This window comes from Balaenoptera musculus, chromosome 21, assembly GCF_009873245.2.
Source record: "Balaenoptera musculus isolate JJ_BM4_2016_0621 chromosome 21, mBalMus1.pri.v3, whole genome shotgun sequence".
NCBI lineage: Eukaryota > Metazoa > Chordata > Mammalia > Artiodactyla > Balaenopteridae > Balaenoptera > Balaenoptera musculus.
In genome coordinates this window covers 29,346,370-29,634,727 of record NC_045805.1, presented here as the reverse complement: position 1 = coordinate 29,634,727, position 288,358 = coordinate 29,346,370, and positions in this window count along the sequence as shown.

Genomic DNA, 288,358 nt, shown 5'->3' with positions numbered 1-288,358 from the left:
CCACAAACTTACTGCCCTGCCCCCACCCTGCCATAGGCCACCTCCAAGATGCGAAGACAAGAAAACAATCAGGGACTTTTGGGTCCAGAAGGGCCTATGCAAGCCCAGAAGGCCTGTGTCCCAACTGCTGTTTCCTGACTGAAGTCTTCCCCATTCCTTGATGATCTCTTGGGGGTGTGACCTTGAAGGCCCCATTCAGAAAAACTATCTCAATATGACATGAGAAGTCCCACAACTCATGTGAAATCTACATGCACTCTGCAAAGGATACATCATTTTATTTTTTTTGGTACTTTGCCGCACTCTTCGTCCTGGTATTGTATAAGGGGAACTCTGTCATTTCTTAGGATCAAGAGCATTGAAATGGCATAGTTTGACCAGATTCTTCTAGAGCATAAACTATTTCCTAAGACAGCTTGGGAGCTGTATTGACTTTTCAGGCCCATTAGCAATCCATTTCTGGCTTTGAAGCTTTAATATAATAGATTCAAAGTCAGGATACTCTTTGACTTTATAGAACATCAGTGGAACTCAGTGATGACCCTCCTTCAATGCCCCCGGCAGCCCCAAGGAACAGGCAAGGGAATGGGAAAAAGAAAAATACGGAAAATGGACTGTGAGAAAGATGAAGGGAAAAAAGAGAGAAATAATAGGAATAAATAAATGACTAGCACTTAGTATAGCACAGGGATGTGTTCTTATTCTGGTTCTTACTCTGACAAGCTCACTAAAGACAGAATTACAAGGGATGTGAAAAGCACTGCAATAGGAAAAACAGAAAGTGAGGGGTGGGGCAGTTGCTGGTGGGTAAGGAAGATTTTTCTCGAAGTGTCATATCAGTTGGGTCTCAAAGAAAGGGAGAGTCATGTAAAAAAGGGCAGAAGAGCCTCCAGGCAGGTGCAAAGGTGCAAAAGTGCAAAGGCATGAGATCCTCATTTAATCTGGGATCCACATGTGGGTGACCTCCCACGTCCATGTCCCCAGTATGGTAACATCCTGCACTTTGGCAGAGACCATTGGTGGCCCACCCAAGCACCTATTTTCCACTTCCACCTTAATAAGGGGTTCTCATGTTGAACCAGGCACATTTTTGTCTCTCCTGCAGTGATGTGTGGGCTTGTGACTAAGTGTTAGTCAGTGGGATGTAAGCAGAGGTATTTGTGGGACTTCTGAGAAGGCATCTTGAAAAGACCTGACTCACTTGGAGGGTCCCCTTTTTGTCCTTCTGCCTTTCCTCCTTCTGGCCTGTAACACAGATGTGATGGCTAGAACCCCAAAGCCAACTGAGACCCTGGGATGGCCTTGAGGATGGAAGTCATTAGCTAGGAGAGTGAAGCAGAAAGATTGAAACTTCTGTTTTGCTGAAAATGGTATGCATTGAGCCAGAGCTGAATTTCTTGGGATAACAGGGTTTTAAAAGGCTGTATGAGACAGAGAAACAGAAAGCCCTTAGAAAACAGTTTGGGACCATCGACTGTTACTCCAGAATTCCCCTAGGAGGTCTCCGGAAGTGGCTAACAGAATAAAATACTCAAGAAAACCAGATCTTTCCCTGGGAATATGGAGTAGGTAGAGAAGATTGTACAGTGAAGAAAAAAAAGTTAAGAAAACTAAGCCAAAAAGCAAGTTCCTATAAAACACAGAGCTGAGATTTGAACACAGATCTGACTCCAAAACCCATGCTTTCCATAGAAGATACTGGAGGAAGCCCACATTGCTTTGGAGGATGGGTGAGAAGTGGGATATCACAGTCACATCAGTGTCTCAAGTCTTCCTAAATGGCATCAGAGGGACCTGGCTAAGTTTCAGAAACTGATTAATCTCTGGGAATTGCGAGCTCATTGCATAGGTCTATCCTGCATGGCTTTTGTTTGTGTGTTTTAGTGGTAGGATTTCACACTGGTTGTGTTCAAATAGCCCTTCCTTCAGCCTCCCAATGAAGTTCTTTGGCCTTGATAGATTGACCCCTAAGTAATCTGGTGGAATCACAGAAGTCCTAAGAGTTTTCCTCATAGCTTCCAAAAGCAGTAAAAGAGTGTCTTGTTAGAATTGTTAGGAACTGATGTGTGGGCATGTGCTCGTATGTGTGAGTGTGTATCAGTGTGTGATATCTACATGAGAGAGAAAGAATCAAAGGGATTTAAAGGTCTGCTATGAAAATGGGATTTCCTGGTCTGTAGTTTACTTCTTTAGAGGCAGGATTTGCTGGCTGCCACCCCAGCTTGCTAATGTCAGGTCCCACCAGCCCTGTGACTTCTTTGCCTTGGAGGAGAGCCTTGCCAGCACTCTGTCCTCATTATCTTCCTGGTTCAAGGAAAAGACCAAAGAATCAGATCTGGAAGGCTATCCAAGAGCTACTGGCAACTCATTTGCATTCATTCTTTCATTATTCCTGCTTCCATTCTCAGGGTGCTGGTGTTTAAATGTCCCCTTCTCAGGGAAACTTTCTTTGTCCGCCCTGAGATTTCCACCCTGACCTCGTGACACTGCTAACACCCTTCCATCTATATTCTTCTCTGTAGCATGTGTCAACATTTGACATAAACATATGGGACGTACTTACTTTATTGTCAAGATTCCCTTAACTCAAATGTTCCTACAGCTGAGGACAATGCCTGTCAAATAGTAGGCGCTCAATAAACATTTGTGGAATGAATAAATGGATGAATGAATGAACATCCCAATAGATAGTTCTCAGCTATCTATTGGCAGAGGTATTGGTTAATTGCTATTTTATCAGGAACCTCTTTATGAGGCTTAGAAGAGAAAAGAACTTGTGAATTCTACAAGAACATCAATGAGCATGCTGGAGAGTGAGAAGAGCCTGGAATCAGTGTCAAGAGACTTAGGTTTGTGTTCTGATCATGTAGAGAACTAGTTGAGGACCTTGAGTGCCTAATTTAATTCAGTGTTCCCTTGGCATTCACAGATTTATTGTTCATGGGCAATCTTGAAGGTCGATGGTGTGTGGTAATTTGAAATTTTTGTTGAGTGATGAACCTGAGCTTCCTGAGTCTTGGACACACATTTCTGAATGAGGGCTGTTAGGCTAAAAACTAACAGGAACCAAATGGAACAGGTTTAAATATAAAAGTGGTTTAAGGAGAAAAGGGGTGTGTGACAGGTTACACCTGGATCTCAGGAAGACTAGTGAAGCAAGGACAGAAAAGTTTTCCAGGTTCTCAAACAAAATCTGTTCCATGAGAATTAAGAATTGATATCATGCTATCCTTTCTTCAGTGCAGGTTGACTGAGTGCATTTTATGAGTTCAGTGCTCCCCAGGAGGTAGTGAGTTATAAAAGGAAACATCAGACTCTGTCTTTGCTCTCAAGGAGTTCTCTGGCTAGTTAAGAGACAAGACTTCCCCTCACACTGAACACCAAGAACATGTGGCAGACGGAGTTCACTGGTCCTGGAACTATTTCACATGATTGAGAGATCCTTGTGTCCTGGGATAAACTCAAGAAGGCTTCATATAGGGGAAAATGCTTTATTTCTTTTTTTTCTCCCAGGAAGTGTAGAGTTTGCATCATAGATAGAAGGAAAGATGAGGAGGACAGAATGAACAAAGTCTTGGAGACGTAAATTATCTGGTAGTGGCAGTAAAGAATAGAAGGAGGGCAATGAGGAATTCTCACTAGAGGAAAAAACCCACGTTGGGCAGGAGTGAGAGAGAGGTTGTAGCCAGCTGAGGAAGGGCTTTAAAATGCCAGGCTGATCAGTTTACTCTTAATGGAGCAATACAGAGCCACTGTAGATCCTTTAAAATTTTTAAAAACTTTTAATGAAGTATTTCATTTATATAAATACACACACATGGTATAAAGGTTATATTTATATTATATAAGGTATAAAGGTATAAAGAATGAAACAAAATCTGTGTACCCTTTATTCCACTTAAGAATTAGAACACAACGAATACCCTTGAATCCCTTCTGTGTTCTCTTTCCCTGTAGTTACCTTCGGTATTCCCCAAGAGTGATCATTATTTGGAATTTTATATTAATTATTCTCCTTGCCTTTGGGTTTAATTTTGTCACATATATATTAAGCTTCATTTGATTTTTAACTTATCTATCTATCTAAACTTCTACTTTGTCATTTTGTGCTATTAATCTCACTTTTTCTATGTTCCTCCCCCACCGCCTCTTTATTCCTTGCCTTCTTTTGGATTGTTTGTTCTTAACTTTGTTTTCCCTCTACTAGTTTTGGAAATTACTCACTCTATATTCATTTAAAGATTAGCCTTTAAATTTTATTTTGTGCACTTAACAATCAAAAATATATTAACATCTTAACCCCACTTCCCTCAAGAACGAGAATCTTGGAATGCTTTATCTCCCATCAACCCCACCCTCTCCAGGATTGCCCACATATTTTAGTTCTTGTTTTTAAGCACACAAAATTATTACTTTTATTTTATTTGTATAGCTTTATATACATGCTATCATTTTCATTACTCACAATTCCTTTTTGCATTGCAGGCTTTTTCCCTAGGATTATTTTACTTCTTAAAGTAAGTCCTTTAGTGAGGATATCTTGGCAGTAAAAATACTTCTTTTTTTTTTTTTTTTTAGTGAAAGCAACTTGAGATACAAATTTTCTGGATACACTGTCCAAGGTTAACAGTTATTTTCTCCCAGCATAGTGAAGATATTATTCCATTATATGCTGACCTCCATTGTCACAAGTGAGGAGTCTGCTGCTGGTCTAATTCTTTCTTTCTCTCTCTCTTTCTTTCTTTCTTTTTCTTTCTTTCTTTCTTTCTTTCTTTCTTTCTTTCTTTCTTTCTTTCTTTCTTTCTTTCTTTCTCTCTTTCTTTCTTCTTTCTTTTTGTATTTCCATTTTTGGTGATTAGTCTTTTCTTTTGGATATTTAAAAAGATGTTTTCATTGTCTTTGCTGTTCTGCAGTTTCACTACAAGGTGTATAGGCATGCATTTTATTTTATTTATACTGCTTTGTAAAGTTGTACTTCCTTTATGTATAGATTTATATCTTTCACAAATTCTGGAAAATTCTTAGTCATTATCTCTTTGAATATTGTCTCTCTTCCATTTTCTGTTTCTATAACGTTAATACACATGCTCTATGCCTTCTAATTTCATCCTTCATGTTTCTTGACCTCTCTTTCATTCATATTTTCCATCTCCTATCTCTCTATGCTAGGTTCTGCATAATTCATCAGCTCTCTTTCATTTCATTAATTTATTCTTCAGAGGTGCCTAACATGATGTTAAAACTTTTCTTTGAGCTTTTAATTTCAGTGATTGCATTTTTAATTTTAATTAAAAAAATTCTTCTTGTTATTTTTGATTCTACTCTTTCACTTTGTTCATTTTCCCAATTGTCTCTCTTTTCTTCAAAAATTGCATCATTAGTTATATTACATTTACTCCCTGATAACTCTATAATCAAACTCGTTGGGGGGCATACATTTGTTATCTGTCATTGCTGCTGATGCTGCCTTACAGCAGCTCGTTTCTCCTTGTGTTTGATAACTTTTTACTTGAGCTCTTGTTTACTTGGACATAATCTGTGGGGTCCAGATTGAGGAATTTTATTCCAGAATGTGTGTATTTGCTTCTGTTTGGATTGAGGGCACTACCAAACTAGGATCACTTTAACTCAGTTTCTCAGCTTGAGGTTTCCCTTACATGTGGGTAGTATGAATTCAGCTCCTGACTTCCAGTGAGAACAGATCTAGGTTATGAATTCTAAGGGAAGAGTAATTTTTATATATGAAATATATATAAAGCCACCACAGAGGTAGATTTCCTTTGCTAAGAAAGCTGTATTTTTCTTCAGTTTTCCCTTTAAATGAGGATGTAGCTTTATATGGAGTTTAGCTACTCAACCTTGCAGGAGGCCAAGGCCTGGCCTCCCATTTCCCATTCACATCAAGGCCACATGAATCTCTAAAACTCTAGGTTTTGGCATTTGCCCTCAGGACATCACTTACCCCTCTCGTCTCAGCTTACTCTGTTGGTTTGTGTAAGTAATGTATGTGGCCCTTGGAGACTTTCCTTTCTTGAAAACACATAAATACCTTTAAAAGTGTGTTTGCCGTTATTTGTCCAGTACCTAAGTGTTAGGGTCAGAAGATATTGTTAGAATGCTTAGTCTGCCATGTTGCCAGAAGCAAAAGTGCCATTGCAGACTCTTACGAAGGGAATTAAAACAAAAAGTCCTGGACTAGGAGTCAGAAGACATCTTAGTTTAGTTTCCTGAATTCAGACCCTAGGAAGCAATGAGGGAGTGGGGAAAATGTGCCAGCAATGGGAGAAAACCCAACGAAGAGACATGAATCAATGGGTTACTGCTGTGGGCAACTGGCTTGCAATCCTGCCGAGACCCTCTGTGCATCCATGCAGAATGCACCTCGGAATTATCTTCCTAAGGGACGAGAAAGTATAATAGTTATTCACAATTCACATCCCCCATCGGTGAGGGTTGCTCTTGAGGGTGTTAAATGCCCAGCATTTCTGTCCTTCGCAAACAGCTAAGCAAGCTCCCAGGGCACTAGAGAAAGCACTCAGGCAGCGAAGCAGAGAGATGTGGGCTCAGGTGGGAAGCTATCAGTGCTCCTGGCAACTGTCCCCTGAGGTTGCAGGTCAACTCAGAAGAGGGGTAAGGAAATATGGGACAGGTCATCAACAGTGTCTGCTATAGAAGACTAGAATTCAAGGCTTATTTCCGGACCTAATTACATGTCTTCTGCAAAACACTGCAAAAATGACAGGAACTATGGTGTTTAAGGAAGATTAATACAAGAACAATGCAGAACAGGGGTTGGCAACCTGCAGCCTGTGAGCCAAATCCAGCCTGCCACCTGTCTTGTAAATAAAGTTTTATTAGAACACAGCCATGCCCATCATTTATATTTGTCTGTGGCTGATTTTGTACCACAACAGCATAGTTGAGTAATTGCATCAGAGACTCTATGGCCCACCAAGCCTAAAATATTTGCTATTTTGCCCTTTACAGAAGAGATTTGTTGACCCCTGACTTAGAAGGATTAACTAGGGAGGACTCCATTGTTGGGGAGGCAATCTGGGAACTGCCGTAGATTTCCAAACCTGAGATGTGAAGAGTCTTGACTAATGTCTATACCTAGTACCTAGTCTACACTTACATTTTGAATGGAGAACTCTTTGAATTTGGAGAACTACAGTGAAGGAATTTTACAAACGACTGCAGGGTCTTGAGTCTGAGAGACGCTGAGAGTGGTGGGATCATCATTAAACATGAGGAAGTTAAGACATTTTTGATAAGGTCAGGGAGACAGTGAGGGGAGGGGATGGCAATGAGTTTGTTTCAGTGAGAAATCTCAAGGGCAATTGAAATGTTTAGTTTCTGAGTCAAAATATAGCACTGAGGTGAAAGTTGGAACTGAGAAGTAATGACTGGGTTGGTCTTGGAACTATGGACAGTTCACTCGAGAGCTGGGGGGTAACACAGGTCAACCTGTGTCAGGGATTCTACCTTCAAACCCTATCGCTTCCCACTGTCTTGGTTTTGGGGGGATCCAGATATGGTGAGTCTCCAGAGAGGAGACTGCTCAGTTTTAGCTACTTCATGGTGTAATAGCAACAAGATCTGGGACTATCACATAAACTTCTTTTTTCCCAAGCTTCTGTGACTTGAGAACTCTCCATACCACACAAAAATAGACAGGCAAAGGGAGGTACCCCCGATGCTGCCTTTGGTGTCTGAGGCCCATCCTAACACAGCCTGCTCCTCCTGTACTTTAGGAGATGCCGTAGTGATGGATCACTCCCGGGGCCAGGTACCTGGCAGAAAGGCCCAAAGGATGTAGAAAATGTGGCCAGCTCTCAGAGTTCTGGCCCGTCTTTATCAGTCACCGTCAAGAAAGTGGGTTCATTTTCTGATCCAGGGCTTTGAAAAATCAGGCCATCTTATTAGCATGACTAGTGAGGGCCGTAAGTGGTGGGGTGTGGAAAGGACTTGAGAATGTGCCAACATTTCAAAATTTACAAATAGTTGTAAAGTGTAATTAAACAAAATAGCAGGCTTTTGGGGCTTTGCCTGATGTTTTTTAGATAGGGAGATATTTTATAAAGAAAGGACAGTAGACTATGGGAGAAGACCTGGATTTGAGTCCCAACTTTGTAATTTGCAACCTTAAGAAAGTGACTGTATCTGTTTGTTGCCAGTTTCCTTCTCTGTTAGGTTGTCAGTGAAAAGTAAGAGGACACATGTGAAAGGGCTTTGAAACTATAAAGTACCGTTCAAATTGTTGTAAGGATGAAGAAAACGATGGCGAGTTGGAATAATCATTAATTGCTCTTCGAGCTCAGAACTGTGTGAGGCATTGGTCTGTTTCTTTCCATCCACATTGTCATCCAATTATTTATTGGACATAAATAATTTTCATATAATGCAGACATGAATAAATGCTAAGCAGAGGTGAACACAGAGGGAGCGGTGGTCGGTGCTGATGATGGGAATCTGAGACTTCAGGTTTAGGGGCTGCAGGGGGAGGCCCAGTCTCCTCCTGGGGTGAGCCCGGGAAAGGGACCATCCCATCCGAGCATCCCTCTCTGCTTGCCCTTGGCTTCTCCTCACTCGCCCCTCCCCTTCCCGCGGAAGTGGCCTGGGACTAAACATCAGCCTAGGCAACACCAGAAGAGCTCTGCAGACGAGATTAAAAGCAAATCAAAGAAGAAAAATTGTGGCTCGGTTTATGTCTTCCTAATTAAAACCCCGCCAGTCTCCCTTCTTTTTCTTTCCAGCTAATGTTACACTAACGAGCTGAGTTTAGTGGCATTTATGTAGATAAAAGTCCCAATGATTGATCTCAATGGCTTGTTAAAATTAGTTTCAGTCCGCCATATTGATTTAATTCCATTGCTTGAAAGTGCTAATTAATAATGATAATAAAAGTGTCTCGGCCCATTACTATCAGTGAGCAGCCCGTGCGGGAGGTGGAGCGGGAGGGGGAGAGCTGCTGTTTTTAGTGTCACTCACTCTGTCGAAGGGTGGCCTTTGAAAGCTGGCAGAGGGGACAGGAGGCTGGGGATGGGGGCAGAAGGGGGTGTTTCTGCCTCCTTCTGGTAGATTCCGCCTGGTGGTGCTAGAGGACGCTTGGCGGGGTGAGAGGTTGGTGGATGCCTGGGTCCCGGGGGAGCCATGCATCCAGCATTTTCTCTAAGGCTCTTGGTTCCCTCTAGAGCTGGGGGGTGGGGGGGCGTGGTTAGCTGCTTGTCTGGTGGTTCCTGAAGGAGGTCAAGGGTTTAAACTTTAGGCTGTTCCAGAGGGTGATGAAGCTGGAGGGGACGGGGTCAGGGGTTTGCCGTTTAGATACCGATGAGCAGCTTCCGGGAATCTGAGCTCTGAACCTAAGCCACCCGGACCCCATGCTGCAGGGAGGTCAGGACGGGAGGGAGGGATTCGGGGCAAAGAGGTCAATGGATGGTGAGTCTGATGGATGGGGAGGGAAGGAGGAACTTAGAGCGCAAAGAGGGAAAGGGTCCAGGGAAGTTGAGTTAAGAAGGGAGAGTTAGAGGTCTCTCCTAAATTAATGAATTAATTTGGCTTTAAAGAAGTCTCCTTGTCTTTGATAAAGCCCTATGCCCCTGGGAAGGATTCTGCTGGCCCCTCTGGGGAGTAAAGTGTGAGGGGAGGGGGGTGCCAGCAAAGAAAACAGCGGCTGGAGGAAAGAACAACAGTTCCAGGACAGCAGCCAGGGCTTCCCAGGGCTGGTGGGAAGAACTGGGAGGTGGAGGAAGGGCTCCTGCATGTGGCCAGCCGTCCCCACAACCCAAACCGTCTCAGTTCACTGCAGCCCACCTACCACCTCCATCTCTCTGCCCTCTGCCCCCAACAAAGACTGCATCATGTAGAAGTCCAAGTTCCATGAACTGTGTGCGATTTGCATGTTGGAGCAGTTGGAGACCTGTAATTCTTCCTCTGCTGAACTCTTATGACCATCAGTGGTTCATGGTTCGCACTTTGAGAGCCAAGAAGGGAGTGAAAAGAGCTTTTCGGTCCCTGGGGATGTGGTGGAGAAAGTAGAACGAGAGAGATACGGGTTGAGGATTTGCAGCCTCTAGAAGTGAGGGGTCAGGGACCCACGGAAACAGCCCATAGAGCCCACGCGAGGGCCCAGCAACCAGAGGACCAAGAGGGGACCTTAACTCTAAGTCAGGTTTTGGATCAGCCAGTAGCTGCGCCTCCTCTGGGCTGGACGACTGGGTAGGAATAAGTCTGTTTAAAGCAGAAGTCTGTAAGGGATGCAGCTGCGGGCTCTGGCACTTTTGAGCGTCGTTGTCTTGAATGTAACATCCAAAGATCCATCTGATATATGTTTGTTCCTGGAGATGCTTTTTATCAAAAGACTTTATGAAGCACGCTCCCCACTCCCAAAAAGATGAATTGAAAACTCACACTATAGAATGCAAACTCTCTTTGATTTAGTCTATGGTTAACTCAATTATAGGCAATGATTACACGGTGTAGTTCTGATATTAATTACAATCCATCCTCATTAAGGTATTAACCAAACCGTGTGTGGCTGGGAATGTGGAGGAGGGGATAGTTTTTATTATGATTTACCCTCTATTTTTCTTTTTCCAGGTTACCCTATTTTTTTTTCTCCTCCTGTGCTTTGTGCTGTACTTGTCCCCCAGTGGTTTGGGTTGCGATCCCATGTTTCTTATATTAAGGTCCTTATTACTAACCAGAGAAGGTCCTCTGTCTCTGTCTATGCAATTCCTCCAGGTTCACTTAAGAATCTTTCTCAGCGATACCCCTTAGGAAGGGTGCTTCCTCCAATATGATCAGCCAAATGCCAACTACTGGCTTTACTTTATATGGGATTTCTATTTGAATGATCCTGCTTTCTGTTTCTCACTGCCTATTCCCTGCTTTCTTCTCCTGTATTCAGCAGAGTGCCCTGCACTGTGGTAGGGTGAAGGGCTTTGAGCTCGACTCATTTTGGGGGAAGAGTAACTTCCAGATTGCATCCAAGCTTAGAATAGATTGCCTTTGAAGAAAATATGGGGATCCATATGCTTCTTTGTAACACTGTCAGGCACCCTCCCTGTTTCCTCTCAGGGTGATTACTGTTAACTATTTCATACGCATGTTTGGATGGGGTAACAATGCAGTTGGCTGAAATGGGGATCTTGGTAGGGATCTTCAAAGTAATCCATCCATTTCTCTGTTTTTAGGTAGAAGGCATTATTTATGTTTTCTAGGGTCTGGAAATCCCATGGAATGTTGGAGAACGTAATGCATTCTGCATTACGTAATGCATTCTGCATACGTAATGCATTATGCATTCTGTCATCCTTCTACGTACCTTCTACGGTTCCTTTCCATTTTGCCGTGTCATTTTTTCCCCCTTTTCCTTTTCCTCTTACGTTTTTCACTTTTGCCGTCTTCTTCTGCAATCCTAGCTTACTCCTCCTAGCTGAGGCTACATGAAGACGGTCAGGGTTTCCATATGGAGGACCACGGGAGGAAGAGTAAGCAGTAGGGCCAGAGGGGGCTTTCACCAGGAGCATGAAATGCACGCCGCGGTGGGGAAAGTGTTTTCTTGTAGAGGCTTTAGGAATGGCAGCCCCACTTGTCCCTCTTGGCATGGCTTGGGCAGCAGCTGGGGACGAAGTGATTTCCAGGTGTAATTTTGGAATAGAGAGTCATGGGCTATCCAGTCAGATGGATGGAGCACACAGCAAGGTGTTGCAGCTCAGAGTTCAGTTCGGAAGTCTGCTGGCCTCCAGCCTGGAAGTTAAGACTCTCTGACCATACTCAGTTGAGGACATGGTGGACAGCATCAGATCCTGGGGGTGGAGGGCTGGGAGGGTACCAGGGAATTCCCATGGGGTTCAGGGACCATTCTATCCTCAGTGGGTAAATGCATGTTCATGGCGCAGAGGCCAGTGGGAGGGCAGAGGGAGTTTCTGCAACAGCCAGAGAGAGAGAGGGAATGATTTAAAAATCTCATCCAATTTGGTTCATGAACGTGCAAACTGAATTTGTCATCAGATCCATGGAGTAAATCCTGGGTGGAAAACTGGAAGCAGAGAAGGAGGTCAGGAACTTGATTAGTATGGAAGTGGAGGAGAGGTAAGGAGCTGGGGATGGGTGCGGCTTGAGGAAAGATAGTCCAAAACTCTGTGTCCAGAGCCCAAAGGGTGGGGTTTGGGGGACGGCTGCACAGTGGGGTCAGTGTGAGTTGATAGCTTAGGGGTAAGTATCAATGGGCTGGGGTCCCTGACAGTTGAACCCTATGGACCTCTGCAGTGAGAGGGGCTGGCATGAGATCTGACAGCTTCAAAGGCTGTCACCAGAGGTGGTGCTAATGAAGGCTGATGAAAGTAACAGTCGTCGGCAGCCCCACTTTTAGCATCTTGGCCAGTCGCCTTGCTCTGGGTGTGGCGTGTGGGCACTGTCACACGCTGCTGGGTAGTGAAAATGGATACAGGCTTGTTGAAAAACAAATTGGCACCTTGCACTGTGAACTTGAAACATGAATATCTTTTGACCCAGTAATTCTCCTCCTGGGAATCTGTCCTAAGAAATGAATCCTAAACACATTTCCATTGTTTTGGAAAACTTACACTGCAAAAAGATGTTAGTTGCAGCTTTATTTAGATTAGTAAAAAGTTGAAATTAACCTAAATGTCTAACTGTAGCAGAATGGTTAAGGAATCTAAGGTGTATCTTCTTAATAGATTATTATGCAGTGATTTAAAAGGATGTGAAGAAAGTTTAAGAAAAATATGGAAATGCTTATGATAAGCAGAATACAAAGTTGTAGAGTAGCATTTTTGCAAAGTGTCTCTTTTGGAATATGACTCCAGCATCAAATGTATTTGGGAAATGCTTGGTATCCCGTGCCCCTCTCAGGACTGCGTGCACATCAACGCCGAGGGTTCTGGGAAGTTCTGTGGTTTAACCTTTTGCTTCTTGAACTTATTTCACCCCAGAGTCCTTTATCCAACCAACATCTGTTACCAGCCTCAAGCATTAAGGCTCAGCAGAACAGAGTTTTGGGAAGTAGTGACACACTGAACAGTTATAATTACATTAAAGTGTCCATCAGAATACAGGGAAGAAAAAAAATGACAAAATGCAAGTAGGGACCAGGGTAGCAATGATTGTGAAAGATTTTTTTTAATCTTTTCTTTTTTTTTTTGGTGTGTCTTTGCCAGAAATCCTTTAACATACATATATTTTATTAAAGAACTGTATAAAAGCCTCTCTCCAAGCAAGTTTGTATTTCTGCAGTTGATGACATGTAAGATTCGGAATTTGTGCTTTCTGCGTAGTGGATAAAATGTCCATATAATCCAGTGGGATATTTGATAAGTAAAGAATCTGATGGCTGCAATTTGTTATAGCACAATGACAGTCATAGTGTGAGTGTGGATCTGGGATCAGTCTAGGTCTTCACCACTAAAAAGAAACAGTCTTAAAAAAATGAGCAAATACCTCCCTAATAGTTAAAGGTGTGCCAGCCACGATTAGAGCCTTTTCCACATATTAACTTATTTAATCCTCACAGCAACTCCACAAGGTAGGTACTACGCTTGTCCCCATTTTACAGATAAGTAAACAGAGCCACAAAGAGGTAAGGTGACCTGCCCATGGTTCCAAGCCCTCTGTCTCCAGAAACCAGATTCTTCATCAGTACTCAGAGCTGCCTGGTGCTGAGGGACCAGTGATGACACTGCATCAACAGACAGGATTTCACGGCCGCTGATTTAACTTAGACACAAAACCACTCCTGCTATGAGAGGGACGGGGGCCCTCTCCTCTTGGGTTGGTAAGCTGGGACCACGTGGGCCCTTCACTTCCTCTGGTCATATCCACAACTATGTGAAGATACAGACAAGAGGAAGAAAGGGAGGATGAGTGTCCAGTTCTGGTCCCCAAGGGCCAGGAGCTACCCTGGCTCATGTAGCTCTTCCTATGGCCTCTGGGAAGGATCCTGCATCTTCCTTCTCATCTATCTTCCACCCCACTGACTTTAGTTTAAGATTTTTCTTTTAAAAGGTGTTAGGACATGATCGCGTGTCCCTTTGTGCTGATATTTTTGGATTTTTACCTCTTTGCTGAGTGCGGGTTTTCTCTAGCTGTGGCGAGCGGGGGCTACTCTTCGTTGCGGTGCACGGGCTTCAGTAGATGTGGCACGTGGGCTCAGTAGTTGTGGCATGTGGACTCAGTAGTTGTGGCTTGCGGGCTCTAGAGCGCAGGCTCAGTAGTTGTGGCGCACGGGCTTAGTTGCTCCGCGGCATGTGGGATCTTCCTGGACCAGGGCTCGAACCCGTGTCGCCTGCATTGGCAGGCAGATTCTTAACCACTGCACCACCAGGGAAGCCCAAAATATTCCAAAAATATTTTGGAATCCACCACAGGTGGGTTGCGATGCCCATATCGACTAAGTTTAGAGGCTTGTTTCAAATGGTCGAGATGCCCAGAGGCAGAGGGATGGCCAGAAGGACCATTCAGGGTCCCTTCCATTCTCTGTATTCCAGGGCATTTTGGATAGCAGGTCTCAGGGAGATCTGGCTGACGAGACTCACCATCTAGAATCCAGTGCTCTCCTGGATGGGAGAGACAGAGGTGAGGAAACAGGAGAAAAGAAACCTGTTCTACACGGGTTTTAAAGCCAAGCGTTCCAAGTCGACATATTTGGGGTTAGTGTGTCCTTACCGCAGTGAGTCAAACCAGTTCCTTGCCCTTGTCTCCTCCAAAGACACAGAGAGGACCAGCTGGGCACCATTCTCTGAGAGTAAGAGCCTCTCATTGGCTTGAAGCCCATTGTTAAATCAACTCAGCTCCACTCATCCCCTTCCTTCTAGACTTTTCTGCTCTGGATGAAATAATTCTGCGGCTTGAAGTCTTTTCACAGGTCTTGCTCTCTAGCTCTTTCTACCACTTTTCCTTCCACATTTCCCTTTAGCTGCTCAGCTCCAAACAAGATGTGATGCCCAGCTGGGGCTGGGTCCAGAGTCTCTTTAGATGGTTCCTTGCTGGACCAATGTTGTTTTACCCATATTTTCTCATCTTACTTTCATACTTACTGTTTCCAATAGATACATAAAATGGCGGGCATAGTCCCAGCACACAGCAAAGCATTAGACCTTTTCTGCAATTCACATCTACCTTGTTATTCACTCTGCATGGGCTGGTCTATCCCTATGAGATTTTATTCTTTCATCCTTTTTTCCATTTTTTAAATTCTTCCCCACTTATTTAAGGGTGTCATTCCCCCACCCCTTCTCATAGGTTTAAAACTTTACAGTGACTACTCATGAACTTCATTTGATCTGTTTTGCACCGAATACCCAGTTTGTCAAATCAAACTTTATGTGAATTTAAAATTTGTCCCCTATTTATAGCTCCTGGGCCATTGATGAGTTTGATAAAGACCATTCGTAGAAAAGTCTTCCTGAGAACAAGACTTCTCTGCGAGCAATACAATATCCAAATTATTGGATTGACAAGAAAAACGGGGCCCATATCATGATGATCCAGTGTCCTTAAAGAACAGTATTTCAAAGCTCCACTCCCCCCAACCCCCTGAGAAAAGAAAGCATGTTGATAATTAAGGGCCACCATTTCCTGGCGTGGCGTCTGCGTGTGACAACACTCTTGGTTTTGTCACCGCTTGGAGGGTCTGGCCTGGGCGCTGTGTTTTATTGTCACTGTGATTTTTTAAAAAAATAATATGGTTGAGGAAAGAGTCTAAAGCAACGGTTGTTGCTTTGGCCACTGGAAAAAAAGACAATGTTTTGAGAAGTCCTTCATCTCTCAGGGACTTTGCTTGCCCAGCTATGTAATATATGTAACAGAGCTACCCTGGGCAATTCCACAGGGACTCTGGGACGATCAAATAAGACTAAAATTAGTAAAAATAAGACTAAAATTAGTAAAAATACTAATACTAATCATGGTTAACAAAAGCCAGTAGTCACGAGCGCTTGCCCCGTGCCAGGCACTGTGTGTTATGTTTTGAGTGCTCTGTGGTAGACCTAGAGTGATTATTTCTGGTAAATCTTGTGAGTTTCCATGGGTTCCATCTGCTATTCTCTCTCTGTTTTTCTCATACCCAGTCCCATGGTTCTCTCTTAGGCATTTCTCCCTTCCAGTTCTTTCTGCCCTATCCGAGCAGAGCCCCTCCCTGCTGCTCACCGTAGCCATGGTTCTCTGGCCTCCTTGGCCTCAGACCCTCCCTCGTCTGACCCTCCTGCAGGTGCCCCCAGACTGACCATCTGAAGATGCCACTTCCTTTAAACCCACCCCCTCTTCCCACTGAAAACGGATTCTGTGTCTCCCCATGACCTGGTCTGGCGTTCAGGAGTCTCCACATTCTGACTCCGAATGACCTTTCCAGCCTTCCTGCTCCTCCACGGCGATCCCCTGCCGTGGCGAGTTTGGTTCCCTGACTGTCCTGGACGATGCTCTGTGCGGTCCTCCCTCCAGGACTGCGCCCACTGCCCTCTGCCTGCTTCTGCTCCATGACGTCACCTCTACAAGTCCTGCCCCACGTTCAAAGGCCAGCCCAGGCTCTTGTTCCTACACTGAGTCTTCCCTGAGCACCTTTGCTGTCTCTCACCCCTTTGCACCATTAGCGATGCTCACATTGGCAGGTGCTCCATTTGCCATCTTTGATACTGTTGTTTTGTGCTCTTATTTATTTCCTCTCCTTTTTAAAACAGTTGGGCATCTATATCCCTCCCTCAACGAGATTGTAAATTCTTTGATGGCAGGGGTCCATTTGTGTGTGTGTGCGCACGCGCGTGTGTGTGTGTACGCATTATTTCTCATAGTACCTAGTCCATAATAGATATGCAATGACTCTACGATTAATGATGGGATGACAACATATAAATGTATGGCCTTGCTCCCAAGGTATTAGCTTCCTTCTCAGATGTATAAAAATATGAATCTTCCTTATAGAGTGGGCGAGGGAGACTGAGGCACATGGGGAGGAGAGAGGGAGGAAGATGGCCTTGCACAGAGTCTTGAATGGAAACTTGCATGAAACCCAGGACTCTGGTGCTCAGTCTGCAATTTTTTGGGTTTCACTTAAAGAATTCAGCCCAGGATCCCCAGATCTTAGGGAGAAATAACCAATAGCAGAGTAGCCGGAGCATGCTGCCAAGCAATTGAGTGGTACTCATTACAGTTCGGAGCAATAATAACAATTATGATAATAATGATGATGGTGATGGCCATGATACTGATGCTTATGGTTATGACGACAATCTAATAATTAGCAGCCTCGACTGAGCCTGTCTCCCAGGTGGCAAATCCTCCACGAGGTCAGTAGGAATCTGTTTCCTTTTACTGTTGGGGGGAGTTATCCTGCTATCCCACTGGCTATATCGCCATGACCCCAGGCTCCCTAAGCCACGGGACGGGTCAGGAAGGCTGGCCAACAGCCTCCTGGCTGGCAGAGGGGAGGGAAGTCCTTTCCAGTCCCTTTAGTCTTGACTGAAAACACAGTGAGGGTTCCTGAGTTCTCCTATAAACGGTAATGATAACACAATTATCATGCAAAACAAAAATTAAGTTTAATGGTGCAAAGCCAGGGTGTACTGGAGAGGTAATTCATATTAATTATGTTTGGATTAAAAGCTTATTTCTTTTGTTAGCGTCTGCAAGTAGCAACTTAGCTGTTAGAAAAAAAAGTCTGCATATAATTACGGCCTCTTCTGGAGGAGCAGTGTTGGACTTAATGGGGCATCCCTACTCTCTTCAAGCTCCTGGAGAATGGTAATAGTTCACATTTTATGAAACACAGAAGAAATAAATTACAGGTTTAATGATAAGAACTACTTGGGCTCATAATGAAATCTGATTGGTCAGTTAATCCACCGAGACCCTCAGATGTGAACCATCCAAAAGGGGTAAAGATGATGAAAAATGAAATTAAATGGAAAAACCTTCACCCACAGCCTCTTTTGGGGAAGCTGGGGAAGCAAAGAGCAGGGGAGAAGCCCTGGGGCCTGGGGTAGGGGAGAAACATCACTTTCCCTGGGTTTCGGGAAGGCGGAAGGAGTGAAGGAATGTCCTTCCTGCCCCCTCCCCCCGCCTCCCGGTTTCCCATGGAAATAAAGCCGGGACACTTCCTGTGGGAAGAAAGGGACAGGACAGAGGAAGGAAGGTGATTTCTCCTGGTGAGAAAGCTCCTGGGACCCCCAGCCGGGCCTTGCCCTAAACAAGAAAGACAAAGACAGATGAAGGCTAATTGGAGTTGGCTGAACTAATAACAGTTTTTGACACCCAGGAAATATTTTGCTCGGGGAGTAAGATCAAGGTCTCTGTTTCTCAGTTCAGGGGGCTCAGTTGTGGGCTTGAGGCACGTTCCCATGAGGGACTTGACACAAAGTCTTCCTGAGGGGCCAGCTTGGCCTCTGCCTGCTCCTTCTAGCTCTGCAACATCTTGGGAAATAAGCCCACCTCCATGGCTTCGAGCTTCGTGAAAGCTTTTAATTGTATTTTGAGAGGCAGCAGGAGTACAGCAGAAAGAATCTGGGCTTTGGATTCAGACAGGCCTGGGTTCCAATTTTTGCTCCAATATTTATATGCCTGATGACCTTGGACAGAATACTTCCCCGTCTCAGGTTCCTCATCTGCAAATGGTTATTGTAGGAAGCTTCAACGAGAATAATATGTGTGAGAATTAAATATTGCATAGGGCTCGAGACCTGTTAGATGCTCGGAAAATGAGAACCATGACCATTGCTACTTCTACTGTTGCAAGCATGAGAAAAGCTTCTTGTCCTGGGCAAGGCCTGCAAATCAGCACATGCCCACAAGCCCATGGGGAAATCAAAGAAATCACTTCAGAAGAATTTAAATGATCTTGCAAGGTCTCTGAATCCTCAGGTCATTGACAGTGCCATCTCCCTGCCAAGGCATGGTCTCCCTAGATTCCATACACGTAGGAAGTCCATGAAAGACTCATTTTTGATGTCAGGAGGATGGAACAATGTGGACACTGGAGCTAAAGGAGGCTTCTTGCACATCAGGTCACCTGCTGTCCTCATCAGCAAGCTCCCCACTGGTGTTCACGGTAGCTGCTTCCTCTGGGGTGAAAAAGACATGGGTATGGCATGACGGTGACAGCATGGGGAGGGAAGGGCACTCATGGTGCTAATTCCCCTGGATCTTTGTCATCTGGTCCTAATGCCTTCGTGGAGGGAGATGGAAAAGTAAATTCCTGGAGCCCCATATTATCAGACAAGGCAGACCTCAGCTCAGGACATGGCACCATGGACCATGACGTAGTGCTGTACTCCAGGAATCTCTGACAGGCCCCAAAGGGTCCTGTGGATTTCTGGGGAATGCTTGCAGGGCCCTGTGTCTCAGGCCCTCTGTGGTTCTGCTCTTGTCCTGAGTCTCCTTGGAATGATCTTCATCTCCCTGCCTCGGTGGTCTCACCACAGCCCCTCTTAATGGTCCAAGCTGGAGGGATCTTGGGTATCACCTGGTCCTGCCCCCTCACTGCACAAATGGGGGAAGCAGATAAAACCCACAAACAATGCCCAGTGCAGGGCCTGCCATAGGCTGGTACTCAATAAATGATAGTTTTCTCTTTTATTTGAGTAACTTGCCCAAGATCCCATAATGGCCAGGCTTTTTATTATTTTTTAAGACTTTCTTTAGGGCAGTGTTAGGTTCACAGCAAAATTGCGAGGAGGGTACAAAGATTTCCCATTGACCCTCTGGCCCCGCACATGCACACTTCCCCATCATCAACATCCCCCACCAGAGTGGTACACGTGTTATAACTGGCAATCTACATTGACATGTTATTATCACCCATAGTCCATAGTCCAAGTCCATAGTTTACTACAGTTCACTCTTGGTGTTGTGCATTCTATGGGTTTGGACAAATGTATAATGACATGTATCCATCATTATAGTATCACACAGAGTAGTTTCACTGCCCTAAAAATCCTCTGTGCTCTGTATGTTCATCCTTCCCTGCCCCAACCCCTGGCAACCACTGATCATTTTACCGTCTCCTAGTTTTTTCTGTCCCAGAGTGTCATATAGTTGGAATCATACAGTGTGTTGCCTTTTCAGATTTTCTCTCACTTAGTAATGTGCATCTAAGCCTCCTCTGCGTATTTTCATGGCTTGATAGCTCATTTCTTTTTAGTGCTGAGTAATATTCTATTGTCGGATGCACCAGAGTTTATTGATCATTCACATACTAAAGGACATCTTGGTTGCTTCCAGGTTTTGGCATTTATGAATAAAGCTACTGTAAACATCCTGGTTTTTTTGTGGACATAACTTTTCAACTCCTTTGGGTAATACCAAAGAGCACGATTCCCGGATTGTATGGTCAGAGTATGTTTAGTTTTGTTAGAAACTACCAAACTCTCTTCCAAAATGGCTGTCCCATTCTGTATTCCCACCAGCAGTGAACAGGAGTTCCTGTTGCTCCACATTCTCACCATCATTTGGTGGTGTCAGTGTTCTGGATTAGGGCCATTCTCATAGGGGTGTAGTGCGTCTCATTGTGGTAGCTCCCAGTGTTTGAGCACCCAATGTGCCAAACAACATGCTGGTACTTTTATGTACACTGTCACATTTAATTCTCATCAAAACCCTTAAAGTAGGTATCATTTTTGATTTTACTGAAGTGGAAAGGAAGGCTCAAAGAAATTAACTCATCTGACCAGGTAACTTGGGGTCTCCTGACTCCCGGTTTGGAATTCTCTCTACTCTACTACATAGCTTCAGGATTGGGGACAACTGTTTTCTCTTATTTTTCAGTATAAATAATTTACCAAAAGTCCTCTGATGCCTTCTCTAAGTGGACATTTGATTGTGCTGCCTTTGACTTTCCCCCTTGTTCATTAAACTACAGTTACACTAACCATAGTCTCTCCTAGTTCTTCCACATCCAGGGTAACACACCTTACTCTTCCACCCCAGGGCTTTTGCACTGCATCCCCTCTGCCTGGCACACTCTTCCCTCCAGGTCCCCACATGGCCCCCTCCCTCAGTAAAGAAGCACCCAGCACCTCTCCAGTTACTTCCTGTCCAATGCTCTGCTTTACTCACTTCACATTACTTACCTCTATCTGAAATTTCCTTTGACATTTAATAACTCCAGGAAGGCAAGGAGTATGTTTTCTTAACTGCCACGTCCATAGTGTTGAGATGAGGGCCCGGCATGGAGTAGAGACTCAATACATCTTTGCAGAAGGAATAAACGAAGCCCAGTTCTGTCTCCATGTCCATTGCCAGTTGGGCTTCCCTGTCCTCCTCTTGAATTCGTTCCTCTTCTTGCAGCTGCACAGCCCCCTGTGTGTGTAGGAGCTCACACCTTTGCACAGAGGTAAGTAACAAGCAGAATAACAGCACATGTTGCCACTCTGCCCTCCCTGCTTGCATGCCCAGTGGCTGGGGATGCCGTCTTCGGCAGCAGTAAAAAGTGAAGATCTGGTTGCCTGGGACAAATGCCCTGCTTTTTCGTTAAGGTCCGGGTGTTGGGAGGCTGCACTCTGGCTGAGGAGGGAAGAGGCAGGGCTGGCGGGTGCACACCCCACACTTTCCTTCAGCCCTTGCTCTCTCCTGCTGCTGCCCAGGCAGCCCGTCTTGCTGTGATGTCACGCAGCACACCTGAGGGTGGAGGTGCAGGGCCGGGACATAAGGGTGAGTGAGGACAAGGTCTTCCTTGAAGAAGTGACCTTCATCTCCAGACTTCCTATGGGTCCTCAGACCACTGGATCAAGCTGTCACGTTTCTGCACGTGGAGACTTTCTGGTGCTGGTGGAGAAGGAGGGAGGGACGCCCAGGAGCTTTGGCAGCTCTCAGTCCCCAGAGGATAACATCAGCCACATAGTCAAGGGCAGTATCGAGTTTCGGGCTGGAGACAGACTCTGGAAGCCTGGCAGCCTGGGTTTGAATCCCAGCTCTGCGTCTTGCCAACCATGTGACCTTGGGCAAATCACTTGAGCTTTCTGTGCTGGTTTCCCCATTCGTAAAAATGGCCTAAGAATAGAACTTACCTTGGGGCTTTTGGTAGGAATTAAATAAATTAATATTTCTAATGTGCTTAGAACAGTGACTTGCATGTAGTAAGTGCTATCTAACTATTTGTTAGTTAGCAAATAAGTAAACAAGTAAAAATTATCATCATTAGACCTCCCACAGGGATGCTATTATGCAGTTTATACAACACTCTCCCATATAGGATGCCATTTGATCCTGTCCCTGTAATGGTGGGGAGTTTATTCTTTTCTTTCTTTTTTTCTCTGTCAAATGAGGAAACGGATGGGAAGTGGATTTGTTTGTATTGAATGCCTAAGTTTGATAGGTCCCTTACATATTTCTTTAGTCTTTATAACAGCTGTGTAAAGTAAACATTATTATCCTCATTTTATAGATTTGAAAATTGAGGCTCCACTTCTGAGTTCCATTCTAATAAAAGCAGGATCTGAGAAGGAAGGAAATCTGATATTCCCCGTCACCTCAGTCTGGCAGCTCCTCCCCTTGGGGTGTGTTGTGGGTGCACTGTCCATATTTATTTGTGTCTGTGGCAGAGCTGTCAATTCTGTTCACTTAAACTATCAAAAAAACTCAAGCAGTTAAATTCTTTTCCAACTACCAAGCTCTTGGAGAATGAGATGCACAAACAGAAGAAAGGAAACTCTCTTCAAGCACATTTATGATTTGCCTTTCTCAAAACAATGGGGCTCCTGCTGGCACAGTGATGCCTAGGCTAGCTTAATAAAGAGACTCATGTCTGGACCACAAAGGGCAATTCCTTGGCCATGACATTGTAGGGAAAGGCAAAAGAAGAGATGGCCTCAGTGAGTGAGGGAAGGTAAGACTGCAGAGGGGAGCTACCTCTCTGGCTACATGTGAGAAACCTCTGCAATAGATGACCAACACTCATTGAAAAATTACCAAACACTTGAGGAGAGCCATCAAAATGAGAGAGAGATGATAAAATAAGTTCTTACCTAAAAGGAAACGTAAATAATAGAGCCATCAGTGCAGGCCTTTAAAACAATTATATTTGATATCCTTAAGGAGACAAAAGAGGATGTTATATCAATGAAACAAGAACAGGAAATTATGAAACAAACACATTTTTTTAAACAAAAGGCCATGATGAGAGCTTAGAAATGAACAAATGATTGCTGTTGAGCAGAATGGATATAGATAAATATTTATTAAGGGATCACCAGGTGCTGGGTGCTGGGGTACAAAGATGAATGAAAGCAGACATGTCTATGGACTCATTAACAAGAGAGATTTAAAACTGAATATGATGTTACCAGAGCCCGTGATGGGTGGGGATGGGGTTTTACTTAATCAGGGAGATTAGAAAAAGCTTCCCCAAGGAAGCAACAACTGAGCTGAGATCTCAAGGATTAGTGGGATCTAAACAGGCAAAAAGGGAGGGTGAGAGTTCCCAGTGGAGGGGGCAGACTTGCAGATGCACCAACAGAAGAGAATGAAGGCAGGCCAGGTGGGTGGGCCTGAGAGAGAGCAGGGGCCTTGGAGGAGCCACCGTTGGGGACAGGCAGAGGGGGTAGCAGATCATGCCAACAAGGAGCCATTTTAAGTTTGGACTTGAAGCAAACTTTAGTCAGGAAGGTAGGAAAAAATATCTTATGGTTAAAGGAGCTTGAAAACTCTTCTCCCATAGCCCAGTGTTCAGAATATTTTTGCTCAGAGAGAAAATGCAGCTTTCAAGTTTGAGAAGAAGAGTTGTACTATCACTAAGTTCACAGTCAGCATTTGGCTGAGCACAGGGGGAAGTGAAACCACCCACAGAAATCAAGTGACAGTAACATCGAGAGACGGGGCAACTGGGGATGGCAGATGGGAATTAGACTACACTGAGGCTGGAGAGTCAAGTAGGTCATGTGTACGCTGGGGTCACACAGAGCTGGGCAGTGGGGAGAGGAAAGGAAAGCAACTTCAGAAAGAAGCAGATACAGTATGAGAAGGAGGGAGGGAGTGATCAAGGGAGACAGAGGGAGACAAAGAGAGACAGACAGAAAGGGAAAGATAGATAGATAGATGATAGATAGATTGATAGATTGATAGATAGAGAGAGAGAGAGAGAGAAACACTTAGTTCATGATGTCTTTCTCATACTCTGTTCCTGTGATGCTTGCCCAGCTCCTTGAGTTTGCATGAACTTCCTTTTAAGGTTCTGCATGTATTCTTACCACTAACCTCTATTTAATCTCCTGAGAAAAGAAAGAAAAATAAAGCTATTTCCTACTTAAAGTGAGTAAGTCAAATCTGAGATTTATAATAGTGGTCGTCAAAGAAGGAGCTTGACAGTCTCCCCTGACAGCAAGTGTAGGTGCAGAAGAAAATACTGCCTGGACGATACCCATCCCCTTAGGTGGTTAAGAGTAATCTTTAGGGAAAGAGAGGAACTGAAATCTGATAATCCCACAACCTTTATAGTCAGTTGCATATCAATATGTCAGCTATTTTGTGTAGTGTTCGGTTTTTACTACAAAGTATAAGTTCAGTCATTATTAACAGGCTTTTAACGTCTTCTTTATGAAGACACTAGAAGAGCTTTTTGAAGTGTTGCTATAGATAAGCATTTCTACATATCTACATAGAAATGAAATAAGAATGAGGCTTGCAAAGTAGGAAGTCCTTGCTAAGACACAAGTGACATAAGAATTGGTCACTATCTCAGGATTGGCTGGTTAGAATATGGGAGATGTGCTCTTGTTGAGCCCTTTATTGTCTCTAAGGAAAGGCTAGCTCTGGGACTAGCAGGCTCTCCCTGCTTTTTAAGATGTCAAAACATCATGAAATACAGAAAGTCAAAACCATGAGTAATATAGTTATGTAGAGATATTTCAGAAGGGTGTACCCAGATTGACTCCTAAAGTCAATATTTTGGAGACCAAGGTGGGCAAAACCAGGTGAGCAGTTCCTCATAAAGAATTCTGTCTTTATTGTATCAATCAGGGTCTTGTCAGGAAAACAGAAACCAACCTAGGTATTTCAAAAGAGGATATTTAATACAGGGCATAGATTACAAAGATCTTAGAAAATCAAAGAGCAAAAAAGGAGAGCTGAAGGTAAGTCAGAGATTAGATTTCCAGAACCTAAGATCATAGAGGGTGAATCACAGCTTCAGAAGCTGGAATATTAGAAGAAACAGTATCAGAGGAAGGAAGGAAAGAAAGGGGAGTGGGGTGGGGAGGAGAGGGGGGAGAGAGAGAGAGAGAGAGAGAGAGAGAGAGACAGGAAATGGGAAACAAAAACATTTCCTCTCTCTTCATATCTTGATTTTCCTGTCAGTTTGGCAAAACCTAACAGGAAGCCCACCGCCAAAGGAACCCGGGAAATGTAGTTTGCAGACTTCCAGCCCCATTATCCTAGAAGGCAGTTGTGGGACTGAGAGATAATAAGCGAACATAAAGCTCAATTTTGTTTGGGTTCAGTTTTGTAAAGAGCTTCACAATTACTAATTATTATTATGAGGCTCTTATTCTAGTCTCCATGGATCTTTCAAATAATCACTTCAACCCATACTTTCCTCTAAATTAATCAGTAGTTTGACTAATCAGTGTGATTATTTAAGGCCAAGGTACTCTAAAAGAGGACACGTACAAATAAGTTTTGAATGACTCCAATGAAAGAAAAATGCAGGTGTACAAAGAAGTTTTTAGCAGTAAACCTTACTGTAGGAAAAGAAAAAACATCTGAAATCAATCTAAATGTTTAATAATACGTGATGAGCTAAGAGAATTTTAGTGTATTATTTTGACTACTATGTAGCTATTACAAATAATAAATGTTGGCATTATGGAACAAAATCTATTCTTTCAACCAATATATATTGCACCTAGTAGGTGCTGGGCACCGTAATTAATGATCGGCATAAAAAGACAAATGGGGCTTGGTTCCTTGCTCTTACGGTGCCTATAATCCCATGGAAGAGATGGCCTTATAAACATGAAACAGTGTTTACAAATTACAGAAGAAATGAGAATGGCAAATTTTTATATATCCAAATTTTGTATAATGAACGCGTATTATATGTATAATAAAAGTAGTAAATTCTTGTAATACAGTTTTTTACAACTATGTAAAAAAATATATATAATTATTGGAAGAGAACACAAAACAGTGAAAATCTTTGTGTTAGGGTAATCCTACTGTGATGGTTAGTTTTATACGTTTACTTGGTCAGGTTCTCACATCCAGTGATTTCATCAAACACTAATGGTGGGACTGCTGTGGAGGTATTTTGTAGATGTGATTAACATCTAAGATTATTTGAATTTATGTAAAGGAGATGATCCTTGATAATGTGGGCGGGCCTCATCCAATCAGTTGAAGGCTTTAGGAGCAAAAACTGAGGTTTCCCAGAGAAGCTTTGCTTCAAAATTGTAGCATTGACCCCTGCCTGACTTTCCAGCCTGCTGGCCGGCCTTATAGATTTCAGACTTGCCAGCCTCCACAGTTGTGTGAAACAGTTCCTTAAAATATACTTCTTCATTTCATATATATTATTATTATTTATATTATTTAATATATATTCATATATGATATAGTATTATATATATTATATTTTTACATATTATATATTATTTCATATATATATCTATGAGAAATGCACACACACACAAGTATCTCCCATTGGCTCTGTTTCTTTGGAGAACCTGGACTGATTCACCTACTAAACTTTTTTCTTTTAAACAGTCCTTAATTTAATGTTGGTTTTATCATGCATCATTTCTTTATAGCCTCTTCTGTCCTTACTGTCACTAGACTCCTCTTTGGTTATCTTTTCTCAGCCCTCCAAGAACTTCTACCTACATTTGGTCCACAGATTCCCGAAGGCTGTACAGGCTCTAATGGAGGTGAAGGCTGGAATGTATTAGCTTGCGTGGTGTCTTTTTTCCCTTCGAACTGGCTGCCGGTCAGTGGGTCAATGCCAATGGCTGCTCTCAGTCTCAAGGCCAGAGCAGCTCCATGAACTCCTCTGTCGGCCCTTCCTTAGATCCCAGAGAGCTGTGCTCCCAGCAAGGAATGGGTGTCCGTTAAGGACAGTCCTTTAGTCTGGCTGAGATTAGCACAGATGTCCCAGGAGCACTGGTGAGTGTGCTGCCTTTGGCGTTCTTTCATCTCCATCCTGCCTAAAAGGGGATTGAAGAGTGACATCTAACTGTTCAATTCTCCAGCCCAAAGCATAGTCTGTATTTCTTGAGAGGTACAGACACTGTTGAAAGGATACAGGCTCTGGGGACAAAACACTGGATTTCAGTCTCCACTCAACTACTGGCTGTGTGACTATATCCAGGTTACTTAACCTCTCTGTGACTCAGTTTCCTCACCTGTAAAATGGGGATGCTAATTCAACCAAACCTGCAGGGTTGTGGCGAAGATATCAAATAGAATGTGAATTTTCTAGGGCATAGCAAGGGTCCCACAAATGGTAATTGCTATTTCTATATGCCTGAGCTTGAGGGTAGACTTTGGGAAAAGTTTTTGACGCATGTCAACCACCTAATAAGTAGAGACCCTGGTCCATCCCCACCTTCCAGATCTGACTGAGGATAAAGAAACCACTGTCAAAGCACACTGAACCCTCAAAAGAAACATGGATTTTATTGTCATTTAATGCTAACATGTTAGCAAAGATAATAGATTAATCAAGCCTACAAATAAGTAGGGAAAAATTTACCATCACCCAGAAATTTTGTTTTGCAAAATTTCCTCTTTGGCCAGAAGATATGCAGACAGCAAATAAATAGGCTTCCCCCACCCCCTCTACTTGGCATCTTATTTATAATTAACTTGGAGAGGTGGGCAGGTGTCTATTTGTACTACAACAGCCAGATTTTTCAAGGCCAAGGATTCAACTCCAGTTAGCTTTCACGTACCTGCATGTGGATTATCCACCTGATGAAGCATCTTCCGGGAAATTTTTAATCCAAAACGGGCTCTCTCCTAGCACCCCCTCTCCCTGCTCTCCTTCCCTCAGCCCTCACCCAGCTGATGTGTGCTTAGGAAATGCAAAGTAATTTTAAAATTCGAGGGAGCAAAACACCATTAGATTGGTTAAGTCTGCTGCCAAAAATAAAATCAGCTAATGCATTTCATATATTTAGATTTCCAAAATTAAGTTGAAATGATGCTTTAGTTCATCCAAAGTTTGGGCTTTATACACATCACCCCATATCTCTGCTAATTGACCCTACTTTTTTTCTGGCAGTGATAAATTTGATTTTCTTGTAACCTTTTCCATACCCCAGGGTGATGTTTTTACTCTCTCATCTTGCCGAAGCGAGGTCACGAGCCCTGTTGAAGATGGTGGAGAAGAAACTCCTCTGTGTTGGGGAGAAGAAGACAACAAACAGAGCAGCTCTGTCTCAGCCAAGCCTCCTGCATTCTTTAGTTCCTCTACCAAGCCTGACCAGACAGTGAGGGGCCCAGCTGGGGTAAGGGGACCCAGTAAAACCAGGGGCGGGCACCAAAAGAGATACAATCAAGACTCCAAAGATATGCTGCTGCCTTCAAAGAGCTCAGAGTCTCTTTGGAGAGACAAGATTAGCCTGGCAGTATAACACACATCATAGAATAAAATTAATTGCCAAATGGGGTGGCATAGACTCTAAGGAGAAACTCCAGGGAGCGATCATCTGTGAGGACGGGGTTTGTCTTCATGAGGGAGGAAGCATCTGAGTTAGGAGCCGGCTAGATCGTGGGAAGCGGGGGAGGCGTTTCTGGTGAAAGAGTCAACCGGCACAAATGTGTAGAAATGAGCAGGTGTAGACAAGAGAAGTCAGCCTATCTGAAAGAGCAGCACTGCGGAAGGGAGTTGTCGGAAATACAGGTGTGCTAAGACTCTTTTGGTTGCAAGCAACAGAAAACAATCTGATCTACTTTAAGAAAAAAGGGGAATTTATTTTAAGACTACAAGGGAGTCTCCTGGGACCCGAGACAAGAAGAGTCCAGCTCACCACAATTTGAACTTGGACATATTAATATAGTTTATGGTGTATTTTTATCCTTGTAATTTTACTTCTCCATCTTTCCTAACTTATTTTTTATATTTCTTTAAATCTCAAGAAAGAGACCCATTTGGATAACACATTTTGTACCATTATATTTTCTTTCTTTCTCCTTCTGCTGACTAACTGGTATTTCCTACTCTTTTAATACATCAGGAAAATACCGCAAGCATCTTATCTTGCAGTCAACACAAGACTTCCTTTACGTGGTATTGAAATTCAGCCTTTGTTTGAACAATTGAGAGCTCATTGCTTTGTAAGTCATCCCATTTCATTGTGAGCTGAGCTTGTTAGCAAGTTGACTCTAAAATTATAATGATTTAATTGTAGGATCCCCACTTGTTTATACTTTACCTCAAAAGAGAGCTTTGAGTTTGTCACTCTTCTGCTTAAGCTCCCCAGATGGTGCCCAATCACCTTATAAGTTTAGAAAAAAAAGAAAAGAAAGGAAGGGAATTTGTTTTAAGGCTATGAGGGAGTCTCATGGGACCGAAGGACTCACGGGTGCAAGGAAAATCGTACCAGGACCCAGGAGGCTCTTATTGTGCCTCTGGTGTCCAGTTCTCTGAATTTGTTTTTGCATTCTTGGGGCAGATAATCACTGCCCTCAGCATCTTTTCTAATTCCCTTGCAGCCTACTGGCTGTTATTCTGCCTCAATTCCAAATTCCTGGGAGAGAGAGAACCCAAGTGGTCTAGGTCTGGTCCAATCAATTATGATGGGGTGGGAGGGTTCACATAGCACAAGAGAAAACAGAGCTGCTGGTGCCCCTCCTGTGGGTGGGGGGAGCAGCTCTAGAAAAGGAGGAAAGAATTGATCGGGTAAGTGAGTAAAACGGGCTAAGACAGGCCTCCTGCCATTCGATTCTTCCAGTCTTTGAGGAAAATCGCGTGAAAATATTTCAGTTGGCTGAGGTTCTAGGGGGTTACCTCACTTTCCGCGAATATTGAAAAATGCAGATTTTTAAAGCAGAGGAATTGCGTTGTGATCACTCACTTCATAAAGGGGATTATTCACTTTGGGGGAGATGTACCAGGATTCCTTTCCACTTCAAATATTTTTCCCGTTATGCCTCTAATCATGCTCATCTTTTCTGTACTGTGTCTGCTTCCCTTGATTTGGGGACCTTCCTTCAGTGGGATCCAGGATCCCTCCCCTGGCACCCTCACTGCTGGCAGGACCTGGGAGGAAGTGATGCTCATGGCGTTTGGCCAATGGCTGCCCACTGGCTAGAGCGTGAGCTTCCCCAGGGCAGGGATAGGCCCTCGGCTCCTTTGTACCCATCCAGTGTCTGACTCAGTGCTGGTCACCCGGCCACGCTGATGAACACTTACTGAGCTGCATGAATAAAGCCGGTTTCCAGATATAAGCAATTCCTAGCCAAGGAGTAGCTGAAGGAAAATATAGCTTTATTGTAAGCAAGGGAAATAGGCATAAGTCCTTTCCTGCAAAAACATTATATATGGCACTGCTTCTTCGGGTTCTGCCAGCAGGTCTCTTAGGGGCTGGGTGACCCCAACTCCTGTTTAGTCTCAGGGCATACTTGGACTTGATCCACCTCACGTAGGGCCCTGAAACCTTATTTACGTCCCCTTCCCAAAGGGGAGCCTTGTGCCAGTCAGACCCAGGTGCCGCCACCTCCCTTTGGGAAAGACAGGAAGCTGCCTCTGGTCACCAGAGAGAAAAACCTCACCCCTTTCATGGAGGTCTTGAGGATGCGGGGTAGCAAGGAGGAGGACCGGCCACCGTCCACCTCCGGCCCCCATGCTCAGCCCTCTAAACAGAGCCTGAGGTGAAAGTCTGTCCAGGGGACGGCCCACCCTGGCGAACTCCCCGCCTTGGATGTGAAGAAGGCGACAAATGAGACAAAATGAAAAATATAATGATGCATATTATATTAATCAACCTCCCTTTTTCTGACACCATAAATCTTCTCTTTAAACTCCTGGTGGTGATTGCATCATCTCCCTCTCTCCTCGAAACAGCACAGATTAAGATAAAGTGATGGTGCTGTGTCAAAGAGAGCTTTACTGCCACACTTGGGATACGAAGAGAGAGGTTAATTTATCATCACTGGGGAGAACTGACAGAAGAGAGATATACTACCGAAAGGGGTTTTAGCACAGGCCCAAGAAACTTCACACTATTTTTACCATCTGTCACATGCTCTAATAAAGCAGGGCAAAATATGAAGAAAGGAAAAATGAACTATCAAACACTGATGTAATGCAGCCCATAAATCTAATTTAATTACTTTGCATGGAGACAGGTCCTCGAGTCTGTGTGAATATACTGGATTTTCTTGGCAACTTAACAACTAAGTGTTTTAATAACATCACACTATAATTTATTCTGCTTGAAACACAAAACCCCTTTTGTGAGAGTTTCATTTTTGAGAACTGTTAATTTTTTCGGCTAATGTCAAAACTGGCATAAATTCACATGTGAACTTGAAGCCTGACTGTGAAAAAGGCTTAGGTTACTGCCTGCCTTTTTATTGTTGGCACTTTTCCCCTCTTCTGCATGCATTAGAAATAATTGGGCTTTGTTGATGACTTAGGTGAGGAGAGTTGTCTTGCAATTAGATTTTAATATAATGACAAATGGTGTGTGAGAGGGAAAGTTTTGTAAAATATAAAGAGGTAAGAAAATGCAATGGGAAAAAATAAATTCCTCATTTTCCAGAACAACAGCCAAACCCAAAGGGCAGTATTCTTGGAACCAGGCTGTCCCCGGGACCATGAGAATTTCACTCCGGAGGATATAAGATCTCAGGGCTAAAAGGATGCTGGGAATGCAGGTCTGCCCTAGAGGGAGCCACTGGGAGCAGAAAATAAATCAAAAATAAAATTATTATTCATTGGGTGTCTTCCCGAATTTGGATGCAGTTACAGAAATTATTGTTAATAATGAAAGCCATATATCAAAGGTTATAAAATTCATCTGTGCTAGGACACTATTTTTTTAGGCTTTGTTCTGAACCATTAAAGATGACATATTGCATTTGTGTGCCTCTGTGTATAATAAGATACATTTAAGTATGATTCTAACCTAAACTGGCAATTTTGGCATTGAACCTGAGTTCTTAAATGGGAGCTGTGACACTACTGTCCAGAGGAGGTTAGGCTGAACTCATCTGTTCTCTCATGACCTCATTGGTAGGGCAGGATGGATGGGTAATTAATTTGTTAGATCATAAGTGCTTCATGTTGGGAAAATAAAACTCTCAGTCTCTTGACAAATTCAATTGAAATATAATTTGGGGGAAAAAAAGGTAAAAAAAAAACCAAAACAAACTATTCCCCTCTACTCCTCCCCAAACCCCAAACTCTCACATGAAAAGAAAACCGAAATGTTGAGATACATAATCTGATGAAGTTCATTTCTCTATGCCTTTAGCAACACTTAATAAATCCTTACTACATGGAAATCTCTGGAGGACACACTTTGGGGGCCTTTGTAGTCTGGCAGCACAGATACATTAGACAGAAGAAAAACCTGTATTTACTACATTCTAAGAAACTTTAACTTGGTGGGTGATATCAGTGGGTCCATGGCGAGGGCAGATATAGAGCTGGTCGTGGTATGGACTTTGGATAAAACAGAAGTGATTCATCTGGAAAATTCTAACAAGTATCAAACCCATCAGGAAATGGGCCACATACGCGTATTGTTGAATATTTATTGAGTGTCACTGGTGTTTTGCTATATGTTAAATATCTAGATGGATTCAAGGGCCTTGAAGCCAGGAAACCGAGGTGCAAAGGTTTTCACAGAAGTGCTTTCAAATAAATTTCCCCTCGTGCTCTTTTTTCCCTGAAGTTCACATTCCCCTGTTCAGACTTGGAAAACGCTCAATTCTTGTGGTTTCTTGTTCTGTGGAATTTGTGTGGGAGAAAAATGTACAACCTTGAACTCTGAATGAAGCTCAGTGTGAAGAGTGGTGGTTTTCAGCTGTGCTATTTCAAACGCTCTCATTGGTATTTTTAAGGACTTCCCACATATTCGGTTACTGACCTGGGGCCTGGAAGAGTGAACATTAAAAATTAAAAAAAAAAAATCAAACTACCAGCATTTTTACTTATGAAATGACTTGGTTATAGGCCAACTATCCAACAGCCTTAAAATTAGTGTGCAAATTGAGAGTTTGAAGGGTTTCTTTTTTGGCATTTTGATTTCCTCATCTGAAAAATGGGGCTATTAATACCTACCTCCTGGGGTGATTGTGAGGTTTAAATGTGCCTACATAGGTGAAGCATCCGGTGCACTAAAATGATGGCTGCAATTATTATTTTATTATTATTATTTTGATTTTGCTCCCCCTCCTTCTCTTCCTCTGGCATTTCTAATCACCCCCCTCTCCCCTCCCCACCCCATTAAAGTACTTTTTTTTGCAGAGCTGCTGGAATCCACTTCATTCAGCCTCCCCCTTCTGGCCCAGCTGCAGACTGCAGCTACGTCACTTAAAAAAAAAAAAAAAACCTTCAAAATAGGGAATGTTAAAAAAAAAAAGGTCAGGTGAACCCAGGGTGTTTTCTCGAAATGAACCTTACGAAGGACGCACTGGGCAGAAACAAAAAGAGCCCAAGCTCTGTGTGTGCTCTGCAGCAACAGAAGAAAATGCAAAGGAGTCCAGGTTCTCAGAAGTCCAGGAAAGCCTTTCCAATCAAGGCGGGTGGGGATGGGGAGTATCCCAGCAGATAAAAGGCCAGCAAAATTTATAGCGCTGCCTCCTTTAATCGGTAACTGTTAGCCTAAGTGCCCTGCCACAAGGTGAACTTGACCTTTCCTATAAAACGGTCCTACGTGAACTCTCCGTGCCGCTCCGAAGCTCTTCATATTCTTCTTTTAACAGGTACCTTGCTTTAACCTTGCTGGTCAAGATGACAGATCATTTACATTAACAGATTCTGCGGGAACGTTGCAGGTCGAAGCTGGCAGTGCATTAGCCCCAGGTGACCTGGGCAGCCAAGAGTGGGGACTTGAAAAGCCCAAACGGCTAACACCCCCGCGTGGTAGGAACGAAGTTTCAAGCAAGTGCCTTCAAACCACATTGGTCCCTGTTGTGGAACCGAGAGAGGCTGAGTGAATCTTAAAGACTTGTCTCCACACCTTCCCGGGTTCCTTGTTAATGTATGTTTGGTTCATTCATGTATTCATTTAGGCATCAAACATTTGGTGCATCCTTATTGCGTGCCAAGCATTATGGCAGGTGCTGAGAATGCTAGGAAAGGGCAGACTGGCTCTGCCCTCAAGAAGCACTGAGTGGACGAAAGGACATGGACACAGACTCCCTAAACCACAGCATGATGTAAAGACCACGAGATGATCGGAATCTGAGCAAAGTTCTGCAGGAGCAGAGGACACCCTTACAGAGGAACCGGGGAAGGTTTCTAAGGCTACCTTTGGAGCTGGGGATAGAAAGATGAGCAGTATTTGTCCCAGGTACAGCAGTGGGAGGAACGGCATTTCTGGCAGAGGGCACAGCATAAGCGGAGACTTGGGAAGTGACTAGTCGATAACTGATCGTGATGGCTTAGAGGCCCCCGTGGTCTGTGCTTTGCTGTTATGTAAGCTCACAGGCAGGGAGGAGGTGAGTAAAAGGGCCAGTAACTCTCTAGCTGTCCAGTTGCCTAGACCTTGTTCTTCAAGTCCAAGTGTCCAAGGAACAGAGAGATTGAGAAGCTCTGTTAGGTTCTGCCCATCTGCACAAGCACTGGTTCCAGAAGGTCTTGAGAATGTCATCTGACCTCCAGAAAGGGACCCTGAGGATTGCTGGCCAAGCTTGGCAGTGTCCCTTTGGACAAGGAGCAGTTGGTTTTGATGTACCTGGAGGGCCTGAAAATCCCCACTCCTGGCCAGCACATTCTTGCGAACCAGAGCAAAGCATTTTGTTGAAGCATCATCACCTAGGTAACCCTGGGGAGAGGTCATGGTCACCACGACCATTTACTGCACACTCATCCTGGACCCACCACTGTTCTAAGTGCCCCACTGAGTCCTCATAACACACCAAGAGAGCAGGTCTATTATCACTTAACCATTTTACTAAGGAAGAAACTGGCGCAGACAGGTGGGGTGCCTTGCCCAAACTCACACAGCCAATAAGGACCAGAGCACCATTCTGACCAGCCCAGAGCCTGTACTCTCAACCAACTTCCCATATCCACCCAAGAGAGTGAAACAACCGGGACACACTTACTATGCTAGATGCTTCCTTTATGTACATCATCTCATGGTGTAATCAGCATGACAATTCTGCGAGACAGGCATCATTTTGCAGATGTGGAAACTGAGGCTCCGAAAGATTAAGTAACTGATTGTCAAGTAGCCAGTAACTGATGAAAGTGGCATTTCAGCTTAGATGTGCCGGAACCTGAAAGCTGATGTCCTTTCCACTCTTGCATGCTGAATTTCCAAGAAAGAATCTCGGTAGCTGCTGCATCCTTTCCTGCCATTCAAGGAGGTAGGCATTTCACTGAACAACTGCTTCCCTCGTGAATGACCATCCAGGAAACTCCTCTCTACTCCCTCTCTGGACTGCAAGGCTGATCTTTACTTCTAAGATGGCATATTCTGGACACTGGTGATTTTTTGCCCCCCCCGCCCAAATTTTTCCAAATAGGGTGAAGGCATACTCCGTGCAGTTACTGTGAGTGGGAAGTGAGTCATATATACAGGGGAACCTTATTTTAGTAGAACTCAAGAGCCAAAGTAAAGTAGAGTTGTTCACCTTTAGAGAAGGAATATTCGTAAGCTACTACTAAGTAGGCAGCTCCTATAGTGTGTTTAGAGGGATGATCAGCAAACATTTTCTGCAAGTGGCCAGACAGCAAATATTTCAATCTTTGCCGAACTTATACATGTCTTGCACGTAATGTCATGTGTCTCTGTCACAACCATTCCATCGTGCACGGTAGTGCAAAAGCAGCCATGGATAATACGTAGATGAATTAGCATGGCGATGTTCCAATAAACCCTTATTTATGGACGCTTGTATGTGAATTTCACGTAATTTTCATGCGTCACAAAATATTCTTCTTTGATATTTTCCAACCGATCAAAAATATGAGAACTATTTTTAGCTCACGGGCCAGAACAAAAACTCACAGTGGACTGGTTTGACCCTTGGGTTGTCGTTGCATGGTTTAGTTTACAAAATTGTATTCTGTACTTGTTAGAAAATCGAGTGTGTAAATCAAAACACAAGAGACATCTCTTATAAACCACTTAAACACTCATCTACATTTTTGGAAAATCAATGCCTCATTAATTGAGTCCTTTGAATACATTTGCACCCTGGAGCCCACAGAAGGAAAAAATCATACTCTGTTGAAGAGAAGTTGACACTTTCCCCACAAGACAGACTGAAGAGGGATTTATGGTGATGTCTGGGATGACGCTGACCGCTTGCCTCCAGGTTTTTTTTCTAGGGAAACATTCTGTCTGGAGTGTTCATGACTCTAGATAAAGTGTTGTCTGGCCAATCTTTAGACTGATTTGCAATATCCCCCTTCGTTTCAAAGGCTTTGTCTTCTCATTAAGGACTTCACACTCATTTTCAAGGTTTTCCTCCATCTTTTTCAATCAAGATTGGAAAGATGCCGGGACTTCTCTGGCAGTCCGGTGGTTAAAACTCTGTGCTCCCAAAGCCGGGGGCATGGGTTCGATCCCTGGTCGGGGAACTAAGATCCTGCATGCCACACCAGGAGGCCAAAAAAAAAAGATTGGAAAGATACTATTTCTGAAAGTTATTCAGTAGCTCTTGGGAGAGCTGCAGCAGCTCTTGGGACCCTGTCAAAGAAGAAACTCCAACAGCTGAAGGACCCCGGTCTTGAGATAGCTCAAAGAAAGAGCAAAAATTGGAACGTGAGAGAACTGTCCCTCTGAAGTCCTCTCCAGCAACGCTTTCTCCCCTCCATTCTTTGGCTTGTCCTGATGGCTGGCATTTTCTCTAGAATTCAGTGAACTGGAGCCCACGTTCCATAGCAGTAGTTTTGCTGTCTCAGCATCGACCCCTCCAGCTCCTTTCACCCCTCTTTCGCCACTAATTTCTTGTTAACTTAAAAGAAGGGAGAGGACAAGCCTTCTTGGTCTCTGCTGTCCCTGGTAAAGACTTGCCCTTGTCCCGCTGACACATGTAAGTGTTGAGGGAGAGACTTGGGCCCAGACGTGCCCCTCGAAGCACTGATCCTGGAGGACAAGGCTGGCACGGGGGCATGGGGGACTGGCCATGGTGCTCTGGGATTCCGCCCACCCACCTCTTACCTGCGTGCCTCCTGCCCAAAGACAAGACCCGCATCTCACTGGCCACAGGTGGAAGGGGTGACACGGGGGCCTGCTCTCTCGGGCATCTGTCCTGCTATAGGAAACCCAATCTATGCCTTTCACGAGGATGGCAGCGCGGATTCATTTCTGCAAATCCCTCTCCTCTTCCCTCTGAGGGAGGGCTGGCCAGGGGATTGATCTCAGGTCAGAATTTGATTTTGGAACTGGAGCCTCTCTTTCTTCTGGGACCCCCTGCTCTCTCTGCCCTGAGGTGCACAGGGCTGAGGGACAGGCAGGAGGGGTCTGATGCACCAGGACCGAATGATGAAAGATTCCAGCCCCTGGGACAGACTCAGGGGTGTGGCTGACCCCCTCTGGTTTTGGGAGCCAAGCACATTGATGGGGGTGCGGTGTGGATACATGAAGCTCTAGATCCTGGTTACACGTGGGTTGGGTGAGATGGATGGAGCAGAAAATAAGGGAGGAAAGATCGCCTTTTGTCACATCCCCTGCCCCAGTTGCCCCTGCCTCTCACTGCCCAGGCCCTGCATGTTGCCTCTGTCTTCTCGCTGCTAGACTCCGCCAAGGAGGGGGGCTCTTTCGGGCTGATCCCGTTTGTAGGAAAGTGAACTCCACCTTTGGGGTATGTTTTGAGAGGTGTCAGGAGGCTCCTGTATCAGTCAGTCAATAACTCCGAAACACTGCATAACAACTACCCGAAACTCAGTGACATAAAGTAAACGCTCACTGGTTCTCATGACTCTGCAGGTCAGCTGGAGTTGACTGGGACCGGGTAGATCTAAGCTGGGCTTTCATGGGCCTGCTTGGTTCTGATCCATGCATCTCTCATCTTCCTCATGGGACCAGTGGAGTAGCCTGGACACCTTCCTCGTATGGCAATGCCCAAAGTGCAAGGGCACAGGTGGAAATACTCAAGGTTCATTGGCCAAAACAAATTATGTGGCCAAACCCAAAGTCAAGAGGCTGGGAAACAGGACCTGCCCCAATGGGGGGCGGGGCAGGGCACTGCATCCTTATATCACAAAGACCACCCACACAGTGGTGGATGCAGGATCAGGGCCCCCAAGATAATTGACCATATTCCCCCATCAAAATATCTTCCCCCAAGTACCTGTGGTATGGCTTAGAATCCCTGCTATTCAAATTACTCCTTTGCATTAAAATATTGTCTGCATAAGGCCCTAGTGAGGGGTAGAACATTTATGCCTAATGCCTTAACTTTTCAGCAGCCTTAGGCAATTAGTCAGCAGACACAGGGGTTCTGAGGGAGTGGGGGTCAGGACAGAGACATTCTGCAGGGCAGTTGGACCACACGAGGCCGGGTGGCTGGAGTCACCCTGCCCTGAACATTCCAGTCTTTTGCACCTGCCCACTCTTATTCTCATTCCCCTTGTTAGGAGAGAGCTACAGAAATTCTTCATCTTCCAGAGAAACACAGATCGTTTCAGGTGACTAGAAGATTCCTAGGTTGGAAACATTCAGAAAACAGGAGATAACTTTGTATGAAACACATCCTCGGCTTTTCCGTGATGTCAGAATGCTTGTCTCTTTTTGTTTTCTGTTTGGGCACGTGGAACACGTGAGGACGGGTGGGCGGCTGCGTGAGAGCGTGGAGGTCTGTGTTTGTGTGCGTGCGCTTGTGTTCATGTTTTTGCCAATATGCCCATCTCAGTGACGCTCGGAAATCTGTCTTAGGCTGAGAACAGAAAGAGGTTTTCATTATTAGACAATATTACCACCAAATAGTTTTTTTTTTTTTAAATGTGAGTTAAGAGGATCGGACTCCTTCTGAATACAGTTAAAAAGAGGACTGTGTGTGTGTGTGTGTGTGTGTGTGTGTGTGCTGTGTATTGTGTGCTGTGTGCCGTGTATTGGGGGTAGGGTGTAAATAGAGAGATGTCTTCACCCCACAACCTCTCGGGTTCTATTTCTGCTACTACCAAAATGAATTTGATAAATTAACTTAGAAATTATACAGTTGTAGAAAAACTGCACGTCTTAATTACATATGATTTCTAGTAGGTTCTCTCTATCTACATATCCATCCATATGTAATTTTCAGTCTATTTAGTACCTTATACTGCCGATCTTTTTTTTTTTTTTAATTTATTTTTATTTATTTATTTTTGGCTGTGTTGAGTCTTCGTTTCTGTGCGAGGGCTTTCTCCAGCTGCGGCGAGCGGGGGCCACTCTTCATCGCGGTGTGCGGGCCTCTCACTGTCGCGGCCTCTCTTGTTGTGGAGCACAGGCTCCAGACGCGCAGGCTCAGTAGTTGTGGCACACAGGCTTAGTTGCTCCGCGGCATGTGGGATCCTCCCAGACCAGGGCTCGAACCCGTGTCCCCTGCATTGGCAGGCAGATTCTCAACCACTGCGCCACCAGGGAAGCCCCCTTTTTTTTTTAACAGATGGGGGATGGGGAGGGAGGCAGGGCTAATGTTCTTTTGCTGGCTCTAAGGCAACGCATCCTCCTGTATTTAAATTCAGTTGTAGTTCATAGCTGGGTAGATTGGTTCCTGGTGAACACACCACGCTCAGTGCTATCCCCTAAAAAACGTCAGAGCGTGTATGCGTAAAGGAGATTGTAGATTAGGTTACCGGGAAAGGAAATGTACAAATGTACCTTTGCAAGAAGATGAACTGATGGCAGTAGCAAGTCGCTGATGAAGGCCGTTTGTGTAAGAGCAGAGCCCTGGCGCCCGGGGCCCATCTGTCTCTGCTGTCACTCTCTCCCTGGCTGCCTGTGCAGAAGGCAAGCAGCCCTGGGCTCCCTGTGTCTGTCTTCTGCCTCTATCTCCTCCTCCCTCCACGGGAATCCTGTCCCACTGGGCCCCAGAGGCATGAGCTCCAGTGGAGGGAAATTAGGAAGGAGTGGATAAGGCTGATAAGGGTCCCCTTTCCAAATCCCTTTTGCTGTAACCCATCTTGGCCGCTGCTAACCTTTGGCCAACATAGCGACCAAAAGCCACTCCCAGGAAATCAGTGTCTTCCCCCCGCCTCCAGGAGCCTGGGATGTTAAGACCCACTCACAGTGTGGGCCTTTGCAGGTTCCAGTTCCCTGATCTCGACACAGTGTTAAAGATGTACAAGGTACCCGTAAATATATAGCAACAGGGGTTGGCAGCTAAGAAGCAATTCTTTGCTCCTTCTGAATCCTCCCCTCTGGATGCTACTCAGTTCTTTGGTTTTGCTCCTTCTTAAATCTCTCTCTCTCTCTCTCTACCCACACACACCAAAGTCTCATTCCACACCCCCCATCGCATCTCCCTCCCATTGAAAGCAACAATAACCAACCACTCCAAACCCTCTCCGAGGTAAAGCACACGAGTCCACCACTTATGCCATGTTCCATGCAATTATAAATTCTGTTAGATGGACAAATTACGATACAGTTCTGCCTGTGCTGAGTAGAGTGTGGAATTCGCCTTTACCTTCTCAGCTAGGAAGTGGAAACACTGGAAAGTATGTGGGTACTTTACAGACGTGAGGGGAAGTCCTATGGCTTTCACGGTTCTCTCTGAGGTGGATGGAACCTTTCCAATGATCAGGGTTGCCGGCTAAATGGTGAATTTATTTTTACAGGAGAGTCACTGTCCTTATTCACTCCTCTAAGTGCAGTTGCTTATGAAGAGGCCCCCCTGTTATGCTGTGTGTGTTCAGGGAAGGATCTTCTCAAGGCTGATCTTCGTCTGTTGTTTCTGGTTTTACTGGGTTCCCATCTCTGCAGTAAGATGTCATCGTATGAAAGGGCTCCAGGGCCGTTTGGGAAACTGTGTTGCTGAGTGAACACTTCAATTAGCTCAGTGGTCAGGAAGTCTGGGGCGGGACCAAGCTGACTGGGGGAGCAGGGCATGAATGGGTCCATGTTGGTTGCACTTCAGAAAGTCCCTGCCTTCTGAGAACACTGCCTTCCGGCAACAGCCCTATACTGGAGGCAACGACCTTTCTTTCTTTCTTCTTTCTTCCTTCCTTCCTTTCTTTCTATCTTTCTTTCTTCCTTCCTTCTTTCCTTCCTTCCTTCCTTCCTTTCTCTCTCTCTTTCTCTCTCTCTCTCTCTCCTTCTTTCTTTCTCTCTTTCTCTTCTTTCTTTCTTTCTTTCTTTCTTTCTCTCTCTTTCTTTCTTTCTCTCTCTCTCTTTCTTTCTTTCTTTCTTTTTTTTAAATGTTTATTTTATGTTGGAGTATAGTTGATTTACCATGTTGTGTTAGTTTCAGGTGTACAGCGAAGTGATTTAGTTATACATATACATATATCTATTCTTTTTCAGATTCTTTTCCCATATAGGTTATTACAGACTACTGAGTAGAGTTCCCCGTGCTATACAGCAGGTCCTTGTTGATTATCTGTTTTATATATAGTAGTGTGCACCTGTTAATCCCCACCTCCTAATTTATCCCTCCCCCCACCTTTCCCCTTTGGTAACCATAAGTTCGTTTTCTAGGTCTGTGAGTCTGTTTCTGTTTTGTAAATAAGTTTATTTGTATCATTTTTTAGATTCCACATATAAGTGATATCATATGGTATTTGTCTTTCTCTGTCTGACTTACTTCACTTAGTATGACAATCTCTAGGTCCATCCATGTTGCTGCAAATGGCATTACTTCATTCTTTTTTATGGCTGAGTAATATTCCATTGCATATATGTACCACATCTTCTTTATCCATTCATCTGTCGATGCACACTTAGGTTGCTTCCATGTCCTGGCTATGGTAAATAGTGCTGCAATGAACATCGGGGTGTTCAATGACCTTTCTTCAGCTTTGCAGATGGACAGACTGAGGCCTGGTTGTTGGGATGGTGGGGGGTCAGAAGGCCCTGTGATCAGCCCTGTAGACAATGGAACCAGAAGTTCTGCTTCCAGCCTGTGCTCCGGCCCCTGGACTCAGCAGCCTGGGATCTGCACTCCTGCGGGTGAAAGCATCACAGGGGCTGTGTCTGCTGTCATCTTAGTCCACTTATATATGTCTTTTATTTGAACGTGGGGCCTGCAAATCAACAACGGCTGCTCTTCCACAACCCGCAAGACTTCTTAGTTGTGGAACAGTACCCCAGAAAGCACATGCGAGCATCGGAGCTTGCGCGCATGTGCAACACACACACACACACACACGCGCGCGCACGCGCGCACGCGCACACACACAAGCACAAGTTTTCATATTAGTTTCCTGAGTTCATGGATAAAGTCCAGAGCTGCCAAAGCTCCCACTACTTTGCCATGTCACACTAATAGCTTCCAGATCCCATCACATATTAAATTCATGCGGCTTCAGCGAAGCCATCTATTTAATGCAATTCGCTAAATGCCTGCGCAGCCCCGCTGACAGTGACATATTAGTTTTGCTGCCTTTTGCAATCTGATATCTCTGAATTTGCCACCGTACTAAAGATTTGATTAATGTGGTTCCATTTGGATGCAGTAATTGGCTGCGACTGTTGTAGAAAATAATCAGGCTTTCATTCCTTACAAGTGCACGGACATGCTAATGAGAGAGTGGGTTAATTAAGCCTGCGGCAGAAAGCGACAGTTACTGATGACTGTTATGACAAACCACCGACTCGGCATTTGGGAGCAGGACAGCAAATTTGCACTTTATGAAATTACAGGAAAACTAGGACATAAGGAATAAATAGTTACATCTGTTTGGTGAAAGGGTGGGGAGAAGAAAGAGGGGCTCAAGGGGAAGAGAAAAGAACAAGCGAAAGATGTTCTCCCTGAGAACAGGGCCCTGGTCACAGGATTCAGGAACCGGTGGCAGAGACCTCCTGTGCTTCAGTGGGTGCTGTGGATTGTCCTTGAGTGACAAGGGGCTGGCGGTATGTGACACACCCCATCCAGCACTTGTGTTAGGGACTTTCTGCAAAAGGACCAGCCGGTAGCTCAGTTGACTAGAAACAGAAAGAGATTCAGGGAAAGAGAGGGAGAGGTGAAGGGAAGGAACAGAGCACACATGCTCAGAGCCCTCTTACCTGGGGAGCGGGGGGGTGTCCTGGGAAGGTCACATGACTCTTCCCCCTTTCCTGAGAAGCTGGTCTGTGCACATCTAGGGTGAATCAAATGACCGGTCTACTTAGTTAGTCTTTCAACTCACTTTCTCTCCCCAAATGGATTCCTGCTTCTGGGTTTGACTCTCAGAGCCAAACCCCAGCTCCCTTCTTTGCACTGGGCGGGGTGTACTTCAGCTATGCTAGCTCCCCTTGGTTCTCCGCTGTCCCTTTCTTTGTCTCTCTAAGCCATTTAGGTCCTGATCACCTTCTGGGGTTCTGCATGGTCCTTGGACTTACAAATACTTCATCTCTCTCTAGCCAGCTTGGGGGCCCCAGAATTTCTCTGCTCAAGCCTACCATCAACTTCTTCATTTCAGTCTGCATTCATCAATTTTTCCCCCAACCAATGATATTTATTGAGTACCTAATGGATATAAAGCACTGTGCTGGGTATGAGGAGGACACAAACATGAATCTAACTTGGGTCCTGTCTTTTGGGAGCCTCTAGACTGTAGGGGGGAAAAGCCACATATCCAAATCACAAACAGTGATGAGTGTGATTAGAACAGAATACATGATGCACCTATGGGAATTCAGAAGGAAGGAGATCACTTCTGTCCAGGCACACAGGAAGCTTCATAGAAAAGGAGGCTGTGAACCCAGGCGGTGTCGGAAAGGGCATGGCAGGCAGGGAAACCAGCAAGATCAAAGTGACCGTGATCCAATGATGTGGTGTGTTTGGGGAGATGGAGCTGGACAGTCATCTGGGGGCAAATGGCAAAGGGTCTCAATGTTCCGAAACAGTTCAGGTTTATTCTGCAAGTGATGGGGCATTATCGGATATTTTTTGGGTCCAGAACGTCATAATCAGAGCTGTGCTTAAGAGAGATGCTTTTGAAAGCAGAGGTGTGGTGTAAGGCATCTGGTGGAGAGGCGTGGGGATAAACAGGAAAGCAGAGGTCAGGGAGAAGGCCATCCTGGCATTCAGAGAGTCTGAATGGGAGTGCCCTGGAGCAGGGGCTGTGACCATGAACCCAAGTGGATCTTCTCAGTGTGGCAGGGCCACATTCTTAGGGCAGCTGCCCTTTTGGGCTTCTTTTGAGCTCAGAGCTGGGGTAAGAGGATTCCCGGGGGAGACTTCTGAGCAGAGCCAACTAATTATTACAGTTGAACTTTCCTCTGATGGCGAGCGTCCTCCGATCCATGAGAAGGAGAATTTAAGTCGAAGACACAGCAACTCGTAGCTGCTTCTGTGTTTAAGAAATGGGGCAGCAGAAGACTCACTAAGTTGTTGAAACCCATTCAATCCACAAAAAGCCAGTTTATGGATGACAGTTCCAGGAACTCCACGGTGGCACCCTGGGAGGGCATCTATCCATTGGGCCGCTATTCTTTTGGTGGTCAGGTCATCAACTCTCCCACCTCCCCATCACCACCCTCCCCAATCCCACCAAAACAAACAAACAAACAGACAATTTATATACATGAACTACATTGTCCAACACAGGTAGCTGCAAGGAAAGAAGGAAATTCTGTCTATTGAGGGCCTACTATGGCCAGCACCTTACATACTTTATTTCTTATAATTCCTATTTTACAGATGAGGATACTAGGACTCAGAGATGTCAAATAGAAGCCTAGGTTTGCATAACTAGTAAAGGGGCGGGAAGGGCCAAGTGTAAAAACTGGTTCTGTCTGATGCAAAACTGTGATCTTTCTCTTGACTCTTGAGAATTCTTTTTATTACATGGAAACTTAGTAAACAGTAAATTTCTTGAGTAAGACCAGCTTAGACTCAGGTGGAGCGTATGTTTATCCTCAGGCCCTGGCATGAGCCTGCCCTTGCCCTGTCCACCTCTCATACCCGTCAGCACAACAAGTATATGCTGTCCAAAGAGGTGCTTGGAAGCTTAAACCCATGATTTTGCAATGCGCCACGTTCTAGGTGCTTAACGTTGGCGTGTTGAAGGGGTTCCACTGCTCCAGCCACGTGCTCTTTAGGAAGAGTTTTCACAGAGGTCTTTGCTCTTGGCTGGAAGGAGATCGGAAAGTACAGACCCAAAGAGGTAGACTTTGGCCCACACGGTCGACGTGTCTCTGACGAAGCTTGTTGTAGGCATGTTTCCTGTGACTGAGCCACCCTTCTGGGAAAGAGCCCCAGAGAAAGGGGGAAAAGTACCAACGAATCAGTCTCCAAGGAGAGCAGGTGCCTAAGGATTGGAGAAGGGTCCCTCTCCAGTCACTGGGAAGCATCATCCCTCATTTACCAGATTAGCTGAAGCCTCTGAGACCTGCCAGTCTCCATCTGGGGGAGATTCTGCAGCCTGGGCACCGGGGCCTACCTGGGTACCAGTGATTTAGACTAGAGGATTTCATGGTCTGAAAATGGCTTTAAAATGTGTTTGGAGTTACCCAGAGCACATTTTCAACACTTAAATTGCCATCTTCATATTTTTTAGTATTTGCAATTTACCTTCATACCATTCTTCTCTTGTTTCCCTCAGTACTTCCCCCACGCCTCAGTTTTTCCTCTTGCTTATTTATTCTGAGTTGAATCGTGTTCCCCTGAAAATTTGTGTCTGCCTGGAACCTCAGAATATGACTTTTTGGAAAATAGAGTCTTTGCAGGTGTGATTAGTTAGGATGAGGTCATACTGGGTTAGGGTGGCCCCCAAGTCCAATGACTGGTGTCCTTAGAAGAAGAAGAGAGGACACAGAGACACACAGGGGAGGTGGCCATGTGAGGACAGAGGCAGAGACGGGGTGATGCGGCCACAAGCCAAGGTGTGCCGGGAGCAACCAGGAGTCGGGAAAGACAAGGAAGGGTGTTTCCCTACAGCCTTCAGAGGGAGCGCTGATGCACGGACACCTTGATTTCAGGCTTCTGGCTTCTAGAGCTGGGAGAGAATACATTTCTGCTGTTTTAAGCCACCCAGTTTGTGGTCTTTGCTACTGCAGCCCTAGGAATCTGACACACCCTCTCAGGTGACTTAGGGCTCTGACACCTCTTCCGAGTGGAAGCTCGGGCTTCACAGAGGAAACCCAGGCAGGTCTCTGTTATCTCCCTAGGCAGGAGCTTAGGGATTTTTTTGGCTTTAAGATCCATCCATTTCCAGCCAGTGGCTCATTTCTTGCTTCATTCTGTTCAGTTCCTCAGTCCAAGTTTACTCCCTTCCACAAGGCTGCAGATATGATATCCTGGAGACAGACCACTGGGAGCGGAACTGCGTATGTGAATTGAACACATTCTAAGTTCCCAGCCTCTTCATGACCTAGATGATCATTTATTCTCAGACAAAAACCATCCCTCCACAAATGTTTGATCCTGACTCGGACTTCAGACCCCACTTCCTGTGTGTTGGGAACGGGTGGAGATGGGGAGACAGGTTGTGTTTTCGACCAATCCCAGCTCTTCCTCCTGCCCTTCTGAACACCAGTGGGAGATGCTCCAGAAAGTTCTGCATCATCCTCCAAAGGCAAGGGGACCCCGACTCCTCTTTGCGCCATCACACCCGCCTCTTTCACCAGGCATTCCCTCCTCCCGCCCTGTCCCCCTTGTTTAATTGTGATGGTCTCGCTCCTGGGGGCTGTCAGAGGGGCTCTGCTCATTTCATACCTGACAGGACCTCTCCCAGAAGCCCCGGAGGGAGACACCGTTAAAGTGTTTTATGCTGGGGGAGAGGTGGGTTTCTGTGCAATAAAACCCAAAGCCATTGAACAAGCCAGCTCCCGGGTAATTACTGGGACGGAGGAGATAGCTTCCATATGCCGGGTGGGCGCTCGCAGGCCAAACCTGCATCTGTTCCCTTTGTTCTGTCGGAGAACAGAGCCAGGAGGGGGTCTGACCTCCCGATAAACCCTCCACCAGAACCCTCTGCCGAGCTTCAGGGAGAAGAGGGGGCTGGGGGAGGTCAGAGGGCAGCAACATCTGGCAGAAGGAGGGGTCGGGGTGGGGGAGTGGGGTGAAGGGACAGGGGAAAGGGATGGGGGCCGGGGCTACCCTACCATAATCAATAAAGCCAGCTACCAGGACATCAGAGAACCATTCATTAACGAGCTCGTTAAGTGATTGATAGGCTTAATTTTCCTGTCAAATGTGGACTTCCCTTGTAAACATGTCAATTGGGGAAAGTTCAAGCTTGTCACTTGGATTTATGGCTGGAATAACATGTAGGTGGAAAAGAGAGGGCAGGTCCCTAGTGACCCGCGCTGGCTGCTATGAAATGGTCAGGCCAGTGTATCCAGGTGCCTCCAAGGCCCTCGGCTTTTCTTCCTACAGCTGAGATAACAATCACAGCCTCGGTTCTCACTCTGTCATCCTCCCAGGAATGAAGAAATGGTGATCTCGCTGCTGCCGTTCCCGCCTCCGCAAGCGGTGTCCCCGGGGTTATTCACTGATTCACCTGGTTATCCCGAGGGACATCCCAGCGTTGGAAAGACTCCCCCAAGCTGTGCTCTTAGAAAACAAATCCTCTTCTCCCCTCTGGTTCTCCTGGAAGATCAAGACTAAAAGGAAAATAGTCCTGAAAGCCCCAGTCACGTGACACAAATAAGCCATCAGCTCCTCAGTGATCTGGAAAATTGCTGGTGACACTTGGGGGACAGGTTGGAGGGGAGGCGGGCACAGGGGAGTGGCCCGCTCAGAGCAAGTGGAGGGCCGGTGGAGGGCCAGCTGCAGCCCGCAGCCTAATGGGTGGTCCCGTGTTAACCTCCAGTTCACGCGCCACGTTACGTCAGCCAAGCACGGCCACGCTCCCCAGATGTAGGAGAAATACAGACACGAGACAAGTGAGCATTTTGGATCATTGGAAATACAGTTCAAAACCCACTAGCATCCATTAGGGCTATGACCGCGAAGTACTGGATATGGCAGAGAGGCTTTTCCGGACCTGGGCTGCTTCCACCAGCACGGTGATGGAATTTGGACCTGGAGATGTTCTGCCCTCTTTAGGGTTAAAATATACTTGGTCTTGTATGGTGGGCTTTCCTCTCTGGCCTGGCTGTGGACCACCCGAGGGCAGGGGCCTCTGCCTCTCATGCCTGGGTATCTCCTACAACATCTGGAAGAGGGCCTGAGCGCAGAGTCACTGCCGCGCCAGCCACGGATGGGCCCAGGAGCGCACACCTTCGAGGCTGCACCTCATCAGCCCTCACGGCCTCTGCTCTGGGGCGCCAGGTACTTCATCCCTGGGGCCCTCAGTGCGGGGAGAGTTAGGGTGGAGGACGGACGGAGGGGGCAATTATCTCTACGTGGAAACTCTGTGACAGGCTCACTCCAGCAGCCCTTATCAAACTGGTGTACGTGTGTGTGTGTGTGTGTGTGTGTGTGTGTGTGTGTGTGTGTGTGCACTCAGCCTTGTTCTTACAAACGACAGGCCCTCTCTAGGCCTTCCTGGCCTTTCATTTCATAATATATCATTATTGGTCTGGAAATGTGCTATGCCTGGAAATATATACCAGACTGCAGCTTTCTGTGGTGACAATAAACTTGTGAGGCTCTCAATCCTCAGGCAAGGAGTCAGGAGGAATGCCTGCCTAACTCTCTGACGTTCTCCTAATTCTTCTTTTCCCAGAGCTGAAAATTTGGTTTATGTGTATAGGCTTGCTTGCATTTGAATATTCTCGAAGTGGTACGTCAACAGTCATGATAATAATAACGGCAAAGCTATACCTTTTTTGAGCACTTACCTGATAATACCGAGCTCTCTGATCAGGCCTCTGATTCTGTGACAAAACCACAGTTCCGCCGAAGGCCACGCCGGTGGCTGCAGATGGAGACCGGCCGGTCTGCGGCCTCCAAAGACCAGGCTTGTTGATACCTCTGCTGCATTAGTGCCTCAGAGAGTCCACGGCCATCTTAATTTTATGAAATTGCAATGTGTTTGCTGTATTGGTCAGAAATCTGTATGTTTGTTTTTGTGGCAGGATCTCTGAGCACCTAGAGGCAGAGATTTTCTGAAATAGTTTTAGGTTCAGACCGGCAGGTCTATTTTTCTTCCTTACCTAAGTGCTGGTGTATAATAGGAGCTGTATTATGGCTCTAATGTTCTCTTGAATTGAGCCTCTCGAAAGGCCCCAGGACCAAGTGTGGACACCAGCAAAAGCCCTGTTGGAAAGAGGTGTGAGGGGGGCTGGGAGGTCCAACAGTCATGGAACCACCTCTTGGCAGGGACCTGACCCTCACTTTCCTTTAATGCAGTCAAGGCCATTGAACCCAGACCCAGACAACTTCCCTCCAAATCCTATTGCATTCCAGCCTGTGATTATTAATTATTATTATTAAAGCAATCTCTCTTACTTATTGAGCACCTACTAAGTGCCAGGGACAGCCCAAGCTACTTTACAAATGCTCTGATCATCACAATAACTCTACCCCGGGGGGACTCTTGTTACCTCTGTTTATAGATAAAGAGACTGAGGCTTAGAGAGTGGAAGGACCTTCCCCAGGGCGAGGAGGGAGAGGTCTGCTCACCTCTAGAGCCTTGTTCTCAGGCAGGCAGCTTCCCAAATTCTCTCCCCTCTCCCAATCCTCTCGCCCAGACCTCCTCTGCACAATCCACTTTCAAAAGTGGCAGGGAGCCTGGAACACAGCCTGCACGGCTATTTTCCACCTGGTGTCCTCTTGTTTTCTGACCTGGTGTCTGGTGAGCATAGACAACGGATTCTTTGCACTGTGCTGGGATGGGAAGGACTGAAGTCTGTGCTTTGGCTGCGTGTAGCATCTGCGGCAAGCTCTTCCCAGGAAACTGAGGGATTCCTTCTATTCCAAGTGGTCAAGCCCAGAGGAAGCAGATATGCCTCATGAACGCATTCCTTCAGCCTGTAAGAAGCAGCGAAAACTTCAGAGGCTTCCAGGCCCCTCAGCCTCCACCCATGACTCAGGTCTGCACCTCCCTGGAGCGCTGGTCCTGCCCTGGGGGCCTGCTGATACCTGGATGTGGCACTTTGTTTTGGGTACCCGCTTCCTCTCTCCCGGGACTGTTGGAGAAAGAAGCAAGAAGATGTGCCCTGTATTTTGGAAAACATATCTTTCAGCCCTGCTCAGCCCAAATGTCCTTGAACCCAGGCATTTTCATGGTAAAGAAGACTGATCAATGGCCGCATTTCCAAGAGACAGGGAGGTTCTTTAACTTGCAGGAAGCAAAAACCCTGTCTGGGCTAGAAAGTCCTGAGCTCCGGGTGCTGGCACTAGCCCCTGGGAACCAGCAAGTGAGATGAATTGGGACCCTAGAGCAACATATTTGGCTTCATGCAATTTAGTTTCTTTCTACTACTTGCTTAAAATTCTGCGGAACAATTAAATCTTAAAAGTGTCTCATGAATGCCTTGGGCTCCCTTTTCCTTCGGTTTTATTGATTGTATCTGATATCACTCACAAGAACAAGAATTTTTTTTTTTTTAAACATTTAATAAGACCGTTTGGTTGGAATCCAGAAAGAGAAAGTCCACAAAGTGGGAAAGCATCTAAACCACGGCAGCTGGCTCAGCTCAGCAAGTGGAAAAGCTCACATCATCCTCGGGTTGTCTTTGATCAGGGTCTTGATGGGGACCAGTGAGGAAATAGCTCTGAATGAAGGCTGGGTGTTCCTGCCCGTGAGTATGTAGTGGATCCTTGGGGATAAGGCAGAAAATAAACACTCCAGGCAAAAAAAAGGCTTAAGGACCCTTTAAGGAGACAGATGAACAAAAACAAATGAATACAAGGATCTTCTCCTCTCTCCACCCAAGCAGGTTACTGAGGGCTGATTTACAGGTAACATCGTACTTGTAACTTTCTGTACCAGGTAATCAAACTGAGTGACTTAATGCCACATAACAGGTGTGAAGCAGTCACTGAAGGTAGAAAACCATCATAAGCAAGTATTTATTTCATTTTTTCTAATCCCCTCTTGGCAAGTGGTTTACTCATTCCCTTTCCAAAGGCTTCTAGACATCTGAGCTGAGCAGGACCTGAGTGAATTAACAGCCTCAGGATGGCTGATGAAGCCAGGACGTGCTGCCTGAGCTTCTTTTTAAAAATCCAGGTGAAAAGGTGTTTGAGAATAATGAAATCTAAGAGCTGCCTCCTGTCTATCCTGGAAGATGGGCTACCTGCCCACAGCATGGAGGTGTCACAAGCTTCTAACATAAGGCCCCTGACAAGATGGGGATGACGATTTCTCAGCAAAAGGGGAAATGGAGGGGCGAGGAGGAGGTGGAGGAGGCATATGATTGCACTGGGCTTTGATGGCCTTGTGCTTTCAAGTCCCAAGAAAGAGGGATTTGAGCTGCAGCTCAATACAGAGCAGCGATCTCTGGTGGTAGCGGGGCAGGGGGGTGGGGGGACAGGGGGCGTGGCACAGCTGCCTTTTATAGGTTTGGAATGAAAAATGTTTTTAATTAAGGAGTGGAATTGGGGCTTTTAGTATCGCTACACGCTATGTACCTGTCAAATCGGTTGAATGGGAATTGTGTTCTGAACTTTCACCCCCCCCCCAATTTAACCAAAGGACTTGGGGAGAATACAGAGGAGCCCCGAGCATCTGAGAAGATCTGAGGCTGCTTGTGGGGTGACACGTGCAGAATACACCCCGGTGCAGGGATCACCCCCCATCACATCGTGAGTGACTTACAGCATGAATCCAGCTGCCTGGCTCGGGAAGGAAAAGTGGGTCCGCGTCACCATTGGCTGTGGACAAGAAGGAGAGCCATGAAGGCTAGGGGACCCAAGAAAACTAGAGGAACAAACAAGAAAAATAAGGACAATAAAAATTTAGAAATTAAAAAAATTAAAAAGTGAAACAAAACTAGAAAGGTAATGCTCTGTGGCAGTATTCTCTTGAGTATACAAGCCCCCTCCATCTCCAAAGTACTCCCCGCCCCAAGAAAAAAAAACCCTGTAAACGGAAGGGAAATCATTCTGTGGAGGTGACAGTGCTCGTGGGAGATGCCCACAGACAGCAAGCTTTGGTAACATCTCTGTGAAATTTCAGGAACCAGCAAAGGAAAGGAGTTACAGGCAGAAGCCACCGTTCTCTCCTGGTGATAAACTCGATGGTCTCCTGAGCTCAGCTTGTGGAATTTTTCCCAATTTTTCTTTTTTTTGAAAGCCTCTCAGTTATAAGGTGCTTCCATATGAGATGTGAGTCCTTCCCTAAATATTGGAAAGAGCCTCCTGGGAGTTAAGTCATGAGCTAGTAATCCTTTGGGCCAAAGCAGGAGAATAGCCCAAGCGCCATCTCTATGCCTTTTCAGGCCCTAATATTCCACACATTTCTGTGGAATCTCTTTGGTTGACTCATCTTCCTTTGTGCAGAATTGGAAAATCCTGTTTCCATCCTTGAAGATCCAACAAGGGTCGTGTTAATTCCTTTCTAGGCCCTAAGTAGTAACTACACCCCCTGCCCTTATACGTTAATAATAGTTGAAGAAAATTTTGATATGACATCAAATACATGCATGCTGAAATTACCCCCCTCCTGATTTCTAATTAAATTTTTGAGTAAGTTCACCAAAGCCAAACTATTCCCTTTCCTGTCCTTTCCTCACGTGCTCCCTCCCTCTCTCCTGTGTTTCTGCTTTGCTGGTTCCTTGCACAAACGTTTAGCCCACGTATAGGTACTAGTTGTAGGTTCAGTTCAAATGTTACCTCCTCAGTAAGGGTTACGGCCTTGCTGGGCAGAAATAATCGCTCCTCTGCTGTGCTTGGGCGGTCCAGCCCTCCCTCCTCCATCCCCCTCCCTTCCATCCTTCATTCACAATCTGAGGGGTGTAGCACTCATCACTTGGTATTGCATTTAGCTCTCTATGTGTCTGCTCTGACCTGCCAGCTGCTTCAGGGCACAAATGCTACATTTCTTTCTTTGTTTGCATCTCTGCTGTTAGCACAGTTCCTGGCCCCTGGAAAATGCTCATAAATGTTGAAAGGAACTGAATGCAGAACAGAGGAATGAAAAGAATCAGAGGCAAAGCATGGTAGGTTTTTGGAGTCTTGGTGGAGAAAAGTGATGTTTGCTTGTGGACTAAAGATCTATTCTCTTTTTTAAAACAATAATTAATTAATTAATTAAATTGAAGTACAGTTGATTTACAATATTGTGTTAGTTTCAGGTATATAGCAAAGTGATTCAGTTGTACAGTGATTCAGTTATACAAAAGAATATATATATATATTCTTTTTCATATTATTTTCCATTATACAGGATATTATACATAGTTTCCTGTGCTATACAGTAAATCCTTGTCATCTATGTATTTTATATATAGTAGTTTGTATCTGCTAATCCAAAACTCCCTCTCCTCCTTCCCCTTTGGTAACCACAAGTTTGTTTTCTATGTCTATGAGTCTGTTTTGTTTTATAAATAATTTCATATGTATTATTTTTTTAGATTTCACATATAAGTGATGTCGTATAATATTTGTCTTTCTCTGTCTGGCTAACTTCACTTAGTATGATAATCTCCAGGTCCATCCGTGTTGCTGCAAATTTCATTCTCTTTTATGGCTGAGTAGTATTTCATTGTGTATGTATATATATATATATATATATATATATATATACAACACTGGAGACCTATTCTTGATATTCTGCCACAGTTGAAGGCAAGGACGGTGTGATTGATCAGCTACACCCCCTCATATAAATTATCTATTATATCATATCATTGATACATACACATAGATACTACATTGTTCACCATGCAGAACGTTACTGAACAAGTTAAATTATACCGGTTTCATTTTCTTTGTTAGACTTACTGTTTCTCTTACGATTATGTACTGAAAATTGTTGAATGATTTTTATCACATTTAGTATCAGGCATTGCATTACAGCTGACAGAAATAACTGCTAACATTTATTGAGCCCTCACTATGTGCCAGGCATTCTTTTAAGCACTTTACATATATGAACTTATTTACTTGATACAGCAAACCTATATGCAGCTCAAACATGATCTGTAATTGATGCTATTATCTTGCTTGGCTGCAAATAAAAATTTCATAATATCCTATAAGCATATGGTTAGCAATACAGTTGGGAATATGGGTAGAGAGTTTGAACTATTGTGATTAAGTGAGAGTATTTATCTAATTCACACCAGCACAAATTCAGTTTGATGGCTTAAGAAAAAAGTGTTGACATTTGGATTCATAAACATTATAACTTGGGAGTAGAGGGGACCAAGGTCATTGCTGTGGTGTCGGTCTTGGGAAGAGTCTCAGCAAGAGAGCAGGAAAGGGAAGAAAGCCCCACGCTTTGTTGTCAGCGTGTTCTACACGTCTGATAGGAGGGAGCTTTAAGGACCCCATTGGTTCATCAGGCTGCGATGATGATCGTGGGTCTCTGAGTCTAGAGCATGAGAGGAGCTGTGAGTTGCTGGGATTCCCTTCACTGCACTCCCGGAGAGATGTTTACTTTGCCCCTTGCCTGTTATTTATTGGTGATAATTCTTGCTATTAAGTCAAAACATGGAGGTTGAAGGATTTATAGACTCAAGAAGGCTATGAAGCCTCACTCTTCTTGCAATTTGACACACAACGGGACCTTAATTTGCCTTTGTTGAGTGAATCAGCAGATTTCTCTCCAGCCTACACAGGCATCGTGATAGCAATTTGTGATCTTATTATGTTAGGTTCACACCCTATTAGTATTTATTTTAGTTAATATAATGCAATTAGAGTGTAATCATATCAGCAGCTTTCAGATCATGTCAAAAAAATAAAAGTTATTGAAATACCAGTGCTAATGTAAAGTGATGGAAAATAGCTAATGCCTGGAAATGTTTGGATTGAGTTAGGCATGAGGAGAAAGTTGGGGGGTGGGAGGAGTGGGGGAATCAGATCTTTGGCTTCTGAGATCCCTGTTGACATGCTCAGGGCTCAGGGATGCCTCTTGCCTCTGCGTTCTTTCCCGGATGGGGATGTGATCCTTTTACTCTTTATTCAGACAAAGTTCTCTTTGGGTGTGTCCAAGAAGGTGGTCTTGAGGTTGATCATGGGAAGACAGAGATGGAGATCGAATTCCAACTTTTCTCTAAGTGGCTGTGTGACTTAGGCAAGCCTTCTACCTTCTCTGGGCCCTTAGTCCTCACCTGTAAGGCAAGGAGGGTGTCCTAGATAATAATAAGGCCCTCTGACTCCGTTATTATATTTAATGATACTATCACTTCTCTGAGCCTAAGCTGAGCCATAAGGCATATTAAGCTGATGCTATTTTTTTTTTTTTTTTTGGCTGGAGCAAAGCCCCAAGTGGCCAAGTGGCCACAGAAGACCAGCACTTCAGCACTGTGCAAACTGTTAAGTACCATTCAGTGCTTGCAGCCCTATCCTACCAGATCTTCTAGGACCTGGGTGGTGAAGTGTGGACAACTATTTCCTTCAGAGGGTGTTAAAGCTTTATAATGCCTGGGTTGGTCATAGTTTCTCATTCTGCAGCCCTTTCCTCAGCGCCTTGGCTGATCCTGATTTCCCCACCTGTTAAGGGGGTAGGTGGGGAATTTGGGCAGGTAGAAGATTCTGGAAAAGAAGCCAAGTGAAGAAGAAAAAGTAGTCTAAGAGCCAGACACCAATTTCCAATGGTCCTTTTGTTTTGGCAGCTCTGATTCTGGCTTCCCCACAGAAGGGTGCAGTGCCATCTGTGGGCTCTTTTCCAACTTTTGGATTCTTTGTTGGCTCTGACCATGACCACAAGAAGCTCATTGTTTGGTGCTTGTTAGCTATGGCACCGGTGATGCAACTCTGAGGAAATAATTATCACTTATTTCTGGGAAGAAGCCTCCAGCCGGATCCGCGCTTGTAGTGGCGCATACATCTCGCAAAGAATTGTTATTTAAGCAATAATCCTTGAGAAATTGGTCGTTACCCGCATTAAACGACTCAGCCCATTGCCAAGGATGGTTAACGCTCTAATAAACTGGTCATTAAATGCAGTAACAATGAATTTCGAGGGGATTATTGCTATTATAAACCTTAATCAATAGTTTATAACAGCAATAATGTGGTCCTTTCTCTTAATGGTAAGTAGGGCGGCTTGCGCCATCACCTTGAAAATGTTTCTGTGGTGGCTGGTGAGTCAGAGGGGAGGCCTTCTCAGTGCCGCTCACTCTTCAGGGTCACACCAGGGATGGCAAAGGACACCTTGGGGGCTCTTGACTGCCCTGCTCTGTTCTTCGGGGACCAGGTGTGGAGCAAGAAGAAAGAGATTCTCTTCCAGCCCCCATGGTCCTCCCCCATTACAGACACAGTGAGGCGCTGGGCGTGGGAATGTTTGGATGTGCCCAGGCATGAGACTCAGGATGAGGATAGATTCAAGATGGGTCTCCTCATGGATGGGTGGTGATTAGGAAGGAGAGATGACCACCTACTTAGGGGCGTGGAGTCCGCTAACTTGTGATGTGCCTCCAGATAAAAATCACATCACTTTCATGAGCCTCTGAAAGATGGAGCTTGGAATCAATCATGTCCCAAGTCCCTCTCTGGTATAACACTCTGTGGTTCTTTTCATAATATTGGCATCTTATATTAGTTTACCATTATAGAGTAATAAGAATAATAACTTATGTAATCCTTGGTACTGTTCTTAGTTGTTTGCATTTATGAACTCATTGAATCCTTACAACAACCCTGCTTCTATTATCAAGGACTCTGAGGCCGAAGAGATTAAGAAACTTGTCTGAGTGCAGAGCTAACCCCAGGTGGAGCTGGGATTTCAACACAGAGAGTCAGAGTCTGTGTTCCTCCTTCTTACACTCTACCTTTTCTCTAGAAGTCCCCTTTCATTATTTAATTCAATCCTCACATCCTTTGTGGTAGGCTGGTTGGGGCTGCCATATTGATTTTACAGATGAGGTAGCCAAGGCTCTGCTCAAGTTAATGCTGTGGGTCTGAGCCCCACCCAGGTGGACCTTCTGCTTCTGGCTGTGTATGTGCCAGGGAGCTGTGCTGGGAGCTTCCAGACCAGGAACTTCTCTCTCCAATGACGTGGGCTGGGCACATCCTGATGCCAGACTCCTCATCACGGGGATCTCTTCCAACAAAAGGAAGGGAAAGTTCATCCCCTCCCACATTGCTGGAAGCGTGCCCCGGGAGACAGGAGGTCTGATTATTTTATCCAGCCTGACATTGCTTAGAATGCATGGGAAAATGGACCTGCAGTAGACTTTGGGAGCAAGGGTATTTGGGTATTAAAAATTTTTTCTTTATTATAGAAAATTGAAGGCATGTTTTGAAGGAGAGTTTAATGAACCCCTATGTAACCATCGCCAGCTTGAGCCATTATCAACACATGGTCTATCCTGTTTCATCCAACCAGCCTCTCACCCCTTCTCACTCTGGAGTATTTTGGACTAAACCACAGTTATCATAGCATTTCATCCGTTATCACTTGGGCATGAATCTCTAAAAGTTAAGGATTCTTTACAACAATAATCACAATACTGCGGTTGGACCTTGAAAATGAACAATAATTCCTTACTATCATCAACTATGCAGTCAGATTTCAAATTTCCCAGATTGTCTCATAAATGTACTGGGGTTTTCTTCTTGCTCCAGCTACTCACATGCTCTGTGACCTGAGACAAATCCCTTCCCTGGTTTGTTTCCGTTTACTCATCTGTAGAATGAGATGTACAATCCACGCCCCTTCTCTTCCATCACTGGTCACTGGGTGGTTGAGATGAGGCTTTCGCTGGAAGACCTTTCAATGGCAGCATCTCTTAATAAGCTGCATTGTCATGCCTGGGGCTCCCCTGCAGACCCAGGGAGGAACATTCGAGAGGCTGCCCCCATAGTGCGCCCTTTTGAGTTTGACCTTCTTTTCTTCTGGCACACTCCAGAGAGCAGATTTATTATAGGGATGGAGGGGAGGGAGAGCAATCCTTCACGCCAGCACTGCCTCCCTGCCAGGTGGCCTGTCTACAGAGGAAGCAGGAGCATCTTAGTGACCTTTCTCCAGGAGAGGAAGAGGGAAGGTGCTGGCTGCATTTAGACCATCAGTGAAGTGATGTTGCCCGTCCAAAGCCAGCCTTGGGGTAATCAGGCCACACTGAATGAAAAAGCCCCATTCTCCTCTTATCCTTGGTCCTCTGGGTTATAACCCCAGTTCGGCCACTGCCCCACTGGGACTCTACTTCCTCCTGTGCAAAGTGGGAGGGCTGGGCGGGAGATGCCCTGGAAGAGTGTAGAGAAACACCTGCAGGCTTTTTCAATCTTTATATTTTCTTCTGGAATTTATTCACGGCTGAGAGTGAAACCTCTTCCCTGGACTTTCTCTCCCCACCTCCCTCCCTCTCCACCCACCTTGAGAATTTTAGGACTAAAGGGTGGCTAGTGTCACTTGATGTGCTAACATCCTATGAAGCCAAGGTTTTGCCCAGTTTACCAAGGTGTTTCCTGGCCTGCAGAGCTAAGAGGGCCGTGTCTGCTGGGCAGTGACTCCTGGGGCGGGAGGTTGCCCTAAATGACTTTTGGTGGAGCTCCTTCTTCTAGGTTTTTCCTGGGACTTCAGGTTCTTTTCTGTAAGATGTGTTTACCCACAATGACTGGTGCCTTGGGGATGGTGAACAGGGATAATTCATAAACACAAGAGATAGATCAGGACATTGAAATGGGGATGATTTAACAATAGGAAGACCCACCAAATATCTGCTTGCCTTTTTCTCTTTTGGACTCTGAGTTGGGCTGTGGGTCCCGACAATTGGCCCAGTTTTCTCACCGTTCTCCCACCCACGGTGCAGCTCGGTCTCCACCCAGAGTCTCCTCATCCACCTGGGCCTTACAACGGATGCTCTGCTTGGTGATTCAGCCTCGGCACCCAGCTGCCAGTGGGTGGGGGATCTCTAGAGGGTCTGCAGGTTCAAGAAAGTCTCTTTTCTTCCCAGGTGGAAAACTTTATAGGATTTATTCAAGGTGCACTTCTAGAACCGCTACCCTGGGCTTACTGTCCCTCTTCAGCCCCTGGGCCACATCTGGTGGGGTCCGTTTTGCCAGGCTGCCCTTCCAGGCCTTCCCCAGGGTCCCCAGCCTCCTGTTGCTCCTTTGTCCCCAGCCTTTGTAGAGAGGATCTGGTGATGCCAGCGGCAGAGGGTGGAGGGCATAAAAAAGACTGATCTGGAATAAACGGAAAAGTTTACTCTGTGCAGCACCGAAATAAAAAAGCTCATTCAGAAAGTTAATGATTTATTTTATAGTTTCATTATCAGGGTCACATTACTCAATAGCATTTCAAACATGTCATTTGTACAAACTATGGTAATTAAAATTTATAACATACTTCATCAGCAGCATATGAATCTTTTAGCCGGCACTCTGCTGTCATATAAACAGTGTAATTTCAGCTGCAATTCACCCTTTATTGGCTCTCATTTGTGATTTAACAGCCATCAATGACTGTGCTATAAAGAATAAATTAACCATCCGTAAACCTGACGATGACAGGGACAGTCAAATAGACTTAAACGCCTTCCGCCCAGCTCTTGGAGCCGACAGAGAGCAGGTGAAGGCCAGGTACACAGCAGACCCTCTGCACGAAGGACCTTCCTGCCTCCTGCTGCCTGCTCTCACCAGGGTGCTTCCTGGTTGGCCCCGAGGTCCCTCTGGCTGCCACTTATAGGAGTATCAGCTTTTCTGCTCCCAGGATGGGGAGGTGGAAGGAGAAATGGCCCCTTCACAGACGCATCTTGGGATGTCTGTGCCCATGCTGGGAGCTAAGCTATCATCTTGCAGGTTAATTGTCAAGAGAGAACATTTGGAAATGTGTAGGGGCATTTTCCGTTGATCTAATGGCTGCGCGGGGGAACCACTGGCATATGGGAGTTGGGGCCGGAGATGTAAGGCTGCAGAGGGCAGGATTTGTCCTCCCCGCAGTGCCTTGTGCCGGAAACACTGGCAGTCCAAACTTCTCCTTCTGCAATGAGGAAACAGGGCAAGGGCCTTGCTGCCAGCTGTCCGGGCCCTCAGGGCAGAGACAGAATGAGAACCTAGTCTGAAGGTGACAGTGCCTAGGGCAGGTCTGGCTGGCTCGCAGGGAGTGACAGTCAGGATGGATTAGGAACATTCCCCCTCTGAGGGCCACGCTCCTCGGCGCCCCCTTGGCGGGGGTGATGGTCGGGGCGCTCTGGCTGGGCCCCATGACTGACACTGTACACAGCTCGTAAATGAAGTGGATTGGATTTGTTACTGCGACGTCTCCAAGGAGCCTGGGTCATGCAGGCCAATAAAATTGGCCTCATAAATTCATCCTGACATGCAGGATTACTCCAGCCTGCTGAGGTCACCTTCCTGCCCTGATTTATCACCCGCCTATGGGTTAATAATACTGTTTACTGAGTGTTCCCTTCTCGTTTCTCCACTTGCCCTCCCTTTCTTGGAGCAGATACTGATCAGAGCGTCTCTTTGGAAGGGTGTGATGGGGGCGAGAGAGGAGGGGAAGGAGTACGTGGGTGGGGCGTTGTTTCATTCTGTGCTGTTTTAAAGCTATATGTATATATATATTTTTTCTCTCTGAGACGTTACCTCCAACCCTTCCCATCCAGGGCCCTATTTGGAGTTTTACCTGAAAAAAGGTGGTTTGGGAAAGAGTGGGTCCTCTCCCACTGCCATATGTGTGCTCGGGACATTAAATAAGAAGTGACTTTTCTGTCCTTCCCCTGGCCGAGTCGTAGGTGACTCACCCCCATGAAGGTATGCGTCAATGACCAGCCTCTGCTTCGAAACATTATGGGATTTAGTGTTGATATGGAGAAGCTAGTGGAGAGCAAATGCCTGTCCTTTCTCTTCTCATGACCAGAAGATGTCGGTGGTAAGAACATGGAAAATCCTCACACGGATTTTAAAGTCCCTCCCACACCTGAAGTTCTCTGACCCCACTTCTTCCCATTGACAAGCTTCCACGTGTTACATTCTGGGCTTGCTTGCTACAGTTTGAATGATCCAAACCGAACCAAAGCAGAACCACGGAAAAATTAGGTGGGTGGCTCTTTAAATGTTTCCCTTCGTGCAACAAGTAGTCTGGACAGTGCCCGAGTCCCCTCCTCCTTCTTGTAGCAATGGGCTTGAGACCAAGCACTTGACCGTGACACCATAAATAAATGAAATTGGGGACCCTCAAGCATGTGACTTCAGGGCCTCAAGGCTGACTTGAATCAGGAGGCCTGGGCGAACTCAGGGGCAGAGCTCCGGGTGGGACATCATATCTCTAAACAAATTAGCAAACAATTATGGAGCAATTTCTCTGTGAGTTTCAAACCTCAAGAATTTAGACAGTGTCTGCCCTCAAGGTACCTATAGTCTACTGAGGAATCACGATGAATGACTATTCAGCTGATTTGGGGGTGTCCATAGAGGTACATTTATTTATTCAATCATCAAACACTTCTGAAATCCTGCTTCTCACCAGGCACTGGCTCCCACTGTTTGAAAACTTTTCTTGGCTGCTGCTTTGGGGCTGATGGCCACCTAGGTCCTAACCCTTCTCCATGCAGGTGACCTTCTCTGCTCCCTCTCCAGTCTCCTCCCCTGGCCACGGCTCTGGCCCAACCCTGCTGACGTGCCCTGAGAGAGAGCGTTCAGAAGACAAAATCGCTTTCAGAGAGCCTGGGCCTGCCTCCACCGTGTGAGGGCCGAGGAGGGCTGGGCACGGTATCCACGCGGCGTGGAGGGGATCCTGCCAGAACCAGCCCTGGTGAGGCTGCAACCCTCCCGGCCACGGCTCCACAGCCGGCTTCTTTGCTTCCCAGGATCTCTGGCTGCCCGGTGGTTGCAGAGCTTCGAGCAGTCGGCTTTGGACCCTCCGGCAGCCCCAGAAGAGGGAGGAAGGGGAAGAAATGGGGAGACTGGGGCTTTGCCATATGGGGAGTGAGCCGGACGGGAGTGGTTGTGGTGACCCAGAGGACACAAATTCCATAGATTGGCTTCTAGTCGTGATCAACCCTCCCTCCCTCCCTCGGCCAAGGAGGGAAGAGGACTAACCGATTCCCAGGTGATGCCGTAGGTGCTGTCACAACTGCTACCTCATTTCCTGTCGCGGCACCCTGACAGGTGGGCACTTTTAGCTCTCTCTCTTTTTCTTTTTCTTTTTCTTTTTTTAATCTCTTTTTCTTTTTAACCAGTGAGGAGATCCACTTAGAGAAGCTAAGCTATGGGGTCAAGGTCACACACCTAGTAAGTGATTTGGACCAAAGCCCATGCTTTTCAAAATCATACCGGGGGCTTCTCAGGCTCTCTGAGGAAGCCGACAGGGGGGCATGAAGAGGCTTGGGCAGTGCAGAGCCGGTCAGTGGCAGGACTGCTCTTCAGTCTGGCTCTCCTCCTACTTCACTCTGCTGCTTCCCACGTGCCCTGTAGGAAGTCCATTAAATAGAGGTACTTGTCTTCCCCAGAGCATTCACTCACTCTGGAGAATTAAAAAGCTTTGGGAATTCGGGGATTTGTGGAGAAGAGCAAATACTATCTCTCTGGAGATATAGATACATATACATATTCGGTTGGGAAGAAAAGCTGGCTGGAGTCCCTGGGATCGGGCGGCCTGAATCCAGGGTCATTTCCAGGCCTGATGGTAGGGTAGCTGGAAGTGCTTCAGTGCCTCGTCTGTGAGGGCCATTGCTGGCTGTGAATTTCCCCGGCCCGGCCTCGGACGCCTGTGATGTCACCAGCCGAGGTCCCCCCTCCTGCGTTTGCTTGAGGCCTCACACGGTTCTCTCGTACCTACAGGCCCATCGCAACCCCGCAACGGCTGGGTACAAAGGGCCTTCTATCAAAACAAAACAAAACGAGAAAAATCAAAACCCTCACTACCAAGATGCAGGGAAATGGTGGGTTTGGGCCTAACATCAGGGCAGGCTCCCTGGGTTAGGACAATTGTCCTCCACAGGCGGGCGGGTGGTCAGCATTCACTGTCCCACTGTGCCCGGTGCTGTGCTGGACGTGGTGGGCAGACAGAGGGAGACGGCAAGGGGGCAGGCGAGCCACATGTCACGGGCAGCAGGCTTGTCCCGAAGGTACCTACACATCTGTCCTCTCTGGCATGTGCTCCTTGAGTTGGTAAAAACCTTCCTGGGGTGACGGTCCGGAGTCACCCACAGAGAAGAGCAGGAACTGCACACACAGGGTTCCAGACCTAATTCTGCCATTCGCTACCTCCTGTGTGACCTTGAGTCAGTCCCTCCGACCTTTTTCCCCCGCTTGGTTTTTCCATTTGTCAATTGAGGGATGGCGTGTGATGAAGGAGACAGGGATCTGAAAATAAAGCGTTATTCTGAGACAGAAGGAGGGCGTTATTTCAGAGATGGGGACCCCCATCACTCCTGGTCTGACTTTGAGACAACCTTCAAGCTACACGTCGCGCATTTGTGCTTTTGATGACACGATGTCATGGGCTGAACTGTATCTCTCTCAAATTCATATGTTGAATCCTAACCCCCAGTGTCTCAGAATGTGACTGTATTTGGAGACGGACTCTTTCAAGAGGAAATTAAGTTAGAACGAGGCTGTTAGGTTGGACCCTGATCCAATGTGAGTGGTGTCCTTATAAGAAAGAGATTAGGGCACAGACACACACAAAGGGAAGACCCTGTGAAGACACAGGCCATTTACAAGCCCAGGGGAGAGACAGCCTGAGGACATCTTGATCTTGGACGTCCAGCCTCCAGAACTGTTGTTTAAGCCACCCAGATGGTGGTACTTTGTTATGGCAGCTCAAGCAAAGTAATATACACAGCAAGATGATTTAATATTTTTAATATTCTTATTAGAGACACTTAGGAGAATTTCAGAGCCACCATTAAAAGAACTGAGGGTGACCAAAGGGATGAGTCAACAGGGTGTGGTCACAGTATAGGCCCAGGGGTGCATGTAGTTTGGGGACTAGATTGGAAATGATTGTGTGGGTTTTGCCTATGGTTTCTGAGTACCGTGGGAGGAGGAATTCCCATTTATCTCTTTTATCTAATCCTCCTATTAACTCTGTGAAGTTGGCATGACAATTTCCAATTTACTGTTGAGGAAACCAAAGCCTGGAGGCTTAAGTGACTTGACCTCAGCCCTACTCCAATTTCAGCAGAACCAGGACTTCTGGAAGTTGAATTGCTTAAATGCTTTGCTTGGGTCCGGCCCAGCAAACATAACTCAAGGCCTGCACCCAGCTACAAAGGTGACCTGCTAGAGGAGCAATTTGAGAGAAATAAAGAAGGTGAACAGTGTGTGTGTGTGAAAAAAAAAAAAAAACCAATAAACGAGCTCGCAGGATAAAAAAAAAAAAAAAAAAAAAAAAGAAGGTGAGGCACCAGGAAGGATTTCAAAGCCTTCGCCTAAACAGAACAAATGGCTGCAGACCTGAGGTTTGTACAGATAGCCGGCCACATCTCAGAATGCCACTCCTGCCACAAGCCAATGCCTCACTGGCTCTGAAATTTATGCTGGAATTTAGACAGAGAACACTACTCATCGTAATCTCGGGATGAAAGATCACTGTCTCTGCAAATGCCTTACCTGCTTAGAAAACGACATGTTAAAAAATACGGATAATATATGGGCACGGGGAGAGCGATTTCCATGCCTGGGCTCCTCCGGCTAAAATACGCGCACCTGCACCAGAGGCGGAAGATGACAAAGGAAGTCACTGGGGCCCCGGAGCAGCTTCTGTGTCGGCTGTGGCTCTGACACTCCAAACAGAAGACTGTTGCAAGCTCATCGAGCAGCCCCTTCCCTCCTCTTCCTGACATGGGGTGTTTTGGATGCAGGAGACCTGAGTGCGGGCACTGGACCCCATGCTTTTCACCCCAGAATCAGATACCCTTGGGGTTGACAGAATGAGGGAAGATGGGGAGGAGGCGTTAGACCAAGTGAGTACCGTGGGAGGAGGAATTCTCATTTATTTCTTTTATTTAAGTATGAATTAGAGGAACTGCCCATGATCTCCTTCCCCATCATTCTCCTGGATTTCTGACCCCTCCCTACATGATCCGTTAGCATTCCTCTGCGGGCCTCTTGTGCGTGGAGAGGAGATACAGAGACAGAAATAGACTCACAGACTTAGAGAACGAACTTAGGGCTTATGGCTACCACAGGGGGAGAGTGGGCCGGGGAGAGCGGGGTGGGAGGGATAGATTGGGAGTTTGGGACTGACAGGTACACACTGCTATATATAAAATAGGTAACCAACAAGGACCTACTGTATAGTCCAGGGAACTCTGCTCAATACTCTGTAACAACCCAAATGGAAAAAGAATTTGAAAGAGAATAGATACATGTTTATGTATAACTGAATCACTTTGCTGTACACCTGAAACTAACACACAAACATAGTTAATCAACTATACTCCAATATAAAATAAAAATTAAAAAAAAGATACAAAGACAGATCTTAGCTTGTGGGGAGCACAGACCTCTGACGTTGCTGTCAGGCTTCCTGCTCTCTCCCCACCTCTCTCTGTCTTCAGCGGCTCCGAGATAGAACAAGGCGAGGGGGAGTGTGGGCTTGGAGCCAGGAAGACCAGCTTTCTGTGACTACTTCCAGCTTCATGACCAACTGGCAGTGTGACCCTGGGCATGTTCCTGCTCTCTCTAAGCCCCAGCCTGTTGCAGGCACTGCCCACCTCCCTCTCTTTGCCCCGAGCTGCCTCGTGTCACGGCTCAAGGCTACGTCTTGGTCTTCTCGATTGCCACTAGCTCTGTGGCTCCAGTGTGATCTGAGTGCCAAGGCCACTTTCCTCCATGTTCCTCTCAGGAGAGAAGCCATTCTCAGTCTAATGGGCCTGTAGAGCAGGTGCATTCCTCTTGCTGTAACGATTATGGGATAAACAAAGGGAAAAGAGCCCAAACCCAAGTACATCGTCCTAAAGGGGGAAATAATATTTCAAAATGGCCAGAATGTTTACCAACCCAAGGAAAGGGAAATGGCATCGCAGCACTGAGACTCAGGCTCTCCCTCTGTGGCGGGGGAGTGAACCTCTGCTGGCCGGGCCACCATTCCCAGGGCTGGTTCTTTTCCTCCAGAGGGGTGCCTGGAGGAAAAGGAATTCAAGGATAACTTATGTGCCAGTTCTTTCTTCTTTCTTGATGGAAATGGAAAAGAACCTGAGCATTGCTGTCTGTGGAGGGTCCAGCTTGGAAGCGTCTGTGTTTATACAATGGAGGGATGGATGTCAGGAGATGGCCCTACGGGGTCCCTAACAGGCCTGTTTGGAGGACCTCACGGAACCGGCCTATGGTGGGTGAGGGAATGAAGGGCATGGCTTCTTCATCAGCGTCGGGTGAACGATCTGGGCTTTCCAAGCGCGGTGCTGGAGAGGAGCAATTCTCCCTCATGAAGTTGTGCAACAGGTGCAGGGACCCTGCCTCCCCCCGCCCCCCCCCCACCTGCTTGCTGGAGCCCCTTCCTTATTCACCATCATTCTCCAAAATGGTTTTTGGCTCCATAAAACCAAAGGCATTTGGAGCACAAAACCAAACGCCTTTTGTGTGAGGGCCTTCTTGGCATGAGCTAATAAGGTACAGAATTAACGAGCACGGCCTCTGCACTCCTGGTTCCACTATAAATTGGTGCCTGGGTGGGAGGGTCGTTGTTACCAACCCTCTGGGTTATTTTTTTGTCTGGTCCCTTTTCTTTCTTTTTAAATTTTTATTTATTTATTTATTTTAAAAATTGAAGTATAGTTGGTTTACAATGAATCACTTTGCTGTATCATTACAATGATACAGCAAAGTGATTCAGTTATACATACATATGTGTATATATTCTTTTCTGGATTCTTTTCCATTGTAGGTTATTACAAGATATTGAATATAGTTCCCTGTGCTATACAGTATGTCCTTGTTGTTTATCTATTTTATATATAGTATTATGTCTTTTAATCCCAAATTCCCAATTTATCCCTACCCCCCCTTCCCCCTTTGGAAATCATAAGCTTGTTTTCTATGTCTTTGAGTCTGTTTCTGTTTAGTAAACAAATTCATTTGTATCATTTTTTTAGATTCCACATGTAAGTGATATCCTATGATATTTGTCTTTCTCTATCTGACTTGCTTCACTTAGTATGATCATCTCTAGGTCTATCCATAGATCTGGTCCCTTTTCATCTTACTTTTTCCTCCCATGGAATGGAAAGTTCTTCAGACAGGCACGTGGATGCTCAGTTCCTTCCTTGGGTCTGGTACTGCTTATAGGAAACAGGGAAGAGAGAAGGAAGCAAGAAGACGTGTGAATAGTTTCCTATAAGTCTGCTTATAGGAAACAGGGTGAGAGAAGGGTGGAGGGGGAAGGGAAGTGTCAAGTGGCATGACCAGGACTGCACCTTGAGCAACTCTGAGATAACACACAAGGAAATGGAGCATTTCTTCGTTCAGATAAATAATATTTATTGAGGGCCTATTATGTACATGCCAATAGATGTACATGGCATCTATTTTTTATCTACAAATATTTATGGAGGGCCTATTATGCATCAGGTGTAATAGACAGACTATAAGCAAAAAATAGATGAATCTTTGCCCTTGCCATTTGGAGTCAGCCAATGTCCTTCCCCCATGTGAGCCCCAGGTAACCACTGATCTGTTATTAAACACGAGTTTGGCTTATACTAGAATTCATGCAAATGGAATCATGCAGCATGTACTCTTTTGTGAATGGCTTTTTTCACTTACCAAATGTTTTTTAGTTTCATCCACACTATTGCAAGTATCAGAAGTTCATTCTTTTTATTGCTAGAATTTCATCGTGTGGATATGCCACAGATTGAGTAAACCATTCACCTGTTGATAAACGTTTGCATTTTTCCAGGTTTTGCTATTATGTAAAAAACTGCTATGAATATTCATGTACAAGTCTTTGTGTGGACATATGTTTTTGTTTATCTTGGATAAATACCTAGGACTGAACTTTCTAGATATTTCAGTAAATGTAAACTTAACAAGAAACTGCCAAAAATTTGCCAAAGTGGTTGCATCATTTTCCACCCCACTAGCAATATATGAGATTTCCAGCTGCTTCATATCCTTGCTAATACTACATATTGTCAATCTTCTGAATTTTAGCCCTTCTACTTGGTGTGTGTGGTGGTATATTTTAATGGTTTTAATTTGTATTGCTCTGAAGACTAATAGTGTTAAGTCTTTTATGAAGTGTCTGATCAATCATTCAGTCAATTATTTCATTGATGCTTTTGTCTTTTTTAGTATTGTGTTGTAGCAGTTTTCTATATATTCTGCATGTCATGTGTATCTAAGGTTTTCTGCCAATCTGTGGCTAGTCATCATTTTTTATTTTTTAATAGTGTTCACCTAAGAACAGAAATTTGTAATTTTGATGAAACCTAATTGATTCAGATTTTTTTGAGAAGTTTTGTAGTTTCAGCTTTTACTTTTAGGTTTATGACATGTGTTGATGTTTGTGAATGGTGAGAGGTAAGGGTTGAGGTTCATTAAAATAAATATGGATGTTTAGTTTCCCAGCACTACTGTTGAAAAAACTATCCTCTCTCCATTCAAGTATATTTCTATTTGTGTGAAAAACTAATGGACTATATATGGGCAGGTCTATTACTATATTCTCTATTCTGTACCATTGATCTATACGTATATCATTATTATAGATCACACTATTTAGATTAGTGTAGCTTTATAATGAATCTTAAACTCAGGTAGTGTAAATCTTCCAAATATATTCTTTTTTGAAAAATCGTTTGGTTATTCCTTTGAATAACCTTTAGGCCCTTTGAATTTTCATACACTTTAAAATGTTTGCCAGGGATCTCAGTCCTATGCTGCCTGTTTTCAAACATCTGAGATTAGTTTTAAACGCAACATTTCCAGTTTTCTAATTGTTTATGGCAGGCAGGCAACTCCAGCTCCAGTTAATTCAACATGGATGGAAGCAGAAGTCAAGTGTTCAGAGTTCTGAGACTACATAGCAGAATCTGAGCCTGTGAAGGAGACTGAAAAAAAAATACCCATTGATAGTTTAATTAATAAGTGTCTTGGTGTGTTGTTCCTAGGGTTTATCCTGTATGGGACTCTGTGCTTCCTGGACTTGGGTGACTATTTCCTTTGCCATGTTAGGGAAGTTTTCAACTATAATCTCTTCAAATATTTTCTCAGACCCTTTCTTTTTCTCTTCTTCTTCTGGGACCCCTATAGTTTGAATGTTGGTGCATTTAGTGTTGTCCCAGAGCTCTCTGAGATTGTCTTCAATTCTTTTCATTCTTTTTTCTTTATTCTGCTCCTTGGCAGTTATTTCCACCATTTTGTCTTCCGGCTCACTTATTCATTCTTCTGCCTCAGTTATTCGGTTATTGATTTCTTCTAGTGTATTTTTCATTTCAGTTATTGTGTTGTTCATCTCTGTTTGTTCGTTTTTTATTTCTTCTAGATCTTTGTTAAACATTTCCTGTATTTTCTCAATCCATGCCTCCATTCTATTTCTGAGATTCTGGATCATCTTTACTATCATTACTCTGAATTTTTTTTCAGGTAGATTGCCTATTTCCTCTTCATTTATTTGGTCTTGTAGGTTTTTACCTGGCTCCTTCACAAAATACTAGCAAACTGAATCCAACAGCACATTAAAAGGATCATACACCATGATCAAGTGGGATTTATGCCAGGGATGCAAGGATTCTTCAATATACACAAATCAATCAATGTGATACACCACATTAACAAATTAAGGAATAAAAACCATATGATTGTCTCAATAGATGCAGAAAAAGCTTTTGACAAAATTCAACACCCATTTATGATAAAAATTCTCCAGGAAATGTGCATAGAGGGAACCTACCTCAACATAATAAAGGCCATATATGACAAGCCCATAGCAAGCATCATACTCAATGGTGAAAAACTGAAAGCATTTCCACTAAGATCAGGAACAAGACAAGGATGTCCACTTTCACCACTCTTATTCTACATAGTTTTGGAAGTCCTAGCCACAGCAGTCAGAGAAGAAAAAGAAATAAAAGGAATACAAATTGGAAAAGAAGAAGTAAAACTGTCACTGTTTGCTGATGACATGATACTATACATAGAAAATCCTAAAGATGCCACTAGAAAACTATTAGAACTAATCAATGAATTTGGTAAGGTTGCAGGATACAAAATTAATGCACAGAAATCTCTGGCATTCCTATTCACCAACAACGAAAAATCAGAAAGAGAAATTAAGGAAACACTCCCGTTTACCATTGCAACAAAAAGAATAAAATATCTAGGAATAAACCTGCCTAAGGAGACGAAAGACTTGTACTCAGAAAACTATAAAACACTGATGAAAGAAATCAAAGATGACATAAACAGATGGAGAAATATACCATGTTCTTGGATTGGAGGAATCAATATTGTGAAAATGACTATACTACCCAAAGCAATCTACAGATTCAATGCAATCCCCATCAAACTACCAATGGCATTCTTCACAGAGTTAGAACAAAAAATTTTACAATTCCTATGGAAAAACAAAAGACCCCAAATAGCCAAAGCAATCTTGAGAAAGAAAAACAGAGTTGGAGGAATCAGGCTCCCTGACTTCAAACTATACCACAGAGTTACAGTAATCAAGACAGTATGGTACTGGCACAAAAACAGAAATATAGATCAATGGTACAGGAGAGAATGCCCAGAGATAAACCCATGCACATATGGACACCTAATTTATGACCAAGGAGGCAAGAATATACAATGGAGAAAAGACAGCCTCTTCAATAAGTGGTACTGGGAAAGCTGGACAGCTACATGTAAAAGAATGAAATTAGAACACTCCCTAATGCCATACACAAAAATAAACTCCAAATGGATTAAAGACTTAAATGTAAGAGCAGACACTTAGAGGAAAAAACTCTTAGAGGAAAATATAGGAAAAGCACTCTTTGACATAAACCACAGCAAGATCTTTTTTGACCCACCTCCGAGAGTAACGAAATAAAAACAAAAATAAACAAGTGGGACTTAATAAACTTAAATCTTTTGCACAGCAAAGGAAACCATAAACAAGACAAAAAGACAACACTCAGAATGGGAGAAAATATTTGCAAATGAAACAACAGACAGATTAATCTCCAAAATATACAAACAGCTCATGGAGCTCAATATCAAAAAAACAAACAATCCAGTTAAAAAATGGGCAGAAGACCTAAACAGGCATTTCACCAAGGAAGACATACAGATGACCAAGAGGCACATGAAAAGATGCTCAACATCACTAATTATTAGAGAAATGTAAATCAAAACTACAATGAGGTATCACCTCATGCTGGTCAGAATGGCCATTATCAAAAGATCTAGAAACAGTAAGTGCTGGAAAGGGTGTGGTGAAAAGGGAACCCTCCTGCACTGTTGGTGGGAATGTAAATTGATACAACCACTATGGAAAACAGTATGGAGGTTCCTTAAAAAACTAAAAATAGAACCACCATATGACCCAGCAATCCCACTGCTGGGCATATACCCTGAGAAAACCATAATTCAAAAAGAGTCATGTACCCCAATGTTCACTACAGCACTATTTACAATAGCCAGAACATGGAACCAACCTAAATGTCCATCGACGGATAAATGGATAAAAAAGATGTGGCACATATATACAATGGAATATTACTCAGCCATAAAAAAAACGAAATTGAGTTATTTGTAGTGAGGTAGATGGAAGTAGAGTCTGTCATACAGAGTGAAGTAAGTCAGAAAGAGAAAAACAAATACCATATGCTAACGCATATATATGGAATCTAAAAAAAAAAAAAGGTACTGATGAACCTAGTTGCAGGGCAGGAATAAAGAGGTAGACATAGAGAACGGACTTGAGGACATGGGGTGGGAGGAGGAAGCTGGGGTGAAGTGAGAGTAGGATCAACATATACACACTACCGAATGTGAAATAGTTGGCTGGTGGGAAGCAGCAGCATAGTACAGGGAGATCGGCTCGGTGCTTTGCGATGACCTAGAGGGGTGGGATAGGGAGGATGGGAGGGAGGCTCAAGCGGGAGGGGATATGGGGACATGTGTATGCATATGGTTGATTCTCTTTGTTGTGCAACAGAAACTAACACAGTATTGTGAAGCAATTATACTCCAATAAAGATCTGTTAAAAAAATACCCATTGAATTTAGTAACCTGGAAACCATTGGTGGCTTTATAGAGATATGTTTGCAAGGAGCAGATTGGAAACTAGATTACAGTGGACTGAGGGATAGGTGGTAGGTGAGTTTATTGGTTCAAGCAGTATAGGTTTTGCAACAAATAAAAATCAAAGTTTCAGTGCCTTCACTAAACAGGAGTTAATGTATTGCTCTTGTAACAGCTGTGTTTCTGGATGTTCCTGGTCATTGGGTAGCTTTCTCTCATGATATGATGCAGGGAACCAGCCTCCTTCCTTTTTACGGTTGCATGATCCCTAGTGAAACCTCATCATTGCAGCTGTCTGCATCTCACTGGTCAAGCAGAAAGCAGCCTGGAGAAAGCTACTTCTTAAAGCCTTTGCCTAGAAGTTACCCACAACTTTAGCTCCTATTTCATTGGTAGAACTAACAGCATGGCCATACCTAGATGAAAGGGAGGCTGGAAATATAGTCTCCGTCTGGGCAGTCACTAACTCTCTACAATTGGAAGAGGGGAATGACATTTTTTGGGCAACAAGCCACCTCTGCCACGGTAGAGATAATGCTTTTGAGAAGTTTGAATGTCAGGAGATTGACTGGTTTAAAGCTGGATAGAAGTGAGGGGTTGAGGGCATTTCTCCTTTTAATCTGAAAGATCGGTGCATGTTTTCAAGCCATTGGGAACGATCCAGTTCAAGAGAGAGGTTAAATATACAAGAAAGGAAGGGATAAGGAAAATGAATATGAAAAAAATACAAGGTGGGAGAGTATGATATGCAAAGCCCGAGTACAAGGATTGGCCTCAGGGACAATAGGCAGCTAGTCTGTTGTATCGGAAGGGAAGGAGGAGACCGTCAGGGCATAAATAGGTTTTATGCTTTAGTAATAGGAACAGAGGGAGTTCCTCTCCGCTGGTGTCTATTTTTTTTTTCTAGAAAACAGGATGTACATTAAGGGGGAGGTGTTGGGTGTGAGAAGTTTGAGGAGAGTGAAGATTTAAAATTATTGTTGGGACTTCCCTGGTGGTCCAGTGGCTAAGACTCCATGCTTGCAATGCAGGGGGCCAGGGTTTGATCCCTGGTCGGGGAACTAGATCCCACATGCTGCAACTAAAGATTCTGCATGCCGCAACTAAAGATCCCGCGTGCCGCAACTAACAGAAGATCCCACACGTGGCAACAAAGATCCTGCGTGCCGCAAGTAAGAGCCGGCGCAGCCAAATAAATAAATAAATAAATATTAAAAAAATAAAATCACTGTTGCCCTGCTCGATACTTACTATACAGTAGGTACTCTATCAATGTTTTTTGACTGTTGATATGTGCATTGCCTTTCCCAATGTTTTGGGGGCAGCATCTGGGGATTGTTATGAACAGCCAAGGGCTCTTTCCTTCTGCGTCTGAGCGGGCACCAAAATCTCGCTGTGAATCCAGGTGCCATTGGCTGGAATTCATTCTGTAAGGCCAGCCCGTCTTCTGCCACACCTGGAGGAGCTTGGCCACTGGGATTCCTAAAGAATCGTGTTTCTATAAATTTCTCCTCTGACCTGGAGCCCATGGAAGTATTTCCGCCGGCTGCCCACAGCTGCAGAAGCCCAGGTGCATGATGGCTGTGGGAGGGGCTGGGTTGTGAAGGGTGTGAGGTCCATGCATTGACGCCTCGGGCTTCCCCTCTCGTCTCCTCCTTCGGCTGCCTCCAGAGCAGAGAAGACCAGACCTCGGAGTCCACAGGCACCTGCTTCCTGCAGCATGTATTTAGGATTAGGTCATGAACCTGAAATGAATGAAATAAAAGGTGGGCACTCTGCCAGAACATAATGCATTTCCAAAGCCGGAGCGCTGGAGCCGTCTCCATCCCCGTCAGTGGACCCCTCCCTGCTCCACTCCCTGTGTCCTGTCACCCACTCCTCACATCCGCTCACCTTTCTCCCCCATTCTTCTTCCCCACTCCTCCTCTCCACGCCTCGCATCGCATTTGTCTTCAGTTCCCCTCTCCCCGGGCCCCCAGGAGGGGTGTGAGCCGGAGACCCTGCAGCCCCGGGGCTCTAGCAGCCTTCCTGGTGCCTGCTGTTCCCTGTTATTTTCATTTCCCTGTAATTCGAGGGGACAGCTGGGATGTGCTTCAAAACACTGTAATCATATTTTAAATGGAAATGAAATGTGTGAATTAAATGTAAATTACAGTAGAATGGAAGGACAATCACTATTAGTTAAGGTCTGACACCTATTTTTGCAGACCTTTCCCAAACGCCACAACTCGTTTCCCCAATGTGTGATGAGAAGTTGTAATTATGTGACAGCTGCTTCTGCAATGGGGCTGATGCTAGTTACTGGGTCGTTTGTGTAAGGGGGCCAGGATCGGGGGCTGTGTAGGTATTTCAAGTAGATATGGACTGCAGCTGGTACTATAAAATGACCCAGAAGAAATGATATTTTTATAGGAGGGCCGTGAAAAGAAATCTCTTTTTTTTTTTCCCCCCTTGGAGAGGTGAGGCCGTAATATAAAGGGACACTTTTATATAGTCAATTTATTTACGGATTCTCCATTTGCTTTTATATTGGAAAAATACGTGCAGTGCCAATGGGTTGCAATTTTGCCCTCAGTCTCGGGCTGCTTCCCTCCCACCTAGTCCTAGGCGCCTTGATGGTTCCCAGGGTAGCGCATGGTACCTCCTGCATAACCGTTCGTGAACATTTTTCAAGACAGTACCGGCTCTTTGCTTTAATTCCTTGGATGAGGAAAGCAATAATTTTTTTTATCTATCCAATGCCATGACAAAACAGCAAAAAATATTTAAAAAGAAAATCACTGAATTCCCATCAGTCTGGTCTCCTGGTTTGTTTTCTGTGGACAAAATGACCGGTTGATGGAGTGCATTTTAAAACTTTCTGTGTTGCGTTGCAGAACTTTCTGGGATGAGGGCAAATCTGGATAAAATAGATAAGCTTAGAAGCATGGAAAGATCAGGACATTCGTTCAAAAGGGATCTATTTATGTGCCCGTTGTTGATTCTCCTCCTGTTTGCTTCAACGAAACGCCTCTGTCTCCACCCGAGCAGTCAGCAGATGATGTATGTTGACTAATCATGTGCGTCAGTGAATTTTACAAATCTTGCGTTTTTTACGAGCCAACAAAGATGCAAGCTCAGTCAATATTTAGTTCTTGGGGACACTTGCAATTAAGGTGTAAGGTCTATCCTGCGATGAACGCAGGTTCTATCCTGAAGATTCTTTGGAATCTGGCCCGTGTCCCCCTTGCACTTGGCCTCGGGACGGCTCTTCAGCTGCAGTTCTCTGCTAGGCCACGGCCAGCAGCTCGAGAAGAGCTGGGAATCGCACTCCACGTCACTGCCTGAGCTCACGTTCTAAATGCATCTCTGGCCATGTCACTTGCTGCCCTGGTGAGAAGCTTCAGGGACCTCAGTGAGAGAGTCAGGGGTCCCTGCTGTCGATCTATGTGACAGCTTGACCCCTCCCCATGCCTCAGACAATTTCTCTCTGCTCAGGCTAATTCTTCTTTGAATGTCTGTTTCCACCTTCTCTGCCCAGTAATCCCCCTGACCCTCAAAATCTCTCAGATTGCTCCCCAAAGGCTAAGCCTTCCCAGAGCCCCTGCAGGCCAAACCGAATACTTGGTTGCTGGGGTCCCAGGCATGCTGAACTCACTGCACTGAACCACCCCTAACTTTTTACATGCGCACCTCTGGATGGGCGCAGAAATGCCCAGCACATCTCCTGCACAGCTCGACAGGGAACCAGAAGAAGCCTTTTCGCTGGTGGCTGTTTCTCTTTGGAAAGTTGAGGTGCTAAAATAAATAAACATAAATATAGGCCAATGTTTGAATTTCCTAACAGTTTTCTTCTCTTGCTGATATCATCCATCTTCATTTTTAAATAAAACAGAAAACTGCTGTATATATCACAAAATGTAAACCACATCGAGTGTCTTCCTTTTGATTGCATTATATCTACCATTACCTTGTTTATGTTCATGTGGAAATAAAATTAGTCAGCAGCTTGTGTTCTAAATGCAAATCTGATCATGGCACTCGCTCCCCTGCCTCCTGGCTTGGTGATAGAAAGGTTGGTTAGGATGGGCAGAAAGGGCAAAAGGAAAATTTCCATGCCTTTAATGGGATAGTGTGACCTTGTGAGTTATAATAAATATGTGGGAATTCCCTGGTGGTCCAATGGTTAGGACTTGGTGCTCTTACTTCTGGGGCCTGGGTTTGATCCCTGGTTAGGGAACTAAGATCCCACAAGCCGTGTGGTGCAGCCAGAAAAAAAAAAAAAGAAGCAAAAGAAAAGAAAGAAAATAAAACTATCAACTGTTAAAAAAATAAGTAGGGCTTCCCTGGTGGTGCAGTGGTTAAGAATCTGCCTGCCAATGCAGGGGATACAGGTTCGAGCCCTGGTCTGGGAAGATCCCACACGCTGCAGAGCAACTAAGCCCGTGCGCCACAACTACTGAGCCTGCGCTCTAGAGCCCGCGAGCCACAACTACTGAGCCCACATGCCACAACTACTGAAGCCCGTGCGCCTAGAGCCCATGCTCTGCAACAAGAGAAGCCACGGCAATGAGAAGCCCGTGCGCCACAACAAAGAGTAGCCCCAGCTCGCCGCAACTAGAGAAAGCCCACGTGCAGCAACGAAGACCCAATGCAGCCAAAAATAAAAATAAATAAAATAAATAAATTTATTTTAAAAAAAAGTATTTGGTCTTTCTGGCACAGAGCTCCTAAAACCTTGAGAATTAGTCTTTTGTTATGTTAATGAGATGACTTCTGGAAAACACCTAGGGATGGGGGCTGGTTGTCAGGGGAACCAATCATGTGATTGGAGGGTTGGAACTTTCACCCCCCTCTCCCCACCTCTGGGAAGGGAAGAGGGGCTGGAGATTGAGTTCAGTCACCAATGGCCAGTGATTTAATGAATCATGCCTATGTAATGAAGCCTCTATAAAAATTCAAAAGGGTGGATTTGGAGAGCTTCTGGGTTGCTGAACATGTGGAGATTTGGAAGAGTGGTGCCACCCAGACAGAGCATGGAAGCCCTTTCCTCATACCTTGCCCGCTGCATCTCTTCCATCACGCTGTTCCTGAATTATATCCTCTTCTAACAAACTGGTGATCTAATAAGTAAACTGTTTCTCTGAGTTCTGTGAGCCACTCTAGCAAATTAATCAAATCCAAGGAGAGGGTTGTTGGAATCTCCAATTTATTGCCAGTCAGTCAGAAGCACAGGTGACAACCTGGACTTGTAATTGGAGCCTGGAGTGGATGTGTGTAGGGGAAACAGCCTTATGGGAACGAGCCCTTACCCAGTGGGATCTATGTCAGATGTCAGAATCGAGCTGAATTCTAGGACACCCAGCTGGTGTCTCAGACTTGCTTGGTGGTGCGGGGGAAACTCCCATACTCTGTAATTGGTGATGGGCATCATTACATTGTTCGAAGGAAGGAAAGGGTAAATGTTTCTGGAGACTCCTCAAACCCTTTCATTTCTATTCTACGAAACAGAGAAGGCATTAGTATCCCCAGTGAATAAATGAGGAGACAGGCAGAGGGTTGACACAAATAAGAGAAACCGAGGTAATTAGAAAGTCTGTGGTGTGTTCAGAGCAAGTTAATCAGCAGCCCTGGGGCTCATGAAGTGTCTGTAAGTTGTGGCATGACTAACAGCGATCAAAGAAGCAAAGTTGTTTGGGTCAAACAGATTTGGTGAGTATCCCCTGAGAACCATTATTCCTACCCAACTTAGTATTAGGAAGCCTGGATGTTTCTGCAGAAGATGGTAATTCTGGTTGAGATTTCCGTGGGGTGCAGGTGTGACGTGTGAAGGGGTTCTGACCACACACACCCCCATAGTGTCCCTGTCAACCTCCACATCACACAGCAGCAAGCAAGTTGCCAAATGTCCTTCTGACCTGAACTAGAAGTCAGGACCCCCAGAAAACTCAGCCACCAGATCAACTCTTTCTATTAATACGACTAGACAGCCGCTGCAAGCCTGGGATTTATTCTGGTAAATCCCAGTCTCGGGAGGGCCCCGCTCAATTTGTGCAGAAACTCTACCAACAGCAGAGGGTTGATTTAGTGTCAGAAAAGTGTGTTTGAAACAAGTGCGTTTTCCTTTACGAGTCTTTTAACATCAGGAGAGAAATACAGCTGATTGCAATTGATTTGTATACGTGGCTCTTTGTGTGAAGTGTCACAGTGAGTTTTATAGGAAGATGGAAACAAAGGAGGAGAAGGGAGAAAATAGCTTCTGGAAGATGCAAGACAGAGGGCACAAGAAAGCACATCATACAGAACACGGTTGGCTCTCCAGGTTGACACACTTGGATCTCAGCTCACTTGCGGTGTGACCCTGCCGAGTCTCCAAGCCTCGGTTGCCACATCCAGGAAAGGGGGATAAGGACAGTATCTCCCTCACAGGCTGTGGGCAAGGTTAAATCAGTTTGTGCAACTGAAGGGCTGGTCACAGCGCCTGCCAGATTGTTGGTGCTCAATAAAGGATAACGAAAAGCAAAAGCACATGAGTTGTGAATTCATGAAGGCAAGGCCCAGAAGGGTCTTTCCGGAAGTCAGCTGTCAATCTCTTCCACTCCTCTGGGACCGAATCTTTCAAAATTGTGAAAATGGGGCTCCAGGCTTTCTGTCCACCAACCCTCAGCCCCGATTGCTTTTGTTTTCCTCCCCTTCATCTCCCTCCCTAAAAGCTACTTCCAGGTAAGAGCCTTCTAAGAGCCCATCATACTAGAACACAGCAGTGCAATCAGCATTTAGCATGTGTCCCACACGGGAGCGCCTTAGAGCTCTTTATAGTTTTAAAAACACTTACACCCACATTGCTTCATTTAATCATCGCAACAACTCCACGCGTCATATAAGGCAGGCGTTATTTATTCCTACAGTGAAACAAAATATAGGCATAGGAGAGTTAAGTAATTGTTCAAAATTCATATTTTTGTTTCACAAATATAGTTTGAGGTATGTGTAAATGATCCTGTAAAAATCACACAATTAATAAAGTAAGGATCTGGGACTTGATTTTGTGTTTTCTGACTCCAAGTTTTGGTGTATTTTCAAAGAAAAGACTAATTGGGGAATTTTAGCCTAAGTCAACAAATCGAGGAGTGGGAGTACATTGGGAGTGAGGGGCTGGTCCAGTGCCTCTGCTTTAACATTTCTACAGAAGCCATGTTGTCTATGGGGAAGGTCCATCTTTGCCCAAGACATATACCACCAATAGCAAAAGTTTCAACTTTCTCTTGGTATTAAGCTTTCTGAGTGTGTCTGTATATTCCTTCATTGTCTCTTCCACTTGGATGCCTGTATTAGTGATCTACTGCTGCGTAACAAGTAACCCCAAACCATAACAACTTAAAACGTATTTATCGTCTCTCAGTTTCTGTGGGTCAGGAACCCCAGCATCACCGAGCTGGGCCCTCTGCTTTTTGGTTTCTCATAAGGCTGTGCTCAAAGGCTGGCTGGGACTGCAGGCATCTTAAAGCTCAGCTGGGGGTGCATCTACTCCCAAGCTCACCAAGTGGCTGTTGGCAGGACTCAGCTCCTTGGCATGAGCGAGACAACTCACAGCCTTCGTGTGGCTTGTCTCCGAAGTAAAATACCATCATGTTTGCTGTGTCCTATTCATTGGAAGCAGGTCACTAGGTCCAGTCCACACTCAAGGGGAAGAGAGTTTGCAAGGATGTGCATCTCAGGAGGTGGGGATCATTGGGATCATCCTGGATGTCTGCTGACCACCATACCTTGGTAGGGAAGCCTTCAGCACCAGATCCAACCCCTACAACTCCATTTGCTCCTTTCTATTTTGAAATTGGTAGTATCTTTTAAAACTTTGTGGTAGCCGTTGTGAGAGTGTTATGCTGATTCAAACCCTTAGCCAACTGACTCTATAATGGAAAGAATAGAATTAAATGGAAACCGCTCATCACCGATGCCTACAGATTGGTTGGAGTGAATGAGATTAAGCACGCTTCAGCATTGGGAAAGTCCTCGATTCTTTTTTCTTGCCTTTACTCAAGTGGTTTGCCTGATGTACCGAAAAGTACAGGAGACACTCTTCCAAAACAATGCTAGGGAATCTCTTGTCCCTGTGCTACTGCCCCCTGAAAAGGTAGGTCAGGTCAGAATCCAAGAACACGGATGCTGCTGGCCGCTCTGCAGGGTCCAGGTGGTGGTGACAGTGGACAGAGAAGTTGCCTGCTGGTCCGCCTGGCCCTGTAGATACGCCTGTGGGGGCAGCTATGGGCCACCTTGAAACAGGAGCCTACTGTTCCCCAGGAATGTCGGGTTCCACATGCGCAGAACCATGCCATCGTTCTGGTGAGTTTGGTTTATTTTCATTCATTGAGTCGCTTCTCCCAGCTGCTTGTTTTAAGAGGAGTTAGTTTCATTAGTGCCACCAAGCCCGCATGCTGGCTTCGTGCACACCAGTCTTGGCTTGACGTTGATTCTTTCCCCAAGGTACTGGGCACTGCAGTGAACATATATGGCCCTGGCATCGGAGGTTGAGTCATGGCATGGATAGCCCAGCAGGGGACCAGGCAGTTCAGTAAGCCTTCGTCTGGGTCACAGTCACTCCCTTATCTAAAAGCCATGGACGGCTCTCTGGTCACAGTCACTCCCTTATTTAAAAGCCATGGATGGCTCCCTATTTGTCACAGGAAATGCCGAGCTTGTCGGCAGGGACACGAGCCCTTCCCTGGGTAGCCCCCTCTGCCTCCCCAGGGACCTCTCCGGCGGCCTGTCTCAACCTCCCGTCCACAGACAGCGAGACACCTACACCACGTTCAGTTTCTGTTTTCTTGCCCATGCTTTCCCCTCCCTTTGGAATGAATGCCCTCCCGCCCTGAGATCCTCTGCCCCTCTCTGCCTAGCGGTCCCCTACCCACCTTCCAAGGCCCAGCTCAAATGCCAGCTGTCCTCTATAAATTTCCCAGGGCTTTTGCTTTGGGTTAGAACTCGTGGGTCTACAGCAGCCGTCCTCAGCACCCCACCCACGTGCCCTTGTCATTTACCATGTTGGACACACCAGCCTGACTCCCAGCTGCCAGCACCCCCAACTCTCTTTCGGAGGCGTTTTCTGTCTGCCACCTCTGCCCATGTTCAGAGCAGGTTGGAAATGTCTGGAGTTATGTCCCCAGAGCAACCTCTGCCAATAACTGATGGAGTCGGTAGATAAACACCTGGGTTCCCTCACCCCTTGGGCAGGACGTTTCTGCGGCTTGCATTTGATAAGCACTCCTGGGGTTCTCCACTTGCCCACAGTACTAACTGGTTGATAACATACCTCTCATTTTCCCACTCCCCATCAGTGTTTTCCCTTTTCGGTCCCCCCAGATCACGTACTTGTATTTGAATCTTTGCTCAGGGTCTGCTTTTGGGGGAACACCACTAAGACAGAGCCCCTGATCTGGGTCCGTTCTATCTGCACATTTATTACAGCCCCCGTTACAGTGTATTTGTGTGTTGCCATGGTGTCCCTCCACCTCTGTGACCTGCCCGAGGACCGAAACTGTGCCTTGTCCCTGACTGCACCCCCCCCCATGCCTAGTGCAGTGCCTGGTACACATCGGGGGCTCATATTTTTGTTGAGTTGCTTCTTTCATACTCATTTTCCTACTTTTAAAATTTTCTGTTTTTGTGGAGCTGGTGGAGCTTAGATTTTCTTGCATCCAAGAATGGAGTGCCCTGTCAGACCATCCCGACCTCACTGCCCACTGTGGGCTCTGCCCCTCTCATGACCCTTTGTGGCAAGAAGTTTGCCCAGAGTCTTACATGGCCAGGTGACAAGAGCATCCCCGTGCTGTCCACCCTGGAGGAGACTGTGAGCCTGCATTTTGCATTTTATGTGGTTGCATTGGTCCCCGTCTGGTACAGACAGCATCTGATCTCATCTCCTTTATCCTGACTCTCTTGTTACAAATGAGAAATTGAGAGGAGAGTGAATGAGCTATTGGAAATAAAATCCACCCCCTGCAGAGGGCTAAAGTCCCAGGGAAAGAAGCAGGACATATCTGCAACGCCACTGTGGGGATACATTAGATGTCTGCCGAGCTGTTCCCACACAAGCTCACTGGTCAAATGTGGGACTTGGACCAGAATTTCTCACCCCACCTGAGAGCGGAGTGTTAAGCAAGGGAGGGGCGGGGACTGACTCACTGGGAGGCTGGGTGAGCTTCTCAGCTGAGAGCCTTTACCGTGACATTACTCTGTGATGACCTTGTTCAGTATCTGTCTATCATGACTTCACTTTATTTTCAGGGTGAAACAGGAAAAGAGGCCAGGATGTGGCTCACCAGGCGGGGTGTCATACTCCTTTGTGTCAAGTGCACCTTTACCAAGGGAAACCCTGACCACAGTGCAAGGTGTGTTCCGGGGCAGTTTGCTGAGCTTCTCAATCAAGAGACAATTGTCCGAGGTTGGCAAGTAGGCTGGGTGCCTTGTCCACTAGAACTTTCTCCTCTGGTTCAGCCTGATTTGCTCGGAGCCCCACTTGTCTCTGGGTCGGGAATGTTTCTGATGTGGCAGCAATGTGACAACCAGACTCCTTTCTTTCCCTGCCCTTGGTCCCAGTGAGGTCAACTTCTGTGGGCTTTTCACTTGGGAGAAGTTCCACTGGGTCATCCACTGAAAGGAGATCCTTGATCCAGAGGAGGGTTCTTCCAACAGCAGTTGCTTAATGAATTGTTAGGGCCTCAGGTGCAGCATGGGGACATTGCGGATATGAGGTTGCCCATAGTCTTTTCTGGAGGACTGTGCTTTGTTCTCAGATATGTCTTTTTTACTCTGTTTATGAGAATTAAGATAGCTCCCTTTATGGATGGAAATAATGGAAGGTTTTTGTTGAATAGCCTTATTTGGCCAAATAAGAAGTTAGCAATCCAGTCATTTCTAATACCCCCTGTAAAAATATGCTTTTAATAGGTCTGTAATATACAAAGACAGGGAACTGGTTCCTAGGACCGGGTTAAGTACCTGAGGAGTCATCACCTAAACCTGATTTTTGACTTTGTGTGGAGAAGTACACTTTGCCACACATGCCTGACTTTCCTTATCTGCAAGATGGGGGCAGAGACGAGGCCATCTAGCTCTACATAGACCAACTGAGAAAAGTGATTAAAAAAGAAAATCCCATGGGAATTTGTGTGGGAGGCTGAAAAATGGCCTCCGAAAGACATCCACTTTCTATTCCCTGAACCTGTGATAGTGACCTTATTTGGAAAAAAAGGGGGGAGGCTTTGCAGATGTGATTAAGTTAATGATCTTGAGATGGGGAGACTGTCCTGCATTATCCAGGTGGGTTCTGAGTGAAATCACATGCATTCTTATAAATGGGGGGTGGTGCAGAATGAGGTTTTACACACAGAGCACGAGATGTGGAAACAGAGTAGAGGTAGATTGGGAGATACTGGCCTTGAAGATTAGAGTGATGTGGTCACAAGTCAAGGAATGGCAGGGCCACCAGAAGCTGGAAAAGGCAAGGCATGGATTCTCCTGAGAACCTCTGGAGGAAGCACGGCCCTACGGACATCTGGATTTCAGCCTGGTGATACCCATTTTGGACTTCTGAGCTCCAGAATTATGAGAGAATAAATGTATGTTTTAAGCTACCATATTTGTGGTGATTTATTACACCCACCACAGGAAATTAATCAAGGAATCCAGACTGTAAGTTCCTTTAGGTTACAGACTAATCCTATATTTCTCTCATCTTCCCAACAGTGTCTTGTTCTTACCTTGGATGTACTGTAGCTGCCCGTATCTGTAGATGGAGCTGTCCGGGCATCTTTCTGCTATTTAATGGCAAACCCTCTGAGTCTTCTCTTTTTTAGGGCCTGTAGATGTTCCCTGTTAAGCAGCGTCACTGGGTACTCCTACCTATGGCTCTTTCTCAACTTCATCTCTGGAAGCATTAGACTGTCTTCTTGACATAACACAGAGAGAGATGTTCTTTCCAAGACACTGTTTTGGACTTGAAGGAAGCATATTTTTAAGCAAACAGTGGGCTGAGAAATGAGACTCCAGGCCATGTCCCTCTTCTAAACAGTGCTGTGACAGCATACATTTTCTTGGCTCAGGTCCCTTCTGAGTAAGCATTTGTTTCCTGGTTTGCTTCACAACCTGATAAGTGGCTGTTATGGGTTGAATCGTTTGCCTGCAAATCCATGTGTTGAAGTCCTAATCCCCAGTACCTCAGAATGCAACCTTATTTGGAAAGAGGGTCTTTGCAGTTGTAATCAGTTAAGATGAAGTCATTGGGGTGGGCACTAACCCCAAATGACTGTGTCCTTCTGAAAAGGGGAAATTTGGATGAAGACACACACCCACACCCACACACACACACACACTTCTGCATATGGAGAAAGTCCTATGAACATGAAGGCAGAGATGGGAGAGATCTGTCTACAACTCCAGGAGGACCAGAGAGTACCAGCAAACCACTGGAAACTAGGGGAGGGATACAGGACAAATACTCCCTCCCAGCCCTCAGAAGGAATCAACCCTGCCGGCACCTTGATCTTGGACTCTGGCCTCCAGAATGGGGACACAATAAATTTTGCTGTTTAAGCCAGCTTGTGGTACTTTGTTACAGCAGCCTGAGCAAATGAATACAGTCACAGTAACCTGTGCATTATGTGTCTTGTCTAAATCTTGTAGTGAGCAGCTAAATGGGGGGAGGGGGGGTGTGGAGAGAGAGAGAGAGCAAGCAAGTGCACGAGGCGGGAGTCGCTTTAGAAGTGGGGCCTTGATGTCTGAGCAGGAATCCTTTTACACCCAGCAATTTGTCTGGTGCCCGTGATAAGAGGACGGGTGAAGTCTCCAAGCACCCCCCTTCCTGTCCTAATCCCTCCCCAGGGATCCAACCTCTCCCTCTACATGGGGTCAGCGAAAGAAAGTGAAGTTTCAATCGTGCCTTTCAAGTTGCCCTAACCCCCTCCTTAGCCTCCCACTTCCCCCTGTTTCCAAGTGCCCAGCCTTGTCAGAAGAGAGGGCACCATCTGGTTAGCCCTTGTTTACTGCACACCCTGCCAGTTTGAGCTTATTAATCATATTTACCCAAGTATCTTAATTACTCCCTGTCTAGCAACTTGCTTTGCACTCAGCTGCTGACCCCTTTTTTTTATTCCTTTCTATCATTAATCATAGGAGCAGCGTGGGTACAGGAATTCCTGCAGCTTGGATTTCGCTGGCACCGTTACCACTCCCAGAGAGGGGCGGCTGGAGGTCACGGCTGGTTCCTGACAAACTTCCTAATTAATCTGCTGAAGATCAGAGGAGGGCTAATAGGGGCTGAAGACTGTGCAGGGGGCCCATCCCCCCGCCCTTTCCCTGCGTGCGTGCGTGTGTGTGCGTGTGTGCACACGTGTGGTGCAGAGCTTGGCAGGAGAGGAATGGCCTCAGCCAGCCATTCAGCACAATAGCACTCCTGCTGCTTCCACCTACCTTCCCTGTTTTGGGAGAAGGAGTTTTCTCCTCTTGCTTGGAAGTTTAAAAGACTCACCCACCCTCTTCTTCTCCCGGATGCAACGGTGAACAAAATACCTTCCAGCCAACGTGCTTGTGGAAGCAGAGTCTTGATATTTGGGTTCGTGCAGGCAGGAGTTGTCACGTAGGTGGATTAAAGTGCTTCCCTGTGGACCCACAGATCCTTGGCATCTCAGGCACTAAGGACGTTCCAAGCTGCAGGATACTACAAGACGGCCAGGCGTGGTACAGGGGCTGCAGAAACGCCCTGCTCAACCTCATTTCTTGGCCGACAACTTTGCAGACGGACCTTGCACAGGAAGAAGGCAAAGCAGAGGACGGCTGAGCAGGAGAAGGACATCATTTCTGGTCCATCTCCCCCATGCCCCTCCCGGGCTCCCACTCCCCGATGCTCTGGGACCTCCTGGGTCTGCCTCCTGCTACGTGTGCCCCTTCCTTTTTCTTCGGCTCAAGGCAGGGAGTAAGAACAAGGGCTGTGCCTGCTTTCTTCCTGCCGACGTGTCTCAGGCCGAGAGACTCCATTAAGGAGCATAATTTGTTGGTCCAGGCGCTCCTCGCGTTTCGGCGCCGAGTGGCATCACTTTCTTTATGACCTCGTAAAGTCACAGCCGAGAGGCCGATTTGGAAAACAAACTGCCTCAGGTTGACAGATAATTAGATACGGGGGACATATTATACGTCTTTGCATATAAATGTGCTCCGAGGCGGGTTGGTTCATCTGAAGTTGAGGTTAAAGGCACGCCAGGTACTCCTGACACATCAGGATATATATTTTCATACAGTCTCGGGTGCTGTGTTGGTTTTATAGCCCTTTCATCCCAGTGCTGATGGATGGGGTGTGAGCACAAGTCAACCTGGAAGAAAGGCACAGCTCTCTTACCTGTGAGCCTCCTGCCATTTTGTCTTCCATCCCCCCAAACCCCCCACCTCTTCTCGTTTCTGGAGAAGGGGTTGCTCTTTGCGCTTGGATTCTGCAATACATGACAAATGGCCAGAGTAGGAAGGGCCAGGATCCATTTTTCTTCCCCCATTTTTTTGCATTCTAATAGGCTCGATTAATGACAGCTATAACATAGGGGCCTTTCAAGACTGGGACAGACCCTGGTGGAATTCCATCTGGGGGCAAGGAGAGAGATGGAAGTAGATATTTTCCAGAAGGTTCTGTGGACTGCAGGGGTTGTTGGTAGGCAGCTGCAGCTGCCCGGGATGGCGGCCTGGCTGTGTCATGAATGCTGGCCTTGTGGAAACTCCCCCTTTCCCCGTGATCTACTCTGGGAGAGCAGAGCCTGAGCCCTGAGAAAACCAGACTGGTCTTCATTTCCCCCTTTGGCTTCAGAAGGCTCAGGGCTGGGAGTTCCAGCTAAATCCATCCCCACGAAAATGTAAAGAGCTTAGTTTAGTGCCCTTGGGAGTAATTTCTATTTAAAAGTGGCATTAGAGCTGGTGCCTAAAAGAACGGCTTAGCGGGTAGTCATCTTCCGTTCGGGTGAGTCGCTTAATCTCTTTGAGTCTGTGTTTTCATCTTAAAATAGGAATAAAAAGCAGCACCCACCTTATCACTCTGAGAAGATTAATGTAGATAAAACAGGTAGCCGAGCGCTTCATATATAGTATTTCCTACATGTTAACTATTTTTAGTAATGGTGATTAGCAGAGCTCATCATAATAAAACTGATCAGAGAAGATTCGAGAAGGGAACACCTCTACCCAGAGGAAGGGGGTGGTCTTCTGGGGCCGCCTCACTGCAGTGTGGTGAAGGTGGCCGCCAAGCGGTGGGCTGGAAAGAGCCCGAGTCCTGGGAGGTCTGGCTCTGATTAGCGGTGTAATCTCGGGCATTTCACTCCCTCCCTCCCAGTCTCAGTTTCCTCATCCGTAAAGTGAGGGGCCCTCTCCCTCTGGGTGGCCTGGGCCCGCGGTCTGACCCATGACCCCCACGGGCCTCTCCTCTCCTCTGCCAGGCCTCTGGGCCACCCTGCTGTCAACTTTGCTTCTGGAACAAGCCTGTGTTATTTTCCAGACCAAACTGGAGGGCTGAGGGGGCCTATTAAGAAGACTTTGGGGAGATGGTTGAACAAGTCTCAGCTTGGAATTAACCCTCTGCCTTAAATCTTGCCATTGTCCTATTAGAAAAGGAGAGAGAGAGAGAGAAACAGAGAGAGAAAGAACAAGGAAGGGAAAGATGATAAACCCCATAGGCCAACCCTAAACCCTGTTGATGGAGATGATGTAAATAGAGTTGCTGTCACTTTGATGAATTAAATCCTCCATTAATTAGGATGCATTGATTTAAGGGTTGTCCAAGCAGAGCGTCCTTCTCCCCTTCCCAGCAAATTATAGCAGAGGGAGGGCGCAGGAGAGGGCATGCTTTCTCTGTTTCTTACCTGACTGCTGGTTTCACTTCCAGGCCTCATGAACTATCCCAGGACCTGGTGGCTCACCCCAGTTTTCTCCACGTGCCTTTCTTTTTTCAGCTGGATCTAGACAGTAGGCTACACAGCCGCTCTCTGGAGGAAGGACTACCTTTGAACCCTACCACCTGCTGGAGTGTTGTCCCACAAGGTGGTCCGTTGACTTGAAAGGGGAAGGAAGAAGGTTCGAGGTTGAATGGAAGGATGCGTGTGTTGATCTCTGGGCCTGAGAGGCAGTAATTCCAGAGAGACCACGTCAGCAATGGCTGAGAATCAGCTTGGCAGCTACTCCCGGCTCTGAGTTGACCTGATGTCAGATGGACTCTTTCTGTTGCTCTGCAAGGTCATTAAAATCCCAAAAGGAGAACAAGTGAGGGCCCCTGTCTTGCTGTGTGGACCGCCTTCCCTCTGGAGCTGCAGTCTTCTGCAGCCGTGGCTCGGCTGACTGCTTGAAAGACATTCTTGTCCATCCCTCCCTGGACCTCGGGCCAAGTCACTTTTGGTCCCAGGGCTCTGAGGCTCCAGCTGCCTGCTCTGGATTCCATTTCCAAGAAGATGAAGATATATTGTTCACAAGGACCTGGAAAGTCTGAGTCTGGATTGAGTATTCCCTGAGTAACAGTAGTTCGGCGTTTTATAACACTCGCTTAACAAGTGAAAATGATTCAGAGAGGCAAGACACGATAAAGCCATGATGTGTTTTTTCATCACCACTGCAACCTCAGTGTGTGTTGCTGATTGTGTGCAAGGATCCCGGTGCTTCATGTGAAGTTAAATAAGAAGTGAGCTTGTTAGCCAAGTTAGGACTGGGATGCAGGGTGTGACCCCTTATGGAAAAACCCCTAACCCTGACCTAGGGAACCTTGAACAAAGTGATTCTTCTTCACTTTACCCCTTCACTCCCAAGGGTCCCATTACTCAGACAAAAGGAGTGTCTCCACTCTCGGAGAGGGCTGCCTTATAAACAGATGGAACGGGGGCTGTAAGTGGTCTGTTAGACTGAGTCTTTCATCTCAAGGCTCCAGCTAAAAATCCCGGCATGACTAAGAGAGGGAAGCTCTCACAGACACCCCCTCCCTTTAAAAAAATTTTTTTTTAATTGAAGTATAGTTGATTTACAATGTTGTGTTAATTTCTGCTGTACAGCAAAGTGACTCATTTATACACACATATACATTCTTTTTCATATTCTTTTCCATTATGGTTTATTACAGGATATTGAATATATTTCCCTGGATATTAGGACCTTGTTGTTTATCCATTCTATATACAATAGTTTGCATCTCCTAATCCCAAACTCTGAATTCTTCCCTCCCCCTCCCCACCTCCCCCTTGGCAACCACAAGTCTGTTCTCTATGTCTGTGAGTCTGTTTCTGTTTCGTAAATAAGTTCATTTAAGTCATATTTTAGATTCCATATATAAGTGATATCATATGGTATTTGTCTTTCTCTTTCTGACTTACTTCGCTTAGTATGATCATCTCTAGGTCCATCCATGTTGCTGCAAATAGCATCATTCTTTTTAATGGCTGAGTAATATTCCATTGTATATATGTACCACATCTTCTTTATCCATTCATCCGTCGATAGACATTTAGGTTGTTTCCATGTCTTAACTATTGTAAATAGTGCTGCTATGAACATGGGGCAGACATCTCCTCCCTTGATTCACCAAAGTCCCGTATGCAAATATATACACGCATCCCAGTACCAACAGGGAAAGCATCCTTCTGGAGTTGCCCCAGGGTCGAATGTGGCAAGAGTTTCCTCAGTTTGGGGAAGAAGGATAAACTCATAAACATGGGGCTGTGCCCTGAATGTGTTCAGAATCGCAGACCCCCAACTCTGACCCTGCTGAGGGGCTCGGCTGCATCTCTGCCCTGCCCCTCAGATGTCACGTTGCCCTCGCTGCCAAGGCAGAATGCCTGCCTGGCTCATCCGGTCCCAGCCCAGAATCCCTCTGTCCCCACTCCTGTCCTCTGTAAGTGGATCTAGTGTAGTCGTCATGCTGAGGTTCCCACCCCTGAAGAAATTGTCCTCTTTCTTCTCCCTTTGTTTCCTTGCCAAGGGGATCTGCAGGGTAGAGGTGACATTTTTCTTAGCAGATTGGGCGAGCCAGAAGGGATGAAGTGGACAGAGGGAGGAGAGGGAATGGGACGGGAGGAGGGAGCAAGAAAAAAAATAGGAAAAAGATAACAGGAAATGAAGATGAGGAGTACAAGGGAGATTCGCAAGGGACAGAGGCAGGGAGAGAGAAGAGGAAGATTTGGAGAAAACACACAAAGAAGAAATCCCCTAAGAGGACGTGAGCATGTGGGCAGGAGGTAGAGAAGAAACAGGAGACAGGAGTGGAGGGAAAGGAGATGGGAAACCGGGAGGAGGAAGAGAAGAGAGAAGCATCAGGGAAGGGCCAGGAAAAGAAAGGGAGAAGGAGGAGGGAGGGGAGAGCCTGGGGATGGAGGAAGAGGAGAGAGCAGGCGCTGGGTGGGGGGAGAGAGGGGAGACAGAAAGTGCTGTGCTGGGTGGATTATTGTGTGTTTGTCATCTGGAATGGTGTAAGCTGTAGGTACAGCATCTCCTGCCCGTGATTTATGGTCCCTGTCAGGCAGGGAGCGTGCTTTGTCTGCTGTAGCGCGGAGGATGAATGCAGTCCTGTCAACCCGGCCTGGCCAGCCTTTCTCTCTCGCTGCTCCGAACGCTCGCTCCCCATTTCACGCCAGTGAACATAAACAATCTTTTGTAAACCTGACAGTCACACTTGCTTCTTTGGAAACATAAAGCAGAAATGTATGACTCGGCTTTCATTACCCAATTTCCTACGCTATATAAAAACACTCAGGAAAGACATGTAAGTGGTCACAAAACCTGGGAAATTGGAAGTGTCCTGGAGGGAAAAAAAAAAGCTGGAGGTGGCGGAGGGGAGTCTGGCTGGGAAGGAGCTGGTGAGGAGAGGGATGGTGTGTCTCACCCTTCACATCCTTCCCAGAAAACGCTGTCTGATAAACTGGGCCATCCAGACACATAATTATATTAAATTTCTGAATAATCGACATTTCCTGCCTGAAGTGTTGCTTCCCACCGCCACCTCCCCTTTGAACCCAGAGTGCAGTAATGAAACAGTCTTGAGATCAAATCTGGCTGATAATGTTGCTTTGTTTTTTTTCTCCTTTTTCTGCTTTACATTTTTCTTCCCTACTAGCCATTCGGCAAATTCCGCCAAGTCAAAAGTGTAACTTATTTTGAGAGAGCTATTAGGGTGCAGATTGTGGTGATTTCGCAGCTGGAGCGTCTCAGCTGGGAAGGGAAATCCACGCGGGGCCTTGCCAGGGCCACAGCAGGTAAAGGGCACCGGTCAGGATGGAGGGCTTGAGGGGCGGCTCCAAGATCCGCTGAGGCTGAGATCTGGTCTGGAAGCCACCAATGGCCACCTTCCCAGGCCTCTCTGCAGAGACGGAAGACTCCTCTTCCTGCCTTCAGTTATGTCCAGTTGTAGCCTTGCAGCCAGCAGAAGGGAGGGAGGCTCAGAGGTGCTCTGGTTGCTTCCATTGTGCTGGGGTTTTGACCTGGAAGTCCTGGGCCAACAGTCACCGGTGAGGTCACTTCAGCATCTCTGCAGGCCCACGAGGTTCCCGACTTTGTGAATCTGGGAGTTGAGAACTATTTGTTAATTCTTGTAATCATTTCCCCCCCAAATTCTTTAAGGTCAAAATCTTTGAGAGGCATTTAGTGAGTTGCTCTAGTTTGGGTGTTTGCTTTTGAATAGAAAAGGGCCTTTGCAGCATCCGCTGGAGAGCTGACCTTGAACTACATTGCAGCTGGGCGACTGCAATACCAAGCCAGACTTGTTCATCGCCCCAGAGACCCGGGGAAGTCATTCTGCTTCCTCAAGTCTCAGCTTTTCCAGAAAGAGAGACATCCTGTCTACACACCAAACACACACACACAGACATACACACACACCTATACAAACATACACAAATATTAGAACACAGGTTCAAGGACCGGAAAACTACAAATTCCAAAGAGTTTTTGAATACCTACTACATGTCCAGCACTATGCTAGGTTCTATAAAGTGCGTGCCCTCAAAATGCTTTTTGTTTAATTGAAAAGTTTCCAATATACCGATACCTACAGGGAAGGACCCCCCTTCGACATGCGTGTTGCATGCCTTTCTCTACTCTCTCTCCAACCCTATCCGTGCCCAAGTTTGATTCATTCCTCTTTCAAGGTCATACTCTCCTTGGACTCCTCCACACAAGAACCTCTTGCCCTCTCCAACCCATGGGGAATGGTCTGTTCCCCCTGAATGTCCAGAAATTATTGTGTGTTCCTCTTTGGAGGTAATTCATCATGTGCTGTCTTGTCCCAGTTGTCACGTTGCTTTCAAGTCTTCATGTGTAATATCTTGAGGGGTTGAGATTTTAATCATGTCTCATCGCTCTGAGTATCTCCCTAGCAGTCAATGTGGGGATTTGCTATATAACACATCCAAACTTTTGGAAAACATACGTCTCGAGACTTTTTCAGATTCTCCAATTTGCACCAATGTATAAAGGCATGTCTGTGCTAGATTTCTGACTGTTTTCCTAAGAACATGTCTATAAGGAGTTTTCTTTCATTTAAGAATACGTTACAATTTAAACATCTTTTGATCTCATTCAATGGTCATTTATTCTTCACAAGGAAACATAGTTTTGTTATTTCAAAAGAATTATAGTGTGCATGGTGAGTGTTCAGATTAAGAACACAGCATGGAGATTTGGGTGCTGGGGGCGGTTGTTTGGCTTACACACTGGCTGAATCACTCCCTCCTGCTACTAACCTCTCAACATCGTGATTCTCATTTGTACCTCAATAAATTTTTTTTTCTGTTTATGGGACTTTGGGTTAATCCACAAATAGAGAAAAACCACTAAGGAAAAATCTACCAAGCATCTGTTAAGTTGGTGCCAAAATCTGTTGATTATTTGAAAACTAAGCACATCTTAATGTCCCATGAACTCTTGCTCACTCCTTCCTCCCACCCAGGGGTCCTCAGGCTTTCTTACCTGTCATCGAAAGAGGCAGCACAGTGTCATGAAAACACTCAGACTTTGACTCCAGACCTGGTTTCAATCCTGGTTCCACCACTTCACTAGCTATGTTGTCTGAGGCAAATAACTTCTCCGAAGCTCGGTTTCCTCATCCATAACATGGCCAAGGTAATAACTCACCCAGTGGAGCTGTTGTGAGGATTAAATCTACAATGACTACCACATAGTAGGTGATTAATCAGCGTTAATTCCTTTTCTCTCTCCATCATCCACTACAAATATATCCCCTTCATTTCGTGGCATTCAAAGTACAGGGCTTCCAAAACCCTCACTGCTGTCAGTGCTTAGGGAAGAAGTACACAGGCAGCTGGCTGAGCACTCCCAACCGCGATATATAGACTCTGATGCAGACTCGGAATTCTTCAGGCCTCCAGAGGAGCCCTTCCTCTGTATTGTTAGGCATTTGCATTGGACAAACAAAGTGAGCACAATGAGATGAATTTAATACCTGCCAGGTGGCAGAACAAATGTCGTTGATCTTGGTGATAATATATAAAAAGCAGGTAAGTAGATCTAGTTTGGTCCTATGGCGATTTATAATCCTTTTGCCTCACTAGGTAATTTTCACTAGGAAAGACGTTCCTTTGCCTGCTGGGGGTGTGGGAGGAGGCTCAGGCACATACTTATACAAGCCGCCCAAGCCACGTGATCAGGGGCGAGCCTCAGAGCTGGGGCTTCTCACATGCCCAGGAATCAGAGGAGTCAAAAGCAAAGAGCCGCTATGGAGAGCAGTATGGAGGTTCCTTAAAAAACTAAAAATAGAACTACCATACGACCCAGCAATCCCACTACTGGACATATACCCTGAGAAAACCATAATTCAAAAAGAATCATGTACCAAAATGTTCATTGCAGCTCTATTTACAATAGCCAGGGCATGGAAGCAACCTAAGTGTCCATCATCGGATGAGTGGATAAAGAAGATGTGGCACATATATACAATGGAATATTACTCAGCCATAAAAAGAAACGAAATGGAGTTATTTGTAGTGAGGTGGACGGAGTTAGAATCTGTCATACAGAGCGAAGTAAATCAGAAAGAGAAAAACAAATACAGTATGTTAACACATATATATGGAATCTAAGGGAAAAAAAAAAAAAAAAAGGTCATGAAGAACCTAGTGGCAAGACAGGAATAAAGACGCAGACCTACTAGAGAATGGACTTGAGGATATGGGGAGGGGGAAGGGTAAGATGTGACAAAGTGAGAGAGTGGCATGGACATATATACACTACCAAACGTAAAATAGATAGCTAGTGGGAAGCAACCACATAGCCCAAGGAGATCAGCTCTGTGCTTTGTGACCACCTAGAGGGGTGGGATAGGGAGGGTGGGAGGGAGGGAGATGCAAGAGGGAAGAGATATGGGAACATATGTATATGTATAACTGATTCACTTTGCTATAAATCAGAAACTAACACACCATTGTAAAGCAATTATACTCCAATAAAGATGTTAAAAAAAAAAAAAGCAAAGAGGTCACCAACACACCAATAGTACAAAGCTAAACAACATTATAAGTTACTCCCCCCTCAGGAAATACTGACAGCAACAATGACAAAAAGACTGCACGAGGTTAAAATAATTACAAGTAGGAACTTTTTTTTAAAAGAATCGTTAAATTTAGGACCACATTTCACATTATTCATTCACTGAACCAATGATTTATTGGACTTATAAAATATGCTGTGTACTGGAAACTTTGATTTCAGGTTTGTCTCTAGCTGCACATATTAAAGGTTAAAAAAAAAGAATTAAAAAAAAAAAGCAGAGAGAGGAGGTGGGAACACAGTTGGACTTCACGTGAGGAGCATCCAATATACGGAAATCATAGTTCCCCCCTCACCTCTAAACCACCCCCCATACAAATAAAATAAAGGGATATTAATTATTTATAGAGCAGAAGAAGAACTGCCTCCCTTTAATGATTGTTAGAAGTAGTCCTCTTCCTGAGTGGGTATACAGAATAATTTACACTCAACTGAATAGGTGTTTTCATCTTATAGGAGAATCTGGGGAGACAGAAAGATGACATCAGAATGTGATGTTTTAAGGCTTTACGATGATGGGTCTCATTCTCGACTACCAAAAGTAGAGGGCGTTTGTTTTGAGGAAGTTTTAGGTGGTAATAACACCAGCCTGTTTTAACGGGTTGGTGGCCAGGGTCCTCTTTAACATCCTGTCTGGGGGATTGGAAAAGAGATTTGTGCAGGTATCTCACCCGCGCTTGTGATTTCCTGAAGTTGACTGGGCTTTGGAAGAGTCCCTTGTGGGTTCAATGCTTGGGATAGGAAGGCCCAGATCAACAACCCCAGGAGAGTCAAGCTTCCTTTTCTCATGAGAACAGAAGTGGAAGCTACTGCTTGGTGTCAACAAACCACCACAATGCTTGGTCTTTGGTTCTAATCTTGTTTAGAATGTTGTGGGATCTCATCTTCTATGTTAACTATCTACTGCTGGTAAAACATCACCCCAAAGCTTAGTGGTTATCGTCTCACAGTCTCTGTGGAACAGGAATTTAGAAATAGGTTATATGGGTGGCTTTGGCTCAGGATTTCTCCTGAGGCTGCAGTCAAGATATTGGCTGAAGCTACAGTCATGTGATGGCTTGACTGGGGCTGGAGGAGTCCTTCCTGAGTTGACTCAGATGCTCACCCAGCCTCGGGTCCTCTCTGGCTGTTGGCAGGAGGCCTCAGTTGTTTGCCACATGGACCCCTCCACAAGTGTGCTTGAACTTCCTTACCACATGGTGCTGGCTTCCCTAAGAACAAATGACCCAAGATAGCAACGAAGAAGCCACAGTACCTTTTATAACACAGTCCTGGGAGTCACACACCATCAATTCTGGCACATTCTAGTTGTTAAAAGTGAGTTGCTATGTCCAGCCCACTCTCAAGGGGAGGAAAATTAAGATTGACTTCTTGAAGGGACCTGTACAAAGAATTTGTAGATATATTAAAAAAAACCCAAAAAACCCTATATCTTCCTCCCTCTATTCCTATGTATTCATTCAAAAATCATAGTGTTGAACCTTTATTTTCATTCCTGGACATTTCCATTTTCACACTATAAAGTTACCAAAATGTGATATTGAAATGGAAGGAGACTATAAAATACAGGTGAATACTTCTGCAGGTATTTATTAAGTATGTAAAACCAAACAATATAAAAGCTTTGTTTTGAATATTTTCCCTTTGTGATTATTTTTCATGGATTTCACTGGGTCAGGCTCTTCCCCTATCTTATAGATTTTCTTTATAGACTTTCTTCATTGTCCCAGGGACTTTCACATTGTGTCCAAATTTATGGTCATTTATTTGGGAAACAGTTAAGAAATTTGCCTGCCAGCTCAATGAGGTTGTTCAGTGGAAGTTTTTTAAACAGGAAATAATGGGGAGGTAGGTATGGTTTCCACAACTGAAACCGTGTACAGGCCCCAGTGTCCTTGTCTTTTGAAGTAAAAGGCTGGCTCAAAAGTTAATGATTGGGCTTCCCTGGTGGCACAGTGGTTGAGAGTCTGCCTGCTGATGCAGGGGACACGGGTTCGAGCCCTGGTCTGGGAGGATCCCACATGCCGCGGAGCAACTAGGCCCGTGAGCCACAATTGCTGAGCCTGCGCGTCTGGAGCCTGTGATCCGCAACAAGAGAGGCTGTGATAGTGAAAGGCCCGCGCATCGCGATGAAGAGTGGCCCCCGCTTGCCGCAACTAGAGAAAGCCCTCGCACAGAAACGAAGACCCAACACAGCCAAAAATAAATAAATAAATAAATAAAGTAGCTATTAATTAAAAAAAAAAAAAAAAAGACATTTCTAAAAAAAAAAAAAGAAGTGGTGAGCCATGTTTTAAAAAAAAAAAAAAAAGTTAATGATTGGGAAATGTTAAGATGTAGAAATAAAGAAGAGCTGTTAGGCTGGGGAACTGGTAACAATTTAGACTATAAATCCGCCACATCGAGGAGTCGCTGAGCTCCCAGTTCCCTGAAAGATACAGATAAAGACCTGACACATATTCCTAAGTTGTTGTTTTTTTAAAATTTTATTTATTTATTTATGGCTGTGTTGGGTCTTCGTTTCTGTGCGAGGGCTTTCTCTAGTTGCGGCAAGCGGGGGCCACTCTTCATCGTGGTGCCCTGGCCTCTCACTACCACGGCCTCTCTTGTTGCGGAGCACAGGCTCCAGACGCGCAGGCTCAGTAGTTGTGGCTCACGGGCCCAGCTGCTCCGCGGCATGTGGGATCTTCCCAGACCAGGGCTCGAACCCATGTCCCCTGCATTGGCAGGCAGATTCTTAACCACTGCGCCACCAGGGAAGCCCCCAAGTTGTTTTTATAGGAAGCCAACCCACCAGATGAAAACTGCTGTCCGCAAGCACACAGACCCTAGACTGCTTGAAACCAGAAGGTTGAACGAAGCTTGAGACTTCACCTCGATGCCGACCAATCCCAGAACTGTCCACGAGCTGATCACATCCTGCTCCTTGAACACTGTAAGGCTCCTTACTACCCTCTCTGGGGGTGCGGCAGGAACGACACCATCTTGAGGGCACTAGCTTGCTGTGACCTCCTTTGCCTGGCAAAGCAATAAAAGTTTCTCTTTTTCTTTTTGGCCTGGCCACGCGGCATGTGGGATCTTTGTTCCCCAACCAGGGATCAAACGCTCGCCTCCTGCAGTGGGAGTGTGGAGTCCTATCCACTGGATTGCCAGGGAAGTCCCCAAAGCTACTTTTTTCTACGTCACCCAATTTCTGTTTGGCACAGATGAACAGAGTCTTGGTTTTGGTAGCCCAGTAAAACCCCCTCTTTCTTTGCTTCAGGGAACCCTGCTCTAAATGCAGTGCAGACTGAGTCAGCTGTGATGCTGCCTAACTTGACTTTGGCCAACAGACCAGTGTTTCCGTGAGCATCCACAGTGGGATTGGTCATTTCCTGGATGGCTATGGATGGTTTGGGCCCTTTAGCACAGGAGGTTTCACACTGAGACCGGAGACTATTAGCAGGCCACAGAGTACACGAGGCTAGTCTAGTCCAAAGCTTTCCCAAGTCCCCAGTTACGTTCACTCAACCAATCATCCGTTCATTCATCCCATGTTTTTTCATCCCCTACAGTGTGTGAGGCATTACACCAAAGCAAGACGTGGCAATGAGTTTCCAAACAGGTGGGGGGAAATATTGGGATGAGGAAGCTAGGGATGGATGGCCATTCCTCCTGGCTAAGAGCCAGCCACTGGACTGATGTTCGGGGGACACCAGAGGGCAGTGGCTAGTAAAGCAAAGGGACCCAGGACGCTTTCTAAGACCTTGGCACAGAAGCCCAGATGTAGGAACTGGGGTTCAGGGTGGGTCCAGCTGCCCAAGATAAGGGAGACATCCAATGATCAGACCTGAGGTCAAATTAACACAAAGGGAGACTCAAAGCTGAGTCCTTGAACTTCATTAATCTCAGGGATCTCAGGTGGGACAGAGTCTGAAGTGGGGTGGGGCTCCCAGGGAACATCAAGTCTCCCGAGTGTGGGGAGGAAGAGCTGCAGAGACGGGAGCCCAGTGGGCCCAACACATCCCAATGGCTCCCACATGCTGGGGATTTACCTGGATGTTCGTCACAGCAGAGAGGAGAAGGGAGGAAAGGGGTGTGACGAGCTGGGCAAAGCCCGTTGGGTCAGGCAAGGATCCTGGCACATCCCAGATGCCTGCCTACCAGGCCCTGTTGCTCGGCCACCGAAGGATGGAGGGAAATCCTCTCTCCTGATGCAGAGGCCGAGGGAGAGGCTTCAGGGGAAGCAGGTGCCTGTCTTGGCAGCTCAGGTCACAGGCACATAGCTTCTTCTTCTTTTTTTTTTTAACATCTTTATTGGAGGATAATTGCTTTACAATGGTGTGTTAGTTTCTGCTGTATTAACAAAGTAAATCAGCTATACATATACGTATATCCCCATATCCCCTCCCTCTTGTGTCTCCCTCCCACCCTCCCTATCCCACCCCTCTAGGTGGTCACAAAGCACCGAGCTGATCTCCCTGTGCTATGCAGCTGCTTCCCACTAGCTAGCTATTTTACATTTGGTAGTGTATATATGTCCATGCCACTCTCTCACTTCGTCCCAGCTTCCCATTCCCCTTCCCCTTCCCCGTGTCCTCAAGTCCATTCTCTATGTCTGTGTCTTTATTCCTGTCCTGCCCCTAGGTTCTTGAGAACCATTTTATTTTTAGATTCCATATATATGTGTTAGCATATGGTATTTGTTTTTCTCTTTCTGATTTACTTCACTCTGTATGACAGACTCTAGGTCCATCCACCTCACTACAAATAACTCAATTTCATTTCTTTTTATGGCTGAGTAATATTCCGTTGTATATATCAGGCACATAGCTTCTTTAAGGCTCAGGAAGCTTCCCCTCCTCCCCTCTCCCTGGGCAGAAGCTAGCTCCTTCTCTCCTTCCCCTCAGGGGGTTCATTTCAATGTTAATGAGACTAAGAAAGTGGGTGACATTGTTTTCTTCTAACAATTCCATTTCACCCTTCCTCATCTCTGAGCATATCTCTCTGATTTAGATGCACTGTGTTTAATTAAAGCTGTGTTTATTTTTTCTTACTCCTTTTCTCTCTCCACTTCATGGGAATCCTTCCCTCCTCTTCCTACTGGGACACACTCTTTTCCTTTGGGTCTACGCCCCACCCCAGCCCTACCTGCCTTGGGGGGACCTTGGGGGCAGGCCAGGTGGAGTTCTTTCTATGAATTGCCATCTGGGGTGGAGGAAAAGTTTGCATTGGGAACCTTACATGGTAGCACTAGATGGTGAATTAGGTACACGTGTGTCTCACTTTGGGTAAACCAGAGAACCCGGTTAGGAACAATCTGGATTGTCTGAAAACTAATTTGAGAGAAGAGGAGGGTTTTCCAATGGATGGAAGAATCTGGGACAGGAAATTGGGGGCAGTTCTTTTTTTTTTTAGGGAAGCACTCTTTCCATCAGATAGGGATTCCAAGCAGGTTTCCTTCAAACAGCGAGCTCCTCTAGTGCATTTAAAATAGATTTAATCAACAGAATGAAGAATATAAGATTTCATGGGTACAGAGCCTAATCATGGCTACCATTGATAGGCCAGGTACGGTGAAAGCACTTGAAAACTTCCAACGACATTTTTACTGAAGCTTTATGTTATTTTACCTATGAAGAAATTATGACTCAGAGAGGTTAAGTTTCTTGTCCAAGTTCACACAGCTTGTAAACAGAAATGAAATTTGAATCTTGATTTGTCCAACCCCAAATCCTACATTTTCCCACCATATCCAGAAAGGACCTCAAGGGTCTTCTAGTTCTGAGCAACTCAGCCTGTTCTGATTGTGGATGAAAAAATGCCACCTGCCATATCAGTAAACAAAAGCTGTTGTAGCCATCATGCCACTACAGCCGCCCCAAAGGTGAGCTTGAGGGAACTCAGGCTGGAGACAGACTGGCCGCCCAGCCCTCAGCCACTGCAGCTGCCCCAGCAGTGCGCCCTGAAGGGACTCAGGATGGGAAAGAAAAGGATGCTGGCCCTAGATAGTTAACATGCATATCAGAGGAATGATTTCAATGAGCCCAGAATCTTGCATCTTCCCATACATAAAAAAGTGCTGAATTCATTAACTTGACATGTCTGGTTTCCCTTAATTAACAGTAATCTTTTGATGTTCTGACTACCTGAGAGTTATGTTTTATTTGGTGGACAAATCTGAGGACTTAAGCCTGGGACACAACATCTCAGACAATTCTGAGAAACTGTTCCAAAGGGGAAGGGGTGGGGGGAGCCAGGATATATAGGAGTTTTTGCAACAAAACCAGGTGGTCGGAACATCAAAAGATGACTGTTAATAAAAGAATCAGATATCTCAAGTTAAGGAATTTAGCGATCTTCTATGTATGGGAAGATGCAAGAGTCTGGGCTCACTGAAATCATTCCTTTGCTATGCACCTCAGCTCTCTGGGGCCAGCATCCTGTGTTTTCTCATCCTGAGTCTCCTTAGGGCTCACCGTCGCAGTGGCTGCAGCAGCTGACTGCTAGACGGCAGGCATTCTTTGTTTCCATCCTGAATTCCCTCAGGGCTCACAGTCCGGGCAGCTGTAATGTGGTGGCTTGATGGTTGCAACATCCTTTGTTTACTGATATGGCAGGCAATATTTTAGTTCTCAACCCTCACATCTGCTATATAAACTGAGGCACACGTGGCACTCAGTACTTTGTATACACGGGGTGCTCAGATCGGAAAGAACCAGTGTTCCTTGTTCAGTGCCATCAGTGATTACTCACCCTCCAGCTCAGGATGGTCCAATAAAAATAGGGTGTAATTCACTTATATGATTTTAAATGTTTTAGGGGCCACGCTATAAAAAGTAAAAACAAAGGGGGAAACTTAATTTGAATAATATTTTTTATTTAATCCCATATATCTAAAATGTAAGCCATATAAAAAAAGCAATATAAAAAGTAATGAGAGGGCTTCCCTGGTGGCGCAGTGGTTGAGAATCTGCCTGCCAAGGCAGGGCACACGGGTTCGAGCCCTGGTCTGGGAAGATCCCACATGCCGCGGAGCAACTAGGCCCGTGAGCCACAACTACTGAGCCTGCGCGTCTGGAGCCTGTGCTCCGCGACAAGAGAGACCGCGATAGTGAGAGGCCCGCGCACCGCGATGAAGAGTGGCCCCCACTTGCCACAGCTAGAGAAAGCCCTCGCACAGAATGAAGACCCAACACAGCCAAAAATAAATAGATAAATAAATAAAGTATAAAATTTATTAAAAAAAAAAGTAATAAGATATCTGACATTCTTTTTTTACTTTGTACTTAGTAGTCAGAATCACTGTGTGCTTTTCACTTATCATAGGCCTCCATTTGGATGAGCCGCATTGCAAGGGTCATGGTCACGTGTGGCTAGTGGCTGCTGTATCAGAGGGCCCAGCCCTAGTTCATGAGCTCTTCTGAAAGCCCCGTAGTTGATCCAGTTACAGGCTCCTCCCCCTGGGGTGGAGCTTCCTGGTTTGGGAAGAGATGGGGAGCAGACGGGTGTGTCCGTTTCAGCTCTCCGTGCATTCCCTGTAGAAAGCTTCTCGGGACTGATGGCATCACCTCCTCCAGCAGAGATGAGCTGCCAGGGGTGGGGAGAGGATTTGGGTCCTTGTCCAGCTGTGGTCCTGAGTGCAGAGAGTGATTCGAAGGGGATTGCAAATGATGGCTCATGAAGATGCATCCTGTTTCTTTTGTGTTTCTTTGCTTAGACGAAGATGGACTAAGTTTCTGTGATCAGCAAGGGCAAGCTCAGCCCTTGCCGAGTGAAGCAGGAGAACTTTGTCCTCAACGTCCCTATTTCCCCACTGAGCTCGCTGCCATCCTGCAGCCTCAAGGGGCCCATACGCCAGTCCAGTGGAAGGCTCCCCTCCGCCATGCTGTCACCCAAGGACACCGAATTTTCTTCATTATGGGTGTTGGGGGTGGGTAGAAACACAGAACGTGGGCAGCAGCTTCCTCTGCTATCACATCTACTCTTATGTTGAGTTCTTGGACGTTTGAGGCTTTTGGGGAAACAGACCTTTGCCTGGTGGAGGAGGATGGGAGTCATGTGTGTGGAATTGACAGCAGCCAGGGAGGGAACAGACTGAAAAGATGTCATGGCTCTTGTGGAGGTGACAAGCATCTACTGACTCTCTGGTCCTTTGTTTCCCTCACCTTGGGCACTAGACCACTTCATGACCACCTGGAAGGGAAGTGCAGCCCGGCCTCTGAGACCAGCCCCATCCTTGGCAGGGATGAAATAGGAGACTCAGGGCCAGCAATCCTCTCATCCAGCTGTTGGTTTTGCTTGCGCACAATTAGAGGGGTGCTGCTTTTTTCGTTTGGCACCCTCATTTCCTCTGGTTCAGGATCCTTCCTTCATACTCTTGGTTCTTTGAAGGACTCCTCTCTTGTCCCTTGGACATATGGTGTCCTAAACTTGTAGCAAGCTCTGCTTCCGACAGGAAGCTGAATTCTGATCTTGTCTGGTCATTGACAAAGGTAAGAGGCTCAGCCAAATTAAAAGAAATGGCAGCCGTGTTTTCCGAGGACTAGTGCCTTTTAGGCGGCACTAGATAGTGTTTTACACTCGAGAGCTGGGGGAAAAGGTAACTCCCTCTGCTAGATTGTTAGGCCATCTTGCAGAAGATGGCAACAGAAAATCGACTCCTGACTTCAGCTTTCGTGTCTCCTGGTTCCTTCCATCCTCATGCTACCCCAGTAGGAAGGGGTTTAACCAGCTCCCGGATGGCATGTGCTGGTCAGGGCAGAAGTTAAGCCAGTGTTCTTATCAGAATGATAGAAATCAGGACCCGGTCGTGCCCAGCATCATGAGTTCCTCACGTGGTCATGGAATCGGCTTTGTAACAGTGTTCCTTGCAACAGTGTACTGTGGCCTGGATGCCACCAGCTTCCTCTTTACCTCGTGACTCACCTCGCTGCCCACCATGCCTGCCACACACTCTTTGCATTGGCCACGCCAGCCTCCTCAATGCACCAGGCACGAGCGCCGCTCCGAGCTTTGGAAGCCCAGCTGCTGCCTTTCTCTGGAAACTTCGTCACGTCCACATTGACAAGCTCACTTCCTCACAACCTTCAAGTCTTTCTTCAGATGTCACCTTCCCAGTGAGGCTCTCCTGACCACACCCAGCCCCCCTCTTCCAGGTCTACAATTATCCATCCTCTCCCAAGTCTTAGTTTTTTACGCGGTACTCATTATTACGTGTCATTAGCACATCCTTAATTTGCTTATTGCCAGTCCTTTCCACTAGGATGTAAGTTCGAATAAAGGGTAAAGTTCAGTGTGTTTATTACTGTGTAGAGCACAGAGCAGCCCGTGGCACGTGGAAAACGAAAAAGAAATGTTGATTGAGTGACTGAGGTGAACGAAGCCTCTGGTCCACACCCCACCATCCATGGCATCCTGGGCAGGTTCTGGCTTCTGCTCAAATATCTTCAGGAGCAGTGCAGTCAGCACCATCGGGGACTGGCTAGTCCCAACTGTTATCAAGGTCTCTGCGTGGAGGTAAAGCACGGGGGGAAGAGCGCCAGGCCCTCTCCTTCCAAGAAGAAAAGCCTGGACACCTGGGGACAAGCCTGGGAAAAAGCATCAGGCTGTGAGTCCCAGAGTCGGCCCGAGTCCCGCCATACAGTTCCCGTGGGATGCCGGAGGATTCATTTCATCTCTCTGGCCTCAGCTTTCTCTTCTGAAAAACAAGGTTGTGTAGACGTGTTAGAAAGAGCATCCCATGACCAGAACAAAAGGTGATAGAATCTGTCAGAAGTAAAACAGTAATGTTGTTTTGCCTAAATACAGAATCTTAACAGTATCTCACTTGGGGTGTGTGTGTGTGTGTGTGTGTGTGTGTGTGTGTGTGTGTAAAACACAGAAGTGTGTAAACATGCCCTCTCAAACTTGACTGAAAGCTCCAAATGGGAGTGATGCAGGCAGGAGCTGCATCACTTGTTTCTTTCCTCGGACCCCACAGAACGTGTGCAGAGAACTGGACCAGCTCAAAACGTCGATGACTGACTTAACGAAATCACAAGAATAACTGTGCATCTACGTAAAGCCTTTCTCCAAGGATCTCTCTGCACTCTGCAGATAGTGGACTTCTTTATCCTTGGAGCACCTCTGTGAGGCACTTACAGGACAGGGGTGACCAGACTCATGGAATAAATAATGTCAAGAACAGCATGAAGCTAAACTAGCCTATAAGTCTGAGCCCCAGGAGGAGATGGGATGGGCCCAAGGTCACCCGGTGAATTGAGACTTGGACACGCGTTTCTGCCCCAGTGAGGTGACTCACTCTCCCCAACACTTGTGCTCCCAGGGCCCGACTTCATTTCCCCCGGGCTGGCATGGGCCTTTGACATGCACGTCCCAAGGCATATTCCATGGGATATCAGAGGCCTTCTTACTAACCCCTGCCTTAGAAAGTTCTGGAAATATTGGGTTTCACAGAGTGAAGAAGGTTTCTTTCCTGGAGGACTTTGTAGACGTTTTAACAATCCACTTTGTATTGTTACTTTCCAAGAGGCATGCCCAGTATGCGCAGTTTCTCAGATTTAATTGTCTTTGGAAACTTCCTTCCCCGGGGGGCTCAGTGGATTGGTGAAATGTTTGATTTATTAATATCTGGCACCAGAACTTCCCTTGTGGAAGGAGATATCTAAGTTTAGGAAAAATCTTGGCAAGCCGGCTTGGGATGTGGGTGACTTTGTAAGCATGACTGTCATTGGAGGCCGAGACATCAAGAGGAAAGATGAAGGAGACAGTGGGGAGAGTGGACTGCTTTTGTTCCCGAAAGGGAGGAGGAAAGAGAAGAGGAGAAGAAAGAGAAGGGCAAAAAGAGAGAAGCCAGGAAGAGGAGAAGGCTTGGCTGGGTGGAGTCAAGATTCAGTGAAGCTCCAGAATGGTAGGAGAACCAAGGACATTTATAAGGATGCCCACTGTTTCATGTGAAGTTGCTGGAGCTGCAGTATAAACCCCTCCTCCATTCTCTCCCTCTCGCATCTATTGGGAAGTCTAGTAGGACCATATGTGCTTTGTAGAGTGGGGTGTGTGTGTGTGTGTAGGGATTGAGAAAGAGCTTCGTTCCATCCCTGAAATTTTGTGGACGGGGAATAGGTAGCGTTAACAGAAGCAGGAGCCCAGAGGCAGAGATGACCCTGAGAGGTAAGCCTTTGGGCGTTCACATAACCCTTTGGGAGGGTCGGGCACTTTGGGCTTGAGTTAAACCCTCTAAGTTCTCAATTGCACCCCAAGCTGCAACTGGACATTCTATAGATTAGCTGATTTCTAACGCTGCCCTCTGACATGTCATCTTAGGGTCCCAATTACTGTCTCCTTTTGTACCATAGAAACCCAGGCATCTGGAGCCCCAGAACAGGTCTTCAGATAGTGATCCTAGTTTTCTTTACAAGTCTGTTCTCCAGATTAAACAGACTTCATTCCTTCTTCATGTCTCACATGACTAGTTACCAGACTTGTCACCCTCCTGGTCACCCTGGTCTGGACCAGGGTGAAACACCCTCCAGGGTTTTAACTTGCCTCTTGGGGGTTCAACACAATCCAGCCCGTGTGGTCTGCCTGTCACCAAATCCAGGAGAGTCTTTACTTTCTGTGATCCAAAATTTGATCCGACACTGTTTTTGTTTGGCAGTCACATTGTGTTCTTGGCTCCGCGAAACTTATGGTCAGCTAAAATCCTTGTCAGGTAATAAAATGAGTTTGCCCGTTTTGGTTACAGCTGTTCTGATGGGAGGGTATTACTGCCACGTGGGTGAGAACAGCTGCCTCTCCTGTCATGTTACATAATGATTACAGTTTATATCATGCTGTCATGTGGGAGGATATTGTTGGATACGTGCACGTGCGCAGAGGCTGTGTACAGGTTTAAGGCGTGCCTGTGTGTAACGAACGAAGTGGTAATTAACAGCGTCAGTCACAAATAACTTTTTTCTTTTCTTCCTGGGCTCCCCAGCTTGTTTGTTAGAAGCTGCTGATGTGCTCGTGATAGGCGCTGTGTAAACACACAGGTAGACTGAGAAAGCCTGGCAGACGGTGATTGTAAAGTGGAGACAGGGACCCCATCAAACACCCTTAACAGTAATGACAGCCATTGTGTATACACACAAATCGCCTTAAACAGCTTTTATAAAAGTGCTTCTGGGGTAGGAAGTAGGGATAGGGAGGGGAGAGAATGAAGAAGAAATAGAAGGATGTGGAGGTCTTCAAGTATATTAGCTGAGTTTCTGTCTCATCTGAACTGTGTAAGTACCTCCTGATGGCAGTGGCTCTGCGGGGGTGAGGTGGAACGCCCTAAAGCCGCCATTGAACCATCCGCCCTTAGCCTGTGGCCTTGCAGGACCATGAAATTCATGTAGGGGAGGGGAGAAGAGAAAGTGCATCCTCTTCCACTGCTCACTAGCTGTGTGATCTTGAGCAAGCCAACCTTTCTGAGCCTCAGTTTTTCCATCTATAAAATGGATTTTCCGAAGTGGATGTAGGGGACTATGGGAAGGCAGAACCAGTGTCCTGACGCCCCAGGGGAGCTATAACTCAGTGACCGGGAAGAGTGATCTCCCCTCTCGGTCAGGGTCCTATTTGGAGAGAGAGACCAGTCACTCACTTGTCCGGCATGTGGGAGCCTCTCGGGTCAGGTCTGCGGGGTGGGGCCGTGGGCTTGCGGAGACAGAGATCCTGCCTGCAGCGGAGATGGGACCACATGCCGATAACAATGCAGGATAGAAATGAGAAGTCCTCTAAGAAGCAAAGAAGATGTGAGAAGGGAACCTACCCTGAGGGAGAGGATGAGAGGGTGGAGAGTTCTGGAAGGGTCGGCACTTGTGTGATCCCGAAGAGTGAGTAGGAGGGGGACACAGAGGGGGTTCAGGGGAACACCATTCCTGAAAAAGGGAGAAAGTCTCTCACTGCAGCGCAGAGTGTCTTCACATCAACGATTGCATTCAGCCCTCGCTCCAATGATGATAGCAGCTAACATGGCAAAGCATTCTAGGTGCTCGGTACTGTTGGAACTCGCTCAGCCAGGGCAGAGGAGCGGAGCTTGTCCTTCTGTACAATGCTGTCGTAGGGGTGGGAAATATAGGAGGCAAGGTTGAAAGCCATTTCCAGGAGGTGAGCCTGGGAGCAGGGCATTGACATGATCTAAGTTGTACCTTTAGGGGGTGAATCAGGCCACTGTGTCTGGTATGAATGGGGAATCTCCTTCAAGGCTCTCTCCCTGCTTTCTATGGTATCCAGAATCATATTTCAGTCTGAAATCATTCATTCAAAGGTACTGGGCATGGGAGATAAGGCTGAAGCTTGAACCCACACAAAGCTACAGTTTTCTAGAAGAGTGAATGGATTAAAGTGATTTAGATGATCACTTATTCATTCAACAAACAATTAGGAGAGCTCTAAATGTGTCAGGCACTGAACAAGGTCAGCCACTGTCCAACCCAGTCTCTAAACCTCCACTAAAGGGGAAGCCTTTCCTCTTACATCCTCTGATGATGGGCTCTCCCTTCTTTCCATCTAGCTCCTAGATTACTTCTGTTTTCTCAGATAGTTCACTATCTCAGGATGGTGGAGACCCATCGATAGACTTGATTCAATGCAGTACGTAGTGTTGGAGCTCTACAAGGGTGTTATGTGAGCAGAGAGGAGGTGCAATCAGAGAAGACTTCTTGGAGGAAGTGAAATCTGAGCACAGCCTCCAAAGGGAGTTCTGGAGACAAGTAGCAAAGGGCAAGGGGAACTACGGGCAATTGAAGTTGTTACAGCAGAACATGGGAGGTGGGGAGTAGGGAGAGGTGTGGCTGGATACTTGTAGATGGTGGTAGGTGGAGATCAGATTGCAGAGGGACTAAACGCCATGCTTAGAAGTTTGGACTCTAGCTGATAAATGATGAAGAGCCACTGATGCCTCTTAGGAAGAGGAATGACAAGGTCCAATTTGAACTTTCCGTGGATGATAATAGCAAATACTTGTATTGTTCTGGGCTCTGTTTTAAGTGTTTTGCAAATAATCCTCATGATAACCATACAAATGGAGGTGTTACTATCATCCCCATTTGACAGATGAGGAAACTGAGACTTCGAGCTTAAATGACTTGCCCAGGTCCACACAGATAATAAGAGGACAGAGCTAGGCTTTAAAGCCAGGTGGCCTGGCTCCAGAGTTTGTGCTCTTATCCAGTCTATTCTACTGCACTGTGGAGACAGCGATGAGATGCTCCAGGCTGCAATTCTAGAGGTTGGGAGACCCTCTGGAGGCTGTTGCAGAAGTTCTGGTGAGAGACACCAAAGTCTTTAACTAGCAGTGAGAGAAGGGGGTACATTCCAGAAATGGCTTGCAGAAGTCCATCAGGTGTTGGTGACTTCCAAGTGGGAGGGAGAGGTCAGTGTTGGGCTTGGGGGGTGGCAACCATTTCCTGTAAAGGCCCATATAGTAAATATTTCAGGCTTTGGGGGTCAGATGGTCTCTGTTGCAACTACTCAACCGCCTTTGCAATGTGCAAGCACCCTAGACAATCTATGAATGAATGAGCATGGCTGTGTCCCAATAAAACTTTATTAATGGACACGGAAAACTGAGTTCCATCGAATTTCTATATGTTAAAAAATATGATTCTTCTTTTGATTTTTTTTCCCAATCCTTTGAAAATCCAAAAACCATTCTTAGCTCCAGGACCATATAAAAATTGGCCGTGGGCCAGATTTGGATTGAGGCTGTAATTTGCCAACCTCTGGGCTTATTCCTGGGATGGGGGAGGTGAGTGGTGGCCCAGAAGGGTCCCAGGATGATCTGAGGACAAGGCAAACAGAGGACGATGAAGGCCACACAGCTGCTCCCTGAGCCAGGGGTACATGCTGTGAAGGGGAGTCATTCAGGACCGGCATGCAATGCTCGACCCCCTTAGATCTGAAATGCTGCCCATAAAAGATCATTTGCAAGGACAGCGTTAACAAGCAGTGGATCTCACTTCTTCCAGTTCCCCTTCCCACCCCAGGCCCAGTGGTAACGAAAACACGTTTACATAAACACAGAGGTCATGGTCACACAGCCATCCTCATGCTAAAGCATTTCCGAATACTAATAGTTTTCATTTAATGCAAGATCTGCATTGTATGGGAGAGCTTAGGGTGACCCAAAATACCCCTCTAAATTGCACAACTTTATAAATAAAAAATCATTCTGCAGGCTAGATTAGTCCAATGTTCTTCCTCCACGTTGGAGACAGGGGAAACACAAAGTTTGAAACTGTATCTGAACATGAACCTTTGGGCACCAATGGTGTGGCCACTGGTTAAATGTCACCCCCTGGGCCACCAGCCCCATCCCAACCCTGTGCTAGAAAACCCCTCACCAGGCACAGAGGTCGCACTTTCATGGGTCTTCATCATGAGGGAGCTCAGGCAAAAGTTTGTGGCTGCCATTTTTATGCACAAACTACACACCAGGCACTTACGGGGGGTGTGACCACACCTGCTGCAAGCACACAGTGGCAGACGTTTTGTCGCTGCTGATGCCACGTGGACAAAGGGGTCTTAGAGAAGGTCTAATTCAAGTGTTTTTAAACTTTAAAAACTTTTATCAGTAGACTCTCCTGCACGTCATCATCTTTTACACGGGACCTCAACATACAGCACATAAAAGAGGGGGGCAGGAAGCCCCCTCTTGCACAGCAGGCCCTGAGGCATCCTAGGGTTTTGCATCGTGAGTTTGGTCTTCGCTTTATAAAGTAGAAAGCTGAGGCCCAGAGAAGTTAGATGACTTCCCCCCAAAGCACAGAGCTCTGGCTAGAGACAGTTACTTTCCGTGTCAGTAGCCACTTTCCTCTTCAAGGCCGTCTCACATCAGCATTTTCTGGACATGGCCCCTGACGGTGAGCATAGACCCTCCCAGGCCAGCCAGCAGCCCTTGACCTCCAATAGGGGCAGCTTGGTGAAAAGGAATTAACCTTGGAGGACACGATAGCAACTTAGGTTTGAGTCCCATTTGTCATGTACTAGCTACGTGGCCTCCAACAAGTAACTTGCCACCCTTAGCCCTGGGTTCCTCATGTGCAAAGTAGGAATAACACTCAGATTTGTTATGAGGGTCTTGCGAGAGAAGTAAGTGAAAGCGTTTTGTGAGAAGCTGTATTTAAGAATGTGGTTATGGCTTTTCTAGGCAAAAAATATCGAGCTGCATTTCAATCCTTGCTCTGTGCCTATCTCTCTAGCTCCAACCTTGTCTCCCATCCGTCATCCATCCAGGCAACAGGGAAGGAGAAAAGGACTTTTCTTTACCCTCTGGTTCCTGGGCAGCATTCAAGAGTTATGGGCTTTTGCTCCCTCAAGAAGAAAACATTATTCTCAGCCTTCAAGGGTGAGGATTCCTGCATGTAACAGGACTGAATGATGCCTTTTCTCTCCCTCTCACACCAGAATTTAAGAGGACCCCAGAGCAGCCGGGTTTATTAGGACCCATAAGAACCGTACTATAACCAGGACATCCACAGCCATAAAACTCTACCTTGAAGTTTGCAACAAATCCTGAAATGGTGAACTAGGACGAGCTCTTGTCTCTGTCAGCAGAAAAAAATAAAATAAAGGGAGAAATGCAAACTCGAGCAGAAAAAGAGGCCTGAGAAGGAAAGCCAGGAAGAATGGGAGAGAACAACAGTAACAGCGATGTTGTGAATGATGGTAAAAGTAAAAATCCCAACAAGAAAGCCGGTGGTGTAGCCAAACCTCCCCGGAAATGCCTGGGGATGTCACCCGTGTGATAGGATGGGGCCTAGCTCCGGAGGGGAGCAGAGGAGGGGCAATGAGAGAGGAAGACATGCACACGTATATGCGCGTGCACACACAACACATATCTGCACACGGTGTACTCATACACACACACACAGGCACACATGCACACAGATACACAGATGCGCACACACAGACATACACATGCACATGTATGCATGCACACACAGAGACACACAGGTACACATGCACACACATGCACACAGGTACACACGTGCACAAAGACACACACGCAAACATGTGCACACAGGCATATACATACACGCATGCACATGTGCACACATGCACACAGATACACGCACACACAGGTGCACACGTGCACACACAGATACACACATGCACACAAGGTACACACACGTACACACAGATGTACACATGCACACACAGCCAAACAGAGGGGAGGAGAGAAGCTGAGTGGAGGGAAGTAAAACCCAGGTAAACAATAAAAGACGTCCTGGGGCCTCTGGGCAGCTACCCGGATGAAAGGGCCATTTGGAGCGAGGTCTGTGGCGACGGAGTGGAAGTCTCCTCCACTAGCCTTCGGCGGCTGACCCCACTCTCCCCTGAGTGCCCTGAGTTGCTTTAAGGCTGCGCAAAGCCTTGGTAGAAAAGACAGCACAGATTAGCTGTAGCAATGAATTTAGGGCGGAGCCAGGAAGTGGAGCTTGAGGGCCAGCACCTTCTCCTCGTGGGACAGGACATAGAGCCTTTCTGTGAACAGCAGGAGGCGAGCACTCCCGCCTCCCCCCAGCACTGGCCCCTCCTCTGCGGTGCCTGCCTCAGCCCCAAATCCCCCTTCACTGCATGGCAAACCCTGTTAGTTGCTGACACAAAACCCGTTCCTCTCTCCTTCCTTGTAAACAGAGCCCCACACTATGTCCATTTTACCTCCCAGGCTCTTTGGTGGCTCTTTAAGACAATTTTGGTCAATGAGAGAAATACCTAAATTTGCTGGGGGGGTTCTGGGAAAACTTTGGTTTGCCTGATAACAGAGATAACAAAGGCCGGTGTCATCCTTTCCACTCTGTTTTTTTCTTTGAGCATGATCTTGATGTCCGGAGCCGCAGTAGCCATCTTGTGACCATGAGTCACAGAGGGCAAAAGCCAACGCCCTAGAGATAATAAGACAGACATTCAGAAAACCAGTCCAACACCTCCCACCTCTGGACTTCTGTTACTTGAGAAAAATAAACACTTCTTTGTTTAAGTCACTGTGAGTTGGGTTTTTTTTTTTTTTGTACTTGGAGCGAAACTCAATCATAACTGGTACATTCAGGTAGAAAGGACTTGACACTTTTTTGTTTTTTTAACTTCCAACCTTCCTGCTGCCCCTTTGTCACTTGTGAGACCTACTTGCCAAAGTATTAAGTAACCTCAACATTCCTGATGGTGTGAAATGGAGTGTCTTGGGCTGGGCTGGGTGGAGAGAAAGAGAGAAGCACCGGGTGGGCTGACTCTGAGCCCTCCAGCTCTCTCCCCCGCCCACCTTGGTGCGAGGAGCCCTTTCCTCCTCCCCTGGCCCTGCTTCCCACCCCACCAGGATCTCAGCTTTCTCTGGTCTACACTTCCAGCCTGCCTCTTTGACCCCATCTCAGATCTAGAATGGGTTAAACTTTTTATTGATTTATTTTTCTTTTTGGGAGTGTGTAAGGAGGAAAAAGAGGGACAATAAATTATACATCTCCCAAGATACGATCTGTAGTTAATTCTTAATTAGGACTGACAGATGCTTCCCCCATAATCCTCTTCCCAACATGTTCTGTTTGCTTTGTTTGGTGCTGGAAGATATATTGTGACACGCTAATGACCTTTCTAAGCTTGTCCTGGAAGTGTTATTGGCATTCTAATGATTTATTGCGTGTTCCAGTTGATTACAGGGCCATTTGTCAACATTTTATTTCTCTCTCCATAAACCTGTCTCCTGCGTCACAGCCGTTCACCAGCATGAAATTTAAACAAATACAGTATATAGCCCTTATTCCATTTCTGCTTTCACCTGGAGCCTCTGAAGCAAACCCATTCTGGCCAAGAGAGGGCTTTTTATGACCGGTGCTGCTGTGGCTTTCACGGGACAGGTGTTAGTCTCTGTGTATGAGTCTGGGGATGACTTCCTGTCTATTGATTTGTAATTCCTTGTGTTGGGATTTTTTTTTTTTAAGCAGAGTTGGCCAGGCCAGTTTCCCAGTTACTTAGATGGATTTCGTCTCTGGGTTTTCAAGCAGTCATTTTGTGCTTGTTGGCGGGCAAGAAAATGCTTGGCTGGAAAAGGAAGTGCTGGCCAGTCCGAAGCAGTCCATCTGGTGGATTTACCTCTTAACTCCTCACATCCACATTCATACCGTACAGGTGACAGGACTGAGCAGCCCCAGGGGACATTCGGGGCAAATATGAGTCATGCCATCATGGCACAAAGGCTTGAGTAGTTCCCAACTAGCTGGGTGACCTTGGACCCATCCCATCTCCTCCTGGACCTCAGACTTATTGGCTAGCTTAATTTCATGCTCTTCTTGCCATTATTTATTCCATGAGTCTGGTCACCCCTGTCCTGTAAGTGCCTCACAGAGGTGCTCCAAGGATAAATAAGTCCATTATCTACAGAGTGCGGAGAGCTCCTTGGAGAAAGACTTTACATAAATGCACGGTTATTCTTGTGCTTCTGTTAAGTCAGTCATCAACCTTTTGAGCTGGTCCATCAGACACGGTGGGATCATGTGAAAAAAACAGAAGACGCTGCTCCCTTTCAGTTTTGATTGGAAAAGGTACGAATATTCACAGGGCTGCCTACACACATGTGCACACTCACGCACACACCCAACAGAGGGCACTTTTTAGAGTTAAACATTCAGTCTGAACAGTGTTAAGGCTTAGCTTGCCTCAGATTCCTGCATCTCTAGGAGACTTTTATCCTGGTCCATAGCACTGTCTCTCTTAAGTCACGTGGCAAAGCCAGGAAGCTATGGCTGTGTTCCTGTGTATTATAGATGGCTCCATGTGTGTCCCTTGCAGGCGTCTCTAAATCGCCAAGTTGATAACTGAACTTGGAATTCGTTTGCATGTTTTAGTTCCCTGAGAGCTGCTTTCTCTTGAATTCTATTCCTCACCGAATGGCATGAGCATCTGCCCCGTGGCCCAATTAGAAATCTGAGAAGCATCCTTGCCTGCGTCCTTTCCCATATCTTCCTCCGGTCCTGTTGGATTCTGTGTCCTGGGCTCCAACCCCTCCCCACCATCACATCTGTTCTCACACCCTCATCATCCGTCTCCTGGACCATGACAATAGGCTTCTCATCAGTCAGGGGCAGTGACTGCAGCAACAGACACCCAATCTTGCTGTGTCACACAGTCACAATGTCTATTGGAAGGAAATCTGGTGACACAGCATTGGTAGGAAGGTAGGAAATTAGGACAAGGAAATAGTCAGGAATTAAGAGATCTCTGGAGCTCAGGCAATTCGATCTCCAGTCAAGGTCACTGTTCCATCGTTCCATGTAAAGAACTACCCAAAGCTTAATGGCTGAAATGACAACGTTTATTTTGCTCACGAATCTGCAACTTGGGCATAGCTTGGAGGGACAGCTTGTCTCTATTTCTACTTGGCGTCAGCTGGGACAGCTTGAAGGCTGGGGCCTGGGATCACCTGGAGGTTCCATCATGTACTGGTCTGCTGGCTGGAGCCTTAGCTGGACTGTTGGCCGGAACACCTCTCCATGCCTCCTCTGGGTGGTCTGGGCTTCCTTGCAACATGGTGGCTGGGCTCCAAGGGCAAGCTTCTTGTGAGAGAATGAGGCAGATGGAAACCGTTTCACTTCTGATAACACTGCCTCTGAAGTCTTGGAGCCTTACTTCCACTGCTTCTGTCCTGGAGAAAGAATAGACTTCTCCTCCTGGCTCTGGAAGAGCATGTGGGATCAGAAATATGACCGTGGCCATTTTGGGAAAATAAATCTGCCACGGTCTGTGAGAAGTCTGCTGTTTTGTTACCCTCTCAACACACAGAGTTCCTAGAAGGGAGTGTCGGATTGGCTGTGCGTGTCATAAGCCTGCTCCGGACAACTCCCGAGTGGTGGTGAGATGGAAAATCTTGCCCCTTTGGTGACAGAAGAGGGAATTGTCTCCTTCCAAAACTACACAAAGGGACATCAGGGTGCCGGTAGGAAGGTGGTGAGGGGGATGTGAAGGGAAGTACTGAATTCTAGACAGCCAAAATATGACAAACATCTTTTACATACCGACTGCAGACTTATCTTTCTACCTCCACCTAGGTTTTCATGACCTTGATGGAACTGTGATCTAAAATTGATTGTGGTCATGTGACCCTCATGCCTCAAATCCTCTGATGGGTCCCTGCAATTGCAGAATTGGCCCCACACTCTTTAGCCTGGCGTACTAGACGCTATGCACCTGGCTCTTGCCTCTCTTTCCAGGTGTCCTCTCGATGCAGTCCACAGCCACAGTCTTTGGTCCACCAAGCAGCCTTCTGGCTCTTTCTCATGTTTGCCAGACTCTCAATCTCCTCTGAGTTTCTGTGCTTGCAAACCTGTACATCCTTCTGCATCAATGGCCCTTCTCCATCCTTGGGTACCAAACTAGCTTTTATTCATGTATATGGGTCTGTGTCAAGAGACACCACTGAGAAACCTTCTCTGGAGTTACTCTCTGAGAGCCAGGCTGGGCCCCTTCTCTGTTCCCAGAGGACAGCCCTCCACAGCTCTACTGCAATTTTGGTCCCTTCTGTGTTCCCCTAGGACCCCACACAGCTCTCTTGCAGCTCTAACCTTTGCTATTCTGGTTAATTTCCTCTGTTAGAAGGTGGGACCCTTGAGGGCAGGGACTGTGTTATCTCTGAATCCCTCAGAGCCTAGGATGCTGCTGGCCATGAAGGGATTGCCTGGTAAATGCCAACTGAATGGTGATGAATGATACTGTCACGTGGTCCAGATTCTTTTCCTAGGATGCCTGTCTAAGGCTGGGGGTTATGGTGAGGGTACTTGTAGCTGAGTGTTGGAGGGCAGGTGAGAACGGGTCCGGCCAGCGTGCGCTCTGGTAGTGCACGGTAGGGCTGGAAGGGAAATGAGCTTGATCGACATGACTGGACCACATGAATGCTGATGTTGGGGGGTTTATAGGTCGGTCATAATTTGGGCCTGGTGGGGCAAGGAGGTATACACATGCACACAATGTAATCCTTGACCCAAATTCTTCCTTGGTTCAACATCATCCCAAGAGAAAGGAACACTTGAAAATCCCCAAGGTGGGATTAGGCCTGGGAAGCATCAGCCTGGGGGGAGACTCAGAGGGGAGATATTAACAGGGCTTTCCCTCTCTTTCTGATGACTAATTTCTCAGCCATTGCTGGAGCCCCGATGTGAAAGCACTGTCTCATCAAGGATACCCACAACTCTCACACCACGGCCACCTGGATACCTGCTCCCAGCTCCGTGGGGGTGACAGTAGGCTCTGCGCAAGGGGCAAGCATGAACTCTAGTCCTTGGCTGAAGAGGACAGATGGGGTGAGGGAGAGGGGCGCCCCTGAGGGATTTGGAGGCTGAAGAGCTGCCAACCCCAGTGCGAGCTGCGGGTAACGTATGGCTTAATTTCCTCTCAAATTAGACACTTGATAAAAAAAGTTATTATATCTGTCACATTGCCAGGGCACTTTATGGGCATGATAAACTAAGAACCACTGCTTTACAAACCTTGATGGGATGCTTCAGTACCTGGAAAACAATTTTATGGAAGCCCAGGCTACTGACAAATTGCAAATACTGATTAAGCCATAAAGTTACAACAACATTAAAATATAATGAGAGGTTATTGCACGCAGGGAGGCCCTTAACCAACAGTCACAGCTGCACTCAGCTGGCGAGTTGGGCTTATGCTTTCCCTGGCAGAGGGAGATGATCCCTTTAGGACCAGGTCTGAGCTCCCAGGGGATGCTGGGTGGTGTTTCCTCCAGGGCAGAGCAGAGAACAGAGAGAAGCCCCCCTCATTGTGGGCTGGGAGGCATTAGACATTGCTCTGAGCATCGTATTTTGGGGGAGCCCAGGACGTAAGATTCAGCAGAGAAGGAGGGCACTGTGTCCCACACGCCAGGACATGTATGCGGCACTCTTTCCGGAAGTGTGAATTCCCTCCTTGACTCTTTGTTCTTGATGCTGACGGAGATTCTGCGCCCCATGTGTGGAATTCCCTGCTCCATGGATGGGGCAAATCAAACGGTCCATGTGCAGCATTCACCAAAGGCAGGTGTCATGAGATGTCCAAGGGAAAAAGGACCTAGCTTCTTCCTCTACAGAGCTGCCGTCTAACAGCGAGGTGGGACAGACACAGGAGAAGATAAAGATACAGAGCAGAATGGAATAAGAGCTGGCCAAGTCACACAGGAAGCGCTTCTGCAGGGGAAGAGGTGAAGTCGGTGCTCTCTCACTGCTTCTCTTTGCCTCTCTATGCCTGGGTCAAGCTGAGATTTTCTTGAGCTCCAACTGTCATCCAAGGAAGCAACAATTCTCACCTGGATCACTGGCCTCCCTAAAAGAGAATGTCAATCGAAGCTCAGACCTCCCGAGTCCCGGAGTGGCTTTGCTGGCCTCTCTCAGTCCTGGAAGCCTTGCATGACCCAGAAGCCCTGAATTTCCTTCTCCAGCCTTCCCTCTCGGATGGAGGCCATCTGTTTCGTTCCTTTCACCCTAGTGCCTAGGCTCTGGTCCTCAGCACAGAGGATGGCAAATTCTCAGAAAGGGTAGGTAGATTCTTCATTGAGGATCTCCTGTACCAAGCACAGACCCAGGCTTTACGTGCCCTGCTGTGCATCCGGGGAAGACACGGAGGTTGTGGCAGGTTATGTAGCATCTTTGTGCTTTAGTTTCTCTTTTTTCTCGATCTATCAATATAGGTATCATATTATATTTATATTATATTTATTGCAGGCAGACCTCAGAGACATTTCGGGTTCAGTTCTAGACTACGGCAATAAAGCTAATATAGCAATAAACCAAGTCATATGAATTTTTTTTAGTTTCCCAGTGCAATGAAAGTTATATTTCCCCTACACCATAGTCTCTCAAGTATGCAATAGCATTATGTCTTAAAAAAACAATGCACATACCTTAATTAAAAATTACTTAATTGCTAAAAAATGCCACCCATCCTCTGAGCCTTCAGTGAGTCGCACTGGTAACATCAAAGTTCACTGATCACAGACCGTCATGACACATATAATAATAATGTAGAAGTTTGAAATATTTTGAGAATTACCCAAATGTGACACAGAGACACAAAGTGAGCAAATGCTCTTGGAAAAATGGTACTGATAGGCTTGCTCGATGCAGGGTTGCCACAAATCCGCAATTTGTAAAAAACAGGATATCTACGACACACAAAAACTCAGGTCTGCCTGTATTTGTATATTTATTATTTTGTATTTATACTCATTTAAATTATCTACCCATAGGGTTGTCAGGAGGGTTAACTGAGCGAATAGGTGTGGAGTCCTGAGAACCGGGCCTGGCCCAGAGTAACCCTCAGCTAATGTCGTTATTGCCGTTTATTGAGCACCTGCTATTCAATAGACTCCTTACCTCACATGAATTATCTCCTTAATATTCACAATATTCCTAACAAGTGTCATATGATATCGCTTATATGTGGAATCTAAAAAAATGATACAAATGAACTTATGTATAAAACAGAAATAGACCCACAGACATAGAAAAACTGATGGTTACCAAAGGGGAAGGAGGGGAGGGATAATTTAGGAGTTTGGGATTAACATATACACACTACTATATATAAAATAGATAACCAACGAGGACCTACTGTATAGCGCAGGGAACTCTACTCAATATCTTGTAATAACTTAAAAGGAAAAGGATTCTGAAAAAGAATATATATATGTATATATGCATAACTGAATCACTTTGCTGTACCCCTGAAACTAACATGACATTGTAAATCAACTATACTTCAAAACAAATGAACAAACAAAAACCCGTGATGAAATTTTAAAAAGGCAGTGTTATTTTAAGGATCCAAAAATTTCTTTTTTTTTAGAGAAAAAGGAGGACTTGGGTTTTAAAAATTGAGCCATCAGTGTGTGACGTATTACGGCACACTTGTTTAATCTATTAATTGAACAGTTAATAATCTTAAAAAATATTCATAACATTCCTAATAAACATCAAAATATCATCAACTCTATTTTATAAACGCAGAAACTGAGTGAGACTCAGGGAGGAAAATTTACTTGGTGGATGGCAGAACTTGAATTCAGAACTGGGTGTCTCTGATTTCAAAGTCCTTGCTTGAGAGGTGAGCTAAGCCCTGGGGCAGACACCTGGGAGATGGGGAGAGACCGCACGTACATCCTGCTTAGCATGGCACCGTCCGTGTGACTAAAACTAGGGCTCTGTTGACTCTTGGTTCTAGAAGGTCAGCCTGGAAGATGGTCTGATCAAAGCCATCAGGTGTGCAGGTCATGAGAGATGGTCCACCTGCCCCAGCGTAGCAACATTTTACAATGAGCAATGGAAACATATCAGGAGATGATAGGCCGTCCATCTTTTGGATCGTATTTGTAGGAGGAGATGGGCAGGTTTGAGGGGCAATGACAAGCTTGGAGGACAATGTCATCTATGGACTGCTCTTTTAGGGTACAGTGTAGTAAGTATGCAACACATAGAACAATAGTACTCAGAGACTCCTTATTCATTTATTCCCACTTATTCATAATTTATTCCTCTAAATTTGATGGTTCATAACTACCTAGGAAATGGCTTCACTATACTAGGTGCTGGGGCTCGGTAGTTGGATGAGAAAGGGCGTGGGCACTCCAGGCTGTTCAGATAACGGACTGTCATGATGTCCACACCTGCACAGTGTGTCAAACACAATAACAAAGGGAGATAGAGTATACGGACAGTAGGGAAATCATGCCCTATAATTCATGTGAGGTAAGGAGTCTATTGAATAGCAGTGGATCTGAGAGGTGCCTATCAATCATTTTTAATCAAGTGAGCTTGGGAAGGCCCCAATCGGAGGCTGTGCTGAACTTCCTTGGCCAGAGAGAGTCAGGACAATCATATTCCAGTTTCTTTCCTCTTCTCTTAAGAATACCGCTCCTTGGGTCTAGGCTGTGAAAATATTAATGATGATAACAAACATCTGTGTAGCACATTACCAAAGGGCACAATGACCCCATCAGGCAGCTGTCATTGTTAGTCTCGTTTGATAAATTAAGAAATGTCACCGCCCGAGAGGTGATGTCATTGGCCATTGGTTTACCATTGGTTCCCAGTAGAATGTGGTTCCCACATGAGTGGGACTTTGCATCATTTGGGCTGCTATTCACTGGCAGATTGCCAGCACCTGGAAGGGTACCTGGTACATGGTGGTCACTGGATAAACGTCTTGTTGGATGAGTGAATAACACCCAGACTCTTCTCAATTCCAACACACACGTGCTGTCCACCGTGTCACCAGCTCCTAGGCCTAGAAATGAGCTTCTGTGGGAGAAAACATTACAAACAGTGATTACTTTCTTCTCTTATCCAGGTACAAGGTTTTAGTTGTTTGTACAGAACACACTCAGCTGGGACCTCTCCAAGGTACTTGGTGACCATAAGCATCCTGGGTGGGGGGGGCGGGTGAGGGTGTGCTTGCGGAGATGGGAGAGAGTTGGCATAGTGAGGTCTTTGCCTGGTGGTTGACCAAGTTGGGAGCAATCTTCTAGCCATTTCAGCTCATCAGATAGGGCCCCACTGTGGCCCAGCTGGAATGAGACGTAAACAAAGTAGCCTTCTCCATGCCAACAAGAGTGGAAGTAAGATGTGTCAGCAAGACAAACCCTCTCATTGAGAGTCCTCCGCAGTACCTATTAGAAGTTCAGTCCAGAGTCTGCAGGTGGCAGGGGAGAGCCTGTGGTTAAGAAAAGGGGAATATTAACTGGCACACTGGGCCATAATGGAAAATGTCACCTTTTCCAATTCCTTTGAAATAGTCACCTGGGGTACGTTTTCTGATATTGCTGCCCTGTTCTCAGCTGGGTCATTTCTCCACCCGGGGACCTTGGGAGAGGAGGGAGTTGGGCATAATGGAGGAGAAGCCAGGACAGAGCATCAGTCTCCGTGCCTGCCATGTTCTAGACGCGGGCCATGCCTCTCTGCATCCCACCACAGAGATGCTGTCTGTCTCAGGGAGTGATGTTCTCCCACTTGTCCTCATTCTCCTGGACACTGCAAATAGGTCTAAATATCTTCACTTCCTCCTGTAGGAGTGGAGCTGGTGAATAGCTGGTCCACCCAGAAGCACCTGTGGGTCAGCACAGATAGCTAGGTACCCACTGTGAGCTGGCAGCAGTGGATCTGAGAGGTGCCTATCAATCATTTTTAAGTCTTTTATCACTTTCTGGAGCATCAGCCACTGTAGGGGTATCTTAGTGTTGCCACATTTTCCCAAGGTGGGGCAGTGGTACCAAATCCCAACACAGTAACGAACATGGTGATATTTCTGAAGTACATCCAGACTTACAAAAGTTCAGGAGGCCTTACCCCTCCAAAAAAAAAAAACGTATACTGGTCAGGACAACAAGGAGATGCAAGGGAAATGAAACCTGGCAGAAAGAGTGCTCAGCACAGTATAGTAAGAGGAAGAAAAAAAGGGTTTTTTTCTATCTTATTAAAAAAAATAATGTGACATTTATTAATATCCCTAATGCTCAAAATCAATTGTTTTTTAATGTGTACCAAAATGCGTTTAATCTTGACATGGGTGTGTTGCAAATTCACTTCAGTGGGGCCGGTGATGTTGGAAGGTAACATTGACCTGTGTGGGTGCCTGTTGGGTTCACTGCTAATTGTGTGTGTGCCTTGGGTGGGGCAGTGTCTGGGGCTCTCAGAACAGTGCTTACCAGTGCTTCATCAAGGTGGGGTCCAATAGACTCTTTGGGATGAGGGCATGATCACTTTCTTGAATAGTTTGGTCGTTAATGCCAAAATAGAGAATGAAGAGGGTTAGGTGTCTTTGCAGAACGGACAAGGGAAATGTACAGAATTGTGAAGTTGTTCCTGGGGACTCCAAAATGATGGCATGGTGCAAGGAGCCCAAGGGGGCTTGGATTTGAACCCAACTCCTCTGTTGCCAATTGCCCATGTGACCTTGGGTACGTTATTTCCATCCTGTGGCTGGCCTTGGGTTTCTCATCTATAATATGAGTGGGTTGGGCTAAATGATTTCTAAGGACCTCTCGTGTTTTTACTTTCCGTCTCCACTGCATAGTTCAGGCATTCCTCGTGACCATCTACGTTTCGGAGGGGGGGTTGTCTCCTAAGTGCCCCCTGCTTGTCACTTAACCCACATTCTGTCTTCCCACCCTCGGGGTGGTCTTTCTAAATATGTAAACTTTATCATGTCACTCCCACCTAAAACCCTCATGCGTATGGGATAAAGACAGAACTCCTTGCCATGGATATAAATAAAAACATAGAGGATACAGATAACATAATAATGAAGTGTGATTTCTCAGTTATATATGGAATCATATTCCCCACAAAACCAAGATGCCCATTCTCTCAAAAGGCCAGTGAGACATCTATACACGCTGAAATTTTATAGTAATAACTTCCCTGAAGCAGAAGGTTTATCAACCACATTCTCTGACTGCAATGGATCGATGCATTAAAATTCAAACTTACAAATAGAATAATATTTGACAAATACTTTAAAAATTTGAGATGGAAAAAAAAAAAAAAACTCCAAAACCTAAAACAACTTAAAAAAACCTGTGAAGGGCAGAAAGGGAATCAAAATAGAAATGACAGATTATTTTAAATTATTATAAGCCTGAAACCCTGCATAGCAAAAGTTATGGAATGCGACAACATCTCTTTTTAAAGCATGCTTCATATGCTCAACGGACTTTATTAATTAGAAAAAGTGAAAAGTAATAATTGAATTCAAGAAGCAAAAGAAATAAAAATAAAGAAAACCAAGGAAGGTAAGAGGTAAGAATCAGCAACAGTAAAACCAGAAATGAATGAATTAGAAAGAAAAAAAAAAAAAAAAGAGGTGGTTCTTTCAAAATACCACCCCCCCCCCAATGTAAAAGATTATACTTTGACAAGAAAAAGATTTCATGTATCAGTCTTCTATGGCTAGTGTAACAAATAACCATAAATTTGGTGGCTTAAAAGAACACAAATTTATCCTCTTACAGTTCTGAGTCAGTTTCAGTGAGCTACGGTCACCGTCACGGTGTGGGCAGGGCTGACATCTTTTGGAGGCTCTAAGGAAGAGTATTTCCTTGCCTTTCCTAGATTCCAGAGGCATCTGCACTCCTTGTCTCATGACCTCTTCCTCACATCACTCTAACTTCTTGCTTCTGTCTTCACATCTCCCACTTCCTTCTTTGACTTTCCTGCCTCTCCCCCTTTTATAAGGACTTCCGTGATTCCGTATAGGAGTCACCTGGTTAATCCACACTACTCTCCCCATTTCAAGATCCTTACCTTAATCGCATTTATAAGTCCTTTTTGCCTTACAAGTTGAAATTTACAGTTTCTGGGGATTAGGACATGGATATCTTCTGGGGGAGATTTTATTCAGCCTACCACAGTGCATAACCACAAATGTTTTCAAATTAAATGTTAAAAATGTTAAGGAAATATTATATGCAGCATGATTCCAATAAATCTGAAAATCTAGATGGAATGGTTTTCCTCACCCTGGGAAACGGAAAATGTCCAAAATTGACTCAAGAATATGTAAAAAATAGACAACAAATCACGCCTTCTCTTTGAGGCTCACCAGAAAGGCACCAGGTCTGGATAGGTTTGTGGGCAATTCCATAATAACAACAACAGAATACTCAGATCACATACATTTCTCCAGAGCATAACAAATATGGAATATCTTCAACCTCAATTTTTCATTTTCATAATGAAACTTGACAAAGTATCTCAAAGGAAAAATAGAGATCAATTTAACTTGATTAAAGACGTAAAAATCCTGAGAAAAGTATTAAGTCAAATATAGTAATATAGAGAGACCTTCAAGATGGTGGAGGAGTAAGACGTGGAGATCACCTTCCTCCCCACAAATACATCAGAAATACATCTACATGTGGAACAGCTCCTACAGAACACCTACTGAACACTGGCAGAAGACCTCAGACTTCCCAAAAGGCAAGAAACTCCCCACGTACCTGAGTAGGGCAAAAGAAAAAAGAAAAAACAGAGACAAAAGAATCAAATACCATATGCTAACACATATATATGGAATCTAAAAAAAAATAAATAAATGGTCGTGAAGAACCTAGGGGCAGGACAGGAATAAAGACGCAGACATAGAGAATGGACTTGAGGACACGGGGAGGGGGATGGGGAAGCTGGAACGAAGTGAGAGAGTGGCATGGACATATATACACTACCAAATGTCAAATAGGTAGCTAGTGGGAAGCAGCCACATAGCACAGGGAGAGCAGCTCGGTGCTTTGTGACCACCTAGAGGGGTGGGATAGGGAGGGTGGGAGGGAGATTCAAGAGGGAGGAGATACGGGGTATATGTATATGTATAGCTGATACACTTTGTTATACAGCAGAAACAAACACACCATTGTAGAGCAATTATACTCCAATAAAGATGTTAAAAAAAAAAACAAAAAAACAACACTGTTGCAATTCACAAGAGATTTGAAATCATGATTCTCACTGTTAGTCATAGTAAATAAAGACTTCCTCACTTTAAATTTTTTTATAGAAATGAGAAAGAGCTTGGATATTAGCTTTTGTTTATTTATCAAATTCCCAATTACGTACTTACTTTTACCTTCCTTAAATCATTTCTGTAATTTTTACTTAATAAATTCCATTTTACTCTAAAAAAATAGCAATATATTAAAGGAAGAATATGCCATATCCAAGGAGGTTTTATTCTAAGAATAATTATGGAAGTTTGTTTCAACATTAGGAAATTTATCAATTTTTTAATATGATACATATTACTACCTAAATAGGTTAAAAGAGAAAAACAGATATGATCCTCTTGTCAGGGTCTAAAACTACATTTTACATAATTGAATATCCAGAACTGAAAGCAGTAATTTAGAAAACTTTAGTATATTAAAGATAGAAGAAAATTTCTTAACACAAAAAAGTATCAGAAACCTATACTAATCATCAGAGTAAACAGTAAGGGAGCTGCACTGGCTAAATCAAGCCTCTCCAATACTATTGTCATTCAGTTGTTATTGTTGAGGTTTAGCTAAAGAAATACTACAAGAAAAGTAAATAAGAGATAAATATTGCAAAGTAAGAGCCAAAAAAGTTCATTTTTGATTACAGTATTATTGTAAACCTAGAAAATCTAAGTTAATCAAAAAAGAATGTACTAGATGAGAGCTCAGTAAATTGGCTGTGTAAGACAAAAATCAATAGTTTTCTTATGCATTAAGAATAACCAACTGGAGTCAAAGAATGGGGAAAAAATCCTATTTGCAAATGTAACTAGTTGCTGGAAATTAAGAAAAGCTTGAAATATGGAAGAACTATATAAAAACATTATGAAATGCTACTGAATGAGCTAAGAAAGTAACTGAAAAAAATGGGAAACATACCATATTCCTGCTGGAAATATTCGTTCCCATAAATATGTCTTTTATCCCAGATTACCTATTAATTTATAGAATGCCATTCAAAATCTCAGCGGGATACTTTTGAAGTTTACAAATTGATTCTAAAGTTCATCTTGAAGACTGTATACAGAAATAGTTCATAAATTTTGGAAAAGAGGAGAATAATGATGGTAGGGTTTGCTTTGCTGTCTATCAAATATACTACGAAATTATACTATTAAAAGATATTTTATTGGTACAGAAATTGATAAATTAATTAATCAACCATAATTCTAGAAGAATTTTGATTTAAATACTATTATAAACTATAGGAAACAAGGAAACTCTTCTTTAAACTCAGTAAGGGCACAGATCTTTCTAAAGATTTTCTCAAAAATTACACTAAGGCTGGAAACCTTTAAAACACTGACAGATTTGATCACACAATAATTGTATACTTTTCCACATCAAAAGACATCATTAACACAGTTAATAGACAATCAACAAACTGGAAAAATATATTATGTGAGTTAGGCAAAGATTTAGCAATCACAATACATAAAGAACTCCTACACATCAATATGAAAAAGGTAAATAGCAGCAAAATGATGCTAATTGATGATTCACAGAAAAAGAAATACAAATTTCCAATAAATGTAAGAAAAGTTCTTCCACTTATGAAAAGAAATTCATATTAAATCTGTGAGATCCTACTTTTCACTTCTTAGAAACAATGGTAACATTTATGTTTTGAGAATGTACAGAAACATATGCTGTTGGCAAGGGTATAAATTGGTTGGTGTAACCATCTGGAAAGGCAGCTTATCCATGTGTATCAAATTTAAAATGAGCATTCCCTTTGACCTAGCAATTACACATCTATATATTTATTCTATGGAAATCATCTCACAAGTTTGCAAAGATCTGTATGCAATGTTAACTGATATATTATTTTTTTTTTGATATATTATTTATAATAGCAAAGAATTTAAACTGACCTAAAGGTCTACCAGTTAGGGATTTGTTTTAATACATGCGACTGATTCAAATCTTGATGAATTAATATCAAGGATGAGGTGGCCTGAACTTAATATTTTCAGGGCTGAGGGCAGGAGTACAAATAGAGGGTGACATAATTCAATATACAAAAGGTACAAATTAACCAAGTGAACTGTTAAAATAAAAATATTCTACCCTTCCACCTTGATAAACATAACTTCAAACATGGGTAAAACCGCAGTTTTATTTGGCTAAAGTTTGGCAAATAGCAAAGACGACCGAATTTAATTGTTATCATACATCTCTCCATGCTCTGTTGATGGGCCAGTGGTTTCTAAGTGAGTGATTAAAAAAAAGACATTCTTCATCATAACAGCTATGTGTTTATTCCATAAAATTTATTTTTCTTGTCCTTATTCCACTGAAATCACTAATCATATTGTTATAATTGAGATTTTTCACACAATTTATGCTGTATTGACAATGCCAAAACAGACAACATTCTTGAGTCATGGTAGTTCTTATGTAGTCTTTTATTAATTTCAATTTGGAGAAATTTTTCTTGGCTGAGGCAGTAGCAACTGGAATTGTTAATATCACAATTTAATATATGGTAAATTATTAACAATGCTACTCAAAACAGTACAAAAGTATACATATACAATGTAATTAGGATTAATGCCTAATACAAGAGCTAAAAGACAACTTTTTAGCAAAAAATTACACCATTTTTATCATACCACCTTCTTTTTTTCCAACTCTGAAGGATAATCAACAAATAAAATTGTAAGATAATGTGTAGAATGGGATGATTTGATATACATTGTGAAAGGTTCCTTCTATTGAGTTAATGAACATGTCCATCACTTCACATATTCATCTCTTTTTTTTCTGAAAGTAGAACTTTTAAAAAAAACTTCGTGTTTAAAAAAATAATACAGAGATTCAGAAATGAACATGAATTTTACCTGTCCTGTTCAAACATTGAAATGGGTCACATATGATAAATTATCCTCGGTTCAGAAAACATTACAGAGTCTATCACTTTCATCAGAAACATGGCTATCACTTACATCTTGGTTTTCCCCATTTTTAGAGCAGTACTAGATCCATTCAGAAACGTGAAGGGTTGGTATCACGCTTTACCCTTTTAAATTTAGATATAGATATATAAATGTAAAGTAATATAAATAATAATGTGAAACTTTCCTCAACTGCTACAGGCAGCTGTTGTAAATACCACGATACCTCATGAATACCTCTGGAACAATGATGGGTTAGAAAATGAAAAGAATCAAGAAAATGTACACTTGGGCCTCTACTGGGAAACAATAGTGCATTATGCAAGAATGTGGAGCATTTGCGCCATTTGAGAGAAAGGACGGGGCTGGTTAATTACTCCTTCCTCACTCCCTTACCCAGCCCTTCTGACTCTCAGATCATCTCTGTGATCTAAGATCTAAGGCTGTGTCAGTCCCTGATGTCCGTGGTGGCACAACCCACAAACCTTAGTGGCATCTGGACACAACTTCCTTGTATTTGGAAGGACAAGAGATGGAGAAAAAATTCCCTGGGGCCTGAACAGCGTTAGTCATGGGCGTGAATGTTTAGGGTGTTGGGTTATCCACCAGCTCTGAGGACTGGGTCCCGAGCTAATGCAACACAAGGAACATACCTCGGGCCACCTCTTTCTGACCTGAGGCATCTCCGTGGTTTCCTTGGCTGCACAGAGCCTTCAAGAAACAGGTCAAGGCAGGAGAGTTAATGTCGCGACAAAGACATTGCAGTGGGCCACCCCTTGCTGCTTTCCTGACGACAAGGTGCATGCTTCATGTCGCCTCCTCCAAGCATTTGTCTTGGAACATGACGGAGCGTGTGGAGGGCTTGGAGATCCCCGAGGGTGGCAGGTGCTAGATATTAACATAACAGCAACTTTTGTCAAGCAGAACGTTCCCTCACGCTGCGGATGCCTAGCTCCCCAAAGTTGAGAAATACGCAAAACTGGCTCACCGGCATCTTTACACCTGGCGGAAACTCTTAATGGCATCCCCCCCCCAACCCCCGCTGCTCTGCCCATCCCCCACCCCCACCCCCGCTGCTCTGCCCAGCAGCAGGGCCCCTCGCAGCCTGGCTTGCTCACTCTTTCTCTCCTCCCTTTGCCTTGCCTCCTGTCAGTTTCCTTCCGCCCCGCCTTCCAGGCAGTGAGTCATTTTTCTGGAGTTGTCATTTACCGCTCCGCCTAACTGCTACAGTTCAGCGTGGCCGAACTAATGATGCTGCAATTAAGAGTGATTAGGGTTATTGATAATAAAGAGACTTCATAAACTTGATTAAATGCACTCATTAATGAACATGTTGTGGGTGCCTGTGTGTGAGGGTGGGGTGGAATGAAAGGTGGGGAAAATGGGGAAAAGAATCTTATGCCGTAGCTCTCCTAGTGTGGATCTGAAGATGGCTGAGCTCTTAGGCAGGAAGATCGGGAGTCCCCGGGGGCTTAGACTTCGAGGAAATTGCAGCAAAATCCAGAGCACATCACTCATTTCTATACGGTGTGAGTGGGGGTGGGACAAAGGCAAGGAGATGCTGAAACAGAGGAGCCCTAAGAGTCACCTGAAATGGTCCAAGCTTGAGATGTGCTTTGTCCTCACCTTTCCTGTGGGTGAACGGCTGAGGTTGTTATTAATTGACACAGCAAATTCCACCCCCCCACCCCCACCCCGACCATTCCCCTGCCAGCTCATGCCTCTGCTCACGGGATTAAGGATGGCTGCAGCATCGCTGCTTTTGATCATCTCTCTGCTTGTTGGGGATAAAAGCACCACTTTAATAGCATCGTTCTCTGCCTCTCTCTTTCGGTAAAGGGTCTGGAATGCTGGCGAGACAGAGGACACGGTCCTCGTCCTTCATGCCGCATCTAGAAACCGTGGGGAAACCTTACAGCTCATTTCCTTCAAAGGCTTAGAAAAATCTTATTAACTCTGACCTCCACTTAGGGCTATGACAATTCAGAAAGGAGAGCTTCAAAGCTGATCTTCGCTTATAGATTCCAGATGGTGCAAATAAACCTGAGTTTAAATAAACAGAAAGAGATTGTTTTTTAGAAAAAATAAGACAACGAGCTTTTTGTAAGAGGAACCCCAATACACATCCCAAACTCCCACTTACCTGAGAGTCGTACACTGTGTACAATGTACCCCTGCCTCAGAGCAGGCTCCCAGGAATTTTGAGACAAGCAGGTCATTAACTAGGCTGTGGTTACTGATACTTCCAAGCAGTTATACTGAATTTCTCTTACATCAGTCAATGGTTTTTTTTAGATGAATTGATAATATCACCTCATTTCGCTTTAATTAGTCTGCGCTCATGAGATTATGCTGTGTATCCTGAGACCATATTGTGACCCCACCTGGGAGAGGCCCCCGAGCTGGGAAGGGTCTGCTCTCTGCCCTCCATGCAATGCCCTCTGGTCCTCTGTGGACTGAGGCTTCCCTGGGGGGGGGAATTTAACACGTGGGGGGCACACCACTTGCTTCTGCAGCAGAGCCACAACTGAAATGAAATATTGGAGCCGTTCTGAAAGATTTACACGGCCATCGGGTAACAGCATCCACCAAGAAAGCCCTTGGTGTGGGTGACTGCACCTCGGGGGTATGAGAATTGACAATAATGAAAGGAATCCCTGGATCTCAGGATTGGATGGTCCTTAAATTTCATCTCACGTTGAATCCCTTTAGCAGCATCCTGGACACATGTTTCCGACTAGTCACCATTCAGGGAAGCCTGTTTTATTTGGGGGCAACTCAGGTGGTTAGAAAGCTTTTCTTTAGGCTGGGATGAAATCACCGGGACCTAAAAGTTATGATGCAGGATTGCTTTGTAGGCAAGACCAAGGGATAATGAGGTCTTTTTGGTACTTGAGCAACTCAACTTCCTGGGATGGCTATCAAAGTGAGTCCTCTGGAATACTCCTCTGGTGGAGAGAAGACTCCCTGGGATTCTGGTGGTCCTAATGTTTTCACTCAGCACTCATCTGTTGACCTTTATGCAAGGTGCACTGGAGGATAATTGGTTCTTGCCTTAGAGGAGCTCGGAAACATTGTAATGATTGGCAATATCATATTAGCTCATCATTGAACTGTAGAGAGAAATGCAATGTCTATCAATACCCTTAAGTCACATATATACTTTGACCAAGAAATTCCATATCTAGGAATTTAACCTCAGAAAATAATTTTAGGCCAAGATTAATGTGCAGGATGTTCACTGCAACATTATTTATAATAGCCCAAAATCAGAAATAACCTTAATGTCCAACAATAGGGGAACAGTTAATTTATGGTTAAATTCATTCAATGAAATATTATGCAGTCACTAACAACCATTCTTTCAAATAATGCTCTAAGGTCATGGGGAAATGCTCACAATGGGATCTTAAGTGAAAACAAACAAACAAGATGTAAAACTGCATATCCAGCTTTGAATGTCTATCTAACATCTGTCTATCATCCTATCTATCTATCTCTCTATCTATATCTATCATCTGTATTTAACACTGGTGATCACTACCTTCTTTATAATTGTCTATATTTTCCAAAGTTTAGAATGAATGCAAAACAACATGATTTTTTATCATCAGAAAAACTCAGTTTATATATTTTTCTTTGTTTGTCTCTATGGTAGAAAGGAGAAGGCAGGACCCAGCTGGATGGGAAGGTTAGAGCATTTGCAATCCAAGCAGGGGGGTAAGACTGATGATGGAAGACTGCCCAGTGTTGCTGGCTTTATGGTGCACTGCCCTGAAGCCTGGAGGGGAAGCTGGATGTGGGGAGGGACCTTTCAGAAAGACTCTGTAGGGAGGTGATGAAGAAGCAGGAAAGGAGGTCAGCAGTTACAGGCTTTCGCTGGCATTGCAGGTGCCATCCTGGTGAGATGCAAGGCTTGAAGGCTTAAGCATGCTCAGACCAGGTGGGGGAAGCTTGCCACGTGGTTCTCTTTTCAATATCCGGCCCTCACATCCTAGGGTTTGACTTCCCCTGCCTTGATTTGAATTTAACTGAAATTCCAAGGAACGTACTCATTCCAGCTTGCACAGTGCATTTTATCACGCCTTGCTCAGAAGGATCCCATCTTTCCTCCAAGGTGCAGGCCTGGCCTCACCTCCTCTGACTACCAACCCTCCTTTCTCTTCTGAGCGCCTGTAACACCTCTCATCTCCACTCCTCACACACTGCCTTCAGTTATCTGCTACCTTCATGCAGGCCCATCTGACAATCTCATTAACTAGATGTTCAGGATTGGGAGAGCTGAAACTCTACCTGAATCCGTTTATGTCCCCACATGAACCCACTCAACTAACACAGTGTCAAAACTGGAAGGCTGTCTCAACATGATTCCGCCCAGCTCTGCATTTTACAGGCTGTGAAACTGTGAGAGAGATTCGGTGACTGGTCCAAAGTCACCTAGTGATGGGTGAGAAGCAATTCATTCATTTAACAAGTATTTAGTGAGCCTGTGTCTTCTGGCTTCAAGGTCAGGATGCTCAGTAAATACTTCTTTGTTGTTGATTGAAGGGATGACACACTGACTCTATCTTTGAAGTAGAACCTCAGATTTGACTATGAGGAATGTTTTCAGCACCAATTATTTGCCAGGCACCTTAGAGGCAACCAACCTCTCTTTATTCCTCGTATCAATCCTACGGCATCCTTTATTTTTATAGATGATAAGACAGAAACTGAAGAGGATAGACAACTTGAGCGTGGCACACAGATAAAAGGTAGGGAACCTAGAATTCAAATCGAGGCTTGTTCCTGGGAGTTTAGGGCTGTTGCTTGACCCCAACTCCCAGATTGGGGGTCGGATGTTGGGAATCACACAGGGTGACCTTGCTTTCAAGGTCAATACTATTTGCTCTTCAGCCACCAGAAATATCTACCCCTTAATGTCCTCTCATGAGCTGACCTTAAGATCATTTTTTTTTTCACACAAGGAGACCTGGCATTCAGTTCAAGATAGGAAATAGGTGAGGCCTGTTTTCCTCCAGTGGCTTTGCTCCTTTGGCATTGAGGTCTGCAGTCTAGAAAACAATTGAAGTCAGCCTGCACCAGGAGAGAGAAAGAGAAAATTGTATCATGTCAGAATAATGAGATCTATGATTTCAGCACTTACTGGGTCAACACACAATGTGTTATCTGCAATGCTCTCCTCCTGACATTTGGGGAAATTGCATTTATGCAGAGGACACGGGACATGGAAAAGTGGGACTCCACTGATGCCACTCAGAGCTGACAGATTGCAGCCCTCCTGCCGGAAATGGCCCCCGGCGGCCTCTAGGAGGACAGAGGTGTGGTCTGGCCCGATAACAGTGGGGCCCTCCCAGCTCCTGAGGCCCTGTTACTCCAGTGGTAAGCGGACATCCCAGAATTTCCCGGGCAGTTAGTTGGTTGGTTGATTGGTTGGTTGAGAAGATAGATGTAAAGTGACCTCTTTGGGGTCCTGTGTGTGCAGAATGAGGTTTTCTTTCAGCCCAGCATCTTCCAGAGCCCTTCTCCCCCAAGTCTTTCCCATCACAGCAGATGTCTGACAATAGCTCTGGGCTTCTTTGGGTATAAGTTGCAATTTTTGCTGGGGACTTCCCTCCCTCTCCAATTCCTGCACACAGAGGCCCATGAGCACCCGAGGAATGTGGCTTGTTGCTCTGAGGCTGACTCAGCGGCAGGGAGTTTATCGCCCTTTCTGATGTGTTCCTGCATCCTTCCTCCTGTCTCGCCGCTCTCTTTATCTGCAGTGGCAGTGATGAAGTGATTGATTACCCTGCCTGAGACGTCTGCGCAGTTTTATATTTAATCCTGCTCACAACAATAGGCAGATTGACGGGGAGGTACGTGTGCGTGCCCACACACACACACACACACACACACACACATACACACACACAGCAGACCAAAGCAGGGAGTGATTCTCCCCTGGACATGACATTTCAAAGATTCCTCTCTGCTCGCAACCTGGGAACCATTTTCTCATCGGTTCTGTGGGAGAGAACTAGCAGTTTGTTGAATGGCCCTGACAGCACATCAAACATTCCTCAGAAGCTGATCTCTCTATGGCAGTCACACGAGGCCGTTGGACTGATGAATACATTGCAAACATTTTTTTTGGAGCAGAACTCTTTTTCGAAATGAAATGAAAATCTTAACCTGGAACTCCAATGTAAGAAACAGATTAGAGTGAAGAACTAATTCCCTGGCCAAGCAAACAACACTTTGCTGTTTGGTCAGGTTCATGTTAAGATTTGCAGTGATTCTCTGTTTGCAGATAATCCTAAAGATGCCACCAGAAAGCTACTAGAGCTAATCAATGAATTTGGTAAAGTTGCAGGATACAAAATTAATGCACAGCAATCTCTTGCATTCCTATACACTAATAAGGAAAGATCAGAAAGAGAAATTAAGGAAACAATCCCATTCACCATTGCAACAAAAAGAATAAAATACCTTGGAATAAACCTACCTAGGGAGACAAAAGACCTGTACTCAGTAAACAGACCCTGATGAAAGAAATCAAAGATGACACAAACGGATGGAGAGATATACCATGTTCTTGGATTGGAAGAATCAATATTGTGAAAATGACTATACTACTCAACGCAATCTACAGATTCAATGCAATCCCCATCAAATTACCAATGACATTTTTTATAGAACTAGAACAAAAAAATCTTAAAATTTGTATGGAGACACAAAAGACCCCGAATAGCCAAAGCAAACTTGAGGAGAAAAAACGGAGCTGGAAGAATCATACTCCCTGACTTCAAACTATACTACAAAGCTACAGTAATCAAGACAATATGGTACTGGCACAAAAACAGAAATATAGATCAATGGAACAGGATAAAAAGCCCAGAGATAAACCCACGCACCTATGGTCAACTAATCTGTGATAAAGGAGGCAAGGATATACAATGGAGAAAAGACAGTCTCCACAAAAAGTGGTGCTGGGAAAACTGGACGGCTACATGTAAAAGAATGAAATTAGAACGCTCCCTAACACCATACACAAAAATAAACTCAAAATGGATTAAAGACCTAACTGTAAGACCAGACACTGTAAAACTCTTAGAGGAAAACATAGGAAGAACACTCTCTGACATAAATCACAACAAAATCTTTTTTGACCCACCTCCTAGAGTAATGGAAATAAAAACAAAAATAAACAAATGGGACCTAATGAAACTTCAAAGCTTTTGCACAGCAAAGGAAACTATAAACAAGACAAAAAGACAACCCTAAGAATGGGAGAAAATATTTGCAGATGAATCAATGGACAAAGGATTAATCTCCAAAATATATAAACAGCTCATGCAGCTCAGTATTAAAAAAACAAACAACCCAATCAAAAAATGGGTAGAAGACCTAAATAGACATTTCTCCAAAGAAGACATAGAGATGGCCAAGAGGCACATGAAAAGCTGCTCAACATCACTAATTATTAGAGAAATGCAAATCAAAACATCATCTTACACCGGTTAGAATGAACATCATCAGAAAATCTGCAAACAACAATGCTGGAGAGGGTGTGGAGGAAAGGGAACCCTCTTGCACTGTTGGTGGGAATGTAAATGGATACAGCCACTATGGAGAACAGTATGGAGGTTCCTTAAAAAACTAAAAATAGAATTACCATATGACCCAGCCATCCCACTACTGGGCATATACCCAGAGAAAACCATGATGCAAAAAGACACATGCACCCCAATGTTCATTGCAGCACTATTTACAGTAGCCAGGTCATGGAAGCAACCTAATATCCATCGACAGATGGATGGATAAAGAAGATGTGGTACACATATATAATGGAATATTACTAAGCCATAAAAAGGAACAAAATTGGGTCATTTGTAGAGACGTGGATGAACCTAGAGACTGTCATACAAAGTGAAGTAAGTCAGAAAGAGAGAAACAAATATTGTATATTAACGCATATATGTGGAATCTAGAAAAATGGTACAGATGAACCGGTTTGCAAGGCAGAAATAGAGACACTGATGTAGGGAACAAACGTATGGACACCAAGGGGGGAAAGTGGCGGGGTGGTGGTGGTGGGATGAATTGGGAGACTGGGATTGACATATATACACTAATATGTATAAAATAGATAACTAATAAGAACCTGCTGTATAAAAAATAAAATAAAATAAAATTCAAAAAAATGATCATAATGGAATGTTCTTTTCTCAAGGTTAAAAAAAAAAAAAAAGATTTGCAGTGATTCTCAAGTACCTCTTGGGAGTCCCAGGAGTCTGTAATACTCATTTGGAAACCTACTGGAACAGTTGGTGAGCCCTTACCAACCAACCCTAAGGACCAGAGAGGTTAAGTGATTGACCAAGGTTACACAGCAAGTTGGTACTTGAGTTGGGTCTAAAAGCCAGGTTTTCTAAGCCCAGTAACGTTAGCCATATTTATGCCTCTGTAAAGGGATGTGGAGTATATTTTCCCATTGCCTTAGAATCAGTGATTAAGGTCCACAGCTGAAGATAGGAGGCAATAAATGCCATATTTTAAAGAGAGCCACTCACAATTGGCTCTAGAAGTTTCTAGAAAGCTAGAACCTTCTCCCAGAGCTTCCTAGGAAGGGGCAGTATTGACCCCCACACAGTCATCAACCTCCTCCCCACCACTGAACCTCAGTCCACAGAAGGAGAGAACTGGGGGCCGGGAAGGGTAGAGTCACCGGGATGTCTGCTTTGTAGGGAGTGCAGTGCTCAGTGAAAGAGGGAGGGAATGGGAGCTTCCATCCCTGCCCCCCTTGTTTTCCCCACCAAACCGAGTGAGGAGGACCCACTTATAAACACTGAAGATTAGCATCTCATTTCCTGGTTGGATGTCTTACCAAGGGGACTCATGGACCTGCCTCAGAGCAAAGGAAAGAATTGGAGACGGCAGGGCTTGGAGAAGGGGCAGCATGCAGCAGCCTGACCCCCTGTCCCTCGGGCTTTGCAAGGTCTTCTTTGACAAAAGGGGCACAGTGGAGGAGAGCCGGCTCTGGCCATCTTGCCCGCATCTCGCTTGAAAGAGATATTCCTCAAAAAAGGGACCTAGGAGCGAGAAATTTGGAAGTGGACTATGGTGTCTGGAGTGGAGGGGACAGTGTGGAGGAGGGAGAGGCAGAGATGGGTCTCACCCATCAGAGAACCATGTGGTGGGAGAACCCGCAGAATCCTCCAAAAATCCCAACAGGTGCCCCAGGGAAGGGGGAAGAGTAACTCTTAGCAGTGTTGACTAGAGGAACAATACAAAGTGCGTACAGATAGAATTACAGTCACATCCAGGGAGGCACAGGGATGCTTCCTCCCCCAACATGATGGGTTTCGAGTTCCTAAGGCCTCAAGTTGTGCCAATGATGGGGGAGAGGAGTGAACTGGATGTAAAATTGAAGCTGTCAAGTGGACTGGATTTCTTCTTTAACATTTTTTTTATGTAAATTTTAAAACATGCATAAATGTTGAACAATTAGAACATCCATCTAATCACCCTTTAGTTTCACTAATTATTAATAAGTAGTTGGCCTTCGTATGTATCTCCCCCCATCAATTTCAAAGTAAATGGCAAATGTCATGACACTTCGCCCCTAAACATCTCTTAAAATTAAGGATATTCTTCTTTATAATCACAAAACCATGATCAATACCTAAAGAAAAGAATTCCCTAATGCCATCTTAGACGCTGAACCAGACTATTTTCTGGTTCCTGGTGGACGTGACTAGAAAGTTGTGGAATCTGCTTGGGATGTCATTAAGGAATAAGAGAAAGGGATTAAACTTATCACAGTTTTAGGCAGTGATTGGAAGAAATAAAACAGTTTCATGCTTACATCCCAAAGAGCTGGGACTCCCTAAGGAACTTGTTATATTTATCCTCTTCACTCCTTAAGGGAGATTAGAATGCATGGCAGTCAATTTGGGTGGATTTCACAAAGGAGAGGTACCTTCCTGCTCTCTCCTTTCCATCTTCCTGGTTCAGAGCTAGTCTGCAAAGTTGGCCCCCAATGAATCATGTCTCCCGGTGTACACTGCCCTCCCATGTTTAATCTGAGCTGGCATTTTGACTCACTTTAGCCAGTAGAATGTGGCAAAATGACCTCGTGTTAGTCCTGGTAGCTTTCACTTTTGTGCTTTTATGAGTCCTCAGCTGCCATGTAGGAAGCCCAGGTACCCTGCAGAAGCCACACCGAGGGACCACGTGGAAAGTCCACATGGAGAGCGAAAGGACTTGTGACGACCTGATGGGCAGAGAGAAAGGCCCAGCTGTCCACGTGCCATACGGAGCCCGGTCTTCCCACCTTCCAGGGCAAGGCACCAGACATGTGAGTGAGCCCACCGGTACCCGCAGCCCGGTCCAAGCCCCAGATCACTGCAACCCCAGCTACCATCACACGGAGAAGAACAACCACCCAGCTGAGCCCAGCCAACCCTCAGAATCGTAAAAAATAATTAAGCTGCCCAGTTTTGGGGTGGTTTTATTAATCAGCAATCGATAACCAAAATCCGAGCTCCAGAAGCAAAGACTGTTAGACTCAAAAGCAGGCTTGCCACAAAATAGATTCCTGTGGGAATAGGAAGGGAAAGTATCCTATCTAGCTCCAGGGAGTTACATCTTCCCGCTCCTCCATTCTCTTGGCCAAAGGACCAGCTTCCACGAGGATCAGGAACACTCTTCAGTTAGACCAGATAACAAGCAGCACGTACAGGGCTGGGCAGACAGTGACATGATCCAGGGGATGCAGGAGAATGAGAATCGACGGTGGCAGCGATGACAGATCATCTTGTCTACCTGGAGACAACATTCCGTCTTACCTGGAGCTGTCCCTGGAGAACGATGGAGGCACCTTTTCCTGCACAGCCAGGAGACCAGCCACTGAGGGCCCAGCCTGCTCCAGGCTGGAACCAGATCCCAGGGGCTCCTTTGATGATGATGAAATTGACTCATAGTGATGTAAATTGGGCAGCCCTGCCCAGCAGCTGATCTTTTCGGGCAATTATTTGGAAGTAATGAAAGTGAATGCGTGACATTTAAAAGAAACTCCTTTGTCAGCAGGAAAGCTGCCACATTCTCCCACACCTCTGAGAATACACTTAGCTTGAAATGAGGTTCATTTTAGCCAAGTTGTAAATTACAAGTGTGTTGGGGTTCCGAGGGGATTTATTACCATTTGGAAGGAGGTTATTGGGCCTTGCGCGTGGTTGCTGCGTATGGTGCCTGGTACAAAGTGGCTGCACTGCGAAATCTGCAGCCAGGGAAGGTACCTTTCTCACTTTCCTTTTTGCACCTTTTCTCTTTTGCCTTCACAGCTCCTCTCTAGAGGCTTCTTACTGCTAATGTTCCAGCAGAAACACCAGCAATTAAGGGCACGCTCTTGCAATCTGGTTTTCCCAATTGTTGCTTAGATTTGACAGGACACCATTAATGACAAATGACAGTGAGCCTGTTGATGAGTAGGTTGGCTGGGCCCTCAGCCCCCCTGGGCTGCAGGAGGGCAGGAAGGCCGGGCTGCACACGCAGGATCAGCCGAGGGTCGTGGAAGGGGGGGCGGGCAGAGGGGCAGCTGCAGACTCAAGCCTGCATCAGGGTCGGCCTCGCAGTGCCATGCCCATGTCCTCACATTGTGCAAGGACGGTGGCACTCAGTTTCCCCCAGCCACTCTGGTTTTCCTTTCCTAGGGATCTGTAGACACTCAAGCCCCTGGGACTCAAGTTTAAAACAATCTCCTTTTCTTGGAGAGGATAGTGCCGGGATGGCAATAGACAACACAGATTGCTGACCTTGGACTCAGAAGGCCTAAACTTGAGTCCTGCTTCTGCTACAGACTCTTTATATGACCTCAGAGAGGTTTATTGGAGCTTCAGTGTCTCCACTTGTGAAATAGAGATTTTAAAAAAATCCAGGGCTTCCCTGGTGGTGCAGTGGTTGAGAATCTGCCTGCCAACGCAGGGGACACGGGTTCGAGCCCTGGTCTGGGAGGATCCCACATGCCGCAGAGCAACTGGGCCCGTGAGCCACAATTACTGAGCCTGCGCGTCTGGAGCCTGTGCTCCACAAGAGAGGCTGCGATGGTGAGAGGCCCGCACACCGCGATGAAGAGTGGCCCCCACTTGCCACAACTAGAGAAAGCCCTCGCACAGAAACGAAGACCCAACACAGCCATAAATAAATAAATAAATAAATAAATAAATAAATAAAGTTTAAAAAAAAATAATAAAGCAAATAATTAAAAAAAAAAATCCAAACTGTCCAATCAGCTCCACGGCATTGCCTTAAGTATCAACACGAGATGATCCATTCTGTGAACAGTTTCTAGGCACCGTGTGAAGGGCCATCACTGGGTAAGCAGAGATGAGGAAGAAGTGGCTTTGGAAACACTCTGTAAGCTATAAAGGGCATAGGTGTCCTACTGTTTTACTTAATTGCATGCTATGTTAGTCTTTGATTGCTCCCTAACAAATTTAACAACCATAAGTTAGTGGCTTAAGACAACACCCATTCAATATCTCCCAGTGTCTATGCACCAGGGGTCCTGGTGTTGGGTATCTGGGTCCTGTGCACAGGGTCTTATAGGCTAAATTAAGGTCCATCAGTGGGCTGTGATGTCATCTGAGGCTCTGGTCTTCTTCGAAGCTCAGCCAGGCTGTTGGCAGAATTCATTTCCTTGCGGTTGTAGGACTCATGTCCCTCTCTTCTTGCTGGCTTTTGGCTGGGGGTCACTCACAGCAACTGGGGGCCCCCCTCAGTTTCGAGTCACAGGGACTCAGCGTAGATGCTCTCACACATGGCAGCTTGCTTCGTCCAGGCCAGCAGGAGCAAGTCCCTCTGAATTTAACTTCTTTTAAAGGCTCACCTGATCATGTCAGACCCACCCAGGATAATTTCCCTTTGGATTAAGCCAAATTCAACTGACTGGTAACCTAATCGTGGGAGGGACATCCCATACTCTTCACCATTCCTGCCCAAACCCGAGGGGAGGATGTTCCACAAGGTGTGTACGCTAGGGTGCGGGAGTCTTGGAATCCTGCCTAGTATAGATGCTCATTCTGAGATGGCCTGGATATCGCGCCTGGCGCCTCTGTCTTTCTTTTGGAGGCCACGGGGACCCATGTCCTTTTACTGGCTTCAGCCACGTGAGGGGAGAATGGCAAGGCTGAGGAGCTGCACCACATGTCAGGCCTGGTTCCTTTCCCTCTGCTTCTCCCACTTGCTCCTTTGGTTACCAGGTCCTACGAGGCAACCCTTCCCTCCACAGGCTTGAGCTGATGCTTCTCATTGTTAGACCCCTCAGGGAATGTGAGAGCTGGAAAGTTCCCTGGGTCTCATCCCGTGCAGCTGTTCCTATGAGAATGAGAACGTGTCTAAAACACAGACGCACAGGAGGTCCTGATCAGTAGGTCCGCTGTGGGCCTGAGAAGCTCTATTTTTAACAAATGCCTCAGACGAATCTGACGATCAGCTAGGTTTAGAACAAACGGAACAAAACAAACAGAAAACCTTAAAATCTGAGGTCCAGAGACATGAGCTGACCTGCTTAATCTGAACGGCCTGGGGGGTCTTGCTTTGCCCTCTCCAGAGCTGGATTTGGAGTTTATAGGGCCTTTCACATTTCCCTCTTGGGGGTCCAATACAGCGCTTGTCGCCCTCTTATAGCAGATGTGTGGGCTCTGCTGTGATCAAGAGTGAAAGAGGATCCCTGGCTTGGGGCCACAGCGGGGAGCCTCAGGCCCCAGCCGCAATCTCCCGTGACCCCAGGGCGGGGCGATGGCATCAGGGGACCCTGCGTGCTTCACCTCTGTGCGTCGTCATTGACAGTTTCCCAAATCCCACAGCTAGGTCTCCCCCAGCCACATCCTGAGTGGCACGCAGGCCCAAATTGAGTTGTGCGTGTGAATTATTTAGAGGCACCGGTGGAATACTGTTGTATTGGTAACACAGACGATCAGTTTGTGGCCTTGGGGCTCCTCCATCGTGTGCTCCATCACTATTTTCTCTCATGAATAATGGAGTAGCTGAATGACTCTGCGTGTACAGGATTCATACCCTGAGAAAACAAGGTTGCTCGGAAATTAATTTTCTGTACTAAAAGACTGACAGAAAATCAATTAATCGCATATTATTCTATACGGAGAGAGTAAAGGAAGCAGTGGAAATGGCTCAGGCCATATGTCAGCAAATGCTCAGGGTGGTTGAGAGCTTTGTCGGGCTCTCAGCTCAAGTGGGTGGCACCAGAAGCCACGTGTCCTGCCAGGCAAGCGGTAGGTGGGCGCCGGGGGGTGGCTCCCCGGGTCTGCCTCTGTGCTGTTTCCTCCTGGCAACTGGTGGTCACGTTTCTCTCTCCCTGACCCTCGCCCTTCTTCTTCCCTAGAGCCACCTCCGTGGTAAGGAGAAGAATGAGTCTTCTCTGAAGCACCGTGGACCCCTCTGTCCCCAGAGCCCCCCAGCTTACCAGGAGGCCCCATGCCGATGAGGGTGAGGTTGACCTCTGTCTGCTTCCCTCAGGGAAGCTCCTTCCTTTACAGTTTTGCTTTCTCCACTTCCACCAAGATTACCTCTCAAGTGAACAATATCCTGTGTTACTTCTCTCTGAGGTTCAAACGCCCTGGGAGGCTGGAAGGATTTTCTGTCCTGGGTAGTTGTAGCTGAGCAGAGCCTGAAGCAAAAGAACGAGTCTTTCATGGTGGGATTTCAAGTGATGAGTCATTTGGTGGAGGGAGATAAGGGGCAGTTCATGGGGTCTCAGATGGCGAGCTTTCCTGGACCTCTGAGATGACCACCCACTGTGGGTAGCTATGTATTTTGCCTATCTGTAAAATGGGTGTCTTTTTTTTTTAAAAATAAATTTATTTATTTATTTATTTAGGCTGCGTTGGGTCTTCGTTGCTGCACGCGGGCTTTCTCTAGTTGCGGCGAGCGGGGGCTACTCTTCATTGCGGTGCGTGGGTTTCTCATTGCGGTGGCTTCTCTTATTGCGGAGCACAGCGTCTAGGTGCGCGGGCTTCAGTAGTCGTGGCACACGGGCTCAGTAGTTGTGGCACGCGGGCTCAGTAGCTGTGGCTCGCGGGCTCTAGAGCGCAGGCTCAGTAGTAGTGGCGCACGGGCTTAGTTGTTCCGCGGCATGTGGGATCTTCCTGGACCAGGGATCGGGCCCGTGTCCCCTGCATTGGCAGGCGGATTCTTAACCACTGTGCCACCAGGGAAGTCCCTGGGTGACTTTCTGAGTAAATAAATCTTTTCTGCCCATTGGCTGGGAAGGAGGCTGGGACGCTCTTTGAAGATAAAATGTAAATGAGAAAGGAGGCAAAGGTATTTAGGGCTGTCCCCTCCCCTACCTCCCACCCCCGGGAGGTCAAGGTGAACTGGCTTCTGTCCCCACCACTCAGCAACTCCGTGGCGGCCCCGCCGAGCTAAATGCCAAACATCCTCGCACAGGGCAGCCGGCTGGCTGGGAAATAGAGGCAGGAAAGCTGTGAAGCTGTGACGACCATGCGACCCCCATCTCTTTCCCAGCCTCATCAGCTGGGGTTGACAGAGTCACCTGGACACAAGGGCTAATCACAGAGGGACCCAGGGAGAGCGAGGCCGGACCGAGGAAAGGGCGCCACCAGCAGCATCAACTTCCAGGAGGAAGGAGGGTCGTTAGATCTCCAGCTAAAACTGTTTTCCCTCCCTGGACTTTTTCTCTCATTGGATCTGACATCATGCTGAATTGATGGGTGGAAGGCTAAGAAGGTTTTGAGGAAAGCCTTTCTTGCTGGCTCGTGTGTTCTGTGGCTGTTATACCTCATTCTCCTTCTCCACTTAAAAGGAACAAATGGCCTGCTTATCAGCTGCCTGAGCCCTGACACACTGGTGTCGCCCCCCCGCTGCTGACATACGGGCAGATGTGTCACATCTTCAGCTTCTGATGGGCGGCCTCAGCAAGGCGGGACCAGGCGGCTGACAGGCAAGGGTAGGGCAGGTCCCCGCTTGGCTCCAGTGACTCGAGTGTCCTGCTCTGGGGTGTCTGCGTGGTGGGTGTGCCCTGCAGTCTGTGACAGGAAATAACAAAGGTCCCCATGCAGGGCGGTAACACACAGGCTCAAATCAGGCCCTGGACCCGCATGGAGGGAGGCAGGGAGGGGGTGGGTGGTGAGGCAGCTGGGACTTCTAAGCCCGCTACCCGAGCCCCTGCTTTGGATCACAGATTGCTTAGAAATCCATTTCCCCCCCCAAAAGTCATATTAATTCACCATGGGAGTTCTCCTTTTAAAGGAAGTAGATGTGGGATGGGGGCAGGGCACATTGGTTCAAGCTTTGGTGAGGGAAAAATGCCTTCAGTGATACGGATTTTTGTTTCTCCCAGCTCTTGCGTAAATAACAAGACTCTTGTTTTATACCAGTGCTTTTTAGAAAGAGCATAGCCGCAGCGTGCAGGGTCTTTGAAGAATGGTCTTTGTGAAGAGGCACACCTCCTGAAACTTGGGTATCAGCTGCTCACTCCAATCTCTGAGAAGGACCAGAAGCTTTAGCTCTGGCAGCCTTGGAGCAGGTTCTGGAGGGTGGGGTCTGGGCACCCATGTCTGCTTCCCTTCCAGGAGAGGGCACAGGAGGTTACGCTCTTCTGCCCTGTTCTGCAGCATCGCTGGGTTCCCTGCCTCAGCTGCCTCTTCGGGCCAAATGGAGGTGGGGGGCAGGCACTCACTCCATCAGGGATGGAGATTCAACTCAGAGAGTCCTTTGCACGCACATGGGGGTACCCGCCCCGCCCTGCCCCAAGGGTCCCGCCTCCCCCTCCGTGAATCACCAGAGGTGGGTCCAACCCAGGTCCCTCCAGCAGGGCAGTCCGACTCCGTGCCTTCCATCTGCCCATGTTTATGGACTGTAAGTGGACCTGTTCAGCGGCTCATTAGAAAGGTGCAGCTCTTGGGCTCTTTCTCCCCTGGCAGGCTGCAGAGCCCCTCGCCAGACAGAGCTCCAGGGCTTTCCAAACCAGCCAGAAGTCATGCAGTGGGTGGAGCCAGTGAAGGGGGGATGGGGACTCGTGAGTGACGGCGGGCTCCTTGTGGGAAATTGAAAACAAACACAGCCTTCATAGTAATGTTAGTGTCTCACCCAACTGCTGCATTTCACATCCTACTTCCAGAAACGCTGTCTCTGCTCTGGAGGAAGGGACGATTATTCCATTTTTACAGATGAGAAAACTGGGGCACAACATGTTCAAGGGGGTACATGGAGGGAACCCAGGACCCTTGGTTCCAGTCTATGGCTCTTTTTATTTTGCCAGGCTGTAAATGTGATGGAGACAAGTAGCTTGCCTGTTGGTTGATTTCTACTACCTGCCCTAAGTAAAGACCAACTGAAGTTTCCTTCCCTTTGGGCTACTTGTTGATTGTCGAGATGGCTTCAGAGGGACAGCTATAGAGACAGATGGACAGTCTTTCTACCAATTTGATTCGATAGACACAGACAGAACCCACATTGTAGGCCAGCCACTGGGCTGCAGGGACAAGAACTGGGTGTTCCAATAAACAAGGTGGGAAGTAAACATCCAAGGTTCTGTTGGCTCCCATCTCCTGGTTTCTATTGGCCATAAGAAATGAGAAAGGAAATGGTCACTTCTTGAGCACTCTCTGTGGTCTGAAACTAAAGCCTGATGCTTCACATCTATCACTTTACTTAAGCATCACAAATATACTTTTTTTTTTTTAAAGATTTATTTATTGATTGATTGATTGTTATGTTGGGTCTTCGTTTCTGTGCGAGGGCTTTCTCTAGTTGCGGCAAGCGGGGGCCACTCTTCATCGCGGTGCGCGGGCCTCTCACTATCGTGGCCTCTCTTGTTGCGGAGCACAGGCTCCAGACGCGCAGGCTCAGCAGTTGTGGCTCACGGGCCCAGCTGCTCCGCGGCATGTGGGATCCTCCCAGACCAGGGCGCAAACCCGTGTCCCCTGCATTAGCAGGCAGATTCTCAACCACTGCGCCACCAGGGAAGCCCCAAATATACTTTTGAGAGAAGTAAAATAGTGACCCATTTTATAGCTGAGCAAACTGAGGCTCAGAGGAATCAGACAGCTTGTCTAAAGTCCCACAATTAACAAGTGATAAGGATGGGATTCATCACAGGCCAGCCTGACACGGGGGACAGAGTGTGGCTCATCTGTCCTGCCCCAACTTGTTCTTCTATGGGTTTAACTGAACCTTTTGATAATGTTGGTTTTGCAGTGGTGCTGAAGCAGACAGAAGCGGACTTCTGTGTGGACAAAAAGGCCTGCTTTGGGGAGTTCCCTGGTGATCTAGCGGTTAGGACTTGGCGTTTTCACTGCCAGGGCCCGGGTTCAACCCCTGGTCGGGGGCCTAAGATCCCACAAGCTCCAAGTGCGGCCAAAAAGAAAAAAGGTCTGCTTTTGATGTCTTCCTCAGCCATCAATCCATCCCCATTTTTTATAAAACTGCTTTAAAATGGGGCTGTACCAGGTACCTGAGTGTGTTCACTGCCAGGTCTGTGAGACAATGATAACTCCAATGACAGCAGGTAGCAGATGCTCTAGAAAAACCCTCTCTCCGCCCTCAGATCTGGCAAACAGGGGCCTGGCTTTGATGGGACAGGTGAGGTGACTTGCCTAATGTCACAACCAGGCTTTGGCAGGGCTGCGATATGGATTCAAATTTCCTGCCTCTCTGGCCTCCCGGTATTACTTTGTAATCCACTAATTAACTCATCACCCATCATATTTGATATCTCCATTCGTATATAATATCTTCATTTACATAGAGTAAATACAAGGAAACTCTTGTTTACACTGAGTAGGGGATCCACCTATCAGGGGCACACAACGCATCTTGGGTTGGATAAAGGGCTGAATAAAGGTAGATTTTGACAGGAGGCAGGCTGGCCTGGGTCCACCCTGCTATCAAAGACAACCCCTTATGTGTACACCGTGGAGCGCTGGGCCCCTCTCTGACACTTGATAATTACAGTGACTAATTAACATGTCATTGGCCTCTAATCATGAACCCAGACAAGATTAGCAATGACGAAACCGTGGAAATTAAATTACAAACATCTACATATTTCTCCTTGACCCGATGGGGCTCACACATCTCCTTTGGAAAGTGGAAACAGGAAGTCTGTAAGCAGGAAACAGAGGGCCTAGGAAAAAGGAGAGGTTCACGGAGCCACAGCTGAACTGGTACGAAGCCCCTTCACTTCGCAAGTGGCCTCATGGAATGGGGTGGCCTGAAGGGGGTAGAAACTCAAAAATAAAGTCAGTCAGAAAACTAAAGGACCCCTCCAACTCCAAACAGATTCAACTGGATGCAGAGTTTTCAAACAAAATGAAAAGCTGAATTATGTGACTCAAGGGTAGGGATTTCCCTGGCGGTCCAGTGGTTAAGACTCCAGGCTTCCACTGCAGGGGGTGTGGGTTCGATCCTTGGTCAGGAACCAAGATCCCACATGCCATGTGGTGTGGCCAAAAAAAAAGAAAAAAAAAAGTGATATGTCAAAGTTAAAGATACCGAAAGTCAGAGGAAACCTGCATTGATGTCTCAGTTCTGCCTCTAACTAGCTGTTTAAGGTCAGCCTCAGGCCAGCTCAGGTGGGAAAAAGGAGGCAGGAGACAGATGTTTGGAGAATGATCCTCAGCCCCTCGGTCTTCCTCACCCTCATCTTCTATTCAGCCCCGAATCACACAGAGGCACTCTCTGCCCCCTCCCTGCTGCCCCTCTGCCACTGCCTTACATCACACCTGTTGGCTTCTTATTTGTATTCTTGCAGCAGCTGCCCAATGGGCTCTATACCTGTAGTTTCTCTCTAGGACAGTCTGTTCTCCACACTAAAGTAAAGCAAGAACAATAATCATAACAGCAGCTAAATGCACCACACTCTCTAGCCGTCCAGGCTCCAGCATGGCTCTCAGGTTCCTTCACAATGTGATTTCAGCACTACTGGACCACCAGTTCCTTCCTTATCCCAGCATCTCAGAGCAACTTAGCTCTTCCAGCTGACACACTTGCCTGGCTTCTGCTCCAAAACCAAATGCACTTTTTTTTCTTATTAATTATTAAATTTATGGTGATATATATGAAACATACCATTTGCCATTATAACCATTTTTAAAATTCAGTGGTATTAATTGCATTTGCAATGTTGTACAATCATTACCATTATCTATTTTTAGAACTTTTTCATCACCACAAGCAGAACCTCTGTACCTATGAAGCAATGACTCCCTGTTCCACCCTCCCCTCAGCCAGTGGCAACCTCTAATCTACCCTCTGTGTCTGTGATTTTGCCTATTCTAGATATTGCATGTAAGTGGAATCATACAATATTTGTTCTTGTGCGTTTGGCTTTATTTCACTTAGCATAACATTTTCAACTTTCATTCATGAAGTAGCATTTATCACAATTTCATTTTTTATGGCTTAATCATATTCCATTGTATGTATAGACAACATTTTGTTCATCCATTTATCTGTTGATGGACACATAAGATGTTTCCACCTTTTGGCTACTGTGAATAATGCTGCAGTGAACATGGGTATTCATGTATTTGTTTGAGTCCTTGTTTTCAGTGCTTTTGGATATACACCCAGGAGTGTAATTCCTGGGTCACGTGGTAATTTCATATTTAACTTTTTGAGGAATCAGCCAGTCTGTTTTCCACAGCAGCTGCATCATTTTACATTTCCACCAGCAATGTACAAAGGTTCTGATTACTCCACATCCTCGTCAACACTTGTTATGTTCCATTTAAAAAATTATAGCCATCCTAGTAGGTGTGAAATGGTATCTTGTCCAAATTTTGATTTTATTGATAATTTCCCTAATGACTAATGATGTTAAGCATCTTTTCTTATACTTATTGGCCATTTTTATATCTTCTTTGGAGAAATGTCTATTCAAGTCCTTTGCCCATTTTTTAATTGGGCTGTCTTTGTTGTTAAGTGTGGGAGTTCTTTAAATATTCTGGGTATTAAGCCCTTATTAGATATATAATTGGTAAATACTCTCTTCCCATTATGTAAGTTGTCTTTTCACTTTCTTGGTAGTGCTCTTAGATGCACAAAAGTTTTTAATTTAAAATATCCAATTTATCTATTTTTTTCTTTCTCATTCTTATGTCTAAGACTTCATTGCCAAATCTAAGGTCATGAAGATGTACTCCTATGTTTTTTTCTAACAGTTTTACAGCTTTAGCTCTTATTTTTAGCTTGCTGTCCATTTTAAGTTAATGTTTTGGTTTTTTTTTTTTTGGCTATGCCGTGCAGCATATGGGATCTTAGCTCCTCGACCAGGGATAGGACCTGTGCCCCTGCACTGGGAGCTCAGAGTCTTAACCACTGGACCACCAGGGAAGTCCCTTAAGTTAATTTTTATATAGGTGTGAGTTGTGGTCCAACTTCATTCTCTTGCAAGTAGAAATCCAGTTACCCTAGAACCACATGTTGAGACCATATTATTTTCCTTTTGAAGGTTCTTTGCATCCTTGTCAAAATTCAATTGACTATAAATGTATGGGTTTATTTCTGGACTCTCAGTTTTATTCCATTAGTCTATATGTCTATCTCTATACCAGTATCATGCTGTTTTGATTATTGTAGCTTTGTAATAAGTTTCAGAATTGGGAAATGAGTCTTCCAACTTTGTTCTTCTTTTTCAAGATTGTTTTGGATATTCAGAGACTTTTGCAATTCCATATGAATTTGAGGACTGGCTTTTTCATTTCTGCAAAAAAAGGGGGTTGGAATTTTGATAGGGATTGTACTGAATCTGTAGGTCACTTTGAATAGTAGTGACATTTTAATATTTTATTTTCCAATTTATGAACATGGGATAACTTTCCATTTACTTAGGTCTACTTTAATTTCTCTTAACAATGTTTTGTAGTTTTTAGCATACAAGACTTTTCCCTCCTTGGCTAAATTTATTCCTAGGTATTTTATTCTTTTAGATGCACTTATGAATGGAATTGCTTTCTTAATTTCCTTTGCATATTGTTTATTGTTGATGTATAGAAAGACAGCTGGTTTTTCGTGTGTTGATCTTATAACCCGCAACTTTGCTGAATTCATTTTTTAGTTCTAGTAGCTTTCTTTTGAATTATTTGGAATTTTCTACACATAGGATTATGTCATCTGCAAATAGAGATAGTTTTACTTCTTTCTTTGCAGTTTTAATGCATTTAATTTCTTTCCCTTGTCTAATTGCTCTGGTTAGAATTTCCAGTACAGTGTTGAATAGCAGTGGTAGAAATGGGCATTCCTGTCTTGTTTCTGATCTTAGAGAGGAAAGCGTTCAGTCTTTCACCATTAAGTCTGACATTACTTGTGGGTTTTCAAGAATGCCTTTTATTATATAGAGGAAGTCTCTTTATATTCATAGTTTTTCTGAGTGTCCTAATGCAATTTTATAGCATTGATAATTTACTTAAAATTTCCCTTCTGTTTAGAAATTTATTCACTCTCATCTTCTAGGTAAAGAAATCCTTTCTCAGGTGTAGCCCAAATGTCACTTCCTATGAGCACCTGTAAGATCTTTGTATTTAAAATCTTGTTTCATATTTATTTGCTCTTATGGCTGTATGCTCTGCTAGTCTGTGATCTCGTTGAGCATGGAGACTGTCATATTCACTTTGCTAGCCCCAGAATCTAGGGCTGTGCTCAGAAAATGTTTCCTGGAAGAATGTTGGGTGGATAACACTCTATGATTCCTCAACATCTGAGTGTTCCTAAAATCTCTGGCTTAACATCCCCTGCTGGGCTACGGCAGGGAGAGTTACCCCCGCCATCTAACATGAGACACTGCTGGGATGTCCTTTGAGCACCAAGGTCAGAAGAGCAGAGGTGGCCCTGGATGCTTCCTGGATGTTATGACACATCAACGCCAAGGTGGAAAATAGCCTCCCACTGCTTCACAATCAACACATTAAACAAGTAGAAGTTCACTACCAGGTGACCGCTCATCCTAGATTCACTCTCCTATTTGCTCAAAAGCTTTGGCAACACCAGGCTACCAAACCATTTTCTTCCCTCATCGTCAAATCAAATCAAGCCAACAAGTACTGATTGAATGACTCTTCTGTGTCAAACACATTGCTGGGAGCTCTGGAGGGACACAGAGAACTCCACTTGATTTTGCCCCTTCCTTCCCATGTAGCATTTATGGTAGTCCAGGAGAGGAAGGCTTGCAGGCCAGGTGATGTTGGAGAGGACTCTATTAGTTTCTTATTGCTGCTATAACAACCACAACTTAGTGGCTTAAAGCAATACAACTGTATCATCTCACAGTTCTAGAGATTAGAAATCCAAAATGCATTTCACTGGACTAAAATCAAGGTGTTGGTGGAGCTGGTGACTTCTGGAGACTCTTGGGGGAGGGGTCTGTTTCCCTGCGTTTCCCAGTGTCTGGTGGCCATCTGAATTCCTTGACCCATGATGCCAGCAATCACATTAGCCCAACCTCTGCTTCCATCATCACATCTTCTCTGACTCTGGCCTTCCTGCCTCCTTTTTTCACTTTCAAGGACCCTCGTGATTACACCCAGCCCACCCGGATAATTCAGGATAATCTCCCCCTCTGAAGATCCTTAAGTTAATCACATCTGCAAAGCCCCTTTGTCATGCACAGTAATAGAGTCACAGGTTCTGGGCATTAGGACACGAACATCTTTGGTCACAGGACTATGCACTGGCTGATCTTTCTCTGACCAAAGACGGTCCCTTGCCACCAGTCCCATGGTCAAGTTCATGTAGCAAGTCCCCCTTCCATCTCAGGGTCTCTTCACTTTATAGAGGAGGGAACTGGAACCCTGGGAGAGAAAGTGACTGACGTCAGATCACATTGCTAGTAGTCTGCAGGGCTCAGCCTAGGAACAGGCTCTCTGATCTAGAATCCAAAGATTCAGTGACTTAGTGATTGACCAGAGAATGCAGGGCAGGAGAAGACATTGTGAAGGGGCGATGGCCCCCACCCTTCTTTCTCTGGATGCAGGAAAGCTCAGCCATTCATATGCAGATGAGCCTATTTTCAGAGTCTGGATACATTTAGCTGCCTTAGTCAAAGAGGGGCATATGTATTTTGTGATTCTGTGTCTTCTTACCGTCCTTGGAGCATCCTGTATTTTTCCCTTTGTTCTCCATTCTACTCCAGTAGCATAAGAACTTCATGTCCCTTTCTCCATAGCTCTTCACAAAGTCTGAGCCAGCAGGGATTTTCTTCTGAACTCAGAGGACCCTTAGGTTTCTTGGAATGGACCAGTGCTCAGGAAACCCCTGCTCCCAGCTTGCTCAAGCCGACAGATTGCATTTCCCGTTCGCTCAGCCATCAGCTCCTGCCTTCTGTCACTCTGTGCCCACACACGGTCTCCCCACAGACTTCCAGAAACCTGCCTCCTGCCCACCCTCGCCACTCCAGCGCTGCTCTCTGCTAGGAGTGACACCCCCTCTGCCTGCCACTCCCCCCATCGTCTGACACTAACTCCGAGACTTGCGTCTGGGGCTGGAATTTTGTTGTTGCTATGGAAGTGGGAACCAGCTCAGCCTTCCAAACTCACAGAGTGTCCAAAAACACACACGGCATCTCGCGCTGACACGCCACTGACAACCCGCGATGACGGGGATGTACTTTTGAGTGTCATCTTGACAAGGAGCAGGAGCCTCTATCTGCCGGCCCATCCGCCTGGCCATCTGTCTCCCAAGATTGTCTGCACTCCACTGGCTCGGATCCTGAGCCTCCCTTGCTGGGGTGCTTGTCCTCGCTCGGCCTGGCTCCTTCCAGGGGCGAGAAGGAACGAGCCCCTCATCAGCAGGGCTCTTCGGCTGGGAGGAGGTGGAATGGGGAGGGCTCTGGGGGAGCTCAGGGTCACTTCGGCTTTGGCAGCTCCGAGGCCACGGGTGGGCACCTCAGCCGGGTGGCAAAAGGAGGGGAGCCAGATCTCCTGCCTTGTTTGCGGCCTGAAGCCACAGCTTTTGGGATTTCCTCGGCTCTTGGGAAGGCAGCCCTTTGGGGAGATGCCAGCATATGCAGGTGGTTCGGGGAGGGCCACCACGGACACGTGGATTCCTTTGCTTCCTGTCTCCAGCTCCCTCTCTGAGGGAGGGATGGAGGAATTCCTGGCCTTACTGGGCTTCCCAGCCAGCTAATGTCACAGGCTAGTCATCCATCAAGGTGAAAACTAAGGACCTGCAGAGCGGGGGAAGGGAATGTGAGCGTCCAGTGGAAGAAGAGATGGGGAGGGAAGGGGCAGAGGAGACAAAGATCTCTTCACACTTCCTGCCCGCAGACTTACCAGCTTCTGCCTTGCACCCTAGGTCCTGTCCACTCTCCCATTAGGACACAGAGCAGGGCTTTCTGTCTCCCACAGTGCCTTCCCTACCGCGTTAGCTGGGAAGGGACAGGCAAGCACGGTACCCAGGGCTCAGCCCCTCCCCAGCCACGGCTTCCTAGTACCCTATTTTGTATTCTTTCTGCAGTCTACAAAGAACTTTCTAGGCCTGCTCCATCTGTGAAGGGTCTTGGGGGACCCTGTAGTTTTCTGTGTTCTCTGAGCCGATTGGTCCAGGATAATCCCTCCTCTCCTATTCTCCTCCCTCACTCTTCTGCCTCAGGAATATGGGTGCTTGGTTGTTGCTTCTGACTCCTGCACGGGTCGGCTGGCACTTCCCTGTGGTGGCTCCCTGACTCCTAGCTGGGAGCTCCGGCTTCTGTCTGCCCTGGGCTCAGAGCCTGGAAGTACGGCCACCAGCACTGCATCTCCAAAATGACAGCTCCGCTCCTGATGCGGGGAGGCTACCAGCCCCGGCAATTATTAGCTGATAAATATTTGGCTTGTGTCTCCTCCTAAAAGAAGCCTCACGCACGATGATGGCTCTCAGCTCTGGCTCTGGGAGCTAATTCCAGCCTCCTTGTCTACATCTGGTACCAAGGCTCTCGTGTGACTGGTGGTCTCGCACAGAGGAAACCAAAGGTGTGTTGATAAGCTGATGACACTTCGATGCTGGGGGAAGTGGCAGAAGGAGGCAAATGTGACCCCAGCAAAGCATCGCTGGGGCTCAAGCTATCGCTCTGTGGTTAGGGCTTTGGTGGTCACAGCAGATCTCTTGCCATCTAGCATTTGGACAATTCATCGTTCATTCTTAACAGGAACCAGACCAACCGAAGCCCTAGCTCAGTGGTTCTCAAAGTCAGCCGCCAAAACCCACTCTGGAAACTTTTTTCAGGACCTCCAGCCATAGCAAAACAGTCCCCCTAAAACCCACATTTACTGGGGAATAAAGTTACATAGCAAAACCTTAGCAAGACAACTAAAGTTAAAGGCACATCGACCATAGGAATCAGGAAGAAAAGAGAGTCAGGAGCAAGTCTTCCAGATGCTGCTTGCCTAACAGGTTTTGTGCTTAAAAATTTCCCATCCTGATTTCCAGGAGAAAGAAAACAAAACTTTGCTAGTTTAAGCCAAAACATTGGATCTATTGGAAATCAATATTGTGTCTTGTAATTGAGAGAAGATTTGAACAATCAGTTTTGGGCACTTGCAAAACGACTTCAAGGGACTTCTATCTAAATTGTTACTATTAAAGGGGACTCAATTCCAACTATTTTCAGTTTTTATTTCTCTCCCCCAAATTGAAAATTCTTGAAAGAGAGAATTGTATGAAGCCCGCCCAAGTCTGATGTCGGCTCCTCATCCATCAGCAATGCCTCGGGGTCTATAATATTCCCCAGAGAAGGGAGGTCCTTGTGGGCCAAGCAGCTACCTTGAGAAGTAACCAGAAGGAGGTCTGTATACCTCCCCCTCCTGGGAGATTTTCCCCAGGCCACTGGAGCTTCACAAACATTCTGAGACAGACAATTGTGCAGAAAGTGTTTTCAGATTGAAGCCACATCTGAGGAAGCTCCTTCCACTGCAGGGATCTGTGTAGAACAGAGAAGAATGGAAATAGCTAGGATTCTGAAAATATTTATTGAGCACCTACTATGACCCCGGTGCTCTTTTGGATATTTGGATATTTCCATTAATGGAAAAAATAATAGAGACCCCAGCCCTCATGGGACTTACATTCAGAGCAGTAGAATTACATTGTTTGAAGAATTTACTAAAGGACTTGAGAGCTTCCCAGTGCCTACTTGAGGAAGAACCTCACTGAATAACAACTGAGACACCCCTCTGCCTCACCCCATGTACCCAACTCATCACCAAGTCCCATTGACTTTACCTACGAACAAACACTTGAATCCATCTACCGCTCTCCACCTCTTCCACCAGGACCAGAGTCCAAGACACCATCGTTCTCAACTCAGGTGCTCCACAATCCCAAGTGGCCTTTGTAAGTCCCCTCTGTCTTCCCTTTGTTCATTGTCCGCATGGCAGCCCGGGTGACTTTCCTTTATTCAAAATGAAAATCCGATTACGACCACACTGCATACTTGCTTTAACTCTTCAGAGGTTTCCCATTGGTCTGAGGACAAAGGCAGAATGACTGAGCCACCTAGAAGGCCCTTTGTAGTCCAGTCCCTGCTTAACTGGCAAACCTCATCTTATACCACTTATACCAGTTCCCTGGGCCATGTTTGTGTCACCTCAGGACCCTTGCACATGCCCCTTCTTCTACCTGGGATCCTTCTCCCTCTTTTCATATATGAAACACTACTCAGTTCTTCATACTGTTTATTGCTTCTCAGCTAAAGTAGGAAACATGCCCTGACACTGTCCTTCTCCACCCACCCCCTCAGGCACATGCTTCCACAGAACAGGAGTGGTTTGTAATTATCCAGCCACCAGTGTGGCCTTCGGGTTCATGCTGGTCTCTCCTACTAGGCTGTGGGCTCCCTGAATGTGAGGACCTTGGCTGATTTTCCTCACCATTGACTCTCCAACACCCAGCACAGGACCTGGGCACCACATGCAGGAAAAGAAATGGATGAATGAAAGAACGAAAAGGAAATAAGATGTCCCCAAGGAGAGACCGTACCATGATCCATTTCAAAAATTGCCACTGTTCCTTTCTAAAAAGAAATTCAGAGAAATCTAGAGGCCTGCATCTGGGGCACATTCCCCAAGATTGTCATGTACTTTCTAATAACCGGGATAAAACGGGGCAGTTTAGAAAGCATGATCCTGGATCCCTCATGGGGAATCAGCAAATCCTTGTGAAAGAAATTTTATACTGAATTGCATTCAAACATCTTAAATAAGTTATTGCTGAGGTCGAGAGTCTACTGAGGGATAGAGCTGCCTAGGTGTTGGGGTCTCCAAAGGACAGGGAATTCTGGAATGAAAAATGGGAAGGGAGGAGGGGGAAGAGGCACAACCCTAGACAAACACCCAACAACTTTCAAATGAAAGGGCTCCGACCTCTCTGTGAATTCGCCAAATTAGCTGGTTGGTGAATCAGTGCGGGCGAGAAAACGTCATGGGAAGAAATGCATTTGGAGCTGGGTTTGGAGCTGTGCGGGCAACATCGCCTGCAGAGGGGCTCCGCTTCCCAGGTGGGTGATGAGAGAAAGGGGGTCGAGGCAGTGAGGTCCGGGGGCATCAGGGTCCAGGGCTCTGTGGCCTCAGGCACGTCACAGGACCTCTGAACCTCAGGATCCTGGTCTATAAAATGGGGACAAAAATCAGGGACTGTGGGCTTCCCTGGTGGCGCAGTGGTTGAGAGTCTGCCTGCCAATGCGGGGGACAGGGGTTCGAGCCCTGGTCTGGGAGGATCCCACATGCCACGGAGCAGCTGGGCCCGTGAGCCACAACTACTGAGCCTGCGCGTCTGGAGCCTGTGCTCCGCAACAAGAGAGGCCGCGATAGTGAAGAGGCCCACGCACCGCGATGAAGAGTGGCCCCCGCTTGCCGCAACTAGAGAAAGCCCTCGCACAGAAACGAAGACCCAACACAGCCAAAAATAAATAAATTAATTAATTAATTAAATAAAAAAAAAAATCAGGGACTGTTATGAGGATTAAATAGATGACGTGAAGTTGAACGATCAGCTCACCGCTATGCAGATATTAGCTAATTTAGGTTTTCAGAGGTTTCAAACCACCTTTAGATTCAGGGTTCACTCTGCCGGAAGAATTTTCCTCCCACTCTCGTGAGGCCCACAGTAATGTCAGACCCAGGGATCCTCCATCCTCAGAGCAGAGGGGCCTGGTCTTTCCACGCGTCTGCCTCTGGTTGCCCTGGGCTGTCTGCTCGCCTCAATTTAGCATTTTGATTTGTGCAGCATTGCTGAGAATCTCTTACTGCAGCATGTTGACTTATCACTCATCCCACTAAGTTCCCATCCTCTCTCCTCCTGACAGCCTTGCCTAATGTAGTTATTCATTCAATTTAAATAAATCGAACATGGGCCTATGACAGCCGATAAGTGAGTCACACAAGAACAAACAGAAGAGAAAGCTCTGCAAATAGTCAAATGTCAAGTAAGAATGGAAAACTGTCCCCACATCTTCAACGAACCTTGGATGTCTAATATTTATGGCCAATTGATGTCATTAGAAAGTAAATAAGCCCTCTTATGCTGCATTACATAAGATTAACTGCCAGCAATGGAGTTTAAATAGCAGAGATAAGTGCAGATGGAAATAAACCTGTTTAAAGCTAGAAATATTTGATGGGCCTCCTTGCTGCTTTTAAGATAATTGATCTGTATATCTGTATTGAATCTCACCATAAAAGCTTTGAAGAGACGTGTGGCAAAGCCTGTTTAGACCCAAATCACATTTCTCTGGGTCCACCCAGCCAGGGTTAAAGCCTCTCCAAAGACGAACTCCAGGCCTGGGGAGCTGCAAAAAGCTGGAAGAAACAATTTCCTGAATGACCAGGACGGTAGGGGTTCTTACCTGTCATGGGCAAGGTAACTGGGGGGCAGTATGGTGGTTTAGCATCCAAGGGTGGGGTGGTCTGGGTTGAGAGGGGAGAGAAGTCCTTCTCTTCAGGGCCCTTTTTTTTTTTTTTTTTAATTTATTTATTTTATTTATTTATTTTTGGCTGTGTTGGGTCTTCGTTTCTGTGCAAGGGCTTTCTCCAGTTGCAGCCAGCGGGGGCCACTCTTCATCGCGGTGCGCGGGCCTCTCACTGTCGCGGCCCCTCCCGTTGCGGATCACAGGCTCCAGACGCGCAGGCTCAGTAGTTGTGGCTCACGGGCCCAGCCGCTCTGCAGCATGTGGGATCTTCCCGGACCGGGGCACGAACCTGTGTCCCCTGCATTGGCAGGCGGATTCCCAACCACTGTGCCACCAGGGAAGCCCGGGCCCTTTTTTTAAATTGACGTAAATTTGATTTACAATGTTGTGTTAGTTTCTGCTGTACAGCAAAGTGATTCAGTTATACATACATATATATATATATCCTTTTTCATATTCTTTTCCATTATGGTTTATTACAGAATATTGAATATAGTTCCCTGTGCTATGCAGTAGGACCTTGTTGTTTATCCATTCTGTATATAATAGTTTGCATCTGCTAATCCCAAACTCCCAATCCATCCCTCCCCCACCCGCCTCCCCCTTGGCAACAACAAGTCTGTTCTCTATGTCTGTGAGTCTGTTTCTGTGAGTCCGTTTCTGTTTCATAAATTAGTTCACTTGTGTCATATTTTAGATTCCACATGTAAGTGATATCACATGGTATTTGTCTTTCTCTGTCTGACTGTCTGACTTACTTTGCTTAGTATGATAATCTCTAGGTCCATCCATGTTGCTGCAAATGGCACTATTTCATTCTTTTTTATGGCTGAGTAATGTTCCACTATCTACCTACCTATCTATCTATCTATCTATCTATCTATCTATCTATCTATCTATCTATCTATATGTGATATACACACACACACACACACACACAGACACCACATCTTCTTTATCCATTTATCTGTCGATGGACATTCAGGTTGCTTCCATGTCTTGGCTATTGTAAATAGTCCTGCTATGAACATAGGGTGCATGTATCCTTCAAATTATAGTTTTGTCCAGATATCTGCCCAGGAGTGGGATTGCTGGATCATATGGCAACTCTATTTTTAGTTTTTTGAGGAACCTCCATACTGTTCTTCATAATGGCTGCACCAATTTTCAGGGCCTTTCAACACTGCTCTGTAAAACAGTGCTTCTCAATTCCCAAGTTTATTCGTGGTAAAGGACAAGTTTTTCCTTTTCTTTTTTAAACTTCTAATCCTTGGATACATAGACCTCTTGTTTATGACTAGCATGAAGCTCCCATCACAACTAACTCATCACCCAAGTTTGAGGACATCTCCTTGGTCTACACTGTGCTCAGCAAGACACATCCACTGGTCACATGCCTTATGTCGTGTCAACGTCCAATTGCCATAAGGTTTCATAAACTCTAGCTTTCAGTTTTTTACTTATTGAGGCCAGATAACAAAACGGTTTATGGACCAGTATCAATCCCTACAGCAATCATTGAGCTGTGCTGCTGTAGAAGACTGTTTTATCTGGCCTCTGAGGTTGGGAGAGAATTAGGAGCAATGCACGAAAGCAAAGGAGACCTATTTTTATCCCAAAAGGACAAAAGATTTCCCAACAGTTGTAGCAGATCCAAATCTCAATCCAGAAACTTAGATGTGCAAGACATTGATTTTTTAAAACTTTTCTATAACAAAACTGTGTTCTACTATGATACCGCATTGCTGGAGAAATTTCATCTCAGTCCATTTAAAGCCTTGCATACCCACCTTCCCGTGGGCAGTGTCTAAATTGTGGTTAGCTTACAGAGAGCAGAGGCTAGAGGGGGGCTGGAGGGGGCTCTGCCTGGATCGTCTGTCTGTGTTGGCATCTCCTGAGACGTCCTCATCCCCATCTGGCCTTTGGTCTTAGGTCCAAACTACTCTCTACAATGTCTTCCTGGTTTCCACCGTGAGGCATCGTCGTGTTTCCTGGCTCTCTGCACCATATTCCTGTCACTGTGGCTGGATGGAGAACACCCCACCGCCCTCTGGACTGGGAAACTTTGTGAGATTATCTGCCTGCGCCCATCACCTCCACACTTCCCGCTCTATTGGCAGGAGTTGGTGAGATTTTAGGGATCTTGCTGGGCCCTTTGGCTCTATCATAGGGATGGAGTGAGCTGGGGTGGGGGTGGGAACAGATGACTTTCTGCTCTCACTCTGTTCTGGAAGGTCTCTCGTCATTCCCCAGGATTAGCCCAGGTGGGATTTCCCACTCAGGACTCTCCCAGCGTCTTCATTTTCTTTTGGACTCATGGTTTCCTCTGTTTAGGAAAATGTAGGTATGTATGCATTTTTGATGGGGTAACTGGGCTTGGACTAATCTCACATTCTTTGAAATCTTTGTCTCATAGCTTAGACATTGGCTTTTGAAACTTTAAAGGTGTAATTTCACTCTTCTGTTCTGTTATCCCTTCCCTGAGGCCTAGGGTGTACAAAAGCCTTGGCTGCTGTCTACATGGGGGGATAGGTCCCCAGGGTGATGGGAATTCCTGGGAATGTAAATCACATCAGACAATATATCCGAAAGTCATGACACACAGTAGCCAAAAGTTAAGAACAGACAGAGTGAGCTGCCTTGTTCAAGTAACAGACTCTGAAGACTTCTGTGCAGTAGATGGACAAGCCTTGTTATGAGGATATTCAGGTACCAGGTGAGAGGTTAGAGGTCCCATAATTCCATGACTTTGCGGTGGGTGAATCCAAGGGAAGAAACCACACGAGATTCCATCTATTGCCCTTGGGATCATGAGAAACCAGAGCTGGTGTTTGACTTCCTCCTCCATGGGGCCATTTCTCCCATGCATCCGATTACCCATGTTTTGTTTGGCTTCAAAATAGGGGTTCCCAGCATGGGTGAATTTAGGGGTGTCAGTTTAATTGTCCCATGGTACCAGATCTGTAACTGGTAGTCAGTGTTCATTGGGGATGAAAATGGCATCCCCAGCTCCTTTTGTAGGAATGCCAGTGATGGCGACTCATCCTGATGGTACCCTCCATATAACTCATGTGTCACTTACAAAGATCAATAGCAGAGCTGACTAGCATCTACCTCGTATACGTTCTGTAAATAGTGGATTTACCTCTCTTCCACCAGCACGTGGCACAGTTACTGCTTACAGTAACTGTACAGGATGGGGCTACACATTTGGGATGGGCTTTGTAGTAATGGAAATAATTTCTTTTGTGACTTGTAAGAAGTTCCCTGGCTTGAATTGGTATCATGTATTTATTAACACAGACACTGTTTTCTCTATTGGTTACAAACCGACTTCCCTGTTGCAGTTTAGTTATTGACTGGTTATATTTGAAGATTAAATTAGATTTTCTCCTTTCCTTTTCATCTTCTCTCTGTCCCGATGCAAAGAGGGAGGGGGTAACTGTGTTCCTTGTATATTCTATCTGCAGAAGGTACTGGCAAGCAGGTGTGTTTTTCTGCAAAGAATCAACTAGGAAGCTTATTAAAAATACAGATTTCCAGACTCTATATATGGACATTTTGATTCACTAGCCCTTAAAGCGGGCCCTAGTATGTGAATTTTTAAAACATTCTCCAGAGGGATGGAGTGGGAAGCTGGGGTTAGCAGATGTAAGCTTTTATATAGAGAATGGATAAACAACAAGGTCCTACTGTGTAGCACAGAGAAATATTTTCAATATCCTCTGATAAACCATAATGGAAAAGAATATAAAAAAGAATGTATATATGTATAACTGAATCTCTTTGCTGTACAGCAGAAATTAACACAACATTGTAAATCAACTATACTTCAATTAAAACAAATAAAACGTCCCCCAGATGATTGTAATATGGAGCTAAGATAGGGGACCACTACTCTGTGGGACACAGAGGATTTTCACTGAAACCTTTATTCAGGAGTCTTTCCCTTAATTCAGAAGTGCTGTTTCCAGGATGGAAAATGCTGGCATATTTAGAGAATGTGAAATTTGTGAATTTTAGTACCCTGGATTAGGTACCCTGACCAGATCCATGTGAGGCTGTTCACCTTACCAGTGGGCCACTGTTACTCCGTGCTGACCTGAAGGTCAGCCCAGTACGTGGAGGGAAGCCCGTTCACCCACACTGGGTATCCCTGTGTAGATTTGGAGGGAGGTGGGAAGAGGTGAAATGGGGCCAGGCTCTGGGGAGAATGGGAGCTCTGGTTTGGTGTTTTAAATCCAGAGACACCAGCATTCTCCTGACGAATTCTTCCTACGGATGGTGTAACCTGACTACCCTGGTGACAATTTCAGGCTATCTAGATTTTAAATATATAAGAAATACGTCGAGGTGTTTCTCTTTTGAAGCTTCCTCCCAGGCAGTGAAAATCCTTTGAAACGCTTTGGTAAAGCCCAGGTACGTTCAGATGTCCGAGGTGTCCCCAGATTTTTTTTCTGGTGGGAAGAGTTGCCTCCAGGCTGCAGGGGTCCCTCCCCGAGTTTGAGATGCTCAAGCTTTCAAATCCCTTGCTGTGTAGGGGCACCCACCCACTGAAGTAAGTTGTTCATAAGCATTCCACGCACGCGTTGGCACGATCGTGGTCTGGTTGCGTGCGTGTGATTGGCCTGGGGAGGCACAGCCGTGTGCAGGGAGGTGGCCCGGTGGGGCTTTGTGAATGGAGGGTACCGCCTGCAAGTGCCCATCGTGGCGACTGGGGCTCAGCGGTGCAGGCGGTAACCACAGACAACTGTTGGAGCCCCACCTCGTCCCCTGCGCCATTCTTGGCATGCCCAGTGGGCACCATCTGCAGACCCAGAACATGCCAAGGCAGCGTCGCTCCCTCTCTTTGCATCATGGAAACATTTCTTTGATCTTCCAATGTTGCTTTCAAGACGATTAATCTCAGCGTGGCTGTGTGTTTAGGCCCTCCATAAAGGCAGGTGCATGTGTCGGTGCGCGGCTCTGTCAGGATTGCTAATGTAAGCGTCTGTTTTACAGCCCAAGTGACAGCTGTATTGTTCTGGCAGGGTTACAGCTCTGACATGTGGAATCAATCTTTTTAACCTGTCAATTAATCAGTGGGCAGCTGTCAGCCCAGCTGAAAGGCCTGAAGGACAGTGCCCTTTCAGTGGATTATACTGGGGGCATGGCGAAGTAAAATTGAACACTTCAAGCTTCAAGGAACTCTTGTTGCATTCAAAGCCAGGCTTCACTCTCAGTTAAAGGAAACAGGCTACAGCTCCAGCGTGGGCCCCTCCCAAGGAAGCTCTAGCGAGGCATATGGCTAAAGAGTGGCAAGCCCTTTCGTTTGTATAGTTACCTTATCAGGTTCAAGGGCTCCTTAAAGGAGAGCTGCCAGATTCTGCTAGGTGAACCTTATCTATACCTGTGTCAGGTACAGCTGATTTGTTTCTAGTGTCCAGAGCAAGCAGTGGATAGTGGGCACTCAGTCTTTAGGATGGTTTACAGAGTGTCCATAGGAAGAAGCTTGTTTGTTAAGCCAGCGTTGATTAAGCCCTTCTTACGGAGGGGGCATTGCCCTGAGGGCGCAGAGGGAATTCGGGGCAGAATAAAACCATCTTCCCTTCCCTCATCACCATATATATGAACTGGGGAGATGCAGGCAGAGAGCTGCATCAAAGGATAACTCATAATTACATTCTCTGTGGACAATTAATTACTACTTATTAAATACTTGAATAAACATACGTGAGCATATGCTAACAGACAATGAGGCGTCACTAAAGTTCTAAGCAGTTTAGTGCAGGAAAATGTGCTGAGAACCAGAGCTGCTGATGAACATTTCTCAAAGAAAGGGTGATAAACCACTTTTCGGGCCTACACTGTTTTTTTCCTGCTGTTTTTGCTTGCCATTCCGTAAATAACTAACTTTCTCTATTCCCCCATGCCTTTCTTCCTACTACAAATATTTATTTAGCACCTGATTTTGCAAAGCCTGGTGCAAGATGCTGTGGGGAATATAAAAAGGATGCAGACAAAGTTGGCTTTCACAGAATGACCTCAAAGTTCCTGTTGCTCTCAGTTCTGGGGAGAGGAAGGCCTCTCTTCTTGCTCACCCCAGCGAGTTTAGGCATCAGCAAGGCTGTGAGTTATTCAATTTCTTGTTGGTCCAGGACCAGCTGTCTGGCCATGTACATTTTTTCCCTCACGGAACCTGAAGAGCGAACTGGGTTCCTTTTGACTATATGACAGGAGAGTACTTGGCTTTATAAGCCCATCAAATGGACCCTGCTATCATGTTCTCCATCAAATAGTACATATTACTTCTGTCTAACCCAGAGTGCTTTTGAGCCAGAGAGGTCTGGGTTGAATCTGAGCTCTGCACTTACCAATTGTGTTAACTTGGGCCAATTTCTTTGTCCATCTGAACCTTGGATTTTTCATCTCTAAATTGTTGGTAAGGAGATTCAGCTTTAAAGTGTTGCTGGGGGAATTGCCTGAGATGATACATGCAAAATACCTAGTAGACTGTTGACATAATAGACCCTCAATGAATGATGGATTCTATATTTTTTATACCTATTTGAAGGGAGAAAAATGGCCGGCTTTGTCAGTCCCTCCCCATTGCCTCTCTTGGCGATTGCCTCATAGCAGGTGCTCAGAAATGCTTTAAAATTGTATAATTGAGTGGCCAGTGACTCTGCAATCTCTATTTGGTGTTGTCACAACCTCACTCAAAGAACGGGCCCTTTTCTCCACACCCTGGTTCCTTAAAAAGCTAAAAATAGAGTTACCATACGATCCAGCGATCCCACTCCTGGGCATATGTTTGAAAGATACATGCATCCCTATGTTCATAGCAGCACTACTTACAATAGCCAAGACATGGAAGCAACCTAAATGTCCATCAACAGATGAATGGATAAAGAAGATGTGGCACATATATACAATGGAATATTACTCAGCCATAAAAAGAAACGAAACTGAGTTATTTGTAGTGAGGTGGATGGACCTAGAGTCTGTCATACAGAGTGAAGTAAGTCAGAAAGAGAAAAACAAATCCCGTATACTAACACATATATATGGAATCTAGAAAAAAAAAATTGGTTCTGAAGAACCTAGGGGCAGGACAGGAATAAAGACGCAGATGTAAAGAATGGACTTGAGGACATGGGGAAGGGGAAGGGTAAACTGGGGTGAAGTGAGAGAGTGGAATGGACTTATATACACTACCAAATGTGTAATAGACAGCTAGTGGGAAGCAGCCACATAGCACAGGGAGATCAGCTTCGTGCTTTGTGACCACCTAGAGGGGTGGGATAGGGAGGGTGGGAGGGAGGGAGCCACAAGAGGAAAGAGATATGGGGACATATGTATATGTATAACTGATTCACTTTGTTATAAAGCAGAAACCAACATACCATTGTAAAGCAATTATACTCCAATAAAGATGTTAAAAAAAAAGATGAATGGATAAAGATGTGGTACAAATATACAATAGAATATTACTCAGCCATAAAAATGAATGAAATAATGCCATTTGCAGCAATATGGATGGACCTAGAGATGATCATACTAAGTGAAGTTAGCCAGACAGAGAAAGACAAATATCATATGATATCACTTATCTGCGGAATCTAAAAAAAAGATACAAATGAACTTATTTACAAAATAGACCCTCAGACATAGAAAACAAACTTATGGTTACCAAAGGGGGAAGGGGTGGGGGAGGGATAAACTAGGAGTTTGAGATTAACATATACACACTCTTATATATAAAATTGATTACTAACCAGGACCTACTGTATAGCACAGGGAACTATATTCAATGTACTCAGTGTTTTGTAATAACCTATAAGGGAAAAGAATCTGAAAAAGAATATATATATATATATACACATATACACACACACATATACATAAAACTGAATCACTTCACTGTACACCTGAAACTAACACAACATTGTAAATCAACTATACTTCAATAAAAAATAATTAAAATTTAAAAAATTTAAAAAGCACACATTAAAAAAAAATTACGAGCCCCTAACTGCAGGCCCTGTCCGGGCTATAAGCCAGGGTGCTGTGGATCGACTTAAATCTTCTGCTGAGGCCATTGTAGATTCCTCTAGCGGGGGCTAAGAGCAAAGGAGCCACGAGATTGCTCAGGCCAACTTGGAACAATTTGAGAAGTGAGTTTAGATCCCAGTAAACACCACTCCCTGAGCACAGTCAGCTCAGTTTTTCTTCCCTCTGCCACATGGTGTTCAGCATCTGCTCAGAGCAAACACACCCACGCCTGTTGAGGCTGGCATCTGAAAGTTGTATTTTTGGTAGGATGCGTGTCTGCACAGTCCAGGGGGAGAGGAGCTGGAAAAACCTTGTGCCTCACAGGGAAGCTTGTTTGCCATCCTGACTTGCAAGGATGGAGACCACTTCCAGAGGAGCCTATCAGGACATCTCTTTGACATAAGGATTACTCAAGAGTACGATGGAGTTTCTCACCAGAAGGGCAAGCAGTCCATGGTGCTTCTGTTTCCTCCTCTTGCAGAGTGGAGTGCAAGGGAGAACTCCCTCCGGTTTAGAATGTTTGATTCGTGTCCCTGGGTGTGTTGTTGGATCCAACCCCTGGGGGCCAGATTTTTGCCCTTCTCAGCGATACCGTGGAGTTTATGTAGTAAACGAGACCCCCTGGTTGTGGCTAGGTACCCATGAATATGATGTGAATGAATGAGGGTTGTTATCAGAAGCATGGTTACAATAGGTACGTTAGAAGAGGAATTGTGTTTAAGTCTTGACCGCCATTGATTAGCTCATGATCTTGAATAGACATTAAGGTTTCTTCTGAGTCTCCATATACTCATTTGTAAACACAGATTTATTTTACAGAGTTGACATGACGGTCAAATGAGATAGTATATGAAAGTGCTTTGCAAATCTTGAACTGCAAAGATCGTTAGAAAAATGAATAGTGCTTTATGGTGTCATGTAGCTCTGCTGCCATGAACTTGGGTAGGGGAAGGCATAGCAAAGGATTTGATATTTGGACCAAGGTTGTGGAAAGCCATTCGCTGAGTGACAAGGGATATAACGAGAGTAAAATTCTCAGCAACATCACGTCTTTTGCTCAAAAAATTTTGGAAATTAAAAATGAATAAGAAAACATTGAAGAAGTGTTTGTTTGGAGGTAAAGAGGAGACAGGAGAAGAGATGGAATAGAGAAAGAGAGAGATCTGCTGAGGTTTTACTGAGGCAGCTTGCAGAAAAATTGCCTTAGTGGATGGGTCCATGGTCTCTGCTTTCCTAACTTTGCTGTAACATACCTTCACACTATTTTAACCTTTCGCCTGAACTCCATTCTTAAAATTTGAATTAGACCATATGAAAGAATTGTTACTTCCACAATCCATTACACAAATAGTGAGGATGTAGCAAATAATCTTGAGTTCTTAGCAAATGCCAGATATGGGCTTAAGTGCTAGATTTTCCCGAAGTGAATACAGTAGAATCGAATTGCACTCTCAGGAACCTCATAGTTCAGTGGGTGAGACAGCAGGCACACATGTTATTTTAATGTAGTATAATGTGTGTACAAGAGAGATGTTGGCAGAAAACGTAGTGCAGGCGTGCAGGGTATTGACCTGGAAGTAGAGAGGAGGGGGTGGCTGAGAAGGGTTGTGAATAAAAGAGAGGAAATTCATCAGGTGAGCAATTACTTTCCAGGAAAGTGGTTGAAAATATCTGAAGGAAACATGATTTGATAAATGTGGACACTTTAAAGACCTTCCTATAAAAAAGAAACAGGAAGAATTATGATCCACTTTAGACATAGTGCAGGGCCCAGTTATGGTTTCCAAACCTTGAGTTTTCCATCCTCCCTCTTGTGTGAGCCTTTCAAGGCAGGGTTTCTTTGTGCTTGTGACTCCACTGAAGCCTTCTGGAAAGGCTGAGCTTGAATGAAAAGAGGTGATGGAAGGGGCAACAGGGAAACTAGAATGGAAAGAGCAAGAGTCGATGAGGATGAGTACATCTCCCACTTCTAAAAGCACACACTCAGAACAACGCCCTCAAAATGCAGCCTCTCTGGCAAGAGGCATTTACATTTTAATTAAGTCTTCCAGGTCAAAAAGAATAAAGCAAAACCATGACCAAAACACTGAACATCCAAAACCAAGTGTGTTTTCTGAGAATTGATGTCTTTCTAGCCCACAGCAGGTCATTTCATGCCAAACGAGACTCTGTTTCCCACTATAGACGAAGAAAGGGATCTGAAGTTTGTGATGAAGAATAATATGCCTGCACCCAAGAACAAGTCCGCAGGCCCCCGTTGCTGTGCCAATTGTAGAAAAACTGAGCGGTAATTCCCACCCAATCTTCCCCCATCCCCTGCTTTTTAAAAGTGTGGTTGGGCTTTCCTGGTGGCGCAGTGGTTGAGAATCTGCCTGCCAATGCAGGGGACACGGGTTCGAGCCCTGGTCTGGGAAGATCCCACATGCCGCGGAGCAACTGGGCCCGTGAGCCACAACTACTGAGCCTGCGCGTCTGGAGCCTGTGCTCCGCAACGGGAGAGGCCGCGACAGTGAGAGGCCCGCGCACCGCGATGAAGAGTGGCCCCCACTTGCCGCAACTAGAGAAAGCCCTCGCACAGAAACGAACACCCAACACAGCCATAAATTAATTAATTAATTAAAAAAAAAAAAAGTGTGGTCAAATAACACTGGGCCAGTAGGCTCCCCAGACTAAAATGGTCATGGGAAGTCAAGCGGACCAAGGTCCTTTTTCTCCCTTGCTCCTCCCCTCCCTTCCTTCCTTCCTCCCTTGCTTCCTTTTTCTTTCTTTTTCTCTTTCTATATCTCTTTTTTAAACCACTCATTCAGTAATGATTATGCTCTTACTTTCACTGTGAAACCAAATTTGGTGGTGAAAGAGATTAATGAGAGTGGTGGCATAGGGCCTCCTGCTTGAAGAGCTTTCTCTTCTGTAAATATTGTTTTATACCACAATCACCTTGGTGCTCCATCTTTAAACTACTGATTTGACAAACGGGCTCCCCTCTCTTTGCCTATTTTCTTTTTCCCCTTTCCCTTTAGAGTCTTTATTTGTTTCCCTTTGTTTTTATTTCAGTTTTCTTCTTTATCATATTATATTTTATTTTATTTTTCTTCTTTTTATAACCTCAGGTACCTAGGGTTGAATTAATTTTGTTTCTTATTGTGCCATTCAACATTCTGATTTTATTATGTATATTTTTATTGAAATACAACATACATATAGAAAATTGCACAAATTGTAAGGGTACATCTTAATGAATTTTCACAAAGCTAACGAAGTTGACCAGCACCCAGATAAAAAAACAGAACATGATCTGAACCCAGAAAACCCCCCTCATGCCCGTTCCAGTCATAGCCTTTGCCTGACAAGGGGAACCACTCTTCTGCATTTCAACACCATAGATTGATTTTGCCTGTTTTTGAATTGTACATATGTGGCATTTTACAACATGTTATCTTTTTTGCTTGACTTCTTTCTCTGAACTTTATATTTGTGAGGTTAATCTATGCTGTTTCTTTATTCTCATTGCAATATTCAGTTGTGTGAATATACCAGAATGTATTTATCCATTCTTCTCTTGGTAGGTATTTGGGTTGTTTCTAGGTGTTGAGGGGTGTTACAAGTAGTGCTGCTATGAACATTCTTATAGATTCTTGTGAGAAACTTACATATGCATGTCTGTTGGGTACATACCTAGGAGCGGAATTGTTGGGTCTTCATACATTTAGTTTTAGTCAATATTGCCAAAACGTTTTCAAAAAGGTCGTACCACCAATGATGTAGGAGAGTGTAGGTTCCCTGCTAGTATTTAGCACTGTCGGTCTTCATCCTTTTCACTTTCCTAGTTGTTCTCTGTGGGAGTGCACTCAGTCCCTCTCTACTCCACCGGAGTTCCACCGGAAATGGGATCAGCACTTTGTTTTCAAATTCTATCCATATTGCTGTATGAATCTGTAGTTGATGCTCATCAAAGGTGCACCGGACTCTACAGTATGCATGTACTCATGACATTTATTTATTTCCCAAATGGTAGGAAAATAGACTTAAACTCTCTCCAACTCCCTGCTACTTCAGTCAATTATGAGATTTAAATGCTTAAAACTGACTAAATTTTAGAGCACACACACTGGATACATGCCTACCAAAAATGCATGAGCATTCATGTTTCTCCATATCTTTCCAAAATTTATTACCTGATTTAAAAACTTTGGACATTTGTATGGGCAAGAAGCAGTATCTTACTGATATTTAAATTTACAGTTATTTAATTGCTAATACAGTTAAATATCTCTTTATGTATATTAGCCATTCCAATTTCTTTTTCTTTGAGTTGCTTACTTAATCCCTTTTCCATTTTCTTGGGTTTATATGTAAAAATTGCTTATATATTCTAGACAATAATCCATTTGTTGGTTTTAAACATTGAAAACAACTTTATCCTATTTCCTACCCATTTGTTATTCTGCCTATACTGTTGTTGATGGTATAGAAATATTGTGCTTGAATACACAAAGAATTTTTATACTAGGATTTGTGTGTTTGGGGTCTTATTTAAGAAGTTCTTCAACCTCTATTGAAAAATTATTCTTTTACATTTAAAAATTATATTTGTAGGGGCTTCCCTGGTGGCGCAGTGGTTGAGAATCTGCCTGCTAATGCAGGGGACACGGTTTCGAGCCCTGGTCTGGGAAGATCCCACATGCCACGGAGCAACTAGGCCCGTGAGCCACAACTACTGAGCCTGCGCGTCTGGAGTCTGTGCTCCGCAACAAGAGAGGCCACGATAGTGAGAGGCCCGCGCACCGCGATGAAGAGTGGCCCCCGCTTGCCACAACTAGAGAAAGCCCTCGCACAGAAACGAAGACCCAACATAGCAATCAATCAATCAAAAAAAAAAATTATATTTGTAGTTTCATCTTCCATATTTGGGTCTTTAATGCATTCAGAGATTTCACTGCATATAACTGAAGTCAGAAATCTAATAGATTTTCCCCCATATAGTGATGCAATTGCCAAATAACATCTATTCTATTTAAAAATCCACTATTTTCCCACTGGTTTTTGGTGATATTCTATCATATATCATGTCTCCATAGGCACATAAACATATTTTTGAGCTCCTTGTTGTTTTCCAGAGTTCTATTTGCCTGTTTCTTCTATCATATCACCTATTGTAATTGTTCTTTTTGTCATCAAAATGAACTTAGCTACCTATGAACCCTTATTTTTCTATAAAGTAGTAAAATGTTTACCCATATCCTTAAAAATATTCTATAAATATATTATTTGAAATAGCTTTGAATTTTACATTAATTTGGTTAAAATTGACAACTTTATAATATTGTTTCATTTTATCTATCAAAAATGGTACACCTCTCCATTTTTCTTTTTTTTTCAATTATCCTTTATCTCCTTTAATAGAGTTTTAAGTTCTTCCCTATAAGATCTTGGCTGGTCTTTGTTGGTATAAACCCCAGATATTTTGCTATTTCCATTGATGTCGTAATTCTCTTTCTATTTGAAATTTAACAATTCTGTGGCCAGCCTAAGCAAATAAAAGAGAATATTATAGGACTGAAAGGCAAGAATGAGTCTTTTCTTCAGAGAATGTATTTCATTAGTTGCTAACCAAAGATCAAATTAGGTGAGGTGGAAACTTCCAGAGCAAGAGGAAGTGAGGGTTTCCTCCTGCCCTGCAACTTTGGATTCGTCTGGTAAACAACCTTAACTTAAATTCAAGCTTTCAGATTCCCTTATCTGTCCAACAAAAAAATATTAAGAGAAAAAGTGGAATTCACCTTCCCTTGAAAACAAGTTACGTTGGTCTCAATTTTTCTTTCAGCTTATCTCACTTGCAAGTAATTTGAGAAGATGTTACAACCTGTCCAGAGTTATTATGACTCTGGGGTGATGTTTATGTTGTTCCATTCTGTTCTTTGCCTAGAGACAAGTGGAGTGTAGGAATTATTGCAGCATTCTCTTTCCCACCCTGCCGTATTTTCCCAGGTTTTGAAAACTCACCCCTCCTCCAGCCCCACCCCATTACTCATCCCTCGGGCTTCTCTCCCTGCGCATCCTTACGTCTTTTCCTAGGACGCATCCCACTTGGTACCGAAACTCTTGGTTATCCGCTCACAACACCTCTCACCTGCTTTCAGAATCCCAGCCTGGGGCCCTTGCACATACTTGCTGGCAATGGTCAGCTTGGGTCACCCTGCAATTCTGATCCCTCTGTTCTTGGGTCCATCTGGCTGTCATCCTCCCACTGACCCCACTAGGCTCAGTCCCCGCCACCAGCCTGTTTTCCTTATTGCTTTCTTGCTAATGGCCACCCATTAATTCATTTCACTCAGACCACCTTTATTGAGTACCTATTAAGAGTCAGGCTCGCACCCACTACGCAAACAGCGAACTCAAGTCCTGCCCTACCTTTACTTACTGGTTTCACGAGAGAAGGGAAATTTCAGGAGGCTGCAGGGTGAAGAGCCCCACAGCCCCCCAGTCGATGTTGAGTCTGACTGCATCCTGGTTTCGCTGGCTTTTATTCCAGCAGGAACAGCATAGGGTGGGCGGGGATGTGTGTGGTAGGCGGGGCTGAGGTGCTGAGGGAAAGGAAGGGAGCCCTGTAAACCAGTGACTTGAGTTCTCTGCTTAGATTCTACCTGGTGCCGGCGTCCTGGGGATAGGGTGTGGCCCCTGACCTGACCTTGCTGCTATTCCCTTTCATGCCCATCCTTCCCTTGTGTGGGGAATCAGCAGGTTGTGTGGGTGAGTTTGGACCCTCTTTGCTACCTGGAGTCCCCCATTCACCCTGGGAGGAGGAAGGGTCGGGCAGGGAGAGCGTGCCTTACACCCTTCCAGTCTGTTCTGAGGGCGTTCCCGTGTTCTCCCTTAGACATGGACTCGGGCTGCAAGCAAATCTCAGCTACTCGGGGTTGTGGGCTTGGGAACTGGTGAAACTGGAGTCCTTTTATTTCAGAGAGAGAAGGAGAGGAGGGACAGAAATGACCAGTATAAACCAGCTGGGCTCCGAGTCTGCCCCGTGTGACCTGTGGCTCTGAACCCCAGGCAGAGCAGAGGCTGTTCTGGAAAGTACTTCCGTGCTTCACGTGGCTTGAGTAGCTACTGACAAAAGAACGCATGTGAGGTTTCAGTTCAGAACGAGTCAGTCTTCCTTGATGAGAGAAGTAGTGGCCGGCATTTATTATAACATCAGAGCAAACCTGTGTGTCCTCAGACAAGTTACTTAACTTCTCCCTGCCCTAGTGTTCTCATCTGTAATTTGGAAAGAATAATCACACTTGCCCTATAGGGTTCTTCTGAGTTACATTAGTAACTACTTATGGAAGTGCCTATCATTTGTCAGTTGTTTAAAATACCAGGTCTGAACTTTACAATGTCGTGCTGAAGTATCTCTGAGATTGAGGCTCAGAGAGGCTTTGTGACTTGTACAGCCAATCAGTGGTCCAGGTAGGACGTGAATTTGTGTTCTAAGCGTCAGCTTTTTCAACTTCACTGCACATCTAGGTTGCGTGGGGTCTGGTGATTTCTGGAGGAAGCCGAACTTGCATCTCCACTTCTAGGCATTTCTCATCCTCTGGGCATCCCCCCCGGTTCCCTGTGCCTGAGACCACATCTCTGAACGTCGTGGTCAGGTCAGCAGCAGGGAAGGGCGAGCGGAGACCTAACCTGCCGGTCCTTCTTTCTCATCCTGTTGGTGCCCCTCTTTCTGCCACCTTTCCTCTGCAGAGGAAAGGGAGTATCAGGGGAGAGGAGGGGTGGGTTTTCAGAAAGCCCAGGGCTCTGGGAAGGAGCTACTGCTACAACAACAGCAGCTGCAAAAGCAGCCCCTAAACTCTGAGTACAAGGAGGGTGAAGTACAGGGTGCAGGAGACGATTACCAGCTGGAGACGCATAACCTTGAAAATAGTGGTTCCCTTGCCTCCGCAGCCTGATGTCCCGTGATGCTAGGTGACCGGCCACTAACTTGATTCCTGTGAACGATTTGACAATGCTCCTCCAAGCTTTCTCCAGCCAGAATCTCTCTTATCTATAGAGAGTGGATGGAGCCTTTTACATTTTTTCCCAGCTGTTTAGGAACTCAGATTTCTCTTTTCCACTTTGTCCCCAGTGATCAAGGTCCCCGTGGCAAAGATGTCCCCCCCCCCCACCTTGCTGCCTAATCTGTTAGCCCGCTAATGCTGGCGGGGGACTGGGGGCAGGGGGTGGTTTATTTGACTCTCATATCATTTATGTGGCTGTGACTTCCAATGCTATTATCTTTGTTTAGCACAAACGGAGAGCAGTTAATGCTCCTGGTAATCCATCTCGGAATCAAAAAGCTATGGAGACAGAGAAGCCTCCTCTCCAAGCCTTTATCTCTTACCACCATCATTTTCCCAGCTGGGAGCAGACGACGACCCTGCTTCCAATACGCTGCTCAATGATTTTAGATGATTGATCTTTCTAAAGTGCTTTTCCGTTTCTTGCCACACAGACGCGGATAGACTAAACAATTATGGATTATTTCAACATCAGATGGCCCGAGACAATTAGTCAGAAGAGAGGCAAGGGAGTGGATAGCCCTGCTGGGTTTTGGTGAGGGGGAGCTTGGGGGGAGGAGTGGAAGGTGGAAACAGGCATAGATTTGCCCATTGGGATGGCAAGAGGAGGATGCAGGACTCAGCCGATCTGAAGGGAATAGAAAAACTATATATAGTCATACAGTGGCAGTGGTTAGGGTTTGTTTTTATGGCATAAAGAATCCTCGCTATCTTTGACTCAAACCAGCACTTCTGAGTAGCATTTCTTTAAGAGAGATTATGTTTCTTGGAGGAAAAAAGAAGTTGCGAGAGAGGGAGAGAGACAGCAGTGGCTGTAATAAAAGACAATAGATTAGATAGTCTCAGAATGGATCCGGAGCCCTAAATCACTCCCCCAACCTGGCTGCCAGGGCGCAGACATCCCAAGCAGGGCTGTCGTGTTTTATGGTGTCGGCGGCGCTCCGGGGAGTGAGTTACAACCTTGCAGTCTGTGGGTGGCTATCTGTTATTCTCCATGTAAACAGGTATTCAAATCCGGACTCCGGAACCTCCGCCTTGGCATTTCATTTTCCTGGTAATCTCACCCCCGTCCCCCGCCAAGGTCGCTGTTTGGACTACGTGACTTTCAGACTCTTCTCTGGCACTGGAGACAAGAGCAGCAGGGCTGACAGCCGCCCGACTCATCAACCGGGCTGACAGGCCCAAAAATTAACTTCGATATTTTGTGGGGAATAATTCAGTGGCAATTGGGCCAGATGATGTTCTGTAACCTAAATTCAATTTCCATCACGGGGAAGCATCACAGAGCTCGTCATCCGCTTGCCAAGAGCACCTAGCAGTCTAGGAAGCATACGTGTGTGTGTATATATATATGTATACACACTATGCATCTGCCATTTCTATTAATATACAACAGATTAATATGTACCCGGTGGACTTGTTGAGGCAGTCATTGATTATTTGGGGATGATTATCTGGGGCTGCATCCTTTCTTTCCTCCTTTATGCCTGTGTTTATTTCTCTCCTTTCACGTAGGGATGGGCAGACGGGCGGGGGAGAGGCGTCGGAGAGAGAGGGGAGGTGTAAAACTCGCCGTTATGCTCCTTAACCCTTCTCCAAAAAGCCTGGGGAGGAAGGGAGACGTTTGGCACTCACTGATGACTTCCGTGTGATCCCCCTGTCTTGGGCAGGGCAGCGCAGTGGGTGGTACGCAGCCAGCAGAGACAGACTGGACCAGAGTGGAATCCTGGCTGCATCTCTTCCCAGCTGTGTGGCTTCGGTGGCTCCCTTCAGCTCTTGAAGCCTCAGTGTTTTTCTTTGTATTTTACAAAGCAAGCATCCTCCTGGTGCCTGGCCCAGGGAAGGCGTTCAGGAATGAAAGCTATTGCTAGGCAGGGGAAGGAGAACACTTGTGAGTACCAATCCTCTCTATGCCCTCGGGCCTTTGGAAAAGTTCCCCCTGCTGATTTACCCCAAAAGAGGCAGGTGCCATGAGCACATCACTGGAGACAGTGCTTCTTTTAAAGGAAGAAGTGATGGGATTGGAAAGGAAACTCTTCCAAATCAGATCCTGAGGACTGGAGGGAACTTGGAGATGAAGGGGACCCCAGGCAGGTCTTTTCCAGAAGGAGACCCTGAGACCCAGGCTGCTCAAGGGACCTGCTCAGCATCCGAGCTACAGACCCTCGACCTCTCCAAGGCACCCTGCTGGTGCATTCGCAGCGCAGGGCATTGTTCCTGCTACTCCCCGTGAGCGTGTTGGAGACTTGACCTTGGCCACGGGACTGACAATGCGATTGTGTAATCATAGGGTCCTTTGGGAGGTGGGCTAAGTGGGAGCCTTTGTGCCAAATTCTGCTTATTTGAATGTGGTGGTCCTGTGAGTTTGGGGACAATACCTCCATCACCTCTGACTCAGGTGCTGACGGTAGGAGATTTTATCACTTGCTTTGGAGTCCAGTGAGGTTGCAGGGAGAGGACTTGTTGGAGGAGAAGACAAGGAGAGAACAAGAAACCACCTCCAGGTATCAGCCACACACAGGGCGTCCTTCCCGACTTCACGCTGGCCTCAGATGGTACCACGATCTTATTTGCTGTCTGACTCAACTCTGGTGCTCTTGTCTGCGATATCTTGTGGCAACCAAAGATTGATTTTGACTAGATTTACGTTCCTCATCTTGAGTCTAGGTCACCGCTGAATGCCTCTTCCTGGTGAGGCCTAACATCTAAATGTTGTGAATCAGACAGGCCTTGGCTGTGCATGGAAGGCCGTTTGCCAAACGTCTGGATCTTGTTCATTTCCTCCAGTCTCCCCAGGAAATGCTCTTGTTCATTGAAATGCAGACATGACTACCTTTGTTGGGGACCATGCATTTTTTCCTTTAAATAGAAATGCCCTGTGTGTGATGTTTTCTTTGAAAAGGAAAGCCCAGGGATCGTCTACAACAGGTTATAACATGATCCCAGGGTCCGTTGCTAGCTCTAAGCAAGTTGAGTATACATCACCTCACTTAATTCAGCAATATCATCAATGTCAGTGCGTATCCACCAGCTGCTGGCTATTGGTCATCCGGACCTGACACAAACTCAATAAATACTCCATAACCCCTGACAGCCGCCAGCAGATTAGCCTGAAATGAGCGATGGCCCAGCCAACACCTGCTGAACCAAATCAGCCCCGTGACGGATGGGCCTGTACTGAGCTCTGACCACGAGTGAGATCAGTGGAAGAATGATTTTATACTTTAAGAAAAGAATTAGAGATGGTGGTGGCTGGAGTGATTGGAAAGCTTTCAGAGGGGGCCGTTTTTCTTCTCTTTCTTCCTCTTCCCCCGACAGATCCCAGACCTGCCGCCCCCCTCCCACACCTGAGCCCGTTACACGCTTTCCGCTCCGGCGTCCCCAGGAGGAACAAAGGTGGGAGAGCTAGAGGCAGCTGAGGCCGGAGCTGGGGCTGCTCTGGGGCACAGGCAGAAGGTGGCATGTGGTAACTCCAAGCCACCAAGGCAGGGGCTGTTCACCTGACTCCACGGGCAGTGGGATGCCCGCTCAGGGCTGGCTGGGGTGGGGAGGCAGGGGAAGTACCACATCACAGGAAGGAAAGCTGGGGCTGAGGACCCAGGGGGCAGTGCCCAGCCCGAGTGTAAATGCGGGGCTTCCTTTCATCTTGTAGCAACCATCAACAGGGTTTTCCAATCTTAACAGGCCACCCCCTGCAATTGTATTGTCTAGATCAGAACACATGCTAGACCAAAACACAAACAAAACCACAGCCTTTGTTTGAGTTCTTGCTCTTTCGCTTAGCAGATGGGAGCCTCTGACACATGACTCATCTGGACAGTCTTTTGAGCCTCAGTTTTCTGACGTGGAAAATGACGATGGTCCTGTCTACCCATTTTTTCTAGTTTCTGGAGCATCTACTTGTGAATTAAGCCAAACTTTGGCCCTCAGAACATTTGTCCTGGTCTCCCGTAGAATTTTTTTTTTTAATTGGAGGACAATTTGGCATTATGACATCAGCCTTCACTGAGAGATGTTTTTAAAAACAGACCCGAGAAACTCATTGCCATGTTTACAGAAAGGCCACCTTGAGGACCTTATTTGCTAAATCATAGGGTCCTTTCCACGTGGATCTAGGGGAGGCATTTCTGTCTGGTTTCAGTTCCAAGAACCGTTATGTTTATCTTGCACGACTGTTTAGATTTGGTGTTATGAACTTTGAATTGTGTAGAGATCCTGCTTTCTTTTGTGTTGGGAACTAGAAAACTCAAAGTCAGATCAGTGGCCTCACTCCGCCAGGGTGTTGAATTCCAAGACATGTCTTGTGTTTTGGTACGAATCTCATTCGCTTCTCCTATTTTCTTTTGGCCTCAAGTCTCTTATTTTATTTTATTATTATAATTTTTTTAAAGCTGGATTTCTTTTTTAAAATATTTATATTTATTTATTTGGCTGCATCGGGTCTTAGTTGCAGCATGTGGAATCTAGTTCCCTGACCAGGGATCAAACTCAGGCCCCCTGCATTGGGAGCACTGAGTCTTAACCACTGGACCACCAGGGAAGTCCCCAAGTCTCTTATTTTAAATGTATTTTATTTTGTGGAGTGATATGGGGTCTTTCTAAGCTACCTTACATTATTCGTTGGTACCAGGTGAGGGTGTAAGCAAATCAAGACACTGACCAGGGATCCTAGACTCTTTACTCACCTGCTGGCATGGGTAGATTGGGCACAAGGGTCTTCAGCGGTGGCCAGAATGCCAGCACATCTTTCTGATGTATGAGCAGAAAAGGTAGCTTTTTGCCCTCAAAGTCTCTGTCAAGTAAGAGGCAAATGTTTCTGGTGAAGCCAGGCCTGGAGACCAGTCCCCTCCAGTAAGCCAGTGCCAGGAGAGGGAGCTGCTGAGAGTCTCTGGGCCCATCTCACTCACACCAGAGAGCCAGCCAGGTGAACCCGCACAGGTAACACTGAAGGGAAAGCCTCACAGGAGTGGTTCACACTCTCTCCTTTCCTCGCACGGGAGATGCCCCAGGCCCACAAAGGCTCTCAGGCTGTTTCTGGCCACATCGGCCGTGAATGTGCACTTTTAACAATCACGCTCAGCATCGCTAAGGGTGCTTAAGAGTGCCTGTGAAGTCTTACCTGTCTGCTTGGGCAGCTCTTAGCCAACCCTTCCAAAGCCTCCAAAGGCTTCTTTTTCCCCTCGCACTTTGGTTCCTGCCCCACCAATGCCCTCATTCCCTTCCCTACATGGTCGCTGTGGCCCTGAGACCAAGTTCCCTTCCCTCTTTATTCTCTTCTTCTCAGTATCTGAGCCTTAAAAGCAGCCTTTGGGCTTTATTTACCTCCATGAAGTCAAGCCTTAATCGCAGCGTCGGGCTCACCATGGCAGATCCATCAGGTCCTTCTTGGAACTCCGGGTGGCAGCTATTCTGATTTTACTCCAGAGTAAGTCAGTGGTCCTCAGCCCTGGCTGGGCATCTGAATCATGCAGGGAGCTTTTGAAAACTGCTGATGCCAGGCCAGGGCCACCCCAGATCAACCAGAACTGTTTCTCAGGTGGCAAGAAGGTGGCGGGGGGGACCCTGAGTGCCTGGAGCTTTTATTGGAGGCCTTGAGTGCATAGGGGCGTGGTGCAAGGCAGTGCAAGGCGGTGCAAGGTTAAGCCTCCAAAACTCTGGAAAGATGCTTATCTCCAAAACTAAAGGCCTGCTGAGAGTCAAAAGCTGTTGGCTGCATTCAGTGCCCTGTGAAGAGGGAGGTGGGAAACAGAAGAGACAGCAGAAGAGAAGACCAGGAGAGGCAGGAACCAAGCGTCTGGCAAGATCTCTCCAAGACACCCATTCCCAAGGGGCAGGCACACCTCCGTGCGCCGGGCAGGCATTACAGGAGCGGGGCTTGTGTCCCAAGCTGCAATGTGCACACAGCAATTCCTACCGCGAGGCAGGGACCAGGTTGCTGTCGGGAGGATGGGGGGAATTTCAGAACATTATGAGCTGCCGGAAAGGTGACAAGGGGGCGATTTTCTTTCCCCAGCCCAGTCTCAGTGGCCTTTGCAGGTGCAGCGCTGCCTCATTTATCTTGCACTGTCAGGGGAGGACAGCGTTCCACTTAAGTGCATTTCCCTGAATTCCCAAGCTTGTTCTTTCTAAGCCCCAAATTTCATTCCCTTTAGGCATTCTGGATGGAAGGCTTTCTCAAATGTATTCTACATCTCCTTACCTTTTCAGAAGCACAAGAGAGTTTAACCCTTTCTTGATGACCTTGCCTTATTTCTATGACCGTTCAGCACACACACTCTCCTGCACTTCCTTTTAGCTTTCTGCTGCCAGGCTGCCAGCTGTCAATGCTCATTGCTGTTATTGAGCTGTCTCTAATGCCTCCCTCTTCCTTCCCCGGAACATCTTATATATGCTACATCCAGTTTGCAGGGACTGGAAAACCAAATATCTGGGATTGCTAGACTTTTATGTTAAGCAAGAGAGAAAGAGGCTTTGAACAAGTGCTTTGGTCCATCTTCTAAGCAGTATAGGTCATGGATTTGGTGTAAGACCACGGAATAGTTATTTCAGGTGTCTGGGCTTTCTCTGCTTGCACAGTTTGGAAGTTACTAGAAGTCAGATTTCAAGATAAGTGGGGGTGAAGCTGTAGTGGGTTTGAAGAACAGTGTAAGTATTTTCCCCTGACTATTCATTTTCAGGAATGTCATGTGTCTTATCCAACTAGCTGAGTCCCTGCATTCAATGTGCTATTGACTTCACCTGCCAGACTACCTGTCACTAGGTTTTTTGTCTGCAAGTTTCATGAGTCTGGACTTTGCCTGACAAAGGACCCTCCCACTTGGAAAGAAATGAAGATCAAAAGCCCCTTCAGGAATATGTCTAGGTCTTCAGGCTCAGAGAAAGGGCCCCAGTTTGAAGAGCTGTCAGACTCAGACAGATGCAGTGACATTTGGAAAGTAATCTGAATTACCAGAGGACCAGGGATATTGGATGGTTGGCAAAAATGTCTCCCCCGCCCCTGCTGTCAGCACCAATCAACCACGGGTCCAGCTTCCCCCAGAGGGGAGAACTGCCCTCACCTACGTGTTGGTGTCTTAGAGAGTTCCATCATTTGGGCTGGCAGCCTGGGTGTGTTGCCGGCAGGAGATAATAACCTGCAACTGGGATCATCTGCAGGGAAGACTCTGGGGTTTAGAAAGTCCAGCTCTGGAGTTTTTATTTTCCCAGGAGATGTGACGCTTTATCTTTCATGACCATCACCACCGCTGGGAATTACCATCATCACCATTGGTGGACACTATGCCCCCAACCATCCTCCGAGGTGGGTGATATAAGTCCTGTAATGAAGAGCTGGAGCTGAACTTAGATAAGGTATCTTTCCTGAGGTCAGGCAACTGGAGATGGTGTCGCTGAGGTTAGACCTCTCTTGTCACTGGGCCGGATGCCGCTCTTTGTATCATCGGTCGACTTAGATATCCTGACCTCATACTCTGTTTGTCTGGAAGCGTAAGGAGAGGGAGTCTGGAGCTTGCTAGGACGATAGCAGGTCCTGGAAGGCAGAGATCAAGGCCAGCTTTTCACATAGATGGGCCAGGCGGCCATTCCCGTGATGTTCGGGGGCTCTGCTGTGACACAATTGCTCTGGAATTACGATGGCTCATACCCTCTGGGCTGCCTGAAATCCCCAAAGTGGAGTTTGAATCCCTTAGCTTTAGGTTTTTTTCCCAAGATGCCAAGATATAAGTAACTCTGGAAAGGCACTACTTTAAGCTGTTACCACTTATTTGCATCTTAGGGAAAAAAGAGTTTCAGATACTTTTTTTGGAGAGTGAATTTTTCTTGGAAAGGGAGGTATGTGGAAAGTGTGAGCAATTTGGTTCAGGTTATCCACTGAGAGGTGAGAAAGGGCACAGAGGAGCAAGCTGGGGGCACCAAGTCCAAGTTTATTCCCCTCCCAGCTTCACTGGGGACTTGTCTGGGGACAATGTTGAGGTCAGAGATCAAAAGATACCTTAGGAAGTCCTCTTTGATTTCTTCAGTGATCCATTGGTTGTTTAGTAACATACTGTTTTCCACGTGTTTGTGTTGTTTGCAGTTTTTTTCTTGTAGTTGATTTCTAGTCTCATAGCATTGTGGTTGGAAAAGATGCTTGATATGATTTCAATTTTCTTAAATGTACTGAGGCTTATTTTGTGGCCTAGCATGTGATCTACCCTGGAGAATGTTCCACGTGCACTTGAAAAAATGTGTTTTCTGCTGCTTTCAGATGGAATCTGTACACACTATCAGTGTTGTTTTGGAATCATCTTGTATGTGCTTGCAAGAACCAATTGTTTAATTATCAGGAATTCTATAAACTGGTAGATGTCATGTTGGTACCTTGAAATTGGCCCATGATGGGAGTGCACAGAAATTGCTAAATGCTACAAATCAGGGTTCTTTTCCCAGGAGAGCTAGTCATTCATGAACACTCTACTGACATTAAAGTTCTGGATTAAAAAGACTAAGAAGAGAAGATGGTGAAAGTGGGACAGAAAAAGGAAGAGAAAGGAATAATTTATCTGGCAGCAAAAAGGTCACGGGATCCCTCTGAGAACTTTCCAAGGGGCGAGATGTACAGCATCACTGGTGGGCCACAGAGGTGATCATCAAGATGATCAGATCTAACAAATGTGTGCTTCGCAATCCAACTTAATTTATTCCTTACTGCCTTACAGAGCTTGCCACCAATTAAACAATTAGTAGCTAATTTAGTTTCCTCATCAGGGTTGCAGCAGAAGGTTTTCTGATTTCAGTGTGAGGCATGCCAGGGCAGGTACAAGCATACTTATGTGTCTCTTAGTGACAGCCTGGCCTGTCTGGGGGCCATGCATCTTCAGGGAGAGGCCCTGGAAGGCCTGCCATCATCCTAGCAAGCTCAAGACTCCCTCTCCTTGTGCTTTTTTTTTTTTTTTTTTTTAACAGAGTCAAAACAATTTTATGGTGCCGATTTTAAATGCTGTTTTATTTAAGACATTGCATTTTCCACTTACAATACAGTGCAAGCCAGGCTGTTTGTTCCAAATCTGCCACCGTCTGGCTGAGTGACCTTGGACAAGTCACTTGTCCTCTCTGGGCTGAGTTCCTCATCTGCAAGATGAGGGGTTGAACCTGGCAACCCTGCAGGTCCATTTCCATTTCCAGGCTCTTTGAGTCATGGCCTTCTACTTTCTCTGTTATGCTTTACTGTTGGTGTCCCAAGGGAGACAGGCCAGTCCCCCCTCTGATTTTCTGAGCTATCAGCTCCCACAGGGCACACACACAGCTCAGATACAATAGATGGCTTTGGGAACCAGAGTCTCCCCTGCAGGCAGGTCCCCTCTCTGAGCACCATTTGCTCGTCCCGTGGCAACAGAGGGACTCCAACACTCAGTGCTTTGAATTCCTCCTTCAGAAATGGAGAGAATACTGCATTCTTTTGGCCGCAAATAAGACCTTCCTTAAGCAACTCTGATAGATTAAAAACAAATCAGATTGGGAATTGATGATCTACTTTACAAATTGATCATTTGTTCTGGAAAATGATGCTTGAAAAAGACATTTTCCTTCGTGAAATTAAAATAGGAGGCAATCTGGAATTCACTGTTGAGTTTTCCTCCTCTCTCATCACCTATCTAATAGTTTCTGATGGGGGTCTACCGTCTTTCTCTTCTGACTACGCCCTCCAGGCTGGTCCATCTTTACCCCTCTCCTGTGCCTGTTCCATCTCTTGACAGGTCTCTCCCCAGCCATTCCTGCCATCCATTCATCTTACCCATGACCTTGCCTTGTGTGTACATTTCCATTCGACCAAATCCCAGCCTCCTCCCCGCCACCCATGCCTTTACTACTCTGCCTATCCCTGCACCCTTTCTAGTGCCCAATTTGAGTGTTGGGAAAAGTTCTAGATCAGGAGGTTGGACTATTCAACATAGGGCTCTGTTAGTAGAGCAGAAAGAGTTCCAGAGACATCAGCACAGTCATCTCTGAATTAAGGGGTCAGGCTAGTGGGGATCATCCTAACTGCTGTGCAATGGCATATGGGAACGCAAAGCCAGAGAACACTACTTTACCATGAATAATGTTGTAAAGCAGAAATTCTTTTTTTTCATAGAAAAAAAATCACACCCTAGGAAACCCATTTGGGACTCAGATTCTCTTAAAGCATAGGCACCACAAGGATCCTTTTTTCTGTTTCAATTCATAAACCCTCTTGATGTGTTGTCTTGGTAGGCATTTATTTTATAACGACTTTATTGAGATATAATTCACATATCTTAAAACTCACCCATTTGGAGTACACAATGGTTTTTAATATATTCGAAAGTTGTAAGACCATCACAACAATCAATCTGAGAGCATTATCATCACTCCCAAAAGAAATCCCAACCCATTAGCAATCACTCTCCCTTCCCTCCTCATTATTCCACCAGCCTAGGCAACCAACTAGTCTACTTTCTGTCTCTATAGACTTGCCTAGTCTGATACTGCATATAAATGGAATCATACATGATCCTTTGTGACTGATTTCTTTTGCTTAGCCTAATATTTCCAGGCTTCATTCATGTTATAGAATGGATCAGTACTTCACTTCTTTTTATTGCTGAATAATTCTTCGCTGTATGGATATGTCACTTTTCTTTTAATCCATTCATCAGTTGATGGACATTGGGTTGTTTCTATTTTTGGCTATTATAAATAATATTACTAAGAACTTCATGTACAAGTCTTTGTGTAGACATATGTTCTTTTTTCTCTTGGGTATATATCTAAGAGTAGAATTGGTCATATGTAAATATTTTTAATGTTTCTAGGAAGCACCAAATTATTTTACACAGTGCTGCCTCCGTTTACATTCCCACCAGCAAATTCTGAGGGTTTCAATTTCTTCACAGCCACACCAACACTTGTTATTGTCTGTCTTTTTGATAATAGCCATCCTACTGGGTGTGAGGGGGTACCTCATTGTGTTTTTGATATACATCTCCTTAATGAATAATGATGTTTAGTATCTTTTTGTGTGCTTATTGGCCATTTGTTTACCTTCTTTTGAGGAATGTGGTAGGACTTATGACTGCCATTTTGCTAGTGTTTACTATATGTCTTTTGCCTTTGTTCCTCTAACACTCCTTTACTGCCTTATTTGTGTTAAATAGATATTTTATAGCATACTATTTTAGTTCCTTTGTTATTTTATCTACTATATTTTTTGGACTATTCTTTAGTGGTTGTTCTGGGCATTACAGTTAGCACTGAAACTTAAAGTTTGGGTTAATACAAATTTAATTTCAATATTATACAGAAACTTCGCTCCAATATATTTCCACTTCTCTCCTCCTTTGTGCTCTAAATGTCACACAAATTACATCTTTATACCTTATCAGCCTGTCAACTCAGTTTTCTAATTACTGTTTTATGCAGTTGTCTTTTAAAGTAATAGTAAAGGTAAAGTATTACAAAAGATACATGCATACTGTCTTTCATTTTTGCCTATGTAGTTACCTTTACTGATACTGTTTATTTCTACATGTGGACTAAAGTTATGGTCTTCATTTTAACCTGAAGGATTCCCTAAAGTTTTTCTTACAGGGCAGATGTGCCAGTAACCAAGTTTCTCAGTTTTTATCTATGGATGTCTTAATTTCTCCTTTGTTTTTGAATGATAGTTTTGTTGGATAAAGAATTCTTTGAAGACAGCTCTTTTTTTTCAGAACTTTAAATATGTCCTCCAATTGTCTTTTGGCTTCCTTTTGGCTTTCTTGGATTTACAAAGAGAAGTCAACTGTTAATATTATTGAGGATCCTTTTTACTTGAGGAGTCATTTTTCTCTTGGTGCTTTCCTGATTCTGATAGCTCACATCTGCTGTTGAGCTCCTCTAGTGAATTTTTCATTTCAGTTATTATGCTTTTCGACTACAGAATTCCTATTTGGTTCTTTTCTATTTTTACTTTTTTGTTCATTTCAATCCTTCAATTTATATTCCCTATTTAGTGAGGCATTTTTGTCAAAGTTTAATTCTAAAGATGGTTTTATTTAGTCTTTTGAGTATATGTAAAAAACTGATTTAAAAATATTTGTCTGGTAAGTCTAGTATCTGAGATCCCTCTCAGGGAAGTTTCTAATGACTTCTTTTTTTTTTTTTTTAATCTATCTCTGGGTCATGGTTTCCTGTTTTTTGCATGTCTTATAATTATATAGATATATATTTTTTTCTCACAAAATGAACATTTTAGATAATATAATGTGCCAATTCTGGAAATCAGATCTCCCTCCATCAGACTTTGCTTTTGTTGCTGATTTTGTTGTTGTTGTTACTACCATTTGTTGGTTTAATACATTTTCTAGACTAATTCTGTGAAACACGTGTTCCCTGTACTGTGTAGCCACTGAAATCTTTGCTAGGTTATCTGAGTGGTCAGCTAATAGTTGGTCACCTATTTCCTAAAGTACTTTGAACTAATGTTTTTAATTCTTTGATGAGTGGCTCTGTGTGCTTTGGTGTATGCCTTAAATCCTCAGGAAGCTTACAGCTCTGTCTAAGCCTTAATTTCCTCCTTGCCCAGGGCCACAGGGTTACCCAGAGGTGAGAGATTACAGACCTCTCTGGTCTCTCCTGGGTACATGCACAGCCCTGCACATCCTCACAACCTTCTAGATTCCCAGGAATATGTCAGAGCTTTTCAAATCACTCTATGGACATCTCATCCCCTAGATCTTCCTTTCAAGTTTTGGACTAGGCTCTTGTTTTCCCCAGTTGCTATCACATCCTCAAACAGCTGCAATGTTCAACAAAATTGTTGCTTCTGCTGCTGATTATTATTATTACTTTGAAAACACTCTGGGGATAGGGCTTTTCTGCAGATTGAGTTCTGGATCAGGGCGAATAACTATGCCTTGTTAATGGGGCTTTCTCAGGGAGCTGGCAGGTAAAATAATGACAATGCTCTGGGGATGGGACTTTTTGAGGGGCTCCAAACCACTTCTGGCAGGTGTGAGGCAGCTGATTTTCAAGGCAAGTCAAGTTACAATGCCAAAATCCCTGCTGTTCGGATGGTCTTTCCATCTCTGCTGTCCCATTTCATCCTTGATCATGCTGTTCAAAATGGATCAAATACACTCAATAAGCAGAGCATTTATCATAAATACAAGCAAAGAAGTGCCATTGATAGTAAGTGGTAAATAAGCCCTGCAAAACTTGCATGCAAACTTACTATGTTCAGGACTACGGGCACCAGTCTTTTTGTTGTTTACACCCATATTTGTCAGTTCTCTAAGAATTACAGTCTAAATAGTCATGTCACGTATGCAGCACTTTACATGTGCTTTATATCCATTACCTTATCAAAACTCAGAGCAACCTGTGATTTTAGATGAGGGAGTCTTGACCCCTAGTTATTAGGACACCTCCTCAAGGTCACACAGCTGGGCTCTGACACATAGTCACAACGGGATTCAGCCTTGAGGTTTCCGACCCAGGTTCATGGCTCTTTCCACCACACAGCTGTCTTTGTTGAAAAAGGAGTGAAATTCAAATCAATCATTTCCTACCATAAGAAAGCTGCTAAAAATGTTCGTTGGGGAAGGAGTTGAAACGAACGGCTTATGTGAGGCTTTTCGGCACCATCTGTGGTTTTCTTGGCTTTGTGATGGGAAACTCTCCTGGATCACCCCGCTTCTCTTGGACTCCTCAACTGGCTTCTCCTCCAGTGGCTGCTTATGTCTGATGCTTCTCAGCCCTTGGCTTGATCCTTTTTCCCTATTAATCTTCTTTCTCAGAAAGTGGACCTCCTTCTGGACCAAATCCACTTCTAGCCTCAGGGTCCCTCTTGTGTTCAGTCCTAAAGGACCACCTTCTTCCTGGGCAATTTCCTTTGGAAGCTCACTCTTAGGTAGCCATACTCAGCTCTGTCCTTGAACCCAATAATTCCAAGTCACTAAATATGCATGATGCGTGGCCAGAATTCAGTCCTTGCAGAAGCACTCACTTGGATTCTGCCTTTGGGGAAGGGGCTATTCATATTCTGTCAACTCCAGTGAACTTTGACAAGTGACAGCTTTATAGACTCGTGGTCTTCCTGAGCTCTGAAGTAGTTTCATATAAATATATATATCTGTACGTATGTATAAAATGATGGCATGGGCCTTTACCTAGAGGATTAGCAAGCAAAAGTGGGTCTTTGGGTTTCATCTATCTGCTGGGGAGAGAGATGATTCCTCCCATCTCTGCCATGTCCACCTAGAGGTCTATTTTCTTCTTCACTCCCTACCTAATAAAATGAACCCTCAATGTGAATGTTTGTCCCCTTTACTTCTGTGATGGTATTTACAGTTAAACCTCCAACGATTTTGCCCAGTTAGGGCATCTTAGTCTGTGAGGTCCCAGAGGTCAGGGACAATGGGCAGTCAACAAATGTTTGCTGAGTGGATGAATCTTTTAAACTCATTTTGCACAGAAAAGCACAGTCACAGGGCATTCATCAATATCATTTAATAGATGTTTCTGGTTGCACTCAAGAGAAATTTAAGCCTCGGACGTGGGACCTATCCAGAGAAGGCAGTGTGGCATGGGTTTTTGAAAGACAGAAGTTTGACAAAGAAGACATGTCTGTGTTCTGCTCCAGTGGGTGAGCTTAGAAATCCCCTTTCCTTTTCTGGCATTTAGTTTCTCTACTGTAAAAAGGTGGGATTAAATGAGAGGACCCCCCCAAACTCTGTGGTTCTCACGTTTTATGTAAAGGGGGGAGTAACTGTCCTGTGTGTGGCCGGGAAAAGGTAACCTTGTGTAACCAAAATGCTGATTGTAGCACAGGGCACAACGTTTATACACTGTAAGTTTAGGGCACCGAGAAGTCAGAACATCTATTTCTGGTCTGGTTGCATGTTTTCCTTCAGTACCTTTTCCTTCCCCTGCAATGAGGGCCTTCTCCCTACAAAATGGGCCTGGAGGTTTCAATTAAAAGGTATTTTTTACTTTAGTCTTGATAGATGTCACGCTTAACACATTTATCTTTCCCATGAGGTAGTTTCATGTGAGAGGAGACACCTTAAAGGGAAGGGTCCAGGACTCGAAGAAACAGTTCTCCAAAAGTTACAGTGACTGAGCGTGATGATGTGGAGGAAAGAGCCCTCCTGACTTTCCTCCAATCAAATCACCTAAGGGACCGATGACCGGGCCAGCGCATTCCTGACACCTCCTCTGGGCGAGCAAAAGAAACGTGCCCGGGAAGGGGTGATGTCACCATGGCTGGATCCTCAGCCCCCTTGGAGTTAATAAGGCCCATCCTCTGGCGGCTCAGCATCTCGGGCCTCCCTTGCCTTCTTTCTCCTCTTGCTCTGCCCACACTACCCCGCCCAAACCAGTCTGACACTCATTCTAGGAGGAGAGGGCACTTGGTGCTGCTGTCACTAGCTCCTGTCACTCGTCAACTCCAATCACCCTCATTTTGTTTCCTCTCCACGGTCCATTAACAGCAGCTCTCAGAAGCCTGGTGCTTACCTGTAGCCCCTGACCCTTGGCCTCAGGTATCATGTAGCCAGAGAGCGATTCTTTTTTTTTTTTCTTTTATTTAATTAATTTATCTATTTTTGGCTGCGTTGGGTCTCTGTTGCTGCATGCGGGCTTTCTCTAGTTGCAGCCAGCGGGGCTACTCTTCGTCGCAGTGCGCGGGCTTCTCATTGTGGTGGCTTCTCTTGTTGTGGAGCACGGGCTCTAGGCACTCGGGCTTCAGTAGTTGTGACATGCAGGCTCAGTAGTTGTGGTGCCTGGGCTTAGTTGCTCCGCGGCATGTGGGATCTTCCCGGACCAGGGCTCGAACCCGTGTCCCCTGCATTGGCAGGTGGATTCTTAACCACTGCGCCACCAGGGAAGCCCAGAGAGCGATTCTTGATGAAAAAGAATGAGCCAACCTTAGCCTCCCTCAGCCCCCTGTCACCTTCTGAGGAGACAATTTTCAAAAGGGTAGAAAATCCTGAGACGTTTATATATACATATATATATGTATATATGTATATATTTCTTTTAAGTTAATTCTGCAGACTGCTGTGTTGGTGACATTTCCTTCAAACTGCAATAACTAACCTGTCACAGCCCTACAAATGCTGACAATACAGCACCATGTGGGGTTGACTTAATAAACCTCATTTACATTCATTTTGATTCACTCAGGCGTTAAAAAACATTTCACAGGAGAAACTAGGAACCTCTCCAAGACGACATGATGTTTGCTGATACGATATGAACAGACTTAATAGGCAGCATATATGAAAACATGCATTTCTTAGGTTATTAGAAAACTCAGTATTTTTTTTTTTTTAAGGCATTTAAAAATTATTCCTTTGAGTGCTGGGCCTCTAAGCTGTGAAATGTGTCTACATGTGCAGAGTCTTTCTTGAGTAGGTAGATAAGAGCATAGTTAATCCTCTCCCTTGAGCTGTAAACTTGGACAAATTCTTAACCTCTCTGTATCTCAGGTGTTTTATCTTTGGACACCTTACTAATACCTGTTTACCTAACTGTATTATTCAGTTTTTATTTTGCAACAGTGCTAACAACATTCCTAAAATGCAGTGGCTTAAACAACAAGAGTTTATTTCTCACTTACAGGTTTGTAGGTACTTGCGGTTCTGCTTGGATTGGATAGGATCAGCTGCACATAGCTCTAGGCTGTGGGTTGGCTTTGGGTCTGCTCTACACATCTTCTCATTTTCTTTGTATTAGTAATTACCTGGGGCATGTTCTCTGAAGGTGGATAGCAAAAGCACCCGAATCACAGGAGTACACACAAAGCTTCTGCTCATGTCATGTTTCTCTATATTACTTTGACCAAATTAAGTCACCTGGTCAAGTCCAAAGTCAATGGGCATGAGGATGTATTCTTCCCGTTCTCTCCTGGGAAGTACTTCAAGGTCACAAGAAAGAAGGAAAGAGTAAAGAAGAGAGAATACCTACCACCCTATTTCACGGAGACCTTTGGGAAAAAAGAGATGAGGTATTTGAGAGCTCTGTAAATTGCAGAGTGTCATGCAGCTGTTAAGTCTTGGGTGATAGTACTACATGGGGATGCTTTCTCCCAGTATGATTATTCTCTGGTTACCTGATGTTTGTATGTGGTGCTGCCATCCTCCTAGTCACCAGGTCGGAGATACTGTCATCCTATTTCACGTTTTCCATTCTCTCATCTGCCATGTGGCATCAGTAGTAAGGAGTCTGTCCAGACATAACCTCTTATCTTCCTCCTCCTATTCTTTCTCTCTCTCTAATCCATCCTGAACACCACTATAGATTCATTTCCCTGTGGTATAACTATCAGCGCATCACCCCTCTGCCTTAGGGTGGATTCCCTGTATGCAGAGGCAGAGACAGGGATTCTTGTGCAACTGATTCACTGAGGGAGTGCCCTCGGGAGGAACCTCTTAGGGAATGAGGGAAGCAAGAAATCACAGGGGTAGAAGAGAGGCCGAAGTGTGGTTTCAGGAAAGGTCTAGCCTCTGCCTAATTGCACAGGGAGCTCTGGAGCAAAAACTGTACCAAAGAAGCTGTTCCATACAGAGGCTGGAGGACTGGGCTGTTGACTCCCCTTGGAGTTCGCGACTGACCACAGGTCATCCCTGCCAAAAAGCACAGGAAACGCTATGGAAGAGCATCCTGTTGTGGGTACCGCTCTGCGCATGTGTGGAACGAAACTACTTAGTGCAGGATGAAAAGCACCAGAAGAGAGAGAGCAGAACAATTCCTGGAGCCCACACAGGGCTGGGGTTTAATTTATATCCCCTCCAGCCATTTTCCATATCTTTGTTTTCTGTTCTATTATCTAGGGAATTTCCTTGAGCTTAGGGTCAACACTTAAGTTAATTATAACAATCTCTGCTATTATATTTCAAACATATAAGATATCTTTGTTGGTCTCAGAATATTCTTTTTAATTTATCCTCGCTCTCTTTTTGTCTTAATCAATCTTGCCTAAGAGTTCTATACCTATTCATCTTTTCAAATAACTACCTTTTGGTTTGTTCGTGATTTCTGTTTTGTTTCGTAATTACATTCCTTATGTGGCAGTGCAACTTTTATTGCCTTTCAGTTCCAAACCTACCTCGGATCGCCCTGCTTGTGATACTGGAACACTTCTTCCTTGTCAGCTGACACAATGCTAAGCGTTGTCAGCAGAGGGCGCTGGAGGGACACTGCAGGGGGAATTGGGCTTCTCTTCCTGGTTCCAGTATACATATATATTCCTTCCTGCGGGCTCCTGTGTTGTACAGGGTACCCAGTGGGATTCACCGCCAGCAAGTCTTGGTGGCACCTTTGCAGGCACTTTCCCTGTGAGTTCTCTGGGTGCTCCAGGTGGCCTCTAGGTGATGGGTTCAACAGCTTCCAGAAGCCTGGCCAACATTCCAACAGGAGGATTCTTGCACACAAAGCCTGGCACACTGGCACTCGGGTGGAGGCTTTCCTCCATGCCAGTCCTGCCCTTTATTTTCCTGACCAATAGCTCAGCCCAGTAACTGTGGATCAGCTCTGGCTCAGGGCAACTTAGCAAACTTCTTCACAACTTACTGGGTTACAATCACAGCCTTTTCAGCAAGGCCTGAATCTCATCGCTGAGCTCTTTGGTGATAGTAACTGATCACAATGTTCCTCAGAACAAAATAGATGGCAGCCTGCTAAAGTATTTCTTGATCTGTATCACAGAAAAAGCTGTAAGTCTGGCTGAAACCCTGACTTGAGTCACCAGTTTCGAGACATAATGCATAGACTCAGAGCCTCTGGATTGTAGGTGACACCGGGTCCTTTAGAGGAAGTTCCCTGCTGCATTTTCACAAGTAGGCACTGTAAATGTTTGTCCAAACTTAATCCAAAAGGACCTAGGGCCACTTACTGGTGTGACTGTGCAATACCCAAACCTTTGGGGGATTCCTAGACACTGGCTATGAATTAACACTAACTCCTGGGCATCCAAAATGCACCTTTGGGGCTTCCCTCGTGGTGCAGTGGTTACGAATCTGCCTGCCAGATCCCACGTGCCATGTGGCAACTAAGCCCGTGCGCCACAGCTACTGAGCCTGCGCTCTAGAGCCTGTGAGACACAACTACTGAAGCCCACATGCCACAACTACTGAAGCCCACGTGCCTAGAGCCTGTTCTCTGCAACAAGAGAAGCCACTGCAATGAGAAGCCCGCGCACCACAACAAAGAGTAGCCCCTGCTCACCACAACTACAGAAAGCCTGCGTGCAGCAACGAAGACCCAACGCAGCCATAAATTAATTAATTAATTAATTAATCAATTAAATTTAAAAAACCAAAAAGCAAAATGCGCCTCTGACCCATCAGTCAAAGTGGAGGCTATAGTAATCAAAAAAGAGATGGAACCTCAGCTGAGGTTTGACTCACAGTGGGTCTGATTCATCCAAAGACCCACCCCGTGAGTTATTGCCTCAGATCTTGAATGTATAACTGCTGTGCATGTACTTGGGAACTGGAAATACCCCCACATTGGCTCTCAGATCCATGGGATGAGAGTCATTATGATTGGAAGGCCAGATAAAACCCAGTGGAACTTCTCCTCCGTTCCAGGGTAATAAATCAGAAACAATACTGCCTCTCTGGGGAAATTTCAGAGATGTATGCCATCATCAAAGCATTGAAAGAAGTGGGAGTGGTGATACCTGTCGTATTCCCATTTTACTCACAGGCTTGGCCTGTGCAGATGTTGGATGGATGTTGGAGTTCCTGTGGACTGTCATAAACTGAATCAGGTGGTGATTCTAGATGCAGCTGTTGCTGTTTTGTACCTTTACTGGAGCAAATCAGCGCAATCCCTGGCGTTTGGTACGTAGTTCATGACGTGGCTAATGCATTTTTCTCCATGCCAATTTGAAAGGACCACCAATAGCAGTTTGCTTTTACCCGGCAGTGCCAGCAGTCTATCTTCACAGGGCTGCCTCGGGGCTCTGTCAATTCTCCTGCTCTCTGCCATAATAGGGTCTGCAGAGATCTTGATGATCTTGACATTCCTCAAAACACCACGCTGTTCCCACTTCACTGATGGCATTAGGCAGACTGCATGATGCGCAGGAAAGTAGCCAGCATGAGATGTTTTGTTGTTACCCCATTGGCCAGTTTCCTGCCTGCCAGTCTCAGCTCTTTGGCCCCCTTTGCCGGGGGGTTCCCGTTGGCCAAATGGGGACTCACTCTGGTCCCGGGAAACCCAGAGAACTTCTCTGGCATCCAGTGGACTACCACCACCCCTTGTCTATTTAGGTCTGAATTCCAGCCTTGAGGAGGGACTCTCTTCCATATTTTTGCCTCAGTGGACACCCGCACCCCCCCAAGAAAACCTTGAGCATTCTTTAGCTTTCGCTTTTTATCCCCACCATAGTAGATCATTCCTTGCAAATCGTTAATACTTACATTAAGCATTTCTTGTTCAAATTACTGTTTTTGTTCTTCTGACTGGATAGTGGTTAATATACTTATCTTTAATATTTTCTCTCTTGTTGCTTTGGATTTAATCTGTTCCTTGTTTCTAATGTTGTATATTGAATCGTTAACTTATTTATTTTTGATCTTTCTTAATTTCTAATAAATTTATTTAAACTTATAAATGTCTTTGTAAATACTATTAGTTTCGTGCCATAAATTTTGACGTGTTTTCATTATTATTTAGCTATAAATATTTCTTATATTATTCATATCTATTTTTAACTCAGTGATTATTTAGTAATACACTAAAGTTCCAAACATATGGAATTTTTTTAAAATATTGCTTTGTTATTGATATCAACTTTTATTGCATTATGGTCTAAGAACTTAATTGGTATTATCTGACTCTTTGGAATTTACTGGGTTTTGCTTATGGTCCGAAATCAATTTAGATTTATAAATGCTTGGTGTGTGTTCAAAATAGCACAGGTTGTCTATTCATCTGGGGTAGAGTTCTATATGTGCTGAAATTTATTATTTCTGTTGTTCAGATCTTCTATATCTTCATTTCTTTTATCTGCTTGATCTGTTTCTGGGAAGGGCCTTTGAAATTTTCAACTACAATTGTTGATTTATCTCTTTTCCCCACTTACGTCAGTTGTTGCTTTTAACATTTTGAGACTGAATTTTAAGTGTGTTTATGTTCAAATGGTTGTATCTTTCTGCTCAATTATTCCTTCACCAGCCTACAATATCTTTTCTATCCCTTAGGAATTTTTGCTTTAGCTTTAAATTCTATTTTGTCCAGTATTGAAAGTGCTAACTCAGATTTATCTATTTTTGTTCATGTTCTTGAGGTTTTCTGTTTTTTTTTAAATTTCTACATTTTCAACCTTTCTGGTTTTTGTTGTTGTTATTGTTCTAAGTATGTTTCTATAGACATACTTTGGATCACTTTTAAAATCTAGTTTGAAAATTTTTATCGTTTGATTGGTGAATGTATCTGTTTGCTCAGGCTGCTCTAACAAAATACCACATTCCGGGTGGCTTAAACAACAGAAATGTATTTTCTCACAGTTCTGGAGACTGGAAGTCCAAGATCAAGGTGTCAGCATGTCTGGTTTCTCCTGAGGCCTCTCTCCTTGGCTTGTAGATGGCCACCTTCTTGCTGTGTCCTCACATGGCCCTTCCTTTGTACTTGGGCATTCCCGGTGTCTCTTCTGTGTCCCAGTCTCTTCTTTTTATAAGGACACCAATCAGATTGGATTAGGGCTAACCCTAACAAGCCTCAGTTTAACCCTAATTACCTCTTTAAAGGCCCTGTCTCCCAGTAGAGTTACATTCTGAGGTTAGAGCTTCAATGTACGCATTTTAGAGGAACACAATTCAATGCGTAACAGTGGGTTTAAGGCACTTCTATTTATGGTAGTGACAACCATATCAGGATTCATCACATATTACTTCATATTTTCCATTTCCTCTGCTCCACTCCTCCATCCCCTTTCCTGCTTTCAGTTCAATATCTTTTACTTTTCTTTAATTCTGGAAAATGTAACTGTTTTGTTTTTTTATCATAAGACACATCCTACCTGGATAGGAGTTTATGAAAAACAAATACGTACAGTTTGAATACAATTTTAGAAAAAAACCTCAGACACTCACTTCCAAGACCAAAAAATAGAACATTGTCAGCCACCCAGAAGCACCCTGAGTGCCTTTCATCTCACAGCCTTCTCCTCACCCACCTCCTGGAAATGACCGCAATTCTCAATCTTGCTTCAATCAGTCTCTTTTATATATATTTTTTAATGACTTAAATATGTATCTCTCAACAACATATTATTTAGTCTTGCCTGATTTTTACCTTGATATAAATGGAATAACACTGTATTATTTTCCTTAAATATATATACTCATTTTGGTAAGCATTGTGTTTTTGCGATCCATACATGTTAGTAATTAAAGCAGGAATTCCCTCTTTTCCACTGTTCTATATTCCATTGTATGAACCTACCACAGTTTATTCATTCTACTGTTGATGGACATTTGGTTTTTCCCCCAGGTTTATCCTGTGAAGGATAACGCTGCCACCAACATTCTTTTACATATCTCCTGGTACATGTGTTTGAGAATTTTTCTGAGATATATGCCTAGAGGTGGAATTGCTAAGATGTCAATTACATGCATGTTTAACTTTACTTTGGCATGTTTAATGCCAAAGGATTTTCTTTTCTTTTCTTTCTTTCTTTCTTTTTTTTTTTTTTTTGGCTGCATTGAGTCTTCTTTGCTGTGCACGGGCTTTCTCTAGTTGTGGCGAGTGGAGGCTACTCTTTGTTGTGGTGCGTGGGCTTCTCATTGCGGTGGCTTCTCTTGTTGTGGAGCACAGGCTCTAGACACGCAGGCTTCAGCAGTTGCAGCACGCAGGCTCAGTAGTTGCGGTACGTGGGCCCTAGAGCACATGGGCTTCAGTAGTTGCGGTACGCGGGCTCAGTAGTTGTGACGCACAGGCTTAGTTGCTCCACAGCATGTGGGATCTTCCCGGACCAGGGATCAAATCCGTGTCCCCTGCATTGGCAGGTGGATTCTTAACCACTGCGCCACCAGGGAAGTCCAGGATTTTCTGACTCAGTTGTACCTGTTTGCATCTGATGAGCTGTAGATGTGTGGGCATTTTGCTCTGCGTCCTTGGCAACACTTGGCATTTTCACAATTTCCAATTTGGTTCATATCTTCATTATTGCTTCAAATATTTTTTTCCTTCCTATTCTATCCCCTTATTCCTTTTCCGTCTCTTGCTCCTTTCTGGAAAATTTCCTCACTTCCTCTTTCCAAATCTTTAAGTCACTTTTTGGATGTATCCATCGTTGAAATTATTCCATGTGTTTGATCTTTTATTTCTATTCTCATGTCTTCATAGGTAATATTTCCACCTGGTTCTTTCTTTATGATTTCTTGTTCTCGTTTCACGATGCTCAGAATTGCCATTACATCCTTAAGTACATCCTATCGTGCCTATTCAGACTTCTTGCTTTAATCGTTTTGTTTCAGATAAGTATGTTCCCCACTTTGTTGTCTTTTGTGGAAGTGGCTGTGCTCCTCGGGTGTCCTGGCCTGCAGCCTCGAGCTCCTCTGGGGAAGAGCCGAGGCTGCCCCAGACTGTGTCTTACTCATTGAGCTTGAGGACAAGGTAGGGGATGGGCCCCGAGGGGAAGAGACTCAAGCCCCACAGAATTATTGCTCATCATTCCCAATTGCCCCCATGTTGACCAGGTAACTTCCCTGGTCAGTATTTTGCCTTTAAATTCTTAGAATGAAGCACTCCTGGGTGGAGAATGAGCATTCAGGCTCTAGTTATTTGCCTTACTCCTCACCCCAACAGTATTTGGTGTTATCCCGACATCATCCTGCTCGCAGACCTACAGGGGCTGGAGTCCAGCAATCTTTGTTTTAAAAAGCTTTCCAGGTAGTTCTCCCAGTTGATTTTAGGGGAAGGAGACAATAGTCTGAGCTAGTTTTCTGCTTTGGTGGGAACTGGAAGTTTATTTCAATATTCCCATTTTTGACTAGTTTCCTGTTCCTGTGTCATGAATGTAATATCTTTTCTTACTCTTTTGAAATGATTCATTATAGTTTTTATTCTCTTTTTAAACTTTTCTCCTCTTTCTGACATTGTTTTCATGTATTCCAAGTTTCTTATTTCTGTTTCGTTTCCTTGTTTTACTTTTGGTCTTGTTCTTTCCTGTTTGAGGATCTCCTCACATGTGGTAATTGTTGAATGTCAGTTCATCATTAAGGGTGAGGCAAATGGGAAGCTTTGTCTGCCTACAGGGGGCTCATGGGCTGTTGGGCTTTCCTGCGGGCTGATGGGGCTACAACCCAATCATTTCATTTGGAGATTCCTCCCACCCTTAATGTCACTAACCACAGATATTTTCTCTCAGGCCCATCAGTTTCCCAGGGAAGAATCCTTAGAAATCCCGCCTAGGATAGAGCAGCTTGGCTGCCAACCTTTTGGGAGATGAGGTATGTGTTGGGGGTTCAGTGTTCTGCACGTCAACTTCACCCAAGCCTTCAGTAGTTGGCTACTGTTTTCAGCTACTGCTGTTGTCTTTGATATCAGACTCAACCTATCTGGTTCAGTCTCTACAAAGAACAATAATTCTCAGACTTAGGCTGCATCAGAATCATCTAGAGGGCTCATGGAAACACAGATTGCTGGGCCCCATCTCAGACTTTCTGATTCAGTAGGTCTGAGAATTTGCATTTCTAACAAGTTCCCCAGTGATACTGATGCTGCTGGACCCATGGCCACACTTTGAGAACCACTGCTATCAGGAAACCCTTCAGACTCCTGCTGTAGCAAAGAAGGGGCCACCTGGCCACCTGGGTAGAAGAGGGCATCTAAGAGCCTGACTGCTTCTTTTAAAGACTTTTAACCAACCCTTATGTGTTCAGCCCTGATCTACACACCTGGTTCAGAGCTAGTTGGTGTCTCCAATTCCTGAGCCTTTTGGGGCTATGTTGTGAAGTGGCCTGGTTCTTGAGGCTTCACTCTTGCTGCCAGTGTACATTTTAGCTTTCTCTTGTCTGCATTTCATTGATCATTTACCTATTTATTTTCCTGCTTCCAAAATTTTGTTGACATCTCTTGCTAGCTGTGACCTCCTCTCCTGTTTTCTTTGTGGGTTTGCTGAACTTTGGGCTTTTTTCCTTCTTTTTTCAATCAGCCCCCCTGTTACCTCATTTTTAAGCCACCATCATCTCTCACCTGGCAATAAATATCCTTTGCAATGATAAATGAATGAACTTTGACACACAGTGAAGAGTACACAGTCAGGAAGGATGACACGTGATCCTGCTCAAACTCACTGAAATGCATCAGCCTCTTGTTCATATAACATCTCTTAAAGTTTCAGATGGAGGTGCTGAATTACTGCTTTAAGCAACTTTCAGGGTTTAATTAGAGTGCAAGGTCTGACAGGCAGGACTTGAGATGAATTTCACTGTCTCAGAGGCAAGCTGAGATGTGGCTTTGAGTTAAGGGAATGAAACAATTCCCAAAGAAGTAGTATACAAGGTCACAAAAGATCTCAGTTCTGAAGGGAAAGGATGGAAAAAAATGGTTGCCAATCTGTGGCATGTTCATTACCCTTGTGTGTGGGTGTATTCCATTTAAAAAGTTGGAAGACTTTATAACAGGGCTCTGACCATATAATTGACCTTTAAGTTGATTTTTTGTCATCTCATTGACTATTTACTTGAAAGAAATATTTCTGTGTCCAGAATTATCTGTGAAACCTAGGACTTGGTAAACCAAAAAGTTAAAAAAAATTTTGTGCTCCTGAACATTGAATATTTCCATGCAATCAATTATCTGTAAATTGAATAATTTAACTTGTATTTAAAGGCAAGTCACTGTTGAAACTGACAAAATGGACAATCCTTTTGTAATGCGAAAGTATCAGTTAAAATTCTGAGGCACAGAATGGGCAAAAATAATATTTAGCTTCTCTGCCATCTCTCTCCACCCCCAAATAAAATGTTACTTTAACACTCTTTATTTCCATGATGAACTTTTACAAGTCAGGTTGCTCTAAAGGGGACCTGCCTTTCCCCACCACTCAGGGCAGCAAACGAATTGGTGTAGAATTGGACCACTCCAGCTGAACACTTAAGAGGTGGGCCCAGCAAAGAGCTATTGAACTGATTTTTGTGAGTCCCTCAAAACCTGTTTCTGAAGAATGCTTGTCATCTTGACCTTCATCCTCTGAGCCCACCTCTTTCAGAAACACTGCCTCTTTTGGTCTTTCCCTTTGTTCTTCTGAGGCAGACAGTGGCCTGAGGGATGCTGTCTGGGTTCACTGCAGCTGTTGGTTTTTCATTCTCTGAGATGTCTGCAGTCAAACCCTCGTGTCGCTTACTTGCTTTTCCCACTTCTCTCCCTGCTTGTTCCTCCCTGACCCCACCTCAAGAAAACCAAGGGAAATTGACAAGCAGCAGGACAGGGGAAATTGAGCTATATTATTTCTCCTTCGGGAACTTTACTTTGCTGCCTTTATCTGAAAGCTATCATTTTCTACATCTCTTGGCAAGAGTTCTCATCGACCGATGACCCCTAAATGCCTATGCTGATCAATAGTCCTGGTATCTTATTGACACGCTCATTGACAGCTCAAACTGAGCACGGGAATCAAGAATGGCAGCCAATTGCAATCCGTTCAGGCTGCTTGAGAGGCAGGGAAGGCCCCCGCACTGCTATTGACACTGTAAATGGAGACGGTTTACTTAGCGCTCAGGGAAGATGCATTTGTTAAGGAGACCGATAGATCTCATTACTATTTAAGGGCAGAGGCTCTTCTGGCAGCCCACGGAGCAGGCTTACATCAAGGCTTCCCACTCTCAGAGCTGGAGAAATACACCCTGAGTGATTAACCCTCCCCCTCCCCCCATGAACAGAACCATTGGGTGGAAGTGAATGTAAGCAAAGGGTGGGTTTGACAATGGGGGGCCAGGACCATGGTGTTTTGTCCTTTGGTTAGTCAGAGCCTCAGTGCCAATCCCGATGAGTGGCTGTTTCTCTGTCAGGGCTCCTGTGCGCCCCCTGAGTGGAAGCAAAAATCGAGAAATCACAGGCTCTCAGGGCAGGGAGGAGGGATTTAGCCCCAATTTTGCTATTCAATGCAGGAGTTCCTACACCAGAATCCCCTGAATGTGGCTACCTTGGAATTCGATGGTCACCTTCAGTGACACGGAACTCACTAAGTCAAGAAATATTCCATCACATTGTTTGGTAGCTGCAGTAGTTGGAAAGGTCTTCCTTCTCTAGGGCTGAAATCTGTCTGCCTGTATCTCCTGCTCCTGGCTCCTGGATGGACTTTCTGTAGCCCCACACATATACCAGAGATACCAGCTTGGCTTTTAGCTTTCTTCATCACTTATCCTGCCAATAACTCCTCACAAAGGCATCTTCCTTACCTCCACCCCCTTCCCCAGTTTGCAGAGAAGTTAAGCAATTTGCTCAAGGACACAGAGCTGAGCTCTGGGTGTGCTTGAATTCCTTGGTTTTTTGTTTGTTTGTTTGTTTTTCTGTGGAACTGTCTTTCTTTCTCCCACACAGAGGGTCTGGCCTGATTTTCTTTCTCTTATTATCTCCCTAAAGAATATAATTCCTTTCTAAAGAGTCACCTACCACTTCTGTATTGTGCCTATTCGGGTTCTTAAAAAGTAGCTATTTTATTCCTTTCCATTGAATGGCCTCTGGATCACTATTTTCTAACTCTCTCAACAAAATTCTTCAGCTCTTCCGCCTCCTGCTATGCCCGGCACCAGGCTCATTCAAACTGTGGCCAAGCTGCCAGCTCTCTCCCCTTCTACTTCTTGGCCATAGGAGAAGGCTGGTCCAACCTGCTCACCTATCTTGCTGTAGGGCCAATAGTCTAAAACAAACGCAGAGCAGAGCCATAGCTGGGTCACTGAAGTTCTCTGCCAAGCCCTGGGGAATGAGGGCAGATTCATATGTCAGGGGTGGGATAGGAATGCAGTTTGGGACGTGTGCAGGGAGACTAAAGTATGTGCTGTGTGTCCTACTACACCACCGTCCAGGCTCCACCGTGAAGGATGGAGGCTTGCGGGAGCAGGGCAGAGAGTGAAGTCCGGATGCTTGGCTGGAAATTTAATGTGACCCTCTTTTCTGGGTACCTGTGCCTTTGAGGTCTGGGGAGGGTAGAAAAGCCCTAGGTAGTCTCTAGGTACAAGAGGCTTGTGGAGAATCTTGGCTACCCAAGGGATTTTAAAAAGAGCTGCCAGCACTTCTAGAGTAGAAGGAGCTTTTATGAACCCCACTGGGACCACTGAGAGGCAATGAGTGGGACTGGAAATAATGAGTAGACGTGGCAGGTAAGCACATTTTGAGGGGAAATTATTCCCAGGTGAGGGTCTCATGGAATCTGCCTATGCATGGGCAATGGTGGCAACATCTTCAAAGTTAGTAAACCGTGGGTTTAATGTCGGTTCTGAATATGTGGATATATTGACAGATTGTCTTCGAAACCAACTGTAAGTGAAGGATGCCACTGACTGTAGTTGATTTGATTGCATGTTGGAAATCTGTAAAAGGGCTGCACAAGGGCATAGACTGATGTGCACTGCCTTGGGCTAGACCATCACCAGCAGTCGTGAGAACTATTCCAATACCTAACTCGTCTTCCTGCCCTTCAGCCTTTCCACTTGCCATCTGACCATCACCCGCCTCAGAATTGGATGATGTCACCCTCCTTCATTCTCCATTGCAGGCAGAATAAGGTCAAAGTTCTCCACCACCATGGCATTCACGATTCAGCAAGGTCTGGCCCAAATTTACGTCCCCACCATGTGACTCGGACACCCTGCAGTGAAGTCACATTAAGCCAGTTGGTTGGCCCTGAACATGCAAGCACTCCCATGCCTTTGTGCGTTTCTTCCTGCTGTTCTCTCCTCGGCAAGCTCTCCCCCGTGCTTTATTTGCCTGTTAAATTCCCATTCATTGGCTGAGTCTCTGCCCTGAAAGATTTGCAGATTCCTCTCATCAGAAGGAACTCTGCCTTTTGTGCTCCTACTCTATGTAGACACCTCCTAGAACATTTAATGCACCCTGCTGGAGATCGTGGTTAACTGTTTTTGCGTATCTTCACTAGATCACTGAAAGGGAAGAGTGTAACTCATTGGTCTTCATCTCTCAACAGAGAACCTTGCACAGAGAATGTAGCCATTATTAGGAACTGATGGATAGATATTGGTGCTGGTTGATGGCCTGTTTGTTGGAGCTGATCAATATCCTGGCTCTGATGGTAGGAGAGAAGGTTTGTACTCAGCAACATCTATACCGTCCTCTTCTTCGGGGACACGCTGAGCCTGTCCATTGTTCCAGCCTCCCTAGTGGTTATGGACAGGCCAGCAGGATGTGGGCACAAGTGACTGGAGTTGCTTCCAGGCCTGCCCCTAACAACCTCCCCTATGTGAGCTGCTCTCTATTTTTCTCTATTGAATGCAGAAAGTTCCAAAGACCTAGAAATGCTGGTTCTGATTAGAAAAGGAAGGCTGCACGACGGAAGGCACTTGGGCCCCCTATGGGCTCCATGTAATAGGATCTCCACCACTACTTTGCAATGGCTCTGACCTATGGGAGAAATAAACTCTTATGGGGTGAAGTCCAGCGGATTTGATGTGGTTTACAAAGCAGCTGGCCTGCCCTGCCTGATATGCTGACCCGTCACATGAGCGCTGGTGTATGGATGCGTGTGAGTAGCTGGAAGGTAGGGGAAGATGTGGATCTGGCTTAGCGATGGGGAAGCAGTGAGTTAAACTCAACAGTGCTTTTCATTCTCCTGAAGGACAACACAAGCCCCCTCCGAGCTACATGCTCATCCCTTTCTACATTTTTTTGGGTATGAAATTTTGTAACTTTCCTTCCCACATTGGAAATTCACCTCAGGAGTCACTTTGGTTTTCCAAAGACCACCTGAAACGCAACCTCAGGGAAGGGTTGTGGTGCAGCACCATGGTGGTCGAGAGTTTGGGCCCTGGAACTACAGTGTCTAGATTCTAGCGAGGCCAAGAATCAAATCTAAGTGCCATATACACACTACTATATATAAAATAGGTAACTAACAAGGACCTACTGTACAGCACAGGGAACTGTTCTCAATGTTTTGTAATGACCTATAAGAAAAAGAATCTGAAAAAGAATATATATATATATATATATATAACCAAATCACCTTGCTGTACACCTGAAGCTAACACAATATTGTAAATCAACTATACTTCAAAAAAAAAAAAAAATCTGCATGCCAGCTACATGACCTTCCTTCTTTAACTGTCCTCAGCTATGAAATGGGGACAATAGTGCCCACTTCAGAGTATAAAGTTAAAACATTCAAAATTAAAAGAGATGATACAAGTGAAATGTGCCACTACACTTGAGTAGATACTTAGCCATCTTTAACAATTTTATTATCGTTATTGTTCCAGGAATAGATACTTCTGGCACAACCTGAGTACACAGGCACTATTTGGTCCAATCATTTCCACAGTTATGAATCCATCTAAATGTAGGATCTGTCCCTTCATTCATTCACTTACTCACTCATCCATCTATCAGCGAGCATTTTCTGTAAAGGGCAAGATAGCAAATAGCTTAGGCTTTTCGGGCCATATGATCTCTGTTGCAGCTACTAAATTCTGTCATTATAGAGTGAAAGAGCCGGGGACCACGCATAAACTGATGGGTGTGACTGTGTCCCATTATAACTTAATTTTTAAAAACTGGCTCTGAGCTGGATTTGGCCTGCAGGCCATAGTTTGCCGGTCCCAGATGGCCTGTATTACTCTTCATGCTTTATCAGTAGTTAAGTGTTCAATAACCATCATCGCCGGTTGAGAGAGGGCTGGAGAAGAGGCATGTGTGTGTGAGAGCTGAGATGACACATTACAGTTACAAATGGGAAACTCCTTCTCTATGCATCCAGTTGGTTGCCCTCTTCATCTGGAAAGAAGTTTAAAGCTGATATCCATCCAGGTAGAAAGAAAGACCCAGGCCACCCCGAGTCACGATTCTCCTTCTATAGCAGCCAAACTCCTGGCATGGAGGCAGGAACTCCATCTGGCCATGGTGGCTTCCTGGACACAGATGCTCGCCCGAGATCTCTTGGACCACACCAAGAAGAAAGCCACTGCTGGTGAGGGCTGCGGGGGTGGAGGCATCTCTCGTGGGGGTGGAAAATGTCCAATTATGATGACTTGGTTTCCAATGTCTGGCTCTAGAAGAAACTTTCTCATCTTTCTATGGTGGAAGATCCTAATTATTTCATCATTTTGTTCTTGGACTTCATTAACCCACCCCCATAAACATTTATATCCATGACTCAGTTTCTGGCCATTCTGACTTTCACTTATTTTTTGGTTAAGCTCATCTCTCCCTTTCATGGATCCATTTTCTCTCTCTCGTATCTTGTCTAAAGAGCTCCTGGCTGCCGTGCCCTTCATGTCCCCATGTCACTCTCCTCTGTCTTTCCAGCTTCCCCTGACTCAGGTTAGTTAAGAGAAGGGTGCAAGTGTGAACAGAGGAAATAAAATAATTGCATGAAAGGGAATATTGAACTTCTAATGCACTGTAATTACCAAGTGATCTTATCTCACCTGTGATAGGTCCCAGTGGGATTTATGGCCATATTAACAGTGGTTTTCCCATTACATTACTTAATGAATAATGTCTAAGCTAATAACCTGCCCAAACACCCCAGTAACAATAACATAACTCCCTTCACTGTAATTATTATTTTTTCCTAATGTGGTGGTTTTTATATAAATACTGATGTGTCTTTACTAGGTCCTTGTATAACTACTTGCTTAAATAATGGGCCCTATTAAATTGCCATCAGTGGTAGCAGGCCATATGTTAAGTCTTTTACTGATATCTTTCTACTGACGGACTTGGGTTTTCAGGCTCTCCTAGGGCCCTGGAGGTGGTGCCACCTCCCCTCCTTTCCCCTGCCCAACCCACTCCACCCACACCCGCACGGCCTCTCTCCCACCCCCCTACCTGGCATTGGTGGCATTTAGAGAATCAGAAAGAGGGCCTCAGCTGTGCAAACACAGTACTTCTGTTTATTTTGGTAGCCTCCGAAATATTTGTTGAAAGTTATTCGAGCAGAAAGGCTGAATGGAGATCATTGCAATGTGTCAAATTAAGGAGTGCTTAATGCCTGCCTAATCTCTTGGTAATTACTGTTGGGGCAGTGGAAGCCTTCAGAGCCTGGGAAGAAAGCTAATGATAGTGAGAGACATCAGGCTGCCCGGGCACCGTGGCATTGCTGCTTGGCACAATTAGAGGCCCTACTTGGATCTGAAAGACGGAGGTTCTGGCACTTAAGAGGGAGAGGATGGGCCTTTGGAGGGGAGGGGTCAGACAGGAGTGTCTGCCGGGGTCACTGGACAGAGGACTCCTTCAGCTGGGTGTCACTTTCCTAATGGTGTTCTAAAATGTGACAGCCTGTACGTGTGTGCGCGTGTGCATGTGTGTGTGTGTAGCTGCACACACACGGATGTCTGACCTCAGGGTGTTTCGTGGAAGACAGACAGAGAGTTTTCTTCTTAATTTTCCCATCTTTGTCTATCTTTGTGTCATCCAGTCTCTCGCCTTTCTGATTCTTTCTCTTTGGTTTAATTTTCTTTCTTTCTGAATATCTACTCTCCTTCTCTCTCTCTCTCTTTCTCTCTCTCTCTCATGTTCTTTGCCTGTATTTTCCAGCTTCTCTGCCTACCCCCCCCCCAATCTCCATTGCTCTCTCCAGCTGATCTCTTTCACCAGCATTTACCTCAATCCATCAAGAATTTTTATAGAAGCAGAAAATAGTCAGGAAACACGTAAGGAAGAAGAAAATAAAATCCTTAACAATACCCCCAAACTCCACCTAAAGAGGATGGAGAAAAATGGGAATTTAAAGACTCCAGCAATCAAATTCACAGAGAAACAAATTGGAAAACATGAAGTCTCTGACAGAGAGATCTGTGGTGGAAAAATCGTGTGAAAGGAAAATTGCCCTTCAGAGATCAGTGGAAATACTTTAATACTATAAATTCCTAATAAAGCAGTTGGAACCCAGCCCCAGAGTTCACTGGGGGCCTCAGTGATCTGACAGTGGCCCTCGGCAGGGGTTCAGCCGTGTGAGCTTCAGTCCCAGCTGTATCACCCGCTAGTCTGGTGACGTTGAAGAAGACATTTAACTCATTTGTAAATGGGGAAGTACTTAACTACCAGGGGTGGTGTAAGAATCAAAGGAAATGCTCTGAAAAGAATAAAATGCTATAAGTCAGTCAATCAAACAATTAAGCAAGCCATCAACAGGGATTAATGTGCAAAGCACAGGTAATTGAGAGGCTCACAACTTGCTGTAATTACATAGATCATCACTGCTGCTCGCTTAGTCAGGAGCTGTTGCTTGGAAGGGTTGCTACCATTTTGCACAGAGTGGGCTGGAGGGGATGGAGCTCTGTGCCTTCCTGGATATTTCTCCAGCCACGCTTGAGGATCTCAGGGGACCCAGGGATGTAGCGAGTGCCTGCAGGGCACCAGTCAGGGAAGCCCTGGGCTTGAGGACAGAGGACGTCAGAAGGTAGACGTGAGCTTTAATTGCAGTGCGGAGGGACCAAGGATAAGGGAACCTGAGTGACTTCTGAGGGGATATTGAACGTCGTGTCAGGAGATGGCAGGGAGATACGGCGTCTTGTTTTTCCACACGTTGTGTCTTGCTGATTTCTACTTGGTCATTAAGGTCTGGGGCAGCAGAAGGAAGGAAATCTGAGGTCAACCAGTGGTTCTTTGGACTCTCCATCCTGTGTTGAAAGGAGGATGCTATAATCTGAGTGCCCTCTGGGATGAGAAATCATCTCAAATATGGAAGCCTCCTAATCAAGAAAGAAGGAAAGCCTCCTTTTGGGACAAAATTCTGTACCATCAGGTGCAGAAGAGCCCTTCAAGTCAATTTCAAGACCCCTCATTTTGGAGGTGAAGCTGAAGCAGAGGATGGAAATTCTTTGTCTCCCAGCTTCTCCCTCTGAGGAGTCTGGTAACAAAGGCCTCTCCCTGGTGAGCGTAACTGTGTATAAATGGTGAGCATCTTTAGATTTCCTAATAATCAGCTGAATGGATGTTGTTTTCCCAAAGGACAGTCCTATTTGTAGACCTGTCTGAACAGCAGCCGTGGTACCTGATTGGAGAGAATATAGTCAACTCAGCAGGCTCGTAACTTGAGAGTTTCTTTGACTTCCCTACTGGGCAGAGTCAAGCCCCTCTCCCAGCTGTGGTTGGAAATTCAGTCTTCCAGAGAAGATGCAGAGAGGCTGGCCAGGGCCTCTGCCCTCCGCTCCTGCTGTAGACAATTTGCTGGGTTGGTGATGTTTCCTGGGGACCAAAGAACTTGGTGTCAGCTTGAATGGTCCTTCCCTGCCAAGGATGCCCGCCCTCTCCTTAGCAGAGTGGGAGCTGTGAGAGGTGAGGGTGCAGAGGGAACCCAGGTTCTGCGAGAGACCGGCTGGGAAAGGCATAGGAATTGTGCCGGCGTCAGATGGAGGGAGACAGAGGGGACGGCAGGTCAGTGATGGAGGAAGGCGAGGGGGACAGACAGCCTGAACTGTCCAGTTCCCATCGCAGAGCTTGGCAAGCAAGAGGTTCATCATTAACTGTCAAACGGTGGTTTTAATCAGCTCTGCTCCTCAGTGGAAGATAGATTTAATATCAAGGCACGTTTTCAGAGCCATTAGTTTAATTATGACAGGTGTCTGCAAACTGGACGACTCTGCTTTCAGACCTGAGTGACACTATTTAATTCTCCAGGCCCAGGGGATGCTGGGCTACTTTACCAAAATGAGCCTCCATTAAAAGTCTAAGTGATTTTCGTCTCCCCTTCTCCCCCGTTTCTCCTTGCCCTCTTTCTTTATCTGCTACCGTCCACGTCAAAAGAAGGAAACACATAGAAAATTATGCTCCCGTAGAAGAGAAAATAATTTGCTTGCCCATTAGAACTCGGCTCACTGGGGCTCCCAGCAGCCGAGTTCCTGGTCAGGAGAAAGCCGTTATCATTTCTTTCTCTTTCCAGAAACATCTAGCACCGCGTCTAGGGTAACTGCCTGCTGGCGTTGCGTGTTTGGCAGAGACTGCTAGCAGGTCTGCTCCCTGACTCAAGGGATGGTGAACTTGACTGTGCTCCCTGTGTGGGCAGAGGCAGTGCGGGAGGGGCTGACAGAGTGGAGGCTGGGAGGGGGCAAGCCCAGGGGTCCAGAGCACCCACGTCTCAGCCTGGAGCCTGACTCTCCGTTACTCTGTGCATTTCCTGGGCTCCCGTCCTTTATGAGAGTTTCCTCTCCCAAGATGGCCCCATCTGTCCCCAGACCTCACCCTTTGATTGACCAGCTGGTCTACACTGGCTGGGTGATCAGGGGCCGAGCACAAAGGCTCCTAAAACTTGTATCTGCAAGTGCAAATGGTCGGGCTAGAGGAATAGTGCTTTCCAAAGTTTTTCTGTTTTTTTGTTTGTTTGTGTGTTTTGTAAATATTTTGTAACACAGTTTTACTTTTGTTTTTTGTTTTTTTTTCCGGCTGCACCGCGCTGCACGTGGGATCTCAGTTCCCGGACTAGGGATGGAACCTTCACCTTCTGCACTGGAAGTGTGGAGTCTTCACCACTGGACCCCCATGGAAGTCCAGACTTTTTCTGTTTTGTTTAAACATAAGGATGCTTTAAAAAATGACATCATAGTTGTCCCCGCATTAAGATGAATAAAGAGAGCCGTCTGGCGGCCACGTGGCCCTCTCACTGGGCTGCCCTTTCCCGCCTCAGGGGGGCGCTCACGAGCCCAGGGCCCAGACCACCTGCAGACGACAGCCTCTGAGGACCCACCTGGCTTTGCTGTGTGTGACTCCTGAGGCTGGGACCCTCATCCCAGGGAATCATCCTTGCAGAGGCAGCTGATTGGGTCAGAACACAGCGGGGATGAGGGGCCTCCAGGTTGGGGCTGAGGATACATTTTATTTCTCTGGTTAGTTTATATCAAGGTCGGGATGCCTCGGTAGACCATCAGCCTGGGGAGCACTGTTTCTTACCTTGTCCTCTCAAGATCACTTCCCCGGTTCTTTCTGCTGTCCTTTTTCTGCAAAGGATGGGGAGGCCAGACAGAAGTGTGGCCCGGCCTCATGTCTGCCCGCAGAGCCAGGGACAGGGGAGGCCAGCGTGACGCCTGTCCTGTCCTGTCCTGTCCTGTCCTGACGCCTAATGGGGCGGCTGAGCTGGGGTCCTCCCCTGGTGTACAGTGACCTCTGCTGCACGGCCAGGTCGAGAGAGAGAGAGAGAGAGAGAGGAACCCAGGCTGATCATCGGCATGGCCTTCCCAAGGAGCTGCATTCACCCCGGCCCTGACCACCACAAGGCAGCTCCCACCAGAAAGCTACCCAGCTTCTGCTCTCCCTACACGGGGAAGGTCAGACCAGGCCTGACCTTCCTCGGTTCTTTTTTAACTACTCCTTTCAAAGTAGAAACCAATCATCAATCTCTGCAGACCAAGGGAAGCAAATGAACTTCAGGAAGGGGCTGCTCTGTGTTTCTCAGGACCAGCCCTTTGCTGTGTGTCTGTACTGGAACCACGCTTGGAGGCCTCAGAATATGTGGGGTTCTTTGCTTTTGCTCCTTCAAAAGGAGTTTGTGTGAGGGAAGGTTGAGAGGAAGAATCTTTGGGGCAAGTTTTCGGTGAAATCACTGATGATGAAAGCTCACCTCTCTGAGCAACTTCAAGCCCACCTGTTCTGTCGGGGCTGCCCCAGGTCGCCTTCTGCAAAGCCCCTCACTCTCAAGGGAGGACGCGGCCATTCTGTGCTCATTTGTTTATTCCCTTGGTTCGCTCACTCGGGCACAAATTCATTCATCAATGCGGGGAGGAGACAGCCCCTGCACCTGTGATGTGGCATCCGATGGGAAGGAGGTTCCTGGGATCGTCTGTGTCCATTAATCCAGGAAGCCCTGCCTTTCCACCCAAGAAGGGGGTCCTGCCTGTTAGCTGGGAATCCCTTCTCTTAGGGATAACGATGGAGGGCAAATGGTGATGCCCATAGGAATCAGTAAAAGCTGAGCCCCTTGGACTGCCTGACGTCTCATTGCACCCGGATGTTACACAAGGCCATGGACATTTTTCCTTGGGAGCCTGGAGAATACAGTCCTGCATTTCAGCCTTTGCAAATACAGCAGGAGCTGCACGCTGGAGGGTTGATGCATATATTGTGGAGTTTGTGCATCTAGTGGGTGTTAGGGATATCCTTCCAGGAACAATCAGTGGTAGAAGAGGATGACCTCATGCTCTTCCTTGCCTGGTGGCTCTCGCTGGGGAATGCCCTCGCCCCTCATTTCTGCAAGCTCTGCCCTCCACGGACCCCCCCCTCACACCTACGAGCACGATTCCTCCTCTTCTCCGCCGAGCCCTGGTCTGCTCCACACTCTTGACCATTTGCTTCCACTTTATTGCACTTCACAGATTTTGGGTTTGTTACAAATTGAAGGTTTGTGGCAACCCTGCGTCAAGCTAACCCATCTCCCCATTTTCCCAACAGCATCTGCTTGCTTCGTATCTGTGTGTCACATTTTGGTAATTCTCGCAGTGTTTCAAACGTGTTCATTATTATTATAAGTGTCATGATGGTCTGTGATCAGTGACCTCTGATGTTACCACTGCTACTCGCTGAAGCCTCAGAGCATGGGTAGCATGTTTTAGCAATAAAGTATTCTTTAATTAAGGTGTGTACATTCTGTTTTTCAGACGTAATGCTGTTGCACACTAAACAGACTACAGGGTAGTGTAAACATAACTTTTATATGCATTGGGAAACCAAAAAATGTTTGTGGGACTTGCTTTATTGCAATATTCACTTTATACTCACTTTATTGCGGGGTTGTCTAGAACTGAACCTGCAGTATCTCCGAGGTCTGCCTGCACGTAGTCTGTGTTGAGCCCTGGCTCTTCCTTATGCTGAGTCCTGTTCTCTCAAGGAGACTGGAAGTGCTGCCAGACCAGGGCCATCTCTCCCTCCCCTTGCCTCCCCCAGTCTCTAGGGTCCCTAGTATAACACCCGGGAGAAACTTGAGCACATAGATACACCTGTAAGATTTAATTGACTCTCTTTAGAAACACTTGCGACACCAAGGGGGGAAAGTGGGGACGGGGTGGTGGTGGGATGAATTGGGAGATTGGGATTGACATATATACACTAATATGTATAAAATAGATAACTAATAAGAACCTGCTGTATAAAAATAAATAAATTTAATTTAATTAAAAAAAAAGAGACTCTTTCAGTGGAGTGTTGTTTACAAACCGTGTTCAAATATTCTCTTGATGCCTCCTGGCCTGGAAATTCAGTTTAAAATTTTCAAGCTTCCATCAGTCTTAAAAGAAGTAAGTGCTAGCAGGATGCAATGTTACGAGACAGTGCTGCCTGGTACATACTGAACAGGTGAAAGGGCCTAGCTGTTTGGAAGATGCAGAATTGACATTTCCTTCTCTCCTGATTGCCCGGAACAGAGGCTTCCAGGAAACTTGAGCAGAGAAGAACTTCCAGGTCCATAAATCTTCTAGACATGGTGGAATGAAACTCATGGTTCCAAGGCCTTGGATGAATATTAAAAAACCATCTCTGCATACCTCTCACATCCTGTGTAAAGAAACCCCAGAAAACAATAACATTTCTCCATTTCTTTGTGGGCCTTCCTTCTTAGGTAGAAGCAGTTACATCTGTTTGTTTTATCTATAGACCCTGTCGAGAGGATGTGGTAATGAGTTTTGTACATTAGACAACCAGACAAAATGCAGAGTCCATATAACAAATTATACATATAAGATTCAACCCTAGGATATGAAAATCGAGCATTTGTAGAAGGAGTAAGTTGCCACAGGACAGGAATTGTAACTCAAGGGCTGACAAACTGTGCAGGTTCAAAAGGGCTACTTGTTTTTTAATTTGATAGCAGAAGTTCACAGCTTCGAAATTGCAATATCATATTATATTACTTCCAAGTGACTTTACTTTCTAATTATAACAGATGCAACAGTGCTTTGTAACTGGGCTCTATTTTTTTTTTCCTTTCGAAAAAAGGCAAGAAAAATAAGCAGATTTTTAAAAAATGCACTGAGTAATTAGTTTAGTGACTAATTAGTTGAAATCATTGTGACTAGTTTACGTTACTGATGTCGCAGCAAGTTGCTTGGAAAAAATGCAGGGTAAGGTAGAGACTGCTCAGAACATTTCAGGTTATGACTCTGTACAGACCTGATCAGCCTGGGGATTGTATGTATTATGATTCATCTGAAAATGATTAAGTGTGGACAGTTTTTTAAGGTTTTTTTGGCTTGTCCTTTCCAGGGATTAAACCTGAGTTCTTTTTTTTTTTACAATGTTGTGTTAGTTTCTGGTGTACAAGAAAGTGAATCAGTTATGCATATATATATTTTTTTTCAGATTTTTTTCTATTATAGGTTATTACAAGATATTGAACATAGTTTCCTGTGCTGTACAGTAGATCCTTGTTGTTTATCTATTTTATATAAAGTAGTGTGTATCTGTTAATCCCAAGCCCCTAATTTATCCCTTCCAAACCTGAGTTCTTCATCATTTCTGGGTTGGTGGTACAATCAGGACAAAATCTGTGAGTTTTTCTCATTCATCTGCAGAAGTTGAGAGCACAGTACTTCCTGAGCACCATGGGCACATGTGGGGTCTATGAGCTCCAAGAAATGATCTATAGATAAAATGTCCTGTGGCCAAATCAGTTTGGAAAACACTGTGTCATTTACCTCTTGAATATTATCAGTATATACGATTTATGAAAGATCTACAGTGTCAGAAATCTGTTTTATTTTGTTTAACCCAGTGTTTCCCAGTCCTCATTGACCAAGAATTTTTTTTTTCTTTTTGACATACTGCTCACTAACAGACACATAGCTAATTAACATCTTGAGAGCCACACCATTTTGTACTGTATGGAAACACGTTTGACGCTTTCAGCACTCTCCAAAACTAGGCTAATTGGCTTTCCTTCTAACCTGTTATATCGTCCTCTGCCTCTCATCAACCCCTAGGTCAGAGGCCCCATCTTTCTAGAAATTCCTTCTTCAAACTGCCGGCAACATGAGTCTCTCCTACCCCATGGGTGTATTGACTATACCAATAAGTGTTTCACAGGGTCTCAGGCCTGAGAGTCAGGGATCAGGCTTGAAGACTGGGGGTCAAAACTTTGTGGAACTTTCTTCTTACAGTCTAATTAATATACCAAATGATAAGAGTAATTATTTTTTGAAAGCCAAATGGGGGCCATTTGTCAGTAACCTGAGCTTTTTTTTAAGTTTTGCTTTCAATAATTGAGAGTAACATGGAACAATGGAACAGACATGGGCAGTGGACAGTCTGACCTGGTCCCACTCAACACCACCTGTGTGATTTCCTCCTAAACTTCTGATACCCAGTATCCTCAGGGGTCTAAAAATATATAACCTCCCAGGCTTGTTTTGAGAATTCCGTGAGAAAATGGAGCACAGAGGGTTGAAAAGTACACGCTGTGATTTAGATGTGCAAGAAAGGCAAATTTTTATTTTTAATAATGGAATTATAATTTGTTTATGGGCTCTCAATCTGCCTAAAGCAGATAAAAAGTTCTAATTCTTTCTTCTCCTATGTGCAGTTATTATTCTCAGCCAGATATAGGTATTATTATCTTGTGTAATGTCCAGTTCCTTTGCAAGGATGGGTGGACGCTAGATCATCTTTCTCCTCCTTCTTTCCATGTGGTCCAGGGAAGGAGGTCCTGTTCCCTGTGGCCCAGGCCTCTGCTATGAGCGATCTTATCTGCTTCCTGGAAGCAGTTGCCCTCGGACCTTGCTACTGTCTCTGGTTTCAAAGCCCCCGTCCTCTTCTACCTCCTGGTCCCAACCCCATGCCTCTTGCAAACCATCAGTCCTCTCAGGACTTCTGGGTCCAGGGGAATGTGTGAGTTTCTGTTGTACTTCATACAGCGGCAGGAAGCCCTGAAAGTCCCTCCACCTGGACCACTCCCTCTGCCCGGGCTGGCTGCTTGCAGGACAAGAAACACTGATTCTGATGTCCCTGAGTAGTCACAGGTTTTTTTAGTGGCGGACCACACAGTCTTCTCTGCCTGGTTCACGTAGAAAGCTGTTTATGAAATGATATCACGTAGCTTATAGAGTCCCCTGAGCCATTCAGAGACCTGAGTTTGGATGCAAGAGGCCAGGAACAGAGAAGTCAGAAAATACTCAGCTACATTACAGAATGTTCTAGCAAAACAGTCTCATGCATTGGCACCCTTCTTGCTGCAAACTAGACATAAGAGACTCCTGCACAGCTGCCTTAGAAGGCCTGGTGGCCTTGGGTGCTGGGCTCAGCACACAATCCAGAGTCTCAGCATCTGACCCTGAAATCACATTGGACTCTCTTGTCCTCGTTCTCTTTCCCTGTCATATGAGAGTGTGCGTGCTTTGACACAACCTAAGCAATGTCTAAAACCCTAAATGTTAGGGATTAAAACACATAGGTTCTCTTTAAGATTTTCAGCCTTGGCAAATTGAGCAGGACCCAAGAAAGAGGTTAGAATGAGAAATGAGTTCGAGAATCCACAGTATATGCAAAACTCAAGCCTTAATAGGGTTCCCTTGGTGCATTTGTGTCATCTTGTCTCTCCCTTCCCCAATCTGTCCCCAAGGCGCTCACCCTGGGTCTTGTCCTCCCCAATTCTCTCTATTTCCTTTTAGAATTATATTTATTCTTCCATGCAGGAACATTGCCCTGGCATCATTTCCTCTAGTCTCTCTGCACTGTGTTTTACAATAAAACTTTATACCTATTACACCTAAAGAAAATCTTCTCTGATGGAACACACAAAAGGAAATTATTCTATTGCTCAACAAAGCAAGGATTTCAAGAAAAAAACATCTCACTCTGGGATTTAGAAAACACACTACTACTTTGAAACTGAAGCTGGTCCATGATATCTGGAGCAGAGAAAGCTGTTTAGTGGGTAGAGGGCATGGCAGAGACTGGCCAGATGGCACTAAAGCTTTCCTTCTTCCTGGGCTCACAGGAGGTCCACCCAGTTCCCAGCCTTCCCTGAAGGCAGGGAGGGTCCACGTGACTGGATTCTGGCCAGGAGCACATGCATGAACATATACACACCATCCCTGGCCCTCTTTTTTGTCCTCAGTTGTTGGCTGGCTGAATGCAGAGGTCCCAGCAGGGAGGCCCTACAAGATGGCAGAACCACAAAATGGAAGGCCCTGGATCTCCAAATAACCACACAAAAAACTTTCCACTGAACTCCTAATCAAAGTGTAATGTGAATAAAAAATAAATTATGTATTTGTTAAGCCACTGAGATTTTTGAGTCACTATGATATCAGCAATGGTAATTACTGTGAGTGTACAGCAAGTATAGTGTCACATGGTCTATCTGTACCACGGTCACGGAGTCTAGCATAGGACATGGTCAAAAGCAGGCACTCGAAGGCAAGTAATTTGTCCTGATGGTAAGATTCTTCATCTGCCAAATGGATGCAATGATATCAGTTTTATCCTCTCAGCATTGCTAGGAAGGAAGAACAAATAAACACACATAATGTTCACTGCGAAAAAAAAAAAAAAAGCAGGCACTCAATAAACCTTAATTCCTCTGTACAAGACCTAAATCAATGACGAGAACTGGGCACCAAAAGGACGACGCATTTCAGGTACCTAATCAAACACACTGATTTGAAATTAGGGAGATCAGACTGGATCAAGAAGATAAAACGAACACCTGTGCACGCCTTCCTCCAGTACCTTATCTTACTTAGCTGTACTCATGGCCCTATTGGTATTGGTACTGGTATTACCTCCTATAACCTATGGGGGAACTGGGGTTTAGGGAATTGCAGCAAACTGTCCAGGTTAAACAGCTGGCAGTGATCGAACTTGGATTCAAATCCTGGCATTTTCATTCCAAAGCCTGTGTTTTGTCACCATGTTTTGTGTCACCGAGGATTCTAGCCTGGTTTGATGTCTCAGGATATTTTAATCTCTGGAGGCCACTTTCTCGTTTCCCAAGTGGTTAGTCCTGTGCTTGGTAGAGATTCAAAATATGTTGACTTAATGACTGCTGTGTGTGAACTCTCGCAGATGTGAATCCAAGAAATCCTAGATAGAAACGTCTTTTCCCCACAAGTAGGCAAATCACAAAAGGGCAAACAAACAGATGAGGTCTATATGAGGCTGTCTCAGAGTGAACAGGAAGCCATGCTTGTCCCCAGATGTAAGAAGACCATCACTCTTAGGTGACCAACATGGCATGGCGTCTCAACCCTGAGAGTTGAACATCACTTGTGAAATGGCCTCTGGTCCTGGAGGACTGGTTCACTTCCTCTGGAGCCTGCTAAGGCCATGGTCCTGTATTTCAGGTTTCTGGTTCTATATTTTCTTATTGAAGCCAAGTTTACACAGTCATTCCTTTTTTGGTATTAAAAAACAATTTTTATAATTATAATAATAATTATTATTAGTGTTATTATTATTATTGGTTTTGAAAGTAAGATATTTCAGCATGGAAAAGAGTAAGGAAAAAACAGTCATAGTTTCTTCATGCAGAAATAATAATTATTAGCATTTTGGTTTCTTTCCTTGTAGCTTTCCCCATGTACGCATATATAATGCAGTTATTTTTATACTGAATACACAGCATTCTCCTGTTCCACATTATATCCTTTGTGTTTTCCCATGTCATTACATATTCTTGTGAATAGTTTTGAAAAACATTGTAATGGAATAATAATCCATCTCAAACATATAACATAATTTATTTAAACAGTTCCTTCTTTGGGGAATTTAAGTAGCTAAATTAATGTAGTTAATGCTATGTGAAAATAGACAATGGTATGATGAACATCATTGCATACATGTCATTATGTCTTATTTCCTTAAGAGAGTTTCTTAAGAATATTTATACAAGGAATAAATTATAAATATTTATGAGGTCTTTAATACATATTATCAAATGCTTTTAAAAAATGTATGAGCATATGCTTCCACCAGCAATATACTATCTATCCATCTCACTATTCATTCTTTAGCATGAAGTTGTAGGATTTCTGAAGCTAGGGTCCCATGGATTTTTACATGATCCAGAGGTCTGAAGAGAGTCCAACATGTTTATGCCAAATTTTGTGTGAATGTACATTTTTCTGAGGAAAAGAGTCTTGATGACAGAATGTTTAAGAATTAAGTGATTCTTGTGTATCTATTTTTTTCATGTCTTAGAAAATAAATGAGGTTGAACATGTCTTCATATATGTGTGGGCCATTCGTCTTTCTCTTCCTGAGAATTGTCTCCTCCTATTCTGTTTATGTTCCACTGAAGTATTTGTCTCTGTCTTTTTGATTTCTAAGAGACTTTTATATATGAGGGATGCTAATCCTTTGTATGACATATTTGTGTACTAATTATTTTCCTAGTTTGGTGGCTTTTTTTCATAAAGAGAGATTTAAAATCACTAAGGAGTCAGTGCTATTGGATATTCCCTTTGTTACCTCATCCATCATTTCTACGTTTAGAAAGGCCTTTTCCAATTAGAGATCAGTACAATATATGTCCATAATTTCTTGTAGTGTTTTATGGTTTGCCAAGTATTTAATCCATCTTGAATTTAACATATTATTCATTCATTTATCCATTTCTTCTTTTAACAAATATTTACTGTGCCCTAATTATGTTGCAGGCACTTAATGTGGAGTGGGAATTTAATTTGATATTTTCCTTGACTGACTTGGTCATTTTTCTCCATTACCATTTGTTGTATTCTCTATTGCTTCCTTTATTACCTTTTATTAAATTATATTAAATTTATTAAATACTAAATTTTACTATTAGTATTTTATATTATTAACATGTCTACTTACATATTATACATTTTTATTAAATATTAAATAAATGTGTTAATTGCTATACTAAATGGAAATATTTATTACTTTTAATAGTAAATAAATTTAATAATTATCAAGAATATATGGTATTTTTGGTGCCATTTCTTTTATTTCATTCATCTTTGATTCTTCCACTAATTCCACACTCTATAGGCAACTGTAGCTCTAGGATTTATTTTAATATTTGATAGCGCTTGCTTCTCCTCAGTGCTCTTCTACAAAATTCTTTGCTATTTTAAACTATTTTTTCAGACGAGTATCAGAATCATTTTTCCAAGAAAATTGGTATGATATTTAGCAATTTCAGTATGCACACACTTTTGATCCTTATTTATATTTTATCCTCTTTACCTCTCATAAGATGATGGTATAATGTGTTCATATCTTGACAGCTCACATCAGCTTTGGATTTCTAATCATTTCTACTGGTATTCCTAACAGATTTTCATTGTTGTTGTTTTCATGTGCATAGTTGGATGCTTTTGCATTTGAGATACACCATTTCCTGTCTATTAATTCATTCTGTATTGTAAATTGTGTCTTTCGATCTCAGATTTCTGTCCCAGATGATACACAGCTACTGGGATCTGGACTAACTGTGCTGCAGCCCAGGCAACTTCCAATCCCACCCTCATGCTCCTGTGTATCCTTGAAATAGACTCTCTATAATGGAAGGCAATGCTCTGCTGCAAGAATCTTCTTTGTGATCTCAAAGAAGTCATTGAGTGACGCACAATTAAGTAGATTTTGTCACTCACGTCAATTTCAGAGTCTTTTCCCTTAAACCAGATAACTTTTCTTTTCATTTTTATAGTCGTAGCTTTTTCTCATTGTTTTATCCAGTATTATGCTCTAGGGGTTGGTACTGCTTTTCTTTTCATTTTTATATGATAGTTTTTCCTTTCTCTATTATCCAGTTTTGTGTCTTTGCATTTGTGCTGCTTGGCTAATTCCTCTGTTCTTTTTTGCTATATACGTTGTGTTTTATTTATTTTTTTCTTTTTTATTGAAGTATAGTTGATTTACAATGTTGTGTTAATTTCTGCTATATAGCAAAGTGATTCAGATATATATATATATATATATATATAGTCTTTTTTATTAATATATTCTTTTCCATTATGGTTTATTACAGGATATTCAGATTCAGATTAATGGAGACTCAGATGCCATTTATGGTTCTTCTTTCTTCTTTAGTGAAGCTCCTAAAACAAATGTGAGCAGTACCCATCGTTACCAGAACTCTTTCATTGCTGCTCCTTTTAGGCTTCCATTTAAGCAAGCAAAGCACCTTTAAGCTTCCTGTTGTGTTGTGAACTGGAAATTGTGGTCTGTGAAAGGATGAGAGGAAGAAGAGTCCATGGGAAGAAACAGGGTGTGGGGCTGCAGATTGAGTCTGTGCAGTTGGGGGTGGTCCCTGCTAGCATTACTGGTTCAGGGCCTACATTCTGAAATCTGGCAAAGGGGGTTCCAGGCTACTTAAGCCCTTTTCTACTCTCTTAGAGAATGTGTTTCTAACTCTGGTTTAGAGTGTAGGACATAAAATTATGTGACCAACAGTATATGTCTCCATCATTCCATGTTTACAATGCAGCTAGTAGCAATTTTTCATGGCCTTTGGCAGAGGGTCTTCTGTTACATTGAATTCATTGTACTGATTTCAATGTTTATGTGTGTGTATCTTTAGTTGGGAAAAGATGTTGTAGGGATATATTTCTTTCATTTATTCATTACACATTTATTTATTATACTTGCCATGGTGTTAGTCCTAAAACTCCTCTTATAACAATATGTGATGTAGTACCTTCATGTTCACACTTTATACCAGACTAAATCCATGCTGTGGGAAAGAAAGGCAGAGCTGTCAAGTACTATTTTAAAAATATCAGTCTAAATTTGTGTCAGTACTCCCAAAACAGGGTACACCTTCATCTGGGACAACTTGTACACTCTCCTTTGCCTTTAGGGCATCTTAGTGCGAAAGTTTGGGAATCACTGTTTTCACAATTGATACAGTGCTACCAAAGGCTCTGGAAGCAGAGACATATGGGAAGGAAAGAGGAACACACCTGGAACCAGGGAGATCAGTAGACGATCACCTGCAATAGCTCAGACTGGGAGTTGATTATCACCGGAAATAGGCAGGTAGTGCTGGGAAGAAGAGAAAGGATGGCATTTAAGATAGATTTAGGAACTAGAACTGATGGCTTGGTGGAAGAAATGAAGGAAACGGAGAGACATAAAGTGACTCTGAGTCTTATGGCATGAGTGGCTGGGAGAATGCTGGTACCATTATTTGCAATAGAGGGTTTGGGACAAAGGTGCTGTGTGTTACAGAAGAGGAGCTACAAGGACCCAGGTCTCTAACGAAGGGGCTGATTCAGGTGACTTATTCAGTGTTCCTTATGTTAGTGTTTAATAAAGAAGATATAGGGAAACATATTGCTCTCATTACAGTGATTACCATGAGGGTTACTGATTACATGAAAAACTTGTCTCTGACTAAGCTGCTTCCAGCAACATCTATTTGTTCTGAAGGCACAGAGTCCTTGTCATATTCAAAAAAAACTGTCTCTTCTGTCATCAAGTTACCTTCCCCTCCCTACACAGGAATGAACTCTTTTAGATATGATATCTTGTCCTGTTTATCAGTCCCCACAACCTTTACATAATGCATGGAGACAGCAATGGGACAAAACGGGAACAACACAGTAGAAGCGTTTTTGAGAGGAGGGAGTCAGGCCCCTGGGGAGTGTGGGAGAGTCGGAAGAGGAGGACCTCTTGCTCCACGGGGGGGAGGTGCCCTTCACTGTCTACAGCCTCTGGGCGGGGAAGTGAGTGGAAACAGGGTTCAGGATATTCCTGCTTCATGGACTTGTTTCTAGTGAGACTGTTCAGTCCAGTTGCCTAGTGGGAAGAGCACAGGACGGGGAGTCAAAGACATGGGCTCCACACCACCCACAGAGTCTCCAGTCACTTCTCTGTCTTGGGTTTCAGTTTCCTTAACTGTCGTGTAAGTGGGTTCTTACTGTTCTAAAGCGCAGAGGATCTCCAGTTCTTCCACATGCCCTATGGTGAGCCAAATGCAAATAACAAAGAAAAGTACTGGTGTATATATGTCCATGCCAGTGGGAAGCAACCGCATAGCACAGGGAGATCAGCTCGGTGCTTTGTGACCACCTAGAGGGGTGGGATGGGGAGGGTGGGAGGGAGGGAGATGCAAGAAGGAAGAGATATGGGAACATATGTATATGTATAACTGATTCACTTTGTTATAAAGCTGAAACTAACACACCATTGTAAAGCAATTATACTCCAATAAAGATGTTAAAAAAAAAAAAAAAGGATGATCGAACAACTAAAAAAAAAAAAAAAGTACTGGTGACAGATAAAGCATTACTGTGATTCAGATGAGCCACAGAGAAATGATTTCTTTGGAGCCAGAACCAGCAAGAGAAGTTACTAGACCTTGCCTCAGCATGAAGGCGTTCTGGTGTTCGTTTGTCCAGAATCTGATCAGCTCCCCCGACCCAGTGTCACCTGAGAACAATGAGGTCCCTGTGTATATTGTCACTAAGAGGCCTCCCCTGCCTGCTCCCCCAGATAGAGACTTGGGCAGGCAGTGTCACTCCTTGTGGGCACGGTACTACCTCAATTCAAAGCATCACCTCCAGGATGAAATGAGTTGAGCGTTCTCAGTCCAGCCTCCAGAGAAGGGCATCATCCACATCAGCAAAAGGTGGGTCCTGGAGAAATAACTGAGATGGAATTTCCCTTCCCAGGGTTTCAGCTGCAGGCCAACAGGACAGTGGTGAACGTAGCCCAGGAAACCACATTCTTCAGGCTGGTAATGGCGTGACTGCTTCTGTTACTAAAACCAGACACAGGATTGGGCTGGGATCCTCACGCAGAGGACACTGTGATAGAACATCCTCGGCAACAACCCTACAATGGATGTGGCGATGACAGTCACAGAGAATTTCCCTCTAATATCCGTCAAAGTTAAGCTGATGGTGTCATCCCAACGGACAATTCAGTACAAGAGTTTTATAGACCCCATCATGAAATGGTCCAGAAAGGACTAGCTCTGCTGATTTGTTTTGATCCAAGGGTAGTGAGTGGTCTGCTTCAATTTTAGGAACCCACTGGCACTAGATTCATCACAAAAAGAGTCAATCCCGAGAGACCTTTTTTTTACTGAGGTTAACTCTCACTGGTAACAGTACCAATCCTGTGGCCTAGTGTATTAGTTAGGAGTGCTTTTGGCTTCAGGTAACCTTAATCCCATTTAACAGTGGCTTTATGACACAAACACATTTATTATTTACTCAACGGGGAGTTCCAAAGTTAATTTATAGTTAATTTAACGTTAATAAATTGTTAATTCAGCAGTTTAAGTTTGTCATCAAAAACATCCAGGCTCTTTCTTTCTACTCGGCTACGCTGAGAATATGGCTTTTTGTTGCTGTGTTTGGTGCCTCGTGATTGCAATATAGCTGCTGTGGTGCCAAGCATCCCAACCATATTCAAAAGCACTTAGTATGAATCAGGCAATAGGCTGTCTTCTCACAGGTTCTATTAAGAAAGTTCTGCCTTTCCTAGAGCAGACAGCCCCCAGCAGACATCCCCTTCTATCACACTGGGCAGAACTGGGGCACTGGGCCACCCCACCCCCCGCAAGGGATTCTGGGAGAGGGCAAAGGAGCAGATTGTTGAGAATAACTTCTGAGCAGCCAAACAATAATATCTTCCACGCCCAGTGAAGTGCCTGAGACAGAAGAAGCCTTCACCTTCCTTTAAGGAGTCTTCTTTTGTTTTCCTGGGCTACAAAGGCCTTTAGAGGAGGAACAACAAACTATAGCTGCCTTGGACAAAAATCTGTTCAAGCTTAAAATGCAAGAGCATTAGCTGCTCAGAGCCGTCACCAAGGAGAGATAAAATACGTCTGCTCTCTCAAGACCTGGGAGATGCTTGCAGTGTGATTATTTTTTTGGCTGGGAAAGCTGCTTAGCCAACAGAAAAAGGAACGTACCTGAACATTTATGAGTTGGCTTTTCAAAGACAGCATCTTCCTTTTCACCCCTCCCTCCTCCCCCTTCCCTGGAAGGGAACACTTAGCAAAACTAAATAAATTATCTGTGGGACCATGAAGAAATGCTCTCACTGGGCAATGCAGGCGAGGCTTGAAGCCATAAAGGCCAGCTTCAGAGCTTAGGTCACCCACGGAGGAGCCAGCTGAACGAGGAGTGGACACTCCAAGCTGCCCTTGTCACCTTGCTGCTCTGGGGACTGGAACAGGAGAGACCTGGGGCTGCTTTGCACTGACCCGAAGGGCAGGGTGGGAAAGCTGTTATCATTTGAGGCCGCTCAGGATGGTGAAATTGTGGAGCTAGAACAAAGCACTGTGGCGTCGTGAGCTGAGCCAGGGTGTGGAGCCAGGGGCCCTGGTTGCCAGGCCCTGCTTTCCCACCTTCTTTCTGGCTGATGTCCTGTGAGTCAGTTAACCCCTCTGGACTTTGCCTTGTCTGGAAAATTGGGTTAATAATAGCAACGTTGATCTCTGCATTACACTGAATTGTGCCCTCCTCCCCAAGTTCACACGTAGAAGCTCTAACGCCCAGTGTTTTGGGGGATAAGGCTTTCAGGAGGTACGTAAGGTTAAGTGAGGTCATAAGGGTGGGGCCCTAATCCAACAGAGCTGGTGGTCTTATAAGAAGAAGAGAGAGATCTTTTGTCCTTTCTCTGCCAGCTCAGAGGCAAGGCTATGTGAGGACACGGAGAGAAGGTGGTCGTCTGCAAGCCAGGAAGAGAGGTCTCACCAGGAACCAAATCAGCCAGCACCTTGATCTTGGGCTTCTAGCCTCCAGAACTGTGAGAAAATACATTTCTGTTAAGTCACCTCATCTATGGTATTTTGTTATGGCAGCTGAGCTGAGCTAATACAATCTTCTGGTGCTTGAAAGAAGCAAGTCAGAGGGAGCAGGTGAGGGTGCTTCGCAAGCTCTTGTGCTCTGTACAGACCTTAAACGTCCTTATGCCTCGTGACCCAAACTTCTCACGCAGCAGATGAGGAATCTGAGGCCAGAAGGTGTCAAGGAGCTCTCCCAAGGTCGGCGAACTCTGGCTTCTGTTTTGGAGGATGCACTCTTTCCCCAGAGAGGTGGCCTGTGGCCCCCTGAGAAATGCAGACAGGCTTCTCCTGCCTCGACACCCTGCTGTTCTAGAAGCGAAGCTCAGCCCCTTCCTTCTCTGCAAAAAGCACCAGGACGGACTCTTTCTGTTCTACTTAGCCACTCTCTCCTCCTGAGATGTGCGTGTCCATGAGATTTAGGGAATAAACAATCAAACTGGGACTTTTACTCATCCCAGACCTGCTGACCCCTGAGACTGTCTATCAATGTGCTGAAGATGAAAACATTTCTGTAAGGCTGGAATCTTTCAGAAATGTTATTTCTATCGAGTTAATACAATGATGTTTATACTCTAGAATATGCATATTCTGTCCCCTTTTTGATTGGGGAAAAAATAATTCAGAGTATTTTCTAACTCTACAGGGCCTACTCCCCCAAAGAACGGGACCAGGTGCTGACCCATCAAGTTGCTCTTGGCCTTGGGGACCTAGGTGTGAAGGGGTGGCACCCCACGGGGCCCTCGGGCTTCCTGCAGGAGCTTGGGTGACTTCACTCGGATCAGTGGGAAACTGAGGCCTCTGGAGGTGGTACTTTCTAATTTTTCGAGGTTAAGCAAGGTTGCCTGCTTGCTGGCAAACAGTAGTGGCCTGGAGGGCAGGTCTCCTCAGCTTGGAGCCTGCACTGGGCAAAGGGCATGGTTTAGGACGGGGTTGGGGGAAGATGTCTGTGCATGTCTCACACCCGGTCCTCCTTGTTGCTTTGTATGTGGTTTTTATTTTATTTTAATTAATTAATTAATTTATTTTATTTTATTTTAAATTTTTATTGGAGTATAGTTGATTTACAATGTTGTGTTAGTTTCAGGTGTACAGCAAAGTGAGTCAGTTATCCATATACATATATCTGTTTTTTTAGATTCTTTTCCCATATAGGTCATTACAGAGTATTGAGTAGAGTTCCCTGTGTTATACAGCAGGTCCTTATTAGTTATCAATTTTATATATAGTAGTGTGTATATGTCAATCCCAATCTCCCAGTTTATCCCTCCCACCCCCCTCCTTATCCCCTGGTAACCATAAGTTTGTTTTCTACATCCGTGACTCTACTTCTGTTTTGTAAATAAGTTCATTTGTACCCTTTTTTTTTCATGGTATTTATTTTAACATCAGATTTTCATTCGTCTTTGTCAGGGAAACACACACACACACCCCAAATCTCCTTGTGAGGAAAAAACTAGGTAGGTTATAGTTTCCTTCTGGAAAAAAAAAAGCCAAAAGCCCCACAAACCCCCTCTCAGTATGATTTCATAGGCTGTGCTAATTATTTTTTAGGGCGAGCATAATAAAACCCAGGTGATTTGCCCTTAGCATTTTCTCCTTCTCTTCACACAGCTCTGGATCATTTCCCCGCATGGCAAGCAATTACCACGAGTCCCGCAGTTTTTACCAGACATGCTTTGTGGGAACCCGGCTAGAGCACACAGAGGTTAATATGCTTTCTCACTACAAAATCTGGGCATTATCTTGTGGATTGCAAGACATTCCTGTGACACGTTGAATTCAGGCGATTTACAAGATCCTCAAAACAGAAGGGGTTCTTGTGGGGAGCTTTTTCGGCTAACGATTTCCTCATCAGAACGGGGCTCATCCAAGTGTAATGTTCTGCCTGAGCTTCCTGCCTCCGGGACAGGGCTGGGCTCTCCAGCCCCGCTTCTCCCTGGGAGCTGAGGAGTCTGGGGGCGCTCACGGTGACCAGCAAGTACAGATGCTCGGAGACGCGCCTCCCCTGGGAACAGTGGGTTTTGTCTCTTATAATTATTGCATAATTTAAGATGCAATAATTGCAAGTGTTACATGTGTCAGCCATCTACCAGATGACAGCACTGACCAGCAGAACAGAAACACATATTTGGAAGGACTCTGTAGGAAGGGAGACGTGGGCCGTATATTGACGGGGATTGTTCGGTACTCTCTCTGCTCCCCACTGGGATCTCCGCCCAGGTGTGACCTCCTCCAAGTAGTGCTGCCTGACTGCCCGTCCTATCTTGTCCTGCCACCCTGTCACCACCCTCCCCTCCGCCACTGGGCTTTGTCCTCCTCACGCCAAGCATCAGTCTCTGAAACCCTTACATGTGTGTGTTAAATTGATTCAGTGGCCATCGCTCCCGCTAGAATGTAACCCCATCCTGTTACATTCACCCTTCTGTCCTCAGAGCCAACTCAGTTCCTGGCCCAGAGTAATTCCCAATAAGTATCTGTGGAATTTTCACATATTTTGTCTCCTTTCCTATGTTGTAAGCACAGATGCTGGGAGTGAGACAGTGCTGGGTATCTTAGCATCCGCACTGTTTAAGGATCTATCATTGATTTGCCTTTATTCATTCATTTACGTATTTGTTCATTGAAATGTGGACGCATACATTCACGCTTTCTGCTAAAGTCTCTGTGATGGTTACCTTGTAGCTCACGATTATGCTATTTTGAAAGTACCGTCTGGGTTAGTCAGAGAGAACTTGGGATTTGGCTTTCTGGCTCCTCAGATTAAGTTACAGGCTAAGTGCCGTCTGTGAGCCTAACTCCTCGCTGCCCTTGGAGATGAATAAACGGACGTACTGAATAGGGGCGCTTCCCCTGCACATCCCTGCCCCTTATGGTTTCTGGTATTCTGTTCATTATCTGCTTCACCATTTTACAGATGTGGAAATCGAGGCTCCGGGAGATTTAAGCAGCTTAAATGCTGGTGAGCATTGGAGAGACCTCAGTCAAGAAGCATTTTCTCTGATTCCACATGGATGGGTTTTGTTAGTAGATCTCCTTCTGGCCTTTGTTAGCACAGCCAAAGAGGGCCCTGCCATCCTCTCTCTGGCCTATTATTGAGGGACCAAGCAAGGCAGGGTGGCCATAGCCACCAGGGAGGATTGAGAGTTGGAAATGACTTTCCAGATTGTCCAGCCCCTGGGTAAGTGCCCAAGGTCAGGAGACATGAAGTCATTTGCTCAATGTCATAGAATCAATCAGTGTCAAGGTCAAGGTTCAGACCCAAGTCTTGGGGTTCCCAGGCCAGTGCATCCAGGCTCGTGCATCTCCGTGACCTAACTGGATGGCGCTACCCGGCCTCCCGGGGGAAGGGCTATAGAGCTTGTTCTGCAGGGAGCAGGGCACTGGGGGTCCCCCTTCTACTCCTCTTGCTCTGCTGCCCTCAGCACAGCCTCCCCTCTCACAGCCTTCCTCCTACGCGGCCTTTCCATTCACCTTTAGCCTCTACTTGGTCCAGATGCAACTCTTGGCTGAAGCTGGTATAACCGGTGCCGTGGCCAATGGCAGGACTGTCCTTGGTTGTTGTTGTGGCAGGAAACCCTATTCCCTTGGCCCTGTAGGATCTGCTCAAGGTGCCCCCTTCCCCACTCCACTGGCCCCATTATTTCCCGTCAGCCCCTCCCTTCTCTGCATCTGACAGCATCTGTGGTTACCCCCTGCCCACTGCTCTCCTTTCCCCCAGAAAACGTCCCCATAAGCTGCAGGACAGTCCATCCTTTAAGCACAGACTTGGGCTTCACCTATTCCACAAACACGTTTCAGCTCCCCCTGATCTCCTTTTCCAAATTCCTACAGCAATTATGATTTATGCCTCCTAATCCTCACTAAGGGATACAGCTCCTCCGGCTGTTTTCTGTTATTTAACATGGGGCTGTCTTGTTTCCCCAGCCGGATTATGAGCCCAGATCATGTGAATAACATTCTGGTCCCCAATCAGTACATATCCACCGACTGGCTGAAACAGAGCTTTTTACCTATTAACTTTTTAAATAGCAGGTGACAAGATACGAACATGGTCTTTAGCAGGTCAAGTGAGAGAAACGGGTTGTAGGTTAGTTTCACGTTCTGCTGTCCCTTGACTTCGAATGCCTCTCACTGTTGGATTTGAGAATATCAGTTCAGTCCCTTCTCCATGCCCTCCCTCCCCCAACCTTCCCATGAATTTCTAGAATTATTCATCAGCCACACCCATTTCTAGCCTGGAGGTAGATGTCTTCTTTTAGCCTCTGCTCTTCCTGAAAGGAAGCCTCTCCCTTCCCGGCATCATTTGGATTACTCCAGTCATAGTGTTTGGTGTCACAAGCTCCGATCATAATTTTTGTGGCTGGAACTGGTCATTGAGAGAAGTCACTCGGGCCCGTTGGAGAGCAGCCTTAACATTTTTTTCCAAGCAAAACCAAACCTGCTTTGACATCCAAGGCGGGTGCTGGGGAATATCAGTCTGAGAGGTTTCCGTTTTGATCAACAAGTTCTCCAAACTTCCTCCGCTTTCTGCGATCTGACAAGTCCCTGCAAAACACAGCTCTGACCCTGTAAAGGCCTTGGGAAGACGATCGAACAAGAATGCCATAAAAGCTGGGTTTTAACTTCATAAAAATAACAGCTGGTGAGACTTGGATGGAAAACATCCTGGGAGTCCAGAGAAAGAACACGTTCACGAACACGCACCCACACCCTGCAAGGCTCTGGACCACGTGCATCTTCATCTAATTAGAAGTGTACAAACCTCAAACATTTTTTTAAAAAGAGAGAGAAGTTGAAGCCGGTAGTGACTAAGGCTGAAAGGGAGAGGAGACCCAGGGCTCTCCCTGTGTTGCTCGTGGCCAGGCATCTTCTCCCATCTACCCTCACCCCAACTTTTCTTCCTCCTCCTCCCGCCCCATGAAGAAGGCATGTACCAGAGATGGCTGTCGTGGAGCATAAAGAAATAATTTCAAAAATCTTCAAAAGGCTGGCAGCATAAAAACCCCTGGCTCTGTCGTTTCTCTGTTTCTGCAAGCAGCAAAAGATCCATAATTCTCACACTTAATGTAATTCCAAGGCATCTAAAGTGATTTACAGTCGGTTTACTCAATACTTTCAGCTTTATTTAATGTAACAGTTATGGCACATAAAAAGTTTATTGAAAATCCTTTGGGAGTGCGATTGAGTAAAAAAGAGTCGTTGCTAATACCATTACAGGAACAGGAGCAAAGGATTTCAGCCTGTTTTCTCTCTGACCTTTATGGTCCCAGGAACATGGGTTATGGAGGGAAGGACATCTCTCTGCCATCACGTGGACTTGCACCAGGCCAGCTCCAGAGCTGTCATCTTGGCTGTTTCTGGATGGCTCTTTCTCAAGCTTGGCTGGCAAGGCGACTTGGATGGTAGCCCTCGGTTTAGATTACCCTGGAGCCTCTATTTTTATGCAAAATCCAGGTTCAGAAAGACCCGCTAAAGGAAAAAAGACAACATAATAATTTTTTCCCCTCTAACGCTGCCCTGTTCTCTATTGTTTAATCAGCTCCACCCTCTGGTTGCCCCACCTTCCCTGGAATTAGGTTCAGCCTCCCGGAGTACCCCCCAGCCATGGAGGGGATGTGGAGGGACTTGAGCAAATAGTCTAAGACCCTTTGCAACAGTCAGGTTTGGTTACTGCTCTGGAGATGAAAACACTGCTCTTTCCTGTGGTCCCCACGCTGTCTCCATCAGAAAGGAAATAATCTATTAAAAGAGTTCCTTTCACTCTTAAAATACTTGACATGTGCCCATATAACTTCCCATTGGCTGTAAAAGAAAATTAAAATTCAGAAGATAGCTAGGAAGGCAAACCCCCAAAGCCTGACTCCACGATGTCTGCGAATTCAGTGAATATTGCTTCTTGTCTCTGGTTGAATCATGTCATTTCCTGTGTCTGCTGCTGCCTGTGACTGCTTATATTTGGGAATTTGAAAAACCTCAGTAGCAATGGAGCAGATCTTAGTGCAGGTGAATATCAGCATTGAGTCCGTCATTCATCTCTCTACTAAATGTGCACCTAACTTCTAGCCATAAGGCATTTCTTCATCTCTTTGGTAAAAGTAGTATTCTTGCGTCTCTCTCTCTCACATACACACATACTTTGTAGCTTTTTTTGTATTTTATCTCACTGTAGATTTCATGACCACTGAAGTTTTTCTCTTCCATACACACATTTACACAACAAAACATTTTCAATGAGTATCATTTCAAATTGAATTACCCACTTCCCTTTCTGCTTAAACAAAGTACTCTGCGCTAAGAATATTTAAAGTTTTCCATGTTGTCTCAAAATCATTCAAGGGCAGTGGTTTTACTGAGTGGTGATGCAGTGATGCTTTACGGATCTTTTGAAGCATCTTGTCCCAACTCCAAATGGCTCCTTTTGCTTTTGAGCTTCCATCACGGTTTCACACACACACACATTATTTTTCAGTTTCTTACTTTTCTTGTTGTTTTTAGTTTTATTTTCCCTCTCACTTTCTAACGTCTATACTGAGTTAGACACCATGCAATCACATTTAAAGCTTGGTTTTATGGTATGTATTTTAGTTTTTCGGAAGTATTTTTCTACTTGCCTCCTGATTCTCACCTGGGCTCCTAGTATTTATTGCCGTCAGTTAAGTATTCAGCCTGTATGTGATATATATGAGGTATATATTGTGTATGTGTACGTGTGGGCATCTATTTACACATACGTGCATATACTTGAGAGTTAGTTTAAAAGTTAATTTACACAGTTCCTTACAAAGATTGTATATGGGGTGTGGAGGAATACATTTCCCTCTTCTCTCGTCTCTGCTGGAGAGGAATAACGCCAGAGTGACTTTCGCTCATTCTTGTGAACTCTGAATAAGGACTCTATCCAGACACCCAGGCCCTAGACTAGAAGCTAACTTCCCGGCTGCCTTCACCTGTTTGGAATCCATTAGTGATTGAAAACATTCTCTCAATATGTTTCGACAGTCTAGCGATTCAGTTCCGTCGTGGAGCTCTCTCCTTCATGAATCACGCAATCACAGTTTGCCTTCCTTTTAGAAAGCACGTGCCCAGGAGAACGGTGAGACCCCGGGTCCCAGTCCCATGGACACACTTCCGGGCCTTGCTGTGAGCCTGGTAGGACACTCACCCTTCCCCAGATCCCCTCCTTCTGCCTCTGCCTCAGGAGATAACTTTGTGAATACACAAGGGTAGAGTCAAGTTCGTGGTAAGGTTTGTATCTTTCTACTCTATTATCTTCATACCGGTCTGTTCTTCAGGTATTGTAGTCACTGCTGTAAAAGAAAACTCCCCAAACAAAAAACAACTCATTTTCCTCGCTGGAGGACCTTCCAGGATTTGAGGACACTTGGAGTGACAGGTTGGGATGTGGGGTCCTCAGCAGGTGCGGAACCCTGTGGGGTTCATCAGAAAATGCTTTACAACTGGTCTCTGATAGTAACTGTCTCCTGAAGGCCACAGTGCTTTGCAAAGAGCTTTGACGTGTGTCCCTAATTGAATCTCTAGCAAACAGCATGTAGGGTGGGTATGATCACATGTCACAGCTGCAGAAACGGATCCTTAGATAAGTGATTCAATCAATACTGCATAAGAAGTGGTGTGATTGGAGAGCCAGTAACTCCAAACTTTGTGCTGTTTCATTCCCTCTGGTTTGCAAAGCAAGGAAAGTCATCCAATCTACTTTGGGCAGCTCTTGGTGATACCGAAGTGGTGAATGTCTAGAACTGATCCCTCTCTGCTGTCATGTCTCACATTCTACTCCCCGAAAGACCTTGCTCTCAATGAATACTACTAAAGAGTTATTTAATAATGGGTGTTGCCAACAGTCCCAAGGGTATTTTATTTTAATCAGAAACCTCTTGAAGACCCCGAAGACTTCAAGACTGAAGCAAGTAAAGGCCTGGTGGCAGACAGGGTAGAAGAAAAAAAAGGGGAGAGAAGGCATTAGTCAGTGCCAGTGACACTTCAGCATCTTGCTAGTGGCAACTTCCTTGTAAGCATAGCTTGATGTCACCAACTGGCCTGACACATTTGTCTAAGGCCTTTCCGGTCAGGGTAGCTGGATCAGTAGCCACGAGAGGGCAGCAGAGGGCTGGAACCACAGGTTAGCATACAAAGTAGGTAAATTTCTCAGGATAGGGCGAAAGTGCAGTCCAGAGAGACCCAGGAGGATTGCCATACGTAGTGAATACCGTGAAGCTTCTTCAGGCCCAAAGCGTCCATGCCGCAAGGGCTGGGAACACTGGCTGCGAAAGCTCACAGCTGCGTAGTCACTGAGAATTGCCCTGAGCAGCAGGGAATTGCTTCGCTCGGGTTATGCCTTCTCTATGGGGTCGGCCAGTGATTGGCTAGTGCAAGGATGGAAAGGTCTGGCCACCTTGCCTCAGTGTGGGACAACTGTCCAAGATCCTGGCTCCAGGACTGGGTGAGGCCTCCACTACAGATCAGTTTTCCCCACTGTCCCGGCTTCCTTACAGGGTCGTCTCCAGAGACCACCTCCTCATAAATACCTAGTCCTCAGAGGTGGTTTCCAGGGAGCCCCATCTATGATATTCAACATCCTGGTATCAAGAAGGCCAACGGTTGGGCTTCCCTGGTGGCGCAGTGGTTGAGAATCCGCCTGCCAATGCAGGGGACGCGGGTTCGAGCCCTGGTCTGGGAAGATCCCACATGCCGCGGAGCAACTAGGCCCATGTGCCACAACTACTGAGCCTGCGCGTCTGGAGCCTGTGCTCCGCAACGGGAGAGGCCGCGACGGTGAGAGGCCCGCGCACCGCGATGAAGAGTGGCCCCCGCTCACCGCAACTAGAGAAAGCCCTCGCACAGAAACGAAGACCCAACACAGCTAAAAATAATAAATAAATAAATAAATTTATTTATTTAAAAAACAAAAAGAAGGCCAACAGTTGGGCTTCCTTGGTGGCACAGTGGTTAAGAATCCACCTGCCAATGCAGGGGACACGGATTTGAGCCCTGGTCTGGGAAGATCCCACATGCCGCAGAGCAACTAAGCCCATGCACCACAACTACTGATCCTGTGCTCCAGAGCCCGCGAGCCACAACTACTGAAGCCCGCGCGCCACAGCTACTGAGCCCACACGCCTAGAACCTGTGCTCCGCAGCAAGGGAAGCTACCGCAGTGAGAAACCCACACACCGCAACGATGAGAAGCCCCGCTAGCCGCAACTAGAGAAAGCCCGGGTGCAGCAACAAAGACCCAACGCAGCCAAAAATAAATAAATTAAATAAATAAGTTAAAAAAAAAAAAAAAAAAGACAGCCAACAGTTAACTCAGCAAAGTAGGGAGTGGATTAGGTTTCAGCCTGGAGCACTCATGATACACAGCATGGAGTCCAAGGTCAGGGCTGGAGGCAGATGCATGAAGGAAGAGATAAGGCTCGGATCAAGCAGGAGGAACTGGGATGCAACTAGATCCCAGTCCAACATCCAGTGGAACTGGGACCACAAACGCCAGAGCCAAGAGGAGCAGAGTGGACCAAGAATGGACGTCACGCTCCTTCAGTAACACCTAAGCGGACCTTGTTATTTTTCACTGGAGCAGACGTAAGCGTGGTTGGGTGGAAAGGTCTTCTCGTGTGCCCTCCTGCCCACGCTCAGCTCCCAGCACTGAGTAGCCAGCAGCACCCACGCCTCCAGGCCCCAGCCAGGCACTGTGTGTACTTGCACTGACCGTGGCTGCACTTATTACCCTGGGGCGATCCCGGGACCCCCAAGCTAGGATCACATGGCACGTTCAGACGTGCCCAGAAACACCGTTTCCTATGAAGATGTGGCCAAGGAGACTGGCGAAAAATAGAGTTTCTTTGCTTTTAAGATTCCTCTTTAATTTCCCTGAAATTCTTTTAAACCCTGGGGCATGTAGGCCATTGCCTGTTTTCAAGTTCATGGTAGGATTATTCCACCTAAATAATAGAGGGGCCGGGCCTTTGTAACTTCGGCAGAGCCGCCTTCATGAAGCCTCCTATTGTTAGAGAAACAGACTCCGGGGATTGAATGGAGCGAATTCAGCTTTGAGGGGCGTGTACCAGAGTCCGGGGCTTCCGCAGGGAGGTGACTGAACGGCCCAAGGATTAATGTACTATTATTACATTACTCTTTAAGCTTCAAAGGTCTGCCAGGAGTGCTAAGCTCACTATCTAGTGCATGACATTTTAAGAACAAATAATACATTAATATATTTAATTTGAGAATAAACACATACATTACAGGCAAGGGATTTTGTCTATGCTGATAAGGCACCAAATGACCTTTCCAGAGCAATCCCAGCACGCAGAGCCGAAAAGGGACGTGTTCCAAAAAACCTTTTATATCTATTCGGCTGTAATGTGTGGGCTTTAATGCAGGTTTGGCCCGTGTGGTGCTGCAGCTACCACGGTCTTCAGAGATGGGAGCTTTTGCTATAATTACCCCCTTTGACGTTAATCTGCAGGAACACTCAGTCTTGTTGCCTCAAATTAGTTAATCAATTAAGTGTCAAACCACAAAATGTTGGAGATTTGGGTTTGGATTTATTGTCTTGGCAGACACTTCCTCCTTCAGCCCCTTGGCTTCTTTTCTCCTTCTCCCTTGCAGGGGAGCTGGCTTTGCAAAATGACCAGTCACTCATTGTTTATTTCTGGCCTGTTAGCAAAACAGTTGAAGTTGCATAAGCCTGGTGCGCAGGACTGGAGCAGCCCTGAGGTTGACGGCTTGGATAGCATTCAGGTGAAGTTGTGTATCTGTGGGTTTTTTTTAATTTATTTTAATTAGTTACTTTTTTTTATTGGGGTATAGTTGCTTTATAATGTTGTGTTAGTTTCTGCTGTACAGCAAAGTGAATCAGCTATACGTATACATATATCCCCTCCCTCTTGGACCTCCCTCTCACCCTCCCCCCCATCCCACCCATCTAGGTCACCACAGAGCACCCCAGCTGAGCTCCCTGTGCCATACAGCAGGTTTCATGCCTTTCCTGGGCTTCACTTAGCACAGCACAGAGCTGATGAGCTGGCCTCCTCCTCTGGGCTTGCTAAGCTCAGCCATTCTGGAGCCCACGTTAATTGATGGAAAGCCTTGTTTACCGTGACGTCACTCTCCCAAGGTGAGCCAGGGACAGGCAGCAGTGTTTCCAGAACGCCCTGCTCAGAACGTCTGTTTTCTCCAGGGTCCTTGGCTCCCCGCTAGCTGTGTCTGGACTTGCTGCCACTGCGGGCTCCAGGGGGACCTGGCGATGGCTGAGCAAACTGCCGAGGGGCCTGGACCAGGGCTCTGGGTCTGGCTGCCTGTGTATCCCGTGGGTTCCACTGACATCACCCCGAGAACAGATCACTTCCACTCCAGCCCACTCTCACCATCTGTCTCAGCTGAACCACATAAATGAGCTCACCCTCCAATCTCAGATAGGCACCACCAAAATCATGAGAATAATTCTACTTGGTGATGAAAAATCCAAGATAAGTAAGACATGGTCCCAGTATTTCAGGAATGTATAGTCTCATTGAAGAAACAGAGATTTATGTATGTAACAATCAAAAAAAGTAACACAGGGCAATGCACATATATTCAATGGCTAAGTTGTGTGCTCTGCCTATGTAGGGCTCATGGTCAGTTATCAGCGTGGTCAGAACTACCTTGTTTCTTTCCTGGAGATTATAGGCCCTTTTTAGATTGATAGGTGGGCAGGCCATTCCCGTGGTTCCAAAGTCTGGGGATTAGAGCCTATCCACAGTGAGTTACATCTTTTTTAAACTTTGGGGAGTTAAAATGTCCTTTCTTTGTGATATAATGGTGACAGTCGATGGTCATTTTTTTGAAGTCTAAATTTTGCGAAATAGAAAAGTTGACGGTACTATGTTAGGTGCAAAAGATTTTATTGGTTTCGTATTTTATGTGAACGTTTTACTTCTCCATGAAATCCCAAACTCTGAATCCCCAAATCTACAGCCCCCAAATCTGTCTTAATCTCATTTTACTGCTTCCGTGTTATAGTGGAGGAGATGACACAGAGAAGGCAGAACACTTGCCCACCACAAGCTCTTCCATCCTATGCCCCTGGGGTCCCCACAAAGTTGAGGACAGTTGGCGCTCCATTTCTAATGGTGCCACACTTTGGTCACTCTGTGTATTCCAGGCTACCAGCCTGCACTGATATTCCTGTGAAAACACTAGAAGGATTATAGAAATTTTCCACCTGGAAGAGACCTTAGGTATTGAGTCTAACGCCTTCATTTCAGAGCAGAGGAAATTGAGGCTCAGAAAGGGGAAAGGCTTCCCCAAGAGCAATGGTCACCCCCCTCTACTTGGGGTTCAATGTCCATCATCCAGGGCATTGCTCTCGCCAGCAGCCCTCCTGGGTCCTAGATGCCAGATCCCTTGGGACTGCTTTCCTTCCCCTTGAACCATGAGCTTCCTCTGTCACTAACTAATCCTGTGATCAGATGTGGGGGATTTCCAAAAAGCCCCTTTGAGGTCTCAGATTACTGCTGAGTATTGCAAAGGCCTGGGTTTGGAGTCAGAGAGATCTGTATGCAAATTTCACAGCTTGGGCAAGTAGCTGAATCTCCGTATAGCCATTGAGCCATCCTTGAAATACGGACACGAAACTTACCTGGCAAGCAGTTTTCAGCGTCCACGTGATCATGTATGGAAAACAAGCAGGGCAGGTATGAGAAGTAGAAATTCTTCTCCCCAGCTTCCCTGAGCCTGTGCTGTTCTTCCTTAGGCTGAGAAACTGGTGGCAGAGGGAGGGCACAAGTCACACTGTACAGGTCTCAGTGTTGACCTTGCAAGTTTCCCCACAAGATTAACCAGCCATAGTACCTGGAAGCCCTAAAGTATCCTCATCGTTTAAAGAGTAATGAAAAAAATCAAAGCAAGGTGGACCATACCCTTTAAGCTTCACCCAGTGTTGGGTTGCCTAATTCTCATTATCTTACCTGTATTTTAATGAAGCCTTGAGGAAGTCTTTATTTACTTATGTATTTATTATTTAATTGAAGTATAATTGATTTACAATGTTGTGTTAGTTTCAGGTGTACGGCGCAGTGATTCAGTTACACATATATATATGTATGTATACATTCTTTCTCAGATGCTTTTCCATTATAGGTTATTATAAAATATTGAATATAGTCCCCTGTGCTCTACAGTAGGTCCTTGTTGTTTATCTATTTTATATACAGTAGTGTGTATACGTTAATTCCAAGCTCCTAATTTATCCCTCCCCCCCCCCAACCCTTTCCCCTTTGGTAACCAGAAGTTTGTTTTCTATGTGGGTCTATTTCTGTCTTGTATATAAGTTCATTTGTAGCATTGTTTTTTAGATTCCACACATAAGCAATATCATGTGATACATGTCTTTCTCTGTCTGACTTACTTCACTTAGTAGGAAGTCTTTTCTTAGAGTGGGATAAGAAATTCCCTCTGACTTCCTAAGCAGCTCGCTGGTCTGCACGTGGCTTTGCAATCCAAGCCTCGCAGGAGCCCTGTGACCTTGGAGTATCCACAAGCCTAGAGGAGAAGGAATGGGCCAATTGAGTCAAGGTCCTTTGGCCAGTCTGGTCTTATATGTCTGCCCATTGAAAACTGAACCTTCTGTTCTTTTCTCAGCCCTTTAGATTCATTCATTTCAAATTTCCCTTAACACATATAAAACATGCCAAAAAAAAAAAATCCCTGGACACCAGGGATGTGCCTCTCCTCCAAGGAGGCTTGGGTGGGTGAGTCACTCTGCCTATTTCCTTGCCCATCTGCCTGCCTGCAAGACTCACCGTCAGGGCTTTTGTTTCCTCAAGCGATGATTTATGCCGGTGGACCCTGGGCAGGGAAAAGTCGAGTATCAATTCCGCTGGGTTACCGTGTTAAATGACCAATGCACGGATGCTTATTGCTGCCTCGGGAGCAGTGAAAGCCCTTCGACTCCTGACGCCGCTGTCCCCCCACTCTGTTGACGCTCAGTTAAAAATGTAAATAAAAAGACTGCACTTTGGAGAGAGTCAGCTGAGGAGGGTGGAGGGAAAATTGCAAAAGCGAAGTTTATTGATCCCCTGGTCAAGATTGATGGCACAATAAGAGCGGGAGGCGAAGAGTGATTTTGCTTTTGAAAACGTTGATGAATAAGCACTCAGGGGCAACAAACAGCCAGTCCCACGGAGTGATGGACGGTGGTGGGGGAACAAGATGCATTTTTATACGTGGGTGAAAGGAGAGGAAGACTTATTAAAAAAATGAATGACCACATGTGGCAGGGATATGCCGGTAGGGAGAAGAAAGCCATTGATTTATGTGTACTACTGGCATTTGAAAATTCAATAAAAACATTGACAAATGAGACGCAAACCTGGCCACAGGACAGCGCTGGGCCTGGGGTGGAGAAACAAAATGCCAAGGTCAGGGAGAAGGAACAGAAAAATATGCTTATGTTGGAAAGCCTTTATGCTAACTCGTCCGCCTAAAGACATTAAGAAAAATCCTTCTGTGATCAGTGCCCGGCCCTCTGAGTCTGCAGGGCGGGGCGGGCAAGGGGAGGGGGAGGGGGAGACGGATGGTGGGGCTAAGGTGCCCCCTCTCCTCCTGCAGCCTGAACAGAGACTGTTTCTCACTGGCCACTGGGTGGCTGGCTTCCTTGGGCCTCCTTGCCCTGCTGCCAGAGTCCGGAACAAAAGCACCCTTACAGCTGGGGAAATTTTCCTATTCTGTCCAGGGCTATTCGTTCCTGCGGTCCCGTTGCCAGCACTTTACCTGCACTGCCTTTGTTTTTTATTCACTGCCATTTGTGTAATGTTGTCAGTCCCCATGTGGTGGATCCTCTGGTCCCTGAAGACAGGCCTGTTTTAGGGCTCAGTAACGCTCCCGGGATCTTGCAAATGAGTAAATGAGTGTGACGGGCCACCTCTTTGACTTAGGCACTCAGTGGTCTTTCTCTTCCTTTCTCCACTCCCTACTCAGTCCTGAGGATTTTTCCTGAAATATTTTCCCTTTGCTCCCATCCAATCACCCATCCATTCATCCATCCATCCATCCATCCATCCACCCATCCATTCATCCATCCATCCATCCATCCATCCACACATCCATCCATCCATCCACCCACCCATGCATCCATCCATCTACCCATCTACCCATCCATCCATCCATCCATCCACACATCCATCCATCCATCCACCCACCCATGCATCCATCCTTCTACCCATCTACCCATCCACCCATCCATCCATCCACACATCCATCCATCCATCCACCCACCCATGCATCCATCCATCTACCCATCTACCCATCCATCCATGCATCCAGTCTGTGTGAAGGAGGGGCTCTGCACTTGGCACTGGGCCAGGTGGAAAGTATAGACATAACCTTTGACTTAAGAGTTTGGGCAGAATCTTCTGTTGAGCATTGCTTCTCTTTGGAAACAATGGATACAGAGCTCTTAGCACCCATTACTCTTCCCAATCACAGAGGTTCTCAAATGTCACACTGATGGCTGCCTTTCCAAGAAGTCTCTCTGTGGGCCAAGCTGAGGTGCCCTGGGGCTTCTGGGTTTGCTTTGCTTCAAGCCACACTTGGCAATACTGTATCCACGCCTTTTCTTGGCTCTCTCAACTTATCGCCCACTGTTACTCAGCTAAAGAAGGACACTGGAAACAGAGCAAACCTGAAACAACGCTCCCTGACTGCCTGGGTATGTGGGAGCACACACACATATACACACAGACACACACAGACACACAGACACACACACAAACACATACACACACATACACACAAACACACATACAAATACACATGCACATACACACAAACACATACACAAACACATACCCAGACACATATACAAACAGACAGACACACACACGTGCACACGGGCCCTCCCCCTTGACTGCAGCGCCCTGAAAGAGCTGGCCTTTGACCTGGGGCCTGCGTGGCCTCGTGGTTCCCATGGACACTGCCCCCACTCCTCTGCCTTTCACCTCAGCGTCCTGAGGATACACACGCTGACCGTGTGACTCTGTGATTTTAACCTTTCAGCCACTTAACACGTTCCCTTCTTGAGGGCTGGTGGCCTGTCAGCGAGGCTCTTTGCTCCGTCGCCACTTCTGCCACTGTCCCCCACGGGCTTCCTGTGACATCTTCTCCAAATGCTACAAGGAGAGGGGGCTCGAGCAGAAACAGAAATCCTTGCTAACCTCCTCTTGGAAACATCTGGAGCAGCAGCCGCTTCCAGGGGCTTTTCCAGGGGCCTGAGCCAAGTGGGCAGAAGGACCATGGGCCCAGCTGTGGGTCCCTGATGTCTTCTTTGGGTTTCCACAGGTCTCCACAGGCCTCCAGGAGTTCACTGAAGTTTCAAGTTTGAACATTTTATTAACTTATACAATGCAACTATGTCTTCTTTTCTCTGCTCTGCTTTTCCCATTTGCCTTAGTTCCTAGTGGCAGATACAGGTAATAAAGAGCTGAGGGCTGGGATGATGCGGTGTACAGATCGTGAGAGCCAGTCCCAGGTTTCACCAGCCTCCTTGTGGATTCCCAGCCCACGGTTTGAAGAAGGCTTTCGTAAATCTGTTCTTCTCCGTTTAATGACCACAGGCATAGCTATCAGAATCATCTCTTACCAATTCTTTGAGAAAACTCACATTAATCACCTTGGGGGAGCCACTTAGCTAGGCCAGTGAATACCATAAGGATCCTGCCTTCCCAGATTCACGGGGTGGGGCTGGGGGATTAGAGAACCTTACACGTACAAGCAAATGACTGCACTTCACCAATATATCTCACAGGGCCTAGAACAGGTTTGGCATCTGGCAGTCACTCAACAAACATGTGTTGAATCAGTGAATGAATACAATGCATTAAGCGCTACGATAGAGAAATGGAAGTGTGCCCTGGGGATATGGAAGCTTCATTTTGTCTCTGAGAATTAAGAAAGCCTTAACAGGGGAGATGGCATTTGAATTTCGCCTGGAAGCATGAATAAGAATTCAGAGAATGAAGCAAAATCCCTCGGGTTAAAGTAAAGGATGAAGTGAACGGGTCGTGTTGGAGTCAGACCAGTTCATAGGGAGCCGAGCTAGTTCAGGTGAGTAACAGGGGGTGAGTTAACCTAAAAGTAATCATCACTGACATTTTTTGGAGCACTCACCCTGTGTTAAGTGTTTTCACGCTGGCTATGCGGTGTACTTTCAGCCATGTTCTCATTTGATCTTTACGACCTTATTTTTACAGACGAGGACACTGAGATTCAGAAAGACTAGTGAGAGTGGCATGGACATATATACACTACCAAATGTAAAATAGATAGCTAGTGGGAAGCAGCCGCATAGCACAGGGAGATCAGCTCTGTGTTTTGTGACCACCTAGAGGGGTGGGATAGGGAGGGTGGGAGGGAGACGCAAGAGGGAGGGGATAGGGGGATGTATGTAAATGTATAGCTGATTCACTTTGTTATAAAGCAGAAACTAACACACCACTGTAAAGCAATTATACTCCAATAAAGATGTTAAAAAAAAAAAAAGACTTGGCCACCTCCTGTGGGTCCTCAGATGGTGAGCTAGTGCTGGAACCCAGGTCAGTCTGACCCAAAGTCCATGATGTTAAGTGCCAGGCTGTAGGGAGTTTCCAGAAAACCTGATTCTTGAGAAGACGCTGACTCAAAGCTGGCAGGCTGCCTGGCACCTAGCCGTTACCGTCAACATTGCATGGATGAGTCAGTAGTGACCTGGGCCTGGGAGACCGAGGGACTTGGCTCTTTTCCTTGAACTATACCCCCAGGAAGGAGGTAAGGGAAGTGTGCGGGGAATCTCGCTGGGCATTAAAGTGAGCGTAAACCTTACACGAATTGACTTTTAGCCACAGAAAATAATCATTTGCTGCAAAACATCGGAGCTGGCAAGTGACTCAGATAACCTCCTCAGAGGTTCTCAAAAGTGGTTTCTGTTTCCCCAGGGAAATTCCTTTCTCCAGACACAATCCACAGCTCACCTGGGAGGGAGGACGGACAGAGGAAAAGTGGGGCTGCTCTGTCTGGATGGAGGTGGGAGTGGGGTTGCCGGAAGGTTCAAGCCCCAACGTTCAGCCTCCTCACGTCCCCGCGGTAGGTGCTGATGTGCCCTGACGGACTCTTAGGGCAGCTGGGACATCCTCTGAAACCCCTGGACGAGGTCAAGAGCTGCGGAGAAACCTCTGGGGAGGGAAGGAGGCAGTGGCCGGCACACAGCTGGGGCCACGCGACGCCCCGAGTCAGCTACAGCTCTTGAGCCTCATGGACCCTAATCATTTTAGGCAAATTAAATAAGGACATAGGAGAAGGTCCTCCTGAGCAGTTTCCAGGGATTTGCTGCCCGGCTGGCTTGGGGGACAAAAGTGATCAGGGCCTCCTAGCGATTGATTCCATTATTTTCCTGCATTCTCTCCGGTTCCAGCCGCCGCCCAGTTAGGCACGGGGTGGGGGTGCTGCTCAGGGCTGAGGTGCAGGAATTCTCTCCTGGCAGGTGTCCGGGGACCCTGGGGAGCCTCTTTAAGAGCAGTAGAAGCAGCTTCTTCGTCTTTACGTTTACTCCAGTCTAGATACATTGCTGAGAGTGAAAGCTTGCATTTGTTGACTGAATAATAAAAGTTTGCCTTCCTTGAAAGTACTGCTTGCCATGAGGCTCCCATCCGTTTTGCTAAGACAGCTACTCCAATTTTAGGTATTTTCTTCCCTAACCCTCTTTTTTTTTTTTTTTTTTTCAGTGAGGCCACCTTTGTTCACAGAGACACAGATGGGACCAGGGCGGGGGGCGGGAAGGGGAGGAGGCCGGGACACGCCACGCGCCACCACTTTGAGCGTCTCTGCTCCAGGAGCGTTGAGGCAGTGACCCAATCCCCATCTGCTTCCTGCAGGGCCGCTGTCAAGGGTCAATAACATGTCTTTCGTGAGCATGTTAACAATGACTGTTTCTTACCAATCTTACTTCTCCTAAGAGGCAATGCAGGCAACTGGCCCACAGCTGCCCTGGCCATGAGCTTGACTAGCCCGGGGCTGCCTCGGCATCCGGCCCCAAGTGGGCACTGCCAGCCTGGACAGAGGGAAGGAAGGCCAGGCCCCAGTGTCCTGAGAACTTTGAAGGTGGGCGTGGGGCAGGGGTGGGAGGTGGAGGCCCCTGCCTACTACCTTGGCCATTTCCGGGGAGGCAGGTCCCGGTGGCCCAAGGAGCTGGTGTGCCAGGAGGTGCTCTGCAAACTGCTTTTAGGCAAACTTGCCTCTTCTCCCAGGCAGGGGTGGAAATTCTCTTCCTGTGGAAGCAGATCGTCCATCTGTCCAGGCCAACTCTGTGGCCTAAGTGCTGTGTGGCCTCCAGCGCATCTCTGAGCCTGGGTTTCCTTGTCTGGAAAGCGGGGATAATAACACTCACCTCATAAAACGTTGTAGGGATTGTAGGTCATTCGCGACTGTGAAGTTCTGTGAGAGCTATAGTGCGCCGTGTAAATGAAAAATTATTTCCTGGAGCCCTTGAGGCAGAGAAGAGGTTTCCCTCTCATGATCTCGTGGTGTGGGAAAACCACCATCAGGCCGTCTGTAGGAGCGCTCAGGGCCGGGGTTCTGAAGGATCAGGCAAGGGCAAAGAGGAGTAATACGACAGACGCATGCTCGCTCTAGGTTTGTCTTTTCTCTGCTGTTTCTGGATAGGTGGCCGGGGCATCTCCTTCCACACTCCATGACTCACCAAGTGGGAAATGGGCAGAGTCCCTCTCTTCATTTTACCCAAAGCTTTTGACTCTTTCCCAGGATCTGGGCTCACGGTTAGACGTGGTAGGTGGAGCCAGTCTGGTTTAACTTAGTCCCTTTCTGGTCTGATCACTTTGTTGGCAGAGGGTCGGCTGTTGTCGTTTACAACCTTCCCACCCAAGGCAGCTGCAGTCCTTGGATTCTCTCAGAGCCGAGAAAGTGGTGGGACAAAGACAGAGGGACAGACTGACGACAGATTGAGGTTGCAAAATTCTGGTAAGTGAGTCTGGAAAAAAGAGGTCTCCCTTCACTGCTTGGGGAGGTGGCTATGACAGTGAGGTCATATGTATATTAGTGAATATGAAAATGAGGTCATGTTGATATGTGCGTTTCACGGCTGTGATTTCTGAAGACAATGGCCAGAGAATCAGACTCACATTGTCTACTCCCCACTGTTAGGCTGAGAATACAGAGGAAGAGCCAGTAACACCAGGAAGATCACAGCCACGGCCAAAGCTGTTTCCTGACGCCCTGTTTGCCTGTGTTTTTTTTCGCGACTACTTGCCATCATCTTGGCCAATAGTAGGTCAGGATATAAAGCTTGAGGGATGGATAGATATACATTGCCCATTTTCTTATATATACCATGAAGTACCAACTTCAGACGTCAAGTGAAATAAAGAGAAAAAATAGGATCTGACGTCCTGTGATATAAAATGTTTATTAACTGGGATATAAATGGCATTTATTTGTTGGCAAACCTAACCTACAGGAAAACGAAGACCTAGCGTGGAATTCCATTTGCTAAAAACATACTCTTTCTTCTTGGAGGTGGGGTAAAATGTGTCAGCAACTTGATGGGGGTGAGGAGAAGATAGAGAGAACACAGAGACTATTAATGAAACATTTTCCTTCGGGTTTAGTTCCTGGCTTCAGCTCACGGCAGCTGAAATCCCGGTTCCACTACTTATTTCCCATGTGTCTCAGGACAAGGTACTTAGCCTCTGTTTCCCCCTCTTTCCTCCTTTATAAACTGGAGATAATAGTAAAAATCATTCTCTCTTGTTATGAATATTAAATGAGTTAATACAAGTAAATTACTAGAACAATATTTGGTTTGTGGTAGACATTCAACCAACGGGAGCTACTGATATTATTTCAATGGAAAGTTGCCCTTGACTGTGAGCCCCGTGAAGGCAGGGGCATGACTGCCTGTCTCACCACCTCGATGTTTAGCAGAGTGCTTGGGGCCCAGTAGACCCCTGATAACTATTTGTTGACTGAACAATGGGAAGAGTCTGGCTCCATGGAAGTGGTCTAAACTGTAGAGTTCAGAAAGTGTCGAAAGGCGTAATTTGGGATTGTGAGGATAAAGTCAGCAGTTTCCACACCTCAGCAGTGACTGAGCTGACACAGAGAGACCCTGGCATTGTGAGTCTGAGGCTCAGACCAAGCAGGCCAACACCTGATTTTCAGCATGGCGGCGCCTAAAAGCTAGTGAAGGGTAGAATTGTCTATAACCAGTTGGAGAGTCGAGTCGTTCACACAAATGCTAACAGTGGCATCGAGGGACCACAGCGCATAATCACGGGAACCAGTACTCCCCCTCCAATTCCAGCTTGCAGTATTTCTAGTCGTGTTGTTTGGGTGAGGACCAGTGGTCAGGGGTACAGGGACTGCCACGAGGTCGTGGGGTGATGGGAGATGAAGGGTCTCTTTCTCCAAGGCAGCTGGGCTTCTTTTAATGGGCAAGGTCAGCAATGAAATGACCAGGAAGAGAAATTGCTGTCATTATGCATCAGTGGCAATCTTCTATCAATGATTCCCCCTGTACGGTTCCCTTTGCCACGGGCTGAAGCAAACATGGCCCTAATCAGTTTTACATCTCCGTTTAATTTTATTGGAAAGAAGAGCTGGCAATGCATCACAGAGGCCGGGTGTGACACGAAAGGTGACCCCCCGCCAACTTAATGGCACAATACATAACCCTTAATGAAGTTGCTATCTTGTCCCTCTTTGGCTGTCTCAGCCCCGTGATTTACGATGGCATCATTTTGCTTTGCCCTCTTTTCATTTCAGCTTTGACAAAGTGGATGGAACAATTATCTTCGTTATCGGCCAGAGCAGTAGAAATGTGATAGTTGGGAGATTTCTGCGGGTGGAAGGCCTTGGCTGGGGATCAAAACCAATGGTGAAATGTGCTTAGGAATTTTTTTTCTCCTCTTCCCTTCTTCCTGTGACTGTGGGCTCTTGAAGATGGATGGTGTATCCCAGAGAGCGGTGTGAGTCCTGTATCATTGTGGCAAGAAGTAATTTCAGGAGACAGGGAGGCTGCAGATAGAACAGAGCTTGGAATTTTGCAGTTTGTTCTCTCTGAGCTCCTTATATTTGCTTTTCTGTGCACACCCAGGCCAAGTTCTCGCTAACACAGCTTTATCTCCCATCCATTTGCAGGAATGGAACATAGATTTTTCTATTTTATAAATGATACCCTGCATTTATTTTGTCTAATTAAATGTTGTTTATTCATTCACTACTCAATCAACATTTATTGGGTGCCGCCTAGATATTAAACAAAATTAGGGGCTGTGGAAAGACAGAGAAGGAATAGTGATGGATTTAATCCTCAAGAAATGGTATATTCGACCAATAGAAATAAGACGTGACTATAAGTGAAGGTAACATAAGATGGGAAGGGATTTGCATATCAAGAGCTGAGGGCGGAGGGTCCTGGGTTGTTCACAGGAAGGAGAATTTATTTCCAAAATGAGAGCTGGACCTTAAAAGGGGAACAGGATGTGGACAGATAAAAATGAGATGCATTTGTATCTATCATCTTTTTTTTTTTAACATCTTTACTGGAGTATAATTGCTTTACAATGGTGTGTTAGTTTCTGCTGTATAACAAAGTGAATCAGCTTTATGCATACATATATCCCCATACTCCCTCCCTCTTGAGCCTCCCTCCCACCCTCCCTATCCCACCCCTCTAGGTGGTCACAAAGCATGGAGCTGATCTCCCTGTGCTATGCGGCTGCTTCCCGCTAGCTATCTGTTTTACATTTGGTAGTGTATATATGTCCATGCCACTCTCTCACTTTGTCCCAGCTTACCCTTCCCCCTCCCCATGTCCTCAAGTCCATTCTCTACGTCTGCGTCTTTATTCCTGTCCTGCCCCTAGGTTTGTCAGAACCATTTGTGTTTTAGATTCCATATATATGTGTTAGCATATGGTATTTGTTTTTCTCTTTCTGACTTACTTCACTCTGTATGACACACTCTAGGCCCATCCACCTCACTACAAATAACTCAATCTCGTTTCTTTTTATGGCTGAGTAATATTCCATTGCATATATGTGCCACATCTTCTTTATCCATTCATCTGTTGACGGACACTTAGGTTGCTTCCATGTCCTGGCTATTATAAATAGTGCTGCAATGAACATTGTGGTATATGACTCTTTTTGAATTATGGTTTTCTCAGGGTATATGCCCAGTAGTGAGATTGTTGGGTTGTATGGTAGTTCTATTGTTAGTTTTTTAAGGAAACTCCATACTGTTCTCCATAGAGGCTGTATCAATTTATATTCCACCAACAGTGCAAGAGGGTTCCCTTTTCTCCACACCCTCTCTAGCATTTATTGTTTGTAGATTTTTTGATGATGGCCATTCTGACTGGTGTGAGGTGATAGCTCATTGTTGTTTTGATTTGCATTTCTCTAATGATTAATGATGTTGATCATCCTTTCACGTGTTTGTTGGCAATCTGTATATCTTCTTTGGAGAAATGTCTATTTAGGTCTTCTGCCCATTTTTGGATTGGGTGGGTTGTTTGTTTTTTGACATTGAGCTGCATGAGCTGCTTGTAAATTTTGGAGATTAATCCTTTGTCAGTTGCTTCATTTGCAAATATTTTCTCCCATTCTGAGGGTTGTCTTTTTGTCTTGTTTATGTTTTCCTTTGCTGTGCAAAAGCTTTTCAGTTTCATTAGGTCCCATTTGTTTATTTTTGTTTTTATTTCCCTTTCTCTAGGAGGTGGGTCAAAAAGGATCTTGCTGTGATTTATGTCATAGAGTGTTCTGCCTATGTTTTCCTCTAAGAGTTTGATGGTGTCTGCCCTTACATTTAGGTCTTTAATCCATTTTGAGTTTATTTTTGTGTTTGGTGTTAGGAAGTGTTCTAATTTCATTCTTTTACATGTAGCTGTACAGTTTTCCCAACATTACTTATTGAAGAGGCTGTCTTTTCTCCGTTGTATATCCTTGCCTCCTTTATCAAAGATAAGGTGACCATATGTGTGTGGGCTTATCTCTGGGCTTTCTATCCTGTTCCATTGATCTATATTACTGTTCTTGTGCCAGTACCATACTGCCTTGATTACTGTAGCTTTGTAGTATAGTCTGAAGTCAGGGAGCCTGATTCCTCCTCTATCATCTTATAGACAATGCAGATATAAAAATAGGGAGTAGGGTAGATAATCAGACCAGATTTTGGTAGCAGTTTCATGTTATTCTGCCAAAAAAGATAGGAGAGGTTTTGGGTCAGGGCAGTAATCAGTCAGTGTTTCAGTTTGTGCCTCCAGATATCCAAGTGGAGATGAGAATATAGTGTTTTGTTGAAGAACGAAGAAATTTACTTATAATAGCAACTTCTGATGGGCAGGACGTCCAGTTCATGGGCTGGACGTCCATGTTGGGAACTTAAGCCCTGGTGTCCTTTGCTGGTGGAGGCTTATGGATTGTACACTCTTACATTGACTAGATAACTTTGTCTCTGGGCACCGTATTTTTCAGATAGATAAGCTTGCAAAATCCACTCCGAAAGTCTTTCTTTCCATTGTATCTGACTCAGAGAGAATTGCAATTAGTTTTCACTTACCTATGGGTTCTATGAAGTCCAAAGATAATTGGTTGGAGGTTCTTTAACCAATGAGACTCTCTTGGCAAATACCACCTAAATGAGGCCTGTGCTATTAATGGGATTGTTGAAATGGTGACAGTTTCACCACAGCCTTCTTCTCAGGTAGATGGAGAGCTGTAACGCTGACATGGTTAACTGGGGTCTAAAGTAGATCCTTCATATCAATCTGCATGTAAGTAAATTTAAAAATAAATATGTCATATAAATTGACATATGTGTATACAGGGAGCCCATTTCCGGAAAAGTCAATATACAATCCATTTCATCTCTGCCTCTCGTTCTGTTCGGTGTCTAGAGAGTGAGGGGAGCAGGGAGAAAGGCGGTTCCACATCCTGACTCTATTTTCTAAAAGTAGCACATACTCAATACTTAACTTTCAGCTAGTTCGTTGACATGATGGTTGGTTAAGTCTGTAGTTAAAAATACACGAGGTTGCAGCATGAAAACATGGCTAACACCATTCAAAATGCGATGCAAATCTCAACAGTCAGACTGCAAAGCACACAGAAGGGGGTACAAGAGTGGCATTTTGTTCTTCTCTTGTCCCCACGTCCAACCACGGAAGCAGGCTTCCTTCCCACCCACCTGCCCTGCCCAACGAGGTATATTCATCACTGCCTGTGATGTCAAAACTGGCCTCACTTTTGTCCCTCATGGGTGCTGTGCAGGATGGAGAGATTTGAAAAACAGGAGAATCATCAACCAAACAACCAGGGCTGTTTGTTTTTGTATTCCCTTGGTGCAGTCTCCACGGGGAGGTGGAGGTCCCTTTTCCCCTGTCCTTCTCCTTACTTCTGTCAGGTGGGGGAGGGGAAGGGCCTCGGTGACCCAGAATACAAGCTTGTCTGTCATGGGCAGCGCCACATGTCCGAAGACCACCCAGGGGCTCCCCCTGAACACGCGGTAGAGGGTGATGGGATAATCTTTGGGAAAGAAAACCAGACATTTTTTGGCTGGAGTTGGGGAAAAAGGGAGGTGGGGCTGGGACCCCGCTGTTACTTCCTTTGATCTCAGTACATTGGAAAGGTCTTTCCCCTGATTCCTGCTGATATTTCCTGATGGAAATTTCTTCCATTGACAGAGATACAGATGGAGTTTAGTGACATGGGACTGCAGACACACTCTGGGATAATGAAAAAATGCCCAGGGTGGCCATATGCTCCATGGCCATTTGTTAGAAGGCACTCCAGTTGGGTGAATACATAATAGCATTTTTGACAGCATTGACTAAGGGATCTCCTCAGTATTTCTATGTCTTTTTGCATTTGTTGGTCTAACATGTGTAAATTTTGAAATTTTAGTCCTGTTTGTTAACATTCTTTATGCAGCGTTCTTTCGTCCAATCCCCAGATTTCCTTCCAAGCTATCAGAACACCCTGGGGCAAGTCCAAACTCAGAGACGAGATTCTATCTTCTGTGCCATTTCCTTAAGATCTCAATTGTGACCTTCCTTTTCTCTTATTTGAAAGGATGTCTTCCAATTAACCATGATGCATGAATGAAGGTAGTGATAATTAATATTATCAACATAACAGCAATCATTTATTTAGCATTTACAGCTTAATTGTAGACATTATGATTCTGGTTTCATAATTGTGGAAACTGAAGATCTTCAAGGATTTAGCCCAAGGCAACACAATTAGTAAATACCAGATTCAGGATTAGGATCCAGGTCAGCTTAGTTCAAAGCTTCCAGAATTCCATGCTTTCCAGAATACCACGTATCTGTCTATCTTGGGGATGGAACGGATGACAAGAGTGTTTGGTTGTAAAACATACCCCTTGGAGGCAACTGCCCTTCAAGATTCGATCCCTGGCTCGTTGTATAACCTCAGGCTGCCAGGTTGCCAAGATATTTTTCTTGAAATACCTGTCTTTTCTATCCTGTTCCTTTGTGGAACAGGTTTTTTTATTTGTTTGTTTGCTTGAGTATTCTAGGCTTAGGATTTATCCAAATATTACTTAATTCTATGTATTTCTTTAGTCCTAGGGTGTTGAGGGTAACTTTGCAAAACCAACCACACCAAGTTTTTGGGAGATTAAAAACCCAAGCCATCATTTATCCATGTGGTGACCTGACTCCTTTCCTTTAGCAGAAAGGGCAGAAATACCAACGTGGAAACATCTTCCGGTGCGGCAATTTGTAGAAGAGAAAGGTGTTCAGTTAAAGGGAGAACGTTCTGACCCAGAACGAAGCCAGGACCATTTGGAACCCAGGTTCTGAACAGGCGTGCACAGTGACGAGTTCCCCTCAGGCTTTCTGATGTCGATGGAAACTGAAACTGTACGCGGGCCCGAAAAACGTGCTCTGCGTGGAGGTCGGAGGAGCAGACCTGGGACATTTTTCTCCCTTTTCCAGCACTGCAGTCAGTATCTCTTCTGTATCATTCGGGCCACACTCTGAGCCAAGGTGAGCCGGGTGGACCCCATGGTCAAGGTAAGACGCGCAACCTGCCAGGTTGAAAGTAAAAGGCTCATTTCGGAGATGCATTTGCTTCCTTTCTTTGGACAGATTAAAAAAAAACACATACCTTCTGGTAGGACTTTATCTCCTCATTTCCCTCTCCCCAGGGTTCCAGCTCATTTCTCTCCAGGTCTAGCTCTTTTCTGGTGCAACGTGGCATGCTCCTAAGTCAGTCAGCCTAGCTCATTCCTGAGTAGTATGAGACATACTTCTAAACTCACCCTCTCTGGTCAGGCCCTTGGTTTCCTAAAGCTTCGTGTGTCTTTTTCCGAGGTCAGTTTGGCTCTTTCCCCTGGTCACTGATGCACCTGAGCAGTGGAGCCGGGGGATGGGCGGTAAAGAGGGAAGACACAGGTTCTCGGTGGGACATTAAGGACCATTAAACTGTGTCTTGCAAAGAGGCTGCCATCTGCCCAGGGGCATCCGAGGTGGGCCGAGGCTGTGTCTTGGAGGAGGGGGCGCAGCTCACAGCTGATCGCCCGGCTCCTGGCTGGCCCAGCCTGGCTGGCTGGCTAGCTGCTGGAGACCTCAGAGGCTGTGGACTCCCTAGACTGCCTTATGAGACCTCCGGCAGCCAGAGGCCTTTTCTCCCTGTCATCTTCCCCACGTTCTGAGATGGCAAATGACAGCTCTGGACACCTAAATAGTGGGATGAGTGTAAGAAAGGGAGCCTCTGTCTCTTTTGCCCTGGCTCTTCCCAAACCTTTGTCAGCAAACCTTTTCCAAGTCCAGATGCCTACACCCAGCGACACTTTATCACCAATTCCTCCTCGGCTTCTACTTTTCCTAGGACATGATTTCATTCATTTGTGTCCTTCAGGGACAGAGATGAAGGAGATTATTGAGTTCTCACATTGGCCCATCTCTCCCAAACCCGGAACCTGCTTGTTTCTGTTTCCATTGTCCCCGCTCTGTTTCTCAGGCTCTGATTTTGAGCCACCTCCATGCACCCTGCCCCACTTTTTAAAAAAATCTGAGAACCCATGCCAGGGCTTACCTCTGGCAAAGGATTTGTCCTCAGAGCAGGCAGCAAATCTGTTCCCTTGGCAGAAGGCGGGAGCCATACCTTATGACATTCCCCCCATCACCCAGCCAGGCCACAGGGCAGCCAGCATGTCCGCAGGGGGTGGGCATCACATATGTAAACAGAAATTGCTCCCCTGTAGGAAGCGGTTTCCACTGACATTGCTTGTCACCTCCGAGAAGGGCAAACAGAATGATGCTTTTGGTTCTGGAGGGAGGGTGGGAGGGGGATTAGGCAGGGCTGCTCTCTCGTCTTTTAAAGGAAGGGAAGCCGAGGCACAGGAGGGCCAGAGGGCCATGATCGGACTTCTGGAAGGTGTGAGTGGAGCTGCTGGAACACGGGGCCTCAGAGCCTTCCCCATATACTGAGCCGCTTTCACAGGGGGCCATACCTGTGATTCATCAGGAAATCCTAACTCCCAGCTACAAGTTGGGGAACTCTGGCATCTCCTAATTAGGTAAACACATTACTGTCATGTTCAAACAAACAACAGATTAGTGCCAGGCTCAGAGAGGCAGCAGGAGCTGGCGGAGAAAACTCCTCCGTGGGGAGTTGGCATCCTGACCAGTCCAGCAGGTTGGCTTCTCCTCCAGAAACCCTCCAGGGGTATTTCCAGACTGTTCCTTCCCCACCTGAGGAGGATGCCCGAATGATGGGAAGAAATGCTCACTGCTGATTCTTCTTTGGGCAATGGGATATTTTTACATCTGTGACTTTAGAGCTGATGGGGGGTAGGCCTGTGTCCTGTGCCTCAACGGCTGGGCCATATGGACAGGCATGGACTCCCACCCGAGCATTGGCTTTTCTTGGGAGGAGAAGCTTGGGGCAAAGCCATGCTCTTTCCTGGTTTACCCTTTCATGCCAGCACAGAGCCTTTCAGACCAGGCACCAGAGGCCAGTTGCTCAGAGAAGACTGAGCAATTACTCTGCCAGATTGCTTGTAGCTTGCACAGTTCTGGCTACAAGACTGTTTGCCTCCCCTTCACTAATCCATCATACTAATCTGTTCGGTCCTGCGTGCCCCATCCTCCAGGCTCTGTACCGGACATCTGCCGCCTTCTCATTGGTACCTCTGGCACACTGAGGAAGATGTGAGGAGGGCAGCTAGGCTAGGGGTGGTGTTCCTTGATTGGTCTCCTGCTACCAGAGAAGCACATGTTACAGTGGAAATTTGATGGACCAAGACTGAGGCAAATGTGAGTCTGCAGCCTAACTTCAGTGCTCACACACTACATAATTACGTAAGCTACTTAATGTGAACTTCAGATTATTTATTAATAAAATGGGGGTTGCAGTGTTTACCTAGCAGGATGGTTGTGACTCTAAAATAGGAAATTGTAAGCAAAAGGCATAAAGTGTGTCTTGCCCATTTTAAACATGCCATGCATTTTACGTGTCCTCTCCCTCCCCCATCCCTGTCCCCACTCACACCAACATTCTCTCTTAGGAAGGATGGACACCTTTGCCCAGGCAACTTCATTTGCTAGCTTTCTGGGGATGTTGGGAGACTTGGAGCATGGTTAGAAGAGGCAGTAACACAGACAGTGACAATAAAAAGACAAACAACAATGGCAAATAAGCATATGAAAAGATGCTCAACGTCATATATCTCTAGGGAATTGCAAATTGAAATGACAATGTGATCTCACTATACACGTTTTAGAGTGGCTAAAATCCGAAACACTGGCAACATCAAATGCTGACGAAAAAGTGGAGCAACAGGAACTCTCATTCACTGCTGGTGGAAATGCAAAATGTACAGCCACTTTGGAAGAGAGTTTGGAAGTTTCTTACAAAATTAAACATACTCTTACCATATGATCCAGCAATCACACTCCTTGGTGTTTATCCAAAGAGATAAAATTTTACATTCAGAAAAAAACCTGCACATGGATGTTTATAACAACTTTATTCATAATTGCAAAAACTTGGAACAACCAATATGACCTTCCATAAGACTGTGAATGGATCAATAAATTGCGGTCCATCCATGCAATGGAATACTATTCAATGAGAAGAAGAAATAAGCTGTTGAGCTATGAAAAGACACGGAGGAACCATAAATGCATATGGCTAAGTGAAAAAAGCCAGTCTGAAAAGGCTACACCCTGCATGATTCCAGCTCTAAGACATTCTGGAAAAGGCAAAACTCTAGAGACAATAAAAAGATCAGTGGTTGCCAGGGGTTTGGGGAAAAGGAGGGAGGGGTGAATAGGTGAAGCACACAGGATTTTTAGGGCAGGGAAACTATTGTGTATGATACTGTCATGGTAGATTTGTCAAATCCCATAGAATGTACAACACAGAGTGAAACTTAACATGAACTACCCACTTTACTTAATAATAATGTATCACTATTTGCTCATCAGTTGTAACAAATGTATCAAAGTAATGTACGGTGTTAAAAATAGGGGATACTGTGTTAAGGGAGGGGAAGGGGATATATGGGGATTCTCTGCACTTTCTGCTAAAATTTTCTGTAAATCTAAAAGTGCTTAACAAAAGAAGCCTATTAATTAAAAAAGAAAAAAGATCAACATATAAATAAGACCCGTCCAGACTCTCAGGCCCTGAAGTGGTGCAGGGCTCTAGCTGGCCCCAGGGCTCCTCAGACTTCTGTGCCTGAAAACTGAGGGGACTGGAAAAAGTGTGAGGTCAGAAAAAGAATTTTGCAAGTAGATTTAGGCTTTGGGTGAGTTTGGGAAATGGCTAGGTGGTTCAGGTTTTGAGGATTAGATGAAGATCTTTTCTCAGCATCCGACTCCTGCTTCTTCTCTTTCCAGAGCCACACAAGTCCTAACTCTGCCCTGGTGTTCGTGTTCATAAGCACAAATAAGCAAAACAATAAAAAGAATGAGCACCAGAACAAGTATTTACCACATGGGCTCTACTGGAGCCCAGATATGAAGTAACACGTGGAAAAAAGGCATTCACAACCTCCGTGGTCAACCTCATCTCCCCCCAAATTATTATTACTTAAAACTATTTCTTTTGTAAAATGTCTCAGAATAGTGCTATTTGCCATCTATATCATAAAATCACAGAACCTGAAGAGTGGACGAGATGTGAAATGTCACCTTGGCTAACTTTTCCTCAGACATTTGAGTGTTCTGCTTATACTACACTTTCCAGATGGTCGCCTTCGCCTAAATTCTGGTTAACAAGGGGTTCTTTCTTTTCCAGGGAAGCCTAGCCTATTTTTGGACAGCTCTCAAATATAAACCTTACTTCTCTGTAAAATATTACCATTTTTAAGATAAAGCTTTGGGTAGCTGGAAACCATCTCTCTTCCCAGAGTTAATGTGGCTCAACATTGAAACTTACACCTTCAGAGTTCTTCGCTATAATTGATTTTTTTCCTCCTTTTGCGTCCACTTGGGGTCCACCTCTCTCACCCATTTTCCAGAGAGGAAAACTGAGAGTCAGTGTTACCTTAGTAATTATCAGCATCTGGCAGCATTGAATGGAAGTAATCAAAGGGGCAGAAAGACCAGTGCAGAAGGGGACTCTGTGACACTGAGCCTCATGGGACACCAGGATCTCCAGGTGCCCAGGTTGAAGTTGGTTCTCTAACACTGCCCTTCAACTAAAAAAGCACCTTAACAGAAACCTCAGGAAACAGAAGCCCAAACAAATGCCACTGGACTAGGTGCATTATTTAATAGGCGATAACAGAGAATTCTTTCTGATTGGGCTTCTTTTAGAGCGTCGTCCTTTTTAGGGGTTTGATTCAGGAGTATGTTGACAGAAGTCTAAAGCAGCCATCACTCAACCCGGAGCCAAATCAAATAAAAATAGAGAGGAATAAATAAATAAAAGTGAGATTTAGCCAAAAATGGGGGAAAAAAAGAAAGCCAGAAAGAAAGGGAGCTCACATTATCAACCAATAAACCCAATAATCCATTAGTGACCAAGGTTGCTGAATAATATAGTACTTTCTCAGTGCCATAATTTATACTGCAGACTAGAGAATAGACACGGTTATTAGAGTGAGGGCTACTGGATGACACATGATGCATGACCGAGCGGCATTGATCTTCACACAACAGGAAGGTGTCTAGACCGGGAGATGTATGGCTATGCGATTCAGAGCAGGGCATATTTCATGGGAGGCTTAATGGAGTAGTGGAGCCAGTGATGGATGGGTTTGCCCAGTTTCAGTAGCAGTGCAGTTATAGCAGTGCTAATGTCTGACCTCTTCTGGGCCTCCTGTCCTTCATTCAGTCAGGGTGACCTCATTTAAAGGGACAGAAAATGAGATAGGGAGGCGGGAGAGGGAGGGGGAGGGGAGGGCTGAGGGAGGGGGGAGGGATCGGGGTCAAGGGGACTAGTCAGCACGAGGTGGCCAGGGTGGCCCTGTGGGAGGGATTTAGATAGAGGAGACGAAAGGGAAGAGGCAGGGCAAGCATTACGTGGAAGCCAGCCCAAACATCCAGGTCCCACATAATGAGCTGGTACAATAAATGAATGAAAAAGCTCTTCAGTGCCTCTCTGCGTCTCTTCCCTCCGCAGTTCAGGAGTCCGATGTGGTTGCCCTGGAAAGTCTGAGGCTCCCTCCACTGCAAGAATAGGTCTCCATCCCCAGAGGAGAGAATCAAGGAATGAGGTGAAAGTCTGAAAGTGAGAGACAGGGCTGGAGGGGCGAGGATATTCTGAGAAGAGCAAGTTTGAGTAATCTACATCAATTATGCAACAGCGAGAGAGCCGTCGTGCACTCCCCCAGCCCTGGTAGATGATGCTTAATGCATCCTAATGACACTCTTGATCATTCCTCGGGAAAACTAATGATTCATGCAACGGCCAATCCAAGCCTAAGGAGATTTGCTGCTGGTGCTTTTCCCCCCCACCCTCTCTTTCTCTTTTTTTGTAAATTCCTTTCTCTGTATAAGTATTGCAGAGATGGGCAGGATTGCAATCTAGCGTCTTAGCTGCTATTTAACCAAGAAAGAAACATTTATCATTCTTTGGTCTTTTTTTCCCGTGTTCTCCATCATTTCCAGGTTATACCTTATTGGGAGTTGACTGGTTTAGATGTGGTAGTGAGGGCCCAGACAGCCCCATAACACTGTCCACTGTGGGATGAAGGGAAAAGGTTGAGCCACTCACATTTCTTTCATACTTTCCCACTGCCACACCCCCCCCCAGCCACAATGAACACACAACTCTCTCCTAAAAAGACATGTTCTTACTCTCAATCCACAGCAAGACATTAGCCAAGGTAATCTGACTTCTTCTTCTTCTTCTTCTTTTTTTTTTTTAACAACAGACATTTATTTCTCACCTTTCTGGAGGCTGGGAAGTCCAAGATCAAGGTGCCAGGAGATTTGGTTCCTGGTGAGGGCTCTCTTCCTGAGTTGTAGAAAGACACCTTCTCTCTGTGTCCTCGTATGGCTGGGAGAGAGGGAGCTGTGGTCTCTTCCCTTCCTTTCCTTTTTTTTTTTTTTTTTTTTGAAGTATAGTTGATTTACAATATCATGTAAATTTCACTGTGTATAGCACAGCGATTTAGTTATATACATATATATTCAGTTATATACATGTTCTTTTTCAGTTATATATAAATATATATATACACCTGTATTCTTTTTCAGATTCCTTTCTCTTAGAGTTTCTGACTTACTATTCTTTCTTTAGCATTCTTTATTTCTTATTTTATATTGGAGTATAGTTGATTTATAATGTGTTAATTTCAGGTGTACAGCAAAGTGATTCAGCTATATATATACATATATCCACTCTTTTTCAGATTCTTTTCCAATATAGGTTATTACAGAATATTGAATAGAGTTGCCTATGCTACATAGTACGTTCTTGTTGGTTATCTATTTATATATACTAGTGCATATTGACTTACTACTCTATTGAGTACTAGAATATGAAAGGGATCCTGTGGGTAGGATGGGTATTTGGTGAGTTCCAATACCACGGATAGTGAACATGAGACAGTAGTTCTAGGGCTTGGGGCATTTCCAGTGTCAGGGACTTTGAAAGTTTCTTTATAACTTTGGCCTTTGTTTATTCCTCCAAAAGTTGTGTAGAAAATTTTATCAATCCCTAAGGCTGTTCTTAGTAATCATTAATTAACAAGGCATATGTTAGCTGGCAGAGGTGAGTGCCAGGGCATGGGAAGAGGAGGTACTCCTCCAGGAACTCAGCAAATATTTATAGAGAACCTGCAGTGGGCTGGGCTCTTTGTCCTGGAAATAGATCAGAAAACCAAAGAAGTGGAACTCAGTGCATTAAGAAGACAAACGTTAAACAGATCATCACGTGAGACATAAATAAGTCCCAGAAAATAACTCATGCTGTTAAGAAAAGAGCAAAAAAGGAACCAGCATTTTTGAGCACCTACTTGATAGCAGGCACTGTGCCCAGGGAGTGATAGATTTTATTTTACTTAAATGAGAATATCCTGAGGTGAGGGTGACTGTGCCCTTTTTTGCAAATGAGAAAACTGAGACTCAAGGAAAAGAAACACGTTTCCCAGGGTCACATGGCAAAACCAGAATGTCATCCAGTTCTATTTGACCCCAAAACTGCTCACAACATTAGAAATCTACTTTGCTTCCTACGTGGAATTAAGCTCCTGGTGGATTAAGTATGAAAAATGGAATCTCTTAGATGAAAATATATTTTTAGTCCAAAGGCGCGCATTGAAAGCAAACCATGAGTACATTTGCTTACATCAGAAGTCGATTTTGGATGACGTTGTTTCTGTCCAACATGGAGTAACAGGGTTTAATCTTTCACCCGAAACAACTAAGAAACCAGACAAAATAGATGCAAAAACGGGTCTCAAGACGCTGAGCATCAGGCGAGGAAAGACAGTGATTCCCGAGAGATGGGAAATGAATGAAGTGAGGCCTGTCATGTCCCAGGTTGCTGCCTGGGAGCAAGGAGGGGGGACCCAGGCAGAGAGGGTGGTCTCCCCGATTGAAAACACAGAGCTCGGGGTCCTGAGATGCCAAGGCTGCACAGAGAGCTCAGAACTGCAGAGACCTTTGGAGAGACCTCCTTAAATCAGCGCAGTGTCATGAAAGAACCCGAAAAAGACCAGAGCCAGAAAAAGAACCACCTGAAAATATTAGGAGGGAACAATAGCTGTTTTAATTTTTTTTTTTTTCTTTTGACCATGCCACACGGCTTGCGGGATCTCAGTTCCCCGACCAAGGATCGAACCCCGGCTACAGGACTGAAAGCCCGGAACGCTAACCACGAGACCACCAGGGAACTCCCTGATTTAATGTATTTTTTAAATGGTTATTTTTTTAAGAACATTAAAATAATCGAAAAACGTCAGTTATAATTGTTACTTATAGAAAGTGTTCAACCTGAAAGCTCAGTTCTGCAAAGTGCCTGGTCATCGGCACAGACCGACAAACAGTGAGACCGGAAGTACTCTAGCCGCCCTCACCCTGGCCACATTCTGTGGAGTACTGAATTTGTGAGGGGCATTGACCTAAGCACGGCACAGGTCACCCAATCTCTGGGCACAGGAGCTCACCCTTAATTAGAACAGAAGGCAATTATGGCACAAGGAGGTAAATACTAAATACAGCAGCAAGGGGTGGGTTGGAATTCAAAGGGAGTTATAGAAGCCTGAGCTCACAGCCCTAGGGTGGGAAGTGATATCTAATCTGAGTCCTAAAGGATAAGCAGGATCTAAGTCAAAGCAGAGGGTGCGGAATAAGTTCTGGGCTTCATGCATAGCGGGTGCAAAACCCCTGCAACAAGGAAGAGAGAAAAGTGGAACAGCAACTGTTTCTCAATGACTGATGGATTGAGTTACGTGTGAGGAGTGGCAAGAAAGGAGGAGAAGAGGTAAGCAGGAGCCATACCTTGAAGGGCTCTACTAGCCATTTTTAGGGGTCTGTGCTCTAACCCAAGGACAAAAACGGAAGGGATAGCGAGTGGGGAGTTGAAATGGAGTATTTCAAACGTTTTAGACAAAAAGTGTTACTGTGAGATTTGCATTTTAGAAAGACTTCTCTGGGGACTTCTGGGTAAAATGAAGTTGTGATTATGAAGGTTTAATTTCTGCCTCAGAGAATCCTACGAAAATGACCTATAAGATTAAAAATAAGATAGGAAAAACATATAGCAGTGCCAGGGACCAGGACGAGTGTTGCCTATAATCCAGCGTGGAAGTTCAACAAAGTTTAAGTAAATAATGACGTTGGATCTAATGAAACATACATCAGATCTCTTAATATATACAGAATCATGTACTCTCTAAATAGAAATACATCTTCTTTTGAAACAGCCATTCTATGTTTATGAAAATTAATCCTACTCTTGGCTACAAAGAAATCTTCAATAAATTTCAAAGACTAGAAATTTCACAGGCCCCAATGTCTGATCAAGATGCAAAAATAAGAAATTCTAATAAAAGTGCATACGTAAACAATCAATCACTTGGACACTAGAAAGAAAAAAAACAACTTTTGCGTAGAATGAAATAAAAAGCAAATAGAATCTATAATTACAGACTATTTAGAAAGTCACCAATAAGTATAGATGCATTTGAAAAATGAATAAAATACTTATCTTCCCAAAATATTTTCTGGGGAAATATTCAAGAAGCAAATACTTCTTATCCTATTTAAGTCATTTCAGAGCATAGGAAAAGGTGGGAAACTTCCCAGTTAACTTCCCAGCTGTCATAATATTAAACCCAAAACATGACAATACTTTAGATATAAAAACTATAGGTCAATCCCATTTTTGAGTATAAGTGCAAAAATCCTTGAAATATTAGCAAATTGTATCCAATAGAATTCTGAAGGATGACTATGGGTGGACAGAAAAGGATTATTCCAGAGATGCAAAGATGCTTTAGCATTAATCTATTTTAAATAATATTCACCACACCAATAGCCAAGCAAAATTATGACAGTATCTTGATAGATGCCCCAAAAGATTTTATAAAATTTAATTTCCATTCATAATTAATTATAAACACAATTCTTATGAAACTTGAAGTATAAAAATATTTTAACATGATGAATGACAGGTGTATGAAATAAAAAGCCATAAATATGTTTAAATAATAAAACACTAGACAGTCCCACTTAAGTCTATGAAACATACTGGCTACCAGCACCATCACTTAGAATTCTGAGAGTCCCAGAAATAGGACAGGAAAATATGAAGCTTAAATACTGGAAAGGAGAAGAAAAATTTTGATGTAATTTACAGATTATATTCGATAACCTGGGAAATCTACAAGATGGATTTGGAAAACTATTAGCGTTAAAGAGTATTTAATAAGATGGCTACTTACAAAATAAATATACAAGCCTTCATAGGTTTACTCTACACTATAAACAGACTATTGGATAATATATGAATAAAAATCCCGCTCATATAGCATCAAAAGATCATTTAATTTCTGGAAAATAAGCAACACTAAAATTTGTACTAACTACATGAAGAAAATTTCTTACTTGGACTGAAACATATAAAAGACGGCTTTAATTAATAAGCACGCATGTGTTTCTCAGTTGATAGAAAGAACAGTAATTTATAACTTTAATGTAATTACAATCAAAATTTGAATAGAAATTGGAAAACATTAACGAATGATACTAAAGTTTGTACAGACAATACAGAAACCAAAGAAATTTTGATAGAGAAAACATGAGGGGTTGCTTATTCTTGCACATAAAAAATTGTGGTATAAAAGCTAAAATAGTAAAAACTGAGAGAGACAGACAGACAGACATAGATCAGTGAAACTAAATTGAAAGTCCAAAACTGACTGAAGTGTTTTTCTGGGATTTTGTATATGTGGAAAATATGGCATTTCAAATCAATGGAGAATCTATTAACCAAATATATTGGTTAATAGATTGTATTCAGATAACTAATTAAATAATTGGAAATATATACATACAGCCCAACTTACACCTTAGTCCAAAATTGATTCCAGATGTATTAAACCATTTAATGCCAAAATTTAAAAACATATAAGTAAGAGTAGAAAAATACAGTTGACTTCCTACCTGCTGCGAGGGAAAAGACCTTTTTAAGCATTAAAGCAAGGGGAAAACTATAAGGGAAAAAGCTGACAGATATCATTACATTAAATTTAGTTCCTAAACCATAAATGTACAAATAAAAACAAGATTATAATTTTTGGAAAGTAACTGGGACATATATAATATCTATAGCAACTTTCATATAAAAAGAAATTAATAAAAAATATCAAAAGCAAAATGTGTGAGTGCCATGAATCAATCATTAGGGAAAACATATTCAAATAACTCAGAAACATATGAAATTATGTTTAAATGACCTCATCAAAGAAATGTAAATTAAAATAATGATACTTTATTTTGCCTATGAAATTGGCACAATTAAAAAATAGTTAACATGGAAACGTTTTGTGGTATATTATTTAGTGGTAAAGAGTGATCAAAACAATATGTATAGGATATGATCTCAGTTGTATTTTAAAAGTATGCAGCATACAATATATGCACATATACAAAATGGGCCATTTCAGTTTTTATCTTGGTGTTCTTCTGTGGTTTTAACATTTAATAGATATATGCATGACTTTTGTAATCAGAAAACATTCCAAAATGCAGAGAATGAATTTTAAAAGTATAAACCAAAAACAGAAAGCAGACAAGGGCTGCTGTAGTCATGTAAAGTAGAAAGTCAAAACAGAGGCAAACACGTTGGAGACTGAAAGGAAACAATCTATTTCAGAATTACTAAGGTCACTAGTGGTAGATGGCAGGGGAAAGGGAAGAAAGGGAAAAAGAGCCAAACAGGGCTCCCAGCCTTTATTTGGGCCACTGGGTGGAATGGTGGTGATGGTCTTGCTCACTGAGATAGGATCAGTGGACCAGACGTGGGTGGTCAGTGGAATGCAGGTGCTGATATATTGAGTTTGAAGTACCTATTGGCTCTCTACCAGGAAAGGTTGCAATTCAGAAGGAAAGTCTGAATGAGATATATCTCTATCTCCAACTATCTATCTATCTATCTATCTGTCTATCATCTATCGTCTATCTATCTACCTATCATCTATCAATCTACCCACCTACCTATCTATCATCTCTCTATCTATCATCTATCATCTATCAATCTATCCACCTACCTATCTATCATCTATTTATCTATCTGGAAGACGTTAACATATAGATGACTACTGGAGCTGGGATGGGATCACACAGGGAGATTTTGCAGAGAAGAGGGCTGAGCCCAGAACTTTGAAGAACACCTACATTTAAGGGACATCATTGAAGATATGGGCTGAGGAAGAAGAAACTATGAACAAGTCTGAGAGTTAAGAAAAAAAGCCAAGAGAATGGACTCATGGAGTCCGAAGGTAGAGAAGCAATCCAAGATCTAACAGGCGTGAGAGCCGTGAAAACACTGAAAGATGCACACTTGACTGCTGAAGATGGGGGCCAGGTTAGGGTGGTGCATTTCAGGGGAGAGAGAGGAATCAGTAGCATCCAGTGTTGCCAAAGGGTCAGGAAAGTGAAGGCGTAAGAAGTATAGACTAAGGAGGCAGTGGAATTTGGGCAAGAGCTAGTTAGATGGAGCAGTAGCGTGGGGCCTGACCAGGTACACTGAGGAGAGAGACGGAGGAGAGGAAGTGGAGATGGGGAGTGAGAGAGCTTTTTTGGACCATCTTGGCTGTGAATGGGGTAGAGGCAGAAGCTATGGGGGCCATGGAGGTATTTTTACTTCTAAGCTGCCTTCAACTTGACCTTGTTTTCATGCTGATGAAGAGGAAGGGTCTCTGGGGCGGGGAGTTGGGGTGACAGTGGGGCACACAGAGGAGATAACTGGTTAGATGCGCTCTCCTAGGGGAAGAGCAGAAGTGGAGCTCTGGGCCCAGGTGGGTCATGCTTCATCTCGGCCGTGATGGAAGGACGATGGGTGTGTGTGTACGTGTGTGTACATATGTGTGTGTACGTGTGTGTACGTGTGTGTGTGTGTGTGTGTGTGTATGTGTGTGTGTAGGGGGTGGCTGGCTAGTGGACTTAGCTGGGGAAGGAATGGGTCAGGGAGAGGAGTCGCTTCCAGGAGCACATTCTCCATATGTGGTTGGCGCCCTTTAAAAGGTTAAAGCGATCTTGCAGTTGAGAGAAGCATCGTGAAAGCCAGGGTCAGCCACTGACACAGCTGTCGGACCATGAGACAGAAGACAGAGAATGGCGACGTTGTTTTGTGTACTCACCGTCCTACCCACCAAGGTGCCCATCCCGAGTAGGTTTCTGCATCTTCCCACAACCTGGCCATCTGTCTTTAGCAACCAAGCTTGGCGCCTATTAGGGTTTCTCCCCTTCCACTCCATGTTAGATCTTGGATATTTTTTGGCTTCTATTTTCGTCGTGAAGTAGGAGCTGAATTAGTTCACTGAGAGAGATGGAAGATGGAGTGCAATGTGGAACTTAAGATTTAAAATACCAGTTTTACTCTCCGGGGGAAAAGCATTTCAGGGAGACAGAGCAGCAGTGGGGAAGGCCCTGAGAGGGGCATTCTCTGGCTCATTGGAGGAAGAGCAAGGAGGTCAGGTTGGACAGAGAGCAATGAGAGAAGTGCAAGGTGAGGTCACAGAGGGAGCTAGGGGTCAGATCCTGCAGAAGGGCGTTACAGTGGTCAAGGGGAGGGATACCTAGGCTGGTAAAGCAGGGTGGGGTGGTGAGAGAAGTGAGATGCAGACTATATCTTGTCCCAAAGCGTTTGTAGATGGATCACACTTGAGGCCAGGATGGTGCTGAGGATTTTACCCCGAGTAGCTGATTGAATGGTGGTGCCATCACTGAGAAAGGAAAATGTTAATGAAGAAGATGAATATCCGGCAAGGCTGATCAAGTAAAATAGAGACGATGCAAACATGTACAATATTAAGCTAAATGAGAGATATCACAGGTGAAATAGATTTTGAAAATGTTGGAAGAAAAATTCTAACAACAATAAATCCATATGTTAGTATACTAAGGTAAAATGGGGAATGCCTGGGGAAAAGATATCACAATTGGCAAAAAGTAAACTAAAATATGACAAAATCAATAGCTATTTTAAAAATAGAAATAATTTTCATTATTGCTTCACCCTCTAAGTATATGTGTATGTGTATACATATATATGTATATATATGTGTGTGTGTGTATATATATATATATATATATATACACTAGATATATAAGTAAATATATTCCTAAGCCAAGATTATTATATATATGAATTATATGACTTTGTTAGTTATTTATTTTAATGTACACATACATATGTATGTCTGTGTGTGTGTATATACAAGTAAATATATTTCTAAGCCTAGATTATTATATATATATGAATTTTACTACTTTTATTTATTTATTTATTTTTTAAAAAATATAGTTGATTTACTTTATTATATTAGTTTCATGTGTACAACCTAGTGTACAATCTACAACCTAGATTATACCCCATTTAAAGTTATTATAAAATGTCGGCTATATCCCAACAATATATCCTTACATCTTATTTATTTTATACATAGTAGTTTATACCTCTTAATCCCCTATCCCTACCTTGCCCCTCCTCCATCCCTCTTCCCGTTTTCAAGAGACAAATAATTGTATTTAATTTTTCAAAGAATAGAAAATGAGAGAAAACCGCCCAATTTATTTTTAAGGGAGGGGGGTGTGTATCTGATATTCTCTTCTCTCCTCGCCACCTTACATACCAAATCATTTCACCAGTAAAACTCCTACATGCCTTCTCACAGGCTGGCCACATATATGGTGGTGTTACAGATTTCAGGGTGATGTGACTTCCTCCAGTGATGAGCTGGGTTTTGTGAGAATTAAAGAAAGAAGGAAGACAGGTGGGGGACTCAGGGCAGGTATTGGGAGGTGTGTTCAGAAGGTGGGATGGGCATCCCCTAGCACATTCTTGGCACTAAGGACAACAAAACAGGTCTGTTCTATATCCAGGAAGTCCGTATATGGCATCTTTTCACTGCGGCCTTCTTGCTGAAGATTCCTGGTGAAAAGACCTCTTACAGTTCTTTCTTCTTTCACCTTTCTTCCCTTTCTTTGGTCAGAAATCTTGTTCCTGTTTTGTGGAAGGACATGGCCTAGAGCCTGTCCGTCGGGTGACGGCAGGGCCTTCCCTAGCCTTTCTGCCTGGATTAACTGCTTTCCCTACATCCGCCCCATGACTGTTGTTGAGTGCCTTTACCTTGGGGCTCTCCTGTCACCTCTGGGCTCCATCCCTGAGACACCAGCTCCTCTGATTCTGAAAAAAATGGTGGACATGGCCTTTGGGCCCCTTCCTACCATCTGGGTTTATTAAATAGAGCTGAGTGGCAAATGATTCATTTGGAAGGTCTGGGGAGTGACCTGAGTGGCAAAGAAAAGTCTCCCTGCACTTTTAAAAGGTGGATGGCCATCTGGCCTGGCAAAGACACTCATTTTACATTTCCACTGGTACATGACTGAAATCATTTACCATTAAGTTCTATTTGAATAAAATAGTAGTAGACATTTAGGTAATATTACAGGGCAATAAATGTTTAAGAGTCTTAGGGGTATGAGCTTTCCAAACGTAGTTCAGACCCAGATGCTAAAAGTACTTCATATGTATATATTTTACATACATATAACCTTTTCAGACTTTTGGCTTTTGCTCACATAATGAAAGAATTTTTCCCCTTTCCCTTTTCTTTCACATTTTGAATTGTTTAAGACTTTCCTGGCTACGGTTCCCTCCCCTATCTTTCCTTTTTTTTTTTTTTTTTTTTTTAAATACACTGGGTAGAAGAAGCATGAGGGAAATGTACTTAAAATTCAAAATGCTTCCCCTTTATCATTACCATGAATCAACACAATAAATGAGCCCCTTCAGAGCACGGTAATAAGAATTTGATAAATCATCAGCCAAAAATTAACTAGATGTCAAAACAATCTTTGGGAAGTGTGATGGATTAGGGGTGATCGCAGCAATTAATCTCCCAGCATGAGTTCACCAGAGAGACACAATGTAGGGAGATGGATGGGGGCAGTGGTTCAGGACCTACAAGGTCAGGACTCTACTGAAAGGAGTGGGTGGAGGTTGCAGAGAGAGAGAGAAGAGAATCCTCTCTGAGTCTGCAATACCCCGGCATCCAGCCGCTGAGCTGGAGGTCAGTTCTCTGCCTTTGAAAAGCTTTCTGTCTCCAGCTGCTCTCTCTCCCATGAGGCGAGCACTTTTCCTCTTGTGCTAATAACCGCCACAAGTCAGCTCATGGGGCTCAACACATGGCCTCCAAGAGTGGGAGGCTTGGAGGGATTAACTTACCGAGAGGGATAGCTCCTTGTAAACAATGATGGGAAGGGGAGGGGTCTGGGACGAGCCAGAGCAGTGACAGGAGGGCCTCGCCTCTGGGGTGCAGAGTTCAGCTCTGGCTGTTCCAGGGCCCAGCCCAGGGAATAGTGATACCTCCACAGAAAGAGGAGAGGCCCCTCTGCAGGCGCCAATCTCATAAATCTCCCTCTTTTTGAAGAGCTGCCTCTTTTATTTGCTTTTTTTTTTTTCCAGTAGAGTTCACAATATCTGAGGAAATGGCAGTTTGAGAAGAGGATGCAAAAGAGGCCCTGTTTTTCACTTCCTGGCGAAGGCTGATGAGGCTGGAATCCTCAAGTAGAGCCACATCTCCACGTTGTGTGATCACGGGCTCATGAGTCTAAACTGGGAAATGTAGGGCTGTGCTGATAGGGATGGTGGGGGTGAGTGGCAGTGAGCTGGGCAGGAAGGAGGAGAAAGACAGACACACAGTTCCATTTAGCCAGTGGGAGGATCACATCTTCCACTGTCCTGGGAAACACTGCACACTCCTGGGGGTGGGGGGTGGTGAGGAGAGCTCCTATGAGTCCTATACAAGGGCTGCCGTATTCGGGATGCACTGGGCCAGGCCATGGGGCTGGGATTCTTGAGTTGTTCCTTTACTCCCCAAGGGAAATAGAATTCTTTACTATCAAAGATTCCTGAGATTTACCTGGCCAGGGCTTTGATGTTACTCCTGTTAAATTTGTAAGTGCTTCCTGGCTAGCTTTATAATAATCACAAAAACATTATAATGCCTGGCAACTGTCTAATGTTTTTTGGTTTACAAAGCTCTGTGAGAATCCTGGGTCTTTCCCAAGGGACTCTTGATATTTTTCATGACACACCTTCCTAGTATACACCAGAATCCTAGCATTTAGCCACTATATAGTCGATTGGATACTCTCCAGTCTTCACATAAGGAAAGTGAGGTGAGAAAGGTTAAAGGATGTGTCAGAGATCACTAAACTGATGAGAAGGAAAAGAATACTTGATCCTCTCAGCTTTGCCTTCCAGGGCATTTCTCATCTTTAAAATCTCTAGCTCTGATATTGGGGAGGATTTGGGGTGGGGTGATGCTCTGTGGTTTCCAACTCAACCCAACCCGAATGCACAGAAAATATCCAGAGCCGAACATTTTTTAAAGCAAAGACTTAGCGTTCTCTAGCTGCCAGGAATGCAGGATGGTAACCTGGTCTGGTCTTCAAGAGAAGGAAGAAAACTTGCAATAAAACCACCTCAGCAGAATGGAAGCTTTCCTACTGACTCACTGTTGACCTTGAGCCGGTGACTCTGTCTCTCTATGTGGTGGTTTCCTCATCTGTAAAGGGGAACGCTAATCCTTCTACCTCATACGTGGTGACAATCGAATGAGTTTTGTGAACAATGCCTGCTACATCGTTCTCCGTAACTGTTGGTTAATGTTCTCCTGGAGTTGACGGCTTTGCCCTCTCTCCATCACGCCCATGAACTCTCTACCGGCTCCACAGGTCTTAAAGCAAGATCTGGCTCTTCTTCTATGACTTCAAGCTCCACAATACCAAGGAGGAGGCTAAGGGTGCTGGTCCAGATCACCCAGGCCATCTGGCCTCTGGCATTCTGGCCAATGCCAGAATAAAAGGCTTGGGAATGTCAGGGCACCACCCTGTTTTCTCCCCTTCATAGGCTACTTGGATTTGATGTCCAACGTTCAACCAATATACTGCTTTTGGACAGTACTTTACCTTTTCTCAAGTACCTTCTCATAAATTATCTTTTTCTTTCATGAGAACTTGGATTAACCCAGGCCAGTCCTTCTTCCTTTTTCCTCTTCTATAAGCAGCCTCGTTGGGGAAGTTCCCAGATTCTTGTGATAAGCTGCAAACATCTGCTCAGGCTATTTAATTTTTCTGCAACCATATTGTTTCGAATGATCGTGAGGACTGCAAGTTTAGAGCTGGCCTTTTACAGAGGCCCTGCTGTTCCCTCTCCAGATTCTGGGCATGGGGCAAGGGAAGTAGGTTGTTCTCTCCTCGATGAGAAGGGGATGTAAACACCAATGGGTTCTGGAAAGTTGAAGTGGCTCTTTAGGGCTGACAGGCCCAGACAGTTCATAACTGGCCTTGTTTCACTTTACTCAATACAGAGTCAAGGATTTCCACAGAGATTTCGTGACTTTAGTGTAAATACACTTATAAAGACTGACAGACATACACACGCAGGCACAAACCTCCACCCACAGTCATACTTTCAGTACCTATATGTGGTCGAATATACTCACTGATGTAAGTACAAACTGATATCACACACGCACATGGTAACACCCATGGAGCGACACACAGAGACACCCATAATCCTCACACAGCCACGTATGCAAACATAAACGTACACTGAGACACACACACACACACAGACAAGGCACCAACCCAGAAAAGAAACACAACAAGGACTTCTGCAGCATTACGCCTGCCTTGGTCTTGAGAATGAGAGGTAAGCTTCTGAGGTCAGGTGCTGTGTACCATCCCTTATCCTTCACTGCGATTCCTAACGCTAGTTCTACACCCTGGACGCTAACTAACTACCCTTCATTGACCAGATCAGGGACTGATCCTCAGTAAGCAGACGTGCAGCCTGGAGGTCAGCCTCAGAATTACTGGGACACATAGTGTTATGGGTTGAATCACGTCTCCCCCAAAAAAGGCATGCTGAAGTCCTAACCCCCAGTACCTCAAAATGTGACCTTATGTTGCAGCCACTATGGAAAACAATATGGAGGTTGCTTAAAAAATTAAAAAAGAGTTGCCATATGATCCAGCAATCCCACTCCTGGGCATATATCTGGAGAAAACTCTAATTCAAAAAGACACATGCACCCCAATGCTCACAGCAGCACTACTTACAATAGCCAAGACGTGAAAACAACCTAAATGTCCACCAACAGATGACTGGATAAAGAAGATGTGGAACATAGATACAATGGAATATTACTCAGCCATAAAAAAGAATGAAATAATGCCATTTGCAGCAACATGGATGGACCTAGAGATTATCATACTAAGTGAAGTAAGTCAGACAGAGAAAGACAAATACCATATGATATCTCTTATATATGGAACCTAAAATATGACTTGAATGAACTTACTTATGAAACAGAAACAGACTCACAGACATAGAAAACAAACTTATGGTTACCAAAGGGGAAAGGGGGTGGGGGAGGGATAAATTAGGAATTTGAGATTAGCAGATACAAACTACTGTATATAAAATAGGTAAACAACAAGGTCCTATCATATAGCACAGGGAACTATATTCAATATCCTGTAGTAAACCATAATGGAAAAGAATACGAAAAAGAATATATATATATACGCGTGTATGTGTGTATATATATATATATATATATATATATATATATATGAGTATATATATATATATATATATATATATATATAACCTTATGTGGAAAGAGGGCCATTGCAGATGTAATTGGTTACATTAAGAAGAGATCACAGGAGTAGGGTGGGCCCTACATGCAGTAGGACCAGTGTCCTTATAAGAAGAGGAGAGAAATACACAGAGAGAGAGTGCCATGTGATGACAGAGGCAGAGCCTGGAATGACACAACTGCCAGCCAAGGACCACCAAAGATGACAAGCAAACCACCAGAAGCTAGGGAGAGGCAAAGAAGCATGGTTTGGAAGGACCATGGGCCTGCTGACACCTTGCTTTTGGACTTTTAGCCTCCAGACTCGTGAGACAATACTTTCCATTGTTGTAAGCCCTGCAGTGTGTGCCGCTTTGTTAAGTCCCTGGGGAACTAGTCCACACACAGAATTTGAAAAGAAAAAGATGTATTCAATATTTTATGTAATTTTTATATTTCGAACATCAAAACAAAACCGTCTTGTTTTAAAAGAACAAGCATCAAAAATAAAGCACCACACATTCTTCTAGCTGGCGCGTGTAAGTAGGAGACGATAAGCCTTCTGGTCGAAACCTCCTATGCTTCCCCATTTTCCCGGCTCAGAAACTAAGTCCTCGTGGTGGCCTCTGAGGTCTGCTCGACCTCCCCCTGGTGCCTCTCTGACCTCGCGCCCCATCCCCCTCTTCTTATCTCCTCCAGCTCCTCCAACACACCAGGCAAGGTCCTGTCTCACTGCCTCTTCAGGAATCCTCTGCCCGCCTGGAGTGTTCTGTCCCGCAAAGCCTCCTAGCTCACTCCCCTAAATCTTTGCTCAGATGTCACCCTCTCGGGGAGGCCCACAACCCCTAAAAATCACCCTCCTCTCAATTCTCCTTACTTTGTTCTATTCTTTCCCCCGGCTGGTCACCTCCTGGCATACGATACAATTAACTCACTTTCTATGTATATTGTCTATCTCCCCAGGAGCACGTTAGCTCCAAAAGAGCTGGGAGTTTTTGTGTGTTTGTTTTTTTCTGTTTTGTTCCCTGCCCAGTGCCTAAAATCCTGTCTGGCACTTACCAAGTGCTCAATATATCTTTCCTAATTAAGTGGAAACTTACTCTCCTGTGTCTCTGGTGCGCATGGCTGTCCCTCTCTGGGAAGTGTCAGAATCCCTGGGGATTTAATACATACAGGTTTATCTGGGGGAATCTTAGGTTTGAAAACGAACAAGTACAAAAGCTGGGCCCAGCCTGCTACCCACTTCATGGTGGATGTTGAGAGGATGGAGGAGACGATGCATTTAAAAGTGCTCGGAGGTCCTTAAACAAAAGGCCTGCTATGCAAATGGAGTGTTATTACATAAACTAAAACCTGACGTGTATCAGGAAGTAGCTGAACTGAATCACAGCCCATCTCTGAGCAATTTTTTTCCCCTGAGAAATTTAATAGAATGGCCTACAAAACTATGATGCAATTTTCTTTCACATTTTCTTTCTTATCAAGTGTTCCTACCTTCTAAATTTCAGCGCAGGTGCTGTCTTCTTTTTTTCCTGGATGGTAAAACAGACCCACGAGAGAATTTCTGGATTGAACTGGATGAGGGTAGGCTGTGCAAATCACTGGGCCATGAAAATGCTTTTAGAATTTCTCTTCTTTTACAGTGGTTCTTACTACAGGGAATACAATTATGACTCAGAACAAATGGTTGCATATTTAATTATGTCAAACTCTAAAGCATTTTCTGCTGTTTCATATTTCAAGTGTGTCTTGTTGTGCAGGGGATGTTGAGAATTAAGCTATGTGATGTTACTTCTTTTTAAGAAAAGAACTACAGAGTACAGACCCTGAATACTATTTCCTTCTTCCTTTGGCTCGTCCTCGTGCTATTTAGCGCCCTCTGCTGTTTGAAGGAAGCATGACAAAGCTTTGGTTAACTGCCTAGCCTACTTCAATCACACAAGGACAGTTTTTTTTTTTTTTTTCAGCAGATTTTAGTGCAAATACTAACCGACATCCATTGTGATTCTGAATCCTATTAAGTTGCTGTTAAATGGCTCTCCTTGGCCACCCCACTTGTTTAGACAGAGCTGTTCAAGTCCTCAGGATGTTATGCAATGACTTTCCCAATCTAGCTTATGTTCAAGTCCTCAGGATATTATGCAATGACTTTCCCAATCTAGCCTATGTTCACCTCCCCAGAACTGTCTCTCATCATGATACCACCGCTTCTACCCTGTGTTCCCACCATATGGGTCTACCTACAGCTTTGTGACTATGTCAGGCCTTGTGGTCTCTATGATTGCTCGTGTCATCTTCAGTTTGTTTGATTGCTGCCTACCTTCCTTCCCACACCACCTTGCTAACTTCTACTGGTCCTTCAAGGATACAGTCCAAAAGTCATCCTCCAGGAAACCTTCCCCGACCACCCCTGCCTCCAATTCGACCTCAGTGGCCTTTAGCCCCTACGGCTTCTTCTGTATTTTTCTGCTTGTTCTGTGCTTCCTATGAAAACACATGGCTAGTTACACATTTTATTTATTTATGTACCACCAAACACACACACACACACACACACACACACTCCTACCGCAGGACATAACACAGAGCAAATATTTAGTAAGTGCTGGATGAATATATGATGTTCACAGTCAGACTGTAAGCTGTGAACCAGTAGTTCAAACCCAAATAATTCCAAACCTATGATTTTTTTATTGCAATAGGTGGCTACCTGGTCGACAGTGCCGAAACATCTCTATTCCCACTCCTGCTTTCACTCACATTTTGTGGGTTTGGTATTAGACAACAAGAGATCCTTGGAAATTGTTGTTTTTCACCTCTGTTGCAGAAATTCGACCTCCTCTTCCTGAGTCCACATATGTTGAAGGGGTTTTATTCAACCTTCCCATTATACGCAACGAGAGAGCATCCTTACCAAGAGGAAAAACATCAAGTTATTTATTTACTCAGTTCAAAAAAATAAAAGAAAGACACACTGTGACCACAATTTCTCTAAGCAACGCCATAAATACTATTATCCTCTGTGATTATTTTGATTTGATTTGAAATGATTATTCAAATAGTTACATGAATGACTAATCAAAAGGATTGTTAAGACTGCCTTACATGTGTGAAATACCTTCACAATAATAACAAGGTGTGTAGGGAACTTATATTATGTTTTTAATTGCTTTTGTCAGTCAAAAACCTCAACCGAGCACCCACTTGAAGCTGAATGCTGCACTGTAGCAGGGGATGGCAACACAAAGAGAGCCCAGGAAACCCATGATTAGCTTGAACGCTTGGAGCATGTGTGTTCTGCTTAGTTAGGTTTTCAGGTGAGCTCCTGGTGAACCCCTTATGAACTGTCATGATTTTGTTTCAACTCTCTTAAAAATCTTGGTCAAACTTTCTGAAAAGATGACGACCCTTGCACAGGTGTCTAGCTCCCTCTCCCTCTGATTCTAATTGAAACGACCAACACAGTCTAAAAACAGGAAAAATTCTGTTTCAGTGCAGGAAGCAGAGGAGGGAAGTCAACCACATGGGAAACACCTGAAAAAGTTGCATCTAGATATGGCCCAGAAACACTGGAGTTGAAGTCGAAAGGCACTAGCTTTGGAAGTAGATGACTGGGTTTCCATTTCCAGTTTTGCCAACAACTGAGACACTGAACCCCACCATTGCCACCTCAGTGACTCAGTGTTCTCATGAATAAAAAATGAAGGTGCTGGGGCAAATCAGCTTTCCATGAGACCACACTGGTTAACGCACAGCCAGTGTAAAGTGAGGAACAGCATTATTTCTACAAACAGAGATAAGGATTCTGATCTCAGATTTTTCACACACTCCTTGTGTCATGTTGGACAAGTTATTTGAACTCTCTGAGCCTAAGTTTATTCATCTGTAGAAGGGGCATAGTGATTCTTACCTGTCCAGATCGTTGCAAAGACTGAACTATCTAATGCATGAAAAGTCCATAGCAAAGTGTCTGGCACATGTTCAGCACTGACTAAAAGTTATTCTTATTATCAGCACTATTCTTTATAAAACTAAAGGAACATACCACAAATTTGTCATTATACTTGCACCTATACTTGTCCTATATTCATAAATACAATCACCACAAATCCTATCTGGAATGAAGTTGAAGATACATACATACACATATATGTGTGTGTGTTTATCTGTAAATATATATGCAATACATGTATATGTGCATGCATGGTAAATCATATACAGTATACACATATATGTGGAAAAATATTTACATATGTGATAAGGAGTTGCTGGAATGAGTAGAGACCAAGGTAGATAAGATGAACTTGGGATGGTTTTCCACAGCATGTGAATTTTAAAAAAAAATCTCATTTTGATAAGATGAAAAATATCAGGATTGGTTAGACAGAAGTCTGATCAGCTTGCATAAAAAGCAAACAATAGTTGGCTAGCTAATTAGTTTAATTGATATGGTTAGTGAAAGTAAACAAGCAAGCCCAGGAAGGGGCCTCAGGAGCCACCTGGGCCAGTGGAGAACCTGCTCTGGACCCTTCACTTCAGACTCCAGAAACATTTTGGCCATGGGTCCGTCTTCAAAGGCTGTCAAAAGCAGGTATCACAACCCCTACTGCAGTGACTCTGCCACGCTCTTCGAAGGGTCTTCCTTCTGGCTACAATCCCAAACTCCCAAGACAGAATCTAATTGGCTCAATTAGTTACCCATCAGTAACCCTTATTAGGTAGAGTTCTTGAATCAGACCACCTGTTGGCTGTGCAGTTTCCTGGTTTGCACTTGGCTACTGTAATCCTATGGACTGAGTTGTGTTTTCCCAAAAAAGACAGGTTAAAGTCCTAAGCCCTGGTACTTCAGTATGTGATCTTACCTGGAAATAGGGTCTTTACGGAGGTAATCAAGTGAAAGTGAGGTTGTTAGGTTGGCCCTTCTTTCAATCTGGATAAATTTGGATACAGAGACATGCATAGAGGGACAACAGTGGGAAGAGACACAGGGAGAATGTAGAATGCCATATGAGGACAGAGGCAGACATTAGCATTCTGCTTCCACAGCCAAGGGGCTTCTGGGGCTACCAGCAGTTGGAAGAGCCAAGGGAAGATCCTTCTACAGTTTTCAGAGAGAACATGGCCCTGCCACACCTGGCTTTTGGACTTCTAGCCTCCATAACTTTGAGACAGTTTCTCTTGTTCTAAGCCACACAGCGAGTGGTACTTTGTTATGGCAGCCCTGGAAAACAAATACACGTGTCCTTTCTGGTCTTGTTGTTTGTGGCCATTCACATAATCCAATCTACAGCAACTCCTAAGCCGGGAACCGCTGATGGCAGCTTTGGAGGCTGTGAGTGTGGCACACAGACAAGATCTCATTGAGATGAGGCTTCAACAAGTGTCTGATGAGGGTTTAGGCCTTAGTATTTTATAGCACAATTCATTTACGTTTAGATGTCCACTCAACTATATAACTCGATAGCATCCATCCAACAGACTGTGGTTTTCTTGAGGGCAGGGACTGTGTCTTGCTGCGGGTGGGCAGGGTAGTGTTATGACTGAGAGCAGGGACTCTGGAGCCACACTGCCTGGGCATGAATCCTCCCCTCACTTACTAGCTGTGTGACCTCCAGCAAGTTTCTTAACCTCTCTGTGCCTCAATTTCCTCCTCCATTAAATGGAGATGATCATAATAGTACTTACCTCTTGATCTACAGATCAAGTGAATTACTTCATGTAAGGCACTTAGAACAATGCTGGGGACAATGAAACACTCCACTCCATCAATGTTACTTGTCACACAAGTTTCACATTCCCCAGAGTTTAGCATGGGTCATGACATGGATTAAGAGCTCAACGGATGTTTCTGAGTTAGACAACAGAAAAAATAGTGCTGTTTCGACTGAAATTATTATGCTTTGTCCAAGTGATGGAGGAAACAGCAGAGAAGTATTGGGGAAAAAAAGCATAAAAGCATAATCTTGGTCTGTAGCATTCATAGCAGAGAACCTAAAATGTGTGCCCTCATGGTCATGGGAGCCCTGTGTTTTCTTTAAAGGGAAAACTGGGAAGAGAGGGTCAGGATAGAGATCCTCTAAGTTCTCATATATCTCCGACTTCTTTCATTGGGATTATAAGAGGCGCAGGAGGGAAGGCCATTTAGAGAAAGACTGTTACACACCTGCTGGGTTGATAAAAGAGCAGTTTAGTCACCAGGGCTTATGATTCATTGCCTCCAAATTGATTTGGGAAAGAGGTTTTCAGTCCAATTCAGTCTGAGACAGAGAGGAAAACAATTAGCATTAACACACTGAGAAAAGAAAAAAAAAATGACCCATTGCTTTTTAATGGAATGGAGGGGCCTTTTTTCTCACACACAAAAAAATTAATATTCTAAAGACATGACTATTTTCATAGTAAGTAATGTACAAGGACTCTTCCCTCCTCACTGTTGTTTCCAAGCCATTTCACTGAAGTTTCTTCATGGCTTCAAAACTCAGACAACATCTGTTGAAATGTCAACCTTGTCAGACCACAGTGAGTTCACCTCATATCACAAAAAATGCATGTTAGGAATTCCCTGGCAGTGCAGTGATTAGGACTCTGCCGTCTCACTGATGAGGGCCCAGGGTTCAATCCCTGGTCCGGGAACTAAGATCCCACAAGCCTCATGTTGTTGTCAAAAAAAAAAAAATGCATGTGGGCCATTGGCCAAAATGGCTAGGTAGACAGGCCCATTGCAGAGCTAGAGGTTCTCATCCATTGAAATCCCTGGAGATTCTTCCTTCTTGTGAGGCTTCCACCCACTGCCCTGTATAGACACGAGTCTTTACAGCAAACGTTGTAGTGCAGCAACGTAAGCCCTCACAATTCTTCCTCTTAAAAGGGACAATTCTTCCTCTTAAAAGGGAGGGAGAAAAAAAGGTATCCATTTGTAAAGGCACTCTTGAGACTGTGTATTTTTAGATCTGAGCCTCACGTAGGACAGATAGTTAATTTGCCTGAAAGTGGGGTGCCATGTCATCAGGGCCAGGTATGGCCCTTATTGCTATACCGCCTCTCTCCTGGTCTGAGAGGGCAAACAATCTCTTCCACTTAAAGTGACAGGCCAGTGGCAGTTACTGATGTCAGTACTTGGGGTCTCAGCTGCAGATTCCCCTCCCCTCCCCTCCCCCGCCCCGGAAGCGGCCCCTTTGGAACTGGGCAAGGAAGACCCATGTTCAGCGCAACCAGCTAATAATGTTCAATTTCCTAGCAGAAGTTCCTTTTCCTTGTCCTCATTTTTTTCCCTCTGAGAAACTTTCCATCTTAAGTCAAATGTGCCTCTAACACTTTCAAAAGATTATCACTTTCCTCTGTGTCATCTTTAAAATTGTATTATTGCCTTCAGCTCTCCCTCAGTTTTCAGGACTTGATCCCATTCTTTTCATTTTGAAAATAGCCTGGGGCCAAGATGGGAAAAGAAACAACCTGCAAACCAATTTCTAAGCAGTTTTTCACTTACCCAAAACTTCAAGTTATTGCACCTTTTAAATCTCGATAGATCTATTTGTAGAAATTATACCAAAATCAGCAATTTCCCTGTTCTCATCTTCCCTCAATCACTCCTCTGATGAAGCCTTTGCAGAAATCCTCCTGTGTCCAGGTGGCTGTAGGAGGCACCGTATTGGGTGTAATCAGATCCCAGAGGGGCTTTTCCAACAAGGCTGAGATTCTTTTGACAGAAACTTTGGAGAAGTGGAGTGGGTATAATGAAGTCCAGAATTTTCCAGACTCCTCTTAATATATCCATCATTGTCCGGCCCCATCACTGCCATGTCAACTCTCTTGTTTCTGATTTAAGCTGTCAGACTCAGTAAAATTGCCCCGACTGCTTTAGCATATGTGGCAGGACACTGACAAGATGTTACTTACACCTAATGAAGGCTGAGGGCATAATAAACAATCCCAGCATCCTAGCAACCCAATTACCCTGGGTTTCGAGTTTTCCGGATCTTGACCTCAGCACTTTGAAATTCACGAGAATTTGATACAAGGATGCTTAGGAATCTTGCAGTGGCCACTTTTTGGCTTTAACATCAACATGGAAGATAAATGGAGCAAAGAGAATTTAAGAAAAGAGGTAGGAACGTCACATCAAGGGCCAGAATGGATATCTCTGACCTGATCAGAATGTGTGTTTAGACTGGACGATCTTTAGTTCCGCTTTGCCATTTTCATTGTCCCCGTGGACAGGAATAAATCCAGTAGGTCATAGATGGGCAATAAAAAAATCATTTGCAGGAAAGATAAAGAGGAGGAAATGAATACTGTGCTTAGCACAATGACTGAATGTGCTAAGCTCAATAACAGCGAAATTGATTCCCAAAGTCATTATTAAGAAGGCCATGGGATATGCTCCAGGGGGGAAGGAAAAAAATCCCTGATGCTCTGGTGGTTTAAATCCAGCTTCATTGCAGCGCTCTGGCGCTGTGGACGGAGTCGTGCCATCTTGGCCCGGGCGTGGGACTGTGGTTGTCCCGTTGTGACTCATCCGTCTCCACCTTTGTCTCCTGCTGACTCAAGACCTCTTTGGAGTGCTGGCCGTCCCCTCCCATGACAGAGTGAGGTCACCGCCTGTTCCAGTTCGCAGGGCATTCTGACATTTCCCACCACTCCCCCTCCCCGCAGTCCCCAGTAAGAATTCACAAATCCAGTAAAGGGTGAAATTTGGCCATTTCCTCTGTGGAACACAGAGATTTTATGTGATGACAAGTGAATGAATTTCTTCTCTGCTCAAGTCTCTCCAATTCTTATACAGCTGCCAGAGGTAGGGGGTAAAAATCAGCACTTTGGCAGCAATAAACAGCCTTTTACCTTCAAAAATGCTTCCATTGTTTCTTTTTGCCTCAAAAAAAATTTTTTTTTTCCTTTTGTATGTGCGTAGGTAAGAGGGAGAGTGATATTTAATTTTCTCTTGCTTGGTAGGAGACGAGGAAACATTTGAGGTGAAATCACGACTTGTCCAGCTCCTTGTCTGATGGGTCTAGGAGGCTCCTCCCCACCTCCCTTGCCAGCTCTAGAGTCTTGTGAATTCCTTGGCAGGGCCCTGGTCTTCTCCTGCAGGGGGTTAGTCACAAAGCACATTCATCCTTCAATATCTCAGTGACCCAGCCAGGAGTCGAGAAGAACTCAATTTCCTGGCCTGACTTCTTTGGACTCTGATCACGCCAGTGGTGGAGACCACTCAGGAAATAAGTGGCAGAACATATGTGCATGTTTTTAAAAAGAGCACAGAGTTCTTTGCTGGTGGATGACCCAGACACTGCGCCAGGCTGTTAGCCTGCAGCGGAGGGAGCCCTGGGAAGAAAGAAAAAAAAAAAAAAAAAAAGAAAAGGAAAGGTTAATAATCATGGACAAAACACAGTGAAAAGCATTAGGGATTTGTGTGATTTGAATGGAGAGGCTCTTGTTGAGCTTCATATAAAGCCAAGTGACATCTCTCCCTCGGGTGCATTTACAGGTTGTCTCAGCAACAGGAAGCAGGGGGAAAAGGAGGGGGGGTGAATAAGAGTTAGAAGGTTTGTTGACTTCATCATGAAAAGCAATACATTTCCAAAAACAAATTCATTTTAATAAATAGGAGACTTATTTAGTAAATTTAGTTCAGTGAGAGATTGTCTTTAACCTCAGCAATGGCAGGGCTCTAAATAGTGCCTCTGACGCCATGGGCATTTTCATTTACTGGAGAATCCTGTGTTCTATGGTCTCCCTTCCCTCACTCAAGCTGAGACAGGGAGTATCAGTTACAGGTCTCCTGCTGAAGGTGTCTGGCTTTTCTGATTGGCACTATCCCCCCACCTTGCTGAGAAGACTGACCAACTTCAGGTAATCGTGGACTTTTGGAAGTGGAAGGACTTGAGGATTTATCTTACCCAACATCACACTCCTTCCCGCCAGCATTTCAGGGATTAGGAAACCGAGGCCCCGAGGGATCACGTGAGGTGCCCAAGGTTTACAAATGATGGGAAGTACGATTAAAATCTGTGCCCAAGAATGACATCCTCTTTATTTCTCTCTCTTCTTTACCAGCATGTCTCAAAGTATTATTCTGTGGAATAATGCAAGCGCTATAGTATGTTAATAAATTTAAAGCAGAAGGAGAGAAAGAACTAGAGAGAGCGAGAGAGAAAAAGGGAAGGAACGCCTTGATTAAAGAAGTTTAGAAAATATTGGCTTTAGCTAAATTAAGCAGATTTCTCTTTTGTAAAATGCCAGCTCTTTTTCGTGCAGCATCTCAAAATTGACTACTTCTCTGGGACACGCTTTGGGAAATATTTCCCAGCATTCAGCTCAGCCCTTCTGTGACTCGTTAAGTTAGCAAACTGCCTGCTTTCACTCCTCTTGGCCAACAACTCTTCAATGGTCAACAACCAGGACAAATGTTTTATTTTGCAAAGAACACCAGACGAGGGCTGTGAGCCCTGGGTCCTTCGCTTCTGCCACATCTATTTGCACCTCCCTAAATCAACTGCTAATCTCTCTAGACCTTAGTTGCTTCACTTAGTTGCAAACTGTAAAATGATGATGTGGACTCAGCCATCCAAATGATCTCCCGGGCTCCTCCACTGTTTCTGAGTTTGGATTGTGGCGATATTCTGCCTGGGAAAACATTAGGAGAGAGATTTGCACAGTTTCCCACTCAGGAGGTTAATCTCAAGCTCTCAAGTCCTTAGAAATTTTTTAAAAATTGTCTAAGCAGAAAATATTTCAGAGATAAGGATGCTTCATCACTGATAACTCCGAATCCCCAAATTCAGAGTTTCAAGTGAAAAAAAAAAACATAATTAGAAAAAAAGGAATCCCCTAAGTGCTTACATTTCAGCGAAAACAAAGGCACTTTGAATTCTGGACCAAAATCCAAGTCAGAGTTTCATTTCATTGCTATAGTTGACTCCATTCTGAATTTCTGATCTACACGCTTGGTCCTGATGTGGTACTTGGGCTGGAATTCTTGAGGGTGATTGACAAATAGAAAATAGAATGTCGGTGCATTTCAGGAGACTGTATGATTGACATTGGCAAGTGGGGTTGAAAGGGGGGTGTTACAGACAACAAAACAACAGAATGCCCCTGGCTCTGGAAACTCCCCTTGAGACTCACAGGCATCGCTCTGAGCTGCTGAGTTTCCTGAGATCCTTGACCGACGTCCTGGGGCTTCTAGACCATCATGGAGCATGATTTCTCCTCACCAAGGGCCAGCGGTGATGTAGCAACCATATGCAGGGAGAATTTAGGGCGGTTTCTTTCCCAATCTGCATGTCTGATACAGGTGCTCTTCAAGAAGGAGGGTCCTCTTGTGATTCTCCCACTTTGTCTAGAAACGTGTAGAAAGTTCTGGCTGAAAACTTCTCCCCTTCTGCCTCCACATCTGTCTGCTTATTCTCTGAGAGGAAGAGGAGGAAAGCTGACTGCTGGCCTTCCTGTCAGGGGTGAGTGTGGTTCTCAGGCAAGGCTGGCTTTCATCCCCCGACTTTGCCCTTGGTCCCTGTGTTCATCCAAGGCTCTCTGGTGTCCCTTTATCACTTCCCCCACCCGATGTGCTGTGCGTGGACTTTGTGGAGTCAGCTGGGGGGGTGGTAGTTGCTGACCGCCAGCCATCAATCAAGCGACGAAGCCACTTCACAGCCAGGGCTGCAAGCTCATTGGCTCTTGGGAAAAGCCTCATAAGAGGGTTAGAGGTAGGAATGCATCTCCTGTCCCTGACTTCCGACAGGGATGAGAGGCTGGGGTGGAAGAAGGCTGGGGCAGGAACAGAGAGTAGAAATAGGGGAAAAGAAAACAGACTTTGGGGAAGCTGAACTGGGGAGATGGGCGATCTTTTGAATGGTGTTTGGGGGTACTTATAAGCCATTCATGCTGATGGGTCAAACTAAAATGCATTGCCTTCCATTAAGAAATTAAGCAATGTGCTCAGTGAAAGGCACTTCTTTGTCCATAGCAGTCTGAGGGCACAGGGAGCCGGCTCCCTCTTCCTTAACCCTGGGTTTGACTTGCCACTGGCTTTTTTTCTGAAGGGACCGTGGAATCCCAGGGGTGGGGAGTGTAGCCTTTGAGCTGTTGCTCTCCAGTTGCTGCCAAATACCTGTCCTGCTTCCAGGAGCAATCTGAATCCAGCCCAGTGTTGAGAAAACCCAAGATCAACAAGTCGGTATTTACCATCGGGGATCCCAACTCCTAGCCCATTAATCATCGGGTCGGATGAAGCCGGGTCCCTCCATTCCCCATGTTCCCATCTTTGGGGAACACTTTTAACGTCCCGCAACTGGCAACAATTTTCTAAAATTAGAGTGTTTCTGTTTCTTTCTGTCTCCTTCCAAGCCCCCCGTTTTTCCTTCCTGCCCACCAGCCCTGGTTAATGGGTCTTTTGTTCTGCGTGCTGCTTGCTGCCTGGCTTTTCTGGGTATATCCTAGAGGAGCTCTCAAGAGTGCAAGAGCCCACTTTAGGAAGGAGAGGGCAAGCAAAGTTTGAGGATGCTTTCGTGGTTCCGTGATAGAATGGCATCCAGGAGAGGGTGGACAGAGCCTGTGGATGAGAGATCCTGAGAATGGAAACTTGCTAGTTCAAGGGCCTGTGGAGGTCAGATTCACCATATCTCCCCACCCCTCAAATGCAGAAAGGCTTGTGGGTTTTGCCAGATTCCCAGATCCCTTCCTGCTTTGAAGTGGGCCATATTTTTCCAGATTGTTGTTGCCCGCGAAACTGTGGTCCAGCTTTGGCCCCAGAAGGCATCTCAGTGGGCTTAAAAGGCTTCCCAATCATTGCTAAAGAAACCACCGCCAGCCAAACAGCCATAATTCAGCAGGAAATGTAAACGAAGCAGGAAGCTGCATTTATGTTCTTCAATATTTTTTATTGAGCTATATTTGATTTACAATGTTGTGTTAATTTCTGCTGTACAGCAAAGCGATTCAGTTATACATATGTATACGTTCTTTTTTTAATATTCTTTTCCATTATGGTTTATCATAGGATATTGAATATAGTTCTCTGTGCTATAGAGTAGGACCTTGCTGTTTATCCATTCTATATATAAAAGGAGAAGCTGTGTTTATGGATTTGTGGGAAGGCAGCACCAAATATCTCTTTCTAAAAACACCTTCAAGATCAGTGCTAAGAAAGAAAAGGTATCCTTCATTCATTCATTCAATAAATACTTATTCGCCTTGTTCTAGGTGCTGGGAACATATGAACAACAAGAATCAGACCCTTGAAGCCCCTCTTCACTTTAGTCGGTACCCTCCCGAGGAGAGTCAGACCATAACAACACACAGATCAGTCAACGAGATGATGTCTGGGTGGTGAGAAGTGTTGTCTGAGTGCAGAAAGCAATACCCTGATCTCCAAGTTTTCTGTTCTCCCAACTAATCATAAAAATGAGACTTTAGCATCATGTTGTACAACTAATAAAGCCTTTTCATGTGTATGTCACACTGTCCTCCCGACAACCTCATTGTGGGCACACCAAGTGTTGTTATCATTTTACAGATGAAGCAACGGAGCTGGGAGAGTTGGGGACTTGGATACAGTCACGTGTCAGATACACTACGTGCCAGATCATCTCATTTCACATTTGCTGACACTTCCTCCAAACCTCGTCACTTCCTTATGCCTCCAAGATCGTGGGGTCCTTGAGATCTACGCTGGCAATAGTCAGGGCCTGAGAGTTAAGGATGAAGAGGAACAGATGTCAGTGGGGGAGTGTCTGCCGCCTTTCAGAGGAGAAGAGTTTTTCCCGAGAGCAGGAAAGTTCCTGAAGTGGCCTTTGGCTTAGCTGAGGCTCTGCTTCATCTCTTCCTGACATGGTTCCTGGGAAGAGAGGAGCTGGGCTGGCTGCAGTGGGAGATATAGGGAAGGTTGTCATTTCAATGTTGTCTGTTATCCATCCACACGGCCCCTGGGGCCCTATTTTCAGACTTGTCTGCTTGCCCAGAAAGGGGCAGGCCTAAGTTTCACAGAAATTAGAAGCACACACACTTGGCCTAAGCCACAGAAAACGATGAAGAGATGCATGCTGGTTCAAACCAGGGCCTTCAACACTCAGGAGCAGAGGGGGGACTTCTCTTCTGCCTGCTTAAAAGTGAAGTCCTCTAATTAGAATCAGAGCTTCATAGAATATTAGAATTGCAATGAATTTCAGAGATGGCAGTCCAAGCGCTTCATCTTACAGATGAAGGACTGAGGCAAAGGCACTCGGGGAGAGTCGAACGGTGATTTGGTTAGTACCAGGGCTGGGGCGGGGATGCAGCCCTCCTGACTGAAGCCAGGGCTCTTTCCTCCCCTTCAGGCTGCCTTCTGCGTTAGCTCCAGAAATAACGAGCTTGGGGACCGCTCAGGCAGAGAAGGGGCTCCACGGCTAGAGGCTGATCCCATCCTTACCTGACTTTTGTATTCAGCCTCGTGAAGGCCCCTTTTGAAGCCTCTGGCAGCCTGGCCCCGTGACTGCTGCTGGGAGAGGGTGATAAATCACGATCTGTGCAGGGAACAGCAGCCTGCGTTCTGCATGTGCATCTAAGCAAGGAGAGCCTCTTAGGAAGGAACTCACTCCCTGTTGCAACTATATCATACCTTTTACAAAAAGTCACTTCGAGGTCACTGTTTTTTGTCCAGTATTTCAATACATTAAATGCAATTACTTCATTGTTGATTTACCTGTCATTACAGGCATGTGTTTGAACATGATTTATTGAGTGAGTTTTGTGCCAGTTGACTTGCAGTAGATTGCACAATATTCAAAGGGGCTCATTTGCTTGGCATTACATTAGAGGCATGATGATTGCAACACAAAGCAACGTAAATGAATTCTGAGAGCCTCCATCATTCATGTTGTCATGTACTGAATCCTATTATTATTTATTACCATAATTGTACTGTGTTTCCTGGGGCGATAAATTAGGACTGATGGGCCCCGCTGACAGTCAAGGGCTGGACTCGCTCTATATAATTTAATAGGGATACTGTAGGGTCTGTGTGTTTGGAGGAGATTTTGGTAATGGTAAAAAAAAAAAACGAAAGGGAATTTTTTTTTTTTGCAAAAGGTACAAAAACCTTCCAAGGTTTTTTTTTTTCTTCTTTAATGCCTTGGCTGCATTTGAAGGCCCTGATACAAGCTGAACTATAAGAAAGAAAAGTTCTGCCTTTCAGCACAAGATGGTAAAGCTCATTGCCTCATGCCAGTCTTTTCCATATCGGATGCTGACAGGTGGTGTTCACACCCTCTCACACCAACAGGGCATCCTCTTGCATAGGGAATGTAGACTTGGCTGAGAATCCAATGGTCAGTGTGATGGGGGCAGTGTATTAACACATTCACCTACTAAAGGCTGATGGACCCTGGGTATCTGATCTAACGGGGCAATGCTTCTGGAGAAATTGAAGGGTATGTTTTTCCTAGAACAACACAGAAGGAGCAACACAGATGATAGATACAAATTTGCTTTACAAGATGTTAATGTGCTGTGCAAATGCCAGCAGAAGGTATTATTAAAATCAAACAAGGCAAATGCCGGAAGAGAGCTTAGAGATGATTAGATCCAACCATCTCACTTACAGACGAGAAAACTGAGGCTCAGGAAGAAGAACAGTCACTAGAAATACCTTGCTAAACCCAAGCTATATGAGAACCATAATCAACTAGCCTTGTGTTGTAGTGAAGTCCAAGGAGTTCTGATGAGGTGTAGAATCAGACATTACCAAAGAGCGTGGTCAAGGGAAGAGCCCAGAGAATCTTAACCCTCCTGCTTTGTCTAAGTAGAAAGCAGTATGACTGCAAATAAGGCTAGGAAGTAGTTGTGAGTCAAACAGTGTTAGCCAAGAATCTCTTAGAATCCCCGTTTAGCATAAATCCTGTTGGCTCAATTTTACTTCAGAAAATAATCAGTCTGTCTTTGACCCCTGAACCAGAGGTCAGGGATTTCATCAGCTCCTGGAAAGAAACTCTTTGATAGTTTATGCTAGTCTTTGGTCCCCAGTGTTTATCTATTTCGATCACAGGTATCCTGTTTGGGAGCTCAGTGTTATGTAAAAAAGGGGATCCTGAGGAACGAAACTAGGAAAGAAGCTGAATTCTGTTCAGGGAGTTGGGATAGAGTTGCAACCAGCCTGCTATACCTAATCTCCCCAGTAGAGACCCCATCGAAGGAGTTGTATTTTCAATTACTCAAGAGCTTAAAGGAAAGATTTCATCCCACTTGTCTGAATTCAGCTGTGTTTATATGTGGCACTAAGCGGTTTTATTCAGATTGATCCAGGCAGCACCATAGAATCGATGCACGGCCACCTGGTCGATCCGATTCAGTTGTTAAAACAA